This window comes from Natrix helvetica (assembly GCF_964273705.1).
Source record: "Natrix helvetica genome assembly, chromosome: 10".
Lineage (NCBI taxonomy): Eukaryota > Metazoa > Chordata > Lepidosauria > Squamata > Natricidae > Natrix > Natrix helvetica.
The window spans coordinates 13,911,388-14,195,550 of record NC_138561.1 but is presented as its reverse complement, the minus strand read 5'-3'; the positions used below and the strand labels follow the sequence as shown (position 1 = coordinate 14,195,550).

General features: G+C 43.8%; 14 protein-coding genes across 20 annotated transcripts in view; 8 read left to right on the top strand and 6 right to left on the bottom strand.

Annotated features, from left to right (window-relative positions):
• Positions 1–5,904, bottom strand: part of CEP89 (centrosomal protein 89) — a 30,233-nt gene extending 24,329 nt beyond the window's left edge. The window contains exons 1-5 of the mRNA XM_081963106.1: positions 5,755–5,904; positions 3,549–3,655; positions 1,446–1,607; positions 920–1,082; positions 28–121 (exon numbers count right to left, since the gene is read on the bottom strand). Coding sequence (XP_081819232.1) covers positions 28–121; positions 920–1,082; positions 1,446–1,607; positions 3,549–3,655; positions 5,755–5,793 — 565 coding nt within the window. The 5' untranslated portion in view covers positions 5,794–5,904. The remainder of the gene's footprint in view (positions 1–27; positions 122–919; positions 1,083–1,445; positions 1,608–3,548; positions 3,656–5,754) is intronic.
• Positions 5,905–6,151: 247 nt separating this feature from the next.
• On the top strand, positions 6,152–12,342 carry FAAP24 (FA core complex associated protein 24). The gene is made up of 5 exons (XM_081963568.1): positions 6,152–6,282; positions 7,042–7,186; positions 8,249–8,388; positions 9,989–10,141; positions 11,249–12,342. Exons 2-5 carry the CDS (start codon positions 7,078–7,080, stop codon positions 11,489–11,491), a joined length of 645 nt encoding a protein of 214 aa, XP_081819694.1. The 5' UTR covers positions 6,152–6,282; positions 7,042–7,077; the 3' UTR covers positions 11,492–12,342.
• A 3,387-nt stretch (positions 12,343–15,729) lies between these two features.
• RHPN2 (rhophilin Rho GTPase binding protein 2) lies at positions 15,730–55,271 on the bottom strand. Its single transcript, XM_081963656.1, has 15 exons — positions 55,093–55,271; positions 40,826–40,941; positions 39,901–40,029; positions 35,944–36,019; positions 32,884–32,961; positions 31,191–31,315; positions 30,060–30,226; positions 26,101–26,288; positions 25,352–25,508; positions 23,879–23,998; positions 23,410–23,604; positions 22,643–22,719; positions 21,610–21,756; positions 19,815–19,970; positions 15,730–19,055 (listed from the first exon to the last, which is right to left on the bottom strand). The coding sequence occupies exons 1-15, from the start codon at positions 55,159–55,161 to the stop codon at positions 18,801–18,803; spliced, it is 2,055 nt and encodes a 684-aa protein (XP_081819782.1). The 5' UTR covers positions 55,162–55,271; the 3' UTR covers positions 15,730–18,800.
• A 6,436-nt stretch (positions 55,272–61,707) lies between these two features.
• Positions 61,708–80,719, top strand: GPATCH1 (G-patch domain containing 1). Its single transcript, XM_081963687.1, has 20 exons — positions 61,708–61,846; positions 63,094–63,228; positions 63,963–64,048; positions 64,415–64,575; positions 65,454–65,551; positions 66,458–66,513; positions 67,004–67,243; positions 68,155–68,302; positions 68,412–68,491; positions 70,218–70,422; positions 71,414–71,695; positions 72,503–72,681; positions 73,603–73,730; positions 74,167–74,306; positions 75,013–75,179; positions 75,631–75,850; positions 75,961–76,065; positions 77,035–77,120; positions 78,428–78,573; positions 80,442–80,719. Exons 1-20 carry the CDS (start codon positions 61,723–61,725, stop codon positions 80,470–80,472), a joined length of 2,817 nt encoding a protein of 938 aa, XP_081819813.1. The 5' UTR covers positions 61,708–61,722; the 3' UTR covers positions 80,473–80,719.
• Positions 80,720–83,623: 2,904 nt separating this feature from the next.
• Positions 83,624–98,044, top strand: WDR88 (WD repeat domain 88; the record flags this gene model as incomplete). Its single annotated transcript, XM_081963105.1, has 11 exons — positions 83,624–83,713; positions 84,915–85,025; positions 85,758–85,846; positions 86,583–86,646; positions 87,880–88,018; positions 89,066–89,195; positions 89,994–90,178; positions 92,522–92,604; positions 95,482–95,550; positions 96,807–96,899; positions 97,806–98,044. The coding sequence occupies 11 exons, from the start codon at positions 83,624–83,626 to the stop codon at positions 97,941–97,943; spliced, it is 1,191 nt and encodes a 396-aa protein (XP_081819231.1). The 3' UTR covers positions 97,944–98,044.
• A 13,691-nt stretch (positions 98,045–111,735) lies between these two features.
• On the top strand, positions 111,736–129,299 carry LRP3 (LDL receptor related protein 3). Its single transcript, XM_081963409.1, is given in 8 exon segments — positions 111,736–111,898; positions 111,901–111,999; positions 115,891–115,938; positions 116,805–116,943; positions 117,949–118,157; positions 120,677–121,763; positions 124,155–124,287; positions 125,774–129,299. Coding segments are annotated over 8 exon segments (2,550 nt in total). The 5' UTR covers positions 111,736–111,852; the 3' UTR covers positions 126,563–129,299.
• A 1,657-nt stretch (positions 129,300–130,956) lies between these two features.
• SLC7A10 (solute carrier family 7 member 10) lies at positions 130,957–168,008 on the bottom strand. 2 transcript variants are annotated; one of them, XM_081963161.1, is made up of 12 exons: positions 167,872–168,008; positions 160,394–161,050; positions 143,988–144,192; positions 142,157–142,308; positions 140,463–140,588; positions 138,039–138,192; positions 137,134–137,257; positions 136,881–136,984; positions 135,043–135,139; positions 133,410–133,559; positions 132,083–132,260; positions 130,957–131,194 (listed from the first exon to the last, which is right to left on the bottom strand). In XM_081963161.1, exons 2-12 carry the CDS (start codon positions 160,578–160,580, stop codon positions 131,079–131,081), a joined length of 1,593 nt encoding a protein of 530 aa, XP_081819287.1. In that variant the 5' UTR covers positions 160,581–161,050; positions 167,872–168,008; the 3' UTR covers positions 130,957–131,078. The 2 variants fall into 2 exon arrangements, 1 of the variants encoding a protein (XP_081819287.1); XR_014176229.1 differs by having other exon boundaries at positions 131,179–131,194; positions 132,083–132,201.
• Positions 168,009–171,616: 3,608 nt separating this feature from the next.
• LOC309397173 (RNA-binding Raly-like protein) lies at positions 171,617–191,992 on the top strand. 3 transcript variants are annotated; one of them, XM_081962956.1, is made up of 7 exons: positions 171,617–171,816; positions 174,296–174,374; positions 184,812–184,859; positions 185,018–185,166; positions 187,043–187,156; positions 188,361–188,521; positions 191,492–191,992. In XM_081962956.1, exons 1-7 carry the CDS (start codon positions 171,780–171,782, stop codon positions 191,528–191,530), a joined length of 627 nt encoding a protein of 208 aa, XP_081819082.1. In that variant the 5' UTR covers positions 171,617–171,779; the 3' UTR covers positions 191,531–191,992. The 3 variants fall into 3 exon arrangements, with proteins under 3 accessions (XP_081819082.1, XP_081819084.1, XP_081819083.1); XM_081962957.1 differs by lacking the exon at positions 171,617–171,816 and adding an exon at positions 172,308–172,363; XM_081962958.1 differs by lacking the exon at positions 174,296–174,374.
• Positions 191,993–192,139: 147 nt separating this feature from the next.
• On the bottom strand, positions 192,140–194,026 carry EXOSC6 (exosome component 6). The gene has a single exon (XM_081962950.1). The coding sequence runs from the start codon at positions 193,932–193,934 to the stop codon at positions 193,080–193,082; it is 855 nt and encodes a 284-aa protein (XP_081819076.1). The 5' UTR covers positions 193,935–194,026; the 3' UTR covers positions 192,140–193,079.
• A 1,969-nt stretch (positions 194,027–195,995) lies between these two features.
• Positions 195,996–221,964, bottom strand: AARS1 (alanyl-tRNA synthetase 1). 2 transcript variants are annotated; one of them, XM_081962883.1, is made up of 22 exons: positions 221,893–221,964; positions 221,720–221,800; positions 218,709–218,869; positions 218,389–218,577; positions 217,223–217,368; positions 215,552–215,743; positions 212,967–213,111; positions 212,121–212,266; positions 210,457–210,565; positions 209,533–209,683; positions 208,442–208,566; positions 207,616–207,760; positions 206,835–207,010; positions 205,903–206,016; positions 204,354–204,560; positions 203,820–204,004; positions 202,784–202,892; positions 201,862–201,975; positions 200,886–201,005; positions 199,262–199,348; positions 197,984–198,097; positions 195,996–196,733 (listed from the first exon to the last, which is right to left on the bottom strand). In XM_081962883.1, the coding sequence occupies exons 3-22, from the start codon at positions 218,847–218,849 to the stop codon at positions 196,548–196,550; spliced, it is 2,901 nt and encodes a 966-aa protein (XP_081819009.1). In that variant the 5' UTR covers positions 218,850–218,869; positions 221,720–221,800; positions 221,893–221,964; the 3' UTR covers positions 195,996–196,547. The 2 variants fall into 2 exon arrangements, with proteins under 2 accessions (XP_081819009.1, XP_081819008.1); XM_081962882.1 differs by lacking the exon at positions 221,893–221,964 and having other exon boundaries at positions 221,720–221,869.
• A 1,979-nt stretch (positions 221,965–223,943) lies between these two features.
• On the top strand, positions 223,944–230,791 carry LOC309397247 (C-signal-like; the record flags this gene model as incomplete). Its single annotated transcript, XM_081963104.1, has 7 exons — positions 223,944–224,037; positions 225,790–225,989; positions 226,691–226,742; positions 228,116–228,306; positions 228,511–228,675; positions 229,870–229,980; positions 230,678–230,791. The coding sequence occupies exons 2-7, from the start codon at positions 225,846–225,848 to the stop codon at positions 230,789–230,791; spliced, it is 777 nt and encodes a 258-aa protein (XP_081819230.1). The 5' UTR covers positions 223,944–224,037; positions 225,790–225,845.
• Positions 230,792–231,528: 737 nt separating this feature from the next.
• Positions 231,529–252,211, top strand: LOC309397167 (C-signal-like). 3 transcript variants are annotated; one of them, XM_081962947.1, is made up of 11 exons: positions 231,529–231,624; positions 236,182–236,382; positions 237,626–237,677; positions 240,229–240,419; positions 240,616–240,783; positions 242,151–242,261; positions 247,346–247,397; positions 248,277–248,464; positions 250,045–250,203; positions 250,538–250,648; positions 251,161–252,211. In XM_081962947.1, the coding sequence occupies exons 2-11, from the start codon at positions 236,239–236,241 to the stop codon at positions 251,272–251,274; spliced, it is 1,290 nt and encodes a 429-aa protein (XP_081819073.1). In that variant the 5' UTR covers positions 231,529–231,624; positions 236,182–236,238; the 3' UTR covers positions 251,275–252,211. The 3 variants fall into 3 exon arrangements, with proteins under 3 accessions (XP_081819073.1, XP_081819074.1, XP_081819075.1); XM_081962948.1 differs by lacking the exon at positions 240,616–240,783; XM_081962949.1 differs by lacking the exons at positions 231,529–231,624; positions 236,182–236,382; positions 237,626–237,677; ... (1 more) ...; positions 240,616–240,783; positions 242,151–242,261 and adding an exon at positions 244,661–244,846.
• A 6,693-nt stretch (positions 252,212–258,904) lies between these two features.
• Positions 258,905–268,806, top strand: LOC309397527 (C-signal-like). The gene is made up of 6 exons (XM_081963622.1): positions 258,905–259,217; positions 259,429–259,483; positions 261,393–261,580; positions 263,526–263,684; positions 264,975–265,091; positions 266,829–268,806. Exons 1-6 carry the CDS (start codon positions 259,071–259,073, stop codon positions 266,946–266,948), a joined length of 786 nt encoding a protein of 261 aa, XP_081819748.1. The 5' UTR covers positions 258,905–259,070; the 3' UTR covers positions 266,949–268,806.
• Positions 268,807–269,994: 1,188 nt separating this feature from the next.
• On the bottom strand, positions 269,995–280,046 carry LOC309397171 (C-signal-like). Its single transcript, XM_081962953.1, has 6 exons — positions 279,671–280,046; positions 278,395–278,446; positions 276,103–276,290; positions 275,184–275,342; positions 273,870–273,980; positions 269,995–270,922 (listed from the first exon to the last, which is right to left on the bottom strand). The coding sequence occupies exons 1-6, from the start codon at positions 279,815–279,817 to the stop codon at positions 270,803–270,805; spliced, it is 777 nt and encodes a 258-aa protein (XP_081819079.1). The 5' UTR covers positions 279,818–280,046; the 3' UTR covers positions 269,995–270,802.
• Positions 280,047–284,163: the final 4,117 nt, after the last annotated feature.

The following is a 284,163-nucleotide window of genomic DNA, read 5'->3' as shown; positions in this document are numbered from 1 at the left end:
GGTAGAAACATTTATTTATCTTCTCACCTTCAATCTGAATATTTGGCTGGATGAGACAACTTGGTTCGCAGACAGAAGAATCTTCTTTACCATTGGCACTAGAAGATACTGGGAGATTTTCCTAAATAAAAAATATTGCAATACACCTTATAAATTCAAAGTTCACTTATGGAAATTGATGTTATGAAAAGGCGCTGACGTCATTATAAAACAGGGCAGTGATCAAAAAGAGGAAAACCAGAAACACATCAAAGGACAAATAGGATAAGCGGGTGCAATATATGTGCTTGAATACACATTAAACAAGAAATAACAAACTGCAGTCTCCTGAGCCTTTTATGTCCTGTGAAAGCATCCTTCATGCTCAAAATGAGCCACAAAACAACAGACTATATGATGCATATGTAAAGATTCTCTTCGTACATAAGTGCTAGTTGTTCCCGACTCTAGGGGGCGGTGCTCATCTCCATTTCAAAACCGAAGAACCAGCGCTGTCTGAAAACGTCTCCCAGTGGGTTCCTACCGCTTCGGACCGCTTCGGACGAGTAAGTAGTAACTTGGCAGCCTGGGTCGCTGGAATTGGCAACGACCCATGTGGCCAGCATGACTAAACACTGTTACCATCCTACCAAAGTGGTCTCTATTTTTCTACTTGCGTTTTTTACCTGCTTTCAAACTGCTAGGTTGACAGAAACTGGGACCAGTAATGGGAGCTTACTCTGTTACTCATTATTTTATATTTATTTACAACATAAATTTCATTTTGAATAAAATAAAAATGATTATTATTTTTTTAAAAAAAGAAGATTCCAATCTCTAAAGGACCACATAATAGAAAATTTACAGGGAAAACAACAAGGACTGGAGAGTCTTATAATTTGTGTTCAGATAGGTAAAAGAAAAAATCTTGAAAGCTTACCTGTTTGATTTTATGTGGCTTAGCATACATCATCTCATGGCTCATGCTTTCTTTTTTATCAATAATTTGATGGTCGGGATCCGATTCTTTCTCTGTGTCAGAAGCGAATGTATCCACGTCATCGTCACAACCACTCTCAGATGCATGATTCTTCCAATTTGGACTATAAACAGAAAATATAGTACAAGTATAAGAAACGGGAGCTCTCCGTTACGCAGTGCTAGGGATTCGAACCTCCGAACTGCTGACCTTTCTGATCAACAAGCTCTTAGCCACTGAGCTACCCTTTACTTCCTACTTTATAGGCAATTAAAAATTCACAGTGCTTCTCATACTAATGTTTTCACTAATCAGACATTTCTTCTGAATGTTTGCCAATCTCAAATCAGAAGTGGTTTTCAAAGAAAGCTTTTTTATGGTGTTTTTAAGAAATACACAAAACTTTCTTAAAACACCGTAAAACAAGAACTATACATTATTTTATACCAAATGGAATCGGTGAGCCAAAACGGGCCATGTTTTCTACCTCATTCGTAGCTCGGTGACGGTGGCATATGGCTCAATGCAGTCTTCCTGATCTTGCAAGTAGCTGGCATCACTTTCCGAAAGAGATCGCTGACGAGGCTGAGGGATGGCAATCGTCCGTCCAGTTAAGGTCGTCACAAGAATAGCGGCTGCTAAAGCAGACCTGGAAAAAAAACACCAATTTTTTTTTTTAAAAAATCACGGATCAGGAGGCTGGGATAAGATAAGGCAAAACACTTAATCATAATGAGTTCAAAAATCTAAGTTAAATTAAATAAAACATAAATCTTAATACAATTGCTTCCTGTATCTAGTACTTTCCTTTCAACAGCTAGCTTTATCTATAGCTATTTTTCAATAGGCTATGCAACTGTTTACATGGAGGAGAGAGTCCAGGTTGTACTGAGACCCCTCAACAGGAGTCGGTTCCTACCGCTTCGGACAAGTAGGTAGTAACTTGGCGGTCTGGGTCGCTGGAATTGGCAACGACCCAGGCCTGCCACACCCCCAAACCAGTTCTCTCGGCAGCGCGGTAGGCGGCGCCATCTTGTTTTTGGCTTCTGCGCTTGCACAGAACCATTTTTAGTATTGTGCATGCACGCATATCGCACATCAAGCACACGCGGCGTGCGCCCCTGAGCGAACTGGCAGTAGCAGCAGCTGGAACCCACCCCTGCCCCTCAACATATGCATTATGAATGTTAAAACATGATGTGGTTTCAACTATCTGAAATAATAGAGAAACACCCACAATGCACACCCCCATAAAAGAAGCAATGTTTCTCTACAATAGAAATAGAAACTGTGTTAAGTAATGTATAAGTGCTGCTGAACACCTATATTGGATCTACTAAATCCACTGTTGGATTTAATCGAGTCAAAACCCACGGAAAATAAAAGATTCATCAACGACAGCTTTAATGCTGAGCCATAATACCATCTCATTCTTTGAAGTAATGAAAAAAATCCATTTAATTTATTCTTTTTTTAATTTTAGTAAGCTAAACTCTAATCTCACCCGCAACTCAAAGTTTACTGGGGGAAGCCACATTTCCTACTCATATGATAATATTAAGCTAGCTAGGATCTGCAAATTCTTGGAAGGGAGTCTTATTTTTTCCCTATTTCAAAAGACAAGCTAACACCAGGCTTGAAATTTTAGGCCTGGATAACCTTAAACTACGCCGTCTACGTTCCGACCTGAGCTTAGTGCACAAGATGATCTGCCATAATGTCCTACCTGAATGACTACTTTTACTTCAACTGCAATAACACAAGGGCTATCGATAGATACAAACTAAATGTAATCCGTTCTAATCTTGATTGCAGGAAAAACGATTTCAGCAATAGAATAGTAAATGTGTGGAGCACCCTACCTGATCCTGTTGTTAGTTCCTCTATTATACACTGCTGTATTCAGTGTATAAGATGCACCCAGATTTTTAGCCTCTTTTTTGAGGGGAAAAAGATGCATCTTTATACTTCAAAAAATACGGTATTTTATGAAAGACTAAACAAATAATTCCAGTGGGGAGAAGAGGCTGCGGGCCGCTTGAAATTTGAAAAAGGGCCACATTTGGCCCCCGGGCCGCACTTTGGACATGCCTGCTCTAACCCCAATACCTTTTACCTTAAGCTGTCTACCATGGACCTTACGCGTTTCTTAAGAGGTCTCTAAGGGGGCCTGCATACGTGCACCAGCGTGCCTACCGTCCCTGTCCTACTGTCCCCATTTATATGTAATCTTTTTATGTGTTTATGGCTATGTTTTGCTTATTTATATCCATTTATTTGTGCCATTTTTTCAAGTGTTTTCATACTTGTTTCCTTGTACTTGTTGACAAATAAAAATAAATAAATAAACAATTAAAATAAATAACCACATTTATACTATAAAGTAGACTGTGTTCAATGCTGCCGAAAGCCTCTTTAAAATTACATAACATGCAAATATGTGGTACCCATTTCTCTTTCCAATGTAATCATACGTACGTCTGGTGTACACAAACGTACAGGCAAAATAAAGCCATTCTACATATTCAAATATCCATTAATAATATTAATTCTGTTACATGACTGAAAATCAAGAGATGAAAAAACCTACCTGGGCCTTTCTGGAGAAGGGTTTGGACTACGAGGGGGAGGGGTGCGGGGGACAGCAGGTTTAGGAGCTATGGTAGCTGCAGGGATCAGGCCATGAGCTATATGTTTCTAAACAATTTAAAATAAAGTTAGTTGGCAATGATTGAATTAACACAATGGAGAAACAGAAAAAGGTACATGCACAAGGAATAACAACATGAAAGGGAGGAACATGTACATGCAAATTAATGTAGGCGGTAAGCCTAAATGGTTTTGAAGGTGATGCGCAAAACCACCATATCCCCACAAAAATAATAGTTATTTCTGTGGCTACCTACTGTAACTTTTCTTATATTATTCTATGTATTTATTTTCGCACACATTTGATTCTTGGGTTACAATGTAATTTTTGAAATGTTCATTCTTTGTAGAAAGTATCATATTCCATATAAAACAGCTATTCTGTTTCAGAAAACAAAGTTACTGGTGATGTTTATATAATTTCTCTAGATTCAGCTGACAAAGTTTCTATAAGAATCTCCATGAACGCTCATAGCTATCTATTCCTCCTTCTACCAAATTCAGTTAACATACCTAGTCAGTTTCATCATTTATTTATCGACATGCAAATCGAGGGCAATGCAGTTTGAACGCATGAGAGGTTGTGTGCGGGTCAGAGAAAGCATGTGGAGGGGGGGCAGCATGGGTTGGAGAGGGTGCAGGGGATGGTGCGAGTTGAGGAGGACAAACAGAGATTCACAAAAAGTGCCAGGTAAGTCAGGAAGGGTTTTCAAAAATTGCTGTGTGGATCAGAGGGAGTGCATACAGGTGTGCTGCATAGTTCAGGTAAGGCATGCAATGGAAGCAACATATGTCAGGGAAGTGCATTAGGGTACAGAGAAGTCACAAGGCTTACAAAAGGCACCCAGGATGGTGGTGTATGTCAGGAAGAGTGCATGGGCGTTCCTCCTTCCCTTTCCCTTCCCTTCCCACCAGGAAAGTGACAAGTGCTGGGAGCAAGGGATTGCACAAGTGGCTGGGAAGCTGACATAGCACATTGATAACGGGAGTCATGTGACCGTAGCAGTAGCCCACCAGCACTGAAGCAGCCGTAACTTCCCCAAATTTCATTCCTTAAGGAGTAAACGGCCCAGGCGTTACATAAAGTAGCCCATATAAAAGGGGCCTTTGTTCACAAAGTCTTGCCCTATGATGCACCATTTTCTCCAGTTAAAGATTACTACGGAGAGTAGAGTTTTAAAGGTAGATAGATCAATTAGATGGATAGCTACTAGTTAGCTAGAAATAGCTAGATAGATTCAATAGATATGATAGAGAGAAAGAAAGATAGATACGATATATACATACATACATACATACATACATACATATATATATATGAAAACATATATATGCATGTGTATATATATATATAGATAGATAGATAGATAGAGAGAGAGAGAATAGATAGGATTGAGAAAGAGAGATACGATAAAGAAAGAGAGAGAGAAAGATAAAGATAGATAGGATAGATACAATAGAGCGAGAGAAAGATAGATAGATAGGATAGAGAGAGAAAGCAAGAGAGAGGGATACGATAGACAGAGAGAAATAGAATAGAGAGAAAGAGAGATATGATAAAAGAAAGAGAGGGGATAGATATGATATAGATAGACAAGATAGATACAATAGATAGATGTGTATATTTATTTCGTATATTGATAGATGATAGATAGACAGACAGATACAGACAGACAGACAGGAGAGAGAGAGAGAGAGAGAGGGAGGGAGGGAGGGAGGGAGGGAGGGAGGGAGAGGGAGAGAGAGATGCTTCATAATGTGAAACCAGGCCAATCAAGAACGGAACTTTTCCCGACTGCCGCCCTTGAATCATAGCGGTTGGAAGGGGACCTTGGAGGTCTTCTAGTCCATCCCTCTGCCCAGGGCAGAAATCCTCCCACCATTCTGGACAAATGACTGTCCAATATTCAACTACCAGCGACGGAGCCCCCGCAACTTCAAGAGGCAGGCTGTTCCATTGCTCCCCTGGGGAGCCTTGCTCTGTCCGTTTCCCTTTCGGATCCCTCCTTCCAGATCCAACCTGGGATGCTCGGGAGGAACCAGGCACTTGGTTGCCATGGGAACCGGAGCCACGCTTGCCATCAGGGGCCGCCGGCTCATCCTCCTCGCTTCCCCCCCCCCTGAATTTTCCTCAAGGAAATACTCACAAACAGGCCTTTCCGGCCCCTCTTGAAATAAAACGGCATGAGGGCGAAAAGTCTGAGGAAAAACAAACAAACGAGAACGAAGCGGGGAGACACAACGGGCCACACCGGCCAGAAGGAGCGGCTCTCCCCTCCCCTCCCGAAGAGGAGGACGCTTCCCCTCGCAACCACTCCGCAATTAGCCGCAAGGCGATTGGCTACGACGTCCCGCTTTATCCAATTGGCATCCGCCTTACTGAGGCTGCCTTCGCCTTAGCAACCAGCGTCCGTTAGGAACCGCCACGCCCCTTGCGAACTATATTTTTTTCCGGGAGAGGCGGGAGAGGAAAAAAGGAGGGATTTGATTGGCTGGTGGCAGCAGTACGTCATGGCTGCCGCGCGCTGTTTGATAAAGGCGGAAGCAGAAACTACTCGCAATAGCTGGAAGAGCCTAAGCGATGAATGGGAGCTTCTCTCGGTTGCGTGTATGGCACGTTCGCACGTGTGTTTTAAGGCGCTGGAGATTGCTGTGCAGGATCTTTAAATGATAAGGTAAGAAGAATGCTTTGCATTGATTCACACATATACATGTCAATTATTAATAATAGCACTAAACTGGTCTTTGTCCATAGAGATGGGCTATTGACTTATTTAACAGAATAATAGAACGGAATGCAGAATAATGGAGTTGGAAGGGACCTTGGAGGTCTTCTAATCCAACCATTTCAGAGGCTCCCATAAAGAGGAGGGGGTTCAATTTATTTTTCCAAAGCACCAGAGAGCAGGACAAGAAACAGTGGATGGAAACTAATCAAGGAGAGAAGCAACCTGGAATTAAGGAGAAACTTCTTAACAGTGAGGAAAATTAACCAGTGGAACAGCTTGCCTGCAGAAATTGTGGGCGCTCCGTCACTGAAGTTTTTAAAGAAAAGACTGGACAGTCACTTGTCTGAAATGGTAAAGGGTCTCCTGCTTGAGCAGGGGGCTGGACTCGAAGACCTCCAAGCTCCCTTCCAGTTCTATTCTTATTCTAATTCTATTCTCTGCCCTGTTCATTCTGGACAAAGGCTGCATGGTCTCTTCTTGAAGACCTCCAGTGATGGAGCATTCACAACTTTTAGGAGGCAAGATATTCTACTGATTAATTGTTCTCACTGTCAAGAAATATCTCCCTCTGGAAAGTCATCAGCTGGAAGTCACCTGGATTTCATGGGTAATCCCTGGTTAATGAGAAATGTATCTCTCTCTCTCTCTCTCTCTCTTTTGCGTTTTCAGAATAACAGGTTAATGGTTTTTTTTTCTCTTGCACAGGACAAATAACCTTACAAGTGCAAATGAAGTTTCATAATGGCAAACGATAGCACCCCAGTCCAAGCAGGAGCTGGAAACGTTCCTTTGGGCCATGTAATTGGCAATGAGAAATGGAAGGGTTCCCAAATTGCTCAGGAGATGCAAGGTAAATCATACATTTGATAAAATTATAGAATTTTGCTTACCAACAAATCCTCCTACAATCTGAAAATTAAACTAACGTATTTATTTAAATATATTGGTCACCCAACTCCAGTGGACACTTTTTTTATTTTGCAAAAGGAATATCACAGATGCATTGCCTGTGTTTGGGTGTTAAGTATAGTTGAATGGGGAGGGGGAATTTGAACTAGGATAGCGCCTTGAATGCCTTTCAGCAAATCAAAGTATCAATTGCACTACAAAATATGAGTTTCATCTCTTGGTTTGGTCTGGAGCAGAGGTGAGTTGTTACTGGTTCACACCAGTTCGGCTGAACCGGTAGTGGCATTTTAGACTTGGTTGCATATCTGGCAGCGACCCAGGCTGGCCATGCCCCCGAACCGGTTCCCCAGTCGCCACTGTCATTGCCAGCATGTTTTTTAGTAATCTTTTCATGTTCTGCACATGCACAGAACTATTTAGTCAACTGCGCACGTGCGCAGCGAGCCAGCAACAACGCTGGCATCAACCACCACTGGTCTGAAGCTCTTAATTATAGTTTTCCTAAACATCCCAAAGGAGCGTAGGTTGTCTAAACAGCCAGAGAAATTAAGTTGTCTCATTTTATGAAGCTAGGAGAATCTGAAGATATCGCTAGATCACAAGGAGTATTTTATTATTTTTATCAGGTTGTTTTAATTCTCATTAATTTGAATGCCAGCTCTATATACTATAAACGAAATCTGGCAAGCCTGATGTTAAAGTCTGGTTTAAATGCATATTGTCACTTTGTAGGGCTAAACGTACTTGGAAATTATCACTCTTGAAACCATTGGCTTTTTCTTCTGAATAATTTATTTAGAACTTGGAGATGAAGCAACAGCTTGATTTCCAGTGTGTGTTCAGGCACGGTTTGTTTAAACATGGAATTGGTTGGGTTGACACAATATGTTAAAATCAAACTTGGCAGGATAGGTAAACACAGCCAGAGTTTCACTCAAATGAGAATTGTGTACCCACAGTAGTTCTGTTGTTACTGTAGTTTCCTTGCTTCTCACTTTTCAAGGTAAAGTTAAGCTTATATTGGAAGATGGTCTGGGACTTGTGGATTTTCATCTTTCAAACAGATGCTGCATTCTCTACCTATCTGAAGCAGATCTGGTGGCAGGAAATGGCTTCAAAAGAAGACTTGTTCGTTTTAGAAATGTAAGCACCCTACGAAAGTATTGTTTGGATAATCCTTTTCAGGAACATAATATCAGCAAAACATTAGATCAATTCTTCACAATTTAAGGAGAATCTAATCTTTAGTACCATGTGCTGTTATCAATAATTATACCAGCAACCCAAATCCACCATTTTAAGAACTATTTTTTTTTATCCTTGATCATTTAATAAAAGTGTTTTCCTTCCGTTGCTGTTTCCTTTTGGAAATGATCTGAAAAATGCTTGAAGAACAAAAATATATTTTGCCTTAGTAACTGGCATGGCTTTACATTTATCTTCGGTTCAGAGAAAGCTTTAACTGGTTCATTTATATCTAATTGGCTGTTGCAGGAAAATATCAAGAATTAATGGCCATGTATGGTGTATTTAAAAAGTGGCTAAGACACCAAGCTTGTCAAGCAGAAAAGTGGGCAATTCGGCGGTTCGAATCCCTAGTGCCGTGTAACAGAGTGAGCTCCCGTTACTTGTCCCAGCTTCTGCCAACTTAGCAGTTCGAAAGTATATAAAAGTGCAAGTAGAAAAACAGGAATCACCTTTGGTGGGAAGGTAACAGCGCTCCATGCGCCTTTAGCGTTTAGTCATGCCGTCCACTTGACCATGGAGATGTCTTTGGACAGCGCTGGCTCCGGCTTTGAAATGGAGATGAGCAACGCCCCCTAGAGTTGGGAATGACTAGCACATATATGCGAGGGGAACCTTTATCGTTACCTGTGGTATATTATGGTTGTTTTATGCACAGATCTGAATGATGTGAGCCCAGCCATCCAATCATTCTCATATTCATCTGTGAGGAAACAATAATCTTTAACCAGTGATTTTAAACAGCACGGCTAAGTGGAATGAAGGGGGGAAAGAGTGGAGAAAGCACACCTTTTTTTTACTTTCCCAACCCTCCCAATGAACTTACTCTAGGCCAGTGATGGCGAACCTTTTTTGGCTCGCGTGCCACTAGTGGGGGGAGCGCAGGGGGGTTGTGTGCGGGTGTGCCACACCCATAATGCAACGCGCAACCCCCCCAGTGCGCATGCACGCACAATGCGTGACACCCCCCAATTTTTACATGCTTTTTTTGCCCTCCCCAGGCTCCAGGGGCTTTATAGAAGCCTGGGGAGGGCGAAAGGAGCCTCCCCCGACCCCCCGGAGGCCCTCCTGAGGCTTCAGGGACCGTCCGGAGGCTTCCCTGAAGCCTTTGGAACACTTAAAACCACCCTCCGAGCAAACTGAAAGTGACTTCCGGTTTGCTCAGAGGGTCGTTTTAAGCGCTCCGAAGGCTTCAGGGAAGCCTCCGGACAGCCCTGAAGCTTCCAGAGGGCCTCTGGGGGGCTCTTTTTGCCCTCCCCAGGCTCCTATAAAGCCTCTGGAGCCTGGGGAAGGCGGAAAATGGCTTTTAAAAAGGTGAACTCAGCTGGCCAGCACGCACATGCGATCTGGCCAGCTGACAGGGCAGCGCCTCGCGTGCCCTGACAAATGGCTCCACGTGCCACTTGTGGCACCCGTGCCATAGGTTCGCCATCACTGCTCTAGGCTGTTTGTCCCTCTCATTAATACCGGTTACTCTCATTGTTCCTACTTCTTCCAGGCTTGCAATCTTCAAGGGATTGTATTAGTTGAAAAAACCCAAATAAGCAACCAGTATTTTCCAGGTGTGCAGAAATTTGTCGTTCTGGAACTCGGAATGACATTACTTCCGGTGGCCAGCCAAAAAGAAGCAGCTCAACTTATTGCTCAATTGGTAAGTGCCTTCAAGAGCTGTTTGTACTGCTATCAGGCTTTCAAGCAGTGCTTTTGAAAGCAGACAATTTTAAGGTGGGTGGACTTCAGATTAGAATCGGTGTACAAGAGCTCGTGTTTAAGTGGCTTTGCAGGAAACAGAATGCTGGACTAGACAGACCTTGGTTTGAGGTGGCAAAATAATTTGGAATGTAGGGATGTTTGACTCCTATTAGTTTTGGAGGAAGTACCTCAAAATGCTCAGAGCCTTGAATGCAATATCTGTGACTCATTAAACCAGCTACATTTGTTTCCAGTAAAAAGATGCAGATACTTTAATGACTGCTGGTGTCAACTCCTAAAGTTGCCATAGTGAGAGAAGGGGGGGGGAGTGCATTCCATGCATACTTTCGTCTAAAGTTGGATCTCAGATTACTGCAGCAGGCTTGGGAGGGGTGCACCTCATTGGGGAATGTGATTTATGACACAGACCAAGGGGAGGGAAAGAACGGGTAAAGTTCAGCTATAATTCAAACAAAACTTAGATCTGACTGCTTTGCCTAATGGTGCTCCTAATAAATGACTAGTTTTGTAATGAAACTTGGCTTGATATTCATGAATCAATTAGGGCATTTTTAGGAAACCTGACAGCTGGTTTGTGATCCTGACCAATCCGAAGTGCCACTTTCATTCTGTATCCGAAGCACTTCTCACCCTATATAACCAAAAAACATCTTACTGAATTACAGGTAGTCCTCATTTAGTGGCTGGTCTAATGCAGGTAAATGCAGGGCCCACGTGGAGCCTCGAGGAGGGCGAAAAACGGGCCTACCTGAAGTTTGGGAAGGGCAGAAATGGGCTCATTTCCAGCCTCCGGAGCCTGGGAGGCTGTTTTTGCCCTCCCAGAGGCTCGAGGAAAGCCCTCCAGGAAGGGCAAAAACTCCCCCCCCCCCAACCGCCGTGGTGCAGGAGGCCGAATAGGCCACACCCACCATGGCCACGCCCACCCAGCAACCTGGCAGAGAACTCCTTGCTAAAGTTTTTGAAGCCCACCCCTGGAAATGCTTGCCAATGTTTAGCACCGAAAACCACAAGAGAGCAGCCAGACTGAATTTGTCTTTTCTTTCAGGTGCACGAACAAACTAAATCCCGTAATCCTTTCCAAAGTAAGAAAGGTACCAAGTTATTGGAACCGTCTGTGCTCCACACAGTTCAGCAGATTCCGGGAGTTGGAAAGACAAAGGCACTTCTTCTTCTGGAAAACTTTGGAAATATCCATCAGCTTTGCAATGCCTCTCTCCAGGAGCTCGAAGGAGTAGTTGGCTGCAGTCTAGCTCAACAAATCCACGCATTCTTCACCCAGGCAAAATAATCTGGGTTTATCAGCATCAGAGATAAGGGTTGTTTTTTTTTTTTTTTTTAAAGGCTGGAATTTTTCCTTACACACACGGTCGGATTTCAGGTTGTATGAAACACAAGAGACAACCTTAACTTTACCTGTTTTTGTTCATTTATTATTACATTTATTATTTATTTATTATAGGGACGCAGTGGCTAAGATGCTGAACTTGTCAATCAGAAAGGTCGGCAGTTCGGCAATTCGAATCCCTAGTGCCGCGTAATGGAGCGAGCTCCTGTTACTTGCCCCAGCTTCTGCCAACCTAGCAGTTCGAAAGCACATAAAAAATGCAAGTAGAAAAAATAGGAACCACCTTTGGTGGGCAGGTAACAGCTTTCCGTGCACCTTTGGCCTTTAGTCACGACCACATGACCACGGAGACATCTTCGGGCAGCGCTGGCTCTTTGGCTTTGAAACAGGGATGAGCACTGCCCCTTAGAGTCCGCAATGACTAGCACATATGCGCGAGGGGAACCTTTAACGTTAAGTACATTCTTCTTCTTCATGTCAATCTCAGCTGATTCTTAAAGGCACCATCAAATAAGTCAAGAGTTCGTCTCTGTCCGTTAAGTCTGTTGGAAAAAATAGGGAGGCTCTGAGTTACTTTTTAAGCTGGAAAAAAAAAAGCAGGTTGTCCCAATGTAAATAAATTATATATTTGTTCTGTGAACCGTCCCTGTTGTCCAATTGACTTTGGATGCAGAAGAGAAGTCTAATCCGTCAACCTGATTTTTGCCTACCTTTCAGGGGTGGGCTTGGAAAATTTTAGCAAGGGGTTCTCTGCCCAGTTGCTGGGTGGGCATGGCCATGGTGGGTGTGGCCTATCTGCTTCCTGCACCACAATGTGGGGGAGGGGGGCTTTTTGCCCTCCCCAGGCTCCGAAGACTGTTTTCGAGCCTCCGGGAGGGTGAAAACTGCCTCCCCAGGCTCCGGAAGGCAGGAAACGGGACCGTTTCCATCCTTCCCAAACTTCCGGTAGGCCCGTTTATCGCTCTCCCTGAGCCTCCAAGCACGCCCCGCACTTACCTGCACCCAAAACGGGCCGCCTGTGGACTCCTGGAGGGGAAGGGCCAGCCAGGAATGGGATTTTTTTTTTGGGGGGGGGTTCTCCAAACTGCACAGAATCTTAGCTAGAGGTTCCCCCGAAACCCCCAGTAGCCCACCCCTGCTACCTTTCATAACTTGTCTATGGAGAAGTTCTGAATTCTGAGCATCAGAACTGCCCTGAATGGATTGTTTGCTGACTGTTGGGAACTGTTATTTAATGTGTTTGATTTTTGTATCCATTCAAATCGGGGGGTCAATCCCCTGTTCAGATTTGTATGAATAATGCAGAGAGTTTCTGAACAGATCATCGATTAAAAAACTTGTTCTCACTCGACCTTTATGAGATTGGACGAAGGAAGTCACTTTGGGCAAACAACATTTAAAAACAAAAACAAAAAACCCCCAGGAATGAACCTTCGTTTCTTTCCAGTGTTAGGTATAACTCTCGAAATCCTTATTTATAGGTCTCTAGGCTTTCCTCCAATCTTGATCTATGTTTGTCTGGATCTGGTCTATCAAAAACATTGTGTGACAGGTGGGCCCGCTAGGAAACAGCTGTAGGAGTGGAACCTGAACATTGCTTGCGCACGAGGCACCTGGAAGGCCGCCAGACTTAAATTACGAAGGCGTATCAGACTGAAAAGGAGGGATGAGTCATCCTTCTTGTCTACCCAGAGGGCTTCTGTATCACTTCCAGCAAAGTTACGCTTCTGTGGAGCTTAAAGGTTGCAACTCGGTCCTTTCAAGCAAAAACTCCCACATGTTCTTTCAAAGAAAGAACACATACCTCACATCAAATAGAACGGCTCGAGTTACCGTTTTTGGCATTTGGCTGCACGCAGTCTAGTTTTACAAGACAGCCTTGGGCCACCGGGCTGTTTATGAGGGGATGGGATAAAGAGATAAAGAGGCATTCAAGCTTGGTTCTGGACGCCTGCATCCCTGCAGTTTTCTTGGTCATGATACTGGATGGCTTCCCATTGCAGCATTTATGTTCTGACCTGGGCTTCCCTAAGCACAAGGCAGAGTCTTGGTCCCGACAAAACCCCTTTTATTAAATGAATGTGAATTCCTCTCATTCACATTCAGCAAGGCCTGGCAAACAGTCTTTCAAAGGAATATTTATGACTACAGACCTCATCTATCTTGGAAAGCTGCCATGTAAATATTTTCCAAATGAGGTGCCCTGCAAGGAAAGACTGGGCACAGAGTCTCTGAGATTCACGGGCAGATCTTCACACTCCTGAATCTTAACGACCAAATGAACGAATTGGTTCGTTGCAAAAGCCCACTCCCCTTTCGTTCCTCTTTTATGTCCTATTGGAGAGGCCAGTCACCTTCCACCTGTGACTTTACTCCCAAGTGTACCCTGGTTTCTGGGTTGTTCCTTTCTTTTGGCAGCTCTGCGCATGCGCACACTGGGAACAGGCTCCAGCTATTCCTCTGCCTCACTGCTGTCTAACTCCGTAGGTACCTGATCACTGCCAGACGGCCTCGGCGCCCTCTCTGCTTCGGATGCAGAGCCGTCATCTGAGCCTTCCCCAGCCTCCAGGACTGGCCCATGCTTCTCCCCAACTTCCTTACTGTCCGACTCTGCTGGCAGATCACAACAGTTTACTTATTTCCAAATCAGGCTGGTAACTCCACAACACCTCTGCGTATTATTTTTGAAAGTAGCTGAGATTGAATAAGTACAGCTACCTAACTGAGAAGAGAAGGCGGTTAAAGCTGTTTTCGACAATATTATTAGAGGCATTTTTGTGACAGGGTTGATATTGTTTTAAGCCAAGGATGAACTTTTTTTTTCATGACTGAATACCACAGTTAACAGCAGGAAGATTGAGAAGGCAAAACGAGTTAATGCGGTACTTTTGCTAAAGGGCAGAAATTTTAAACCAGGGCCCGTTCAAAAGCAGGTGCTGCAATATGGAAGGGGGAGATTTTGCGGATACAAGCAGGAAGACATGGTGTTAAAGTATAAATATTATCTTTATTATCATTGTACTTAAATACAATGAAATCGGTTAAAATGATTGAGATTCTTTCCCTCAGTGCCCTCTGAGTCAACAAAAGGGCAAAACCATTAAAGCAATCTTGTCTTGCCTGAAAGATAATGAAAAGTGCCCTCGGGTATCTTGCTCTTTCTCCAGGAAGTTCAGCTGTGGTCATTTAATCTTGTTTTTTTTTTTTTAAAGGAGCAGTTAGATTCTTAATCTCATTTTTTCCCTGCTACTTATCCGAAGGTAGCCCTGCAGATTTACAAGGTTTCAGTCCAAGGCCCTTTTTTTTTTTTAAAGAAAAAGACCGTAAATCGACATTTGGTAATCTTGGAAATACTTGGGAGAAGCAAAGAAAGGAAGATAAGATTTTTGGTCATTGAGATGTTTCTCCTGTGTGCATATATATTATAGCGTCCTCTACATCTAAGTGGTTTACAGAGTCAGCATATTTTCCCTAACAATCTGGGTCATTTTACTGACCTTGGAAGGATGGAAGGCTGAGTCAACCTTGAGACAGTCAGGATCGAACTGCTGGCAGTCGGCAGAATTAGCCTGCAATACTACATTCTAACCACTGCGCCACCACGGTTCTTATAATCCAATAACAACAGCAGTTAGGCTTATATACTGCCTCATGGCACTTTCAGCACACAGTGGTGGTTTACATTGTCAAGGAATTATTTGCATATTGCCTCCAGCAATCTGGGTCCCTCATATTGCCAATCTGGGAAGGAAGGAAGGTTGAGTCAACCTCAAGCCCTGTCAGGATCAAACTCCAGGCAGCGGGCAGAGTTTGCCTGCAATACTGTACTTTCACCACTGCGCCATCGGGGCTGTAGTCAAAAGTATGAAGCTAGCATTTCAGAAAACACAGCATGTTACCTAGTTTGCAACAATGCCTTTAGAGTCCCAAAAGACCCCCACTAGGATGGTAGAGAGGATTCTGGGAGGCTGGCCATCCTGTCTACAAATGGATATTTTCTGATCTGCTATGCCCACTTGGGTGGGCATTTTGTGAGGGCACCAACCATATGTTGTGCCCTGCATCAAAAGGTTTGCCTACTTTTGCTTCAGTGTCGAATCGAGCTAACTTTGGCTTAACCAACCATGGCATACTATAGCACTCAAATTCGGTTACCATACATTTCTTTGGATCACCTCCAAAAATCAAAAGTGGAATATATATCACAGATAATGAGGTATAAATGAACACATCAACCCACTTCCAACCTACATTTTATTAGGCACTAGGATTAATTCCACAGCATTGATTGAATATTGCACAATATGAATAAGCAGCCACTATGATATTACATTCTTCCTTTAAAAAAACAACAACAGACCTTCATTCTGAACAACAGTTAAGAAAAATCAAACTTTTTATCTCATTCATAGTTGCAGTGAAAAATGGTTCATTGTCACATATAAGCCAGGACTTAAATAATCGCTTCACATTTATATATTTACATCTGGGTAGAACCACTAAAAGACCAAAATAATAATAAAATGGCACCGGTCTACCAGCCTTCCCCATTTTTCTTTATTCTATTTGTATTTCTCAACCTTAGTAACTAAATATATGTGGATTTCCAACTGCCAGAATTCCCCAGCCAGTAATTCCACCTATCTTAAAAGTTGGGAAACACGGTTCTATTCTAATTTCTTCTAAAAATTTCTCAGCTACCGGTAATGGATCCATTGAGTTTCAATAGGGACTTAGATTTCCTTTCTTTAAATTTGTAGTCAATCATTCTTAAGATCTACCCTGTTAGCTATATTTCGGCTTAACAGACAAACTATTGTGAATTAGACTACAACTTTCGACGGCGACAGTAAAACTCCAAGCAGCAGCTACTTTTCCAGTTGGGCCTGTTCTTTAGTGTACTAAACTCCTAAATTTCACTTAAGGCACGGCTGTCAAACTCGCGGCCTGGATACGTCATGTACTGGCCCCACCGGTTTAGCACGGGGGGGGGGGGGGGGGAAGTCCCGATATGTGATGCCATTGTGACGCAAGTTTGACATCCCTGATTTAAGGCATAGTTAAATTACCTTTATCAACCCTTTGGAATGCATCTTTCAAGTGGCACTCAAGAAAAACCTCAGTCCTAAACACCAATAAGACCAAGGAGCTTACAGTGGACTATAGAAGGAATAGATCAGACATTCAGTCCTTGTTTATCAAGGGAGATCGAGTGGAGCAAATGGCCAGTTTTAAGTTTCTGGGCGTTATCCTAAAAGAGGATAACCATCTCATTCTGGGCACCCCCCCTTTTTTTTTTTGAACTATTACTATCTGGCAGACAGTACAGGACAATAAAAACAAGGACAAATAGGCTGAAAAACAGCTTATATCCCAGGGCCGTAACTATATTGAATTCTATGGTGTAGTGCAATATTGGGTTTCCAATTTCAATTATATAGGATGTGTGTGTTTTTATTTGTATAGTTATAATGTACATGGAAGATGGCATTTAATTTCATTGCACCATGTGCAATGACAATAAAATGAACTAAGTAAATTAATATCCTTCTCAAAAACAGCATTACTGAGCTATATATCTACATGCCGGCTGGGGAATTCTGAAAGTTGTAATTCACACATCTTCAAGTTGCTGAGATTAAGAAATACTGATTTGAAGTGAAACCTGGCAGGCGCTAAGGATTTGATCTGCAAGCAAACCGGCTGATCTCTTTCCACACTCTTGTTCACATTAGCATATTTCTCTACACGAACAGTGTTAGGAAACCTCTCCATCTTTGCTCTAATGCTCGGCAGGTGTAGAAAGCGATACCCGGTTACATCAGATCTTGCAAACCAGAATCTGTTTTTCGATGGATCCATTCTGTGTTACTTAATGTCGCCAGGGCCAGGGTTGGTTTCAAGGTTGTCCTTGGGAGATTTCTTCCCACCGCACATCGGGTGCCATGTCAATGGATGGTTTATTTTGGTCGTTGGCGAGATGCTCATTTAGTGCGGGAAATTCTGGAAACTGCCATCCTATTCCATGTCCATGTTCCGTTTGGAGCGCCAGAAAATGCAAAGTCCAGTTGCCCAGATAACCCTGTGTTGCGTCCATGGAAGGCTTCAATCATCATCATCATCTTCTTTTAACAACCCCATAATCCCTTGCAGGGTGAAGTCTGGGCAACTGAAAGGAGCTGAGTGTTTACTGGCCAGATGCCCTTCCTGTTGCCAATGCGGAGTTTTGTTCAGCAGATATATTCTCATTGTGCTGAGAAAGAGAGGAATATCTGCCTTACCTAGGATCGATACACAGCCTCTTGATTGTGAGGTGAGAGCTCCACCTCTAGGCCACCGCACCATTCCCATGGAAGGCTTCAATAATAGGCCAAAAACCCTGTTGTTTGAAATTCTCTTGTGGAAATCTGGGTCTGGTTATAGAACAAATGTCAGTATTCTCCCTGCGTTGCTGCCACCTTCCCTATTCCCAGTCCTGGGCCCGGAGTGATGTTATTTATCTTTTTTAAATGTTGTTTATTTAAACCAGGGGTCTCCAAACATGGCACCTTTAAGACCTGTGGACTTCCAACTCTTAAAATTCTGGAAGCTGCAAGTCCACAAGTCTTAAAATTGCCGTGTTTGGAGACCCTTGGTTTAAACCACCTCAAAGCAGAATAGCAAATAGGATTTTAAAACCTTAACACGCAGCCTTGCCACTACCCTACCCTGTTAGATTTATTCCTTCACCCTGTTTCCTTTCCATCGCCTGGCCGTTCAATAATTAATTTAAGGATTTGGTTCTGTGTAGGTTGTCAACTCACTGTTACTAACTGGCCTACAACTCTGTTTCTCATTCATTGGGTTTTAAATTAAATTAGCAGGTGTATCTCCTTGATCGTGCACCATTGTGGCAATACAGTTCTATTTACTTCTCCCCTCAACGTAGGTGAGATGGTCAACCATGTGGCATTACTGTGTTCCAAATTCACATTTTTTAAAACAAAACAAAACAAAAAATCCTCAGTCTTTGCAGAACCATTCTGTTGTTTCTCAAGATAGATCCTAACAAAGCCAGAATCCGGGCAGAAGCTTGAAAGAACTCCGACAAACACCTTAGGCACATGACACAGTTCTTCAAAACTTTCCTGTCCTTGCGAGGCGAACAATTGAAGCCAGATTTGAACATTGTTGTTGTTGGCTTCAAGTCGGGGCTACTCCACCCTGGATTCCTAAAAGCGACATTGTGAATTCTCAACGTCCATTCCAAGTCCTAGTACAATGAACTATCAGTACTGAAGAGTGTGAATGGAGTTGTCAGTTTCTTCTTAATGGCAGAGGTGCCACTTACAGCCGATGGGAGGCAGAGGGTGCTGGCCGCTTTCTGTCTGTTTTTGGTTCCCCAACTCAAGAAGGATAATTTAGGCGTCAGCTTCTTGGGTTTGTCGGTCCTCTCTTCTTCCATAGCCAAACATATAAGGGAGTATGTTTTCTGCATCCCCGCTGAATAAGTGGCACATTTGTTATGCTGTAAAGGAAAGAGAGAGAGAGAAAGAGAGAGACCAGCATTAAAAAAAAAAGTTTTAGTCAACCCAAAGTGGAAAGCGATGTTTAAACTATACAGGTAGTCCTCGGCTTACAATCACAATTGAGCCCCAACATTTTGTTGCTAAGTGAGATAGTGCCCCTCTGCACCTCTATAACTGTCTGGTTTGATTCTGCAACCCAACAAGACAGACATAGACTTCAGAGGATAATTAGAACTGCAAAAAAGAAATAACTGCTACCAATCTGCCTTCCATTGAGGACCTGTACACTGCACGAGTCAAAAAGAGGGCTGTGAAAATATCTACAGACCCCTCACATCCTGGACATAAGTTGTTTTGATGCTATAGGACACTGCACACCAGAATAACTAGACACATGGACAGTCCTAGAGGAGATCAACCCTGATTGCTCTTTAGAAGGCCTGATCATGAAGAGGAAACTCAAATACTTTGGCCACCTAATGAGAAGGAAGGACTCACTGGAGAAGAGCCTCATGCTGGGAAAGATGGAGGGCAAAAGAAGAAGGGAACGACAGAGAATGAGGTGGCTGGATAGAGTCAATGAAACAGTGGACGTGAGCTTAAATGGACTCCAGAGGATAGCAGAGGACAGGAAGGCCTGGAGGAACATTGTCCATGGGGTTGCGATGGGTTGGACATGACTTCACAACTAACGACAACAATGAATATCTTGCAGCTCTGATGGCTTTGGGTTAAATTCTGTTCCCAGCTTTACTTACCAAGGAAGGTCCATATTCTTGACAGCTGATCACTTGGATCTCAATCTTTTGCTCGCTCAAATTCTGGAGTTTTTCCAAGACGTCCCTCGTCCCCAACCATTTGCAATCCGTGCCTTCAACAGCAATCACCGTGTCTCCTTCTTTCAAACCTGCCAACTAAAAAAATATTGGGCATTCCTCAGCATCAATTATAAAGCCAGGCAGAATCTGGTAACTTTCCTTACCAGCTTTAATTGTCCAGCTTCACCATGGAAACGAGATTAAAATAATAAGGATTTTAAGCTCCTATCTCTAATCACATAGGATCTGTTGATTTCAATGCAGTATTAAGCCCAACCACTCAACCAATGACGTGGCAATAAACTCCACGATGCCTAGTGGGACTTAATTCCGAATTAATAGGTTCATGATTTCATTAATAAATAATCTTGGTAATGTGCTTCTATATTGTGTTGTTAAGCCCTAATTTTTCCCCCTTAGATTTGGCTTAGCATACTAAGTGGACCTAGCCAACTGGGGTTTATTTGCTACTCCAAGATTAAGCAGTCTATGGTTTACTGCAATGTATAAACTCAGTCTTAAAGAAGTTAACAGAGGAAGAACATGATGTTGTGGCCTGGTCTGATAAAGGCTCCAGGGGGGGCGGGAGCAGGGCCATGTGCCAGTTATCAGCTGCCTTCAGTTTCAGACATCAGAGAGGCAGATGTACAGCTGGAGCCTGTTCCCAGTGTGCGCATGTGCAGAGATGCCAGATGAAAGAACAAGGGTCGACTTGGGAGTAAGGCCACAGGTGGACGGTGAATGGCCCCTCCCATAGGGAATAAAAGAGGAGCAAAAGGGGAGGGGTCTTTGCAGGAGACAATTAGTTCATTCCTGCATTCTTGCCAAGTATTGCAGCATCTGAAAGATATCAGCCTGGCCACTCTCCAAGCCTGATAAAAGTCGGCAATTGTGAACTATCTTGAAAGACTGTGGGCCGGGAAGTTATTGGAGAGGAATTCACTGTAAATTAAATAAAAGGAATTTATTGTGGCGAGGACTCAGCTTCATGCTGCTGGGGAAGCCTAGGTCAGAACACATGGATTACTACTTTCATTGCCGACAAGGCACATTAGGGTGCAGCTATAAAAAAAATATACAATGTTTAAATTGTACCAATCCAAAAGTGTTATGAAGAACCCCAGCCGTCTTTCAGATTACGGCTTACAATAAACTCTACTTTTCAAACTCATTCAGTAACAGCAATATCAGGGAGGACATGCAGTGATGCGATTCAGCCGGTTCGCACCTATTCGAGAGAACCAGTTGTTAACTTTCTAAGCAGTTTAGAAAACTGGTTGTTGGAAGAAATCTTATTTTGTTGTTTTCCACTTTACAGGGCTAATTCCTGTAAGGAAGGCAGGAAGAAAACTTTCTGGTGTTGTTTCTAGCCTAATCTTTATTGCCCTGCTTACAGAAACTGCCTCTCCCGTTAACCCCTTATTACATTGTAACAGCTAAGACGAAGCGCCCATCGAGGTGAATGGCGTTGAGTTGGCCACGCCCAAATGGTCACATGACCACCGAGCCCCGCCTACTGAGCTGGTCATTAGGGCAGAGAACCGGTTGTTAAATTATTTGAACCCCAAATCTCAAATAGCAAAATAAAAGCCCGTCAAAGAAAGGCGGCTACTGGATTCCAAGGCATTTTTCTTGTGAGAAACGTGAGAAGAGATGTCCTTTGAAATTAACCCTTTCCACTCCGAGGAGCTCTAGAAAGAAGAGCCTGTGGGGGGGTTGGAAAATGTCCACTTACTGCTGCAGGAGAGGCTGGGTCGATGCAGTCGATCTGTACAGGCGAGCCTCCTTTCAGAGTGAAACCCAACAGGCCGTCTTCGCAGTAGAAACGGATGGCGCGAGGGGGTGACCACCTCTGCTTGGCTGAAAAGACTGCAGGTGGGCCCTGAGACACGGAGAGCAGTGGAGTCAAATTATCCGATCCACACTTTGCAAAAACGTTCACGTAGATTACAGGGAGCGTCCCTCCCTCCCAGTATTCCCCCAGAACAGTGTTTCTCAACCTTAGCGACTTTAAGTCCTGTGGACTTCAACTGCCAGAATTCCCCAGCCAGCTGTGCTGGCTGGGGAATTCTGGCAGTTGAAGTCCACAGGACTTAAAGTCGCCAAGGTTGAGAAACACTGCCCTAGAACAATGACGGGGAACCTTTTAGGCACCGCGCGCCCATGCCAGAGCACACGTGCATGTACGCGCACTGGAATGCCAGAAACCAAAGACCAGCTGGCCAGCACACGCAACTGGTCTTCGGGTTTCCGACATGCACATGCGCTCTGACCAGCTGGTCTTTGTGCACGCCCGTTTTTGGGCCATTGTTCAGACTGTTTTTTGAGCTTTTTTTCAGGGCTGTTCCAAGCCATTTTTGGCTCGAAAAAAAGCCCCCCCCAAATGACCTGAAAAAACGGGCCCTTATTCCACAAGGGGGCTCCCTCTGGTAAGGGGGAAAATCCAACATTAGAAATTACATTTGATCTGGACGTTTGCCCCCTATAAATAAATACCTGAGCAATGCCGGATTATTGGCTAGCAATCTATACACGCGTGCCTACTTAACCACCTTTAGCCTTAAATGAAGATAAACCTTAACTTCACGTTCATAAGTAGACATGACCCACTGCTAGTTTGCAGGGAGAAGCCTTCCCAAGCAATAGATTGACTGCACCCTCCCAAGTGATAGAAGCTTATTTTCATAGCTATTTTAATTCTGATGCAAATCACACACATTAAGGGCAATCTGTCATAGTAACAGGAGAGCAGGTAGCTTCTGACCTACCAGCCTTTCGAAGAAGTCTCTCACTTTCACGTTAGAGAACAGAGGAGGAATGAGTTCGATTTTGTGATTTGTGTGGGCTGGAATAAAAGCAAAACAAACAGATTTATTATTTTTTAACTGCTTCTGGGAAGCTCACAGCAACATGGTGGTTTTTTTTTTCCTTGTACCCCTCTCCCACTTTCATAGCAGCTGGGTGAAGTGGCATAGCTTGAAGATCGCCGCAAAATCTTAAAACTTTGAGGATTTTTTTCCTTTGTAGCTTTAGAAGCTCAGCAATCTTATCCATTCCGATGGGAACTAAACTTTTATCCACTTAGAATCTGAATCAATGTTGATTCAAAGCATGCGATCACCGAACCAGTTGTTAAACCGGTAGGATCACCACACTGGATGAAAGACAGATAGATAGACAGACAGACTGACTGGCAAGACAGATGATATGATAGAAATTGGGAGACAGTATGACAGACAGACATCAATAGATGATTGATTTGAATCTATGGGATGGAATGTAGTGAGGGGGCAGTTTCCCGGAGTGGAGGTGTATTCCTGAGAAAGTATAAGACAATTCAATCTGGATATTATGTGTGAAAGAAGAACAGCGAAGACAGCCCCACCGAAATAGTTCCCAGAGTAGATGGTAGCTGCAAATAGTAGAGTGCTCCATCTGGCCAGACTAGGTGTAAATCACATGTCATTCTTGGTTTTAGATTTAACTATCTGAAACGGATTGACTTCCAGGTTACCAGAGGCTGAAAAGGACTTACAAAGGATATCCGGTGCTGGCACCAAACTAAAGAAGTCGTCTTTTTGCTCCTGTTGGGTATATTTGAGAAGCGTCCGCTTGTGCGCGACAGACAAAATCTCTTGAAGGATCTCTATATTCCGGAGCTTTGTGCATAAGCTACACACCCTTAAGGCTTCTTTATGATAAAGGAGGGCTTTGTGCAAATGAAGTCTTCCTGGAGAAGGGGGAAAAAAAAGAATGAATGAATAGGATGGATTTCTGCACCATAAAAATCCTGGATTGTTTAAGCCACAACAGCTCTGCCCATCAAGGATCATAAAGGTAAAGGTTCCCCTTGCACATATGTGCTAGTCGTTCCCGACTCTAGGGGGCGGTGCTCATCTCTGTTTCAAAGCTGAAGAGCCAGCGCTGTCCAAAGACGTCTCTGTGGTCATGTGGCCAGCATGACGAAATGCCGAAGGTAGACCTGAAAAAGAGTTCACCCTTACCTAGCTGTTTACGCTGGCTTCTATCTCTTAAGACAGCTAAGGGTGTCATCCCTTCCGGCATGTGGTCATACAGCTGGCAAAAAGCCTTTTCCTGTTGATCTTCATCATCGGTCTGATGTACTGGGGTTCCAAGAACAAAGGAAAGAGAAGATAAACATTGGTTTACTTTCATTTACTGTCCAGGTGAGATGCCTCCAGGCCTGATGAACAAAGAATAACACTCAATAGCAACCACCAACTCCAGAACCTGTTTTTCTTCTGGGATTATGGCCTCTCATGTTTCAGTCTGTTCCTAAAGTTGTTGAACAATCAGTTGCCCAGAAGTGATCTTTCAATCAGCAGGTTAAAAGTCTCAACATTGGGACCAGAACGCCCCAAGAAAAATAGAGCATCAGGGAAGTCTACTTGTGCCCAATTCCAATGTATTTCCTATTAAGGGAGGGAACTTGTGTTGCTTTTTTAGCTTTTAACCACTGACTTTTGACAGTGTGAACTTTAGAGAGACAGGCTCCATGATTCACAAGGGTTGTGGGACCTGTTTGTGCAGTGGGCTCCAAAAAGTCAACATTGTAGCCTGAATCCCATAATCAAAGCTACCAGATTAAAAAAAAAAAGGATCTCTTCCCCCTGTGTACTCCCCAAATAGAAATGAACGTGTGTTGTGGCCTGCCAGCAGAGCTGGCAGAAGATTCGTACAGTGAGGAGGTTGGGGAGGAACATGGGCCAGTCCTGGAGTCTGGGGAAGGCTCTGTGTCAGAGGCAGGGAGGGGGCCAGGGCCGTATGCCAGTTATCAGCTGCTTTCAGAGTCAGACATCAATGAGGCAGATGAACAGCTGGAGCCTGTTCCCAGTGTGCGCATGAGCAGAGTTGCCAGACGAAGGGAACGGCTAAAGAACAGGGGTCAACTTGGGAGTGAGGCCACAGGTGGACGATGAGGAAATAAAAGAGGAGTGAAAGGGGAGTGGAGTTTGCAGGAGACAATTAATTCGCTTCATTGGTTCGTGACTCTCTGAGACTTCTGGCCAAGTGTTGCAGATATTGGCCTGGCAGCTCTCCAAGCCAGATAAGGTCTGTGACTGTAAATCCTCCCTCGAAAGACTTGGTTGGATGTGAATAAGCAGAATTCACAGTCAATTAATAAAAGGGTTTTTTGTCAGGACAAGGAGTTTACTTCATGCTCTTGGGAAGCCTCGGTCCGAACAATATGGTATATTTTCAGAATGGTTCCATTTCTCCAATAGAGGAGAATATTTGTAGCTCAGGGTTGAAATGACATGTCCTTGGTGCTCTCTGAGCTTGGCTGTTTTCTTACTGATGTGTCACTGCCCAGACACTACCACACACTGATTGCCGTTTGGGTAACGAGAGTTCTGCAAGAAAACAACCATGCTCAAAGAGCACCAAGGACTCCTCGTTTCTTGGTCCACCGATAGGCAGGGCCAACAAATGTACAAATCTGGCAATCTTCTTACCCTGGTGATCGTTCAGCATAGTGGCAACAAAGTAATGCGCCAAAGCTCTGAAATGATCCGATTTGACTTCGGCCAGCTTTGACCAGGAGTAAGGGATGTTCTCCTTGACTGGCGCTTGACTCATCGCGGTGTCCACAAGCATGTACATCTCTCCCACCTTAAAAACAAAGCACAAGACAAGTATGAGCTACTGACTCTGAATATTAAAAGCTCACTCAAAGGCACTCAGTATTGGCGCTGATCAACAGCTATTGGAGTCTATACTTAAAGATGCACATTGTTCTCACAAAGGATAAAAAAGAGAGAAAGAACTTTAGCAATAATGACAGACGGTCTTGTTTTCCTCACAGACGTTCATCACCGAATCTAAAAGGCCTAGAATAACTTCTGGAAAGAAAAGAGGCTTTCTAAGCCTCTGCTGCTGAAACGAGCTTTGGTCTTTTGATCCGCCATGGAGGGGAGGTTCATTAGAGCAGGGATAACCAGCCTTTTGGACCTCACGGACCACTACATTCATAATTTTAAATCCCATGAACCACTAATACGAATTAGTGATGGGGTCCTTCAGGTACTTAACTTGGCCGCCTATTAGCGGAAAGAAGCACCCAGGGTCAACCCTAGCTTTGATGTCCATTTGAGCGCCATTTCTTTTGATTCTTGGGAGGCCTATTTCACAGGGAATCATCATATTGTCCCGACATCAGCAAACGATAAAGGCATGCCTACCACTCTGCTCTCACGCAGCTTACCTTTGCCACTTCCTGGGCCATTTTTATAAGGGTGAAAAATTCATTCCGTATCCCGGGAAGGCAGATCTGTTCGAAGATGCACTCCTGAGCTTGAGCGAGCATCATCTTGACCAGCACACTCAACATGGCGGGGCTCATGTCGTAACTTGGGGTGTGAGTAAAAGTTTCTTTTAGGTAGTTTAGAACACCTGACATTGGGGAAGAAGCAGAAAAGAGGATTCATGGAGCATCAGTTCCGCAATCTCACGGAAACACAATGGTAGTTGCATTTAGCCATTCATTTCTCAGTTTAAATTAGATGTACACGTTTGGGTCACCCAACCATTGTTGAGGCGATATGCCTTGGCAATCCCTGCAGCCTTGAAGGGGTCTTAAATGGAGTGTTTGGACTCTGAAAACGCGAAGCACGGAGCCCAAAATGGTAACCCGGAACAGCTGCTGCCTTGTCTTACGGCTTTCACGCTTTGCCTGCTTAACTCACTGGATCTCCCTCCGACGATCAGCTGCGCTTTTGAAGCTATTTATCAGCCTCAAGCAGGTGTGTGCTCACAACCAGCGAACTAATGTGCTGAAGCTGACCAGGCTAAGAATGCTAGCCAGATGACTAACTGGTAGGCAGATTTTTTCTTCTTATTTTCCTCCCCAAAAACTAAGGTGCCTCTTATACTCCGGAGCATCTTATACTCCGAAAAATATGGTAATTCAGTTGATACGTGCTCTTGGTTTCCAATGAGTAACACCTTACTCTAAGCAAGCATCAAAGGAACCCCAAAAAGGCAAAAATGTTGGTAGAGAAGTACTGATATTTTCCTCCTTATCTCACTAGCATGCCGTGTTTATTATTCGTATTGTATGATCCAACGCCTTTTTAATAAAAGGAAGTTTAGAGCCCAAAGAAGCCAGAATATATGCGTGAAGATCTCAATGATTTTCAAATTCTTTGAAAGCAATTGCCAAGGTTCCAGTTCTGATTAAGAAAGATGGGGACCACATCTCTTTATTTTTTTTAAATCTATAATCTCTATTATGAAGCTGGCAGAATGACTTTCCCCCTGATCCACTCACTCCACCTAGTTTCACTTCCAAGATTGGGTATCAATCACCTACGCTGACCATTCTCCTACAAGGGAACGAAAAACTCATTCAGGACTGTGACAATACGACAAATCTGTCAGCAGGCAAACTTTGCCAGGCCGAACCAAGTTGGACCTAGTTCAAATAAATTCCACACAAACCAATTCTTTGTAAACCTGAAAAACAAACATTTGCTGAAGCTTCAGATCCTTAGTAGCGTTCAGCAGAGATCTGATAATTTTAAAAAATGCATTGTTCCCAACTGGTTTGTCAAGTTTTATCGACAAGTTTTAATTACACGAAAATGGCTGGGTGCCCCGAAGCTTGCTGCAAAGTCCTTCTCTCTCTCTCACCCACCCACCCACCTCACATTCAGCTACCACTTTGAAATTACTGTGAAATGCAAACTCAAGGCAATGTCAAACCTTTAAGGAAACCCATCGTGCTACGCTGCAGTCCATTCGGTCAAATACTCATGCATACAAACAAACAGCGGGTTTTTGTGGAAAAGGGAGCGGTTGAAAATCTTAGTGAGACTGCATTGTTTCCACTCCTATTCCAGACAAAATGGAGCCTTGTTTGGTGTGAAAGAATTTCTGTTAGGGATCTTGAAGAGGAGGTAGTTGTGTTGACCTACCATGGGTAAAGATAAAAGTTCCCCTTGCACACATGTGCTAGTCGTTCCTAACTCTAGGCAGCGGTGCTCATCTCCGTTTGAAAGCCGAAGAGCCAGCGCTGTCCGAAGATGTCTCTGTGGTCATGTGGCTGGCATGACTAAATGCCGAAGGCGCACAGAATGCTGTTACCTTCCCACCAAAGGTGATTCCTATTTTTCTACTTGCATTTTTACTTGCTTTTGAACTGCTAGGCTGGCAGAAGTTCTCTAGGATAGACATACCCAAGTCCTGCAACCGTTCTTCGTACATTTTAGCCTCTAGCCTCTAATCAGATTTGTTACTCTTTCCTTCACTCTTTCCAGAGTCTCCGGTTACCATTGTGATTTGCAAACCATGGTTTTGCAAATTACAACGGTATGGTTCATCCAACATGCTAAAATAAACCTGGACAAATCAAAATAGGAATAAAACCATTTGAATACGATCAGTGATTGGGGATGCTTGTAAATATGGGTAGCCTTATTAGAAAGATCACCAGGTGCCAGGGGCTGTTTTAGATCACAACTCTTGAACAAAATGTTTTTAAAAATCCCGGATGGAAAAAAAAAAGTCATAAACAAACCTCAGATAACATTTAACCAATTCTGCCATTTCTTAAGGATTTGAGAAATGTTTATTTTATTACTCAGAGTCTGTAAAAGAATATTTGTTCTTTCACCACCTGCTCTTTGGCAAGGCCTTCCTGTATGTTTGTATGCTCAGGGTTGTGTTTATAGGTGAAAATCTTAGCAACAATCTTTCCTTCTGTCCACAAAGGTCTATGGGCAGGGTTTGAATGATATTGCATTACCTTTATGATAACTGAATTCTCAACCATATGCCTTCTTCCCCCCCACCAAAAAAAAAAACCTGCCGAAATGTTTTCTCCAAACTTTTTTCCTTCAAAATATTAGTAATTGTTTTCATTAAAGATTATTATCTCATGGTGATACTCGTGTACTCTGTATTCAAAACCATTTTACACAGTGGATGTGTAAAAAATACACTGAGCTTGTTGATCGAAAGGTCGGCAGTTCGGCGGTTTGAATCCCTTGTGCCCCATAATGGAGTGAGCTCCCGTGACTTGTCCCAGCTTCTGCCAACCTAGCAGTTCGAAAGCAAGTAAAAATGCAAGTAGAAAAATAGGAACCACCTTTGGTGGGGAGGTAACAGTGTTCTGTGCGCCTTCGGCGTTTAGTCACGCCGGCCACATGATCACGGAGACATCTTCGGACAGCGCTGGCTCTTCGGCTCTGAAACGGAGATGAGCACCGCCCGCTAGAGTGGGAGACGACTAGCGCTAGACTGTTTAAGTGAACCCCTGCAGTTGTTTAGTAAAATGGTTAAGTGAATCTGGCTTCCCCATTGATTCTGTTTCTCAATAGATTGCAAAAGGGGGACCCCAAAGACGCTGCAACCGTCATAAAGATGAACCGGTTGCCACCAGCATCTGTATTCTGATCACTTGACCATGGGGATGTTGCAATGGTCGTAAGTGTCAAAAGCGTTATCAGTTGCTTTTGCCAGTGCCGCTTTTGCAACTTCCAGAGACCACTAAATGAACTGTTGTTAAGTCGAGGACTTTCTGCATCTGGTGACTCGGGGTTTAAGCGTAACCTCATCCTTCCACTTTATTTTGCAATTCGTGAGTTAGACGGTTGTCCAATTTGAGCACACACACGAATATTGCTGAAAATCCACCAAGGCCGGGGAGGCCACTGTGTAAGATTGCACAACGGTATTCCAGACCAGACAAGATTTGCAGATGCCGGCAAATAGCAGGGGTGGGGTTGGACAGGGGATTGGGATTGTGAAGAATGGAAAACAGTTAATGACGACCCAAAAGGATCGAGGATTTTGAACTAATGTAAGTCCTTAATTCCCAACAACAACATTTGCTCTAGCTAAACAGCCTACTTAAGTGCCTTCCATAAAATTGACAGGGAGGAGGCAGAAGGAGTTAATAATAAGTTTTGAAAAGAATGTTTTCACACAAAGAAACAAACATTCCTTGCTATTCTTGCTTACAGTTCTTTGGGCATTAATTCTGCCTCCCTTGGATAGTCCAAAGAGTGAGAAATTAAGCTCATGTGACCCGGAACAGGGACAAACCAGAGGAAATCACAATTGCAAACAAGAGGATTAAAGCTTATTCAATCTCCAGGCATTTCTTGAAGGGAGGGGCTGTGGGGAGAGCAGAACAACAACCCCCCCCTTCTCATTCCTTACCGGCCGCCTTCTGAAAAGCGCTGATGGCCTTTTGAAGCCCGGCTCCCGTTTGCCGGTTGCATTTCGTACCGATCTGCGTGTAGAGGGCTCCGATGTTAAATAAAATGCTGGCTTTTTCAAGCAACAAATTCTTCTGGCAAACGGGGACGCCTGTGAAAGAGTCGTACCTTCAATAAAAACCAGAGAGAACGTAAATGTTAACGTTTGCATGCCAGTTGGTTCAGAAGCCTCTCTGTGATTCAGACCGGTTTCCACAACGGACTAAGCCAGTGACGGGGAAACCAAATCTGAATGTGTGCACACCGTGCAAAGCCCTGGAAACCAGAAGACCAGTTGGCCGGTGCACATGCATGAACTGGCCACCTGGTCTTCGGGTTTCTGGTACGTGCAGGCGCCAGCCAGCTGTGCCCGGCGTGCCAGAAACCCAAAGAGCAGGTGGCCAGCGTGCAGCTGGTCTTCGGATTTCCGGGGCGCCAGCATATGCAAAGATCAGCTGGCATACACGCCCCGGAAATCAGAAGAACAGCTGGCGATGGTGGACATGCCTACAGGCCTCTGCGTGCCACCTCTGGCACACATGCCATAGGTTTTCCATCACGGGACTAAGCCATCTTTGGTTTAACTAGGGTGGGCTGAATCAAATGGCCAATGCAACCCCTTAATTCACAGAGAAAGAAACCCTTTTGTGATTGAGCATGATGTGTGAACCAAGCCACCGTTCCAAAGGTGCTTTTTCAAAAGGCAACTTGCCTTTTTTTTTGGTTTTTAATCAATCAATCAATCAGAATGGACCTTGAAGGTCTTCTAGTCCATATGCCATTTTAGACAAATAGCTGTACAGCTCTTCTGAAGAACCTCCAGTGATGAAGCACGTACAACTTCTGGTGGCACGCTCTTCCACTGGTTCATTGTCCTCCCTGTTAGGAAGTTTCTCCTTAATTCCAGGTCGCTTCTCTCTCCTTTGTTTGTTTCCATCTATGGTTCCTTGTCTTTCCCTCTGGTGCTTTGGAAAATAAGTTGACTCCCTCTTCTTTGGGGCAGCCCTTTAGATATTGGGACCCTGCTATCATATCACCCCTAGTCCTTCTTTGAGTTAAACTAGACAACATTCCATTTCAAGAAAGCTCTTACCAAGTATATAAAATGCCCGGATTTCTACTGGGTGAGAAGAAACGATTGTCTACAAAACCAAGCTGTACATAATAGCTCATCAACATCTCGACTCCAGATTCATCTCTGCTGGGTGTCCGGCAGGCCTTTGAATATATAGGACAGGCATTAGCTACAAAGTTGATGTGTGGTCCATGTGAATGCTCTTAATTGGGATTCAGGAAATGACAAGCAGGGCTATTTAAGGGGGCTTTTGGAGTAGCAATAGCACGTTATACCGCTTCATAGTGCCTTTACAGCCCTCTGTAAGAGGTTTTATAGAGTTGGCCTATTGCCCCTGGGTCCTCATTTTACCCACTTCGGAAGGATGGAAGGCTGAGTCAACCTTGAGCCAGTCAGGATCGAACTCCTGGCAGTCGGCAGAATTAGCCTGCAATACTGCACTCTAATCACTTATTAGTGTGACATCTATTTAATGGTCTTCTAAGGCCATCTGTGGCTTAATTATAGTATGTTTATTATATAAAATTATTTGTATTATATTTGTATATTTGTATAAATATTTGATAAGGGAGGAGAGCTTGTGGCTTAGAGGTTATTATAACTGCCTAACATGTAAAATAGCCCAAGTTCAAATCCCAGCAAGGGTATGGATAGCTGATGAGAGCTAAATAGCTTGAAATAGATCTATACTAGTCTCTCTTTATTTATTTATCAGCAAAAAATTATATTATTTTTATACACACACACACACACACACACACACATATACACACACACACTGGTAGTTCTTGACTTACAACCTCAATTGAGCCCAACATTTCTGTTGCTAAGCGAGACAGTTGTTAAGTGAATTTTGCTCCATTTCAACACCTTCCTTGGCCCGGTTGTTCAGTGAATCAGTGCAGCTGTTAATTTAGTAATATGGCTGTTAAGTGAATCCGGCTTCCCCATTGACTTTGCTTGTCACAAGGTCGCAAAGTGTGATCCCATGGCATTAGAACACTGCAACCGTCATAAATATGAGTCAGTTGCCAAGAGTCTGAATTTTGATCATGTGACCATGCATGGCTGCTGCAATGGTTGTAAGCATGAAAAACTGAACGGGCACTAAAAGGACTGTTGTAAGTGAAGCTACCTCTGTCTGTGTGTGTGTGTGTGTGTGTGTGTGTGTATTCATTCATTCATTCATTCATTCATTCATTCATTCATTTTCAATTAACATCTCTATTAAATGATTTATACAATCCTAGATGTTTTCTTCTTGTTCAAATTATGATCTTATGATCTTTTCTTCTTCAGATTATGATTTTAGTACGTTCAAAACAGTTGTTTTTGAGTACAGCACTGCTGTTTCCCATTCAAAACCAAATTTTGGGTGCTGAAAAGTTTGTTTTCAGCTATCAAGGTCAAAAGAGCCTCAAAGGGAAAAGTGAGGAGAAATAATAATCATTTATTTGCGTATTAAATTTGTATGCCACCTGGCTCCCAATGATTATGGGTGGTTTACAACAAATAAAACCATTGTAACAAAATTAATTAAAGAGAAAGGAAGGGGAGGAGAAGGAGTGGTGACCTGAAAACTAAATGCACTAGAGATTGGGACTGTATTTCCCTTTTATTATGTTTAATTAAAATGAAAATAAAATAGGGACAGGCTCTTCCCCTCCCTCCCCCAAGACTGTAAATCAAACAGGGCCTTCTCAAAACTTACTTGTCTTAAATCCATAAGATCTGCAATTTCATTTTCATATTCTGTACCATCTTCACCATAGTGTTCCAGAATAAAGTCCTGAAAATAATTAAAACAATCCATTAAAATAATATTTTTTTTAAAGTCTCCAAATTGCCTATTTGTTTCATTCAAGCTCAGACAAATTAAAATATCCAACATTCTGCCAAGAGCAACTGAAGAAATCTACCCAAAAGATTTATCCAGAATGATAGCTGGAGTTGAGAAGATGAATTTATATACAAAACTGAGTTTCTTAGAAATATTCTATTCCATTAAAGATCTTAGCGCTGTATACCCTCAAACTTGATTTAAACATCGGGACAACCACTGCTGCTTTTTTATGAGAATCATGTCAGAGAATAAACCTGTTTCTGAATGCAACAGAGAAGACAGAAAATTGAAGAGCTTACATTGGAAAAATATATCTTATTCTATAACCTGATATTGGAAACGTTTCCATATCCAAAGGCATCACAATGATTTGTTTTAAAAGTCTCATGCTGGATGTCATAAAATTTCCCAGGGAATTTACACGGCAAAGTTTATGGGAAGCTAGGTTCCTAAACTTTAGAACAAGGGTTAGCAACCTGTGGCTCTGGAGCCGCATGTGGCTCTTTCATCCCTCTGCTGCGGCTCCCTGTTGGCTCCACAATTGATAGGGTTAGGGCTTTTGGTTAGGACAAATAGAGGAAAAGAACACCGTGCTAGGAGGAGACTGGTGGGGGAACCGGATTTCTGGTTGGCAGAGGAAAACCGACGTCACACTAGGAGGAGACTCTATCGTGAGGGAATTGGACTTCCGGCCATCTCCAGAATTGGAGGTTAGGACCTTTGTGGCTCTTTGAGTGTTTAAGCTGCCGAGCCCTGCCCTACAATGTAAGCTGTGAATGAAATGTGTATTTTCTTCCACCCAAGCCAAGATGAGACTATCTCATCAATATAGAGAATAAACTGAACCGTGTTTACACTGTTCTGCTCATGTGACTTGATGCTCTTTCGATCTGATCAACCAAGCTATTCCTTAGGTTCTTATAGATATTCTGATTTGTAGCCTATCTGGCCTGCAAACTCTGCCCACAGCCTGCAGTTCAATCCTGACGGGGCTCAAGGGTGACTCAGCCTTCCATCCTTCCAGAGATCAGTAAAAGGAGGACCCAGATGGTTGAGGGCAAAAGGCAAATAATGCTTACATTGTAAACTGCCCAGAGAGTGCTGTAAATCACTAATGGACAATATGTCAGGGGTGTCAAACTCGATGTCATTGAGGGCCGCATCAGGGTCGTGTTTGACCTCGGGGGTGGGGGTCAGGGTGGGTGTGGCCAGGGTGGGCATAGCCAGCTTGATATCACTTTTGTCAGGGGCATCTGTGGCGGCCCAAGTGTTCTGTTTTTGGCTGCGACTGCCTCCTGCAACCTCTGTCAGCAAAAATGGAGCCCCGCTTTTGCTAGCACAGGCACCACTGGTCGGTTCTTTGCTGTTTCCGAGGTGGCCCCGTGGGTCAGATCTAAGTATCCCGTAGGCTGGATCCGGCCCCCGGGTCTTGATTTGACCCCTCTGGTCTGAGTGCTATTGCTATTGTACTGAAATTCCTTGGCATGAGTGTTCCTTAACACCTTCCAGCTGTTGTTGAACGCCAACTCTCAGAATTTCCCAACCAAGATGGTCATTGATGAAAATTCTAGAGTTGACAAACGTTGTTTACCTCCACGATTGGCCAGGTAAAAGGGGGTCACCTCAAATTCCAAAGTCTGCTGGACTTGTTTGCTGCTAGGACCGATGACTGGCAGGCCTGTCCTGCCATTAGGAGAAGGACGCTCAAAGGGTTTGATCTACCCTTTAGCAAACTAGCTTCCACAGCTAATTTTGACACTTCCTGGCCCTTCTCAAAAAAAAAAGGCTGCTGGACTTTAGATCTCTTTCATCACAAAGCACAAAGTTTTGGTGTGATCTCTGATTTTTAAAAGCAGAGGAGAGGATTAGGGGGTAGAATCCAAAGGATAAAGTCCGTAAGTCAGACACATCCAGCAGTTAGGGGAGAGGGAACGCATTGAGAAAGAACTAATTTTATGCGCAGTATATAAATATTTGCGTAGCTACCGGTCAGCAGCTTCTGGATAAATCTAACAACAACAACGAAAGAGTTTTGAAATACAAAAAAGCAATTTTAAGGAAAAGGAATTCCTATGAAGCTCTACCTCTCTGTACAAATTAAATCTGATCCAGTTTCTATTGTAATTTGTTAGTTATTTTATTCCTAGGAGTAAGCTTAAGAAGAGAGCTATTTTCAGCAGAAAATTGGCAATTTCCTTTTTTTAAAAAAGCAATTATTTCCTTTCCTGTCCTTTTTATTGGTAAAGTAAGATAAAGGTAAAGGTTCCCTTTGCACATATGTGCTAGTCATTTCCAACTCTAAAGGGCGGTGCTCATCTCCATTTCAAAGCCGAAGAGCCAGCGCTGTCCGAAGACGTCTCCGTGGTCATGTGGCCGGCATGACTCAATGCCGAAGAAGCACAGAACGCTGTTCCCTTCCCACCAAAGGTGGTTCCTATTTTTTCTACTTGCATTTTTTACCTGCTTTTGAACTGCTAGGTTGGCAGAAGCTGGGACAAGTAACGGGAGCTCACTCCATTACGCGGTGCTAGGGATTCAAACCGCCGAACATCTGACCTTTCTGGCTGACAAGCTCAGCGTGTTAGCCAGAGGTGAGTTGCTGTTGGTTCAGCCAAACCGATAGTGGAATTCAGGCCTGAATTCAGGCAGAACAGGCAGCGACCCAGGCTTGCCACGCCCCAGAACTGTCGCTTGGCCAGCACCATTTTGGATTTTGGAGACTGCGCGTGTGCAGTTCACTGTAAATTGTTCTGAGCATGTGCGCAGAACAATTTACATTGAAGAGCACATGCATACGTTACATGCTGGTTGCAAACTGGCAGTAACCCAACCCTGGTCTTAGCCGCTGAGCCATTCCGTCCCTTTTAGTGTTACTTATGAGCAAAAAGCCATAATTCCTTTAGCGCTGCTGCTTGGGGGAAAAAATACCTTGAGGGGTCCTGCGAAGTCCACATCTTTTGTCTCTTTCAGGCCAAGAGGTATCAGCGGGATGCTAAACGTTTCCCTGCGTTAAAAGAGGAAATCTACATTAACATCTTTGATTTATACGCCAATGTGGCGGAGAGTTGGTGGCTGACAAATTGCTTTTACAATATAAACGCCTTCATTTGGACTTCCTCATCCGACTCAACATAGGGAACGGGACACACCTGTTCCTTGTGGCTTAAAGAACACAACTTTTCCAGGCTAAAGGCCGCGCTTGACCTTTGACTGGCATGGTGGAGACCACACTCCGAAAGGTATGAGCTCCTGATGGAGAATAAAGTAAAAGCAGGCTTAAAACTCAGACAAACTCAGAAAAATACATTCCAATAAGGACATGCACTTCGTGCTACCCTTCCTTGTGATTTAGTCACGCTTTGCTGTCGTCACCAATATTCACAAGCCTCGAAGGCAACTTTTGCAAACGTTCTTGGAGCCATCGCAAAAATTTGGGGGCTAGGTGTAACCTGGGGCCACTTCCCACTGCCCCATGTTTAAAAAGCTGGAGCTAATTAAACTATAACCTGGAGTCAGCATATCTAAGATAAAAGGATTTCTATATATCCTCCCAGAGTTTATAGCTTTGTTTACCTGCCTACTCCTTGTATCCTGCAAGTTAGTTATTTAGTTTACAGATATCTTCTCCAACTCCCCAGAAAAATCACTGGACTGTAGGCACTCAAGACTTAAATTTGCCAGTGGAAATACTCACAGGAAAGGGAAATGACCAATTACGGTGAGGTGGACTTAGGAAGATGGCCAATCACAACAAGGATGAGGAGCATAATGATCAATTAAGCATGGACAGCAGGAGTAACTGAGCCCTGGAGACTTCTGGTTCTCCAAAGACATGGAGTAGCCTCAAACAGCAAAGAGTAGTCAGGCTACTAGAAGGAGTATGCCTGGAATATATTCAAAGTCAACCATCTTTAAGTAGTCTTTGGTAAGAAGTAAGCACCGATCACTTATCTTGCCTCTTAGGAAAGCATTCCACATACCAGGGGAATGGATAACTTTAGGACTAGTGGACTTCAACGTCCAGAATTCCCTAGCCAGCATAGGGAATTGTGGGAGTTGAAGTCCACAGGTCTTAAACGTAGCTAAGGTTGGACACCCCTTAGCACCACATACTAAGAGTTCCAACTGGTCTAGCAAAAATAAGCAGAGATTCTAAGCATAAAACCATCGCCATCTTTTGCCCCGGAATATTAATTCATTCCAGCATAATGTTGCCCTTCCACTATTTTCTCCTGGTCCTTCTTCGCCATTGGCAGGAAGAAACCTAAAAGCCATCTCAACAGGAGCAATCTACTGCCAGAGTATTATTTTGAGGAAGCCTGCATGTGAAGGGAACCAAAAAGCAGAAACAAAGCTTTCCCTTGGATTTTCAATGTCCTTCTCATGATCATTTTTAGGAAGCTGCCAAGGCTTGTTACATAGCTTTCTAAGGCCACCAGTGCTCCTGCCAACACTCGAGATGAATGTAGAGGGGCATTCCGTTCCTCCTGCTGACTCCCCGTGCCAAACTCCCGGGGAGAAAAATAGTAGACCTCCGTCTTCTAAATATTCAACCAAGGCAACTCACAACCAAACAGACAGCACCAAGGACCTACAAATATTCTCCTTTATCGGCAAATATTGGCAAAATATTGAAAACGTAAATCTCTGGATGCATTAATGTACCAATTATGATCAATAGATGGGTTAAAGTCCCAGTGACAGCTGTTGTGGCCCGATAACAGCCAGTGGAGCTGGCAGCCGATTCGGACAGTGAGAAGGTTGGGGAGGAACATGGGCCAGTCCTGGGGTCTGGGAAAGGTTCTGATGAAGGATCTGTGTCAGAGGCAGAGAGGGGGCCAGAGCCATATGACAATTATCAGCTGGTCTCAATGAGGCAGACGAACAGCTGGAGCCTATTCCCAGTGCACGTGTGTGCAGAGTTGCCAGACAAAGGGAACAACTAAAGAACTGGGGGCGACTTGGGAATAAGGCCAAACTATGAATGGATCCTCCCTGAGGAAATAAAAGAGGGGCGAAAGGGGAGTGAAGTTGGTTCGTGACTCTCCGAGACTCCTTGCCAATTTCTGCAGATATCGGCTGGCAGACCTCCAAGCCAGATAAGGTTCCGTGACCGTAAATCCTCCTTTGAAAGATTTTGCCAGCTGGGAATGAGCAGAATTCGCTGTAAATTAATAAAAGGTTTTTTTTTGCCGGGACAGGCAAAGCCTCAGTCAGAACAACAGCAAGACCCAAGCATATATGTAATACTTAGATCAGGAATTTTTTTTAAAAAAATAAAGTCAACCTTGCATGCATTTGTTCAAAGTAGCACTGTATTCTACTCTAGCAATTGCTTCACGGCTGAGCAATCTTCTTCCCCATAACAACATCCTGTGAGGTCGGTTGGGCAGAGTGACTGGCCCCAGGTCATCCACGAAACTTCCTCGGCTGAAGTTCAACCTGGGTCTCCCCAGGACTAGTTAAACACCTTCACCTATTAAATCACACTAGTCCCTTGAGTCACATCTGTCTTTATTAATTTTAAACCTGGGCATCTACTACGACATGGTGGATTAAAGGCAGGAGAAATCATCTGGGGTGTGTGTGTTAAAATTTAAATTTCCACATGTTGATAAATTCTGTTACCTGCTCTCAAAAGAAAGTATATATCTACCTACACACATACACAACACACAGAGGCAGACACACACATATGAATATTAATCACTGTCCATTTTGAATACATAGCGGAACGAGGAAACGTGAAAGTTCACAAAGTCGATGCACAAAACTGTGACTGAATAGATGTTCTGCTTCGGATACCTCAAAGCTTCCTCTCAGAAGGTAACAAGGAAAACAGGTTGTGAAGAGGATGTGTAGCGACAGTACTGCGAACCCTGCTCAAGCAGCGTTTATATGCTATGTCTTGATCAGGGGTGTCAAACTCAAGGTCCGGTGATTGGATCTGGCCCACAGGCCCACGCTAGACACAGCAAAGAAACAGCCCGTGGTGCCTCTGCCAGCAAAAATTGAGTTCGAGCGGGCTGCAGAGATGGGTTCCTACTGGTTCGGACCAGTTCGGCTAAACCGATAGTAATTTGGCGGCCTGGGTCGCTGGAACCGGCAGCGACCCAGGCCTGCCATGCCCCTGAATTGAGTCTCTCGGTGGCGCCATCTTGTTTTTGCCTTCTGCACATGCGCAGAGCAATTTTTGTTGCACTGCATGCGTGGGCATGCGTAGCGTCCCAGAGCAAACTGGCAGTAGTGGCAGCCAGAACCCACCCGTGCCTCTCAGGCTCTGTTTTCGGCTGTGATGGACTCTTGCTGCCTCTGCCAGTGAAAATGGAGCTCGGGGCTGCATGCAGGAGGGCGGCAGGAGGCCGTCGCAGCTGAAAATGGAGTCTGGAGCCCCTTTTCACTGGCAAAACGTTTGGGCCCCCACAGACGCCCCGACATGAGTGATGTCAAGCTGGCCATGCCCCCCCCCCCAAGGTCAAACACAACCCTGATGTGGCCCTCAATGAAATCAAGTTTGACACCCCTGGTCTTGAGGATATGCGCCCTCTGTTTTTCCTGTTTGCTTCCAGCTGCTTAAAATAAGGCGGATGGATTGCCTCTGCCATCCTCACTGCCTGCCATCCAAACCACCTCTTTGGCAGTATTAATTACTTCGAATTCTTTTCCCAGAAGCAATTTCAAAGCTCTGCCTTAATCCTTGGGCACAGCAGGGCCATTTCAGTAATACAGTTTGTTCTTTTGTTGTTGTTCTCTCTCTCTCTTTTTTTTAATAAAGATTCTTTCTTCAGTTTTACATTCTTTGGCTCGTTTGTTTTTGCATCCGTTAGCAAAAAGAAGAAGACAGCATCACTGCAATCAAGTCCCACCCACCCCCGCTTCACTTACTCCGTGTTCTGGTACACCTCCACAGAGATATTGAGCCCTTCCAACTCTTCCTTAAGGATCTGCAGGTTGGAATTGACGTAGCTGAGTTCCAGCAACACCTGGTTGCGCACTTTGGGGCTGGTTGACGCACTGCCAAAGGGGAAAAAAATGTTTAGAAAAACAATCATTTAATAAAGCAGCCCCCAGGAGAAAGAGTTGGCAAAACAGCTCAGTTCAAATTGGATCTGACCGAGAAGGAGGCTCAGCAGAAGCACCTCACTGAGGACTATGAGCATAGGCTTTCCAAGCAGAGGGAAGACCTGCAGAAGTGCAAGGCCAGCTACTGGCTCCTGGAGGCACAGTGGGCTGAGATGGTCAGCCAGTTCCAGGCCATGATGCAGTCCCACTGGAACAAGGCCCTCCGGCTCTTTGCCACCAGCGGCACTTCCCTCCAGCCTTCGTCCAAAGCCCCCCACCAGGAGGCTGAAGCAGACCTCAAGTCGGAATTTCATACCCCCTCCAACCCACACCAAAAGACCCCGAAGGGAGAGACTCCCTGCAGCAACGCAAACATTCATTGCACGTATCTGGCCCAGGGGCCGTAGTTTGAGGACCCCTAATTTAGTGCAATATAAAAATTGCAAATTTCCCAAATTTTTCTGGGGACTGCCAAACTTTTCTTACAGATCACCAGCTGGGGACCGCTGATATAGAAAGAGAAGCAGGAGAAAGCTGGTGGAGCAAGCAGACCCTCTCCTTTGAAGGGGAACAGGGAAAACATTATGTAAATCGGCATGCCAAGCTCGGGTCTTCTATTTATTCTCAATAAGGTGTTGGAGCGAACGAGCTGCTGGCTGGGAAGTGAGAGGCTGTTCCTGTTGAGAAGGGACAAAGGCTGCATTTTGTGACTGTGGGCAGAAAGGGGAGGGAACTCGTGGGAACATACCGGAGGAGGTTTTCTGCGCCAGCTCTCATCCTCACCGCTTTCAGAATCTGCTGGTTCAGGATAGCTCTCCGATTTTGCAATTTGCTCCGCCCGGTTTCCGCAAGGGGGTTGCATCCCTGAATAATAGAAAATATATCCTTTAGCCTATATATCGCCAAGATACTCTCAATGTTACACGGGAAAAGACCCGAATACGCCAAGACCTGCATACCTGTACCCATGAAAATCTACAAAAACATATATATATATATACACACATACACATGCACGCATACATACTACATACATACATATACACACATGTTGTAATATTTTACCTGTAAATGACTTTTTCTGTTTTAATCGCAATAATACGTGCGCGAACAATCGCTTTAAACTCAATGTTAAATCGTTCTAAACTTGACTGTAAACAATATGATTTCTGTAACAGAGTTATCAAAGTCTGGAATGCCCTACCTGATTCAGTTTTCTCAGCTACAAACTTTCACACTTTCAGTTGCAAATTGACTTCCATGGACCTCACTTCATACTTAAGTGGTCAGTAGAGGGGGCGTGCATAAGTACCCTAATATGCCTATTGTCCCTGTCATTGTATTTTTATTTCTTTTACTTTTCTTCTCGTTTTTGTTTGACAAATTCCAATAAATTAATTAATGAATTAAATTACATTTTAAAAGGACAGAACGAAAGAAAGAAAGAAAGAAAGAAAGAAAGAAAGAAAGAAAGAAAGAAAGAAAGAAAGGTTTATGCCCCCCCCAAATAAAGCCCATCTCTCTGCATTTTAGAAATGAAACTTTGAAAAGAATAAAACTTTGATTCTGGTTTTTACAGATTTGATTGATAGATTCTTGTAGAAATGACTGCTTTATACTATTATGGCAAAACCAAAAGTTGTGATTGTCGTTAACACCCTATTCTACTGTAATAGATAAGTTGGAAGTCAATGCTTGTTTATCTTTCCCTACCCTTTCTCACTTTTCTCTGCTCTTTCCCTCTCCCTCTCCCTGACCTCTTATTTGCTTTCCTATTTTGTATTTTATAACACTTTATAACCTAATAAAACATATTCAGAATGAGAAGTGGCTGAGTTCATGCAGAAAAATAGTTCTCCACCTTCTTGAGAAAGAAGATGTGACAAGGGAACGTGACCAGGGAGGGGGATTATTACTATCCCCTCTTATTGGTATCATTATTAGAATCATTATTACTCTCTTGCTTTGCATGTACACTGAGAGCATTTGAGCCGGAGACAAATTTCTTGTGTGCTAAATCAAACTCACCCAATAAAGTATTCTATTTTATGATGACCCATTTTCGAAGTTCTACCAGCCATGTCCACATACCCCTGCACATGCTGCCTTGATGGACTGTCTCACAAAGATTGCGTTTTCACATCTCATTAAACAAAGTTGAATTTCAGCACTTGGCACCGAATTATAAACCCGCATTGGCTGAATGTACTCCTTGTGTTGTGCCATAAACATGGTACACAAAGTGCAACGATTAGCACATCGCAATTATGTCAGTACCAACAAAACCACGATGAGGCTAAGCTAAATGCAGCCCCCGTTGCCAGCAAACTGGCCCATCACATCCAGTCTTCAAGATCTGGAAATCCTCAAAATTACTCATACGTAATTTAAGATGACAGGGATTGAACCTGTGAGACTCTTTAAACAAGCCACATCCTGAAAACTGACCTGTGGGCTGTAGTCCTTCACAAGGAAGGGTTGCCTTCAAATGACCTGGTATTTCGTTTCATTCAAGAGATGCTATCAAACCACACAGCCATACCACAAATCGCCTTTTATTGTGTTTTTCATCAGTCAGAGTAGAAACAGATCAAAACAGCAGATAGTTGTCCTCACTTCTCAAAAAAACAAACAAACAAAAAAACCCCTCTATCCAAATGTAAGGCTGTCACCCTGGTATGTGAGAATATTTCACTTTTATGTCGTGGTTCAATCCACGGAATTCCAAGCATTCCCCCCGCCCCCCAGCCCAGGATATCTGAATATCTGAAAGCCTAAAAGCCTCACAAAGACACCATAATGGCCAAAGTTGTTGGGAGGGATTTCCTTAAGTTTCTTTTGGAAAAGAAACTTAGGTAAAAAGCCTTATCTTCATTCATGACAAGATCTCACACAAAGAAAACTAGGAGATGTTGCATTTCTTCTGTGTGTGTTTATGTTCATTTTTTTTCTTTTCTTTTCTTTTAAAAAGAGAAACAGATTTATTTTGCGGCTACTTACTTTACCGAAAGATAAGAAATTCAAATATGATTAAGGACTGCAGAACAGGTTAAACAGTTTGCTTAACTAGAACAAACATCATATTGGGGGGCAGTAAAGCTCCAAAATCAAGCAAAGATCAAAAGCCAAGGCCATCAAATCTGGCAGACCCAGAGAGGTCTTCAACACTTGGTTCCAAATATCTAAAAGGCTGCCACAAAGAAGGGTGTGTGTGTGTGTGTCAACCTATTCTCCAAAGCAGCTGAACACAGGGCAAAAAGCAAGGGATGGAAACCAATCAAGGAGAGAAGCAACCTAGGATTAAAGAGAATTTTCCTCGTAGTGAGAACAATTAACCAGTGAAACAGCTTGTCTCCAGAAGTTGTTGGTGCTCCATCACTGGAGGCTTTTAAGAAGTTGAACAACCATTTGTCTGAATGGTATAGGGTTTCCTGCTTGAGCAGGGGGTCAGAGTAGAAGACCTCCAAGATCCCTTCCAACTGTTCTGTTCCGTTCCATTCCAAAGGAGAAATTTCCTGACGGTTAGTCCTTAGATCAGTGGTTCTCAACCTGTGGGTCGGGACCCCTTTACAGGGGTCGCCTAAGACCATCAAAAACACATATTATCGATGGTCTTAGGAACCAAGACACCAATTTTATGGTTGGGGGGGGGGGTCACCACAACATGAGGAACTGTATTAAAGGGTTGCGGTATTGGGAAGGTTGAGCACCACTGCCATAGATCAAAGTGTTGTCCTTGAGTCCTTATTTCTGAACATGTTTCTGATCAGTCTCTACATGGACCATGGACCGTTCTTCAGTTCTTCCCTCATGGTCCCATGACTAGAGAGAGGAGATATTTCTGTTCCTCTTATTACTTGCGTCACTGAAACCCAGAAAGCAGATCAACTTGTTCTTTTGAGGTCACCTGTTTTCTTTTCCAAGCAAGGGAAGGCAAGGAAAGTTGGCCTCAAAAAGGTTTTATGAAAAACACGGATGTCCCTCGAGGTACCTTTGAGAAAAGAACGGGGTTCTGCTTGCATGGAGCCTGGTGTGAGAGAGTTAAATTCTCCATTGGAAGTTAATGACTTGCATTGGAAACCTAGTAAAAGCAGAGCTGGGCAAATATTAACCAGTATATAAAAGGAGACTTCCTGTCCTCCTTAACATTCTCTTGGAGAAAAAGCTGTCCAGTGTCTTAAATGCCTGAAGAATAAGATACGAGTCTGACGTGACAATCTTATTTCTAAGAAATGAACAGTAGAAGCAAGAAAGTTAATGTGGGCCCAGCCAGCCATAAGCATTTAAACTGTTGTTGTTAGTTGCGAAGTCGTGTCCGACCCATCGCGACCGCATGGACAAAGTTCCTCCAGGCCTTCCTGTCCTCTACCATCCTCTGAAATCCATTTAATCTCACGCCTACTTCTTCAGTGACTCCATCCAGCCACCTCATTCTCTGTCATCCCTTCTTCTTTTGCCCTCCATCGTTCCCAGCATGAGGCTCTTCTCCAGTGAGTCCTTCCTTCTCATCAGGTGGCCAAAGTATTTGAGTTTCCTCTTCAGGATCTGGCCTTCTAAAGAGCAGTCAAGGTTGATCTCCTCTAGGACTGACCGATTTGATCGCCTTGCAGTCCAAGGGACTCGCAGGAGTCTTCTCCAGCACTATAGTTCAAAGGTCTCCATTCTTTGGCCCTCAGCCTTACTTATGATCCAACTTTCACAGCCACACATTGCAACTGGGAAAACAATAGCCTTGACTATACGCACTTTTGTTGGCAGGGTGATGTCTCTGCTTTTTACTATGCTGTTTAAATTTGCCATAGCTTTCCTCTCTTAAAAGTGTCTTTTAATTTCATGGCTGCAGTCCCCATCTGTGGTGATCTTGGAGCATTTAAACTACTTGCTTTTTATTTTTTTTTTGGGGGGGGAGTCCAATTTATTTTTTCTTTCTTTTTGGGGACTGGGGGGGGGGCTGGGAGGTGGGTGGGAAAAGAAAGGTCCATGTTGTTGCAGACTTGCATTCGGAAACCAGTCAAGCGGTTGTCTGCAAGCCTTAGAAATCAAAAGATGCTTGGTATTGAAACCTCTACAGTGCCTCAATCAAAAGTCCCAGTTAGCAACTGAACTAAATTGCTAAACAATCAAGATGCCAGCAGCCCACTTTTCAAAACTTCTGATAATGAAACCACCAGAGGGGGAATGAAGAACTAGAATCTCCTGCAGACAATTGAACTGATTGATTCTATTGAAATGTTGATTGATGAAACCAAGGAATGACGGAAATGCAAGAGTACAGTCCATTAGGGTGTGGTTTTTGCAACAGATATGCCAACAGAAAGAAAATTTAGCCTTTCAATGGATGCAGATCTCAATAAATGAATTAAAAAAACCTCCCTAATGTATTATATGGAAAGAATGGAGATGTTTGTGGCCTACCTCAATAAGAAAAAATTTCCTAATGCAACATATTGGAAGAATGGAGTTTGTGGCCTGCCTCAGATCTATTGCATGGAGTATGCTACTCCTTCATCGCTTCTCAAGAAACCTGCTTTCATTTCCCTAGAGCTGCCCTCACTGAATATTAGCATGGCGCATTTACATTTTATTATCTATTACATTCTAGAAACAATTAGTGTTCCTTTAACAAAAGGGCAACAACATTTTGGGGGGGACAGGACTGCACCTGACCTTTGAATCAAATACTGGAGAATTTGGCAGAGCAAAGACAAACATGAAGCCGAACAGAGTGACCTGCAGCAAGGTATCATTAAATATAGTCAAGAGGGTTAATTTATCAAGTCTTCCCTCCTTGCCGCATTAAAAATAAGAATCTGGGCTCCGTCTCTAGAGGCTTCGGTGAAGCTGCATACAATTCTAGGGCTGCAGCCTACACCTCACAGGCTTAATATGTAATTTGAGTGCCACAATTACAGAGGCAATTCCCCATCTCCATGACCTACTGTCTTTCACTGCTTTAACAATCCAACCCATTTGGCTAAAGGATGTCTGGAAAAACCATTTCCCCCCCCTGCAAGCTGTCCTCAAAAGGTGAAAGAGACTTTTAGTTGCCAGGGTGCGGTCAATCAAGCCCCAGTAAATCATCTTAGTGAGCAATTATTGAGTTCCGTCATCTGCACCTCTGTAAGTGCCTGTTTTGGTTCTGCAACCCAATAAGACAAACACAGACTTCGGAGGATAATCAGAATTGCAGAAAAAAAAATTACTGCCAACCTGCCTTCCATTGAGGACCTGTACACTGCACGAGTCAAAAAGAGGGCTGTGAAAATATTTGACTATCAATAGTCAATATTTGACTGTGACTATCATTAAGAGTTGTACCTTATCATTCGTGAGGAATGTATCTTGTCTTTTTATGTACACTGAGAGCATATGGGCCAAAGACAAATTCCTTCTGTGTCCAATCACACTTGGCCAATAAAGAATTCTATTTGGAGTGTTCAGTGGCTTTTATATTTGTGCATCTGGATACCTTGGGCCAAGACATTTCATTGCTTCAGCTTTGAAAAGGAGGAAGCTCCCCAAATGTAGCAACACACACAAGCAATTTTTTAAAAACATCAGGGAAACAAGATTATTGAGGTCTTTCTGAGCTCGGTGGTCTTCTTGCAGACGTTTCATTATCAAACTAGGTAACATAAACAAATAGGATTAGGACATTCTTTCCATAGGTAACGGTAAAGATTCCCCTCGCACATATGTGCTAGTCGTTCCCAACTCTAGGGGGCGGTGCTCATCTCCGTTTGAAAGCCGAAGAGCCAGCACTGTCCGAAGACATCTCCGTGGTCATGTGGCCGACATGACTAAACGCGGAAGGTGCACGGAACACTGTTACCTTCCCACCAAAGTGGTCCCTATTTTACTACTTGCATTTTTACATGCTTTAGAACTGCTAGGTTGGCAGAAGCTGGGACAAGTAGCGGGAGCTCGCTCTGTTATGTGGTGCTAGGGATTCGAACCTCCAAACTGCCGACCTTTCTGATCAACAAGCTCAGCGTCTTAGCCACTGAGCCACCGCTTATGCTCACACATACATACAGTATACAGTCTATATATTATTGGAAATTTTAAACACCAGAATAAGACTCATACAAATCGATCTAGAGCTGCCCAGCCATGATATTATTCAATGGAAGAAAATGAATATTGTTGCAATAACCAGGCAGAGGGGAAATACCTCCGTCTAGTTGAACGTCAATTTGCTTTCTCCTTAAGCAGTTCTGAATTCCGAAATCAGAGCTCCTGAGCGATAGAAATACATTTCCAAAGGTTTGACTGTTCTGTAGAAAAGGTTATTTGGGCTTGACACCAGCAGGAACTGGGAATGTTTGTGTGTGTGTGTCACTTCATCTGTTGTGTGTTTCAAGAGATAAACCAACAACGGGCAGCATAGCATACATTGGGTTCACAGCAAGATACGGCAAAACTGAAGGTGGATTTTCCCCTGTGGTTTTCGTGACTTCTGTGTTACTGTCTCCCCACCAAAGCAAACAAACGGATTGACACACTAATTGCTTCTCCGAACACAAACAATTGCTTGGAAAACACCCTCTATTCACTTCTTTGCTTCCAAAAGGGGGATTTCTCACATTCTTCCCAAACCCCTGGATTTACATACTTCATCACTCAAAAACTTTAAACAAGGTTCTGGCAGTTCTCTGTCAAGAAATATTCTTGCCGGCCTAAATTAAATCAAGCAAGTGGATTAGATGGACATCCTTCTATTAATGCACTGTTCTGTCATTACGGTAACCCAAGCTTTGGGTCAATAAGGCTGGATTGGCAAAGCTAAGCCAAAACCAAAGGAACCACTTTATTATTTAGAGTGTGTTGCTATCTGAACCCAACCTATGTTTATATCAACTTGGGAATTTAGTAGAACAGGACTTTCTCTGAAGAGTAGAATTTGGGGAGGAAAAATGAGAAAGGACTGTCGGAAGGCACTGAGAACTGTATTTCTCAAACTTCATGAACCGTACTAATCCTATATCCATCTCTTAAAAACTTAAAGATGATACAGGTTTCTGCAAAACCAGTAAGTATGTAGAATAGATTAGTTTCCCCCCCAACTTGGATGCATTCCAGCTGGCAGGACTTCAATTCTCAGAATTCCTCAGCCAGCATGAGAATTCTGAGTCAGGATCTGGGGAAGGCTGACAGGGAAACACTCATAAAGGAAGCTTCTATATAGCCTAAAGCAGCATTTCTCAAACTTGGCAACTTTAAGATGTATGAAGGTCAACTTCCAGAATTCCTCAATCCCCACTAATGGCTGGAGAATTCTGGGAGTTGAAGTCCATCCATCTTAAACTTGCTAAAAGCTTGAGAAAGGCTGCCCTGGAGATGCATGAAGCCAACTTGAAACAGTTCCTTCTTCACCCAGCTCTTTAACAATTTGTATGCATCACTCCCTGCCACAAAATGGAAGGAGTAGCTGCCATCTCAATAAAAATCAGAAATAGTCAAAGGATGGTAGGAAGTTAGCACCCACCCCTCTCCTAGAAGAATGAAATATCCTAGGAAATATTGAAAAGGCAGAATATTATATTTCCCTGGATAAGAAATGGAGAAACATGTTTTTACTGCGCAAGTGAAAAGGAGGGCTGTGAAAATATTTACAGACCCCTCACATCCTTGACATAAATTGTTTCAATTCCTACCCTCAAAACGATGCTATGGAGCACTGCACACCAGAACAAAGAGACACAAGGACAGTTTTTTCCTGGATGCCATCACTCTGCCAAACAACTAATTCCCACAACACTGTCAAATTATACTGTATTACTATTATTCTTCTCATTTCCTAGTACCTATCTCTTTCCTAATACCTATCTCTTTCCACTTATGACTATAACCATGTTGCTTGTATCTTTAAATTGTATATTATTTTATTTGTTTCCTAGTATAATTTGACTGCTTATTAGTATCCTACGACTATCTCTAAATGTTGTAGCTTATGATTCTTGATGAATGTATTCTATTTTATTTTTCTTTATGCACACTGATAGCATCTGCACCACAGACAAATTCCTTGTGTGTCCAATCACACTTGGCCAATAAAGAATTCTATTCTATTCTATTCTATTCTATTCTATTCTATTCTATTCTATTCTATTCTATTCTATTCTATTCTATTCTATTCTACTCTACTCTACTCTACTCCTATTCCTATTCCTACTCTACTCTACTCATGATTCTAAGACCCATCCTTGTAGGCAGGCAGGCAGGCAAGAAAGAAGAAAGGAAGGAGGAAAGGAAAGAAAGAAAGAAAGAAAGGAAGGAAGGCAGATAGCTCATCAATAGAATCAGATAACTTTACTAAGAGAGAAATAATAAAGTCAAAAAAAGAATAAGAGCCAAGAGTGCCCTGAAGGGATGGGCTATTTCTTATCTCATCTACATACATTTGCTTGGCCAAACAATGAGCTATAAATATTTCTACTGCCCTTCTGTTTGCCAATCTTTCTCTTTCCCATCTTACAGCAAACTTAGGGTTGGGTTTTTAATCACCAAGTGAACAATCTGCAGCATTTTCTGGCAACATTTCTCCCCGAGCCCTGTCACAGGAGCGTGACTAATGCCTCAGTGATCTGCTTTATGGACGGGAGTATGAACGCTAAGGTAAACTTAAACTTTGCACCATTGGAAACCTTCCTCTGCATTAATCAGCCTTAAGTATATGTATTTATTCATGAAATAGACAGGGCCACCCATCTGACAGAAAAGTGACTCTGGGCGGTGTGCGCCCAGACAAGACTATAAAACAATTAACACGTTTTAAAAAAACAATTACTGAAACATTTAAAAATCACAAAGGCTGAGAGAGAAGAGCAGATGTTCACAACAATGGAGATATCTCAATATCTCCTGGGGATCCTGGAGCCCTGAAGCTTGATGGCATAGACAGATTTTGAGGGACTTCCAGAAAATCAAGAGGGAGAGAGGCAGCTTTACTTCAGGGCTGGGTGTGTTCATGCATGTCATCATTTTTTCCTCTTGGAGGGGGCCAACTGAGGTGTTGCGGGTACCCTGGAGCCCTGAAGCTTGATGGCATAACCAGATTTTGAGGGACTTCCAGGAAATCAACAGGAGTAGACGCAGTTTTACTTCAGGGCTGGGTGTGTTCATGCATGTCATAATTTTTTCCTCTTGGAGGGGCCAACTGAGGTGTTGTGGGTATGTTCTGAAGTTTGGAAGAGGATTGAGAAGCATAGGAGAAATGTGACGACCCTCTGGCCACTACTCAACCTCCATGGAAAGGTTTTGTTGTAGTTAGTTATGAAGTTGTCTCCAATCCATGCTTTTCCAGGTCAAATTCTAACACAGGAATGTCCTCAACTTACTTACTTTAAAAAAAAACACAAATAACACAAACAGTACATATACAACTGGATATAAAAAAAGAAAGACAAAAGGAAAAAAGCACATATTACAGTGCACCTCCCCCCCCCCCCGAGACCTTTTACCCCTCTTATATTTCTTAGATATACAATATACTCCAATTGTGCCCATATCCCCTCCAAAACAACATATATTCTTGAGGAGGTTTATTCCCTTTGCTTTCCACCAACACTGATTTTATAAAATCCCCCCATATTTCATTATAATTATTTGTCTTCATCATCCCTTTCTAAAGTTTAATTGCTGTTGTTAATTTATCACTTGTTGCCATACTCCAAATGTCATTACACCACTCATTTCTTTGAATATCCTAATTGCGTCCCCAATGTTTAGCCATCACTCACCTAGCTGCCATTATCAAATTCCCAATCAATTCTTTTTTTTTTGGTTCCTTTCGATCAGGGGTGTCCAAACTTGGGAACTTTAAGACTTGTGGACTTCAACGCCCAGAATTCCCCAGCCTAGGTTAATTGTGGTCCTAGGTTTGAGGACTACTTGTATATACATCAGGTCCAGAAGACTGTACTCAAATTCTACATGAGGAAATAAGCTTTTCTGCCCTCAAAGCAGCTGGACTCCAACTTTTTGGACTGTCGGCTGCGAAATGCAATGCTACAAACCACCCTTGCTAGAGAAAAAAATATCGGTTCAGAACCACAGTGGACATATAAGCCATCTGTACATTGGTTCCACTATTTAAAACTCTCCACTTTCTTGGATTATCTAAGGCTAAACTTTCACTTCACCCAATCATCATAACTGGGTGGAGAGTTTAGCCAGGCATGCATGTATATTTACTTGAGAGAGAAAGAGAGAGAAGGAGAAAGATACTCTCACTAATATTTGCACAACTTTCCGCTGAAGTTGAAACCTGTGGATGCCAAGCGCTCTCAAATGAGCTGCCAACCCTGCCAATGTTGTTGTTAGAAGTGCCCTAAATTTAACCTGGTACTCTAATACACAGGCAGAAACTTTGCCAACTTGTAAGCTCTCACCTGAGGCTAACTCCTCTATTGTCACATTCCTAGCTGGCGGAAAATGGAGAATGCAGATCTGACATACCTTATTAGATTTCCTTCCTTTCAAAAGGAGGAGGAGGAGGAGGAGGAGGAGGAGGAGGAGGAGGAGGAGGAGAAGAAGAAGAAGAAGAAGAAGAAGAAGAAGAAGAAGAAGAAGAAGAAGAAGAAGAAGAAGAAGAAGAAGAAGAAGAAGAAGAACAACAACAACAACAACAACAACACCCACCAACAACCCCAAACCCTTGAAACAAAACAATGACAGTTGCCTTGATCCATAAAGGGGAGAAATCCATCCTCAACAGAATCAATAATTGGGGAAAACTTAATTAGGGTTAACCAAGATGGGACCAAAACATGCTTAGCAGTTGTTGAGAACGGTTGCACATCCTTAAGTGTCATAATAAGGCCAACATGACTCCACATATTGCTTTTTTAAAAAAAAAAACAGTTTCCTTTCACTATGGCAGAACATCAGCCTTTCATTAGCGTTTTGTAGCTGAAGGAAATACTTCCATACCACTCTAAAGAAAACAACAGCCCTTCTATCATTAGAAGTTGAGCTTAATCTACGTGAGTCTTGACTTTTTAAACTGAAGTTTGTGATCTACCAGTAGCTTTGATAACCCATCATTATAAGAGTAAATGTCAAGGAATCGGGGAGACAGAGAGCGAGACAGAGGAGAGAGATACAGAGAGAGAGAAAGAGACAGAGGGAGAGACAGAGAGAGAGAGAGAGAGAGAGACAGACAGACAGAGATAGAAACAGAGAGAGAGAGAGACAGAGAGAGACAGACAGACAGAGATCTGATTAACAAATGATTTCTCAAACTCATTAAGCCTTGTTATATCTTATTTGATTTATGGCTCAGAGTGTTCATTACACTTGCTTATAATCCTACAATCTTTCAAAGTTTACATTTTTAAGATGTCAATTCACACAGACTGTTTTATATTTCGGTACCGTACTGTACACCATATACCGAGTGAGATTGGGCGGTTCAGAAATATGAAATATAAAAATAAACAAATAAACACAAGCCCAGCTAAAGTGGCTTCTTCAAACAAATAAACTTTTTGCAGGATCCAATCGGGGACACGTATATTCGCCGTCCTTGCTAAATCAACTTTTTATTATTTTTATTTTTATTTTAAAAAAACTTGTTTTTGTACAACGCATGAACCCAGAGGCAGGCTGAACTGCAATAGCTGAGTTTGTCAAACAACTTGCTCTAAAGCTCTCTCTAATTTTAGTTAGTGGAACAACCCAATGGGTTTGGCTTGAACATTGCAAGTTATCAGTGACTGATTTAGTATGGCTGATAGGAAGCCAAAGGAACAGAAAGTTCACCTATCTTTAGGAAATCCGGTGAAGTCAATTGTTTGCGAGGGATTACAGTTTTTAAAAGGTCTACGATTCTTATCTGGAAGTATATGAAAAGTAGGAAGCAGAAGCTGCTTTGGAAGGAATGTTAAATATACGACACCACCAAGAGCAGAAAAGGCTTCAGCAGAACAGGAAAAATGCCTCATACCGCCCCATTTAGACAAGTGGTTATTTCTACCACTTACACAGAGGTAGCAGATGTGCTGGTTATGTATGAAATGAGCATGCAATGCTACATAATTAAGTTGCACCTACTAACCCCTGTAATGAGCACTTCCTTGCTTTAAAATAGGATTTTACAGAATGGAAGGTAGAAGTTTTAAAAAGAAGTTTTGTATCCTGGGCATTTTGAGAGCATTAGACAATCTGGTGTTTTGTTTTGTTTTTGTTTATCTGCTTGTTTGTTCACATAGCAGACATTTAAAAGTGTGAAGGCACCCACTTCAAACCAAGGGTAGGCCATTTAATTCTGGCAGCATTATTTCCAAAGGCACATGTACACCTTAAGGAAGGAGTTGTTTCTGCTGTAACGTGGAGGTTGTCCAGCTAGAGACCCACCAACAGATATATCCCCCAAATCTGCGACTGCAGCCTCAGAAACCCCTTCAAAAGTTGCCCAGAATTTAATTTTTCCTATGTTCAAAGGCAAAAAGGATTCACCTTATTCATTGCTCACTGAACATTATCAATCCAATTTCAGTGAATGGAATGGTTTCTCTACTTTATGCTGGCCTTTGTCACCTGCAACAACAGGTTGGTGGGACATCAAAGCACAATTTTGCCCCAGCTGACATTAAGGGAAGCTAATGAACTTTGGCCACCTAATGAGAAGGAAGGACTGTCTGGAGAAGAGCCTCATGCCGGGAAAGATTGAGGGCAAAAGAAGAAGAAGGGGACAGCAGAGAATGAAGTGGCTGGATGGAGTCATTGAAGCAGTTGGCGTGAGCTTCAATGGACTCCAGAGATGTTAGAGAATAGGAAGGCTTGAAGGAGCGTTGTCCACGTGGGTCATGGTGGGTTGGACACGGCTTCATGACTAATAACAACAATGAGCTTTACCGAAACGATCTGTTTGGTAGATATTAATCAAACAGTAATTGGGAAACACAATCGTAGATCTTCCCTTATGGATTCAACACATAGGTACTCCCTAAGATGGAGTTCCTGAGTAAATCTAGTTTGAGTAAAACAATATAAAATAAGGCCAGGCTCCCCCCCTCCCCCGCCCCCCAGCCAGGTTCCCAGCAGAGTTTAATGAAATACTAACTGTGGCTGAGAATAAACTGGCTAGGTTCACTATTGGGTTATAGAATTAGCCAGTTTTGCAAGTTCATTCAGTACAGATTTTTTTTTTGAGTTCATTCAATATTGTGCCTTGAACAAGGAGCTGAGAATCAAAGGATCGGGTTGCGCATTGAATTCCCTGATCAAGGCAAGGGAGGCATCCTTTAACCGAGATGGTCTCACAGAAAGCCAACATCTATCCAGAGCCCCTTTCCCACAGAAGACACAAGCATGGCACCACGCAGAAGAAATCACGGTTCCTTCCAGCAAATTCTACCCAGCCCAGATGCCCCTCTACCGCACTGCCCAGTTTATCACCACTGCGCCTATTTCTGATCCATAAATGTACCCTATAGCTTGCAGTTGGCAGCCCCGGCTGGGGTGTGGGAAGGCAGCAGACCCCAAGGGACCAAGGGCATTTCTGGATGGGAGTCTGTGTCTCTCCCCCACCACCACGCTACCATCCTCTCCCCCAATTCGGTTACCACCCACCAGTTTACACGCGTTTCCCCGTTTATACAAGGGGAGAAAACAAACGCAGAAGTTTTCCCGAGATTTTCACGTCGCCAAGAAGGGAGGGGGCTGGAAAGGGGGAGGGGGCGGAGGTAAGCCTTGTCTCTCTGTCGGCTCCTCCGCGGAAGGCAAAACACCGACTCAGCCCCCTCCCCAATTCTCATCTGCCTTTGCCTTCGCATAAAGGAGGCTGCGAATCGGCGGAAAAAATACCTGTTACGCAGGCGAGATTTTTTATTTTTTGCTTTGCTTTGAAAAAGCCCAGTGCCCACCGGACCAGGTGAGAAGAGAATCGGAGCTCTGGGTGGAGTGGAAGCAAAGACCCACCCCGACTCCCGGGAAACCTTGCCAAGAGTCGGTAGACCCCAAGAGAGGAAGAGGCTCCCGCGCCAGGAGGGACCCCTGCCCTGCGCTCACCTTGCGAAAATAGCAGGAGTCTCTCTGGTCCGCGGCCGGACAGCCGGTGGGCATCAGCGTCTCCGTCATCTCCAATGGCTGGTTGGGGGCCCGGGACTGGATTCGCTCGCTGCCTCCGTAGCCAACTCAGCAGTCAGCCCTCGCCTCGCTTGAGCGCCCCGGCGCAGCACCAACTGCGATCTCGCTCCTCTGCGGGCTCCGCTCCCGTTGCGCATCGCTCCTCCCTTCTACCTGGGAACCCCGCGGGGGTGGAGAAGGAGGAGGAGGAGGAAGCGCTTCCTTGGGCTGGTGCCTTGTGGATTCGGGCCGAGGTCCCTCCCAGCAGCGGCTGTGCAAAGAATCAGAATCAGACTAGAGCTGGAAGGAAGTCCAGTTGCCTCTTGAAAACAAAGCACCTTTGGGACACCCATGACCTGGACGACTGAGAATCTCCATAGACATTTAGCTGGAAGGGTCCTTAGAGGTCTTCTAGTCCAACCTGGCGCTGCATCAGGAGACCCTGTATCATTTCAGACAAGTGGCTGTCGGTCTCTTCTTAAAAACCTCCAGTGATGAAGCACCCACAACTTCTAGTGGCCAGCTGTTCCACTGGTTAATTGACCTCACTGTGCCAAAGTGTCTCCTTAATTTCAGGTTGCTTCTCTCCTTCATTAGTTTTCATCCATCAACGAGAGAAGCAACCTGGAATTAAGAGCGGTTGAGTCAACCCAAACTGGAGACACATTTCTCCCACCCATCTCTATCTCCAGGCTCCTGGTCGAAGGACAAGCTGCCAAGGATTGACAGGCCGATATCTGCAGTCTCAGAAAGTCACAAACCAATTAAGCAAACTAATTGTCTCCTGCAAACTCCACTCCTCTTTCACTCCTCTTTTGTTTCCTCTGTGAGGGGCCATTCATTGTGCACCATTGGCTACTCCCAAGTCGATCTTTGTTCTTTAGCTGTTCCCTTCGTCTGGCAACTCTGTGCATGCACACACTGGGAACAGGCTCCAGCTGTTTGTCTGCCTCACTGATGTCTGACTCTGAAGGCAGCTGATAACTGGCATATGCCCCCCTCTCTGCCTCTGACACAGAGCCCTCATCAGAGCCTTCCCATGTTCCTCCCCAACCTCCTTGTTGTCCGAATCTGCTGCCAGCTCTGCTGGCTGCTGGCCACAACAAAAATGCATTAAAAAGTGGGTCTTTGTTGTTCTTAAGCCGCAGCGTTAAGTTTTCTTATCCAATTAGTTTTGTCAGTTGTTTGTTTGTTTAGAATAAATAATGGTAGGAATAGAAATATACAACTTAAAAAAAACAACATTGTCTTTGCTTTAATGCCACACCATCTTTCCTGTGTCCCTGCAGAAAAAGGATTTGGTTGCCAAGAAACTGTGTCCCGGTGGAATCTTATCTTTTTGTCCCTCGAGTCTTTCAGCATCTTTTTTGGTCTTTGGTTCTGGAGAGGAATTTTCTTTCTCTTCTTTTTCTTCCCCTCCAAGGGGTGTGTGTGGGTAGGAGGGTTTTCTCTCCTTGGGGAATAATTCTTCAGTGGGGTAGAGACCCTTTCGGAAATGCTTTTTCTTTTAAGAACCAGAGAGATTTGGTACAAATCACAATAGTTCCCCCCCCCCCCCCACACACACACAACATTTCTGTGGCATTCAGGGAAGTTGCCAGTTCTTGGGCATTGCTCACCGATGGACGTCTGATACTGTAAAAGTAAAAATAAGTTGATGGATGGTTTTATAACCACAAAGCAAATATGTGGAGAGGCAGGTTTAGAATGCAATTATCGAAACTTCAAGACTTCTATGTTCAAGGTGGTAAAATGAATTGTTCCCTGAAATACAGAGCAAAATGAAAAGTTCTTTCTATGTTAGGTGTTTCCCAGAAAAAAGAGTATCTTTAAACTTTCGAGTCCACACTGAAGCTTCCCTCAAGGACTGACCTTGTTTTGGAATATATAATACGGATTTAAATTAGAAAATTATATCTTGAGCATAATGTTAATTGTCAACAAAACAATCTATCAACACCCAGCTTGTTTTTCTTGTCAGGAGTCAATACAGATACATGTCAATGGGAAAGCAGAATAGTGTTTCCTGTTTTATGGATAAGAAGTGTCTTCTGCCTTTAAAGTCAAGTGTTATTTTTCGAACAACTGGTTTTACTTTCTTGAATAAAAATATCGGTCCCTTTGATAACTTAAAATATGGAATTGTATTTTTATTAGATGTCCTCCCTCTACGTGCAACTGATCCCTTTCAAAACGCCCGGAGATCATCTCTGTAACTATTGTACATATAATATTTCTTCCTCCACATTGAATAACTGCATTAAACCCATATGGGAAGAGAAACAAGGATAAAAACAATAACAACAAAGAGTTTCAATGCCCAATAAATGTTCTGATCAGATGCACCCAAAATTAAACGTGTATTGAGATGGGATGTTTAATCACCTTAGCTCCAGAGAGGGTATGTGATGCAAATAAATATATATATAATCCATTCAAATGATGAAAGTTTCAAAGGTCAGGCAGATACCGTAGACATATCCAACTTATTCAGCAAAAGGAATGTGAGTGAGTCAGTGAGATTTTCTTCTTTTACCTTTGTCCTCTTTTGTGTGTGTTTTTGTGTCTGCGTGTGTTTGTGACGATTCTCCTGTGCTTTTGACAAGCAACGCATTGCCCAGAATAGAAACAAAAAGGAAAAATATTTCTGAGATGGCGTTAAATAAAGACAAAATCTGCAAACATGCCTTATTTTTGGTTACTTACTTTTTTTCTTTAAAAAAAAAATCACTTAATTTTTGAAAGGAAACATTTTTAAATGTGCTGTGTTTTAACACTTCCAGTATCTGGAAGGATAGTAGCATCTAAGTAAGACTGACTGTTTTTAAAAACTAAGCAGGATCAGGCCTGGTTGTATGTTAGGGGGAGACCAGAAAATCTTAGGGGTACAGGCAAAGCTGGGGAATTGGCAAAACAATATACCGATAGTCTCTTATGGAAAAGTGGCACATAAATAAAAACAAAAAGAAATTAGATTAAAGATAAAGACATGCTATCCTGTGTTTTTCAAATACGGCAGCCTTAAAGTAGGGGGACTTAAACTCCCAAAATTCCTCAACCAGCCATGATGCTGGCTAGGGAATTCTAGGAATTAAAGTCCACATGTTGTCAAGTTTGAGAAACATTGTACTAACTATAACTTTATTGATATTTGATTGATCTTTTAAATTAAACATCATTATGACAGCATATAAAGAGCAAATCATAAGAGTTGGAAGGAATCGTAGAAAACATCTATTCCAGGGATAGGTTGCTGCCAGTTTTCCTCATGCATGCTTCGCTTGCGCAGAACATGAAAAAATGATTAAAAACCAAGCCGGCAAACGCAGCGGTGACCAGGGAACCAGTTCGGGGTGTGGCCAGCCTGCCATCCCTACTGGTTCGGTGATCCAGTCCCAATTTCCACTATCAGTTTGCCTGAACCGGTGTGAACCGGTAGCAAATCACCTGTGATCTATTCCATCCCCTACCAGAAGTTCTCAATGTGAGCTGTCTGGTCTCCCCAGGATCAGAGGTGGTATTCAGCAGGTTCTGACCAGTTCTGGAGAACCGGTAGCGGAAATTTTGAGTAGTTCGGAGAACCGGTAAATGCTACCTCTGGCTGGCCCCGCCCCCATCTATTCTCTGCCTCCCGAGTCCCAGCTGATCGGGAGTGTCCTGTGCTGAGAACTGTGGGTGGGTGCTGAAATAACTGAGGCGCAGACAGGAATAAAGGCTAACAAGTTTATTCCTTTAACAGCTGAGGCTTCCGTCTGACAGCTCCCTTTTATACCGAGCTGTCAGCCAGCCAGCCAATCAGCTGCTAACTGTGTTCCCTCCAGAACGGTGGATTGTAGTGTGCGTGCTTAGAATGTGACAGGGAGGGGACGGGGATTTTGCAGTATCCTTCCCCTGCCACGCCCACCAAGCCATGTCACGCCCACCAAGCCATGCCCACAGAACCGGTAGTAAAATAAATTGAATCCCACCACTGGGTCAAATATAGAGTTGGAAGGAATCATAGAACACATCCATTTCAACCCCTTCTCAATTTCAGCTGTATGATCTCCCCAGGATGCCATATTATATGTTATATGGGGAGTGGAGGGGGGTCACGGGGAGCCATCCAAACTTAACTGCCAGGACAGATTTTACAATAAGCACTTTAACAGTGACTATGAGTGGTTGGGCGAGCCTCAGAAGTAAATAGGGCTGCAAAAGCCATAAAAAGGTTGAGAACATCTGTATTAGAGCATAACGCGATACTCTTCTACATAAAACTTTCATATATATATATATATATATATATATATATATATATATATATATATATATATATATATATATATATACATTTTTCAGAGCAACAGCTCGAAATGCAAATTGTAACACCCCCACAGATATTTATATATACATACACCCAGGTGTGCATGCAGGTATGCTTCAAGCACTGTGGATAAATAATAATCTTGGTTTAACCTCCAGTTCCAGATAGTCCTCCACCAATCAAGCATTCAGGAATTTCTAGCAAATCCTGATTTTCCGCAAGGCATTACCCCAGCAACTCACAAATCAGATAACACTGGCTTTCCATGACTTTCACTCAATTTTCTTTTTTTAAATTCATTGGAGGGGATGGGTGGGAATTTGCATGCTGCAAGGCACAGCACTCAAGTTTCATCTTTATTTCCAAAAAGGCTTCTGCAGCCCACCTAGGCTTCAAAAGCATTCTTAGAAAATAAAAAATAATAATTTCTGACTGCACCGTGAGTTTGTGCCTAGGGAAAAAACATATATGTGAAGGTGCCAAAGAATATTCAGGTAGCAGTGTTTATTCAATGCGCATAAATGTGAAGCTTGAATCATTCTGCTGCAGAGAGAGGAGTATTGGATACAATAACAGAGTTGGAAGGGACATTGGAGGTCATGTAGTCCAACTCCTGGTCACACAAGAGACCTATACTAGGGATTCGAACTGCTGAACTGCTGACCTTTCTGATCGACAAGCTCAGTGTCTTAGCCACTGAGTCCTAACTTATGTATAAAATAATAATGGTGGGATTAAAAATATCTGAAAATACAAATGCAAAATGCAATAAATGCATTAAGATCCATGATAAATTATGCCCTTTTGCTCTTTTTCTATTGAGTAATTATCATCATCAAGCGTTTTCCCCAAATGTTTTGTCATTTTCAATCTCCAAATCCTGAAACTTGTCAATTTCATAACCTCATTTGCATGTTGACGTCACTGCAGGCATGCCATTCTTTTGACATCACAGCACTTCCTGCAGATGCCAGGGCTGTGATTCATACTGAGAGTTGTGGTCACACCCATTGACTTTTTAAAAATAACCTCTCTAGATCTCAAGTTTCTCAAGTTTGACAAGTTTAAGATCCATGAGCTTCAAAACTCCCAGAATCCCACATATATTGGCTGGGGAATTCTGGGAGTCGGAAGTCCACAGCATCGTAAAAGTTGTCAAGCTTGAAAAACACTGTTCTCAATTAAAACGTCTGCGTGCACACACACACACACACACACACACACACACACGTTTACTCACACCTGCAACAATAGAAAAAGGAAGGAAGAGAGGAGGAGAGGCAATGAGAGGAAAAGGAGGGAAGGAAGAGAGAGGTGAGGAGAGGAAGATGGAAGGGAGAAGGAGAGAAGGAGAGAGGGTAGAAAGGGGAAGGGGTAGAGAGAAGTAGGAGAGAGGTAAGGGAAGAAGGAAGGGAAAGGAGAGGAGGAAAGAAGAAAGTAGAGAAGGGAGGGAGAGAAAGGAAGAGAGGAGATGAGAGGAAGAGGAGGGAAGGAAGATAGAGGGGAGAGGAAGATGGAAGGGGAGAGAAAGAGAAGGAGAGAGGGTAGGAAGGGGAAGAGGAAGAGAGGAAGAGGGGAGAGGTAAGGGAAGAAGGAAGGGAAAGGAGAGGAGGAAGAAAGTAGAGGAAGGAGGGAGGGAGAAAAGAAAGGGAGAAGAAGGTGGTGTCAAAACAGGCGAGGGATGGAAATAAAGCAACCCAAGTGGAATATTATAATTCTATAAATGGAATGACAAATGTATAAGAACCATGAATGTAAAAAAAAGAATAACTATGTGAATGTATACCTATAATTGTATATAGAGAACAAAAAATAAAGAAAACTTTATACTTAAAAAAAAACCAATAGGATTCCACTGTTTTACAACTGCTACACTTCTCACTGCCCAAAAAAGCCAAAATCTACTTTACACAGAGAGAATAGATGGGATAGAATTCTTTATTGGCCAAGTCTGATTGGACACACAAGGAATTTGTCTTTGGTGCATGTGCAGGATTTATTTAGATCAGGAAAAAGCTTTATTGAGATCATTAGGGTACGTTCAGCCCCAGCCATCGAGCAATACATCAACCGACTGTCACTCAACCCCGCTTTGGTAAATTCACAGAAGTGGCTTGAAGCGCGCGCACGCGCACACGGAACCAAACGCGTCGCGCTTCCCCTCCTCCTCTCCCCCCTCTCTTTCTTCCTTGGGGACAGCCGCGCCTCCTCTCGGGCTGCGCGCGCGCCACATGTGGGCGGGGTTTGTGGTGGGAAATGGCTGACCCATGAGGCCCCCGCCTCCTGCCCCGCCTCCTTCAGAGAGCTGCCCCAAGATGGCGGCTGACAGCACCGACGAGGACGGCGAGGAGCTGGTGAGCGTCGGGACCCCGCTGGAGCTGCTGGAGGAAGGTAAAAATCCGCCTGTTCCGTGTTCTTTAGCGGGGGAGAGGTGAAGAAGAGGAGGGGTGATCTTTTTTTTCGTTAGTTTGGGGACGAACAGTTCGGCGGTTCGAATCCCTAGTACAGGTGTCCTGCGTGAGCAGGGGGTTGGACTAGATGACCTCCAAGGTCCCTTCCAACTCGGTGGGGTCCTTGGTGTGCTCTTAGTGGTGGGTTTTTTTGCAGATGTTTCATTACCTGACTAGGTAACAACATCAGTGCTGGAAGAAAGGAGGGTTTGCAGGGAGGAGGAAGACTGGGGAATCCTTGGTGTGCTCTTAGGTTTTTTTTTTTGCAGACGTTTCATTACCTGACTAGGTAACATCATCAGTGTTGGAAAAAAGGAAGGTTTGCAGAGAGGAGGAGTTGGACTGTGGGGTCTTTGGTGCTCTCTGAGCTTGCTTGTTGTTGTTGTTGTTTTTTGCAGATGTTTCATTACCCAACTAGACTTAGAATAACTATTGTCACTTTAAATGTATTCTATTCGGCATACATTAAAATGAAACTTTGTGGCTCTCAAAGGGTCACCACCTCCAGTATACATTACATAAACAGGACAGAAATATAAATAAGTATGCAATAGGCAACATCATCAGTGGTAGAAGAAAGGGGGGATTACAGGGAGGAGAACTGGGGGGGGGGGTCTTTGGTGCTCTCTGAGCTTAGAGTGTTTTTTCCCCCCAGACGTTTCATTACCTGATTAGGTAACATCATCAGTACTAGAAGGAATGGGGTTTGCTTCACCTTTCTATGCAGTAACTGGCCCTGCTGGTGTTGGTTGAGTGTGGTCTTTTTCTTGATAGTTATCTCTCATATTGGCACCTGTGCCCTCCTTTGGTGACTACAGCCCGGAACTTCTGCAGTGGCAGGGCTTCGGGCAGTCTCCCTCTTCCCAGCTGCCTGGGCCGAGGAGTTGTAATGTGGGGGAGTTGGATGACTGGAACAGTCTGTTGCAGGGGATGCTCAAGATTGTCCTGGAAGCTCTTTGCCGACTGGGGAGGAAGGAGGTTAGGAGAGGGGGAAATGGGGCATCAGGAGGATGGATGGCGGGGCTGCTTTGCTGCATCTTAGAAACTAGGAGATGGTGAGTTCTAGTTCCATCTTAAACATGAAAGCTGGTCTAGCATTTCATCTGTGCATCCCTTCCTTCCTTCCTTCCTTCCTTCCTTCCTTCCTTCCTTCCTTCCTTCCTTCCTTCCTTCCTTCCTGCCTTCCAGGTGAGCGCATTAAGAAGCCAGTTCCTCTCCAAGACCAGACAGTCAAAGATGAGAAAGGGCGGTATAAACGATTCCATGGCGCATTCAGTGGTGGTTTTTCAGCTGGCTACTTTAACACTGTCGGATCCAAAGAAGGTTAGTAATGATCTATGTCGGAAACTTATTTTGTTCCTCTTGGCATAAGGCTGGGCCGAGTTGGGTTATTATTTTAAAAAAACCTATCCAAGTGGTAAAATCTTGGTCCGTTGTACACACTGTGTGAAGTTACACAGCTCAAAGCGTACGGTGTCTCCATTGTGGCTTCTAAAGGAAGTGCTAGATCACGGGAATACACCTTATTTATGTGATTTAATAATAGTTTAAACTGTGTAGAGTAGACTGTCAAACAGAGACTACTATAGATAAAAACACACATAATGCTGATTCATAATGCAGTACTTCCATTTTAAACTGGAAATGGTGAGCCTGTGCGAACTTTGCAAGCCAGTCATTGTGGCTTGACAGTGCTGTTTATTTGGGATCTCTGCTGACTGGCATGTTCAGAAAAAAGTGATAAAAACAAGTTAAAGTCTTAGTGCAAATGCTTGAGCCCAGGAAAAGGGACGAGAGGATCAAATGAACACAGTAAAACAATCACAGTGTATTGTCCTAAGCTAGGAAAGCATAATCATATGCAAAATCACAGTATAATTTCCAACACAATACTACACACATGTCCACTCAGACATACCGTAGTAAGTCAGTTATTCAGTTATAGTAAGTCAGTGAAAGAAATTTGGAGTGAGTGGGTATAGCAATTGCAGTTTTAATTGGAAATTTCTCAATTCTGCTATAAACTCACGTCTTATAACAATGCTTTGTTTTTGAAGGATGGGCACCTTCGGCCTTTGTGTCATCTCGCCAAAACAGAGCAGAAAAGAAAGTTCTCGGGCCAGAAGATTTTATGGATGAAGAAGTAAGATGATGGAGATTATTGCATTTATATAATGCCAGGCCTCTATATACCTATGGTATATCTGCGGTACATAGATATATAAATATTGTTATATGTATAGTTGTACATCATCCAAAGTCACGTCCGTGAGATGGGTGGCCATATAAACGATAAATATAAGCCTGGTGTTTTGTACATACCAGTAATCTTTTACTGCATGATTAACAGACATGATTAAATAGCTTTGTTTAGATAAAGAACAACAATTTTTGTACAAAGTGAATCTCTTGCTGTTTTGTTTCAAAGTTACTGTTTGAATTTATGGACTTGGAAAGAAAATATTCTGATTTCCCCCCCCCCCCCCCCAAATCTTATTTTCCCTGGAAGGATCTTGGTGAACATGGCATTGCACCGAAGGAAATTACAATTACGGATACATTTACGTCCCAAAATAAAGACAAAATGCAGGAGAAGGCCAGACAGCTAGCTGGAATAGTTGCACCCATCCCTGGAGCTACAGTATTGGATGAGTTCATCACACCTGCGAAGTAAGTATTGAAAAATAATCTACTACTTGCAGATAATTGCATATATTATATATTTGATTTCTGGAACACCTAAAAGACTGTTTGAATCATTTTTTGCCAGAAGTAAACAGGCAGGATTTTTTTTTCTTCCTCCATAAACAAGTGTTCCTGATGTTAAATCTAGGACTGTTGTAGAATTCATTTATTTTTATTTATATAACTGCCGTCTCACTTTTACCTTACTCTAGGTGGATTTAGACAACCAAATCAAATGCGTAAAATGTGTAATGTAAAAAACACAAGTAAAACACAGAGGAGATGGGCATAATTAATTCATCATTTCTGAACCTTTGTAATGTTAATAGCAATAGCACTTAGACTTATATACCACTTTACAGTGCTCTTACAACCCTCTCTAAGTGGTTTACAGAGTCAGCCTATCGCCCCCAACAAAGTGACGCCATCCAGCCACCTCATTCTCTGCCATCCCCTTCTTCTTTTGCCCTTAATCGTTCCCAGCATGAGGCTCTTCTCCAGTGAGTCCTTCCTTCTCATCAGGTGGCCAAAGTATTTGAGTTTCCTCTTCAGGATCTGGCCTTCTAAAGAGCAGTCAGGGTTGATCTTCTCTAGGACTGACCGGTTTGATCGCCTTGCAGTCCAAGGGACTCGCAGGAGTCTTCTCCAGCACCAGAGTTCAAAGGCTTTCATTCTTTGGCATTCAGCCTTTCTTATAACAACCAGGTTACTAACTTAACAACTTCAATAATTCACTTAACAACTGGGACAAGAGAGATCACTTAACAAATGTCTCACTTAGCAACATAAATTTTGGGCTCTGTTGTGGTAAGTCGAGGACTACCGCTAGCTATAACTTGTTTATCCATTTCTTTTTCCCCCAGAATAACAATTGGGATTGACTTGTTGCGAAAAATGGGCTGGAAAGAAGGACAAGGCATTGGGCCCCGAGTAAAGAGGAAGCCACGCAAGCAAAAACCTGGTACATTCCCCCTGAATCTAGTGTTTTGCAACAAGATCAGAATAAAATGAATTATCTAGTTCAAATAATTATGTCCCTGCTTGACCAGGCCTTTGCTCCTGCCTTTGAAGTACAAACAAGCAAAGCAGGAATGACCCAATCGTAATCTTTCCTATTTTGTCCAAATTAGGAAAACACTTCTTATTTTGACACAAGTCAGAATGTTGAACCATCATTTGTAATTTTACAATATTCTGACTTGTTTCAAAACAGATAAGTATTGTTTTCTGATTTGGGCGAAATATGAAATCAGGATTCCTAAAAGCTTTCCTAATTTGTTTGCTTGTGCTAGAAGGGGAGAAGCCCAATATTGGAGAGGCTGCCAGTTTTGATCCATTTTTTTTAAAAATGTAACTGGTTAGTAGTCTGTTACTGTATAATTTGTATACTGGAGTATATGGGACGCGGTGGCTTAGTGGCTAAGATGCTGAGCTTGATGATCAGAAAGGTCGCCAGTTGGGCGGTTTGAATCCCTAGCGCCGTGTAACGGAGTGAGCTCCCATTACTTGTCCCAGCTTCTGCTAACCTAGCAGTTCAAAAGCATCTAAAAATGCAAGTAGAAAAATAGGAACCACCTTTGGTGGGAAGGTAGCAGCGTTCCGTGCGCCTGCGGCATTTAGTCATGCCAGCCACATGACCACGGAGACGTCTTCAGACTGCGCTGGCTCTTCAGCTTTGAAACAGAGATGAACACTTCCCCCTAGAATCAGGAACGACTAGCACATATGTGCAAGGGGAACCTTACCTTATGCTGGAGTAATTTAAGTGACTTTTAAGTAATTTAAGCAGCATAACCTGTTTATTACTTCAATAAAAGTAATGGAAAAATACAGCATTTTAATTATGATTGTCACTGTTTGATTATAGAGCTTGGAGTAAAAATATATGGCTGCGCTTTGCCTCCAGGATCTGAAGATTCAGAGGTAATTGTAGAGCATTTGTTGGAAATTTAAACTTTTTTTTTTAACGGAAATTGGAATTATTTAACAAATACCATTTCATGGATGGAATTTATGCAAGCCTTTTAAAACGAATGGATTCAGCTTTCTTCTTCTATCTTTTTTATTATTATTTTTGCAACATATGGACTAAAATTCTCCTTCCTCATTACTACGTGTGTTTTCCTCTTTTTCTCCTCTATTTTACTCAAGAATTTGATTTTTATTTTTTTAACTTGTGGAAGAGACACGCGAAAGCTTTTTGTAACCAACTGATACACTTTCTACAGTATGTAAAGAAGGAGGATTCTTTGTGTTGTGTTTGTTTTGAAAATGTAAAATAAAAAAAACTTTTAATTAAAAAAAAAAGAATTGCCAAAAATGGGCCGCTTCAAAGAATTGCCAGTGGGGAAGACGCGAGGGCATAACATTTTGCCAACTGCATTCTAAATAACCTATATTTATTTTTAAAAAGGAAGAAGAGGATGAATATCAGCCAGAAAATGTAACCTTTGCCCCCAAAGATGTGATGCCGGTAGATCTGACCCCAAAAGAAAACGTCCATGGACTGGGTTACCAAGGACTGGATCCCAACAAAGCTTTATTTGGCACTTCAGAAAAAACCCTAAATATTGTTAGCCTCGGTTCTGAAAATTTAAGTCATCTTGGGGATGTCCGGCATAGTAAAGGACGGAAACTAGGCATTTCAGGACAGGTAAAGTATGAGACAGGTTAAAATTTTGGACGAGGTTTTGAGAAATGAGCAAGTGAAATCTAAAATGTCTAATATATACTTCAGAACGGTTCTAATTTATTCACATTCAGTCTGAGGGACGCGGTGGCTCAGTGACTAAGACGCTGAGCTTGTTGATCAGAAAGGTCGGCAGTTCGGCGGCTCGAATCCCTAGCGCCGCGTAACGGAGTGAGCTCCCGTACCTTCTCCTAGCTTCTGCCAACCTAGCAGTTTGAAAGCATGTAAAAATGCAAGTAGAAAAATAGGAACCACCTTTGGTGGGAAGATAACAGCGTTCTGTGCACCTTCAGCATTTATTCATTCCGGCCACATGAACATGGAGACGTCTTCGGACAGCACTGGGTCTTTGGCTTTGAAACAGAGATGAGCACTGCCCCCTAGAGTCGGGAACGACTAACATATATGTGCGAGGGGAACCTTTACCTTTACCCTAAGTACAGTCTGCTATGGAGGGCAAGTTGGGAGCTCCTTTATTACAGCCAGTTCCAGCAAATTGGCCCTTTTCCTCATTCCACCTGATGCAGACCTTTTGCAGATATAGGTAGTCCTTGACATAAGACCACAATTGAGTTCAAAATTTATGTTGCTAAGCAGAAAAGACAGCTGTTACATGAGTTTTGCTCCATTTTACGATCTTTCTGCAACCGTCATAAATAGGGATCAGTGGCCAGATAGCTAAATTTTGATCACGAGGGGGATGCTGCCGACGGTCATAAGTCTGAAAAACGATCATAAGTCGCTTTTTGGAGTGCCGCTGCAACTTTGAAAGGTCATTGAATGAACTGTCATAAATTGAGGACTACCTGTGCAGTTATCAGGCTATTTAAAATAGTGAAGACAAATCTAACTTTATGCCATGCTGCTTCTTTTAGGCCTTTGGGGTTGGTGCTCTGGAAGATGAAGATGAAGATATTTATGCTGTTGAATCCCTTTCCAAATACGACAAAGTTCTGAAAGATGAGGAGCCGGGAGACGGGTTATATGGTTGGACTGCCCCCCAGCCTTATAAAAGCAAGCCAGGTATAAAAGCAAGCCTCTGCGTATTTTGTCATTGGTTAAGGCCTTTCAGGAAATGCCCCCCGATTGGTTGACTTTGAAAGCGCTAATGAATTTATCTATTGTTTTATAGAAAGGAAGAAAGAAAAGAAGTATCTCGGGAAAATTTTGGATGGCTTCTGCTTGGCGTCTATATCAGTAACTCCCGCCAAGGTTAGTTCGCTTTCCTTTCTGCCAATGAAGGGTGACTCAGAGGCTGCTGAGCTTGTTGATCAGAAAGGTTGACAGTTCAGCAGTTCGAATCCCTAGCGCCGCGTAACGGAGTGAGCTCCCGTTATTTGCCCCATCTTCTGCCAACCTAGCAGTTTGAAAGCATGTAAAAATGCGAGTAGAAAAATAGGGACCACCTTTGGTGGGAAGGTAACAGCGTTCCATGCGCCTTTGGGATTTAGTCATGCCAGTCACATGACCATGGAGACATCTTTGGACAGCGCTGGCGCTTTGGCTTTGAAATGGAGATCAGCACCGTCCCCTAGCACATATGTTTGAGGAGACCTTTACCTTTACATGTATGAAGATAACACTGAACTCACCACAAGATCTCCAAGTGTATAGAATTGATTCTTCAATCTGCTTATCATTTGAAACATCGTAGATTTTTTTATAACACATGGTAGTAGCAATGTTTTGTCGCTACCATTTTGTTTTTATTCTACTCCAAAACAAAGCAAGGGAGAATTATCAACTTTCACTGCCTTAACCTGATCTTTAAACTACCGAGGAATTTTTTTTTTTCAAATCATATCTGCCATCTGCAGTGTTTTCCTAATAAAGTCTGCTATGGTAATCATTTTACAACGCCTAAGATTAGGATACTTTTGTTAAGATTGGCAAAATCGTAAAAAAATCGTAAAAATGACAGCGGATGTATTTGGGGGCAATGGGAAGCAACTAGTGATATGAGGTCATTAGATTTCAAGTTTGATAACTACTAGACTTCTGCAACAAATAGTCCCAATATTTTAAAAATATTGCCAGTTATGTCACTTTATATCAGTCTTTCCCAACCTTGGCAACTTCAAGATGCGTGGACTTCACCTTGTAGAATTCTTTGCTAGCTGGGGAATTCTGGGAGTTGAAGTCCACACATCTTCAAGCTGCCAAGGTTGAAAAGCACTGATTTATACGCTCGAGTTCAGATTTAATTTAGAAGACCGCTTCTATCGCCGGGCAGTAACTATATTGAATTCTTTGGTATAGTGCAGTATTAATGCAATATCAGGTTTTCAATTTTAATTATATAGAATGTGAAGGATGTGTGTTTGTGTTTTTATTTTTGTAGTTATAATGTACACTGAAGATGGCATTTAATTTCATTGTACCAGGTGCAATGACAAAGAAGTAAACTAAACTAAATTAAATGTCAGGTCTGCAGCCGTCTTTCCTTTTGGATCTTTGGCCTGCCACACTTTCTATTAGTCTGCAATGCATTTTCTATTGTGGGAAAATGGGAGGGGGGATTGTAAGGACTCACATACGATGTAGCCACAACAAAATTGTTTCTAGAAAGCCAAGGTCATCCTTTGTCTCTGCAACTCTGCATCTGACTGGAACTGGATGGGTTGAACTGCCAGCATGGCAGTGGGAGATTGGACCATGTGATGGACTTGTGGGGGTGAGGGCAGGATCTTGAACTTTCAACTAGGTGGGGAAAACCTGGAAGCTTTCGGATTTGGGTTTTCCCAGATGTGCCAACATGGCTCTCTTAATAAATTGGAACTTTGAGCAATGCTTTGCCTTGGACTCTGATTTACTTTTGGATGTTATTTGGAACCCTGACACTAAACTAATTTTGCCTAATTCCCAATGTCCAGTATGTAATGACTCGCTTTTCTGCAAGCAAGGCACAATTTTGTCTTCTGTTGGTTTTTCCATCAAGACTTATCCCCCTCCAGACCTGCCAAGGGACTACAGACCAATCCATTATTTTCGACCTGTGATAAAAGCTACCGCTGAAAACTCCCACTTACTGCAAGCCTTGGCAGAATCCACAGGGAAGCTTCTGAGCGACGCAGCAGTTCAAAGTAGACACCAGAAAACTGCTACCGAGAGAAGGGAAGTGCTGGGCGAAACTGCTCTGAAAGGTATCCAATATCCTAATGTTACTTTGCACGACGCATGTCCTCTACCTCAGGGGTCCCAACCACCCCTCCGGGCCGTGGATCGGCACCGGGCTTTGGCATGCCAAAAACCGGGGTGCGCAAAGCTCCATCCGCGGGATGCAGACAACACATAAAACCGCGCCCCCTGCCCTCTGGTCCACAGAAAAACCTTTCCATGGAACCGGACCGTGGTGCCCAAATGCTTGGAGGGGGGGACGGGACACTGGTCTACTTGAAATCTGCAATCATATTGTTCTGACTTATTTTTTGTAGGCATTTTTGGTTGTCTTTTTAAAATTTAATTATCTATCTATCTCCATCTCTCTCTCTCCATCCATATCTATCTATCTCCATCTCTCTCTCTCCCTGTATCTATCTTGTCTGTCTGTCTGTCTGTCTGTCTGTCTGTCTGTCTGTCTGTCTGTCTGTCTGTCTGTCTCTCTCTCTCTCTCTCTCTCTATCCATCTATCTATCTATCTCCATCCATCCATCCCCCCTCTCTCTGTATCTCTCTCTCTCTCTCTCTCTCTCTCTCTCTCTCTCTCATCTATCATCTATCTATCTATCTATCTATCTATCTATCTATCTATCTATCTATCTATCTATCTATCTATCTATCTATCTATCTATCATCTATCTCTATCCATCTCTATCTCTTTATCTCCATCCATCCATCCCTCTCTCTCTGTATCTATTATATATCTGTCTGTCTATCTATCTATCTATCTATCTATCTATCTATCTATCTATCTATCTATCATCATCTATCTATCTTTCTATATCTTTTTCCTTCTCTATCTCCATCCATCTCTCTCTCCCTCTTTAAATATATCCTTAAACATGTATATTTTAATTAAGAATGGGGGCTTTTTTGCAAATATTTTATCTAAGCAAGGTAATACATTCTTGCTTACACTGTGCTCTGAACTAAAACAATGTTAGTAGTTTATCATGATTTTCTCTTCTCGTTTAGGCCCAACCACTTCTGTTCTGGAATATTTGTCGGCTAAAGACAAAGAGAGGATCCAAGAAGCGAAAGAGGCTGCACAACCGCAACTGAAAGCTGCCACTGTGCCCCAACAATCTCCCTGTAACAAATTCCAAGCTCCTCCTGTCTCTGACGTGCCGCAGCAATTGAGGCTGGGGTTCCAGTTAGCTACAACTGGCTCGACCGACTTCAAACCATTTGCCAGCAACCCAGAGAAGCAAAAGAGATACGAGTATTACTTAGAAAATCTTGCCCGTGGGAAGAAAGGCAAGTAGGGGCTCCATCCCCAGCAATTTTCTTCTAGCGCATTTTAATTTTAATTCAGGTATTCTACGGCAAACAGAATTTGAGTTGGCAGGCCCCTAAATCTGAAGAAGCAAAAGAGGCAATGTATAAGTTGTCATCATGAAATAGACATTTATTCTATGCTTAATATGTCCAGCATTGTAAAATGTTGCCTTCCGTGGCTAGCACATCAAGTGCAATCTTGTTCGTTATTTCCGTAGAGTTATTAGTTACGATTGATTCAAATTCTGGTTTGTAAGGAATGTTAAAAGATTCTTGCTTCTGCTGTTAATATTTCTTTCGTGTATAATCCGTTAGATTAATCTAAAAACACCAGGAAACCCTGGTTCACGGTTTGTGTAATCGAACATCCAAAACAGGAATTATGGCTTGCTCCAACCAAAACAACAGGAGAAGAACAAACTCTGGGTTATGATTCTGCTTGTTAGGAATCAGCAAGAAATATTTGTGTGGTGGGCTGTGCTTTGAGATTTTGTTTTCCTTTTGCCTTTCATATTGTGTGATTTTATTTGTGTGGTGTTTTTTTTTAACGGGCTGGCGTTATTCAGTTAAGGTGGGTAGCCATATACCTTCGTTTAAAAAAAAATTAGAATATCCTCTGATTTTTCGTACTTCTGTTGAGACTATTTTCTGTCATACTTGGCTTTGCTTTTGCTGGAAATCTCTGTGCCTATAAACCGTTTCGTTCATCTCTGTTCAACATTATTGAGCCAGTGTTACTGATTTTGTATTTTTTGCTTGCTTTTTACATTTTTCTTGCCCTAATAGACGTGCCAGAAAGCTGTTTAAATTCCGGTATGACGGAGTGGGAGCGCGGTAGAGAACGGGAAGAATTCTCTCGTGCAGCTGCCTTCTACAAAACCTCCAGCTCGATTTTGTCTTCAAGGTTTACTCCTGCCAAGTTGGAGGATGATGCCGATAAAGTAGACGTTCCTCGCGATGAAGAGGTAGGTCCCAAACGCCTCCAGAAACTGTTGAACCGGGTTGATTTGCAGTAATCCTCAGAGCACCGATTCCTTTCAAGATCATCTCCAAACAAATGAGAAGAGTTCTCACAACACATAGGTAAGCCGTAACGCGGTTTGTTTCATTCTGTCTGTGTTCTCACTTAGGCTTCCCAAGAGCATGAAGCAAACTCCTTGTCCTGACAAAAACCCCTTTTATTAATTCCCTGTGAATTCTGCTCATTGACATCCAGCAAAGTCTTTCAAGGGAGGATTTACAGTCACAGACCTTATCTGGCTTGGAGAGCTGCCAGGTCGATATCTGCAAAACTTGGCAAGGAGTCTCGGAGAGTCAAGAGCCAATTAAGCGAACTAATTGTCTCCTGCAAACTCCACTCCCCTTTCGCTCCTCTTTTATTTCCTCTGGAAGGGCCCATTCATCGTCCACCCGTGGCCTTCCTCCCAAGTCGACCCCCATTCTTTAGCTGTTCCCTTTGTCTGGCAACTCTGCACATGCGCACAGTAGGAACAGGCTCCATTTGTTCATCTGCCTCACTGATGTCTGACTCTGAAGGCAGCTGATAACTGTCAGACGACCCTGGCCCCCTCTCTGCCTCCGACACAGAGCCCTTATCAGAGCCTTCCCCAGACTCCAGAACTGGCCCATGTTTCTCCCCAACCTCCTCACTGTCTGAATCTGCTGCCCTCTGGCGGGCCACAGCAGTTTGAAGGTGTTGTGTGAACACAACTTGTGGTTTATAGAATAAAAACAAGCTTAAAATGTAGTTTAGCAGAAATGTGAACCAGGCCAATTAAAAAAAAAAGACCCTCAAAAGTTATCCTTTATCATCCTCAAGTTGGTTATTACCAAAATGTGTGTGCAATAATTGCTGTAACAAACCAAGAACCACATTGTTATTTTAGACTAATGTTGACGACAAAGAGGCCGCTGCAAAGATGAAGATGTTTGGAAAGCTCACGAGGGAAAAATTTGAGTGGCACCCGGATAAGCTTTTGTGCAAAAGGTTTAATATTCCTGACCCCTATGCAGAGTAAGTTGGTTGAAGCCATTAGCATTTTCTAACCAGTATTTTGGGGGGTGATAATTTTATGGTTGGCCAGTAGAAGTGATCGAATCTAACTACTATTGTTTAGACCAGAGTTCACCAACCTTTCTGGGTTGGTGGCCCGGAGTTTTTCTCCTTCTTTAAAACGCTGTTTTATTTCTATACTTGTGACCTATTTTAACACACATTTCTGGAGCAGAGGTTAGATAGAGAAACTCTGACAGTGGCGTGGAGGCCTAGAGGTGGAGCTCTTTCTCACAATCAGGAGGCTGTGAGTTCAATCTTAGGAGGCAGCAGATATTTCTCTTTCCCTGGGTGCAAAGAGAAAACATATGCTGTGAACTTCACATAGGCATCAGGAAGGGAATCTGGCCAGCAAACGCTATATATAAACATAAACTCTGTTTTTGTTTTTCATCAGGTCATGTATTGTCGGATTGCCGACAGTGAAACGTGATAAGTATTCTGTGTTCAACTTCCTGACTGTTGCTTCAGTGTCCGCGTCAGAGATACGAAATGAACCGATGAAAACGGGAGTGCAACAAGATAATATTTCTAACAGTAAGATTTTAAATCTAGCACAAGAAGATTTATATCTTTTCAGGACCTGGATCATAGATAACGTGGCCAGTCAAAAGTGTAGAGGACAATAATAATAATAATATTGCCCCCTTCCCAACATTCTTTCAAAAAGGATGAAGACATGGTTTTGCCAGCAGGCCAGAGACCCCAGGGTACTAGTGAGCCCACCAAGTGGTTGGTCCGATTGTTGTCGCCAGGGGTATCATTATGCTTTGTCAACCATGAAAGACAGGGAGGGGCTTTTGACTACACAGTTAGTCCTCACTTAGTGACTTCTTGCTCAGCAACCATTCGAAGTTACAGTAGTGCTCAACAAGAAGACTTATGGCCTATCTTCACTGCCAGCTTCCAATAAGTCAAGTCAATGAGGAAACCAGCCACCACCTGATGACATGCTCAATGATTGCACATGATTCCTTAACCACCACAACCTGAACTGTCCTTGTATGTTGAAGATCGCATTTGATTTCGTTGTACGAGGTGCAATGACAATAGAGTAAACCAACCAACAATAAGAGAGTAAAAGCCCTTTGCGGGCTGACACAGAATCTCCGGCTAACTGGGAGAAGTGTGTGAATGTCTAGGTTGGCATTTGGCTGTATAAAATGTGTAAAAGAAAGGTAACTTGGTTGAACTCATCAAGAAAGGGCGATGACCCCTTTGGAAATGTCTTCATTTCTTTCAGAGCCAAAGAAGTCATCCAGATGGGATGTGCCCGACAGAGAAAAGAAGAAAGATAGCATCTGTGAATTTATAAGTTTGGCTCGATCAAAGGTTGATGTCCAGGACCAACTTCCCAAAGCAGTTGAAACGAAGGCCAAACAGGGGACTAGTGACCTTGTTCCCATTCAGGTAGAGTGGCTTTGGTGCTTCTGTTATGTTGAAGGAGTGGTGTGTGTGTGTGTGTGTGTGTGTGTGTGTGATAATTTGACAGTGTTGTGGGAATTAGTTGTTAAGCAGAGTGATGGCATTCGGGGGAAAAACTCCTTGTGTCTAGTTGTTATCAGATAAATAAAATACGATAAAATAAAATAGTTGTTATTTCAAATAAAACAGTTGTTATCTAGTTGTTATCAGGTAAATACAATACGAGAGAAAAGGTGTGTGTGTGTGTAAGTAAATACACACTAAGGTATCTAGGAGGGGCCAGAATTAATCCTACAGTATAAAGTGCAGATTACTGAGTGGTATTTGCCCATGTTGCGTTGGAAAGAGAAATCTTCAACGATTTGTTTCTTTCTTATGGCTTAACTTAAGCAGAGAAGTGCATTGTTTCTTTTTCACTTTTTCCTTTGTGGTTCAGCCATCAGGCCCACCCAGTGGCCCAAGTGAAGCTGCTGTGGAAGAGGAAAGCCGGCCATCCATGGATTTATTTAAAGCCATCTTTGCCGGTTCCTCGGATGAGAAGTCCTCTTCTGAAGAAGAGAGTGATGGAGAGGAGCCAGCTGCCACAGCCCCGTCAGGAGAATCCGAAAACGCAAAGCCTTGCGACTCACCTGGGGTCCCATTACCTGTTGCTCAAGGTATTTATTATTGGCCCGGTTCAGACAAAATGCTCCCCTTTATAATAGGTCAGTATAATGTGATTTGTTATGACGGCTTTTAAACACGATCTATTATTTTTTCCTCAAAGAAACTGAAGTTATACCTGAGACTTTTGATACCATAACGCCAACCTCAAAGGAAGTAGTTGATCAAGGAGAATTTGGACCAAGATTGCCTCCTGTTGCTTATCCTGGTAAAGACATTTATTAAATGTTAATTGCCTCTCTCTATATATATGTATGTATGTATGTATGTATGTATGTATGTATGTATGTATATATATATCTTGACTCTTTCCATTTTAAAAGTATTGCACAGGAATCTATTGGCTGTTGGTCTTTTCTGTTTCATGGGCTACAGAAATACGGTAGAAGCAAGCTAATCAGAGAGTATAATTTTAATTAAAATTATTGATTTGATTAGGGTAGATCCCTAAAACATGCTCAAGCCAACACAAACTGATAGAAAAAGACAGGAAAAAAAATCGATCAGCAAAAGTGCAAGAAGAAATGGTGAAAAATAGAAGCGAAAGAAAATATTTAGAAATGGCTTCCTATCTTTGTTTTAGCAGCTATATGTACAATTATAAATTTACCTCTTTCTCTAAAGTTACATCGTGGCACTCTTTTTTCTATAATCTATCCTGCCTAATCATCAAAGTCATTTGTCACAAGTTCACTTTTTTCATCCATTAGAGGCTTCCAGTCACCAATAAATATAGATCATATCTTTTAAGTTACCGATTTAAGCAATTTACAGCTTGGGGGTCTTCAGTGCTTCGAGCTTGGTTGATTTTTTGCAGATGTTTCATTACCCAAACAAGGTAACATCATCAGTCACCAAGTATCCTTCATTTCAACCCTGAGCTATAAATATTCTTCTCTATCAATTTATTCATTTCAGCGGATTCTGTCATCTTCACCAAACGTTCCTCCAGAGTGGGTAGTGTTAAATCTTTCCATCTTCTGTTTGTTGTTCCTGAGCATAGTTATATATTCACTAAAAGTGCAACCTATTCTTATATAAATAGATCAGGAGTTTGCATCAAGAAATTCAGAAAGATGCTATTCTCGGGGAATCTAAAATAATAACTCAGCAGCTACGGAATAGCTTTCAGTGCTTCTTCCTTCAATCATTCTTCATTCTCTGACAAATGTTTTAGGCACAGCTGAAGTGGTGGCAGAACACAAAACCCCAAAGATCAAAGAAAAACACAAGAGAAAAGAACACAAACACAAAAAGGAAAAGGTAATGTTGATGTTTATTTTTAACCTTTTCTCCTCAAAATCCTTGTCGTGTTCTCCTATTAAGCTTGTTTACCCTGCACAGGAGTTTTCTTTCTATTTTGCATTCCCTCCCTCCTTGTTTAGAGTCACATATTTGAAATGCGTGGCCATCTACCTTTGAATAATCTATCTATCATCTATCTATCTATCTATCTATCATCTATCTATCTATCTATCTATCTATCTATCTATCTATCTATCTATCTATCTATCTATCTATCTATCTATCTATCATCTGCCTGCCTGCCTACCTGTGTGTGTACATACCAGCATAACTCTGGAACTCCTTGAGCAATTTCAACCAAACCTGGTACATAGATGACCTTGTGTGTTTGTTTGTGTGTGTGTGTGTGTGTGTGTGTTCTAGCATAACTCTAGAACGCCTGGTCTGTTGAAAAGGACTGAATTATATCTATAGTGTCAAGTCACAGTACTTTTGACAGTGATAGTATGCATTTTGGATTCAAGTTCTGTTAAGATACAGCCTGTTGTGCCTTAAAATGACTTCTACTGGAGAGTCACCATAATAACAGCTTCGCAGTACTCCACAAGGGGGCTCCCTCTAATACAGGATTGGGATAAATACATACCGGGCTACACTGAGTTATCAGCTAGTAAATTAATAAAAATATATTATTACCCTTACTTATAAGATGTTGAAAACTTTAGAACAGGGGTCCCCAGTCCGTGAACCGGAACTGCGGGATGCAGGCAGCATGTGAAACCACTCCGCCTCTGGTCCACAGAGAAAAAATCTCTCCACGGAACCGGTCCCTGATGCCCAAAAGATTGGGGGGCTGCTGCTTTAGAAAGAGTGCAGAGAAGAGCAGCAAAGATGATTTGGGGACTGGAGGCTAAAGATACGAAGAGCGGTTGCAGGAATTGCATATGTCTAGTCTTGTTAAAAGAAGGACCAGTGGTAACATGATAGCAGTGTACCAATATCTAAGAGGCTGCCAGAAAGAAGGGGAGTGGGAGGTGTCACCCTATTTTCCAAAGCACCTGAACGCAGGACAAGAAGCAATGGATGGAAACCAACTGAGGAGAGAACCAACTTAGCACTAAAGAGAAATTCCCTGACAGTGAGAAAAAAATTAATCAGTGGAACGACTTGCCTCCAGAAGTTTTGGTGCTCCATCACTGGAGGTTTTTTAAAAGGATATTGGACAGACATTAACCTGAAATGGTATAAGGGTCTCTTGCTTGAGCAGGGGGCTGGCCTAGAAGACCTCCAAGGTCCCTCCCAACTCTTCGTTATTCTTTTGGCAGAAAAAGAAGCACAAGAAATCCAAGCACAAGGGCAAGCACAAGAACAAGAAGTCTGAGAAGAACAGCAGCTCCGACACAGCCGAGAGCAGAGACAGCAGCAGCGAGGAAGGAAAGACGAATATATCACCCCGGGAACTTTTAAGAAGGTAAGCTTAAAGAAATGCACAAAGAAATGCCCATGTTTTTTATGCTCATACCTGGAAATTCTAATTCAAAATAGGGTGCATTTGGGTTTACCCATCACACGGAAGCCCAATCCAATCATCACTTTGTATGGTTTACTGAAACGTGTGAGTCTTGCGTCTTACCACATGGATGCTTATCTAATACAGAGCCATGGTGGTCGAGGTCTCCAGAAAACCTGATCCATAATCGATAAGCAACTTTTGTATGTTAAAACTCAGTAGCAGCAGCAGCAGCATCCCTGAATGGAGCTGAGTGGCCAGATGCCTTTCCTGTTGCCATTGCGGAGTCTTGTTCAGCAGATATATTCTCATTGTGCCCAGAGAGAGAAAAATCTGCCTCTACCTGGGATCGAACTCACAGCCTCCTGATTGTGAGGCGAGAGTTCCACCTCTAGGCCACTGCACCATTCATTAAAACTCAGTAGCATCCGTGGAAGAGTGGAGGTCACAGCAGCGGAGATGAAGGGTTTATAAAGGGTCAGGGCTTCAGTCATCCTGGTGTCCAGTGCACGGTATAAAAATTATATAATGCTGCCATGATTGCCATCTTGATATTTTTTGATTCCCCACTGAAGATCATACTGTCCCCGAAGTAGAACACTTTGGAGTTGTCAGTACACTGCTGATTCAACTCCCATTAATGTAGGAAGGTAATTGAAAGCTCTGGGGAATACAGTGGCATTGCCAAGAACATGCCAATCGTGTTTGCAGTCCAAAGACAAGCTGCAGATCCTTGAAACTTGCTTGAAATGGATCAGAGCAGGGGGATTGTATTCTTATATACAATACAATACAATAGCTGTTGAAAGGGACCTTGGAGGTCTTCTAGTCCAACCCCCTGCCTAGGCAGGAAACCCTATACTGTTTCAGACAAATGGCTATCCAACATCTTCTTAAAGACTTCCAGTGTTGGGGCATTCACAACTTCTGGAGGCAAGATGTTCCACTGATTAATTGTTCTCACTGTCAGGAAATTTCTCCTCAGTTCTAAGTTGCTTCTCTCCTTGATTAGTTTCCACCCATTGCTTCTTGTTCTACCCTCAGGTGCTTTGGAGAATAGTTTGACTCCCTCTTCTTTGTTGCAACCTCTGAGATATTGGAACAATGCTATCATGTCTCTCCTAGTTCTTATTTTCACTAGACTAGCCATGCCCAGTTCCTGCAACCGTTCCTCATATGTTTTAGTCTCCAGTCCCTTAATCATCTTTGTTGCTCTTCTCTGCACTCTTTCTAGAGATTATGTTCCAAGATCATCCTAATGGTGTCAAATCTATCTGATTTGATTGCTTCATTTCCTTGGTGGGATTGATTCTCAATTAATTGCATATAAAGTGGCAGCCTAAGACAAATTATTTAAGGGAGTAAAGTGTTTTTAACATTATTGTTAGATGAATTGTTAACTTTTGTTCTCTTGTGTGAATGATATGATCTCTTCTTTACGTGTTGGTCATTTGGCTTGAATGAAACAATTCTTTTTTCATTCTTTGAATAATAATCAAATCAGTTGATGGTGTCTAAACTTCCCAGCAAATTAGGAAAGCTAATCAGTTGAGTGCCATAAGCATTCTCATTCTTTAGAAAAACAAGATGAGCGCGGCAAATACATCTAATAAATAGATAAACAAACTCTCAATGTGTTATTATGGCGTGCATTTTTAAATTGCTCTTTTAAAAATCATTATCTTAAGTATATTTTTTTAGGATTTAAATGCCCTTTAATAATTGATAGAAAAGTTGTCGTTTGGCTTCCAGTTTGGATTTTTTTTAAAATTGAAATTATTTTATTTATTAAAATATCTTTCTTCTCTTTATTCCTCGGTTTGTTTTAGGATGAAAAATCTTCCACTTGTAAAGCGGTAGCTTGGATTGCATTTCTGGACTCAAAAGAGATCTCCTCTATGATGGCAGATCATCCCTACGAAGCATTGTTAATGTCCTGTAAATACAGTATTTGTCTTGGGTTTGTTTCTTTCTTTTAATTTCAAAGATTTTTTTTAAAAAAATCTGCACAGTGCAAAAGATTCTATTCAACGAGGGACAATGAAAGTGCTGCATTTTAATGATAAAAGCATGAGAAAATTTATATAAACTTTTAAAGTTTACTGATCTTCCGCGCAGCGTTGTCAAATATTTCGTTGAGGGATCTTAAGGGCAGAGGTGAGAAGGATCCTTTTTGGGAATATGTTGGAGTGTGCGAATTCTTCTTGACTGTGGTGAATTGTCCCGCAGCAAGTTGGTTGTAGCAAGTTGTCCCATTCAGGGTCTGGCAGATGTGAGCAGCTGTTGGTTGGTGTACACAGATGCTTTGCTCAGTTCGGTTCGCCATCACTGCCCTAAAGTCTTCCACACTATTCCCAGATCTGGTCCTGGCAGGATGGGAGCACAAAAACAACACAAAACAAAGATGTCAGGGAAAACAAACTGTTGGGAACAAAGAAGAAAAGAGGGCATTAATCATCCTTGCCAAAGGATGGCTGGGCGAAAGGCCAGTCTTTGGGGGCCCTTTGAAATGCCACCTGCAATGTGGGTTCACTGACCCACTTTTGGGGTGCTCAAGGATGTCTTGGATTAAAAAAAAACCTCCCAAAGCTTCACCCTCAAATTTATCCCTTGCTGCTTTTTTCCACCATCCCAGAGACTTTATACAGGCCAGCCTTCAACTTACGACCACAACTGAGCCCAACATTTTTTGTTGCTAAGCAAGTTAAAAGAGTTTTTGCTCCGTTTTACGATCTTTCTGGCCCACGGTTGTTAAGTAAATCTCTGCCATTGTTAGCTTAAGTGAATTGTTGAGTGAATCCGGCTTCTCCATTGACATCGCTTCTCAGAAGGTCGCAAAAGGGGATCACATGACCCCGGGACATCGTAACTGTCATAAATACGAGTCAGCGGCCATGGGCCTGAATTTGGATCACGCAACCATGGGGAAATGCTGCAACACAGTGGTGGGATTCAATAGTTTTTACTAGCGGTTCTGTGGGTGTGGCTTGGTGGGAGTGGTGTGGCTCGGTGGGCATGGCAGGGGAAGGATGCTGCAAAATCCCCTTTCCCTCCCCACTCCAGGGAAAGGATACTGCAAAATCTCCATTCCCTCCCCACTCCAGAGAAAGGATACTGCAAAATCCCCATTCCCTCCCACTCCAGGGAAAGGATACTGCAAAATCCCCATTCCCTCCCCACTCCAGGGAAAGGATACTGCAAAATCCCCATTCCCTCCCCACTCCAGAGAAAGGATACTGCAAAATCCCCATTCCCTCCCACTCCAGGGAAAGGATACTGCAAAATCCCCATTCCCTCCCCACTCCAGGGAAAGGATACTGCAAAATCCCCATTCCCTCCCCACTCCAGAGAAAGGATACTGCAAAATCCCCATTCCCTCCCACTCCAGGGAAAGGATACTGCAAAATCCCCATTCCCTCCCCACTCCAGGGAAAGGATACTGCAAAATCACCATTCTCTCCCCTCTCCAGGGAAAGGATACTGTAAATCCCCATTTCCTCCCGATCAGCTGAGACTCAGGAGGCAAAGAATAGATGGGGTGGAGCCAGTCAGAAGTGGAATTTACCCTTCTCTACTCAAAATTTACACTACCGGTTCTCCAAAACTGGTCAGAACCTGCTGAATGCCACCTCTGCTGACACGGTCATTAAGTGTGAAAAACAGCTGTCTGTCACTTTTTTTCACTGCCGTTGTAACTGTAACGGTCGCTAAACGAACGGTTGTAAGCCTAGGACTACCTGTGTGTGATTCATCTAACGATGGCAGTGGTTCATTTAACCACCAGGCGAAAAAGGTTGTAAAATGGGGCAGGGCACACTTGAGGAGCGCCTAGCTTAGCAACAGAAAGGCTGATCCCGATTCTAGTCATAAGTCAAGGACTGCCTAAGTTTGGTCTCTTGAAGAGTTGGCAACGTGGATGGCGCAATGCATTCATGGCACATATTAAATCAAAGGGAATCCTCCTCGCCCTTAGGACCCCAAGAGGGTCGCTCTTTTTAATAGCCCCCCCTCCTTCCTTTGCTGCCTGGATAGCCTCCCTCCATAGAGACCCCGCTGAAGCCGAAAGCTGGCTTGTTAAAAGGGAGACCTCAAAGGAGCGAGCCCCCCCCCCCGCCGCCCACCCATGCCCCCCCCCCCGAAGGGTCCGCTTGGACTTGGCTTTGAAAAGCGACGTTGGTTCCGTTCCTCGGAAGACCCTCGGAAGATCAGATGTGCTCCCCGGGCGGGACCACCGACTCCCCCCCCGCCCCAAGTTCGCTGAAAGTTATTGGAACCCCCGAAATCGCAGCCGCCGCGCGCCCGTCCGCGGGGCTTGTTCGGTTGCTAAGATCCGCCCGACGAGAGAGAGAGCGAGCAGGCGGCGGCTTCTGAAGGCAGGAGAAAGAAAGGAGAAAGGGAAGGAAAGGGAAGAAGAAAAGAGAAAGGGGAAGGGAAGAAGGAAAGGGGGAGAGAAAAAGGGGAAGGAAAGGAGTACAGAGAAAGGGGAAGGGAAGAAGGAAAAGAAAGGGAAGGGAAGAAGGAAAGGAAAGGGGGAAAGAGAAAGGGGAAGGAAAAGAAAGGAAAGGGAAGGGGGGAGGGAAGAAGGAAAGGGGGAAAGAGAAAGGAGAAGGGAAGGGAAGGGGGAAGGGAAGAAGGAAAGTAAGGAAAGGGGGAAAGAGAAAGGGGAAGGAAAAGAAAGGAAAGGGAAGGGGGGAGGGAAGAAGGAAAGGGGGAAAGAGAAAGGAGAAGGGAAGGGAAGGGGGAAGGGAAGAAGGAAAGTAAGGAAAGGGGGAAAGAGAAAGGGGAAGGAAAAGAAAGGAAAGGAAAAAGAAAAGGAAAAAAGAAAAGGAGAAAGGAGAGGAAAGGGAACGGGGAAGGGAAGAAGGAAAGGAAAAGAAAGGGGGAAAGAAAAGGAAAAAGGAAAGGAAAAAGGAGAGAGGAGAGGAAAGGAAAGGAAAATAAGGGAAGAAGATAAGAGGAGGGGAAGGAAAGGAAAAGAAAACTGGGGGGGGGCTCTCCTCTGTGCTCAGAGATGCCTCTGCAGTCCCCCAGCTACGACCCCCTGGCCACCACGGGCCCAGAGGAGAAGGACTGGGAAGGGGACCAGGAGAAATTGGCCAAGGTGGGGAAACGTCTGCAAGCAGGGGAGGAGAGGTGGGGAGGGGGAGGGCTCTTCCTTTCCTCCTGGGTGGGTGATTTCTGCACGCGAGGCTCCAATTTACAGCCCTGCAGTCGTGGCGGCAGGTTGGACTACAGCTCCCATCACCCACTCCAATTTTTCCTACCGACTGGGAAGAGTAGGGGACTGTAGTGCCCCACATCTGGAGAGTGACAGATTGGAGAAGACCAGGAGATTGGGGATCTCAGTAAAAGTTGGGTTTATTTCTTTATTGCTTTGGAGGGGGGTTCTATATAAATGGACTTATCTCACATACCCAACTTGGGTGGTAAGTAAAAAGAACAATAGAACAAATAATAACGAAGAATTCATAACAGTAAAAGCAAGAAAACCATAAAACACAACCGGGTTAATTATATTTGGAGCGGGTTACAGGGCACTAATTTTATGTATTATTTTGCTGCCTATTCCGCCCTCCTCTGGGTTTGAGTTGATTGGATGGGTTGCATTGAAGTGGATCTTACTGTTCATATCAAAGTCCCTCTTGAAGAAGAACCTTAACTATGGTCCTCCTGACCTAACATTTTCCTTTCTTCAACAACAATCCTGCAGAGACAGCCAAAGAGAAAGGGGTGGGACCCAGATCAGGAGAATGGCCATGCCCCCTTGATGAAGCTCCAGGATTGGTCCAGGATGGCTGGCATGCTACTTTCAATTTAGTTAAAGAATCAATAAGTGTATAATAATAACATCAGCATGTCTCCTTAATGGATGTTTCCAACATCGGAACACTTCTTTAATCATAAATATTGGGTAAAAGGCATAGTGGTTCCAATGCCAGATCAAAATTTATTTATTATTTAGCAAACAAAAATAGAGAGCCACCTTACTTTTCTCCAACCAACAACTTTGCTACAAGGCAGAATGGGCCAATAAAGATATTTAGGCTGGGTTGTAGTAAGTAAGCCAAAAAAGAAGTAAATTAAAAGGGTTTCCTGCCTAAGCAGGGGGTTGGACTAGAAGACCTCCAAGGTCCCTTCCAACTGTTATTCTATTCTACTGTATTGTATTGTATTGTATTGTATTGTATTGTATTGTATTGTATTGTATTGTATTGTATTGTATTCTATTCTATTCTATTCTATTCTATTCTATTCTATTCTATTCTACAAGATAAAAATGAGCTTTCTGGGTTTATTCACAGATTCATTTCAAGATTTTAAAAGGCCATACTGATGCTGTGACCTCCTGTCATTTTTGTTTCGACGATACCAAAATTATTTCAGGCTCTTTCGATACCACAGTGAAACTTTGGGTAAGTTTTATTTGAAGGGCATAAGCACACAACTGCGTGATCCCACTACTCTCAAGTCTAAAAGTTAATTTAATAATAGGAAAACAAAGGCTACATTTTTCTTGACTGGAAATCCTTGCCGGAGTTTTATAATGTCTCCAGATTATAAAGAAAAACTGGGAATATATCAACAAAGAACTTAAGTAAGTTCCCAAACCTAAACAAGATGCTATTATACTTTTATTTCTGCCTTTTGTCTCTTCTGTTGGGCTAGTCCAGGGGTCCTCAAACTATGGTGGGATATAGCCTGCCGAAACCATTAATCTGGCCCACATGAGGCTGTCCCCGCCCACGACACCCCGCCCACCTGCCAGCCCCTACCCTTCGGCCAACCACAGGACTTACCTTTGTGAGCTTTGTGGGCTGGAATTGGAGGGTAAGGGCAACATTTCTGGGCTGCAGAATGCTACTGGAGGTGAGGGAGGCCAAAAATGTATATCAGTTAATGGACTGCTAAATTGGTCATTCCCACCTAATCACATGCCCACCTAGCCACGCCCATGTACCTGGTCTGCCCCCCCCCCCCTGTTTAAAAAGTTCGAGAACCCCTGGGCCAGTCCAATTCTTTGAGATGGAGATCAGCTGAAAATATTAAGAACCCATACATTGGATGTGTTATTAATTAGAATTAAATGATGGTCTTTTTTTCACTCTCAGTGTGCCATTGGATAACCTGTCTTGTCTTTATTGAAGGATGCTGCTTGTTCTATTTGCATCCACACTTTTAAAGATCAGCATACTGGACCAATTTCGGAATGTTTCCTGACTCCTGATAACCGAAGGTGATCATTCTACTGTATCTTATGCACAGGATTTAAATGTATATTATTATTATTAGATATTCTCCTGTAGGGAACCTGGTCATAATGTCTCGCTTAGAATCATTGGAAAAGACCAGGAAATTTCCAAGCAGGAAAATTTAATTTTAATAGAAAGTTTTTGCACAGCTTTAGGGAAACAGTGCCAAGATGCTAACATTTCTCAGCCTGGCACAGAAAAGATAGTAAAGGTGTTATCGGATTCATGATTGGAGAGCTTAATCAGGACTTGTTTTGTGTTGAATTTAGTTGCCAATGCTTGTTCCAAGTGCCAGTTGGTGGTGGTGTAAGATTTTTGTAAAATGCTCCAAAGTCATGTGATCCCTCCCTCCCTCCCTCCCTCCCTCCCTTCCTCCCTTCCTTCCACCCTCTTTCTTTCTTTCTTTCTTTCTTTCTTTCTTTCTTTCTTTCTTTCTTTCTCTTTCTTTCTTTTCTTCCTTCCTTCCTTCTTTCTTTCTTTCCTTCCCTCCTTCTTTCTTTCTTTCCTTCCTTCCCTCCCTCTCTCCCTTTCTTTCTTTCTCTCCTTCCCTCCTTTCTTTCCTTCCTTCCCTCCCTCTCCCCCTCTTTCTTTCTTTCTTTCTTTCTTTCTTTCTTTCTTTCTTTCTTTCTTTCTTTCTTTCTCTCCTTCCTGCCTTCTTTCGATATTTTATTTCTTTGAAAGACAGCTCAGATTCACCCTGTCAATCTATTTCATCTTTAGGTTGATAACAGCATCATATGATAAAACCCTAAAGGCCTGGGACACTGAAACAGGAAAAATGCTTGTATGTATTGATTTTATTCCATGTTCTTTTCGAAGCCCAACTGAAGAACTTAAAAACTAGATTTCTGTTTAGCCAAATGTTTATCCATATCAATGGAGATATATCTGAATTCCTGGTAGATGGAGAAAGTCATTGGTGAGAATTTTTATCTTGGCCATCGGCCAATCAGCAAATACAGTAAAGCTGGAATATCATTCTTAAATTGAATTGAATGAAATTAGCTTTTAACGCAGTCTATATGGTTACATCAGCAGTGAGTGGTTTCCTATCTGAAAGGCAAGATATATGTAGACAGGCAGTCCTAGACTTACAAGAGCTCAGATAAAGACCGTTCAAAGTTACAACAGCACCGAAAAATGGGACATGACCATTGTAGCATCCCGGTGGTTATGTGACCAAAATCCAGACACTTGGCAACTCATGTTAATGATGGCTGCAATGTCCTGGGGTCCCCCTTAACGATTCCCCTTTAGCGACCTTCTGACAAGCAAAGTCAATGGGGAAGCCAGATTCACTTAACAACCAGGTTACTAACCTGGTTGAGCCGAGGTGGCGCAGTGGTTAGAGTGCAGTACTGCAGGCTACTTCTGCTGACTGCTGGCTGCCGGCTGCCTTCAATTTAGCAGTTCGAATCCCACCAGGTTCAAGGTTGACTTAGCCTTCCGTCCCTCCGAGGTGGGTAAAATGAGAGCCCAGATTGTTGGGGGCAAGAGGCTGACTCTATAAACCGCTTAGAGGGGGCTGTAAAAGCACTGTAAAGCAGTATATAAGTCTAAGTGCTATTGCTGTTATCAGCTGCAGGTCATAAAATGGGGCAAAATTCACTTAACAGCTGTCTCACTTAGCAACAGAAATTTTGGACTCAAATCAAGACCTACAGTCAGCAGTCTGTTTTTAGTGCATCACAAGGGAGTAAGAAAATAGGGAGTTTTTCACCACCATCTCACTTCGTTTGACCCTAATTGGAATTCATAATAATCTGATGACAATTAATTAATTTTCTTGAACACCATATGGCTGGCGCTGCTAAAGCTAATGAGGTTAATTGCACTGAAGCCAACAAGACGGATTACTTGCTATTCATATCTTTAGTCAAACCCTCCTGGGAAAATGCTTACGATCAACTAATTAAAGAAAATAGGTGCAAGTGGATCAATATTTAAAAACAAAGAGTCTTGGATATCCTTTGTATATATAAAATAAACTTGGTGGCTTTCCTCTCCCATTCTGTAGTGGTCTTTGAGTCAAGATGGCCTGGTAACTACCTGCCATATTTCTCATGATGGCAAATATGTCGTCTCTGGTTCGGATTTGGAGAATGCGTTATTCGTCTGCAATGTTGAAGATGGTGAACAGGTGGCATACATCCAAGGTACCGTTTTTGAACTTTGGTTGACGCCCTTTTCCTCTGGTAAAAGGTGAAGTCAGTAGCATCCCACGTTGGGGTGGAGTGGGGTCAAAATTGGCAAAATTGACACTGTTCAGAATGGACAGGGCTTTGATTACATCCAACTCTCTGTCCATCATCTTGAAGGTTTTGGCCTTCAAGCCCATGGACGCCTCTAGATGAAATATACCTGAGGTTGTGGAAGAACAGTTGCAGAAATTTAGTATGTCTACTTTGATGGAAAGAAGTACTGGAAGTGACATGATAGCAGTGTCCCGATATCTTTGTTGTTGTTACTTGCAAAGTCGTGTCCGACCCATCGCGACCTTATAGACAGCATTCCTCCAGGCCTTCCTGTCCTCTACCATGCTCTGGAGTCCATTTAAGCTCACACTGACTGCTTCAGTGACTCCATCCAGCCACCTCATTCTCTGCCGTCCCCTTCTTCTTCTTTTGTCCTCAATCGTTCCCAGCATGAGGCTCTTCTCCAGTGAGTCCTTCCTTCTCATTAGGTGGCCAAAGAGTTTGAGTTTCATTTTCAGGATCTGGCCTTCTAAAGAGCAGTCAGGGTTGATCTCCTCTAGGACTGACTGGTTTGATCGTCTTGCAATCCAAGGGACTCGCAGGAGTCTTCTCCAGCACCATCAACCTATTCTCCAAAACACCTGAGCGTAGGACAAAAAGCAATGGATGGAAACTAATCAAGGAAGGAAGCAACCTAGCACTAAGGAGAAATGTCCTGACAGTGAGAACAATTATTCAGTGAACTGGTTGCCTCCAGAAGTTGTGGGTACTCCATCACTGAAGGCTTTTAAAGAAGAGATTGGACAACCATTTGTCTGAAATGCTATAGAGGGTCTCCTACCTAAGCAGGGTGTTGGACTAGAAGTCCTCCATGGTCCCTTCCAACTCTGTTATTCTGAGATAATAGCTCAGACTTTGACCACTGGAGAATCTGTATGAACTTTCAACCTTTCGATGGTTGGAGACCAAACCAGGCACAACTTGATACCTTCAGAATGTTTCTTCCAGACTATCATAGAAGTACAATCCAAAGCTGCCGGTTTGATCCTGTCAACCAGAGAATAGCTACGGTGTCCTCTGACATGTCCATAAAATTCTGGGATATCATCGCAAGGGCTACCACGGTCACCATTGAACGGTAAGAAACTAATGTAGCATGATTTCATTACGAATGTGTTGGATTTATCTAATATAGCATATTGTATATTGATCATGATTATCTTCTTGCCTTTCGAATGGCTTCCATGAAATTTGAAATTGGCTCTGGATAATGGAAGGTTGGTTTATTGTCCACTTTATTCTAAACTAGCTGGATAACCATGCTCCACTACGAAACTATGTGATCGGGCTTGCCCCATAGAGGACTCTCCTGTCTTATCCCCTTCTCTTCCTCAGACTTGCCCCATAGACACCTTTCCTCTCCCCTTCTCTCCCTTGGTCTAACTCCTTAGCATCAGAGCGTTTTTCAGGTGGGGAGGGGGAGTAGAATGTCTTAACTCCCAGCAAACAGGCTGGATGAGTCACGTGCTGGCCACACCCATGCCCAAGTGGCAGTTGGAACAGAGTTCTTTTCAGATTGGGAGGGGGAGTAAAATGTCTTGGCATCAGACCATGTTAATAATGATAATATAAAAAAATACTAATGACCTGATGGTAATTCCGAAAAATGCTTTCTTAGAGAGCGCCTAGAAGTCAAGAGGAACATACGTGCTAAATTTCAAGTTTGTAGGCTTTGCGTTTCTGCAGAGTCCGTGAGTGGTATTTCATTTTTATATGTAAATAGAAAGATGTGGCTATTATACAAAAGAAGAAGAAGAATGCAGAAGATCATTAATTGGTTCATTCATCTTCTTTGCAATTGCACACCAATTGTCCTCTTGTCCTTTAGATAACCATCCTTTCAGCCTGTTCATGTGAAATGCCATGTTTCTTTCAGGGCACATAACAATGCCATTGCGGATTGCTGCTTCTCTTTGGATGGCCATTTTCTGTGCACAGCGGGGTGGGATGAAAATATCAAGTTATGGGATGTCCGTACGGGAGAATTCCGGTCTCATGGACCTATCACTTTGGATCAAGGTCACATAGGCATTGTTGGCAGCTGTGAGTTTAGCAAAGACGGTGAGTTATGCAGGATGAATATTCTACTGTCTTCTTTCTGTCTACTGTCTAACTGTCTACCGTGGACCTCGCCCCATTCCTGAGAGGTCCATAAAGGAGGCGTGCATAAGCGCACCAGCGTGCCTACCGTCCCTGTCCTACTGTCCCCATTTATTCGTACTCATTTCCTTTGTTCATGCCCATGTTTGTACTTAATGCCTGTTATCTCGTACATGTTTGACAAACTGAATAAATAAAATGAATAAAATAAAACACAGAGGGAAGCTTATTTCAGGCTGCCTCCCAGATTCACGTTTCAACCGCTTTCTCAGGGCCATTAAATTACTGCTTCTCTAATTTGAACTAAATTGAATTTGCATTGCCCTTTAATTAGCCTTATAAAACACTCTATAATTGATGCAGTTATTATGATGTCCTGCTTCTTTTGGGTCCCCGGGGAATAAAATATTGTCCATCCAAAAAGTGTAGAGTGGGGGAAATTGTGCTCAAATCACAATTTGGTCACTCAGTCTACCTCTCAAGCCTCCTGTGGAAATATGGTGGAATAAAGTATCTTAACGGAAGGGTTTTTATTAGGACATCTGTTTTTCCCACATTAAGTTCAATACTTTCTCCCTCTCCTGGATTTTAAAAATACCTTGGAACTGACCTCCTCTGCCAGGGTTAGGGTTAGGGTTAGGGTTAGGGTTAGACTATCTCCAAGCATATTTCTTAGGAGCATTGCCTAACTCAGGGGTGTCCAAACGTGGGAACTTTAAGACTTGTGGACTTCAACTCCCAGAATTCCCCAGCCAGCCATGCTGGCTGGGGAATTCTGGGAGTTGAAGTCCACAAGTCTTAAAGTTCCCACGTTTGGACACCCCTGGCCTAACTGATCAAGCCATATAATCAGAGGTGGGTTGCTCGGCCAAACCAGGCTGAAGCGGTAGTGGAATTCAGGACTGGGTCGCAGAACCGGCAGTGACCCAGTCCTGCCATGCCCCCAAACGGGTTCCCTTGCCACCGCTGGGCTGCCGCCATGTTGTTTTCTAGTGGCTTCACGTGCACAGTTCACTGTAAATGGTTCTGCGCATGGGCAAAGAACCATTTACATTGAACAGCACATATTTGCGCAGCAGGCATCTAGCGCGCCCGGGGATTGCGAACCAGTAGTAACACCAGCAGCAAACCCACCCCTGCATATAATAACCCGAGTCAAAGCTATTATGATTCTATCATCTGTCTGTCTGTCTGTCTGCCTGCCTGCCTGCCTGCCTGCCTGCCTGCCTGCCTGCCTGCCTGCCTGCCTGCCTGCCTACCTACCTACCTATCTATCATCTATTATCTATCTATCTATCTATCTATCTATCTATCTATCTATCTATCTATCTATCTATCTATCTATTGTCTATCATCTATCTCAATTATTTCTATTATCCATCAATCATCATCATTATCATCATCATTTCTCTCTCACCTCTTTCTCTCTCTCTTCTCTCTCTCTATCTCCATCTCTATCTGTCTGTCTGAATTTTTATGCGCGCCTAAATAATTGACTTCCAGGATTCATCTAAAGTCACGAGGTGACCACAGATAGCCAAGAAAACAAACCAACGAATAATCTTAACAAATGTAACCAGAGTTTTCACACAAATCACCAGTCTCAATCAATTATCCTACTTTGCACACAGTATGTAAAGACGTAGAAGTTCTCTGAGAAAGGTGGAGAGAAAGAGGACAACCCCAAGTGGATGAATTGATGACAGTAGAGATAGGTGGGGACAGATCGTCTTGGAGTAAATCTATACTATGTGGTTACTAGAAATCAACACTGATTCAATGGCCCAGACATCAATCAGTCCGTCAATCAATCAAACAAACAATCAAGTCAGATTCCTTGTGTCCTAAAGATATTCATTTATACCACTAGTAGGTAGTGGGTGAATTATTGTTCCACCAAAATCTGAATTCGTTGTTTTCCTATTTCAGTTAGACATCTGTGCCTACTTTGCATTTCTTATACATTCCAACTCAATTTCTGTTCTGTGCCAAGTTATTATTATTACTGCACTTTATCATATGGAAGTCTATTCATCTACCAGGCCCACCATATTTAATATTTATAGTGTTCAGGATCAACGGAGCTGGGTTCTCTCCCCCCCCAATAAATTTAGACAAACTCAGAATTTCTGCTTGCTTTAAAGGCATTCCTTCTCCTTCGAGAGCCTCAGAAAACGCGTTGAAACATGACTAATATCCTTAAGGCATCATCCGAATTATATTTCAGAGTTTTTGTAGAGCAGCTTTGGCTCTTTCATAACAATAGGAGGCCATCACATGTCGTATCATTATGTTCTATTTCAGCCTCGTGCGTGGTGTCTGGAGGTTATGATAAAACCATCAGCGTGTGGGACATAGAAGAAGCATATCAAAAGATATCTTTAAAGGTACTGAAGCACCTCCTATTTTATCAAACGGGGATTCGGTGTAGATAGTCCTCAACATACAACATTGAGCCCAAAATCTCCATTACTAAGGAAGACAATTGTTCAGTAAGTTTTACCACCTTTCTTGCTGCAGTTGTTAAGCGAATCACTCCAGTTATGAAGTTCATTGCGTGGTGGTTAAATGAATCTGGCACCCCTCATTGTCTTTGGTTAGGGTTAGACCTCTCCCCAGGCTCCAGAGTCTTTCCTGAAGCCTGGAGAGGGTGAAAAGGGCCTCATTTGGCGCCCTGGAGGCCCTCCGGAAGCCAGAAACGGATCATTTCTGAACGTCCATGTGACCTGTTGGGGCTGGTTCCCCCCCCCCAGGGTTCAGGAAAGCCTCCGGAAGCCATCTTATTTTTTGCCCTTCTGGAGGGACAGGGGAGGCTGCTTTTTTGCCCTCCCCAGCCTCCAGAGGGTTTTCTGAAGCCTGGGGAGGGCGAAAAACAGCCCCAATGGCCCAACCGAAAGTTTGGAACTTCCGGTTGGCTCATTGGGGTCATTTTTCGCCCACCTCCTGAAGCCTGGGGAGGATGAAAACAGCCTCCCCTGGCCCACCGGAAGGGCACAAAATCAGATGGCCGGCGCACACATGCGCGCCAGAGCTGACCGCTGTCGTGCCACCAAATATGGCTCCGCGTGCCACCTGTGGCACACCTGCCATAGATTTGCCATCACGGCCCTATACCATTTCAGACAAATGGCTCTCCAACATCTTCTTAAAAACTTCCAGGGTTGGAGCATTCACAACTTCTGGAGGCAAAAGTGGTTCCACTGATTCATTGTTCTCACTGTCAGGAAGTTTCTCCTCAGTTCTCTAGGTTGCTTCTCTGCTTCTAGGTTGGACTAGAAGACCTCCAAGGTCCCTTCCAACTCTGTTATTCTATTACTGCAGTAAAAAAAACCAGTGGATACTTCCTTAATGCACGTCATTTGAATGTCCCAATGTAGCTTGAAACGTTTCTTTCTCCCTCACCTTTTTCCTCAGCGTGCGTAGTTACTCTGGAAACCTGCTTCATAAGCTTCTGGCTGTGCCACCTTTGCCACGTTCCTGGCACCAGCCCCTGCTCAGTGATTTGTGAAAGGAAAACAGAAATCGAATTGTGGTTGCTAGGCAACTGGAGCGTCATTCTTTGGGTGATTCATGATCAACCGTTGCAATTATTGCAGCCGTGTAGCCCGTGACACTCTTGAGGTTGGAATCTGTTCACTCAAAGAAACCAGAATGTTTGCATACACCAGAGTGGAACAAACTGAAATTCTCAAGGGATTATATTCATTTTACTGGTGCTGGATGAGGACTTAATAAAAGGAGGGACTGCCCACTCTGTGCATTGCTGCTGTTGTATTTATTTTGTACAATGGCAATAAAGACTGTACTGCTATAACATTAGAAAAGGGTAAAGGATGAGGGAATAATCTATATATTGCCTATAAAACGGAAAACTAGGAAAGGCTGTAAGATTTCGTACCCCTCCAACCATTTGTTTGGCTGTTAAAACTCATAACATGCGAAACCCTGTGGAAAATAAATGTAGAGATAAATAAAAAACAATAGTAGCAAAATCAGAATAAATATTTGGAAAGGGAGACTACCTACCTACCTACCTACCTACCTACCTACCTACCTACCTACCTACTGTATCTGTCTGTCTGTCTGTCTGTCTGTCTGTCTGTCTGTCTGTCTGTCTGTCTGTCTGTCTATCTATCTATCTATCTATCTATCTATCTATCTATCTATCTATCTATCTATCTATCTATCATCTATCTACCTACCTACCTACCTACCTACCTACCTACCGTATCTATCTGTCTACCTACCTACCTACCTACCTACCTACCTACCTACCTACCTACCTACCTACCTACCGTATCTATCTATCTATCTATCTATCTATCTATCTATCTATCTATCTATCTATCTATCTATCTATCTATCTATCTATCTATCATCTATCTATCATCTATCTATCTATCTATCTATCTATCTATCTATCTATCTATTTTTATCTACCTACCTACCTATCTACCTACCTACCTACCAACCTACATACCTAGCTACCTACCTACTGTATCTATCTGTCTGTCTGTCTGTCTGTCTGTCTGTCTGTCTGTCTGTCTGCCTGCCTGCCTGCCTGCCTGCCTGCCTACCTACCTACCTACCTACCTACCTATCTACCTACCTACCTGTCATCTATCAATCAATCATCTATTTATCAATCAATCATCTATCATCTTCCAGGAGGGAGGGGAAGAAGAAAAGAGGAAGGAGAGGAGGAAAGAATAAGGTAGAGAAGGGAGGTCGGGAAGAAAGAAGGAAGGAGCAAGGTTGTTGCAAAATAAGATGGAGATGCAGGGTGGCATAAAAGCGATCCCAATTGTGTTTTTTATATCCTTAAGCAGATTGTGAGAAATGCTAGAAGTCAACAGATAAATGCTCATAGTATTTACGAGAATGTATATTTGTGAATGTATACGGAAAGGAAAAAATAAAACGTTTTATATAAAAAAAAATATGAACCAGTTATCAAGCTTCCAAATGTAAATCACGTGTCCATGGGGATACTGCAACGGTCGTAAGTGTGAAAAACGGTTATAAGTCATTTTTTTTGCTGCCTTTGTAACTTTGAACGGTCACTCAACAAACGGTTGTAAGTCAAGGACTACCTGTAGTGGAATGAAATAGAAATGAAACCTACCAGGTTTAATCTTCAACCTGCTCCTCCAAATTAAATTGGATATTACGGTACTTTTTTCTCGGTCGCCTTAGGAACATAGCTAGAAATCTAGCTAAGAAGGTGATTTACATCTTACGGCTGATAAATTATGTTTCTGCAGGGTCACGCTGATTGGGTGACAGATGTGGCCATTAGCCAGGACAAGACGCTTGTTGTTTCCTCTTCAAAGGTATTATCAAAAGTTATCGGAGAATGCCATGCAATGTTTCAATACTCACGATAGGGCAGGGGTGTCCAAACTTGGGAACTTGAAGACTTGTGGACTTCAACTCCCAGAATTCCCCAGCCAGCCATGCTGGCTGGGGAATTCTGGGAGTTGAAGTCCACAAGTCTTCAAGTTCCCAAGTTTGGACACCCCTGCGATAGGGCATTATCTTTGCGGGGATGAATCAGAGTTCCATAATGGCCTTCAACCTATCAAATTCTCAAAATGTTTTACGGTGATCCTCGATATACGACCACAATTGACTCCGGCATTTCTCTTGTTAAGCGAGTTAAGTGAGTCCAGCTATTCTTCAAAGCCTCTGAAGGCAGGACAAGAAGCAATGGGTGGAAACTAATCAAGGAGAGATCCAATCTAGAAAAAAGTGCAGGGAAGAACAACAAAGATGATTAGGGGACTGGAGGCTAAAACATATGAACAAAGGTTGCAGGAACTGGGTATATCTCGTTTAATGAAAGGGAGGACTAGGAATGATATGATAGCATCATTCCAATATCTCAGGGGCTGCCGCAAAGAAGAGGGAGTCAAGCTCTTCTCCAAAGCACCTGAGGGTAGAACAAGAAGCAATGGGTGGAACCTAATCAAGGACAGAAGCAACTTAGAACTAAGGAGAAATTTCCTGGCAGTGAGAACAATTCATCAGTGGAACTGCTTGTCTCCAGAAGTTGTGAATGCTCCAACACTGGAAGTTTTTAAGAAGAGACTGGACAACCATTTGTCTGAAATGACATAGGGTTTCCTGAGCAGTGGAACAGCAGGTTTCTTGAGCAGGGAGTTGGACTAGAAGACCTCCAAGGTCCCTTCCAACTCTGTTACTTTGCAATGGGGGAAGCCAAATTTGCTTAAGCACCACTGGATTCAGTCAACAATTGCAATGATTCTCTTAAGAACCATGGCAAAAGAAGCTCATAAAATCAGGTGCAAGACATTTAACAACCACTTTGCTTAGCAACAGAAATTCTGGTCCCGATTGTCATCGTACGTTGAGGACTACTTCATTGTCTGTTGCTTGGAAGGACACCGTATGTTGGGATAATGCAAACAGTTTGGCTTGGCTTAGTGAATTAATTTTTTTAGGTTCCTAAAGAATCCTTGCAACCAAGGAAACCACAGAAAAAACATGGCGTATTGTAGTCAGGTCCAAGCATTGTCTGGTAGAACTGCAATTCCGTTCATTGAGCAAAATTCTCCTAATATTGTAGGACCACACAGTGAGATTATGGGATATTAAAAATGCCAATGAAATCCCCATGGTGATCCAAGCCGTGAAAACCAAAGGTTCCAAAATCTCCAAGGTCAGTATATTTAATAGAAGTGATATATTTTCTGGGATAAGATAGGATGGGATGGAATGAGATGGAATGGAATGGAATAATAGAGTAGGGTAGGGTGGAGTGGAGTGGACTAGAATGGAATAAGAAAGGATGGAATAGAATAGAATAGGAAAGAATAGAATGGAATGGAATAGAATGGAATAAAATAGAATAGGAAGAATAGAATGGAATGGAATGGAATGGAATAAAATAGAATAGGGAAGAATAGAAAGAATGGAATGGAATAGAATAGAATAGAATAGAATAGGAAAGGATGGAATGGAATGGAATAGGAAATAATAGAATAGGAGAGAATGGAATGGAATGGAATGAAATGGAATAGAATAGGAAAGAATGGAATGGAATGGAATAAAATAGAATAGGAAAGAATAGAATGGAATGGAATGGAATAAAATAGAATAGGAAAGAATAGAATGGAATGGAATGGAATAAAATAGAATAGGGAAGAATAGAAAGAATGGAATGGAATAGAATAGAATAGAATAGAATAGGAAAGGATGGAATGGAATGGAATGGAATAGGAAAGAATAGGAGAGAATGGAATGGAATGGAATAGAATAGAATTGGAAAGCATAGAATGGAATGGAATAAAATAGAATAGGGAAGAATAGAAAGAATAGAATGGAATAGAATAGAATAGAATAGGAAATGATGGAATGGAATGGAATAGGAAAGAATAGAATAGGAAAGAATGGAATGGAATAGAATAGAACAGAACAAATATTGAGAAATAGTGAGTTGCAACTTAAGTGCAAGTGGATGGGCAGATATTGGCCATTTTTTGGCATGGAAGAGTGGTCAGTTCCAGAATTAGATGGAGTGTCAAACGCCTGTGACAGCTGAATTTCTTTTAACACCAACATCCAGTGTGAAGCATGTCAAAAATCTTTCCTGATCTTCCTGAACAAAGAAGACACAATAGAAACCCGGTGTGTATTTTGTCGACTAGCATCTCCCAGCAAAGATGTTTTACCCTTGCCTCCCGCTTTGCCTCCAGACCTCTAAAGGATTCAGCAGCAAGCTGATTTTGAAACCTTTGTGAACATCGCAATCTTTTTTTTTAAAGAAAAGTTTTCCTGTAACGTTGTGCGGCAAATAAAATTAAATAAAAATTTCCACACCGAATTGACCTTCTGCTCAATCTCTGTGGTCAGATTAAGAAGTGGCGAAGGCAGAATGGGGTCGAAAGAATTCAGTTCATCCTTCTAATGGGCAGATACAGGTAGCCTCCAACTTACGACCACATCATAGCGCTCAAACTTTCTGTGGCTAAGTGAGTTTTTTGTCCCCATTTTATTGCCACAGTTGTTAAATACATCACTGCAGTTGTTAAGTTAGTAACACGGTTGTAAATTGAATCTGGCTTCCCCATTTCTGACTTTGCCTGTCAGAAGATCGCAAAAGATGATCACATGACTGCTGCAACCGTCATAAATGCGAGTCAATTGCCAAGTGTCCGAATTCTGATCACGTGGCCGTGGGGATGATGGAAAGGTTGTAAGTATGAATAAATGGCCGTAAGTCACTTTTTTTCAGTGTTGTTGTAACTTTTAATGGTCACTAAGCGAATTGTTCACTAAGGGAACTGTTGTAAGTGGAGGACTACCTGTGTGGCTTTCAGTTCACCAAGTTAAGTCTTGCAGAAGACAAGACTTTTACTATCAATTGATTATGACTGGTTCTTGTGTGTTATTGATAGGGGATTTTCAGACATCATAAATGTGAGTGACATAAAAAGCAAGTGTGATAAGGGGGAAAATGCTTATGAATTATAGCTCATTTGTGCATTAGCGTGGATTCGATCGCATTCAAAATAATAACTTTATAAAATTTGAATACTTTTAGTTCACAGCAGGGAAAAAAAAACGGGGGTAGAGTCTGCCTGGGATGTAATAGCTTTTAGAGATAGCTGCATAATGGGATAAACCTTGAAACTAATGTAAGAGTTTAAAGTGCTATGTTGTCTAAATGAAATTGTTCCTAATCCTACTGTATGTTTCTCCCCCCCCCCCGATAAAATTATAGGCATTGTAATAAAATGTCACTTTAGGGAAAAACAAACGCATGTCTCAGTACCCTGTGATGTGAACTCTTCCATAAATGTAGCGGTGCTTTAATAAAAGCATTTTAAATACATTATGTGCCGTTCTGAGCTTTCCTTTTCATAATATTGTAAAGCCGTGATGTATCGCTCCTGGAGTTCATTTTCCTGGTAATTATTATTGAACTGAATAATTCATGGATTTAGGGAAAAGGTTGGCCCTGATTTAATTAAACAATATTTTTCACTACAGGCACTATTGTTTTTTCCCCTTATTCTCAATTTCCCTCAAGAATAGGATTATCCTGGAAGGCGAAAGCTAGCTGTTGAACGGAATTTTATCTGACAGAGCGCTCCATGTATATTTATTTATTTATGCATGAAACAAATTCATATAGCTGCCCAATTCACACCAAATAATTCCAGGCAGTACAGGTAGCCCAACATGTTAAAGGGAGACATTTGTTAAGTGAGTCTGGCCCCACTTTATGACTTTTCTTGCCTCGGTTCTTAAGCGAATCTCTGCCGTTGATAAATTAGGAATCCGGTTGTTAAGTCAATCTGGCTTCCCCGTTGCCTTTGCTTGTCAGAAGGCCACAAGAGGAGATTGTGTGACCATGGGACACAGGAACGGTCATAAATATGAACCAGTTGCCATTCATCTGAATTTTGATCACGTGACCATGGGGATGCTTGCAATGGTCATAACTGTGAAAAATGGTCATAAGTTGCTTTTTCAGTGCTGTTGTAACTTTGAATGGTCACTAAAGGAACTGTTGTAAGTCGAGGACTACCTGTACAGCATTTTAAAAACCCACGGTTTAACACATGTACGCTCAGTCCCATCCCCACTTCACAGCCATGGCTACACAAACAGACAAGCCATTACTTCTACTTCTTCTTCTTCTTCTTCTTCTTCTTCTTCTTCTTCTTCTTCTTCTTCTTCTTCTTCTTCTTCTTCTTCTTCTTCTTCTTCTTCTTCTTCTTCTTCTTCTTCTTCTTCTTCTTCTTCTTCTTCTCCTCCTCCTCCTCCTCCTCCTCCTCCTCCTCCTCCTCCTCCTCCTCCTCCTCCTCCATATCCATCATCAGACATAGGCAATCATGTTGGCGATCCTATTTTTGTCAACAGCCACATGAAAAAGTGTTGCTGAGTTTTGTCCACCATTTTGTCCAAGATGGTGATGTCCTCCTGCCTGGACCTCATTTGCCTTCGATTTTTCCCTGGAGGATTAAGTGAAGTATGCTGTATTTTTCAGGGTGTCACGTCACATGTCCCAAAAACCCTAACCCCAAGTCTGTTGACAAAACCATCTCTTTAAGACCTTGTGGAGAAGCAGCAAGGTAGGGCCTAATCTTAATTTTGGGGGAAAGATGTCCCAAAGGCAGGGAGCCACCACAGAGAAGGCCCTTTTCCTAGATCCCAGATGTACTTCTTTGATAGTTGGGACTCACACCATGTCCTGTTCTGGTGGACTGGATAGCTGTAACTGGGGAGAGGCAGCCCTTCAAGTGACGTGGCCTCAAGACATGTAGGGTTTTGAGGGTGATAGCCAACATCTTAAATGGCGCTCCGAAGAGAAACGACAACATGTGCAACTCCTGCAAAAGAGGTGATACACGTACACAAAGTTGGTTAATACCATTTTAGAACGCCTTGGTAAGGCCACACTTGGAATACTGCATCCCATTTTGGTCACCACGATGTAAAAAAAGATGTGGAGACTCTAGAAAGAGTGCAGAGAAGAGCAACAAAAATGATTAGGGGACTGCAGGCTAAAACATATGAAGAATGGTTGCAGGAACTGGGTATGTCTAGTTTAATAGAAAGAAGGACTAGGGGAGACATGATAGCAGTCTTCCAATATCTCAGGGGTTGCCACAAAGAAGAGGGAGTCAAGCCATTCCCCAAAGCACCTGAAGGCAAGACAAGAAGCAATGGGTGGAAACTAATCAAGGAGAGAAGAACTAAGAACTCTAAGGAGAAATTTCTTGACAGTTGGAACAATTAATCAATGGAACAACTTGCCTCCAGGAATTGTGAATGCTCCAACACTGGAAGTTTTTAAGACGATGTTGGATAACCATTTGTCTGAAGTGGTATAGAGTTTCCTTTCTAAGCAGGGGGTTGGACTAGAACACCTTCAAGGTCCCTTCCAACTCTTCTATTCTATTCTAAGTTGTGGGGGTTTCATCACTTGACACTTTCAAGAAGAGATTGGACTGCCATTTGTCAGAAATAGTGTAGGGTCACCTGCTTGGGTGGCAGGTTGGACTAGATGACCTGCAAGGTTCCTTCCAACTCTGTTAATCCGCTCTGCTCTAATTAGCAGGGCACCAGTTAGGAGAAACGTGATGGACTGAACTGCAACTTAAAGGAACTTCAAAGTCCATCTTCCTTTGACTCATTTGCAATGTTGCTTTTCCTGGAGGCTGCTTGTTTTTTTTTTAAATTAAAGAGACAAGGAATAATGGATGGAAACTGAACAAGGAGAGATTCAACCTGGAAATAAGGAGGAACTTTTTGACAGTAAGAACAATCAACGCATGGAACAGAAGTTGCCTTCGGAAGTTGTGAGAGCTCCATCACTTGAGACTTTCAAGAAGAGATTGGATTGCTATTTATCAGAAATGGTGTAGGGTCTCCTGCTTGAGCCGGGGGTTGGACTAGATGACCTACAAGGTCCCTTCTATCTCTTAATCTGTTAGAGGACCTGAAATGACAGCTCTGTTCCTAGCTCCTTGTGCTGAAAGAAAGAAGAGGATTGTAGATTTAAAAAAAAAATATTTTAAATTCTAAGTAAAATATCCAGATGAGAGCTGAGATCTCTCATTCGCTCCTGCAATTGTGATATTTGCACCAATTCTGGCCCCCAAAGAAGCATTTTGCAACCCCAGGAAACGCTTGCAAAAAAAAGGAGATTCTCCTTCCCTCCATCTCTTTTCAGCCCCTTTTGCGTCTCCTTCCAGCGACGCTCTTTCAAAGCCAGGCTTCCCCGCTAAGACACATGAAGCCGGATCTGCGGCTGTGCTCAGCAGCCGGCGCCGTGGCTTAGTTGGTTAAAGCGCCTGTCTAGTAAACAGGAGATCCTGGGTTCGAATCCCAGCGGTGCCTCTGGAGCGGGGACTTCCGTTTTGCCTCGGAAATATGTATATATGTGTATATATATTTATTTGTGCCTTTCGATTCTCTTCACTCGTTTGCACGGTGGTGGAGGCGGCCGGTGTTTAACAGGGAGCCGCAGAATAGGGCTCGCTCTTAATAAAAACCGTTCGAGTTTTTATTTGCCCGGTTTCTCTTCCTCTGTAGGTTTTCAAGGGGCCTGGGAGTTGGAACCCACTTCTTCCTAGAGACCCATTTTTCCTGCAAACAATTCACATCTGGGGTCAAGCTCTCCTTTCGGCATAGCTTTTTACAAAACTGGAGACCCTATATACATGCATACATACATACATCTTGGAAGGGAGGGGGGAGGAAGGAAGGAAGGAAGAAAGGGAAGGAAAGAAATGGGGAGGAAGGGAGGAAGAGGGGAAGGGAGAAAAAAGAAAGAAAGGGAAGAAATGGGGAGGATGTGAGGAAAGAAGGTATGGAGGGGGAGAGGAAGGAAGAAGATAAGAGGAAGGGAATAAACAGGGAGGGAGGGAGAAAAGGAAGGAAGGAAGGAAAGAAATGGGGAGGGAATGAGGAAAGAAGGGAGGGAGGAAGAGAAGAAGGAAGGAAGGAAAGGAAAGAAATGGGGAGGGAGGAAGCGGGAAAGAAAGAAAGAGGAAGAAGAGGGAGGGAAGAAATGGGGAGGGAATGAGGAAAGAAGGGAGGGAGGGAGTGAGAAAGGAAGGAGATAAGAGGAAGGGAAGAAACGGAGGGAGGGAGAAAAGAAAGGGGAAAAAAAGAAAAGGAAGGGCTAGAGTTAGGGTAAGGTAACACAATTCAAAGTGTAACAAGGAGCAAAGATCTACGGGCTATTCGGAAATTGCTACGAATGGTTTCCTTATCTGACCTACTGAAAACGTTATGACATTTTGGGACTCTTTTCCAAATCAAATGACATGCAGGATTTAAAGAAAAGGAATATTTAGGCGGAATGGAGCCAATTCATAGAAAAACATCACCTGAAAAATGCAGCATTTTTTTAATGCCGAAAAATTACCTAAGTGAACATGCCTGAAGAAGCAAGATGCACGCAATAAGGGCCCCCCTCCCATTATAAAAATATTTAGGAACAAAGCTTCTTCTCTTTCTCCTTCCCTATGTTTTTTTCCACCTGCTCAGCCCATTCCTCTCCGCCTCTTCTTTCCAAATGATGTCTCTGTCTGTTTTTCAGAAGTGGCATTTGCAGCAGCCGGTTTTATGGGCTTGGTTGGTGGAAAAACAAATCTGAAAACTGCCTCCTTCCTGTGCAGTTGGAAGCAGAGACAGAAAACAATAAACACCGCCTGTTTAAAGGGGGGGCAGAATTGCTTCGTATTGTATCGCCATAAATCTTGGAGCAAGCTTTTTAAGACAAATACGCAATCACTCCATCCATCACTTGGCGGGGAAGGTGTCAAGTGAAGAGAAGCGATTAGACATTTGTACATTCTCCAGCCCTCTTTTTTCTTAAAACCCCTTTTATTAATTTACTGTGAATTCTGCTCGTTCACATCCAGCAAAGTCTTTCAAGGGAGGATTTACAGTCACAGACTTTATCTGGCTTGGAGAGCTGCCAGGCCGATATCTGCAAAACTTGGCAAGGAGTCTCAGGGAGTCATGAACCAGTTAAGTGAACAAATTGTCTCCTGTAAACTCCACTCCCCTTTCGCTCCTCTTTTATTTCCTCTGGGAGGGGGCATTCATTGTCCCCCTGTGGCCTTACTCCTAAGTCGACCCCTGTTCTTTAGCTGTTCCCTTCATCTGGCAATTCTGCACATGCGCACACTGGGAACAGGCTCCAGCTGTTCTTCTGCCTCACTAATGTCCGACTCTGAAGGCAGCTGATAACTGGCATACGGCTCTGGCCGCATCTCTGCCTCCAACACAGAGCCCTTGTCAGAGTCCTGCCCAGACTCCAGGACTCACCCATGTTCCTCCTCAACCTCCTCACTGCCTGAATCTGCTGCCAGCTCTGCTGGTCGCTGGCGGGCCACAACAATGGATGAACTGAAGAGCAAAACTGAATGTTAACCCGCTGGCTTTGTGACACAACCACATTTTGCTTCCAAGAGACGTCACTGTAGAGGAGTGCACTTTGTGGCTTGGCTTGGGGCATGATCTGAATCCAGCTCATTTGGTTAGTACACAATTCAATCTACTCTTAAGTGTAGCGTCTTTCTGCTAATTGCAGACATGACTGCAGGACAGATAGTCTTTGACTTACAACCGTTCGTTTAGTGACTGTTCGAAGGTACAACGGCACCGAAAAATGTTTTTCCCACGCTTACAATCGTGGAGGCATCCCTGCGATCATGTGACCAAAATTAAAAACCTTGGTAACCGACTCGCATTTGTGACAGTTGCAGTATTGCCCATAGTCACTAGGGCAACCTTCTGACAGGCAAAATCAGGCAGATTCACCTAACAGCCAGGTTGCTAATTTAAAGTGATTCGCTTAACAACTGAGGCAAGAAAAGTTGTAAAATGGGCCAAAACTCTCCTAACAAAGGTTTGACTTAAAAACAGAAATTTTGGGCTCAGTTTATGGTCATTAAGTTGAGGACTACCTATACACTGCCTGAAAGTACTTGGTGTGAATTGGGCAGCTATATAAATTTGCTTTGTGCATAAATAAATAAAGCCACACCCACCAAGTCACACCACGCCCACTGAGCCACGCCCACAGAACTGGCAGTAAACAAATGTGGATTCACACCACTGCCCTAAATGTTATAATGGTAAGTGAGAATGACCTTGGGAGAAGGGTAAGAAGACCCACAGCCTAGACAACAGTCTAATAATATATGAAATCTGAGCCCAAAGGAGAGGTGGGGATGGAGAAAGCATCTTAGAAGGAGCCCTCTCCAGTTTGGGGGACCATAAAAGGTAAAGATACTTTCACACTCGCAGGTTTTAAACACAACATTACAATCTACGAATTCGTTGTCATGTTTCTCCTCTGCACTACTTCAAAGAGCTAACATCAATCTTGCAAGTCCTGGAAGTTTTCTTCCCTCCTTTTTTTGTTGTTGTGCTATCCATCCGTCCTCCAACTTTTGTGTAGCATGTTAGGCCAAAACCCCTCTGCAATTCAAACATTGCATTCTATACTTCTATTTCAAGGCAAATCATTTTCAGGGGAACGGTTTTTCCTGTGATTCTTGATTGCCTTGCTTTTTGTGCCAAGTAAATACAATTTCTTCCAAGTCTGTATTGAGGATAGAATTATAAGGGTGAGACATAGAGCAACAACAAATGTCTTACTAAGATGGATCCTCATTTGGGTAATTGCCTTAAAGGAGTTGGAAATGTAACTGTTTATCGATTTACTGGTGTCCTGTGCACCCCAATATACTGAGCATCAGGATATTGATGCATCTTAACAATCTGTTGGTTGTTGTTGTTGTTACTTTGCAAGAAGCTGACACTGCTTGTCGTGGTGTTTGTGCTAATTAATGGAACTTCAGGGAAATTAAGGAAGCTGCTTGGAACTTCAGGGTATTCTCTCCCACCCAGCAGTCGCCTTAAAGCAATTACTAATCTAAATCAGGTTTGGCAATATAAAAATGCTTGGGTGAGGTGGACATCATGCCTGATCTTCTTCTATATATATAAAAATGGCTCTGTGTGTGTGTGTGTGTGTTCCAGCATAATACTGTGGGGGTAAGACAACCCTAACGCTAACACCCCCGGGGTGTGTATTCTGTTAAGATACATCCTGTTGTGCCTTAAAATGGCTTCTACCGTACTGCTGTAAAATGGCTTCTACTGTACAGTGCAGTGGAGTTGTCATGGTAAGGACTCCACAAGGACTCCCTCTGGTAAGGGGAAAATCCAACATTAGAAATTATGTTTGGTCCAGGATTATTTTTGAGGACAAATGTATGGAATAGGATAAATAAATACCTGGGCACTGCCAGGTTATCAGCTGGTAGTCTATTAACAGTCCAGTTGCCTTTTGAAAAAGCACATTTGAAATAGGGAGGAGGAAGAAGATTAGCAGCCAGATGGATAGATTCAGTTACCGTGGAGATGGGAGCATCATTAGAAGAGCAAAAGGACCTCATTAGGGGCAGATCGTCATTGAAGAAATCCATCTAGGTGTTTGCTAAGAGTTGGCAATGGCTTGATGGCAGATCATCACTCAAGATCTGCTCCAGAGGCTTTACGTTTCCGTTTTAACTCCTACAGGATTGAATCTTGGCACCGAAAAAGAGATCCCAGAAGCCTTATGATGAATCCTGGCAGAGTAACAGAATTAGCTGATTGCGAAAGTATACAGCTTTGAAAGTATAGGGAGCTCTTCGTCATTTGAATAGCGCAGTGTGACAAATTGCTAAGCGCAAGATCAAAATGTCACATTACCAGCGCAATGGAGACCTTTCCACCCTCTGTGTGGATTTCACGTGAGCTCCGATGCTTACAGAACAAACACTGACTTTGTCCTAAGAAGGTAAATCCTTTAACTGAAGAACAAGACACTTTGCCTCCCTGCCATTAATGCCTGCACCAAATCTTTTTATTTACCAACAAGCTTGTTACAGGCACACACATTTGCTTTTTTCATTTATTTGTTTTTCTAGGGTCTCCCCCACCTAGTCACTTGCCCTAGCCGAAGCGACCGAGGCATGACCAACACCAATAAGGGCCGGAAGAAGCTCCAGCAAGAGTGAGGCGCTGGAGAATCAGCCCCAGCTGCTTCTCCATCCGCCACTGTTGCCCTTACCTTCTCAGGCCAGGCAAGGAGTGACTGGGAGGGGAGGGGTGTGGCCAGCCAGTGATGGGACAGGGAGCCGCAGCAGCGGGCCCAAAGAGCCGCATGCGGCTCTGGAACCGTAGATTGCTGACACCCGCCCTCGGTGCAGCTCGTTAAACATTAGAAGGGCATAAAACTTCTACCTGCAGAATTAGCCCTTGATGTATTACAAAGTTGACAATAACAGCAACATTTATAGATAGGAGAACGGAATTGTATCATAGTTTTCATAGTGGGACTAAATCAAGACCTGCTATGTAAATCTTAATATTATACCTAAATCAACTGCTTCTGAATTGTCATTGTGGGGTTTTGTTTTTCAAATTTGGCAACTTTAAGAAATTTAGTTCCCAGAATTTCCTAACATGCATGTTGTCTAGGGGATTCTGGGAGTTGGAAGTCAAACACATCTTAAAGTTGCCAAGTTTTTAAAAAATGCCACCCTAGAACACAGATATTTGAGATGGCATATTTTCCAAGTACAATAATTAACCAAACACCAGCATGGCATAATTTCAGCCACTCCACTGGATTTGAAATGGAGCGATTGCAAAAAAAACAAAAATGCTGAAGGCAATTCAGCATTTAGAGCTTCTGAGTTGAAATTTTGGCACAAGAAAGAAGATTTTATGACAAACCTATCTGTCTCTGTTTTCATCCGAGAAAAAAATATGGAAAGGGTCGGTCTTTTTTATGTGGAACTAGCTCATAACCTGGTGTTGCCCGGGTATTTATTGATAGGGGGAAAATATCCAGACCAAACGTAATTTCTAATGTTGGATTTTCCCCCTTACCAGAGGGAGCTCCTTTGTGGAGTACAGTGAAGCTGTTACCATGGCAACTCCACTGCACTGTACATGATTCCATTTTATGGCAGTACAGTAGAAGCCATTTGAAGGCACAACAGGCTGCATCTTAACAGAACACACACCCTGAGCGTGTTAGGGGTGTCTTACCCCCACAGTGTTTTTTTTTCCCCAGAGAGTAAGTCATCTGTGTACCGTTTGGTTGAAATTGCTCGAGGAGTTCCAGTTATGCTAGAACACACACACACACACACACACACACACACACACACACATTTATATATAGAGATATCAAATTTATGCTACTGTTGGTTCAGCTGTCATCTGGAATATCAAAAGAGAAAAAACGATTGTTGTGGAAATGCCTTAAAGTTAACTCAGGAATCCCATGAATTTTTTTTTTAAATAAATGAGACATTAGAAGAAATAAAAAAACTGAAATACGGTTCTAATGAACAAAGAATATTTGTCTCATTCTGTTTCACTGCTCAAACTTTCTTTGTTGTCTTTGGTTGTTTTCTGCTCTTTATTTTGTACTGAGGACAAAGAACACGTTCCACTAAAAATACATGGATATGTGCTCCTCTCAATGGTTTCGAGGATGATAGCATTGCCATCAGCTAAACAAGGCTAACTCTTGTTAAGCATTTTCCCACTGGATTCTAAGAGAGCCTGGAACAAGGACCTTTCAAAGCAAATGAATCTAACATGCTTGAAAGGAGCAATTCTGCAGAGCTGTGCATCTTGCTTAGGTAGCTGAAAGGGATACCGACTATCCAAGGTGACATGTGAATAACCCTGAGCCATGAAATGCACCTCTCTTTTACCTGCAAAGGTGCGGTGCACAAAGAGAACCCCCATATGGAAATCACTGCAGATGGGACGTTGCAAGAGTTTATGGAATAAAGACTCGAGAGCAACAGTGCACAGTGCTTGAAGTTGTAGGATCACACAATCGCACACAGGTAGTCCTCGACTTGCAACAGTTCACTTAGTGACCATTCGAATTTATAACGGCACCGAATTAAAGTGATATATGACTACCGTATTTTTCGGAGTATAAGACGCACCAAGATTTTGAAGAGGCAAATTTAAAAAAAGTTTTTTGCACTCTGCAGACCTCCCAAAAATGGGTCGTTTTTCATCAAAAAAGGATATGCATAGCCTTTAGGAGGCTTATAGAGTGCTCTTGGGGGTTGGGAGGGCAACAACAAGCAAAAAACGGCCCGGTTTTGCTCATTCTAGCCCTCCCCAACGCCAATAGCACTCTGGAAGCCTTCTAAAGGCTATGCACGACCATTTTTACAAAGGGGGCCGGGTTTCAGGAGGCCAAAAATGCTGTATTCAGTGTATAAGACGCACCCAGATTTTCAGCTTCTTTTTTTGAGGGAAAAAGGTGTGTCTTATACTCTGGCAAATACGGTATTTTTCACACTTACCACTGCTGCAGCATTCCCATCCTCCTGTGATTTACATTCAGATCAGGGGTGGGTTTCACATTTTGATACCACCGGTTCGCCCCCCGCGTGCCCGCTTACTTCACACATGTGTGCCTGCTTACTTCATGCCCAGTTCGCGGGCACATGCACCCCTTCCACACATGCGCCCGGCCTCAAAAATGTGCCTAAATAGGACAGCATGGAGCCCGAGTGGGTGGACGTGGGCATGGCCACCCGGGATTTCCGCTACCGGTTTGAGTGAGCCGGTCTGAACCGGTTGAATACCATCTCTGATTCAGATACTTGATAACTGACTCACATTTATGACAGTTGCGGTGTCATGATATGTTCCCCTTTTGCGACCTTCAGATGAGCAAAGTCAACAGGGAAGCCCAGTTCACTTAACAACCGTGTTCCTAATTAAAGTGATTCGTTTAACAATGTAGTCAGAAAAGTCGTAAAATGGGGCAAAGCTCATTTAACCAATGTCACACTTAGCAACATAAACACTGTGGCCGTAAGTTGAGAACTACCGGTATTACTTGATATCAAGGGAGAGACACAGGACGTCAAACCTGTGGCTGGTTTTATTCAAAACTCCAGTTTCAATCTCCTCCCCACAATGGGAAATAAGAGGGTAGATCGGATAGATCTTAAAGGATTCCAGGAAAGCAATCTTGCTGAATCCTTCCCAGCTGACCTTACATGAACTTCAGCAGAACACGGTGTGGGAGAGGATCAGGTTGTAAACCTTTTTGCCTTCTAAATAATTGAGCAGCACAATAAAGATTCAGCTGCAATCCATCTACGGAGGGACTGGAATATTTGGCTTGCATTTTTCAAGCAGAAAATTAAGGCCTCCTTTGAGAAACATGTTTTTTAAAAAAAAGAACAAATAAATAAATAAAGACCGTTACTGAATTAATAAATGAGGTGAAAAAAAAACCTGCATTTTACTAGGTATTCCTATCACTCCAGTTACGGAGTGTAATTTAAAGCATGCCTCTCCAAATGTAGGCAGCGATGATTTTAGAGCCACGAAGGTGTAACAACATTGCAAAATGGCTCTTTAAATGGGGAAACACGTAGATTTCAGGGAAGGGTCTGGTGAATTATTGTAATCCATAAAAGTGCTTCTTAAAGTCTGGCTTCCACAGTTTTACTTCCCTCTTTTGGAGTTCTGTTAAGGAAGTTTGGCTTCCTTAAGACCTTAAACGCATGACCTTGCAACCATTATAAATATGAATCAGTTGCCAAGTGTCTGGATTTTAATCATGTGACCATGGGGAATTCTGCAACAGATGTGTGAAAAACAGTCATACGTCACTTTTTTCAGTGCCTGGATGACATTATGATGATGGGGTCAGAACTGAAGAAGCTTCTTGGAGGAGAAGCAAAACGTCTGCAAAGAAAAAACAAAAAAGTCCAGTTGCCTCTTGAAAAAGAACCTTTGAAACAACCATGACCTGGATAGTTGAGAGTCTGAGGTGGTGACCCTTTGAGACTTGTATGCAATGAAATTTCATTTTAATGTATGCCAATTAGTGTACATGCAAAGTGACAATAATGTTCTATTCTATTCTATTCTATTCTATTCTATTCTATTCTATTCTATTCTATTCTATTCTATTCTATTCTATTCTATTCTACTCTACTCTAATTCTAATTCTATTCTACTTCTACTCTACTCCTGTTCTATTCTATTCTATTCTATTCTATTCTATTCTATTCTACTCTAATTTTATTCTAATTCTACTTCTACTCTACTCCTGTTCTGTTCTGTTCTATTCTATTCTTCTATTCTATTCTACTTTACTCTAATTCAATTCTAATTCTAATTCTATTCTACTTCTACTCTACTCCTATTGTTCTATTCTACTCTAATTCTACTCTAATTGTACTTCTACTCTACTCTACTCTAATTCTATTCTACTTCTATTCTATTCTATTCTATTCTATTCTATTCTACTCTACTCTACTCTACTCTACTCTACTCTACTCTAATTCTATTCTAATTCTATTCTATTCTAATTCTATTCTATTCTATTCTCCCTAGACTCCTTTCCAAATGTGTTCAGGCAAACCCCACCGCTTCATTGTCATCCCCCCAAGATTTTTGCCTTAAACAATACCCTAAGAGAGAACTCTGTACATGGCCAGACACTCTCACAATTCACAAAAACGTCCCAAGAATAGAAGCCGACAGGAATCCATGACCCAGCTTCATCCCTGGAGGCTTTCAAGAGACTGGACTGCCATCTGTCAGAAACGGTGTAAGGTCTCCTGCTTGAGGAGGAGGAGGAGGAGGAGGGGGTTGGACTAGATGACCTCTAAGGTCCCTTCCAGCTCTGTTCATCTGCTCAGAGACACGCGTGTCCTCGGAGAAAAAGCATCCTCCGGGGCATGCACGCCAGCCAGCCACCCTGCCTGGCTTGTCTGACTTTTTTGTTTGTTTGCAACGCTGCGCCTCTTCCAAGGCATCTCGCAAGCATCCTCCTCCTATGCCCCGGGGTGCGCGGAGACGCGGCGGCCGGGCTGGGGAAGCGCGGGGCGGAGCTGGGCAAGAAGGAGGAGAGGAGAGGAGAGGAGGAGGCGGCCCGGCGGGCGCTTGCCTGCCATCGACCTGCCCCTCCGAGCCGTCGCGTCACGCGGGGCTGGGTCTCCGATCGCGGCGGCGGCGGCGGCCTCCCAGCTCAGCCGTCGCCAGCGGGCGAAGCGAGGCGAGGGCCATGGAGCCCGGACGGGATGCTCCCCGGTTGCCCGCGCAGCTGTGATCCTCGCCCGGCCCAGCGGCCGAGGCGCAGCGCGGAGAACGGCCCGCCATGGAAGCAGCGGCGTCTGCAGAGCCGCGGCCCCCGGGCGCGCTGGGACCGCTGGCTGCTCTCTGCTTGGGTGAGTCGAGGCCAGCCCGATCCCACGCGGGATTCGGATCGCGGACCTTTGGGGAAGGGGGTCTTCCTAGTGGGGAGGGGAGGTAGAGGTACCCCAGGTGTGGAGCAGGCGGAGATCAGTCCCCAGGGCTGGGCAGGGGGTGGGGAGCGTCTGGTTGTGGGACCCGCAGGAGGAGGAAGCCGGGCGAGGGGGCAACATCAGGATCCCTTGCGCGCACTTTCCCACCCGTGTCCGCTCGATCTGGGCGACCGGGAGCGCTCCCTGCGCTGGGAGAGCCGCAGACGCCCCGCGGATGATCCTAAGGTCATGCAATCCACCCCTCTCCCCCCTCCCAACACACACACACACACACACACACACACACACGATGGAGTCCAGGACATCCTAGGGGACTCCTAAGGTCATGCAATCCACCCCTCTTCCCCCTCCAACTCTCTCTCTCTCTCTCACACACACACACCAGGAGTCCAGGACATCCTAGGGGACTTCTAAGGTCATGCAGTCCACCCCTCTTCCCCCTCCAACTCTCTCTCTCTCTCTCTCTCTCTCTCACACACACACACACACACACACACACACACACACACACACACCAGGAGTCCAGGACATCCTGGGGGACTTCTAAGGTCATGCAGTCCACCCCTCTTCCCCCTCCAACTCTCTCTCTCTCTCTCTCTCTCTCTCTCTCTCTCTCTCACACACACACACACACACCAGGAGTCCAGGACATCCTAGGGGACTCCTAAGGTCATGCAGTCCACCCCTCTTCCCCCTCCAACTCTCTCTCACACACACCAGGAGTCCAGGAGCCAGTAAATTGAAGGCGCAGCTTGGAAAGAAACAAAGAAAGAAAAAAAAGCGCTTTTGTGCAGGTTAACCTGGACAAGATTTTGCACAGCTGGCAGGTCCCGAGTAGGAGAGCGGTGTTTGTGCATGACTGCAGCTTCAGCAGGCATGCGTGTTTTTCCGCGTGCAAGGGCACTGCGGGATGAAATGACATCAGCTTTGTTTGCCGGGTGGGAAGAAGGCGCGCGCACCCGCGCGCGCGTGTGATTCCAGCTGCCACGCCAGGAGTTGCGTGGTGCCGCAATCGGAGTGGGACCTGTGGTTTTTAAGGTGAAGTTGGGGGGGGGGGTTGGTTTTCTTCTCTCTCTGGAGCGGCTTTGGCTAAGTTGGTAGACAAGCCACGATTCCATTTTGCAACAAGTTTGGGCAGTTTGCATGGCTTGATTTGTTGCTGATGACATCCTAGAAATTCTATCGCTGCGTCCTGGATATTAAAAAAAAAAACTTTTATGAATGTAATCCATTGAAAATTTCCAGATATGAATAATGCATAGAGAAAGCAATCTTTTTTTTTCAAAAAACAAACAAACGAAGAACCACATTTTAGAATAGATTTTTAGTTAGCTCAAAAGCAGGAAATGCACTTATAAAGCCATTATGAGATAATAATGCAACTATAAAGTCGGTTGTAAGCTTACCTGGAAGCCCATTAAGTTCACGCAGGCTTATGTCTAAACAGCTGTATCAATCTGGACTGTAAGGCAAACATTGAGTTGTGACACTGTGGCAAGATAGAAATGGAATCTAATTTAATGATTTCCTGGGCCAGGAAGTCAAATAGTCTGCAAAATTTCACGGCATAAGCCAGAACATAAGCAATAAGTTTCCAGTCCTTATAATTATGACTCTTTACGGAAGCCTGTTCTTTTGGCATCACTTTAATGACTGCTCAATTAAAAAATTCTGGAACTCATAATAAGGAACTCATTTTGCTATCCAGGTATATTTATTATAAATAGAATAGAATAGAATAGAATAGATAATGGAATAGATAATGGAATAGATAATGGAATGGAATAGAAGAATAGAATAGAATAGAATAGATAATGGAATGGAACGGAATAGAAGAATAGAATAGAATAGATAATGGAATGGAATGGAACGGAATAGAAGAATAGAATAGAATAGATAATGGAATGGAATGGAACGGAATAGAAGAATAGAATAGAATAGAATAGAATAGAATAGAATAGAATAGAATAGAATAGAATAGAATGGAATAGAATATAATTCTTTATTGGCTGTGTGATTGGACACACAAGGAATTTGTCTTTGGTGCATAAGCTCTCTGTACATAAGGAGAATAAAATACATCCATCAAGAATAAAAAGATACACTTAGTGATAGTCAAGGTTACTAATCAGCTATCAAATCATATTAGGAAACAAATAAAAACAATATAAATTGAAAGATGCAAGCAACATGATTATAGTAATAAGTTGGAAGAGATAGATACTAGTAAGGAAGAGAAGAATAATAGTAATACAGTTTTAGTAAATTATTTGACAGTGTTGTGGGGATTAGTTGTTTAGCAGAGGGATGGCATTCGGGAAAAAACAGTCCTTGTGTCTAGTTGTCTTGATGTGCAGTGCTCTATAGCATCGTTTTGAGGGTAGGAGTTGAAACAATTTATGGCCAGGATGCGAGGGGTCTGTAAATATTTTCACAGTCCTCTTTTTGACTCGTGCAGTATACAGATCCTCAATGGAAGGCAGGTTGGTGTATATATATATATATATATATATATATATATAATATATAATAGCTTATTTGGTCTGATACTGATTTTTAAAAAAGCTGTAATGTTATTTTCACAGGCTTTATGGCAAGGTTGTCTGAGCATTTAACTAGGCTAGGAGAATGATCCCTTCTTTTAATTTGTACCTGCTCCCCTTTGGAAGATGTAAGAGATGCACTGTGGATGCTAACTATTTTAGCAATATCAAGGATGGGTGGCAGTTGAGAAGTATCAGGATATGATGTCCTTTACTTATAGTTCTTGTTTTATTCTTTTGCATTGTTTCCTGTGTGCTCCACTTCCTGTCTCCTCTCCTGCCAATTGCAGTAGCACTTCTTCGTTTCTTCCAGGAGATTTGGTAGAGAGACATTAGAGAGAGAAATAGAGAGCGAGTCTACATAGCGTTAGCAGACTCAGATTTTGATTTATTGCACTTAAGGACGCACTAGTTGTAAAGAGAAGGCTTTTAAAAAAAACTAAATAATTCCTCTAAGATGACGATGCATCAATGTGAATGAAATCTATAGATATCCTTCCAGGTAAGTGTGAGTAAGAAGAGTTAATTTGACAGACTGCTTTATAAGTTTCTCTGTGGGTGAGCTCCTCCCAAATACAGTGTTGATAATCAGGTTCTTGATGCTGTCTGAGCTTAGTGGTTTTCTTTCAGACATTTCATTACCAAACTAGGTAATATCATCAGTCTCGATTACCTTGTGGGCAGACAAATGGAAAACTTAAAAAAAGATTAGAAATCAGCCTTGCCATTTATGCTTAGTATAAGGCAGGGGTCCACAAATATTTTGGTTTCAGGACCCTTAAAAATAACTGAGGGCCACAAAGGGCTTTGGTGGATGGGGATTGTATCTATCAGCATTTGCTGTATTAGAAATTAAAACGGAGACATTTAAAAATATTTGCTGACCCCGCAAAGGGAGCCAACTGTATTTTACAGATCACAATTAAGCAAATCATACTTTATCATCATTAACACCTCCTTGGTATAGATCAGAGCTGTCCAAACTTGGCAACTTTAAGACTTGTGGACTTCAACTCCCAGAATTCTTCAGCCAGCCAAAATCCTAATTTTTTTCCCCACCAGACTTCCCACTTCATAAAACGTTGCTGATATACGCCTCATTGTTTTACTCCTCCTTCTTTTACTTCAGACATCACGAAAAGTTAAGCCCAAGCTGGCTTGTAGCAATCTTTTCAAGACCCATCCCATAGAGGTATGTTTTTGATCAATATCTCACGGTAAACGCCACCATCCTAATGTCTAATTCATGTTTTTGGGATTTTCCAAACAGTGAATCTCTTCCTGACTGGGAAAATCGAGAGTGCCGTCCCTTCCTTAGGTAAGATAAATTTCCCTTTAATTATCATTTATGTTTCATAGTCCTCTTGGTGTGGCTCATAAGCCCTGATAAGTATCATGTTAAAGAAAAAGATATGGCCCCTTTCAAAATAAGTGAAAACATCGCATAGAAAGCATGGATCAAAAGATAATGCTGAGATGTTCCCTGAATGACTTCCAACGGTGGTATTCAGACAGTTTGGACTGGTTCAGGCGAATTGATAGTGGTGGCCTGCCCACCCGCCCAGGCGCTATGCCGTCCTATTTAGTCACGTTTTCTAAGCCGCGTGCAAGCGAGCGCACTCAGAATTTCTGTGTGTGGGGTGAACCGGTGATAAAAGTATGTGAAATCCACCTCTGATGACGTCCTTAACATTTCACTCATCATATGGTCAATTGCATCTTCTTACCCCTGTCTGGGGTTCAGAAACAGATCTAGACCGTCCCCTGCTTCTAAAACTTACTTTGGAAAGTAAAACCTGTGTCGGTTTAGGAGGAAAGGGGGAAAAAAATCAATTGCTTCAGCTGATCTCTTTTTTTTTTAATGGTACTTAGCTTTGCTTCTGAATTCTTCCTGATGATGAGGAAACTTCTTAACCGTTTTTGCACATCATGTTTATTTCTTTGGCTCACCTTGTGCAAAAAAAAAAAACAAATCCTTTCCTTTTGGCAGACCTATTTAGGGTATTGATTGTGTCCTAGGAAAAAATCCTGTCCCAGCACATTTCAGCCAGGTGAGCAAAGAGTTTAGTAAAGTAGAAAGAACAGGAATTCATAAGGCAAAGACCAACCCCATGGTGTTTTTTTTTCCCCGAAAGGGCAAATGCTGCGGTTTTAACCTTCTGTTTCTGATGCTACCTCCCACAGCCGCTTGCAGTGGAAAACCAGAGCAGCACATGGAACGGCGAGGGGTCATCTATAGTCCTTCCTGGCCACTCAACTATCTCCCGGCCATGAACTGCAGCTGGTACATCCAAGGAGATCGTGGTGATGTCATCACTATTAGGTGAGTTGTATGATTTCTTTCTTTCTTTCTTTCTTTCTTTCTTTCTTTCTTTCTTTCTTTCTTTCTTTCTTTATCTATCTATCTATCTATCTATCTATCTATCTATTTATCATCTATCTATCTATCTATCTATCTATCTATCTATCTATCTTCCTTGTTGAGTTTCAGGTGTAGTTGGGGTTACCTGTGATGGAGGTGTCTTCTATATGGCTTTTCCTAGAGTTCCATCGGTTTTAGCTTCCGATGGACTACATGATCAAAGTTAGGGTGAGTGAGAGGCAGGGATCGTGCTCACACATCACACTAAGCCATGGTCTGCTTTAAGCATGGTTAGATTGACCTGGTTGAGTTTACAGGTAGTCCTTGACTTACGATCACAATTGAGCCGCAAATTTCAGTTGATACGTGAGACAGTAGTTAGGTTAATTTTGCCCCATTTTACGACCCTTGTTGCCATGGTTGTTAATTGACTCACAATTGTCTAGTCACCAGGTCATTAAGTGAACCTGGCTTCCCCATTGACTTTGCTTGTCAAAAGATCGCAAAAGGGGATCCCACGACCCCGGGACATTGCAGTCATCATAAATGCATGCCAGTTGTCAATTTTGATCACTTGACCATGGGAACGCAGCAATGGTCGTAAGCGTGAAGAGTGGTCATAAGTCACTTTCTGCAGGGCCATTGTAACTATGAACAGTCAGTAAACAAATATTTGTAAGTGAAGGACTACCTGTACTGTATGATACAAATAGTCTTTTGCTGCTGTACCATATGTTGTAGGGCTGAGGATGTTTATACAATATCCTCAACCCTAAATATAATGGTTGTGTTCATGCAATTGGCTGTCCTTAAAGAAGTGAACAAAACACACGTTTCTGAAGTTCTTGAGAAGGTTAGGAGGCCAAGTGCCATCCCTTCCAAAGGTCACCAATTTCTGATGTTGCTTTTCCTTCATTTATATGTCTTCTTCTTCTTTTTTTTTTCTCCATCTTTTTGTCTTGATAGTTTTAAGAACTTTGATGTGGAGGACTCTCCCAAATGTTCCATAGACTGGTTGATGATGGGTCCTTCTTCCAAAGGGGAGGAGTACAAAGTCTGTGGATCTTTTATCCCTCCTTCGTTCATCTCTGCCAGGGACCACATCTGGATCTTTTTCCACTCAGATCCATCAAGTTCAGCGCAGGCTCAGGGATTTCGCCTTTCTTACATTCGAGGTAACCCCTGCTCTGTTGGTTCATTTCATTTCTGGACATCATGTCTGCGTGAGAGACTAATTCCATGTCATCCTTGCAAAGATACTGGGCAGGCTTTCCGATGAAGAGAGAACAGCAAACTAGAATAAGCTAACACACCTTAGAGTAAACCAGACATAAACTCACATCTCTTGGATCCAACACAATTTTCACTGTGACCTAGTTCACACTGCGATGTGCGTGTGTCTTGATTTTGGCTCAGCACGTTGCATGAACATAGATAGGCAGGAAGGAGGTGCGGACTACATTTAAAGTTCATAATAATAATAATAATAATAATAATAATAATAATAATAATAATAATAATAATAATAATAATAATAATAATAATAATAATAATATTTATTTCTTAGCCGCACCCTCTCCCGAAGGACTCGGGGCGGCGTACAATAAAACACATAAAAATACAAATATGGACAAAACATACATATAATATAGACGTGTACAAGGAGGAGGTGGGCTGATGGATAAAAACAATTAAAATCACAATATTAAAATCCCCTAAATAAATGAATAAATTACAGAAAAAAATAAAAAACCCGTCAGGAGCGATATAGTAAGATCATGGTTGAGCCAGGCCAGCTACTTGGAATAGTAGTAGTATAGTAGTAGTATAGCCTTTATTGTCATTGTACAACATGTATACAACGAAATTGATCTTAGCCTCACTGCTGCAATCCATGACAAAAAAAAATGCAAACAATATAAATAGCATAAAGAATAATCCCTATGCAAGTAATTAGAAAAGAAAAAGAAAAAAAACTAGTCAGATAGAAACTATTTTTAAATAGTTTATTTACGGCTTGCTTCATTAAATAAACTCAACCCATCATTTTTCTGCAACAAACAATATCGACCGACCATGGCTTAATGTGATGTGTGAACCCAGCCATACTCCTGCCGTCTCTCGTGCCTTTTGTTTCTGTATGACAAAACTATAAAGTGATTTATGAGTAGAGTTGGATAAGTTAAGAGATAGAACCGTGGGGAGAATATTTTGCTTGGAGCAAGTTGGGAGTAGAAGATTACGCTTGGCAAGGTAGAATTTCAGTGTTGTGTTATGTTGCTGTTTTAGTGAGTCTGACCCTCTTCATGTGGATACTGCTAGTGGAGAGACCAGTAGACAGTGTTGGGCTACAGTTTAGTTGTGGAAGCTTTAAAAAAAAATGAAAGAAGGCAACAATAAACTTATTTCGTTGGCAAGAAACCTGCCAAGAGGTGTCTATCAAATAGCACTGAGTTCAGTGAAACTTTTATCTTTAATATCAGGATAGCAACCAGAGATCACTCCATACTTACACTCCATACAGTTCATACACTCTATAGCTCTAATCCCACTTTAGTTATGAAAGCCATCTGGGTGACTTTGGGCCAATTACCAGGAGACTGGGAGTTCTAGTTCCCCTTTAGGCATGAAAGCCATCTGGGTGACTTTGGGCCAATTACCAGGAGACTGGGAGTTTTAGTTCCCCTTTAGGCATGAAAGCCATCTGGGTGACTTTGGGCCGATTACCAGGAGACTGGGAGTTCTAGTTCCCCTTTAGGCATGAAAGCCATCTGGGTGACTTTGGGCCAATTACCAGGAGACTGGGAATTTTAGTTCCCCTTTAGGCATGAAAGCCATCTGGGTGACTTTGGGCCGATTACCAGGAGACTGGGAGTTTTAGTTCCCCTTTAGGCATGAAAGCCATCTGGGTGACTTTGGGCCGATTACCAGGAGACTGGGAGTTCTAGTTCCCCTTTAGGCATGAAAGCCATCTGGGTGACTTTGGGCCAATTACCAGGAGACTGTGAGTTTTAGTTCCCCTTTAGGCATGAAAGCCATCTGGGTGACTTTGGGCCAATTACCAGGAGACTGGGAGTTCTAGTTCCGCTTTAGGCATGAAAGCCATCTGGGTGACTTTGGGCCGATTACCAGGAGACTGGGAGTTCTAGTTCTGCTTTAGGCATGAAAGCCAATCTGGGTGACTTTGGGCCGATTACCAGGAGACTGGGAGTTCTAGTTCTGCTTTAGGCATGAAAGCCATCTGGGTGACTTTGGGCCGATTACCAGGAGACTGGGAGTTCTAGTTCTGCTTTAGGCATGAAAGCCAATCTGGGTGACTTTGGGCCGATTACCAGGAGACTGGGAGTTCTAGTTCTGCTTTAGGCATGAAAGCCATCTGGGTGACTTTGGGCCGATTACCAGGAGACTGGGAGTTCTAGTTCTGCTTTAGGCATGAAGGCAAGCTAAGTGACTTTGGCCCAATTGCGAGGCGACTGGGAGTTCTTGTCCTGTCTTAGTTATGAAAAAGAACTGGGTGACTTTGGGCCAGTCACCAGGAGACTGGGAGCTCTAGTTCTGCTTTAGGCATGAAACCCACCTGGGTGACTTTGGGTTTACAAAGTAAAAAAGGTAGGTGAAAAACAAATGTCTCATACTTAGATAAATGACTAATGCTTGCAGCAGAAGTTTCTAACTCTTCTCCCTTACTTCGCAGGAAAGGTTGGCCAAGCCAGCTGCCAATCGGACGAATTCCGCTGCCTCAATGGCAAATGCATCCCCATCACTTGGAAATGCAATTCCATGGACGAATGTGGGGACAACTCCGACGAGAAAAACTGCAGCCTCCCGCCGACGGAGCCCCAGTCCAACATCTGCCCTTCGGGGACCTTCCAGTGCAACATTGCCCATTCCACCAAGTGCTTGTTGAACGAGCTGAAATGCAACGCCGTGAAAGACTGCAGCGACGGCTCCGATGAGGAAAATTGCCCCGATCTCTCCTGCGGCAAGAAACTCAGCAATTTCTATGGCTCGTTCGCCTCGCCGGATTTCTTCCGCCTGGACCGGAATCGGGCCGACCTCTGTTGCACGTGGAAAGTGGACACGCAAGATAACCGCCACATTCTCCTGCAGCTCAGTTTGCAGCTGGGCTACAAGGATTACGTGAAGGTGTACGACGGCTTAGAGGAGAAAGCCGACAAGCTGATGGAGACACTCTCGTATCGGAACAATAAGCACTCGGTCAGCCTGGAGTCCTCCAAGGGGCAGATGACCATCTTGTACTACGCCTGGTCGAAAAGCACCGGCCACGGGTTCAACGCGACCTATCAGGTCAAAGGGTATTGCCTTCCGTGGGAGCACCCGTGCGGGGACGAGGAGGAGTGTTACTCCGATAAGCAGCACTGTGATGGGTGGTGGCATTGCGCCAACGGTAAGGACGAGGAGAATTGTCCCGCCTGCCAGAAGAACGAGTTCCCCTGCGAGGGGAATAGCGGGCTGTGCTACTCTTTGCTCGACCGTTGTAACAACCAGAAGAACTGCCCCAACGGGTCGGATGAGAAGAACTGTTTTGTGTGCCAGCCGGGGAACTTCCATTGCGGCACCAACCTCTGCATTTTTGAGACCTGGCGTTGTGATGGCCAGGAGGATTGCCAAGATGGCAGCGATGAGCACAACTGTTTGGTGATCGTGCCCCGGAAGGTCATCACGGCTGCGCTCATCGGGAGCCTGGTCTGTGGGCTGCTGCTGGTGATCGCCTTGGGCTGTGCCTTCAAGCTGTACTCCCTGAGGAGCAGGGAATACCGGTGAGGAGAAGAGGGCGCTGTTGGGACTGTGTTCTGACCCAGCTCCCCAAACATGACAAACCCTCTGAAGTTAACGTAAAGATTCCTTTATTAGGTGCGCCGGCAGCCCCGGCAAAAAGTTTCTCTCTCACAGCAGGTTAACAAGTCCCTCTGGACGGAAGATGAATAGTTGTCTGCCACATCTATTCATCTCTCCCCCCCTGCCTTTTATCCCAAAGGTGGGGCTTTGCTAGCAGTGATGGCTCTTCCGTCCCAAGAACCGGCCCATAGATTTCCACTGTTCTCCTCTCCTCTGCCTTCTGCACATCCGCGCTTCAGGCCCTGGACCTCACTGTTTCTCCTCTTCCTCATCAGCCACCTCCAGGCCTAGGGGCTATTGACTCTCCAACTGAGGGCTCTGCCTCTCTCTCTCTCTCTCTTTCTCTGACAGCTCCATTCCCTCTTCCCCTCAGAGCTCCCAGGTTGCCTTGATGCTGACCCTGACTCCCACGTCTCCCCCTCCTCTGATTTGGCTGCTGGAAGGACCGGCTGCCAACAGGCCACCACGGAATATTTTTAGGGGGAGGCGAAGGCAGAAACTTGAAAAATGAAATACCAGTAGTCCTCGGCTTACATCCATTTATTTAGTGACCACTGGAAGTTATAATGGAACTGAAAAAAGTGATTTATGACCCTTTTTCACACTTGCGACCGTTGCAGCCTCCCCGTGGTTACGTGATCAAAATTCAGGCCTTTGGCAATTGGCACGTACTTAAGACGGTTGTACTGTCCTGGGATCACACGATCGCAAGCCAAGTCAGTGGGGGAAGCCAGATTCGCTTCATAAATGCGTGATTCACTTAACAACTGCAGTGATCCGCTTAACAACTGTGGCGATAAAAGGGGGGTTAAAACGGGGATGTGAATTGCTTTAGAACTGCATTGCTCAGCAATGGAAAATTTGGGCTCAATTTTGCTGCTGGGAAGCTGGCTGGGAAGGGATCGAAATGGTGATTGATGGATTAAATTTATTGGCTGCCCATCTTGCCATAGGGTAACTCTGGGCAGCTTACGCTTACGTATACAGTTAAAACATAAAACCACAAAAAGTTAAAACCGGGCATTAAAACTAAGAACACCTGGGGAGGGCAGGGATGGAGTGTGGGGATATGGGATGTTTGTTTGTTTATTTGTTTGTTTGTTTGGAAATTTATATTGCCCCCTATTGGCAAATGGAGACATAAGGCGGCTTACAAGAATATAAAAAATATATATTTAAATAGATTTTAAACGAAAAAAAAACAATAAAACTAATAAAAGAGAATAATAAATGAATAAAATAACATAATAAAATAACCCCCCTGCCCAACGACATCATACAACGAGCTCTTTAATGGGCTCCATCCCGCTGTGCTTTCCTTTAGCAGAAGCAGATCTTCAGCGCCTTCTGGAAGAGAGTCAGAGTGGGGGCCATTCTAATCTCAGGGTGGGGGTGGTGTCAGAGTGTGCACAGGTCTATCGCATGTATCAACCAAGAGCAAGTACAGCCAACAGTGGTTTGTATCAAATAGTGGTGTTTATCTACAGTAGGAATATAGGAATACTATACATACACATGCTACAAGCAGTATCTAAACAAACAGCAATTACAGCAGGGAAGAAACTCAATGTGGACCACAAACACTCTAGCAGGGCCTCCTCATATTACACAGGCTCTTAAAGGGATAACAGCCAAAGACCCTGCTGACTCATTCCCATCATTGCATCAACTGGTCAGCTCTTAAATTATCCCCTAGACAGGGGGCAATGATGTTCCAGAGAGAGGGAACAATCAATCAACCACCTCCATTGCGCTGTTCCCCCAGTCTTTACGCCCTTATGAAAAGATAAGAGGGTTGGGTCCAACCTCACATAGGTGGGCAAGATGTTTCCAAAGGGCAGGGGCCACAGCAGAGAAGGCCCCCCTCCTGGACCCCGCCAATTGAAATAACCAGACTGATGGGACCCACAGCATGCCTTCTCTGCTGGCATGAGTGGGGTGGGCCAATCCCAGTGGGGTGAGAAGGTTCCTCAAAGGGCAGGGGCCACATCAGAGGACCTGGACCCAGGCCGTGTGATCATGTGACCTTGGGGTGCTGCAAGCATTATAAATACATGCCTGTTGCCAGTTGCCTGAATTTTTATCGCGTGACTGTTGGGAATGCTATGACCGTCCCAAGTGTGAGGGCCAGTCATAAGTCAGGTTTTTTTTAAGTGAACTTGTAACTTTGAATGCTCACTAAGCAAATGGTTGTAAATCAAGGACTTCCGGTAGATGGAAAGAAGCAAGAAGCGATCCACCTGTCCACACTTGACGTTACCTGGTCAGTTTCTCTCCTCTGTCCCTCATTTTTCCTTTGATCCCATTTCCAGGGCATTTGAAACCCAGATGACTCGCCTGGAGGCGGAGTTCGTCAGGCGCGAAGCTCCTCCTTCTTACGGGCAACTGATCGCACAAGGCCTCATTCCACCCGTGGAAGACTTCCCTGTTTATAATGCATCCCAGGTAAGGCCTTCTAAGAATAGAGTAGAGTAGAATAGAGTAGAATAGAATAGAATAGAATAGAATAGAATAGAATAGAATAGAATAGAATAGAATAGAATAGAATAGAATAGAATAAAGAAAATAAGAATAAAGCTGGAAGAGACCTTGGAGTTCTTCTAGTCCAGCCCCCTGCTCAAGCAAGAGAACCTATACCATCCCCAACAAGTGACTGTCCAATATTTTTTTAAACCTCCATTGATGGAGCACCACAACTTCTGGAGGCAAGCTGTTCCCTTGGTTAATTGTCCTTCCTCTTAGCAAGTTTCTCCTTAATTCCAAGTTGCTTCCCTCTTTGGTTAGTTTCCAACCATTATTTCTTGTCCTGCTCTCTGGCGCTTTGGAGAATAATTTGAGCCTCCTCTTCTTTGTGGCAGCCTCTCTAATACTGGAATACTGCTACCATGTCACTCCTAGTCCTTTTCTCCAGATTAGCAAGACCCAAAACCTGCAGCCGTTCCTCATATGTTTTAGCCTCCAGGCCTTTGATTATCTTAGTTGCTCTTCTCTGGACTTTTTCCAAATTCTCAACATCTTTTAAGTAGTACGGTGACCAAAACTGGTTGCAGTATTCCAGGCGTGGTCTTACTTGTCTCTGGAGCTGTCCCTCCATTCCTTGCAACGCGAGTCCAGAGTGAAATTGATACCACCTTCCTTTTCTAACAACAGCACAGGTAGTCCTCGACTTACACCCATTCGTTGAGCGACCATTCGAAGTTGCTGTGACTTTACCAAGTGTGACTTTTCCGTACTTAAAAAGCCATTGCGGCAGGATCAAAATTCAGATACCTGGCGACCGACTCATTCATGACGATGAATGCAACCTTTTTTGCAACCTTCTGACAAGCAGAGACAATCCACTTAATGCGCTTCTTACTTTAACAATTGCAGCAGTGGTGGATTTCCATTTTTGTTTACTACAGGTTTGCTTGTGCGTGTGCATTTGTATGTGTGCTGGGCAGGTGGGTGGAGCCTCCTGCCACCAGCACTACCAGTTTGCCCGATCCAGGCCAAACAGGGAGCAATCCACCTCTGAATTGCAGTGATTCACTTAACAAGAAAGATCGTAAAAGAGGGCAAAACTCACAGCAGAAATTTGGGGCTCAATTGTGATTATAAATCGAGGCCTATCTGTAAACCAGAGGTTTGCAAAGCCTTAGATTAACAGATTAACAAATGAGTTGGAAGGGACCTTGTAAGTCATCTAGTTCAACCCCCTGCCAAAGCAGGAGACCCTACACCATTTCTGATGGATGGAAGTCCAGTCTCTTCTTGAAAGCCTCCAGGGATGAAGCTCCCACAACTTCCGAAGGCAACTTCAGTTCCATGGGTTGATTGTTCTCACTGTCAGAAAACTTCTCCCTATTTTGAGGTTGAATCAAAATTAGAGTTTTGACGAAACTCCCCAGGGAAAATATTTGATTTTTTTTCTTTGTTTAAACCTTTGCAGGCTTCCGTGCTGCAGAACATCCGAACGGCCATGAGGCGGCAAATGAGGCGCCATTCCTTGAGGCGCGGCTCTTCCCGCCAACGTTTGGGTAGACTCTGGAACAGATTCTTTCACAGGCCGCGAGCGAGAGGCCAGGTTCCCCTCTTGCATACCGCCCACACCTCCCAGACGGTCCTGGGGGACGGGATCCTGAACTGCACAGATGGGGCGCCTGCGGAGAGCCTCCCGGCCTCTCCTGAAGAGGATTGCGGCCCACCCGGAGGGGTTTCCGAACCTGACAACAGCTGCTCGGCCTTGGAGGCAGAAGCAGTGGAAGTCCCCTCCACCGAGAGTGTGCCTAGCCCTTGCCCAGCTGCTCTGCCGGACACTGAGGGCCAGCACGGCTGCATGGCTGAAGATGCCCCCGAGGGCAGACTCGCACAAACCGCTAAAGCAGATTCAGGAAGGACATTTAGGGACCCTCTGCTGCAAAGAGTGACAGAAATTCACCAACGGGGACGGGTGTCACGTGGCAGGACAGCTGGAGACGGCAGACATTCTCAGCTGCTGAGGGAAGAGCTGCATCATTCAGTGCCCTTAAAAAACTGGGAGTCCAGGTACCCCAAAAGCCACGGGGCCCTCCCTCTTCGGGGGGAATGCCAGCCCATTGGCGACCCGCACTCCTGTCACGAAGAACCTTTTGGCATTCACCTTCCTCGTTGCCATTCCATGGAAGTGCCGATAGCCGCCTCCCCGCTCCGTGCCCCTGAAAGAAGCCCCAGTGACGATGAGTCTTTGTTGGTGTGCTGAAGGGTCGTATTCGCAGGCAGACGCCCACCCTGAGCTCGGGTGCGCCACCGCCAAGCAAATGGCGCAGGTCCCATTATCCATGTCCTAAATGCAGTGACACCATGGGGCACGTCACCTTGCTAGCTCCCTGGTGCACGTGCCACAGTAGGACTCCCTGCCCTCTGCCTACACCCCCCCCCCACGTCTCCTTTGTTTTTTTCTTTACAGCATGTCTGCCTTCACGAAGAATACCTTATAGACAGCTGGAGAGAAAGAGTCTTCACAGGCTCTTTCTCTCTTCCCTTCTTTCAGTTGTAAATGTGCCGAGATGGATAGAGGATAGATAGAATGGTTGTCTTGCTGTAAAAAAGTAAGGAGGATGACCTTGACAGAGGTAGGATAGATCTGTTACCAAAGCAACGAGAGGAGAAAGCATGGATTACCGTATTTTTCGGACTATAAGACGCACTGGAGTATAAGACACACCAAGATTTTGAAGAGGTAAATTTAAAAACAAATATATTTTTTTGCTCTCCCCGGCCCCCAGGAGCAGTCTGCAGGCTTCCCAAACCCTCTGCACACCCTGTTTCTTTATGAAAAACTGGGCATGCAGACAGTTTGAGAGGCTGGCAAAGTGCTCCTGGGGGCTGGGAGGGCTAAAAACGGGCTTGTTTTTTGTGAAAACGGGCCCATTGTTTGCAAAAAATGGGGGCGTGTAGAGAGTTTGGAAGGCCTGCAGATTGCTCCTGGGGGCCTGGGAGGGCAAAAACACCCCAGTTTTTGTGAAAAACGGGCCCATTTTCACTTTCCACTCATTTTTGCCCTCCCCAGCCAACAGGCACACTTTGCAATCCTCCCAAACCCTCTGCATGTATATTTTTACGAAAAACAGGATGCATGGGGCAGGGTTTCAGCAGACCAAAAATGCTGTATTCAGTGTATAAGATGCACCCAGATTTTCACCCTCTTTTTGGGGTTGAAAAGGTGTGTCTTATACTTGGGTAGCGCCATGTGCTGTGTGAAAGCTGTTGAGACCACAGCTTTGATGGAGTATCCTGCATGAACCTAGTCGGTTGTGGTTTATTCAATAGACCGTGCTTAACCCACGGCGGAAGGTCAGCTTTAGGGATTAGAGCTGGAAAGTTGACAATCCCACCTGTGCTCCTCTTGTTCATTTTACTGCATATTTGTGGCTAAAGAGTGGACATGTCCAAAGTTTACCGAGGTCCTTTGGCACCTTGGTTGCATTGAATGTAAGGCTGAGTTGGATACCCTCGGATAAGTAAGTCTATCCATGGGTAAAGACGAACCATACGTGGCCCACGTTGACGTGTTTCTTGCGGTCAAGAAAGAGGTCATTTATAATAGTAGTGAAGTCGTCTTTCTAGGTCAGGGATGTCAAACTCAAGGTGCTTAGATCTGGTCTGCAGGACCGTCCTGGAACCAGCAAAGGACCGACCCATGGCACTTCTGCCAGCAAAGACGGAGCTCACATGGCCCTCCCGAACTCTGTTTTTGGCTGCAATGGCCTCCTGCAGTCCTCTGCCAGTGAAAACAGAGCTTAGGAGAGCCGTGTGAGGGCTGTGTGTGGCCCTCCCGAGCTCCATTTTCGGCTGCAATAGCCTCCTGCAGCCTCTGCCAGTGAAGACGGAGCTCGGAATGGCTGCAGGACATTGAGATGGCCACGCCCACTCCACCATACCCACTCCCTCACCCAAAGTCAAACACAACCCTGATATGGCCCTTAATGAAATCAAGTTTGACACCCCTGTTCTAGATCATCAGAACGTAAGCGGTGTCTTGTTGGCTTGGATCCCTGGTCCATCTATTTCAACAGTCTGTTGTCATGTTGACCAGGCAACTGCCGGGAAAGTCCACTAACCTCGTAGCACAAGAGTCGGCAATCTTAAACACTCAAAGAGCCACAAAGGTCCTAACCGGAAGCCCCCCCCCCCTTTCAATTCTGAAGCCGACCAGAAGTCTGGTTTCCCCACCATAGAGTCTCTTCCTAGTGTGGCGTCCTGTTTCCTCTACCTGTCCTAACCGAAAGCCCTATCAATTGTGGAGCTGACCGGCGAGAGGGAGCTGCGGCGACAGGGAGCCGCAGCAGAGGGATGAAAGAGCCACATGCGGCTCCAGAGCCACAGGTTGGTGATCCCTGTCCTAGCAAATGGCCTTCAGAGATAGCCTCACTGCCATCAAGGCTAAGAGCTGTTGATCCCCCAACACTTCCATGAATGGGTCCAACCCTTTTTGGAAGCCACCTGAGCCTCACCATTTCTGATCGTTGCTGCAATTCTTCCACTATTTTCATTATTACCCAGGTGGGTGGGGACACACACACACACACTTTCCTTGTCCCTTGACTTTCCAACCCCCCCTTGCAGGTTCACAGAAGTAATCCCAACCCAACACAGTTCCATCTGCCTTTGACCTCTGGATACATGGCTGCAAGGCGAAACCACTGCTGCGAATTAGTCCTGTCTTTGGTTTGTACCTTTCTGTAAGATGGGTTCCCTCTGCTTCTAGAGAGATAAGCGTTTCTACGACCTAGTCAGAAGCTGTACGAGACATGGCTAGCTGACAACAGCTAGCACAGGGCCTGCGCTGTTATTACTTGGATTGCTTAAGCAAAAAAATCCAATTATTGCCAGTTTATAATATTGGTCTACACTGGGTCAACGATGGGATGGGAAAACCAAGCCCTTGGAGCTGCAATTCTTTTATTTCTTTAAAAAAAAAAAGTAATAAAGCTTCACCCACTTGCTTGTTTGTTCCTTTCGTGATAAAAGTCAAGAAAACGAACTGGTTGTCTGATACATAAACAGAAGAATATTGCTTTGATTAGCTGCTAGGGCCACTATGATGATAAGCCAACTTTTGGAGATTTATTTATTTATTTATTTATTATTAGCGTTTATATACCGCCCCCTCTCCCGAAAGGGACTCAGGGCGGTGTACAGTCCGTACCAAAATACAACAGATTAAAACGTAGATAGCGGTTTGGCTCAAACATGATGTTCAGTAACAATGGTAATGTTGGGTGTGACACTTCAATTTTTCAATTTCACCATTTTAATCTTGTACCTTGCACCCCCTTTGATCTCTGTTTGTGTGTGTGTGTGTGTGAAAAGAGGCCAATTTAAAACATTGAGAAAGTTTGACCACTTCTGGTTTTGCATTTGAGTTCTGTCAACTGTTTATAGCAACAGCACTTAGATTTTTATACCGCTTCACAATGCTTTTACAGCCCACTCTAAGCAGTTTACAGAGTCATCCTATTGCCCCAACAATCAGGTTCCCCATTTTACCCACCTTGGAAGGATGGAAAGCTGAGTCAACCTTGAGCCTACTGAGATTTGAATTGTCGAACTGCAGGCAGCCGGCAGTCAGCAGAAGTAGCCTGCAGTACTGCATTTTAACCACTGCGCCACCAAGGCTCTTAGGAGGTTTTTCTGATGTTGATTGGAGAAAAACTCAGCAAATACAGGGATACTGGTCTTTAAAGAATGGCCAAACTCTTGGTTCTATAAATTGGGTTACGTTAATCCTGTAAATGTGTGCTTTCACTCTCTGACTTGCATTAATGGACCAAACTCTCACTTCTGCCTTCCTATCCAAGATACAAAATTGGAGGCTTCATTAGGGAATAGGTAAAGGTAAAGGTTCCCCTTGCACATATCTGCTAGTCGTTCCTGACTCTAGGCAGTGGTACTCAACTCCGTTTCAAAGCCGAAGAGCCAGCGCTGTCCAAAGACGTCTCTGTGGTCATGTGGCTGGCATGACTAAATGCCGAAGGAGCATGGAACGCCGTTACCTTCCCACCAAAGGTGGTCCCTATTTTTCTATTTGCAGTTGCTTTCGAACTGCTAGATTGACAGAAGCCGGGGCAAGCCCCACACCAGGAGGCTGAAGCAGACCCCAAGTTGGAATTTCTACCCCCCTCCGACCCCCACAAAAAGACCCTGAAAGGAGAAACTCTCCACAGCAACAAAAACATTCATTGCACATATCCGGCCTAGGGGCCATAGCTTGAGGACCCATGATTTAGTGCCATATAAAAAATGCAAATAATTTTTCTGCAGACCGCCAAAATTTTCTCGTGGACCACCAGTTGGTGACCGTTGGTGTAAAGGACAGTAATAACCAGCCATGGTGTTTCCTTAAAGATGTCTTCAATTTTCCAAGAAGAGACAGAGCAAGAGGAGAGGCCCTCCTTTAGGAATTTTGCAGAAACTTTACAAAAGCTTTTATGACTTTTATAACAGGCGGCTGGTAACTTCAACTTGCATGTAGAATGCATCATGAAAAAAAGAAAACCAACCCCCTGAGCTCATTTTACTTTTATTTTCTTCCTTTTCAGGATAAAGAGCTAAACACTTAGGTGTCTCCTAGAGTGGGTCTTCGTTTCTTAAAAAAAAAAGAAATTCAGAAAAAGCCTCCCAAATCAAGGTTCTTTCCTCTCCCCAGTCAAAAACAAAAAATGCCATAATGTAAACAAAATCTACTTATTCTGTAAAAAGTATCATTGTTTTTTTTAAGGTCTTTTGACTTCTTGAGAGGGATAATCGGTGAAAGGTAGATCGTCTTCAGGAGATCCCTTCTGAGGGTAGACAACAAAACAGATCTTCTGGCCCCAGTGGGTTAAAGATTCTGGAAAAAAAGATCAAAGAGCTAGGTGATCATAATAGTTTTGAGACTAGACCGGGCATGATTAACTGGGAAGGCATTTGAACTTAACGGAAGAATAAGAGCATGACAGTTGGGAGGGACCTTGGAAGTCTTCTAGTCCAACCCCCTGCTCAAGCGGGAAACCCTATTTCATTTCAGACAAATGGTTCTCCAACCTCTTCTTAAAAGCTTCCAGCGATGGAGCATTCACAACTTTTGGGGGGAAGTTATTCCACTGATTAATTTATTCCTAGTTTTAGGTTAGATCTCTCCTTGATTAATTTCCACCCATTTCTTCTCGTCCTGCCTTCTGGTGCTTTGGAGAATAAGCTGACCCCCTCTTCTTTGTGGCAGCCCCTCAAATATTGGAACACTGCTATTGTGTCACCCCTAGTTCTTCTTTTTCAACATCTGCTTTGCATACAGAAGACCCAAGAGTTCAGTCCTGTGCCTAGAACGTAACGTTAGACATTTGGGCCTGGCCCAAATTTTAATCCAGCAGTTTGTTTCTCTCAGATTCTTCTGGATTATGCAAACAATGGACACCCTTCCCTCTCTCTTCCACCATTCTCCTCAAAACTAGCTTTTGGATAGATGTTGCCACAAATGTGAACTTTGAAGGCTCCAGAGTCTTGATAAGGAGATCGTTCATCAATTTAGAAGCTTCTCTGATTAGGGTAACCAGAAAATGAGACGAATTTCTCCATTCTGACCTTGTCTAAGGCAGATTTCTGCACGTCTATAATAATGTGAATCACACGAGGAAGGACCTGGGCAACCAACCTTGAGTTAATGAGTGGATTGTCTTGTAATCCATGGATAATACTGGATATGTTGCCCCCAAGGTTGTTTTCATTTATTTTTTCTTACCTGTTATTCTATTTACACACTTTGGTTTGTTTTTCCAGTACACGCCAAGAAAAAACACTGGCACTCCAGTTAAGATGATAATCAGTCCAATGCCACAGACCACTGGCTCAGAATAAAAACTGAAGATTAAGAGAAAGGCCCAAAAGATCAGGTAAGTGATTGGAACCAGGAGGTTTACCTAAGAGGAAAGAAAATATTGGAAGGATACAGAGACACTTGTCGTTTTTGCCCTAAGTTCCTGTGTGATGATAGACAAACATTGGACCATCACTGAGCTACATTACCAAAAGCTTTGCCTTGGCTAATCCAAATTCCACACTTATGGACAACACCACCCCACGCTTGTATCCATGATGGCCATGGGCATGTAGATCTGGAGATGGTGGAGACCGTAGTCCTAATTGTTTAAAGCTCACCAGGATCAGGAACATAAGTGTTGTGGCCCGCCAGCGGCCAGCAGAGCTGGCAGCAGAGTCGGACAGTGAGGAGGTTGGGGAGGAGCATGGGCCAGTCTTGGAAGCTGGGGAAGGTTCAGATGAGGGCTCTGCATCGGAGGCAGAGATGGGGCCGAGGCCGTCTGGCAGTGATCAGGAGCCTACAGAGCTAGACAGCAGTGAGGCAGAGGAACAGCTAGAGCCTGTTCCCAGTGTGCGCATGCGCAGAGCTGCCAGAAGAAAAGAACAACTCAGAAATCAGGGTCGACTTGGGAGTAAAGCCACAGGTGGAAGGTGATTGGCCCCTCCCACAGGAAATAAAAGAGGAGTGAAAGGGGAGTGGGCTTTTGCAGGAAACAATTCGTTCATTCGGTCGTTAGATTCATTTCAGGAGTGTGAAGATCTGTCCGTGAATCTGAGAGACTCTGTGCCCAGTCTTTCCTTGCACAGCACCTCATTTGGAAAATATTTACATGGCAGCTTTCTGAGAATAGATAAGGTCTGTAATCATAATTACTCCTTTGAATGACTGCTTGCCAGGCCTTTGCTGAATGTGAATGAGAGGAATTCACATTCGTTTAATAAAAGGGGTTTTGTCGGGACCAGGACTCTGCCTCGTGCTTTTTGGGGGAAGCCTAGATCAGAACAGTAAGCTCATCTCTACGTATCGTTTCTTAATTCATGGGCATACCTAACAATCTGGCAAGTGAAGGTGGAGTAATTTAACATCAAAGCCTCCAAGCTGTTTGAACAAGTGAGGGTTATAAATGCAAGTCGTTTGCTTCAAGGCCGTCCTAATGTCCAACGGTTGCTAAACGAATCTTTGTAAGCCGAGGACAACCAGTACAGACCAAAGAGCAGAATTAAAATCAGACTGTCTCACTATTTGTCACCTTGATGGGTCTGAAGATCTGAGGCTTCTTCCATCGTAGCACAAGTAGGCCTATTATTGTCACTCCGTAGCAGAGGTAGTTGATGAAGGACACATAGTTAATTAAGGTGTAGGTGTCTCCAACCAGCATGATGACCACAGTAGCTAGGCACTGGGAGTGGGGAGAGAAAAAGGACGGAGTGTATTCTTTAAATTGAGAATTTCTGGAAGAAGCAAAGGCAGAAACTTCCTCGAGTTAAAAATGCAGACTTCAAAGGAGGAGTGGGCACACAATACAAAGATTAGAGGACACGAGGAAGCTTATCCATTCCAATAGCTTAAGCCAGGATTTCCAATCTTGAGATTTGTGGACTTCCACTCCCAGAATTCCCCAACTAGCCACTCTGGGAGTTGAAGTCCAGAAGTCTTAAAGTTGCCAAAGTTGGAAACCTCTGGCTTAAGCTATTGCAAAGATGACAGAGCCACAGCTAGGATCAAACAGGCTAAGGAAACACTACAAATGAAGAACTGTATATATAGTTTTTACTTTCCCATCCACCTGCAGATATATGCAGCTGAAGAGCCAGCACTGTCCAAAGATGTCTCCGTGGTCATGGGGCCGGCATGACTAAATGCCGAAGGCGCAGGGAACACTGTTTACTTCCCACCAAAGGTGGTTCCTTTTTATCTACTTGCATTTTTACATGCTTTCGAACTGCTAGGTTGGCAGAAGCTGGGACAAGTAACGGGAGCTCAATTCGTTACGTGGCGTTTGGGATTCGAACCGCAGAACTGCCAAACTTTCTGATCGACAAGCTCAGCGTCTTAACCACTGGGTGACCACGTACCCTATACACGCACGCACACACACACACACACACATATATATATGGACACACACACACACACACACACACACACACACACAGAGGAGTTGGAAGTCAAATATTTTTCTTTTCTTTTCCCCCCTTTAACCTACACTTCTTTCTCTTCCCCTTCCCCATTTTCCCAACGAGTTGCACTTTTTTTTGGGTATTTGATAATGTACTCGATAATGAAATTAATAAAAGAAACCAGAATGTGACCCGCATACCATAACAAATTGCTGTTTTGTAAGATTAGCTGCCAATGGAGTCATACACTATTTCAACTATCGTTTATGTCAACTCTCTCTTCCATTCTTTTCACATCTGCTTCAGGATCTCTCAGCTTCCAACATCTGCAACCTGAACCTGTCTCTTTATCTAGTGATTTTTGCTGTGCTAAAAGTAGTACAGGTACACTTTGGCTACCAATGAGCTCAACATGCTGATATTCCAAAATGTATTTGATTGGTATTCAGTTAAACCAGGGGTCGGCAACCTTAAACACTCAAAGAGCCACAAAAGTCCTAACCGAAAGCCCCCCCATTCAATTCTGGAGCCAGCCGGAAGTCTGGTTCCCCCACCATAGATTCTCCTCCTAGCACGGCATCTTTTTTCCTCTACCTCTCCTAACCGAAATCCCTAACCCTATCAATTGTGGAGCAGACTGGCAACAGGGAGCCGCAGCAGAGGGATGAAAGAGCCACATGCGGCTCCAGCTGACCCTTGAGTTAAACCAATAGTATTTCTATTAACTATGTCAGTCAATTCTACAGGAACAGAAACACCTACGCAGACGAGGAGAGCTGGAATTGGGGTGCAATGTTTGACATGGATCATGGCCAGGAGACTCGGCAAGTGGCCTTCTCGGGCACCGGAGAAACACAGCCTAAAAAAAAAGAGAAGAAGAAAACACTCCTAAGCATATTTTATTTTAGCTCCTTTCAACAAACACACAATTTAACTTCCTTCTGATGGCAGATGCAGAAACCCAATGGGGAATATTTAACACTTGAAGGGAAAAAAAAAGATTCAGTTTGTTACTTAAGAGTGGCAAGTGACAAAAATAGGTATTTCACACCTCCGGTGTTGTGTTTAGAGGGACATTGTCTTCCCACATTCTGGTACTTTCCAGGTGTGATGGATTTCAGCTTTGGATGGCCACTCCACTGTTTCATGGATAAAGTGGAAGAGGAGAACATAGATGTTGGCTTCATATACTTTAAAACATTGGGGTGAGTTAGGAGGAGAAGAAAAATCAATGATTTCTTAGATGCTTCTCAATGATGTGACATTTCTCCCAAGTGGTTGAATTTCTGGATCCCTTCCCCTGTCTTCACAAACTCTCTGATGAAATAACTACTGAGAATGGTTAGTCCAAAGTCCAGGCTCCCCAAGAATGAATGGGATTTGAATGTTCAGTCCTGGGCATCTATTAAAAACCACTGTGATGTCATAGGATACTATTGAGATAAAACCCACATAATTGGTGACATCATATGATGTACATGACATCACTCAGGCCTGATCTGGAGGCCCATTGTAGCAATAGCAGACTTAGACTTATATACTGTTTCATAGTGCTTTACAGCCCTCTCTAAGTGGTTTACAGAGTCAGCCTATTGCCCCCAACAATCTGGGTCCTCATTTTACCCACCTCGGAAGGATGGAAGGCTGAGTCAACCTTGAGCGGGTGAGATTTGAACTGCCGAACTGCAGCTAATAGTCAGATGAAGCAGCCTGCAGTACTGCACTCTAACCACTGCGCCACCTTGGCTCCATAAGATTAATATTCTGTTACACTGAATATTTTCAAAAGAAGTGGATCCAGACAAAATTAACATCTAATTAAATATGTCTATGGAAGTTCTCAGTCATCCAGGTCATGGTTGTCCCAAAGGTTCTTTTCTTTGAAGACCTTTCGCTTCTCATCCAAGAAGGAGGATTTAGACTCCTTGCAGACAGCTGGCCATTTGCATTCTAAAAGAACAAACCCTTCCGTTCCCCACCACCCAGTCAGAGCTGAAGAAGCTTCTTGGATGAGAAGTGAAATGTCTTCAAAGAAAAACCAGAAAGTCCAGTTGCCTCTTGAAAAAGCACCTTTGAGACTAATCAAATGTGCTGATCCAACAGTTGCCCCCAAGTTTTTGCTCTGAACAGTTCACACAAACAGTATCACTGCCCTGATCAGGTTAATCCAATTACAGCCAACTGGTAATGTATATGATCTCTGATACGAAATATATAGCTATTCTCAACCTGTTTACACTGTGCTGATTACTCGTGGATGACAATCGTACCTCTATAAATTAGTGAAATTTCTTTCTAAAATGGCTCAAAACTCCCTACGAGGACAGCACACCCAATCTTACATTCATATTGTCCATAACATCTTAATTGCAGAATTCGCTCCACAGAGATCCCTTGCAACTTCATGACAGAACAGCTATTTGCCTGGCTAGCTAAGTATATTAAGGCTGCTGTGTCCCAAAACTTTGTTCAGCATGAAACACACCAGAACATTCCCACTAGGAAAGCTGTTTTCCCTCCCTCTTCCCAAAATAAAGAGAGAAATTAAAAATGCTCAGGAAAAATAAGCAAACAAAGAAATAAATCGTACTTTATCTAACCTTGAGGAGGTAAAAAGGTATCCATTTATTCCTCCAAATGTAGACAATGCCACAGACACTGGCATAACCCAGGAAAAATAGCCCAGTAACTTCTCACCAAATGTCTAAAGCAACAAAAGGCAGGAGGAGGGATGGAAACAAAACATAAATTGCAACGTACCAAACAGAAAGCCCAAAAAATAAAAATAAAATTATGAATCATTTTTCAATGAATCCCAAACTCAAGTCAAATTCCGGGGTACGTTTTACTTACTACCGCCACAGCATTGGAAGACAGGAGTTCTTGGGGTGACATGGCCGTGAAATAAGCAATATTGGTGAAGGTGTATACAAAGGTCACCAGGGGAATGGAGATAAATATGGCGCGGGGTAGATTCCTAATTTCCAAAACAAAAATGAGGGGAAGGGGATTGGATAAGCATTGATAAGCAAGGACCAAGAAGCAATACCCAACATGGACACGGACTATGGCCAACAGGCAAATTAGGTAGAATGTGATCACAAGGTAGCCAACGGTAAGTTGCGTGAATGTTAGGCCAAATCACATCCACGAATGTACATGCAGAAAAAGGTGAATAGCCAGAGCACAGGTTGGCATTCTTAGAGAACAATTTCTATCTCTTCTTTCTAATGCTGCCGTAGCTCAGTAGATGGCTAAGAGTAGGTCAAATCAGTCGTCAACATTTTACCGTGGTTGATCATATTCCCTAGAAGCTTGAAAATTGGGCAGTTTTAAGATGCTACTCTCGTTAAGCGTAATGAAGATTGAAAACCCAGAAGCTGAACATTTGCCTTGGGAGAAGTTAGCAGGGAGTTGTTCTGAGCAGCGTAACTCCCCTACACAACTCCTTTTCTAAGCTAGGGATGTCCAACCTTGGCAACTTTAAGAACAGTGGACTTCAACTCCCAGACTTTAATGCGGAAGGTGGATTTTCAACTCCCAACTTTTAAGACCTGTGGACTTCCAACTCCCAGAATTCCCCAGCCAAGGTTGGACACCCCTGTTCTAAGCCTTTTCCCATCTCATCTAGCTTTCCTCTTTTTTCCCTATCACCTCATCTTCTTTCCTCAAACAATAAGGAAACCGATCAATGGGATCCAATGGACAACAACTTGATCTTTCTCCAAACCTTGGCCAAAGTGCAGAGGGACACTTACCTGCGTGGATCAACCAGTTCTTCTGTCACGTAATTTAGGAAATTCCACCCACTGAATGCAAAGGAGCCTTGGAGAAAGGCTAGCGCCAAATGTCCCACAGATGGGGTCATCCAGAAGGTGAAGGCGTTGCTTGGTATCAATGCTTCATAGTTTTCTACAAGGAGAGCAGACTTCAGTGAGGGCATCGTCAGTTCACACAAACACATCATGTACTGTAGGGTCAAAAAAAAGTCAAGATGGCAGCTGGTCCTGAGTGATTGAAATTCCATCCCTTTTTAGACTAGAATAACAGAGTTGAAAGGGACCTTGGAGGTCTTCTAGTCCAACCCCCTGCTTAGGCAGGAAACCCTACACTACTTCAGATAAATGGTTATCCAACATCATCTTAAAAACTTCCAGTGTTGTAGAATTCACAACTTTTGGAGGCAAGTTGTCCCACTGATTAATCGTTCTCACTGTCAGGAACTTTCTCCTAAGTGGCTTCTCTCCTTGATTAGTTTCCACCCATTGCTCCTTCTCCTGCCTTCAAGTGCTTTGGAGAATAGCTTGACTCCTTCTTCTTTGTGGCAGCTCCTGAGATATTGGAACCCTGCTATCATGTCTCCCCTAGTCCTTCTTTTCATTAACTAAACATACCCAGTTCCTGCAACTGTTCTTCATATGTTTTAGCCTCCAGTCCCCTAATCATCTTTGTTGCTCTTCTCTGCACTCTTTCTAGAGTCTCCACATCTTTTTAATGTATATCATGTGAAAAAAGGATAGGATTCACATGATACAGCTTCCGATATCCTGTTGAGTGTTTGACACACAGAAAAGGGAGAGAATGACTACAAGAAAAAGCCCCATTATTGTCATATGGACACAACCATTCTTGATTTCCCCTTTTTAAACATGAACTCTTGAAGGGTTATGGCTTGCTCTCTCCAATGATGAAAAGCACTGTTCACTTTTTCTAACCTCCTTCTGTTTTTTTTTCTAGAGCAAAACCCTCTGGAATCAAATCATTTGAAAAAAAAAAACACCGTAGAACAGTTTAATCTACTTTTAAAAATAAAACCTTCATGCCCTGTGACTGATTCAATCTCTTGGCAATCCTAAATGCATGATGTCCTATGCTTCTTCCCTTCTTCCCATCATTCTCTCCTCTACCTTCATTTTTACTCTTGTTGAGCCAAATTAAACCCTGGTGATTTTAAAGACAAATCCATGTTCTTTGCAATATGTTGATGACAATTAGAAAAGGGGTTTGCCTCTTTTTAATTCCTACTCTAGCCTATCACCCTGGGATTGAGAGTGAATTCCCATCAAGCAACAATCTTAGATCCAACTTTGCCCTTGAAAGACCAGCTAAGATCAGGAAGATGATATCATATCCTCCAAAAAAAAAAAAAACCACCAAACAACCATCTATGGGGATTCTGGTTGTCCCAAAGGTGCTTTTTTTTCCCCAAAAGCAACTGGACTTTGTTTTTCCTTGAAAATGTTTTGCTTCTCACCCAAGAGGTTTATTCACAGAACTGAAGTAGTGAAAGATCTTCAAGGAAAAACAAAGTCCAGCTGACTTTTGAAAGAAGAACTTTTGGGACATCTTCCAAAAAACTAATTTATCAAACTATGAGCTTTTCCATCACACAATTGTCCTGTCCCTTTTGTGGGAATGAAGGTAGAATGATCAGCATTGAGGACATAAATTGCTCCAAATAGTTCATTATACCTGACATTCACTGCCCAAGGTAAGCATTGGAGCCCACCACGAAGCTTATTGCAGATGTTTTCAAATATCATTCACTGTTGTAGCCCGACAGTGGACAGTGGAGCTGGCAGTAGATTCAGACAGTGAGGAGTTTGGGGAGGAACATGGGCCAGTCCTGAAGTCTGGTGAAGACTCTGATGAGGGCTTTGCATCGGAGCTAGAGAGGGGCCAGTTATCAGCTGCCTTCGGACTCAGACATCAGTGAGGCAGACAAACAGCTGGAGCCTGTTCCCAGTGTGTGCATGCACAGAGTTGCCAGACAAAGGCAACAGCTAAGGAACAAGGGTCGACTTGGGAGAAAGGCCATGGTGAATGGCCCCTCCCATAGGAATAAAAGAGGAGCAAAAGGGGAGTGGAGTTTGCAGGAGACAATTAGTTCTTGCCAAGTATTGCGGTGTCTGAAAGATATCGGCCAAGTATTGCGGTGTCTGAAAGATATTCGGTAATTGTGAACTATCTGGAAAGACTGTGGGCCGAGACTTTGCTGGAGAGGAATTCACTGTAAATTAAATAAAAGAGGTTTATCACGACAAGGACTCAGCTTCCTGCTGCTGGGAAACCTAAAGTCAGAACACTCACTTGAAAAACAGTGGGATGTGAGAGTTTTCTAAAAAGTATTGGGTTTCATTCAGAAGACCATTTAAACACTGGGGTTGTTTTGGTATCGGTACCTTTGAAGATTTGCACAAAGCCAACCGTTATGATAAGACCCAAAGCCAAGAGTTTTCCTGCGGTGAAGATGTCCTGGATTCGTGTGGCCCACCGAACGCTGGAGCTGTTCACCCAAGTCAAGAGTGCTAGAGATCAGAAAGCAGAGTTCAGTTCCTCAAAAGGGAAAGCAAAAACAGGGGTATCTGTAGGGAGGAGTAAAGAAAAGTCAAGATGGCAGCTGCAACTACAGGGTTGAAAGCCTGCCCTTTAGGTAAATGCATGCAAACAGGAAGTGTGGCTTTGGTCCCACAGCCACAGCTGCCGCCTTGATTCTTTTTTTTTTTTTACTTCCCTGCAAATACGCTTCAGCAAAAGTCACATCAATGTGCAGGCTTGAGCATCCCTGTGTACTTCTAATTATGATCTTAATACACTTCAGCAAAAGTCACACGAGCCAGGGTGGCCCAGCGGTTAGAATGCAGTACTGCAAGCTACTTCTGCTGACTGCTGGCTGCCTGAAATTTGGCAGTTCAAAGGGATAGGGAGGAGGGACTAGAGAAACAAAATACTTTCTCCTGGGAACCAAGAACATTCTCACAGGTGGCCAGGGAGAGGAGGAGCGATGTTGCCTGGCAACCGGATGGCACCTTGATTGGACCATGTGACTGACTGCTTGGAAAAGGGGAAAACGTTTACTTTAATTAGGTGAAAACCGCGGGAATCTTCAGAGCCAGTTTTCACCAGCTTATGCCAATATGACATGTCCAATAAAACAATTCTTTGAGGAACCTACTTGTCTCAGAGCTCTGTTTATTATGGATGTATTCTTTGGAACCCTGACAATAAACCGACTCTAAGGCAAGTAAGTTCCTTTGTTTGTTTGTTTTCTTTTTATTGGATTTATATGCCGCCCTTCTCCCAAAGGACTCAGGGCGGCGTACAACATTAAAAAACACACATCCCAAAAGTTAAAAAGAAGTTAAATACATATCCAAAAAAACCAAACTGAATTTATAAGACAATACATTTAAAAATGAGTTAAAATTAACAGGCCAGGCCGGCTTGCTGGAAAAGCCAACTTTTTAGGGCGCGTCGGAAGGACCGGAGGTCAGAGATTATGCGAAGCTCCGGGGGCAGCTCATTCCAGAGGGAAGGCCCTCCCACAGAGAAGGCTCTCCCCCTGGGGGTCGCCAGCCGACACTGTCTGGCCGACGGCACCCTGAGGAGGCCAACTGCAACTAAAGCGCAGGTACCCTAGGCCTAAGCCATGGAGCGCTTTAAAGGTCATAATTAATACCTTGAATCGCACCCGGAAAACAACCGGCAACCAGTGCAGGCCGCCTAAAAGGGGTGTAACATGGGAGCACCTAGGTACCCCCATGACAACCCGCACGGCCGTATTCTGGACCAGCTGAAGCCTCCGGGTGCTCTTCAAGGGCAGCCCCATGTAGAGAGCATTGCAGTAGTCCAGGCGAGAAAGGACGAGGGCATGAGTGACTGTGCACAGAGCATCCCGATCCAGGAAGGGGCGCAACTGACGTACCAGGCGAACCTGGTAAAAGCTCCCCCTGGTCACGGCCGTCAGGTGTTCTTCTAAACTAAGTCGCATATCCAGGAGGACTCCCAGATTGCGAGCCTTCTCAGAGGGGGCTAAAATTTCTTTGATAGCTCTGAGACCAATGATAGCCTTAGAAGATAAAGAATCCATACTTACATAAACACACCATGGAGAGGACTCGTGAAGCTTTGTAGGGTGGGATGCAATTGGGAAAGACAGGCTGTAGTACATAGTTGGAAAAGGTCAATGCAATAACAGCCAGGCTGGTTGGGTACATGATAAGGACTGCACTCCATAGCAGCAGAAATCTGCAATCAATAGAAACAATTCAAGGTATCTCGTTGAGACTAGATTGCTGGGCAGAACATCATGTACGGGACCAAGTATTACAGAGAGAGACAGAGAGAAAAGGAGTAGAGAAGTACAAATCAAATGGAAAAGTCGCCTAACATTAGCATAGTTGCCCCCAAGTTACACATTTTCTGAGCTGAGTTACAAATCAAATGGAAAAGTCCCCCCCCCCTTTTATTAGGGCCCATGTTTCTCTGTACCACTTATTTCGAGGTTTGAAAAGATGATTTATATTTCTGAAGCATTCAGAAACCCGCAAAGCCCATTTAACTGGGAGAAAATGCTCCCGTACCCCAAGAGCAACTACGGCTCTCGCCAAAAATAGATTTGAGTCTTGCACTGCAAGAAAAACACGGCCCTGTAAAGAAACAAGATTAAGGGATCTCCCATTTGAATTATGTTTGGCTGAAGGATGGAGTTAATTCCTCCATAAAGCTGAATTTTCAAATGCTGCAGATTTCAGGTTTTATATCTCCATTTAATACTCTTGATTCGGTCCCTTCCTTTGCTGCAATAAACATTGATTTCTAGACAGGTCTGAGCTTTGGAATTTATCAGATGTTGCAGGAATAAAACCTTCCTTTTGGTTGCGTTTGTCATTTAATCCCGGAGCTTGCAAGCAATCTTCCCCAAAGGCAACCTGGCTTATTGTGCCCCTATAAATACAAGTTAGGTCCTGCTTATCTATCAGCACAGGCCTGCCTTCCCTTCCTCCCCAAATCCAATCTTTATGCAGGTGTTTTCTGCTTGTCTGCACAAAACCAGCACTCCGATTCTGCCGTAGCCATCTTTCACAGTCCATCAGATAGCAATTCAATAAATGTTCTTCTTTTAAAAAAATGGATGGCTGGGGATGCTACTGAACCATGGGCCATAATAAGTTGGGTTGAAAGCTTGAGTCCTCAGCTGGAGAACCCTGATGCTGGGGTGGTCCCTCAAAAAGTTGCGGTGAAATTGGAATTTAAGTTTGAAAGAAGAGAGGAGCAGTTCAAATACCAATGGTTCAAATGCCCCTTACAGATGCCTCTACTCAGAGTAAAGGTTAGTCGGCTTTTTGCCATATTGTCATGTTAAATTGCAGTTCAGAAAATTCATTGCTCAAGCCTATGCCCTGGAATCTAGTCAACTAAAGTTCAATAGTAAATTTTTGCCAGATACGGGTGAACGGAATTCAAGAGGAGTCGGACTGGGACCATTCGTGGGAATGTAACGCCTCCAGGCTGATGATTCACTTAACTCCACCTCTCCCCACCTCTGCCAGCTTTTCTCCTACGTACGGGAATCTTTTAAGAAAATCAACAGAGGAGACAATATAAGACACTGCAATGTATTTATTTCATAATAATCGTGAATTGGGGGGGTGCGTGTCTTCCTTAATTTTGTTCCTATGGCAACAACCCCGTGAAAGAGAGGGCTTTGGGAGGAGATGTTTGAAGTCACCGGTGAGTTCCCGAGGTCAAATGAGGACTCAATCCCAAATCAGTTCCTAGTTCTATATGAGAAATATTATGCTTCACGGGCATGTCGTGGCTCAGACCTGCTCAGTGAGAAGAACAAAGGAAATAAAATGCACAGCTGCGATTTTAAGCCCTTGTGACAAAATTGCTCTCCACCCTTATCCTGAAGACACACTTACCCAGCTAATCCACCGAAAATGTCAGTAACGTAGGAGTAGTCGCCTCCTGATTTAGGGATGGTAACTCCTAATTCAGCGTAACAGAGGGACCCAAGGGCTGAGATCCCACCTCCAAGTATCCATATTATGAGTGCGAGTCCCACTGACCCAGAGTGCTCAAGAACTCCTTTGGGTGAAATAAAGATGCCAGAACCAATAATATTACCTAAAAGAGACAAAAGGTGAAAAGATAGGGTTAATATTCACAGTCTGCACCAATTAGACCTTGTTTGACCCTGAAAAAGCAGACTTTGTCTGACCAAGTAGACCCTGACCAAGTAAGATCATTTACCTGGACAGGAGACCATCTTGGAAGATGTCGATGACCTCTCCATTGCAGCCGAGGAAACAATAATGGATGAAGAACAGGAGTTGCAGGAACTGGGTATGTCTAATTGAGGGGTTGACAACCTTAAACACTCAAAAGCCACAAAAGTCCTAACCGGAAGCCCCTCTTTCAATTCTGGAGCTGACCGGAAGTGCGGTCCCCCCACCATAGAGTCCCCCCACCATAGAGTCTCCTCCTAACGCAGTATCCTTTTACCTCTACCTGTCCTAACCGAAAGCCTTATCAATTGTGGATCCAACCAGCGACAGGGAGCCGCAGCAGAGGGATGAAAGAGCCATATGCGGCTCTGGAGCTGTGGGTTGCTGGCCCCTTGTCTAGTTAAAGAAGGGGTAGAGGTGACATTATAGCAGTGTTCCAATGTTTGAAAGGTTGCCACAAAGAAGAGGGAGAAGGTCAATCTATTTTCCAAAGCAACAGAAGGCAAGGCAAGAAAGAGTGGCTGGAAACTAATCAAGGAGAGACGTAACTGAGGAGAAATTTCCCAACAGTGAGAATAATTAACCAGTGGAACTGCTTGCCCTCAGAAGTTGTAACTACTCCACCACTGGAGGTTTTTAAAAAGAGACTTGGCAGCCACTTCTCTGGCATGGTATAAGGTCTCCTGTTTGAGCAGGGGGTTGGACTTGAAGACCTCCAAGGTCCCTTCCAACTCTTGTTACTCTGTTAAGTCCTTGTTGTGTCCTGATTAGCACTTGAGTTTGACACAAGGAAGGCTTGACTTCCGATTTCACTTCTTTATAGGATTTTGTTGGCCAAATTAACATGTAACGGCAGCCCTGATTGGTTGAAAAAAAAAATCCTTCCACCCCCATGTGTCAAAAAGAAATAAACACATGTGGCTACAACTATCAGAAGGTTGTCTGCCTCTTAGTGTAATGTGTAACCTATTATGTTTATCTTATTTTACGGCTGCGTCTGTTCTTGGTCATCATTTGTGCCAACAACACCCTTCTAAAACTTGGCAAGTTCGAATGCCTTAGACATTATCCTGAGCCAATAAAGGATTCTGCTCATTTGCTTGCATGCTTCAATTATATGCAAGTGTTAGTCTGAATTATTTCCCCTTCAGCGTGTTAGAGATGAAAATAGGATTAGGTTGGCAGTCTATTCGACTTTTACTTAGTGCAAGTAAAAACCCGGTGTTTCCAAAAACCACTTTTTCTAAACTATTTGAAGAAGAATAAACAAATATCATATGGGACCTGTTCCGACTGGCTGGCCTGGCATAATTTCAACGCCTATCTCCTGGCATTTATATTTTTACTGGTTTTTAAGGGGATTATTCTGTAGACTTAATTTTATTGGGTATTGGGATTTTAATGTCTGTTTATTTTAATTATTTATTAGCAATACAGTCCTGCACATCTTTTATCCTCCTCTTATCCATCTATTTTATATTTGTATATATATATTGTCCATTTAGTAATTTTAATTGTTTTAATTTTGTTCTTTGACATGGACTGTACACCGCCCCGAGTCCCTTTCGGGAGAGGGGGCGGTCTATAAGTGCTAATAAATTGAATTGAATTGGGACCACTAAGCCATCACCTCCTAAAACTTGAATCCATGAAAGTAAAATGTGTAAGAAATCCAAATTATGAAAGTCATAATTTAAAAAACCTCAAAACCCAAGACCACCAGTGGTGGCATTCTACTGGTTCAGACCAGTAGAATGCCCGAACCTGTAGTGGAAATTGCGGGTGGCCATGCCCACCCGCCCCAGCTCTACGGCATCTCATTTAGGGCCCTTTTTTAGACTAAGCAGATGCACGGAAGGCAGAGGGCGTGGGCGGATGTGCTCACATTTGTGAACCGGTAGAGAAGGTAAGTGATTACCACCCCTGAGGAGCAGAGTTATTTAAAGACAATTTAAGCCATGGTGAGAATACCATTTAGAAATAAGCTGAGGGTTTAGCTCATTCTTCCAATCAAAACCTTTTAAAAACTGAGTTTCCAAGTCTTGCTAGACTTAAGGAATGAAATGTCTTTGGAACCACCATGGAAAAGACCCTGTCAATAATTCCCATAAATAGATTTAGGTAACAGATGTTACAGCTCAAGTTCATAAAAATACAAGGTAAAGGACCCCTCGCACACATGTGCTAGTCGTTCCTGACTCTAGGGGGCGATGCTCATTTCCATTTCTAAGCCGAGGAGCCAGCGCTGACATCTCCGTGGTCATGTGGCCAGCATGACTAAATGTCAAAGGCGCACAGAATGCTGTTACCTTCCCACCAAAGGTGGTCCCTATTTTCTACTTGCATTTTTTACTTGCTTTCAAACTGCTAGGTTGGCAAAAGCTGGGACAAGTAATGGGAGCTCACTCCATTATGTGGCGGTAGGGATTCAAACTGCTGAACTGCCATCCTTTCTGATCGACAAGCTCAGCGTCTTAGCCACTGAGCCACCACGTCCCTCATAAAAATATAGGTGACCCTTAAATGTATACATTCTTTATACCATTGTCTGTGAAGTACAATTGATGGCCATCGCAAACGACTGATAACCACTGATGCTTTTTGAAAGGAGATCCCAGGTCAGCCATAAATAAGAAAATACTCAACACAATCCACTATCCCTGCTCTCCCGCAAGGACAAAACAATGTACAATCAGAACTACATCAGGGAGACCATAAAAAAGGGGGTTCTAAAGAGAATTTTAATCTTGTAACTAAATGACTTCTTTGGCAAAGACGTTAGGCCCGGCCAAAGGAGAGTCTAATTAACATTCAGAAGAACTTTCTCAAAGGAAGACGGTTACCTTGGTCAGAATGCTAAACTAGTCAGAGAAAACCTGACATTTCCAGAGCGTAGGGCAAGGGCAGCAATGCGAAATAAGTAGGATTCTGAAAACAGGAACACGAGATGGACCAACTGGTTCGGATGTTTCTTTTCAAGGTCATGGGTTATGTAAGGAGATGCTAAGGAAGCATGAGAAGACTTGGCTAACCCAGGGGTCGGCATCCTTAAGCACTCAAAGAGCCATTTGGACCCGTTTCCCACAGAAAAGAAAACGCCAGCAGCCACGAAACCTTTCCCTATTTCCTGAGCGCCCACAGAACTACCGTATGTATTTGAATTAAAGGTTCTGTTTTCTTTTGAAACTTTCCTTTTCTTGGATTTCTCCATGGTTGGCCTACCGGGGGTCGAAAAGCTCAATAAATCGTGTGACGGCGAGTGTCGCACATTGGCGGTTGTAACACATATTTAGAGTGACAGGGAGCCGCAGCAGAGGGATGAAAGAGCCACATGTGTCTCCAAGAGCGGTGGGTTGCTACCCCCAACAACGGTCTTTTAGTAAAATCATATCATTGTTGAAGCTAAGTAAAAAATATGCAATCTCTCTTTTTCTAATTTTACTTGTATCCTGTTTGTTGCCCCTAGGGCAGCAACTCCTAATTGGAGGGGAAAAAATTCAGTTGAGAGTCACTCAACAGGAGAAAGTCGAACGTCAAGAGGCAGCAAGAAGATAAGCAGGAAAATTATCATGATTCTGAGCATTTGCAATGAAAAGCTGAGAGGTTCACCATCTTTCATGTATTGCTAAAGAGAGAGCGCTAGGTCAAAAGAATAAAGCATCTTTGACCATCTTCTAGTGGCTGGTTGACATGGTTTCATTAACCATGGTTACTGAAGAAGCCACACTTGGTCTACATGCTTGCTAAGCCATTTATCATGGGTAGCCACAAAGAAACTGTGCTATGGCTTAGCAGGATGCATGGCTATAGTACAATGAAAAGCTTAGTATTTTCCTGAGGAACATCAAGTTGAACAATGAAGCTTTTGAACAGCAGCAAGGAGACCCAATTGTTGTTAATCGTGAAGTTGTGGCCGATCCATTGCGGCCCCATGTCCTCTACCATCCTCTGGAGTCCATTTAAGCTCACACCCACTGCTTCGGTGACTCCATCCAGCCACCCCATTCTCTGCCATCCCCTTCTTCTTTTGCCCTCAATCTTTCCCAGCATTAGGCCCTTCTCCGGTGAGTCCTTCCTTCTCATTAAGTGGCCCATACTCCACATGAAACAGAGATATTTGAGGCTAAGTTTCCAACTTCTAAATAAGATTGATTGATTGATTATGTGCCATCAAAATGGTGTCAACTATTATCAACCATAAATAAGCCTGTCTATTCCTAAATATAATTCCTAGGAAAATGGAATCTAATGTTTGTTATGGCTTGATGTTGATAAAAATTTAGTTGACATAAGCTGCTAAACTAGCACCCAAAATCATAGTATAATTGGAGTTTACAAACTATGCTTGTCCTAAGCCACTCTTTGCCATGACAAACCATAGCTCCACCTTAGATATTCAAGAATTTTGAGCAGCCAAGGTATGTGTCAGACATTATAAAGCCTATATAGCTTTAGACACATTTGTTCATATGTTTTAAACAGAATTTAGCTTTGTATTCCCAACAGTCTCCATTGTTGATTATAACTGACCAACCAACCCAAAATAAAGCAAAAATCTTTTCTTTCCTCAAAAATACTTTGCTAATATTCTCCAAGGCCAAGATGGATGGGTATGGGTAGAACTGGCAAACACAGCAGTTGGACATATTTGATCTTAAAGAAAGCCCTTTTTGTTCCCAATGGTTTTGAGAAATTCCACGGTAAATCATTCCAGACCCAATCATTCATCTGACAGCATGACCCTCTGTAACACTGCCAAGGTGAAGAAGACCTTAGATGATCTCACACATAATGCCTGATTGTCCTATACAGCATAGCCACTTACAATTAAAATAATTAGAACTGCAGAAAAAACCATTGCTACCAACCTGCCTTCCATTGAGAACCTGTATACTGCACGAATCAAAAAGAGGGCTGTGAAAATATCTACAGATCCCTTGCATCCTGGACATAAATTGTTTCAACTTCTACCCTCAAAACAAGGCTACACACCAGAACAACTAGACACAAGGACAGTTTTTTTTTCCTGAATGCCATCACTTTGCTAAAGAACTAATCCCCACAACACTGTCAAACTATTTACTAAGTCTGTATTACTATTAATCTTCTCATCGTTCCTATCACCCATCTCCTCCCACTTATGACTGTATGACTGTAACTTTGTTACTTGTATACGATTTATATTTCCTAGCATGATTTGATTGCTTATTTGTATCCTATGACTATCATTAAGTGTTGTACCTTATGATTCGTGATGAATGTATCTTTTCTTTTTATGTACACTGAGAGCATCTGCATCAAAGACAAATTCCTTGTGTGTCCAATCACACTTGGCCAATTCTAGTAAGATGGTTGAGCGAGTGATACTTGGTTGGAGAAAAGATAACATAAGTAGCTTGAGTTTAGTGGTGCTCATGTTCTTTTTTTTCATTGAATAAGCATGGGTTGTTTTTTTAAATTAAGACATCCTTCAGCTACAGCTTGGGATGATGGCCTTCGCCCTGGTGAATTCTGAAGCATGTTCACCACAGTATTTAAAATGTAACTTATACCATATCAGGCAGCTAAATGGCGGTCTCTTCTGTCAGGAAAAAAAAAATTACTGAGCAATCTTATTCACATGCTAAAGTTTGGGACATAGGACGATGGCAGAGAAGGGCGAGAACATGTTCTTTATGGAGATTTAGCAATAATCAATATTTAATAGGTACATTCAAACTTGCGGCCCGGTCAATTGTGAGAGAAGGGATGAATTGGAGTGCAGTAAATCTAGTAGACTGAATTTTCCTATTTCTACATCTATAAACTGCTTTGGAAAAATCGGTTCTGGTTGAGCTCCAGCCAGCCAGAACTTTGGTTCTGCTAATATCCAATTTCTACATCCTTCAAACCCAGACAAAATGAAAACCAACCCCAACAGTCACAGCTGGATTGCTGTATCTTTTCTTTTATGTACCCGCAAAACGATGTTATAGAGCATTGCACACCAGATCAACAAGACACAAGAACAGTTTTTCCCCGAACGCCATCCCTCTGCTTAAGAACTAATTCTCACAACACTGTCAAATAATTTACTACAGTCTTTACTAAGACTGTATTATTATTATTATTCTCATCCTTCCTAGTACCTATCTCTTGCCACTTATGACTGTAACCATGTTGCTTGTATCTTTACAATTTATATTGTTTAATTTGTTTCCTCGTATGATTTGATTGCTTATTCGTAACCTATGACTATCACTAAGTGTTGTATCTTATGATTCTTGATGAATGTATTTTTATGTACACTAAAGAGCATATGCACCGAAGACAAATTCCTTGTATGTCCAATCACACTTGGCCAATAAAGAATTCTGTTCTGTTCTATTCTATTATACACAGTTCTTAAATAACACCTTCCTTTTGCTACAGGTTATCGTTCATTCTTCTGTTAGAAACACGTCTATTCTGGGATGTGTATTTGAAGCGTCTTCCGAATCCTCTGCCTTTTTCTTCTGTTTCTGACATCCTGCTGCTCGCATCTTGCCAACATTGGGTGATGCGGCTTGCATTTTATCAGGCGGTTTAAAAAGAAAAAGTTGCACAGCCTAGTCAAGGCGAGATTCAGTCTGGACAGTTATGCAAGGGAGTTTCTTGAGTTCAACTGGAAAAAGCAATCACCCAGTCAGGTCTGGCAAACTAAAATAGAATTACCTTTCAGCTAGTCACAAATGAGAGTGAATAAATCTATTGTCAACGTCCACCACCCCCCTTTTTTTAAAAAAAGTCAAATCAGTGGTAATCTCCCTGGAATCTATCCTTCCCTGTTTTAATTATTTTGCAATTTACTTTAAAAACACTGCTCTTACAAAAAAGGACTCATGATGTAAATACTGGGAAAAGAAGCACGAACTACACAAAACAGAATCCTTCTTCCAGAGTGATTTTACAAAATTTAAAACTTAGCAAGAAATAAAAGAGGAGGCTGAAAGTCATCTAAAAAAAAAAATAGAACACTCTTATTTAGCTTCTGGAAAATTACTAACCATGAACTGAAACATTACTCAGGGGACTTCTATGCTTCCTAAATTGGTAAACTAATCATCATATATATATATATATTTAAAGAATCAACACAAGTTAAAGGATCTCTAACTACATACTTGAGCTGGAAGAGAAGATATGTGGAACCCAGGGAGTGGTAGGACAAGTTTAAAGTTCTCAAAATGTTGCATGAAAGCTGCTGGCATCCTTCACTACGGACTGCTGACAGTTGTAGGCCAGTAACATCTAAAAGGATGCTGGTTTGCCACTCCTGGTTTACGCTAAAGATGTGTTGCAGAGGTGGCATTCAGCAGGTTCAGAGCAGTTCCGGAGAACCAGTAGCAGAAATATTGAGTAATTTGGACAACGGGTAAATACCACCTCTGACTGGCTCCGCCCCATCTATTCTCTGCCTCCCGAGTCCCAGCTGATCGGGAGGGAATGGGGATTTTGCAGTATCCTTTGCTCGCCACCCCACCAAGCCACGCCCACCAAGACACACCATGCCTACCAAGACACGCCCACAGAACAGATAGTAAAATTTTTTGAATCCCACCACTTTGGATATCAACAGTCTCGTGTAATATTGCAGAATATGGTGATGGGGAACTTGGGCAGGAGAAAAGGAGAAAGCAGTTGTGGAAGGGAGAAGAAGGAGGACAGCAGCAGCTTCCCCCAAAAGTGAAAGTGAAAGCAAGCCAAGGTGCTTTGCATGGGGCAGATGGTCAAAGAAGAACCCTTCCCATAAAGTCAACAACAGGCCCCACCTGTTGTCATCCTGTGGTCAGATGTTTTTATTTTATTTAATGTGATGGATGCACTCACAACCATACCTTGAAAACTACGTTTTGTGGGCTAATATAATGTGGTTTGTTCAGCAGAGACAGGTAAAAACAAAACCTGCCTAGTGTAATTAATCATTTTTAGGAAACGAATGATGCAAAATGTGGAACAAGAACTCATAGTCTTCTAGTTTCTAGCCTAAGAAGTCCCAATCATTAAAAGAGGAAAGATAGGGGGGAAAATTAGTGCCGATAAAAGAGAATCTTTGTAGCCCAGGATTAAACTGTGGTCTCCTTGATGGTCTCTGAGCTTGGTGGTTTTCTTGCAGACGTTACATTACCCAGTTAGGTAACATCCGTGCACTGATGATGTTACCTAGTTTGGTAATGAAACGTCTGCAAGAAAATATCAAGCTCAGAGATCACTACAAATTAGTACCTTGAAAAATAAACCCCCAAAGTGTGTCCACAGCACTTTTTTCTCTGTGCCTGCTTCAATTCAAATGGGCTCCCAAAGAAACACCCTTCTTCCAAAGACCTCAGGTCTTTGTTGTTAGTTGTGAAGTTGTGTCCGACCCATCGCGACCCCATCAACAACCTCCCATCAGGCCTTCCTGTCCTCTACCATCCTTTGGAGTCTATTAAAGCTCACACCAACTGCTTCAGTGACTCCATCCAGCCACCTCATTCTCTGTCCTCCTCTTCTTCTTTTGCCCTCAATCTTTCCCAGCATGAGGCTCTTCTCCAATGAGTCCTTCCTTCTCATTAGGTGGCCAAAGTATTGAAGTTTCCTCTTCCTGGCCTTCTAAAGAGCAGTCATGGTTGATCTCCTCTAGGACTGACCGGTTGGATGGCCTTGCAGTCCAAGGGACTCGCAGGCGTCCTCTCCAGCACCAGAGTTCAAAGGCCTCCATTCTTTGGCGCTCAGCCTTCCTTATGGTCCAACCTTCCCAGCCATCCATTGCAACTGGGAAAACCATAGCCTTGACTATACGCACTTTTGTTGGCAGAGTGATGTCTCTGCTTTTTACTATGCTGTTTAAATTTGCCATAGCTTTCCTCCCCTGGAGCAAGCGTCTTTTAATTTCTTGGCTGCTGTCCCTATCTGCAGTGATCTTGGAGCCCAGGAAAATAAAACCTGTCACTGCCTCCATTTCTTCCCTTAGGTAGGAAGACCTCAGGTAGGAAGTTGTAAAATCCTTGGCTTTATACAAGGACCTACTTGATGCTCTGATTTCTGAAAGTTCAAGTTCAACCTTCAAGCACTGAGCTAGAAAGCCAAAACGCCGCCAGCTGCCGCTGTGCTTTCCAATCACATGGGCAACATGAGATTAATTAGTCTTAAGTCCAAATTTATTAATTTCCTCCAAGGCTTCACCCGGGGCCAGCTGGCTTTGATTCCTTCCAGTTGCAGTGGCATTTGAGGGCACTCAAAAGAGTTCTTTCCAAGGTCTTAATTTTTTTTTATAGGGCACCTAACCAGTGGCAGGATTCAAATAATTTAACCACCGGGTCTCTGCCCTAGTGATTTGTTACAACCAGTTCACCAAGCTGCTCAGAAAATTAACAACTGGTTCTCCCCAAACTGGCTGCATCCCACCACTACACCTAACCCAGTAACCAAGATCTGTAATGAGGCAAAGGGGAATAAACCTGGAAGATCTGTATTGAGGCAGGGGGAAATTGTATTTTTTTCCCCAAGGTTTTTTTATTTTTTAATACAAATTATACATATTGTAGGAACAAAAAGCTGTCCAGGTCTTTTCTTTTTCATCCTCTCATTTACATAGTCCTTTTTATAACATTGTTTTGTTTTCATTTTCAGCCAAATGATTCTCTTCCAATATTTTTCATCTTTGCAGTTATTTTTTCTTGGTACATAAACAATATCTTCAATTGCCCCTTCAAAGTTATACCACATTTTCATTTCTTATTTTCTCCATTGGTATATTTTGCTATAAACAGCATACATCCTCTTAATTCAATTTAAGCATAGAGAGCATTTCTTTCAAAATTTTTCTACAATTAACAATATACTATCGTTTCTTTATTTCTTAACAAGTTGGATACGTGCAATGAACATTTGTGTTGCTGCAGAGAGTCTCCCCCTTCAGGGTCTTTTTGTGTGGATCGGAGGCGGGGGTGGGTGGGGAGAAATTCCAAACTGGGATCTGTTTCAACCTCCTGGTACGGGGCTTTGGGCGAAGGCTGGAGGAAAGCGCCACTGGTGGCGAAGAGCCGGAGGGCCTTGTTCCAGTGGGACAGCCTCATGGTCTGGAACTGGCTGACCATCTCAGCCCAGTAAGCCTCCAGCGCTGGTACCTGGCCTTGCACTCCCGCAGGTCTTCCCTCTGCTTGGAAAGCCTATCCTGGTAATCCTCAGTGAAGTGCTTCTGCTGAGCCTTCTTCTCGGTCAGATCCAATTTGAACTGAGCCAGCTGTTTTGCTAAGCATGGTGACTGCTTAGCTCCAATAACTGCTTCCTGTCGGGGCCCTAAGGAGCCCGGGCCGGCAGTCGAGGAGTGGCTGGAAGGGGAGGGGCGAGAAGAGACCAGCAAGGCACTCCTTGACATAAGTGACATCAAGTTGGCAACGCCCACCCAATCACGTGACTACCTACCCACTCTCACCCAGCCAGTCGTTAGGTAGATCGTATTAGTAGTCCTTGGGATTTAAAATTATGAATTTAGTGGTCCCTGAGGTCTGAAAGGTTGGGGACCCCTGCTCTAAGGAAACTCTGCACAGTCACATTGAGAAATCTGGGCCACAGTTCGATTCATTGTTCTAAATCTACCAGCTCTGGTAGGGTTAAGTGCAATTTAAGGAAATAATAAGCATTCGAAGATGATGTTGAGGGACAACTGCACTTTTAAGAAAGTTCTCTTACACCATCAATATATTTCGCACCTTTACTCGTGCATACACATTAAAAAAAAAAAGAACACAGACTTGTTCTGTAATTTGGCCAGTTCCATATCTTATGATAGGATCTGGATTTATCTTAAATGAATACAGATTTCAAACTGGTAGGTTCTTGAGAAAACCACAAGGCTCAAATACGACATGGTTTAGGAAGTCTAAGCTCTCATCTCTATAAACCCTCCTGCACAACAAATGATGATTCATCTTTTGTAACAATTTGGTGACAAAAAAGGAAGGCTTTTAGAATTTAGAAGTCTCTGTGAATATTTTCAACAAGGTAGGAGTGGAAAAGAGGGCTAAGATTAGTAATAAAGGTAATGATTTCCCTCGCACATATGTGCTAGTCATTCCTGACTCTAGGGGGCGGTGCTCATCTCTGTTTCAAAGCCGAAGGGCCAGCGCTGTCCGGAGACATCTCCGTGGTCATGTGGTCGGCATGACTCAACACCAAAGGCACACAGAGCGCTGTTCCCTTCCCACCAAAGGTGGTCCCTATTTTTCTACTTGCATTTTTTACATGCTTTTGAACTGCTAGGTTGGCCGAAGCTGGGACAAGTAATGGGAGCTCACTCTGTTACTCGGTGTTAGGGATTTGAACTACCGAACTGCTGACCTTTCTGATTGACAAGCTCAGCATCTTAGCCACTGAGCCACCGAGTCTCTCAAAATTAGTAATAAGAAGAAGCTATTTTCTATTTCTTAGTGGAACATCCATCCAATTCAACAGATGTGGCTTTTGTAACAACGGTGCTTTAAAAAAAAAATACTAAGAAGCATGAACCTGGCTGAAAATTAAGGTTGCAAGTTGGATTTTCTTTCATGTCTCATTTCCTAGCTATTAAGGGGGTGATAGTTTTCTCTTTGGACTCCCATGTATGTATCCTAACTCTATCGTAGGTGTATTTCAAGACACACCCAAGATGGCAATCCAGTAACAATAGCTAACAATGTAGGAATTATGGGGTCCTTGGTTCTTTCCTAGCTTGGTGGTTTTCTAGCAGACGTTTCATTAGCAAATTAGGAATATCATCCGTGCTGTATCAGTGCACTGATGATGTTAACTAGTTTGGTAATGAGATGTCTGCAAGAAAGCCACCAAGCTCAGAGAGCACCAAGAGCCCAAAGTAAGACCCTGAGCTTCAAATATTCTCTTCTAATCTGCACACATGAGCTCTGTAAAACTTTTTCTACTCCCCCCCCCACCCTACTCTGGTGGACAGAAGGGGCCCCCTGGAATGGCTTTCTGTCCTTGTTTTATTTTAATTGTTTTATCAATCGACCTCCTCCTTGTGTATGTTTCAGTGTATGTCTTTGTTATATGTTTGTTTTGTTTACATATTTATTTCGTATGTTTCGTTGTACGCCGCCCCGAGTCCTTCGGGAGAGGGTGCGGCTAAGAAATAAATATATTATATATTATTATTATTATGATGTACTCTGCCTAGAGTCATTTCAAAAAGAAATAGAGAGTCAAAGAAAAAATAATGATTAATAACGGTTGTATAATAGTCTTTGAACTATGGTGCTGGAGAAGACTGCTGCAAGTCCCAAGGCGGATCAAACTGGTCAGTCCTAGAGAAGATCAACCCTGACTGCTCTTTAGAAGGCCAGAACCTGAAGAGGAAACTCAAATATAATGAGAAGGTAGGAGTCCCTGGAGAAGAGTCTAATGCTGGGAAAGACTGAAGGCAAAAGAAGAAGGGGACAACAGAGAATGAGGTGGCTGGATGGAGTCACTGAAGCAGTCGGTGTGAGCTTAAATGGACTCCAGAGGATGGTAGAGGACAGGAAGGCCTGGAGGAACGTTGTCCATGGGGTCGGGATGGGTCGGACATGACTTCGCAACTAACAACAAAGACCTAATCAACTTGGAAAGCCTTGGGCTTCCATTCAATAGGATATGACTAGCATCCCATTCCAGATCTCGAAAAAAATGTCTATTTCCCCCCCCCCCCCCCAATTGATTGAAAGAGGTTGTAACTAACATTCTCTAAACTAAACACTAGCCTACATTCTTCCACTTAAAACAAAGGAAAAAAACATGAACAGTTCAATGCAAACTTTTCTTCTCCATCAAGACTGGCAATGTCTTTACTCTCAAATATGCCATTGGGGCGCTGTGTCTGCTTGTTTGGTATTTAGGGTCAGGATTTGTTTAAAAAATGTTAGGTGAAGATTAGCAATGGCACAGAGACCTAGGAGTGGATTAACAAAATTGTTTTGTTTACCCTCAAGGGGTCAATTAGGAATGCTGTGGTGTATGTTGGTCCGTTCTCCTCTTTCCTTTGGCCAAGAACATTCTAATTAAAGCTCATTATTATTTTTCACATGGACTTCAATTTTATTTTTGACCTTTTGGAACCTCACAGGTGAGCTAGTGAAGAGAACTTAAGAGGACTTCCCATAGGGAGGGAAGATGGAGATCTTTTGAAAGATGTGATACTTTGCAACCGACATCCAATCAAGGCCTGAGATAGCATCATCCTTCCCAAAAGGTAAGGTAAAAGTAAAGTTTCCCCTCACACATATGTACTAGTTGTTCCCGACTCTAGGGGGAAGTGCTCATCTTAACCCTTTGAAGGATTATTGCCTGGACTTTTCGGTGTGTGAATGCCAGTAATTCACAGTAGATAAATAAAGAGAGCTTTTTCGGGACAAAGAGTCCGTTTCTTGGTTCTGTGAAGGCTGGGTCAGAACACACAGGCAGAAGACCTAGCTTCAAAGGAGCTTGCTTCATAATCTCAAGACCCACCTGTTTAGTTTAGCGGGCCTGGCCTAATCTCAATCTAGTCCCTCAGTTCTGTACTTTTAAATTTTGGGGGTTGTTTTAAGCTGATTTTTAACTTTTATTACCCTGTACAGCCTTATTGTTTAATTGGTTTTTAAGTGTATCTATTTTATATTAGGTTTTAATGTGGTGTCTGTACACCGCCCCGAGTCCCTTCGGGGAGAGGGGGCGGTCTATAAATTTAATAAAATAAATAAAATAAATAATAAATAATCTGATCTTGGGGTCCTCTCTCTTTCTCTCTGTCTCTTCCTCCTCTCCTAACCCACTGGAGAGGCAGAAAGAAGGAGAAGAAGCACCACCAAACATCCTAGGTGGAGGGGCGTTTTTTTGGAAAAAGAGTAGGCTTAAGATTGACTCAGTAAAAACTGCATCACAATGAATTCACAGGCACACACGTCTACTTGTTTCCCTGAGGCTTAAAATAGCAGCCTAGTTTTCTACAGGAGCTTACCCAAAGACAATGAAAACCCCGTGTGTTTGTGTGCTGCCTTAGAAAAAGCCCTAAACATGCAACAGGCAAAACTGCTGCCACCAAAATTCAGCGCCCCCCAGGCTGGCAAAAACATTGTTGGTGGCATTTACATAATTGGAATGATCAATCAAAGCAGGGCTCTCTCCCAAAACTGCCCCTCTGAAGGAGCTGCCAGTTTTCCAGACGCCTCCCAAGATTTCTTTTTTAAAAGCAAAACAACTCTCAGATTCTTAGTTAATTTGCCCCCCCCCTCGGAGACTACCATAACCTCTTCACTCATTAGTGGTGCTCGCGTGATAGATTTAAAGAGGATTAACTGAAGTGGAGCTCACTGATTTCCTCAAACTTTCTGGCTTTCCACAACTAAATCCACTGGCTTGGTGTGCACAACAGGACTGGCTAAAACGTGGTGGACAAACTGCTGTTCAGAGAGTTGTGTGAACACAGTTACTGCTTTGAGACCTTCTGTTTGCCTCCCCCACCCCACCCCAATATCTGCCTTCACAAATGGAAGCATTATTAATCTAGGCGGAAAATGTACATTGCAAGTCCACGTATGATTTGCTAAATAAATAAACCTGCCTTCATAAATAGGAAATATTAACAGGGCAAAAAGGCACTTGAGGATCTCCAAAAGCTACTTAAGGAGGCAGGATTGACTGCCGGAAGTTGTTAAGTGCCGCCCAAAACCCACTGGGGGACTGAGCCATATGAGAAATGGTTCTTATCTCCAGGAACCAATGTGGCTGCCCATGGTTTGAATGGAATTTGTTGGAACTCTTTCAACTCCTACCCTCAAAACGACGATGTAGGGCACTGCACAGCAAGACAACTAGACACAAGGGCAGTTTTTCCCTGAATGCCATCACTCTGCTAAACAAATAATTCCTTCACCACTGTCAAACCATTCATTAAGTCTGCATTACTATTACTATTAATCTTCTCATTGTTCCTATCTCCCGTCTCCTCCCACTTATGACTGTATGACTGCAACTTTATTGCTTGTATCCTTATGATTTATATTGATATTTTTTCCTGATTGCTTATTTGTACCCTATGACTTTCATTAAGTGTTGCACCTTATTATTCTTGACGAATGTATCTTGTCTTTTTATGTACACTGAGAGCATATGCACCAGACAAATTCCTTGTGTGTCCGATCACACTTGGCCAATAAATAATACTATTCCATTCTATTCTATTATATTCTATTCTATTCTAGGCTCAATTGTGGCCATACGTTGAGGACTACCAGTATGCAAGCTGCCAAGAAAAGGAAAGGGAGGAGGAGAGGGGACCTGGCTTGGTAGCCAATATCCCCCCTCCAAATTTGTCCCCCTGAAGAATGGTTACAGGAACTGGGCATGGCTAGTTTACTGAAGAGAAGGACCAGGGGAGACATGATAGCAGCCTTCCAGTATTTGAGGGGCTGCCACAGAGAGGAGGGGATCAAGCTATTTTCCAAAGCACCTGAAGGCCAGACAAAGAAGAATGGATGGAAACCAAACAAGGAGAGATTCAACCTGGAAATAAGAAGGAACTTTCTGACAGTGAGAACAATCAACCAATGGAACAGAAGTTGCCTTCGAAGGTTGTGGAAGCTTCATCACTTGAGACTTTCAAGAAGAGATTGGACTGCCATTGGTCAGAAATGCTGTAGGGTCAACTGCTTGGGCAGGGGGAGTGGTTGGACTAGATGACCTACAAGGTCCCTTATAATTATTGACAAACGTACACTTGAGAGCATCTGCACCAAAGACAATTTCCTTGTTTGTCCAATCACACTTTGCCAATAAAGAATTCTACTGTACTCTACTCTACTCTACTCTACTCTACTCTACTCTACTCTACTCTACTCTACTCTACTCTACTCTACTCTACTCTACTCTACTCTATATATTCTTCCAACTCTCTTAATCTGTAAGAGAAAGAAGAAGGGAAGGTTTACTCCTCCAAGCAGCCTCGCCTCCCCCTTGTCCCCCTCCTCTTTTAAAGGACCGCGCACCACCAAGAGCAACTTTCCAAGCCAGGGGAGACCCCCCTTCCTAGGGGGGTGATGTTAAGGGGGGAGTTGCCCCCTCCCCGGACCGACGGGGCTACCCCTCCTCACCTATGATGATGGCACAGGCGCTGACCAAGCCTATCTCCTTCTTGAGCGCCACTCGCTCCGTGTCGCCGCTGTCCGGGCTGGGCGCTTGCGGGGCGCTGGGGCTGTTGCCAGGCGGGGGCGACTGAGGAGCCGGCTGCTGAGCCGCGATGCTTTTCCGGAGAGTCCGCTGCTGGTTCTCCCCAGCCATCGCCTCCTGCCCGGCCGCTGGTGCGGATCTGGCGCTTGGACTTCGCCGGGTTCCGCTGGAGAGCTGGGGGAGCGGAGGCGCATGCGCGGCTCTGGCCCCATCGTCCCGGCCAGGGACTTTTCTGGACTTCGGGTGTGCTGGGGGAGGGGGGTTGCCTTGAGGGAGGGGGGTTCCGTCTCTGGGGCTGGGGAGCTTCGGGAACGAGAGGGGCTCGTGGAAGAGGGGCGAGACCCCTCCTTTCCCTTTGCCCTCCCAGGAAGCCGCCCCGCCGGGCGCAGCATCTTGCTGCCCCCTTGCCAAGAGGGATGGCGCGCTGGCGTTGGGGATGTTCCGGTCCAAAAGGGGAGACGAGATCCGGCCCCCTCTCACTTCGACCGGGGAGGGGGGACGGTGTTTGCAGGGGAGTCGGGCAGGACTTGCTTCAGGATCGAGCCCAAAAGAATGGGCAAGCTTTGGAGTCCTCCAGAGCTCTTCATCACGCGCGAAGAGGCAGAGAAGAAGCAGAAGCAGAAATGCCCCACATTAAACTAGGGATTCCTACCAAATTCATAATTCATTTATCGTCTTTTCTTTGGGGGGGGGGGGGGGTGTAATTTCCTGGCTGATGCTTGATGGAGATTGCAATTATCCAGGTTGTCCCAAAGGTGTTTTTTTCCTTCCTTCTTTCCATCCTTCTTTCCTTTCTTTTCTTTTCTTCTCTCTCTCTTTTCTTTCTTTCTTTCTTTCTTTCTTTCTTTCTTTCTTTCTTTCTTTCTTTCTTTCTTTCTTTCTTTCTTTTCAAAAGGCAACTAGACTTCCTTGGGGTTATTTCCCTCCTTTGGAAACTAAAACATGTTCAGTTCTTCAGAACGGAAGAAGCTTCTTGGATGAGAAGTGAAACACTTTCAAAGAAAAAAACCCAAGAAGAAGGTCCAGTTGGAGGGGAAAGGCACCTTTGGGGCTTCCTGGCTGATGAAAGGGAGTGGGGGAAAGCTAATGCAATCCTAAATTTCATTAACAGAGGGGATACAATCAAGATCAAATGAGATACTAATACCATTCTATAAAGCCTTAGTAAGACCACACCTAGAATACTCCATCCAGTTTTGCTCACCATACTATAAAAAAAGATGTTGAGACTAGATAAACTGCAGAGAAGAGCATCCAGGATGATGAGGGGATTGGAGACTAAAACATACAAAAAATGGTTGCAGGAACTGGGCATGAATAGTTCAGTGAAGAGAAGGGCCAGGGGAGACATGATAGCAGTCTTCCAATATCTGGGGGCTGCCACAAAGAAGAGGGAGTCAAGTTATTTTCCAAAGCACCTGAAGGCAGGTCAAGAAACAATCAAGGAGAGAAGCAACCTAGAATTAAGGAGAAACTTTATAGCATTGAGAACAATTAAAGTGGAACAGCTTACAACCAGAATTTGTGGGTTCTGCATCATTGGAGGTTTGAAAGAAGAGACTGGGCAGTCACTTGTCTGAAGTGCTATGGGGTCTCTTGCTTGAGCAGGGAGTTGGACTAGAACTTAGAAGGCCTGCAAAAGGTCCCTTCCAGCTCAGTTTGGATTGATTGACTGAAAGTCCCAGAAACAGAACAGAGACAGAGGGGAAATAATCAAATGATCAGTTGGGATATCCGACTTCATAACCATAATTGCAACAATAAAGAAATTAATCCTGAAATTGCAATTGATCCCAAGCTGAATATGGATCAGCGTGAGTTGGCTGCTAAAACAAAAAGGGGCATTTTAGTTTGCAACTGTGAAAATATAGTCCTCCAAATTTAGGAAGTCTTTATACCCTTCTCTTCTGGGTCGGTCCTTGAATCCTGTGTTGTCTGGTTTGAATTTTAGGAAAAGATGAGAGGAACTAGGAAACAGCTCGAGCGAAGGGGCTTGGGAACTGAAGGAATTACGCATATTTTAAGAAGGCAAAGAAAAACACCTGATTTGCTAAGAGGGTGGCACAGGCCTACACCACTGAACAAATATAATCAAGCTGTGTGGGAGGGACAGTTAAAAAAGAGACAAGTCCTAATCGAGAAAAGTGTTTGATTCTGCTTTCATGGCTCCTATGAAAAATGGCTTCTCGAGATAATAATCAGGATAGAGCTGGAAGGGACCTTGGAGGTCTTCTAGTCCAACCCCCTGATCAAGCAGGAGATCCTATAACATTTCAGACAAATGAATATCCGGTCTCTTCTTAAAAACCTCCAGTGATGAAGCACCTACAACTTCTGGAGGAAAGCTGTTCCGCTGGTTAACTGCCCTCACTGTTAGGAAGTTTCTCCTTAATTCCAGGTTGCTTCTCCTTAATTCCCTTGATTAGTTTCCATCCAATGTTTCTTGCCTTTTCTTCTGGGTTTGGAAAATAGGTTGACCTCCGCTTCTTTGGGACAGCCCCCTCAAATACTGGAACACTGCTATTCTGTCACCTCTAGTCCCTTTTTTTCCTCTAGATTAGCTATACCCAGTTCCTGCAATCTTTTTTCGTGTGTTTTAGACTCCAGGCCTTTAAAGATGCTGAATTCTTTGCTTTCATTAGCACTGCTGTATCTTCCTCTGGGCCCATTTGCTTCCCAAGCCCCCCCCCCTTTCCAAACCCAAGGCCTCCATGGTTGACCAACAAGCTGAAGGGATATATGAATCAATATTGGCTTCTGCTGATATTATTGTCAGAAATTAGTTGTTTTCTAGCCTAGCAAATTGTAACCTTCATACAGGATGGCAGTACTGCCAATGTTATCTCACTGCTGCGTCTCGCTTCTATTCTGGGCTTCGAAGCTAGGGACATTCTTGAAAAGATAGAAGAAATTGTTACATGGGAATATCAGGCCCCATAGATAAAGGAACAAAACTAGGAGGTTTTCCTTGCTCTTAAATCCTTAAAGCATTCTTGGCAAAGGGGGGCTCCCGCCCCCTACACAAGGCTATAGGAATACTCCATAAAGAAGGTAGACAGAGACAGGAGTTTGAACAAAAGAACGCTTTAAAGATCACGTTGGTAACGAATCTTTCTCTCTGATTGGATAAACTTTGTTTCTATCTGCCTAAAATGTTGATAATACTCTGAGCCGCTCTTCCAGGGTGTGGCTATTCCTTACATGCGTTTGTATGTATGGTTTGGATATAGTTTTGTCACCTAGCTTTTGCTATGGCCATAAATAAAAGCTGGTTTTTTTTTTTGCAAGCCTCGTCTAGAGTCTCCACTTTCTTTGCCATTTCAGTGGCTCTGGGAAACTGCTGGAACCTTTCAAAGCGATGATGGGATTTGTAGTCCAACCTATACATGGGCAATACCTGGCTGGTGAAGGCAGCCTTAGGCATGGAGAAAAGGGAGGAGAGATCTGCTGCTCCCTTTCTCGCTCCTCTGTGTGCTTAGGAGGCCAACATGAACTGGAAACAGCATAACCAGCCAAGGGGAGAATGAATGCCAGGGCTTGGCGATGAGCCCCTGTTGGCATGTGAACCTGGAAGGGGGGGGGGATCTGATGAGGCTGAATTCTTGCTCCCAGTTCTTCAGCTATCAGGACAATCATCTCAAAGGAGGACTGGAGGCCAGGATGGGCAATTAGATCTGAGCTTTATTTTTTAGCTCTTCGGAGGTTCTGGGTTGGGTGAGGCTTGAAGGAGCACTGGGTGGGGCCAGGGTTCAAAATAGATGAGACACCCATTTCAGATTTCTCTTTTTCTCCGGAGAAGGTTCAGAGCTTTTGTCTCACGGTTTGGATTTCTTGAAAAGGAGGAACGAAATCGGGGGCCAATCCAGATGCAACCATTCGGCCATGGATTGTTGTGGTCCACCAGTGGCCAGCAGAGCTGAAGGCAGACTCAGACAGTGAGAAGGTTGGGGAGGAAGATGGGCCTGGAGTCTGGGGCAGGCTCGGATGAGGGCTCTGCATCGGAGGTAGAGAGTGGGCCAGGGCCAGTTATCAGCTGCCTTTGGAGTCGGAGATCAGTGGGGCAGACGAACAGCTGGAGTCTGTTCCCAGTGTGCGCATGCGCAGGCCCTTGGAGAGGGGCCGCAAAGTCTTCACGGAGGTCTGTGAAGGTGTTGTGGCTCACCAGCAGCCAGCAGAGCTGACAGCAGATTCAGACAGTGAGGAGGTTGGGGAGGAACATGGGCCAGTCCTGGAGTCTGGGGAAGGCTCTGATGAGGGCTCTGTGTTGGAGGCAGAGAGGGGGCCAGGGTCGTCTGACAGTTATCAGCTGCCTTCAGAGTCAGACATCAGTGGGGCAGAAGAACAGCTGGAGCCTGTTCCCGATGTGCGCATTCACAGAGCTGCCAGGAGAAGGGAACAGCTAAGGAACAAGGGCTGACTCAGGTGTAAAGGTACAGGTGGATGGTGAACGGCCCCTCCCATAGGGAATAAAAGAGGAGCGAAAGGGGAGTGGAGTTTGCAGGAGACAATTAGTTCGCTTAATTAGTGTGAAGATTTGTTCCTGATTCTCAGAGACTCCTTGCCAAGTATTTTCTTGTACAGCAGTTGCGTTTGGAAGCTATCGGCCTGGCAGCTCTCCAAGCCTGATAAGGTCTGTGGTTGTAAACTCACCCTTGAAAGACTGTTTGCCAGAAAGACTTTGCTGGATGTGAACGAGAGGAATTCACATTAGCTTAATAAAAAGGGATTTTGTCGGAACAAGGAGTCTGCTTCGTGATTTCGGGAAGCCTAAGTCAGAACAGGGATGTCCAACCTTGGCAATTTGAAGACTTGCGGACTACAACTCTCAACCAGCCTCCCTGGCTGAGGAATTCTGGGAGTTGAAATTTCACAAGTCTTCAAGTTATCAAGGTTGGACACCCCTGCATTAAACAATAAGTTATCAACTCCTGTGTTATTGGCAAGTATTTGTATCTTCCCTCAGGGGCCCCTGCTGCCCAGGAGATCGGGAATTTTAAGCCTCACCTCTTTGCCCTCTTGTTCTGTTTTGCCCCATACAGAAACATGCACTGGATGGCAATCAATTCTTCCATTATTTGCAGAAAAATTAAGCTCTTAAGGAGTTTAGCTTGATTATTAAGCATTGTTGGTAGGCAACTGCACCCCATTGTGAACTAGCAAGAGGTTGTGATAGAGGGATTTAATTTATTCAGCCCCTTTTCAGAATTCAGGATTTAAATGTTCTTGCTCTTGGTTGGATTTATTTTAATCTGCTACTTTAATCTTGTTTTTTAAAGCAGTCTTTGGATAGCGTTTTATGATTGTGGAGTTTTTAAAAGGCATTTCTTTTTCGTTTCCTGTTAAAATAGTTTTGCTGTGCCTTGTACAGGGTGGACAAGGGGAAGGATGTCCCTTTGAAATCAGTAAAACCTTGTTAGAAGTATAAAAATAGACACGGTTATTTATTTTCCCTTCTGAACAGCAGAGCAAAGCATGCCATCGAGCTATAAAAAGTCCCTTTTAAAATAATGAAATAAAATACACTTTCTTGATGCTGACTAGGCCATTCGGTTTTGAGAAGGCTATGGAAAAACTGGAGAATAATGAAAAGAAAGATGAACTGGATGATAAGATTGTCATAGACAACCATTTGTTTGAAGTGGTGTAGGGTTTCCTGCCTGAGCAGGGGGTTGGACTAGAAGACCTCCAAGGTCCCTTCCAACTCTGTTATTCTATTCTATTCTATTTGACCAAATTCTATGAGGAACAATTGAAAGATGGTGGTTTGATCAACCCAGGAAAAAGGTTATGAGGGAATCTTCAGAAGGAATATTTTATTTATTTGTAATATTTTGTAAGACAGAAAGGAAGAGAAGAGAGAAGAGTAGAGTAGAATAAGAGTAGAGTAGAGTAGAAGAGAATAAGAGTAGAACAGAGTAGAGTAGAATAGATTAGGATAGGGTAAGTTAAGTTAGAAGTAGAGTGGAGTGGAATAGAAGACAGAAAGGAAGAGAAGAAAGAAGAGTTGAGTAGAATAAGAGTAGAGTAGAATAGAATAGAACAGAACAGAGTAAAGTAGAATAGAATAGAATAGAATAGAATAGAATAGAATAGAATAGAACAGAACAGAATAGAATATAGTAAGGTAGGGTAGGGTAGGGTAGAGTATGGTAGAATTAGAGTAGAGTGGAGTAGAAAGGAAGGAAGAGAAGAGAGAAGAGTAGAGTAGAATAAGAGTAAAGTAGAGTAGAAGAGAATAAGAGCAGCATAGAGTAGAGTAGAGTAGGGTGAAGACAGAAAGGAAGAGAAGAGAGAAGAGTAGAGTAGAATAAGAGTAAAGTAGAGTAGAGTAGAAGAGAATAAGAGTAGAACAGAGTAGAGTAGAATAGATTAGGATAGGGTAAGGTAAGTTAGAAGTAGAGTGGAGTGGAATAGAAGACAGAAACGAAGATAAGAAAGAAGAGTTGAGTAGAATAAGAGTAGAGTAGAATAGAATAGAACAGAACAGAATAGAATATAGTAAGGTAGGGTAGGGTTAGGTAGGGTTGGGTAGAGTATGGTAGAATTAGAGTAGAGTGGAGTAGAAAGGAAGGAACAGAAGAGAGAAGAGTAGAGTAGAATAAGAGTAAAGTAGAGTAGAAGAGAATAAGAGCAGCATAGAGTAGAGTAGGGTAGGGTGAAGACAGAAAGGAAGAGAAGAGAGAAGAGTAGAGTAGAATAAGAGTAAAGTAGAGCAGAAGAGTAGAGTAGAATACAAAAGAACGGAACGGAAAGGAATGGAATAGAATCAAACTAAGAGTAAAGTAGAGCAGAAGAGTAGAGTAGAATACAAAAGAACGGAACGGAAAGGAATGGAATAGAATCAAACTACTTGGAATATCTTTACTAAAAAAAGGCCTCCCTTGGCAAGCTATTATGAAAATCACTCTAACTGCCACTACCATAGTCCAAATTTACTCAGAACAAACTTGTGACTTTGGTTTTGCATGCAACCAAAGTTGCAGCAAAGCACCGGAGTGCGCTATGCTCCCTGCCCCCTTCCCTGTTCACTCACTCCCCCATTAATTGTAAAAAACCCATTGTAAAAAAGGCAAAAAGCCGGTCGGAAGGATGACCCATCCTGAATGCCAAAGAAATGGCAATTCTCTCTCTCTCTCTCTCTCTCTCTCTCTCCCTCCCTCCCTCTCTCTCTCTCTCTCTCTCTCTCTCCCTCCCTTTCTCTTCTTCATCTTTTTTTTAAAGTTAAAAAACCACCACAACAAAAAATCTCCAGAACTTGGTGCCTGACGACATTGCGGTGTGCATTAAGATGAAGCAGGCCTTTGTGCTTTGCCTTAGCAAAGTTGCATCCTCCGCCCGCCACCGTACATAATTATCTCCTCCTGGGGGAGGAGGGGACACGAGGCTTTCAAGGGACACCCACCTGCCAGCGAGCGTCTCCCCAAAGTCAACCCGCAGAAGTAATGACTTCCTTTGGGCAGTCAGCTCTGAACATGCTGTGTTCCCTTGAATGACGGAATGTTGGGAAGCCAAAGAGGGGCGAAAGGAAGGGAAGGGAAGTTCTTCCCAGCAAAGCAGCCGCCTCGTAGCAACTGAGCAGGGGGGAAAATAAAGGCCAGACGGACTAGCCAGGTGCTTTTTTTTTTTTTTTTTTTTTAAAGGCTCCTTGCAATCTTCGGCCTGTTTTTTTCCTCCCTGCCTTTGAAATGTTTTTTTTAAATAGAAATGTGACTAAATATAAATACACACACACACAAACAAATACATACACACATATATACATTTGTGTGTCTTTATACTCTCTCTCTCCATCCCTCTCTGTGTGTGTGTGAGAGAGAGAGAGAGAGAGAGAGGGAGGGAGGGAGGGAGTGAGTGAGAGAGAGAGAGAGAGAGAGAGAGAGAGAGAGAGAGAGAGAGAGAGAGAGAGAGAGAGAGAGAGAGAGGAGGGTAGGGTAGTAGAGTAAAATAGTAGAGTAGAAGAGTAGAATAGAACAGGAGTAGACTGGGACCATGATAACAGAACAGAACAGAACAGAACAGAACAGAACAGAACAGAACAGAAAACAGAATTAATAGAATAGAATAGAGTATATATTCCTTCTGTCCAACATACTTTTCCAATAAAGAATATTCTCTCCTCATCTCCTTTCCTCTCCTCTCTCTGTCCATTATCTATCTGCCTGCCTGCCTGCCTGCCTGCCTGCCTGCCTGCCTGCCTGCCTGCCTGCCTGCCTGCCTGCCTGCCTGCCTGCCTGCCTGCCTGCCTGCCTGCCTGCCTGCCTATCTATCTATCTATCTATCTATCTATCTATCTATCTATCTATCTATCTATCTATCTATCTATCTATCTATCTATCTATCTATCTATCTATCTATCTATCTACCTACCTACCTACCTACCTACCTATCTACCTATCTACCTATCTACCAACCTATGTACCTACCTACCTACCTACCTACCTACCTACCTACCTACCTACCTACCTACCTACCTATCTATCTATCTATCTATCTATCTATCTATCTATCTATCTATCTATCATCTTATTCATCCATCCATCCATCTATCTCAGCGGTTCTCAGCCTGTGGGTTGGGACCCCTTTGGGGGTCAAACGACCCTTTCACAGGGGTCGCCTAAGACCATCGGAAAACACATATTTTCGATGGTCTTAGGAACTGAGACACCAATTTGATGGTTGGGGGTCACCACAACATGAGGAACTGTATTAAAGGGTCGCAGCATTGGGAAGGTTGAGAACCACCGATCTATCTAATCTATCTATCTGTCTATCTTATCCATCCGTCTGTCTGTCTGTCTGTCTGTCTGTCTGTCTAACCTATAAGACAAGTCAGAATGGTTGCTTTTTTTCCAATGTGGAAAAATAAAATCCTGTTTGTTCTCAGCCACCTTAAATATTTATGAAACTTTTATCTGGCTGTTATTCTAAACTTCTTGAGATTTTGGGTGCTGACCTTTCCTGTCTTTTTCATTTCTGGCAGGAAAAAAAAACATGTGTGGACAGTCAGCTCTCCTGGCAGGGTTTTATTCAATATAAATTACTATGAGATCCTACGTTTTCCATACGTAAACCTGCACATTCTTCTTGTCTTTGCTTGGTTTTAATCTCAAGCAACGTCTCAAGGGTGGGAGGAATGAAATACGTACAAAATATATTTCAGTTGGAACTAATTCCTACGCATATTCAAAGACTTTTGCCTGCAATTGGATTCCTTTGCATTAGCCGCAGAAGAAAAGAAAATTAATCCCTGGCCTCACACCACCATCTCCTGGTAATAGAAGGGAAATGTTATGGTGCAAAACCTTTCTAAAAATTGGTCAGGTTTTAAAATATTATTGTAGTTTGTTTCCTTGAAATCAGGAACACATTGAAGCAATCAGAAGGGTAATCAAAGATTGCATATCTTAAAGTTCCAAAGGTTGAGAAACACTATTCTAGGCAGTGTCTTAGCCATGTATATAATAACTTGATGTTTATTAGATCTTGTGTGTACAATAATCTGATTTTTATTAGGTCCATCTAGGATACCTTTGTAAACAATCTAACATTTAAACAATTATTACATTGTTTTAATATCTTAATAGGCTACGGTATAGCAATATAGGATTATATTAATTTACCAGTTAGGTAAACCTAAAACTTTAGCCCTTTTAAAGGTTCCCCTTGTACCTATGTGCTAGTCGTTCCCGACTCTAGGGGGCAGTGCTCATTTCTGTTTCAAAGCCGAAGAGCCAGCGCTGTCTGTGGTCTTGCGGCCGGCATGACTAAACGTTGAAGGTGCACGGCACGCTGTTACCTTCACACCAAAGGTGGTTCCTATTTTTCTACTTGCATTTTAACTTGCTTTCGAACTGCTAGGTTGGCAGAAGCTGAGACAAGTGACGGGAGCTCACTCTATTATGCGGCGCTAGGAATTCAAACCGCCGACCTGCTGACCTTTCCGATCGACAAGCTCAGCGTCTTAGCCACTGAGCCACCACGTCCCTATGTATTGTGCTATAGGCTTAATTCTTTATTTTGGTCTTTAAAATAACAACAACAACAAAAAAACAACAACAACAAGTAGAAGAGTCAAGAATTTTGCAGTTTCCCCCTTTTCCTGCTCATTACACCCACAAGGAAATGACTGTCATTTTCAGGCACTAATATGAAAAATATTAGGGAGAGGAATTTGTAACTGTGGGAGGGACAATGTTTAAGAATTAACCACCATCAAACTATAGCAAAATGTGGATCCTGTAACCTCCAACACACTTATTGTTTGGTTCCCACCAAGCTCCCGTTGCCATATAATACATTTAAAAACATAAATTTTAGTAAAATCAATAAAGGAATGTGATATGTGATGCAGAGCAAAACATCAGTTTCTGGCACCATATTTCTTGGAATCCCCTCCAAACTCCTACTTGAGTGACAGAGCATATCAATCTTATCGATTTGTCCTCAGGTAAAATGGGACTTTTCTCACTGGTTATGTACATTATGGTTACTGTGCATATTTGATACTCCCACAGCTCAAAGGGATCCTCACCACTGTGAGGATCTAAAAGCATTTTTACATGTTTTTGAACTACTAGTTTGGCAGAAGCTGTGACAAGTAACGGGAGCTCATTCCATTCCGGGGCTCTAGGGATTCGAACCGCTGAACTGCCGACCTTTCTGTGATCGACAAGATCAGCGTCTTAGCCACTGAGCCACTTGTCAAGGTTGGCAATCCCAATTTCGCACATCAGAGGGACACAGATGGGAGAAAATTGGGAAGCAACAACTTGGAGTCAGCATTTCCTCGGAGGACACCAGAGTGCAAAAAAAAATCAGGATTTCTCCTGAGCATCTGCTCTCCACCTCACCCCAAAGGCAGAAATATAGCGAGCTTGAGAATAGCAACCTCTCTTTCTCCTCTCCTCTGGATCTCCTACCTCCCCAGATACCCATCCTCAACTACTTGTAAGACCGCCCCCCTCCACTGGTCTAAACCATCCTATGCCCACAATAATAAGGAGCGGCTCGTCATGATGGAAACTGTAGGCTGTAAAAATTCCCCTGCCCATGATGTGGAGATGGTTTGCTTGGCCTGACCCCTCCCCCTCCTGTCTAGCATCCCCCCCTTCGCCATGCCAGTTGGTACATTCCTCTGGTACAGCATTCAGGCTGGAGATCCATTTGTTCCATGAAGAAGGGGGGTGGGTGGGGAAGGAGAAAACTGCTGCTCACCAACCTCGCTGGGGGCTTGGAGAGAGAGACTGACAGACTCGGGTACTTGGCACTGGGTCCTCCTTTCCTCCTCCCCCCTCCTCTCTCTCGGGTGGCATGACACTTTTTGGCCGCAGAGAAGGCTGCTGGAGATGTGAGTAACCCTATTTTGCTCATTGGGTTGGACGTAGGGCAACACTCACCCCCCCCCCCCAAGACAAGGTGGCACAGATTTGGCTGCCAAGGTAGAGGCAACCAGGGGAAAAACAGGCAGGGAAGAAGGTGGGGGAGGGAGGGAGAGAATTAAGCCTTGGCGAGGGAGGGAGGGAGAGCTGCTTCCACATCTAACCAGCCTTGTCCTCCTTCTGGATACGATACATAGCCGGACACATTTGAAGAAAAGCAACACAAATCAATGTATTACACTTTGTTATGCAGAATAACCTGTGTGTTTGTGTGTGTTTTTTTGGGGGGGTTGTTGTTTCTTGCTTGGAAACAAAGCATGCCATTTGCTCACCCTCTCTTCCCGTTTTTCTTCTCTATCTAACCAGCTCTTTGGTTGGAATGAAAGTTAGATCAGAGAGGCAAGGAAAATGGAGACGGTAGATGATCGATAGAAGGTTGTTAAGGCGCCTAAGAATCGTAGTCAGAAGGCAATCAGCATCTCTGAAACCATGGCATGGATGGGCACGAGGATGGATGTGAGTGAGTGAGTGTGTGGTTTGGGGGAAAAATAAGCCCTCTTCCTCTTAAGCTTCAGTCTAGCATTCCGTTATCTACTGAAGTTCTGCCCTTCTCAGGGGCTTAGTTTGCGTGGCGTATTAATCAAGTATATTTTAGCTAAGAGGCTGTTGGTGATCTAGCTCATGTGTGACCATTATTCCGAGGGAAGATTGGGCTGGATCAGTAAACCACGGGCAAGTCCATCTGATGAGCACAATAGCTTTGTCCAAAACAAGGGACGAAGACAAGAAATCCATCTCTCTGTGGCCTGGTAGCTCAAATAGCTTAACAGATCAAGATTCTGATCTGCTGTTAGAGCAATTCCTTCGATATAAAAGGATTCTGAGCATGGTGTGTACTTGTCGACTGTGACATCTTCAAAAAAGAAAAAGGCAGATAACTCATTTCAGAAGTGAAGGTAGCCAGATTTGGATAGCACCCCAAGCAGCAGTCGATGGGTATATCTTGAGAATGTTCCCAGCAGAAATAGATTCTGGGGGTGCCGTTATTGGCTGGAGGTGGGTGGGAATCCATCTGGAATGGACAAGAAGAAAAGATAGAAGTAGACTTTGGAAGACTTTGCCTCGTGTATTCGGGTCTTCTCGCATTCCCATGAATGCTCAGATCTGAAAGCCGAGTCCTACTGATTGCTCTAGATTCTTATCGCTCTAAGTAGATATATAAATATATATATCTAGCTATATAGCTATATATATATAGCTCTCATCAGCTAGCCATACTCTTACTGGGATTTGAATTTGGGCATACCAGGGGTTGTAACACAAATACATACATACATACATACATACATACATACATACATACATACATACATAGGAGGTGGCTAAGATGCTGAGCTTGTCGATCAGAAAGGGCAGCAGTTCAGTGGTTCGAATCTATAGCACCGCGTAACGGAGTGAGCTCCCGTTACTTGTCCCAGCTTCGGCCAAATATACAAGTTTGAAAGCACATAAAAATGCAAGTAGAAAAATAGGAATCACTTTTGGTGGGAAGGTAACAGCATTCTGTGCACCTTCAGCGTTTAGTCATGGTGGCCACATGACCATGGAGACGTCTTCAGACAGCGCTGGCTCTTTGGCTTTGAAATGGAGATTTCCCTTAGAGTCGGGAATGACTAGCAGGCATATGTGCGAAGGGAACCTTTACCTTTTATTAATAAGTATATATATGGGTAAGTATAGGAAGCAGCCCCAATTACAGTTCCTAGTTAAGGAAGCACTTCATCTTTGAAATGCATTTTGGATTTTTAGTGCAGCTAAAGGAACACTTTCCTTTCTCCATCAAACAAAACAATAATTCTGTATCAGAAAAAAAAAAAAATCTTGACACATCCTTTGCAAGCTAGATAGACAAGAAGCAAGCTGGTCTTTTTTATTCCCACCCCCAAAAGGAGCATATTTGCCTTCCCCAGGGGGTTAAATGGTGCTTAAAATTGCACCTATGCTGCCAGTCCCCTGAGTGAAGAGTCTAATTCTGTTTTCAGACAATTCCAAAGTCGATAAATAGCACAGATAGGTTAAAAAGATGTCCATGCCTTGTTTCCTTCTAAATTTTAGCTTCAACTTTCTCTTTCATGTGGGTGACAAAAGGGTCATGAGCTTTGCTGTCACAGTGGCTAGATTAATTTTGCTGACTGCCAGCAGTTCGATCCTGACCAGCTCAAAGTTGATTCAGCCTTCCATCCCTCGGAGGTGGGTAGAATGAGGACCCAGATTGTTGGGGGCAAGAGGCTGACTCTGTAAACTGCTTAGAAAGGGCTGTAAAAGCACCGTGAAGCAGTTTATAAGTCTAAGTGCTATTTCTTTTGCCAGATTGGTCCTCTCCTGCTTCTGCACTTGTTTGGCTCCACTGTTTCTCCTTAGAAGTCATTTTTTCCCCTTTTTCTCTAGATATAAACATGGCCCGAGAGCCTAAATTGAGCCATACCAGGCCTGGTCAGAAGAGGCAGCACGCCGCGAGCCTGTATCCGTGAGTCCATCCCATCACTGTCGTTCCCCTACCTCCCATTACTGTTCTCCCCAAACCTAACCCTTGGTTTCTACATTAAATTGCTTGGAATGATTCTGTTAATCTCCAGATTGGCCCAAAGGGCTGTAATCAAAATCGAATCTCCCTGGAGACTGAATTAAGAGAACCAAATTATGTATGTATGTATGTATGTATGTATGTATGTATGTATGTATGTATGTACGTATGTATGTATGTGGTGTAGGTTTCCTGCCTAAGCAGGGGGTTGGACTAGAAGACCTCCAAGGTCCCTTCCAACTCTGTTATTCTATTCTATTCTATTCTATTCTATTCTATTCTATTCTATTCTATTCTATTCTATTCTATTCTACTCTACTCTACTCTACTCTACTCTACTCTACTCTACTCTACTCTACTCTATTCACGTTGGCAGGCGAGAATTTCAAAGGAGAATAGATACCTTGGAGACATTCTCATGGATGATATGTGATGCTTGTCCTTAATTAAGAACATGTGAATGTCCTACATTTCATAGGAAAAGAAACAAAGTAAAAAGGAGGTGAAATCCACAGTAATGGTGAAGAAGCTAGCTGGCCTAGGAACCCGGAGACTGAGTCCTAGGCACCCCTTAGAAACCGCCTTGCTTAGCAAATCAAAATTCTAGTTCTGATTGTGGTCGTACAGTAGAACTTCTGTTACGATCATACTTCATTCCATAACTTTGGTCGCAAACCGATTTGGTCATGACCCAAACCTAATTTTGGAAATTTGGTGCTAACAAAAAAATGGCGTGGAAGGGGAAATTGGCTACGTGGGCGGGGGGGGGGGGCATGTGAATTTTTTGGTCAGAACCCGATTTGGCCATGGTCAAAAGCGTTCGTGACCAGAAGTTCTATTTTCTCTTTGCTTCTGAACGCTACTGGAGAATGCATGCAAGCTGTTGTTGAGCAGAGAAGACCAAAGTAGGAAGTTGTGTGTTGTACTGTGATACCTATCTACCTATCTACCTATGTACCTACCTACCTACCTACCTACCTACCTACCTATCTACCTACCTATCTACCAACCTATGTACCTGCCTACCTACCTACCTGCCTGCCTGCCTGCCTACCTACCTACCTACCTACCTACCTACCTACCTACCTACCTACCTACCTACCTACCTACCTACCTACCTACCTACCTATCTATCTATCTATCTATCTATCTATCTATCTATCCCATCCATCCATCCATCCATCCATCCATCTATCCTCCCTCCCTCCCTCCCTCCCTCCCTCCCTCCCTCCCTCCCTCCCTCTCTCTCACACACACAGACACACACACACTATTCCTCGTGACCACGTAGATAGATAGATTTATATCAGGACAATTTCCCCATGAAATTGACTAGAAGCAATGCTGAAATGGACTAGATCAAGATGTCAGAGAGGTTAGCCTGTGAAGTTGATTGGAAAATAGACAAAGCATCAAGGGAACAATGGAAGAAGGAAGGCCAGAAAAATAGCAGTGTCTTTAAAAAAATAAATAAATCACAAAGGCAGGAAATAAGGATGGGAGGTTTCAAAAGCTCAACTGAAAATAGAAAAGAAAACAACATAACAGCTGGATCAAAAGCAACGAGACTGAAGCCTCCACCTCCCACACTTACCAGTGGTGTGTCTAGCTTGTGTTCTAAACACAGCAGACCTCACGTTGTGCTCTTTGTCATGCGCCTATTGAGCGGTGACCTTTTTTTGGAAACTAATACCATTAGAGTGCTGGACATAAATTAATTCCAAATTAATGGATTTTGAAGCCCTCAGAGAAAAAAGCAGGGTAGAAATGCAATGAATACATAATTCATATCAAAGGATAGGACCAGCAGAAGAGCTGAGCTAGTAAAACTCACGTGAAGTATTAGTAAAAAGGTAAAGGTAAAAGTTCCCCTTGCACATATGTGCTGGTCGTTCCCAACTCTAGGGGGCGGTGCTCATCTCTATTTCAAAGCCAAAGAGCCAGCGCTGTCCGAAGATGTCTCTGTAGTCATGTGGCCGGTATGACTAAATGCCGAAGGAACATGGAACGCTGTTACCTTCCCACCAAAGGCGGTCCCTATTTTTCTACTCGCTTTTTTACATGCTTTCGAACTGCTAGGTTGGCAGAAGCTGGGACAAGTAACGGGAGCTCACTTCGTTACGCGGCGCTAGGGATTCGAACTACTGAATTGCCAACCTTTCTGATTAAAAAGCTCAGCGTCTTAGCCACTGAGCCACCGCGTCCCTTGAAGTATTAGTACTGCTTTATAAAACCTTAATAAGAGCACTCCTGAAATACTGCATCCAGTTTTGGTCATCACATTAGAAAAAAGATGTTGAGACTTTGGGAAAAGGGCAGAGAAGAGCAACTAGGACGATTAAAAGACCTGGAGACGAAACGTATGAAGAACGGTTGCAGGAACTGAGTACGGCTAGTCTAATGAAAAGAAGGATTAGGGGATGACATGATAGCAGTCTTCCAATATCTCAGGGGCTGCCACAAAGGAGGGCAAGACAAGAAACAATAGATGGAAACTAACCATTGATGGAAGGAGAGAGGCAACCTGGAATTAAGGAGAAACTTTCTAACAGGGAGAACAATTAACCAAATTAACTAATTAACCCAAAGTTGTGGGTGCTTCATCCCTTGAGGTTTTAAAGAAGAAATTGGACAGCCACTTGTCTGAAATGGTAGAGGGTCTCCTGCTTGAGTAGGGGATTGGACTAAAAGACCTCCAAGGTCCCTTCCTATTCTCATTGACATGGTATAGATTGTATTTAGGAAGCGTTCACTCCTGTTTTAGCTTCAATCATATAAAACGTGTCAACCCTGGATAAAACTCCACTTTCATGCTAAATAAAATATGGGCCCGTCAGCAAGAAGACGATTTTCTCTGACAGCCGTTTGCTTTCCGAAATGGCCGCAGATAAAAAAAGAGCAAGCTGTGTGATCTTTTATCACACGTATATTTCCTCCTCCGGTTTGATCCTCTTAAGGGACTCCTTTTCGCTGCCAATAAAAGAGATTAGAAGGGAGCGGATGGAACAGATTGGGGGCTGGGCTGGGGCTTATCTGTTTATGTGTTTATTTAGGGGTGGGGAGGTAAATGATTCGGTTGCAAACAGCATTTCAGTGGGAAGTCAATGCATGTAAAAAAAAAGTGGAGGGGGGAAGAGAAGGGAATTTCTGGATACTAGTGCAGTGATAGCTAACCTTTTGGTGCCGAAACACCCATAGTGCAATGTGCGTGCGACACCCTCCCCGTGCTCTGCCCCATTGCACATGTGCCTACGTTCCCCTGTTCCCCCTGTTTTGGGCCTGGGAGGCCTCCTGCACCAACCTAGAAGCGAAAACAGGGCATGAGGGTGCTGCACAAGCCCCCAAAGTGCACTACGATCTCCCCCGCGCATGCGCCCCATCCCCTGCATGTGTGCGTGCATCCCACACTGTGCCCCACCTGCGCGGCAGAGACTCGAAGACCAGCTGGCTGGTGGGAGGCGCATGTGCTTGCACGGGGGAACTGGGCTGGGGCGACGGCTGGCGTGCCTGCAGAGAAGGTTCTATGGGCCACCTGTGGCACACATGCCACACATGCCACATCACAGTTATAGTGGAACGTGGGAATCATTTGCTAGGAGAAACCTTGGGCTGATCTCTCAACGCCAAGCTGCTGAAGTGAATCTGTTTCTAAAGAAAACACCTGGGCAAAGCGAAACGGAAACCAGGTACAACGATCCCCAACCTCAGCACCTTTAAGATGCCTGGATTTCAACTCCCATCTAGCTGGGGAATTCTAGGAGTTGAAGTCTACACATCTTAAAACTGCTAAGGCAGGGGTGAAATCAACTTACCTTTGCTACAGGTTTGGTAGCAATGGGAGCGTGCGCAGGACCTTCCGTACATTGCGCAGAGCGTGAAAACAGGACAAGCCTGCTACCAAGGGCGCCTGCAAAAGTAAGTAGAACAGCAAGGGGGGAGGGGGGAGAATCCGCTGCGCCAGACGATTTAGATTAGCAAGAAAGCAGGAAATCCGATGATTCTACCTAATACTCTGTTTCCCCGAAAATAAGACCTCCCCGGATAATAAGCCCAATTGGACTTTTGAGCGCATGTGCTAAAATAAGCCCTCCCCCCAAAATAAGCCCTCCCTGAAAATATTGCAACACAGCAGCAGCCATGAGGTGACCACGCTTGCCTCCTCCTGCACCTCAAAAATGATAAGACCTCCACGAAAATAAGGCCAAGTGCTTATTTCGGGGGTCAAAAGAAAATAAGATCCTGTCTTTTTTTCGGGGAAACACGGTATAAATTGCACATCACAGTTGATCCTCGGAAATACCAGTTCACCTGAAGTGGTAGTTTTTTTTTTTTTTTTGCTACTGGTTTGGGCAAACTGGCCCGAACCGGTAGCATTTCACCCTTGTGCTACGGTTAAGAAACACTGGGCCAACAGCATCATGGGCAGCTGGGGACCTTCCAGGTTAGACTTTGGAGACAATTCAGATGACCAGATTTTCGCGACCTTTGCATCACAAAAGAACAAATGGATTGTTGCCCTGCATTCAGCTTAACCAAGCATGAAATTAGCCAAGCTTAGGGTGTGATCTGAAGTAACTCAAAGAGGTGAGTTTAGTCCAGTGGTCCCCTACCATTTGGGCACCAGGGGCCGATTCCGTGGAGAGAAGATTTTGCGTGGACCGGAGGGGACACGGTTTCACTATTGCTGCCTGCATCCCGCGGATGGGGCTCCGCTTCTTTGTGTGGCCCCGTTTCTGACCCCCTACTTTTGTCTACCTGGCTAAGTAGGTTGTGTGAATACAGTCAGAGCCTCTTAGATATTGCACACTAACATGAATTTAAACGAGGCTGCAGGGAGGTGGTTGCTCGGGATCCCCAAAATCTGGGGGAATGTAGAAAGACCCTCCCCCGATTCCTTGATTGTAAGATATACACATGGGGACGCGGTGGCTCGGGGACTAAGACGCTGAGCTTGTCGATCAGAAACGTCGGCAGTTCGGCGGTTCGAATCCCTAGCACCGCATAATGGAGTAGGCTCCCGTTACTTCTCCCAGCTTCCGCCAACTTAGCAATTTGAAAGCATGGAAAAATGTAGAAAAAATAGGAACCCCCTTTTGGTGGGAAGGAAACAGCGTTCTGTGCACCTTTGGCATTTAGTCATGTCAGCCACATGACCACAGAGACGTCTTCGGACAGCGCTGGCTTTTCGGCTTTGGAACGGAGATGAGCACCGCCCTTTAGAGTTGGAAACGACTAGCACCAGGGGTGAGTTCCGGATTCTTTTACTGTCAGTTCGTGCATGGATGTGCTTCAGGTGCACATGTGCACTTGATGCACCCTACACACGCATGCACAGAAGCAAAAAAGAAGATTGTGGTGCTTACAGTGCTTCCGATAGAACCGGTTTGGGCGTGTGCACGGCCGAGTTACTACCTATTTGGTTGAACCGCTCCAAACCGGGAGGAACCCACCTCTGACTAGCACATACATGCAAGGGAACCTTTAAGATATACACAAAACTGCAACCTAGGTACCTTTGGGAGAACATGTCAAGCAGGTCTCATTTCAGTCACAAATTGGTCCCTCTGGACCAGTGCAGCAGCCAACAGATGGAAGTTTGGAAAACAAAAGGCCTTAACAAAGAACCCAAAAATAACTTCCAGGGGAAAACAATAGCTTCTCTGCACAGCCTTTCTGGAATTCCTGGCTTGGTCCATCCTCATAGCTGCCAGCAGGCTGCCTCTCTGTGCCTTTAAAAGGAGGAGGGTTGTTTTTATTAGCCATCATGAGTGGTTCATAAATCTCTCCTGGATGCCAGACTCGCTTTCTGCTCCATTTCAGGGTTAGACATCCTGGGAATTGGCACCCCCCTGCTTTCGGGTCTCAGACTTTGGGTATGGCATGAGTTGGCACCGTTTGGTCTGGAGGAGCGGTGTGCCACTCTGAGGATTGAAAGAGGTGAAGAACACAAAGAGAGGGGGAAGAAAGCCTCAAAGCATATCCAGAAATACTCTCTCTAGAATTTATAGAATTACAGAAAAAACAGAGTTATAAGGGACCTTGGAGGTCTTCTAGTCCAACTTCTTGCTCAAGCAGGAGACCATCTACCACAGTTCTTCACATTGCACCATTGTGGACCAATGGCTGTCCAATCTCTTCTTGAAAACCTCACAACTTCTGGAGGCAATCAATTGTTCTCACCGTCAGGAAATTTCTCCTTAGTTCTAGGTTGCTTCTTTCCTTGATAGGTTTCCACCTGCCACTCCTTGTCCTGCCCTCAAGTGCTTTGAAAAATGCCTCTTCTTTCTGATAGCCTCTCAAATACAGTAGTACCTTGGTACTCAGCTGCTTTGAAACTCATCAGATTTGCTACTCCGTGTATTTTGTTGCGAAAAGTTTGTCCCGGTACTCGTCATTTGTTTAGTACTCACGGCACAAGGTAAAACTTGCCAGTGTCGGCTGCTTTATGACTTACTACATTATTCTTTATAGGAAGAATTTGTTTGGTACTCATCACACCTTCTGGAGACAATGAACAATGAGTCCAAGGTACCACTCTATTAGAAGCCTGCTATCATGTCTTAATTTATTATTTCATAATTTATATGGCACCAGCACCTCCAAATGAAAGCCTGGCCTGGCCCAGCAGATGTCCTCTTCCAGTTTGGAGGCCCTGTCGATCAACTTCAAATGCTCCAAATGCAGACTTCTCTGCTTGTTTGCAACACTTGAAATCCTGATGCAGCTGTTCTTCCAGGAATGGCATGGAGCTCTCTGCTCTCTCCGAGCCAGAAAAGTGCAGCTGTGGAAAAAAAAACATCTTCCCAGGAATTAAGGAGAAACTTCCTAACAGTGAGGACAATTAACCAGTGGAAGAGCTTCCCTTCAGAAGTTGTGGTGCTGCATCGCTGGAGGTTTTTAAGAAGAGACTGGACAGACACTTGTTTGAGATGGTATAAGGTCTCCTGCTTGAGCAGGGGGCTGGACTAGAAGACCTCCAAGGTTCCTTCCAGCTCTATCCTGATTGATTCAAACGCCTCTGTGAGTTATTGGGAAGTGTTGCCTATTAGTAGAAGAATTGCAAATCAAGCTTTTGTGCTTTCACCAAGAACTTTCCATTTCAACTTTCAATTTTAGGGCTAAAGACCTATTTTTGTAATGTTTCACTGAAATGTGCAGCCAACGGCCGCATTATTGGGCATCAGGTAGCATGTACATTTAGTACATTATTATTATAGCAATATTCACATTCTGCATCCATTCCCTGGTGCAATCACAGCATATAGCGCTGGCAATAATACATCCTGAAGTAGAATATTAGTTCCACTCGCTCAGCGTGCTCCCTCTTAGTTTCTAGCAGAGTGCCCAAGTGGATGGCTCTAAAAGCCACTGTTTGCAAAAGTCTGCCTGCTCTGCATAATCAGAGAGGTTTCCTCTGTTCAAATACGATCTCTAAAGGACTCTTCAATTGCTGTTGCTCCTTGGGCCGTGCAGAAAACAAGCAAAAGAGCAGGGAAAACAAGGGAAAATGGCATATCAAAACCGAAACATGCACATTCATGATAGGTAGGGGTTCCTTCCCAGAACTGCAAGGCCATTTTCTCTCCTGCTTCTAGGAAGAGAAAAAAAACCAAAGGAAGAAGTGGAAAACTGGAAAGGTAATTCCACAATTGTGGCTAAGAGTTGAGGCTTCCAACTCATGATATGTAAGCTAGTTTCTTTTCCTCTTGAATTTTGAAGAGGTCTAGAAACATTCCTCATTCATCTTCTTCTTCCTAGGGCAAGGTCCGCTTTTCGGATCATTGAACGCCATTTTGCATGATCAGCTGCATCTCCAGGGTGCAGGCCCATGGCTTGCATTGACATGATGTAAAAAAGATGTGGAGACCCTAGAAAGAGTGCAGAGAAGAGCAACAAAGAGGATTAGGGGACTGGAGACGAAAACATATGAAGAATGGTTGCAGGAACTGGGTAGGTCTAGTTTAATAGAAAGAAGGACTAGGGGAGACATGATAGCAGTCTTCCAATATCTCAGGGGTTGCCACAAAGAAGAGGGAGTCGACCTATTCTCCAAAACACCTGAGGGTAGAAAGTGTGCATGCACATGCAAAGGTAGCAGATTCACTGAATTGGTAGCAGAGTTCAGAGGATTTCACTGCTGGAGCTGCGATGGCACAGTGGTTAGAGTGCAGTACTGCAGGCTACTTCTGCTGCCTGCCGGCTGCCTGCAATTTGGCAGTTCAAGTCTCACCAGGCTCAAGGTTGATACCTTACCGTTCTGGATTGGTTATCCTCGACTCTCCAAGTACTCCCCCTGCCTGTTGGGGTCCATGTTCCGCGGACCCTGCCGCAATATCTCTCCAACCACTGCCTCATTCATTATCTCGGAAGCCCACTGCCCCAAACATTTCCTGCAGCTTCTGTAGAGTTTTGCTGTCCACTGTGGTGGAGTAACTCCAATCGTCATCTTTCACGCCATTGGGCGAAATGGGGTCCAGAAGGGGTGAGCGGGGGAGGGCATGGGATGGAAAGCCTCTGTGGTCCTGAGCCACTGGCAAGCCTAGACACTCAGCCTTCCATCCTTCCGAGGTGGGTCAAATGAGGACCCAGATTGTTGGGGACAATAGGCTGACTCTGTAAACTGCTTAGAAAGGGCTGTAAAGTGCTGTAAAGCGGTATATAAGTCTAAGTGCTATATATATTTGCGACCTTCTGAAGTTTCCAAAGTCAAGGAGAAGTTGGATTTGCCTAATGACCGGGTGCTTTGTTTAACAACCATGGTGATGAACTTAATGATTACGCAATTTTTTTCACTCACTTAATTGTTTTGCTTAGCAACAGGCACTCCAGTCCCAATTGTTGTAAGCTGAGAACTACCTGTATGGAAAAGTCAAGGAGGATGCCTTGTGTAAATGCTTGTTCTTGTTATTTTGAGCAGCTTCCTGGTTCCCTCAGGGAAAGGATCGTGAGATTTGTTACGTAGAAGCCGTGTCAGAAGTACCGGCACTAATGGAACATTCTAGTTTAGTCATGGAAAGAACACGGCTTAATCTGTTGCCCAAGAAACCACAAGCCATAACCATACAAGAAGCTCATGGGCCTGTTAATAGTTGCATACAGGAGGAATGTTGGCAGATGTTGTGAGCCATGCAGAGGAAAGGGGAAACATGTCTTTGATGTCATCAAAAAAGCACAACAAAGAATGCTCTTTCTGCGTCAACTCAGAAAGTTCAAACTGCCCAAAGAGCTGCTGATTCTGTTCTACAGAGCAATTATTGAGTCTGTCATTTGCACCTCTATAACTCTGGTTTGGCTCTGCAACCCAAACAAGACAGACACAGGCTTCAACGGATAATTAGAACTGCAGAAAGAAACATTTGCTACCAACCTGCCTTCCATTGAGGACCTGTATACTGCACGAGTCAAAGAGAGGGCTGTGAAAATATTTACAAACCCCTCACATCCAGGACATAAATTGTTTCAACTCCTACCCTCAAAACGAGGCTATAGAGCACTGCACACCAAAACAACTAGACACAAGGACTGTTTTTCCCCGAATGCCATCACTCTGCTAAACAACTAATTCCCACAACGCTGTCAAAATATTCACTAAGGCTGCATTGCTATTATTCTTCTCTTCCTTCCTAATACCCATCTCTTCCCATTTATGACTATAATCATGTTATATTGTTTTGTTTCCTAGTATAATGTTTGCTTATTAGTAACCTATGACAATCAATCATATGATTCTTGATTAATATATTCTATTTTATTTTTCTTTCTTTACAATGAGAGTATATGCATCGAAGACAAATTCCTTGTGTGTCCAATCACACTTGGCCAATAAAGAATTCTATTCTATTCTATTCTATTCTATTCTATTCTATTCTATTCTATTCTATTCTATTCTATTCTATTCTATTCTATTCTATTCTATTCTATTCTATTCTATTCTATTCTATTCTATTCTATTCTATATAAACCAGTTCGGCGGTTCGAATCCCTAGTGCCACGTAACGGAGTGAGCTCCAGTTACTTGTCCCAGCTATTGCTAACCCAGCAGTTCGAAAGAATGTAAAAATGCAAGTAAAAAAATAGGAACCACCTTTGGTGGGAAGGTAACAGCGCTCTGTGCACCCTCAGCATTTAGTCATGCCAGCCACATGACCACAGAGACGTCTTCGGATAGCGCTGGCTTTTCCGCTTTGAAACAGAGATGAGCACCGCCCCCTAGAGTCGGGAATGACTAGCAGATAGGTGTGAGGGGAACTTTTAGCTTTAAAAAATAAGATGGAGAATGAGATCAAAGTTATGGAGATGCTGGTTCAAATGTGCTGCGGAAATGGTGAGTTATTCCCTCTTGAAAATATGCATTTCTAAAGCTTTTCTTCTCCTTTGCAGGAACTGTGACCTGGAATATGAACTTTACAAAGATGATTTGCCATACAGGTGACTTTAGCGCTTTCATCTCGTCTCTTTACTTTGCGATTCAACCACAGAGATGACAACTTCCTTACCTTTTATTTGCCCCCCTACTGTACTCTGTCTTGAAATATACTTTAAAAAGAGACTAGTATATCAACTTCTCCTCCCCACCTTTCCTGCAGGATCTACGAATACCAGAAGATCCCGCCTCTTATTGGACACATTCCTATCAAAACCAGAAGAAGCCATCTCGGGACGGAAAGTAAAACCAGACTGAGCCCACACACGGACTTAAGAAGCAACAGCAACCCCACAACAGGACGTACAAAATGTGAGTGTCGGGGGCCCCAATGTTGTACAGAGACTTTGGAGTCATCTTGTAGCACAAGAGCTACGCTAGTTTAGGGTAGTGTTTCTCAACCTTGGCACCTTGAAGGTCTGTGGACTTCAACTCCCAGAATTCTCAAGCCAGAAATTCTGGGAGTTGAAGTCCACACATCTTCAAGTTGTCAAGATTGAGCAACAATGGTTTTGGGTACAGGGCTGGCAGCAGGTTCGGACAGTGAGGAGGTTGGGGAGGAACATGGGCCAGTCCTGGGGGCTGAGGAAAGCTTAGATATGGGCTCTGCGTCAGAGGCAGAGAGGAAGCTAGACAGCAGTGAGGCAGAGGAACAGCTGGAGCCTGTTCCCGGTGTGCGCATGTGCAGAGCTGCCAGAAGACAAGAACAACTAAGAAAGGAGGGTCGACTTAGGAGTAAAATCACCTTGGAGGTGATTGGTCCCTTCCATGGGAAACAAAAGAGGAGCGAATGGGGAGTGGGCTTTTGCAGGAAACAATAAGTTGATTCGGTCGTGTCAAGAGAGAAAAAGTCTGTGTGTAACTATAAGAGATTCAGTGCCAAGTTTTGCCTTGCCCTGCATTTGGAAACTAGTTATTTAGCAGCTCACCAAATGAGATAAGGTTCGTATTTGATAAACATTCCTCTGAAAGACTGTTTGCTAAGCCTTGCTGACTGTGAATGAAAGGAATTCACAGTCGTGTAAATAAAAGGGGTTTTGCCAGGACCAAGACTCCGTTTCTTGCTTGTTAAGTAATCCTGGGTCAGAACAGACAAAAATCAGAAGCCTGGTAGCATCTTTTCCATCTAATCTGTTTTATTGCACTAGATTAACAGAGTTGGAAGGGACCTTGTAGGTCATCTAGTCCAACCCCCCACCCAAGCAGGGGACCATTCACCATTTCTGACAAACGGCAGTCCAATCACTTCTTGAAAGCCTCCCACATCACACCACCTTAATCAAAGGCAAAATCGTCTACTGGTTATAGCTCATGTCATCAGATGCAGAGACTTAGACATCTTTGTCTAGTCAAGGTTAAATATTCCTTTGTACATCTGTTGTCAAGCAGTCGATTCTGGTTGGCTGAGCAGCCGCGTGGAGCCCAGAGCAAAATCTTTAGGATGCTCAGCAGGACTGGTGACAAGGCTTGCAGTTCATCTATTTTAAGGTGGGGAGGGGAGGAAATTAGGAAAAAGCATTCGTGGTAAACACAGGAGGAGGTACAGATCCAGATTAACAGAGTTGGAAGGCACCTTGTAGGTCATCTAGTCCAACCCCTCACCCAAGCAGACCCTACACCATTCAGGTCTTCAAATAGGGCAGAACCAATGAAGATAGAGAAAGCAGAATTTCGGTTGTCTTAAGGGAAAAAGACAGAACCGGAAACGTTAAGCTGGAGAAACGATGGTGGAAATTTAGAAACGAAAGCAGCATTTTGTATTGATCTGGACTAGCCAGCCGATTCAATCAAAGGCCAGGAAGAGCAGGAATAATCTACAAACTGTCCCTATAGAAATCTGCTCCTTTTGAAGGAAAGGATTTCTGGGTTGAAAAAAAAAACCAGCAACACTCTGTATGCGCCAATTTGTGCGTGGCTGGGCTTGCAGATGTGCACAGGGAAACAATTCTCCTGATCTTTATCGTGGTGTCTTTTGCAGCAGCTTTTTTGTTTTTTTTAGATGCCGCTGTTTGCAAAAGCTGGGAAATTATCCTGTTCATTAGCACGGATGCAAATGGCTGCTGGCATAAAAGCCAGGATGAACACCTTCCCCCGCCCCAGCCCGCATTTCCCAGTTCAATTTCTGCAGAGGGTCTTTAAAAGGAGTGCTGCTCATTCTCCCATCTCTCTTCCCCCCTCCTCCCTGCAGTACGAGCCGAAGAATTGCACTCCATCAAAGGGGAATTAAGCCAGATCAAAGCGCAGGTGGATAACTTGCTGGAAAGCCTCAATCGGATGGATCAACAGCGGGAACACCCCACAGGTGAGGGAGAGAAGGGTCTTAAGGGCTAGAAGGGACCTTGGAGATCTTCTAGTCCAACCCCCTGCCTAAGGCAGGAGACCATCTACAATCCTGGATAAATGGTTGCCCAATCTTTCCTTGCAAGCCTCCAATGAAACACCTAGAACTCTGGGAGATAAGCTGTTCCATCTCTAGTTGTTCTCACTGTCCGGAATTTTCTTTTTAGTTCTTAGGTTGGATCTCTTTTTAACAAACTTCCACCCACTTCTTCTTGGAATGGTGCTTTGGAGAATAAGTTGGAGACAATGGAGATTTTGCAGTATCCTTCCCCTGGAGAGGGGAGGGAATGGAGATTTTGCAGTACCCTTCCCATGGAGTGAGGAGGGAATGGAAATTTTGCAGTATCCTTCCCCTGGAGTGGGGAGGGAATGGAGATTTTGCAGTATCCTTCCCCTGGAGTGGGGAGGGAATGGAGATTTTGCACTATCCTTCCCCTGGAGTGAGGAGGGAATGGAAATTTTGCACTATCCTTCCCCTGGAGTGGGGAGGAAATGGAGATTTTGCAGTATCCTTCCCCTGCCATGCCCACCAAGCCACAGCATGCCCACCAACCCATGCCCACAGAACTGGTAGTAAAAAAAAAAAAAAGAATTTCACCCCTGCACTCAAGTACTGAAAGACAACTCATGCCATTCCGAATCCTTTGTTAGCCTAGCACTGTGATGGTGAGCCTATGGCACTCAGAGCCATGTTGCTTGGCATGCGCAGTGGTGCCCATTTATCTTCCGGCTTTCCGATGCGCATGTGCTGATCAGCTGGCCTTTGCACATGTGGCAGTGTTAGAAACCGGGAGAGCTGGTCCTCCATTTTCCGGTGTGAGCATGCGGGCTGGCCAACTGATCGGCGCATGGGCATGCGCAGCAGTAACCAGAAGACCTGCTGGCTGGGGAATTCTGGGAGTTGAAGTCCGCCAAGGCTTAAAGTTGCCAAGGTTGAAGACCCTACTCTAAGCGTTTTAGAGAGTCAGCCTATTTGCCCCCAACAATTTGGGTCCTCATTTTACCCACCTCGGAAGGATGGAGGGCTGAGTCAATCGTCAAATGGTTGTAAGTTGAGGACTACCAGTATTTAAAATGTGTATCGAAGATGCGCGAACCCCCAAAGCCCCCTGCTCCTGCTTGCTAGAATAGGAGAAGCTCCACCTCAAGCATCTCTGATCTCACAGGTACCAAGGACAGCAAGAAAAAATTGTTCACCAGCATGGAGGCTTCCTCCCCGGTGGGAGAACTGATCAGAATGAAGGAAAGCACCAAAAACGAGGGTCACGCCCCTCAGCAAGAGATTGACAGTGCAGAGGAGAGCACAGACACCGAAGAAGCCACCGCGGTAAGTGGGGCTCTGCGATTTGCGCCAAGGGGGAGCAGCCTTATTCCACCAGATGGGGTTTTACTGCATTTCCTTCACACATCAGAGCATCCATCCTCATTTGCCTCGATGGCATGTTTACGCACGCTGTTTCCCCTCCTCCTGTTATCAGATGGCTCAGAAGCATTGAGGGGAAGGGGAGAGAAAGGAGAGGGGAGGGCAGAAGCTCAGGGTGTAAGTGGACGATACCATTCTAGAGGTCTTGGCTGTCGATGGTAGCTTAGCTGGAAAACGCCGAGCTGCAAAGAAGATTTGGTCGTCTAATTAACACCTGGATGCAATCTGCTCAGGTTATTTATGTCAAGAGTGTCTATGGAAGATTCTCAATCATCCAGGCCCGTGGCTGTCTCAGAGGTGCTTTTTCAAAAGGCATCTGGACTTTTGTATTTCTTAGAAGACGTTTCACTTCTCGTCCAAGGAGGGAACCGTCTTCTTCCGTTCTAACTGACCAGTGGGGAATAGAAAGGCTGAGTGTTAACAGATGACTGCCAAGAATATACTGTATTTTTCAGAGTATAAGACGCACCTTTTTCCCTCAAAAAAGAGGGTTAAAATCTGGGTGCGTCTTATACACTGAATACAGCATTTTTGGCCTCCCCAAAACCCGCCCCTTTACCAAAATGGCTGTGCATAGCCTTTAGGAAGCTTATAGAGTGCTCCTGGGGGGTGGGGAGGGCGGAAATGAGGGAAGAACGGGCCGTTTTTTGCTCAAGTTTGCCCCCCAAGCTCACAGGAGTACTCTATAAGCCTCCTAAATGCTATGCATGCCCTTTTTTTTTTGAGAAAAATGGGATGTTTTTTGCTCGTTTTGGGGCCCTCCCCCACCCCCCAGGAGCACTCTACAAGCCTCCTAAAGGCTATTCATGCCCTTTAAAAAAAACGGGCCCGTGTTCGCGAAAAACAGGTCGTTTTTGGAAAGTCTGAAGAGTGCAAAAACTTTTTTAAAAAAATTGTCTCTTCAAAATCTTGGTGCGTCTTATACTCCAGTGCGTCTTATACTCTGAAAAATGCGGTAAATCTTTCCGTTCCACAGCTGTCAGTTAGAACAGAAGAAACTCCTTGGATGAGAAGAGAAACGTCAAATAAAAACAAACAAGAAAGTCCAGTTGCCTTTTGGAAAAAAAAACCACCTTTGAGACTCCAACCTCGAGGCTCAGGGTGTCCAAGGTGAATTTGATAGTGTTTCTTAAGGCCCATTGTGCACCCCTTGTCCTAAATCATAATTAGCCTGTCCTGGCTAACATCCCCATTGTGGTTTGCATAGCAATGTAAGCATCTCTTCTGGAGGGGTAGTATTTGATATGTAACGGGGGAACAAATCCTCAGTCGTTGACTGACAGTTATGTGTCAAAGGGCTTTGGTTTTTGTTCTAAGATTTCTTAGGAGAATTGAGTTTTATGTTTATTTAGAAATTGGTTTGGATGGTGAGTTATTTCTGGTTTGGATGGTGAGTTAATTCTGGGTGGTGAGTTATTTCAGCCTTCTCCTGTTCTGAAGATGCTTCTTGAATGAGAAGTGAAACATCTTCAAGGAAAAACAAAAGTCCAGTTGCCTTTTGAAAAAGCCCCTTTGGGATATTTGCCAAGAGATTGATGAAATGAAATTGGGAACATCAGGGGGTCCTGTAGGGCAGGGGGTCCCAATTTTGTGTAGGCTAAGGATCACGCAAGAGTGTGAAGGTGGTGCTTCCCAAGGGCAAGACCACAAAAAGAGAAGCAGAAGCAAGAAAACAGTGTCCCTGGTTTAACGGCAATTAAATGCAACTTAATTAGACAATTAACGTTGCTTCTTCTGCATCGAATCACCGGCTCTTTCCGTGACATTAAAAATTACAATTTGGCAGTAGCGTTTGGAAGATTCTGGAACCAATGCAGGCTTTGCAAGGGCAAGGCGTGAAATAGCTAAAACCTGGTGAGTGGCTGCCAGCTAGTGATCAGGTTCATCCTTAACATTAAACCATAATGCAGGCAGTTTTGTTTTGGTTTCCCCCATCTTACCATAGTATCTGACATTTTGGGAACTACGAAATATGTTTCTGCAGCTCTAGATAGGGTGACCTGGTTCAGATGCCAGAGGACAGCCATCACCAACTGGTGGTCTGTGCACCACTGGTGATCCACAAGAACATTTTGGTGGTCTGCAGAAAAATATTTGCATTTTTTATATTGCACTAAACCAGGGGTCCTCAAACTACGGTCCCTGGGCCGGATACGTGCAATGAATGTTTGCATTGCTGCAGGGAGTCTCTCCCTTCGGTGTCTTTTTGTGGGGGTTGGAGGGGGGCAGAAATTCTGACTTGGGGTCTGCTTCAGCCTCCTGGTGGGGGGCTTTGGGCGAAGGCTGGAGGGAAGCACCGCTGATGGCAAAGAGCCAGAGGGCCTTGTTCCAGTGGGACTGCATCATGGCTTGGAACTGGCTGACCATCTCAGCCCACTGAGCCTCCAGCCGCCGGTCTTACACTCCCACAGGTCTTCCCTCTGTTTGGAAAGCCTATGCTCGTAGTCCTCAGTGAGGTGCTTCTGCTGAGCTTCCTTCTCGGTCAGATCCAATTTGAACTGAGCTGTTTTGCCAACTCTTTCTCATGGTGGCTGCTTAGCTCCAGCAACGGCTTCCTGTTGGGGCCCTAAGGAGCCCGGGCGGGGGGGCAGGCGAGGAGTGGCGAGTAGAGGCTGGCAAAGCACCCCTTGACATCAAGTTGGCCACACCCACCCAGTCACATGACCACCTGGCCACGCCCACCCAGCTGGTCATTAGGCAGATCTTATTAGCAGTCCGCGGGATTTAAAATTATGAAATTAGTGGTCCCTGAGGACAAGGAGGTTGGCGATCTCTGCCGATAGGAAGCCGTGGTTGCCCTCCAATCTGCTTAAAAACAGAGAAGCTGCAATTGGACAAGCTCAGAGTTGCCATGAGTATTTTCTTCCCTTGCAGATGAGAAATCACACACCGGATCCCGAAGGAAGCAAGTAGGGAGGGCTACCTTGCTGGGAATCCCTCGCCAAGCGCTTCCTTTCCCATGTATTGCGTTTTCTTCCCACGACTTACAGCTTGTGCAGCCTCCGACGTCGCTTCCTTCCAATCCGTGCTGATGGAGAGGAGACAGGAATCCAGGTGCAGCACTGCTGCTGCCCCTAAGCTGGTGGAGAGCCTCCTGCCTCAACTTGAGGGAGGACCTTGGGTGCTGTTGTTAGATAACAACCTTAAACATAGGTCCATAGATGGGAGAAAGAAAGAGGGGGGGGGGAGGAGGAGAGGAAAAGCAGGCACCGTGACTGCACATTTGAACCAATCGTTGTGACTCCGAAATAAACAATAGCAATGTGCTACAGATCAAACATGGCTTTTTTTCTTTTATGGGTGCCCAAAGAGCAATTAAGAAAGGCTGAGGGCCAAAGAATGGAGGCCATTGAACTCTGGTGCTGGAGAAGACTCCTGCATTGAGTCCCTTGGACTGCAAGGCAATCCAACCGGTCAGTCCTAGAGGAGATCCAGTGAATTATTATTGAGAGGAAAAAAAAACCCCCACCCGGAATGAAAGTTAGGAGAATGCCAAAACAGACTTGAGATGATTAACAAAAATTGTACTAACAAGGATTTAGTCAACAGAGGATCAAAAATGAGAAATAAAAGATAACAATGTGGCTTATTTCCTAGACAGGAGGAGTCAGGAAAAACAAAACAATGCAAAATAAACAGACTGGGTATTTTTTTAAAATCATTTTTGTGTGAAAATGGAAAAAAAATGATATCAACATTCATCTGGCTTTTAAAAACATGCATTTACACAAGCAACTGGCTGTATCTGTCCAAAGCACGAAATAAATTATGGTTAACCACACTGGATTAAACTGGGTTCACAATGAACGAAACAAGCCATGTTATTGTTTAATGCAGGGGGTCTCCAAACTTGGCAACTTTAAGACTTGTGGATTTCAACTCCCAGAACTGAAGCCCACAAGTCTTAAAGTTGCCAAGTTTGAAGACCTCTGGCTTAATGTCATAACCTGAATCCCCACGGGCCCCTTAAGACATCACCCCACAGGTTTTCTTTCAGCTCTATCATGGTTAACTTGTGGTTTCTGATGAAAACTCAGCCATCACTTTAACCGAACCTAAACTTGCATGAAACTCCCCAGGAAAACAAGTCTCCCAAAGGACCACATCAACGAACAGGGTTCAAGAGGCCGCCTCCGCAGGACCAACAATCTCTCATCTCACCCGAAGTCACATTTCAACATGAAAACAGGGCATCGGTTGTGGGTTCAGGAGACGCCTCAGGTTACCCGACTTAGAAAAACGAAGAGTCAATGGTGCAAAATGAGAGTCAAAACAGGCACAGCTTTTGAGGTTCGTGGGTGGGTGGGTGGGGGACGCTGCAGCAATATCACCCCGTCTTCCAAAGAGGAGGGTGGGCACCAAGTTTCCAAATGAAGTCCTACGGGGATCAGGCAGGTCTCTCGCTCCGCATCCTTCTCTCCATCATCGAGGTCCGACGTGCACGATCCTGCCAGGGCGAATGTCAGGCCGTCCCCTCGGGGGTCTCCTCCGTGTCCATCTCCGCGGGCTCATGCGGCTCTGGTGCCCGGCGCTTGGCGGCGCGCAGGAGGCTCTGGCGCAGGAGCGGGTAAAGGCGCTGGCAGCCGTCGAGGCCCAGGCGGAGGGCTTGAGCCCAGCTGTCAGCCTGCCCGCCATCGCCGCTGCCCAGCAAGCCGGAGACCTGGTTGAGGGAAGGCAGGAGCGCCACGGTGAGGCGGGCGGCGGCGGCGCGCTCCTCGGGCTCGGTGGGTTGAAGCCGCCACTCGGGCCCCGACGGCCCGGCCTGCCGGCTGAGCGCGCAAGCCGCCACCAGGTCGTAGAGCTCGATGCCGGCGTCGGCCAGCGCCAGCCCGGCGGCGCAAAGGGCAGCGGCCAAGGCAGAGCCGCCGTCCTGCAGGAGCAGCGCGCTCACCTCCAGCTGCGCCCGCGGGTAGCGCGCCAAGCGCACGGCCGGCTCCAGCGCTTCCTGCAGCGCCAGCGCCAGCTCGGGTTCCTTCTCGCCCGGGCGGCTGCGAGCGCCGCGGCCGGAGAAAGGCGCCCGGCGGAAGTCGCACACCAGCCGGCCCCGCTGTTCGGACGGAGCGCCCGATCCGCCGCCGCCGCCCGCTTCGCGCGGCCCGGCCACGGAGCAGAGGACCTTGGTGCCCCCGTCCAGCTCCACGTAGGCCGAGCCTTTGGCTTGGCTCAGCAGCCCCACGCGGGCGAAGAGCGGCTGCAGGGCCGAGGGATCCCGGCTGGCTTGGCCCGCCTCGCCGCTCGCCTTCTGGCCGCCGGGCACGTACAGCAGCGGCGACTGAGACTCCTCCGGGCCCGGCACTCGCCGGTGATCCAGCGGCATGGCGCCCGGCTTTGGCGCGCCTGGCTCCGGAAGGGGAAGGGCGGAGGAAGGCGGCGAGGTCTTTTCCTCCGGCAGCTCCCCCTGCCGGCTTCGGCTCTCCGCGTTGGCCGCCGCCGCCGCTTCTCCAAGGTTGGGGTTTCCTGGAGCGCTTTTGCGCAAGGCTTGGAGTGCGGCGGCTGCTTCGTTCGCGGGGAAAGTCCGGGGAGATGCTCAGCCATCCGGGTCGTGCTTGGCCCAAAAGTGCTCCCCCCCCCCCCAAAAAAAAGTGGCAGCTGGACTTTCTGGTTTTTCTCTGAAGACGTTTCGCTTCTCATCCAAAGAAGCTTCTTCAGCTCTGACTGGATGGTGGGGGATGGAAGGATTTATATTCCTTGCAGAAAGCTGGTTCTTTGCATTCACTCTTAAAAGGATGCACATTTTTAAAATTTCATTTATTTTGTCAAGCCTGTATAAGATAACAGATATAAGTATTAACATGATTATCAATACAGGAAAATGGATACGAATACCTGGGGACAGTAGGACAGGGACAGTAGGTGCGCTTATGCACACTCCTTAGGAATGAGGTGAGGTCCAAAAGAAGTTTAAGGTTCATGTTTTGGGGGTTTGAGGATGTAACAACAGTTGTATTTTCTCCACTGGAGTTTGGAGCAATTTACATTACATTCGCATCTATTTGTGAGCTGGTGTGTTGTTATGGTTGAAGCTGAAGTAGTCATTGACAAGGTAGGACATTGTAGCAGTTAACTTTGTGTACTACGCTTAGGTCAGACCGAAGGCGGTGTAGTTCTAAATTGTCTTAAGGCCAAAATTTCAAGCGTGGTGGTAGAAGACATTCGTGTGTGTGTGTGTGTGTGTGTGTATGTATACACAAACACACATTTGGTATAAGGTATTCTGTAAGGAATATAAGTCCTTCCATTCCCCACCATCCTGTCGGAACTGAAGAAATTCTTGGATGAGAAGCAAAATGTCTTCAAAGAAAAACAAAATCCAGTTGCCTCTTGAAAAAAACACCTTTGGGGCAACCGTGACGTGGAGCCTTCAAAGAAAAGTCAGATCGCCTTGGGAGTCCAAGGGACTCACAGGAGTCTTCTCCAGCTCCATAGGGTCTCCCTTTCTTTCATGGCTTCAAAGACGACAGTTGTTCCAGTTAACAAAGTTTCTTTTGAGTCAAGATTTCAGATGACTTTGTGGCCACATTCAGGTGAAACCCGTGGCAACTACATGGAAGTGGTTTAATATTACACCCCCACCCTGAGGCTTTTCCAACATCCCAGTCTAGTCAACAATCATAAGAGCCCCCCCCAAAAAACAACAACAACAACAACAGGGACCTGGCTTTACCTTGCTTAATTTTTTTAAGATCACCCAAGACCCACTGGACGGTGATACCTAGCTGGGTATAATTAAGGTAATCAAGATTAATTTAAACAAGCTTCATATGCTTGTTATGATTTCAACAAGCCCATCGTTGAGCCTTGGTGGCACAGTGGTAAGAGTGCAGTACTGAAGGCTACTTCTGCTGACTGCAATTTGGCGGTTCGAATCTCACCAGGCTCAAGGTTGACTCAGCCTTCCCTCCTTCCGAGGTCAGCAAAATGAGGACCCAGATTGTTGGGGGCAAGAGGCTGACTCTGTAAACCGCTTAGAGGGAGCTGTAAAGCACTGTAAAGCGGTATAAACTGTGTTTCTCCAAAAATAAGACAAGAGTCTTATTTTCTTTTGACCCCCAAAATAAGTACTTGGCCTTATTTTTAGGGAGGTCTTATTATTTTTGAGGTGCAGGAGGCGGCGAGTGTGGTCACCTCATGGCTGCTGCTGTGTTGCAATATTTTTGGGGAGGGCTTATTATCCAGGTGGTTTTATTTTTGGGAAAACAGGGTTAGGTCTAAGTGATATTGCTATCATCTTTAACCACATCTTGTTACGCAATAGGGAAAGTCTTCATTTTCCCAATGTTTTCTGCAAAGGAGGTAACGGAGAACAAATTGTGTAAATCCAAAGCTTGCACTCTGTTCCTGCAGGCATGCCACGCGCCGATCCAATAAAATGACACACTTGTTATTTCCACTGTGCGATACACAGTCTTGCTTGTTTTATTTATATGGCCCTCTCTGACTTCCCAGTTTTCCAGAGATAGGGCAGGCTTGTTCTAACGGAGGTTAAACAATGAGGGGAGAGAGGTTTCTACGGTTAGAAAGAAGAAATGCGATGACGGCAGGTCAGGTTCGTCCCTGCGTATATTCACGTTACAATACCCCGAAACTTAGTGCTTAAATCACAGATGAGAAGGAAACTGCACAATTCCCTATAAACTGCACAGTGGCATTGCAATGAAGGACACACTTATGTGACAACTGGAAGGTCAGTTCCTTTAGCAGCAGGTGTCCTGAGATGGCATGGCTATTCTCAGCAGATGGAGCGCCAAGGGCCACAGATCTGGTTTCATGGTCAAGTATCCGAATAATCGACTTTTCCAACCATCTCCCTGGAGTTTGTGCCAGATGAATGTAGGGCAATCACGTATGGCCTAGTCCTCCACCGAGGCGCTAAAAGGAACATCTAAGCTATTGGCCTGCAGCAGGCAAGGAGCATCCTTCCCAGGTTTGATCAGTTCTTCAACTCACTGAGCTTCAGGTTGGCAAATTCGGTGGCCACCTGCAGGGCTTCCTCCAGGCAATCGGTGTTTTTGCCCGTCGCCTGGGCCGAGAGGTCTTTCCCTCCTCCCTTGCCATCCATCAGCACCGAGACTTGCTGTACCCACTCGCTGGCCTTCAGCCCTTTGCCGGCAACTTCCTGAAACCGATAGAAGGGGAGATTTTTGTAGCTTGGGATTGAACCGTGAGGTCCCTTGGTGCCCTCTGAGCCTGGTGGTTTTCTTGCAGATGTTTCATTATGAAATATACTACCCAGGGATGGGATTCACAAACCGGTTCTTTGCCTCCTCGAGCCTCCAGGAGAGCGAAAACAGCCTCCCCCGGGCTCCGGAAATGTGTGTGTTTCTGGACTTCCAGGAGGCCTGTTTTTTGCTCTTTCAGAGCCTCCCCGCGGGCCCTACACTTACTTGGCATCCAAAATAGGCCGCGTGGAGACTGATGGAAGGGGAGGGGCCAGCCAGTCCTTGCAACTACCAGTTTGGCAAACCAGATGTAAAATTAACATCCGGTTCGTCCAAACCGGTCCAAACCTACTGAATCCCACCCGATGTTACCTAGTTTGGGAATGAAATGCCTGCAAGAAAACAACCAAGCTTAGAGAGCCCCAAGCTTCCCGAAAGACAAAACAGTTGCAGTTCTGCAGTTAAACAAACTGTGATAAAGTCGGATGCAATTCCCAGCATCCTCCATCAATGCTGAGGCTCTTGGGAGTTACGGCTTATGTCGTATCTGGGGAAATCTGATAGGGCTTTTCATCCTTGCTCTAGATCGGGGGTGTCAAACTCAATTTCATTGAGGGCTACATCAGTGCTGTGGTTGACCTCGTGAAGGGTGGGGTGAGCGGCTGGGTGGGTGTGGCCAGTTTGACACCACTCCCCAAACTGCTGTTTCCACTTCGCAATGGGTAGACCGGGCCGAAGCGATGTGGGTTGACCACATACCTCTTCAAAAACTTAGAAATGTCACCTTTGGTTAAGTTTCCACCAATGTTTCTTCTAATGCCTTTATAACTGTAGCCTTGTTCACTTAATAATACTATTTTACATCACTTTCTGGGGGACCAGTCAATTCTTTGCACCGTTACTTTAATTTTATTACGTTTTACAAGCTCACTAAATGAAAGAACACACACACACACACAAAAAAAACCCCGACCAACTTGATAGCGATCACAAAACACACAAATGTCCTCCTCTCAGCTTCAATACATGACATCAACAACTGAATCCTACTGTGATCCGAACACATTGCGGGCCGGATCCAGCCCGCGGGCCTTGAGTTTGACACCCCTGCTCTAGTTCTATAACATTAAAAAAGAAGAATGGAACTTCTGTTTCTTGAGTTATCCGTATTCTACCCAGACTCGGAGGGGCTCCCAATCTTACTTACTTGAGGAACTTGGCATAAGCAGGTAATTTTGCCTGCTTCGTTATCCACGCTGAAAAGCATCGCGGCTGTCTCGGGGGAATGTGTCTTCAAGAGCTTCAGGGACTCATTCAAGGCCTGTAGAGAAAGAACATGCCAAGAGCTGGCATTTGAAGCTGGACCAGGAAAGAACTGAAAAACTGAAACACCATATTTTTCAGAGTATAACACACATCTTTTTCCCTCAAAAAAGAGGCTGAAAATCTGGGTGCGTCTTATACACTGAATACAGCATTTTTGGCCTCCCGAAACCCTGCCCCCTTCACCAAAACGGTCGTGCAGAGCCTTTAGGAGGCTTCCAGAGTGCTCCTGGGGGCTGGGGAGGGCAGAAATGAGTGAAAAACAGGCCATTTTTTGCTTGTTTTTGCCCCCCCAACCCCCAGGAGCACTCTATAAGCCTATGCATGCCCTTTTTTTGATGAAAAACAGGGTGTTTTTTGCTTGTTTTTGCCCCCCTCTCCCCAGGAGCACTCTACAAGCCTCCTAAAGGCTATTCATCCCCCTTTTTTGGTAAACTTTTTTTTAAAAAATTGCCTCTTCAAAACCTTGGTGCGTCTTATACTCCAAAAAATACGGTAACCCCTCCATCATTTCATGCCGAAAAGGGGTGTGTGCGCAGCCACTTCTTGTCCTCTAGATGGGAACCAAATGTGCAATCTTCTCGGTGTTTTGTTGTTGTTCAGCTGGTAACTCAGGTCCAACTCTTTGAGACCCCCATCGGTTATACCCTATTTCCCCGAAAATAAGATCTTCCCAGATAATAAGCCCAATCGGGCTTTTGAGCTAATGAGCTAAAAATAAGCCCCCCTCTGAAAATATTGCAACACAGCAGCAGCCATGAGGTGACCACGCTCACCGCCTCCTGCACCTCAAAAATAATAAGACCTCTCCGAAAATAAGGCCAAGCGTTTATTTCAGGAGTCAAAAGAAAATAAGACCCTGTCTTATTTTGGGGGAAACACGGTATCTCTTTCTCTGCTCCTTTCACAATAGCCCTTAAGACTTATATACCGCTTCATAGTGCTTTACAACCCTTTCTAAGCAGTTTACAGAGTCAGCCTATTCCCCCCAACAATCTGGGCTCACATTTTACCGTCCTCGGTAGAATGGAACGTTAACTCAACTTTCAGCCCGTCAGGATCTAACTGCTGACAGTCAGCAGAATTAGCCTGCAATACTGCATTCTAACCCCTGAGGCACCACAGCCTCACAAAGGATGTTGCACTGGAAAAAAAAACGTACCTTAGCAGAAGCACCATTCTCCATTTCCAGAATGACCAGAGGCTGGTTGGGATAAGCCTCGATGAGCTGCTTCATCTTGTCCAGCACCTTGGAGAAGAAAAAAAAAAAAGCATGAGACAAAAGCGAGATTGCTTAATTCAGGTTGCAAACGACAGAGATGGAAAAAACGATGCTCCTTGCACAGGCAGAGAGAATTCTTACTGATCGTCAGGCCTGCAGTAATCTTTTCTTTTGGATCTTTGGCCTGCCACACTTTCTATTATTCTACTATGCATTTTCTATTGTGGGGAAATGGGAGGGGGGGGGGAATTGTACGGAGTTAGATGATATGTAGCCATAACAAAATTCTTTCTAGAAAGCCAAGGTCATCCTTTGTCTTTGCACCTCTGCACCTAACAGGAACTGGATGGGTGGAACTGCCAGTGCAAGATTGGACCATGTGATGGACTTCTGGGTGTGGGGGCAAGATCTTGAACTTTCAACTGGGTGGAGAAAACCGGGAAGCCTTCAGATTCGGGTTTTCCCAGATGTGCCAATATGTTTCTCTTAATAAATAGGAACTTTGAGGAATGTTTTGCCTCGGACTCTTGATTTAATTTTGGATGCTATTTGGAACCCTGACACTGACATTGATCTGGGCTCCAAGATCTGATCTTGATCTGAGGTCTATGTAGTAGTAGTAGCAGTAGCAGTAGTAGTGTGTGTGTGTCTGTGTGTGTGTAAGCAGAGACATCACCCTGTCAACAAAAGTGCATATAGTCAAGGCTCTGGTTTTCTCAGTTGCAATGGATGGCTGTGAAAGTTGGACCATAAGGAAGGCTGAGCGCCAAAGAATGGAGGCCTTTGAACTCTGGTGCTGGAGAAGACTCCTGCGAGTCCCTTGGACTGCAAGGTGATCCAACTGGTCAGTCCTAGAGGAGATCAACCCTGATTGCTCTTTAGAAGGCCAGACCCTGAAGAGGAAACTCAAATACTTTGGACATCCAATGAGAAAGAAGGGCTCACTGGAGAAGGGTCCAATGCAGGGTAAGATGGAGGGCAAAAAAAGAATGGGACGACAGAGAATGAGGTGGTTGGATGGAGTCACCGAAGCAGTAGGTGTGAGCTTAAATGAACTCCAGAGGATGGTAGAGGACAGGAAGGCCTGGAGGAATGTTGTCCATGGGGTCATGATGGGTCGGACACAACTTCGTAACTAACAACAACAATGTAGTGTGCCAGGTACAAAGGCAGACGCACACGAGAAAAATAAATACGCCAACTTCTCAGCCAAGTCTGGCTTGCTAAAATGAAGAGTCAAGATAGAAGTGGGGAAAAGTTATGACTAACCTTTGCTAACGTGAGGTTCTCCCAGACATTTTAAGAGTTACACATTCCCAGAATTTCTATCTAGTGTGGCTAGATAGTTAGGAATTCTGGAAGTTTTAGTCTTTGCACACTCAAAATCGCTGCCCATGAGGATGGGGCGAGAGGGGAGTTGGAACTTCAGAAGCAGGTTGTTAAGTACCTCCAGGGAGATCTGTCACTAACTTCGAACTAGTCATAAATCAAGGACTGCCTTAGAACAATTTCTAAGCTCTCCATGAGTAACAGCACGGGAAAGAAAATCAGGAGGCAGGCTCACTCGTTTCTGGATGTCGGCTTTGCTGGCCCGATCCAAATCATCCATAATCTTCTTCAGTGCCTTTAGGGCTTCTCGGAGTTCATCCTTTTGCCACTGGGGAATGATGGCTGTAGCCAGGACCTGCAAAAGGAGTAACATCCCAATGTTACAGCTTCAGTTCCGGTGGGCTCCCATCACTAAAATCAAAGTTCCTTAAACTAGGACTGGAACATTCAAGAAATAAATTTCTCTACTATTAGTCAAGCACAGACCTATGGCAGACTTATGGCAATAGCACTTAAGATTTATATACTGCTTCATACTTTACAGCTCTCTCTAAGTGGTTTATAGAGTCAGCATCTTGCTCCCAATAATCTGGGTCCTCGTTTTACCAACCTCGAAAGGATGGAAAGCTGTCAACCTTGTGCCGGTCAGGACTGAACTCCTGGCAGTGGGCAGAGTCAGCCTGCAATACTGCATTCTAACCACTGCACCAGAGCTCTTGAGTTAGATAGACAGACAGACAGTGATAATAGATATTGTAGAGACAGAAGATAGATATAGAGAGATATATGATAGATGATAGTTTGCAATAGTACTTAGATTTGTATACCTCTTCCGTGGTTTATAGCCCTAAGCAGTTTACAGAATCAGCCTATTGCCTCCAACAATCTGGGTCCTCATTTCACCGACCTCAGAAGGACGGAAGGCTAAGTCACCCTTGATCTGGTCAGTATTGAACTCCTGGCAGTGGGCAGAGTCAGCCTGCAATTTTGCATTCTAACCACTGCGCCACCACAGCTCCTGAATATGACAGCTACTGAATTTGCATTGGCTAGGCAGAGACCCTCTTTGGTAGGGATTTGCAAAGTCCTGTCTATAAACCCAGCCAGCGTTGTAAACTGCAACTCTTTAGGCTAGTAGCTTGGAGATGATGACCAGCCTTACTAGAGGGTCCTAGGAGAGAGAGGTTACAAAGGCCTTTTCTTTCCCTTACCTCGCCAAGATCCGCTATCTCACGTTGGACGTCTTTGTTGGGTGTCGTTTGGATTTTTACTTTAGTTTCTAGGTCAGCAAGCTGCTTGTTCAGACCTTCTGATTTCCTCAGGGCCTTGAAGAGAAAAGGGATGTAAGTAAGGTTATAGAAGAGAGAAGCCTTGAGAGCCCAGCATTTTTCCTAAAGGGAAAACGATCAGGTTGACTAGGAGCAAGTGTCAGGCCTGTTGCCATCTTTTCTTTGGGGTCTTTGGCCTGCCACACTTTCTATTATTCTGCTTTGCATTTTCTATTGTGGGAAAACGGGAGGAGGGATTGTACGGAGTTAGATGATATGTAGCCATAACAAAATTCTTTCTAGAAAGCAAAGGTCATCCTTTGTCTCTGCACCTGACCAGAACTGGATGGGTGGAACTGCCCATATGGCAGTGGGAGATTGGACCGTGTGATGGACTTGTGGGGGTGAGGGGCAGGATCTTGAACTTTCAACTAGGTGGGGAAAACCGGGAATCTTTCAGATCCGGGTTTTCCCAGATGTGCCAACATGGCTCTCTTAATAAATTGGAACTTTGAGCAATACTTTGCCTTGGATTCCGATTTACTTTTGGATGCTATTTGGAACCCTGACAGCAAGGACAAGTCTCTTAGCTTAAAATTAAACAGGGATCCAATCAGTAATGGTATCCCCTTATCTTCACTACCGGTTCGGTAGAGGGAGCGCATGTGTCTGCATGCGCGGGAGGTCCGTGATGACGTCTGGGTGGGCGGGCGGACCCTCATGCTGCCCCCACTACTGGTTCACCTGAACCGGCCGAATACCACCTCTGGATCCAATGGATCATTCCTGATGTATCTAAACAGGGTCAGGTTCTCAACTGGCTCAGCTTCCCCAGAGCATCTGGCTTTCTTCCTTCCCCACTGACCTTTTGTGCTTCGGCACCAGTGACGGCCACTATCCTCCGGATGCCTTTGGCTATGGCTTCTTCCGACACAATGACGAAGTGCCCGGCGTGACTCGAGTTCTGCAAATGCCTGTAAAAAGACGGCAAGTTCAATCCCAAAGGTGCTGTCTCACTGGACTTTAAAGAGTTTTGAATATCTCTCATCTCAGCAACTGAATACATATCTGGATCTGAAGACCTAATCTGCTAGGTCAGTGATGGCGAACCTTTTTTTGGCTCGCATGCCAAAAGCAGGGGGAGTGCAGGGGGGGGGTCGCGCGTGAGCGTGTCACACCCATAATGACCCCCCCTCCATTTTTTGCATGCTTTTTTCGCCCTCCCCAGGCTCCAGAGGCTTTATAGGAACCTGGGGAGGGTGAAAACAACCTCCCCCCCCCTGCCCCGGAGGCCCTCCGGAGGCTTCAGGAGCTTCCCTGAAGCCTCGGGTGCACAAAAAAAACGACCCTACAGGGAAACAGGAAATTCGGGAACGGACTTCCTGTTTGCTCGTAGGGCCAGTTTTAGCCCTCGGGGCCTTCAGGGGCTTCCCTAAAGGCTCTAGAGGGCAAAAAACGACCCTACGAGCAAACCGGAAGTCACTTCCAGTTTGTCCGTAGGGCTGATTTTAGTCCTCTGGAGCCTTCAGGGACCTTCCAGAGCTTCCCTGAAGGCTCCGGAGGAGGAAAAATGGCCCTCATAGGGCTGCAACACGTACAGGATCTGGGTAGGTCTCGTCAAATATCGCTCAGAGAAGCTCCTGAAGCCTCGAGGGAGGGGGGAGGCTATTTTCGCCCTCCCCAGGCTCCTATAAAACCTCTGGAGGCTGGGGAGGGCGAAAAATGGCCTCAAAGAAAGGCTGAAATCAGTCAACGCCTCGCATGCCCTGACAAATGGCTACGCGTGCCACCTGTGGCACGCATGCCATATGTTCGCCATTCCGATGCTAGGTAATGCATGAATTGTTTTGGGTTTCCCGATGCAAAGGGTTTGTTTCTCCCTGCGACCCCAATGTACTCACGTGCCCCCGCAGAACTCGACCGAGGTGATGGCACCTGCTGCGCTGGAGGGATCATCCAGCATGTCGTCAACTGGGATGCCAATGGAGACAACACGTACAGGATCTGGGTAGGTCTCGTCAAAGACCGCTCGGAGGCCTTGGATGGCCTTGGCAGCTGCCAGCGGACAGTCCTTGGCGTACACAATCTGGGGGATGGATCACAGGGACACTGAAGATTAGCAGATCCCAGGGGAGGAGATCCAGTGGCTGTGCCTAGTGTTCCGAGGTGAGTAAGATGGGGGCCCAAATTGTTGGGGGCAAGAGGCTGACTCTGTAAGCCGCTTAGAAAGGGCTGTAAAAGCACTGTGAATTGGTGTACAAGTCTATTGCCATAAGCAATTGGTAGAGAAAATAGAGACTGACCTATCCTCTGTATACCCTGATACACATCTGGATAGAGAAATCCAGTTTTCTCTGGTTATCCAGAAACCCAGGGAAGCAATTATATTCCAAAGGGATTCAACACAAGGACACAGGCACTCCGTCTCACTGTACCTTGGCGTCTTGAATCATCCCATTAACAATCTCTTCTGCCTTCTTGATTTCCTGGGTAGACATGGCTCCCTTGGCGGTGAAGTCAAACCGCAATCGGTCCGGAGCCACCAAGGATCCTCGCTGATCGGCTTCTCCCAGCACAGAACGCAAAGCGAAGTTGAGGATGTGGGTGGCAGTATGGTTGCTCATAATGGGCCTTCGCCTTGGCTGAAAGGTAAGAGAGAGGTGACTGGATATGAGGAGATCTGCAAGGGAAGGAAGGATCCTTCTCATCAAGGATCCCCAAAAGTCAGGATCAATTCTAGTTAGCCAGCTGGCGTCCATAAGTGATCTGGGCAATAGGCGAGTGCAAGGTGTCAGATTTCCTAAAGGTGCCCTAATTGATTCATAAGCATCCAGTCAAGTTTTAAATACAAAACCAGTGATTTATTAGGAGCTCCATTAGGCAAGATCTGTTCGCAGTCAAGCCTGTGCTTTGTTTGATTTACTTCTGAATTACTCCGTTCCTTCCTTCCCTCCCCTCAGTCTGTGTCATAAATCACATTACCCTCCCAAACCGGCTGCAGTAAGCTGAGATCCGACTCCAGCCGAACAGTATGCGTGGGATGCACTGCCCCCCTTTCTGTCCACATGACAACACTAAGTGTTGACACAAGGGTCTCCAACCCCTGGGCTGTACCCCACTACTGGGCTGTAAGTCGTTCGGAACCGGGCCACCGAAGTGGTGGGCGAGCACCCTCACTTTATATGAGCAGCAGGCGAGTGCGTGCATGCACACTCGATTTTGTTGTCGCCTGTCAGCTGCTCTCCAGCAGCTGAATCAGAGGAGGCGGCATGGGAGTTCAGGGTCAGCATCAGGGAAACCTGGGAGCTCCGAGGGGGAAGAGGGAATGGAGCTGTCAGAGATAGAGACAGAGGCGAAGCCTGGGCCATCCGTCAGTTCTCAGATGGAGAGTCAACAGTCCCCAGGTCTGGAGGTGGCTGATGAGGAAAAGGAGGAACATCTCCGTCAAGTGCCTGACACACAGATACGCAGAAGGCAGAGGAGAGGAGAGGAGTGGAAATCTATGGGCCGATCCTTGGGATGGGAGAGCCAACGCTGCTAGCGAAGCCCCACCCTAGCTCTGGGGATAAAAGGCAGGGGACGGAGATGAATATATGTGGCAGACAATTATTCATCTTCCAGCTGGATGGACTTGTTAGCCTGTGATGAGAGAGAAACTTTTTGCTGGAACGCTGGTGCTCCTAATAAAGGAATCTTTGAGTTCACTTCAGAGGGCTTGTCATGTTTGGGGAGCTGAGACAGAAGAAATTTGCACACGCAATGGGCATGTATGCCTGCTACTCGTGCAAATGGAACTACACATGCAGGCTTGCCGGTCGCTCATGTGGAACCATGTGAGTCTCCTCCCCACACAAAGCCGGAAAGCTTGGGTTACTCTGGGCTAGTGCATCCGATTTTAATCCTGGTTTGACCAGAAGAAAAGGATTAGATGGAAGAACCCAATTCAAATTTCTTTTAACCTTCTTCCCTTCTTGAGTCACTCACCTCATCAATAAACAAGCCGACAAAATCTCCCACCTTCAGGCTCCCATAGACGGTGCCCACGTGGAGCACGTAACCTCCTCGGACTTGTACGTTTTTCACCGTAAATTCCGTCCTCTGCAAAGCAAAGAAGAGAGTCAGCGGACGTGGTCCATCAAATCAACCAAGGAGATTGAGGACAAGAGCGATCCCAATGAGCCAAGAGCATGCTAGATCTAGAGCCTGTTCCGATCACCTCTTACTACATTCAAGGTCCGGCTGTGATCTGTTCTGACTGAGGCTTCCCAAGAGCCTGAAGCAAACTCCTGGTCCCAATAAAAAAAGCCTTTTATTAATTTCCTGTGAATTCTGCTCATTCACATCCAGCAAAGTCTTTCAAGGGAGGATTTACAGTCACAGACCTCATCTGGCTGGGAGAGCTGCCAGGACGATATCTGCAGAACTTGACAAGGAGTCTCAGAGAGTCACGAACCAATTAATCGAACTAATTGTCTCCTGCAAACTCCACTCCCCTTTCGCTCCTCTTTTGTTTCCTCTGGGAGGGGCCATTCATCATCCACCTGGGGCCTTACTCTCAAGTGGAGCCCTGTTCTTTCCCTTCCTCTGGCAACTCTGCGCATGCACACACTGGGAACAGGCTCCAGCTGTTCGTCTGCCCCACTGATCTCTGACTCCAAAGGCAGCTGATAAATGTCGTATGGCCCTGGCCCCCTCTCTGCCTCCGAGGCAGAGCCCTTATCAGAGCCTTTCCCAGACTCCAGGACTGGCCCATGTTCCTCCCCAACCTCCTCCACTGGCCACTGGTGGGCCACAACAGGACCTCCAACTTGCTAGTCAGCAGGCATTAAGGGGGAAGAGGATGGCGTGTTTGTCCATCAAGCCCTCCCATCCTGAAACCGATCGAGGTTCCCACCAAATCTATTTGGCCGACCTACATCTTCTGCGCCGTCTTCTTTAACTAAGTAGCCTTCGTCGTAGATCTGTCCACCCTGCTCAGCGTAGAAACAGGTCTGGTCCAGTACAATCCCACATTCTTGGCCTGTGTGAACTTCCTCCACAAAGGTCTTGTCCCGTCGGATAGCTTTCACTGTGGCTCCCGGGGTACCAAATTCTGTAGGTCAAAACGAAACACCCCAATAGAGGTGGGGAAAAAAAAAGTCAGGTGAGCTTCGTATCCCATCAGGAAGCAACAAGGTGTCAACTCTCAGTGTTGTCATGGGGACAGAATGAAGGGCAGTGCATTCCACGCATACTGTTCGGCTGGAGTCGGATCTCAGATTACTGCAGCCAGTTTGGGAGGGGTGCATCTATAGGGTAATGTGATTTATGACACAGACTGAGGGGAGGGAAAGGGCTATAGTTCAGAAGTAAATCAAACAAAGCACAGGCTTGACTGCGAACTGATCTTGCCTAATGGAGCTCCTAATAAATCACTGGTTTTGTATTTAAAACTTGACTCGATGCTTATGAATCAATTAGGGCATCTTTAGGAAATCTGACAGAAGGACCATGCAAAAGATGGGCAAGGACAGCCTCGACATTGGCAGAAGAGACCATTCAATGGCTAGCCTTCAACTGGATGTGTTGGGATACAATTCCCAGAATGTATTGCCTGCAAGTCCCTACTCATCTGAAGGCGTTTTAGATATCTAGGAAAATATGTTGGCCCTGGGATGGGCAGAAGATGCTGCACTAAAGAAACGGCCTGGAGCTCACCATAGAAACCGTCTGAATCCGACCGATAGTTGTATTTCGGGGAGTCGTCGGTGGGTTCCAGAGCTCTGGCACGAAGCTCTTCAATAGCATAGATGTCCAACATGATGAGGTCTTCATCACCACCACCCTTGCCCTGGGACTTCAGCTGGAAATGAAACAAACCCAAACATGAAGGTTGGATTAAGGGATGAAGTTGAGGTTTGATGCTATTATCATATTCTACTGCACCAACGGAATTGGGAACTCAATGCCTTTTCCTTCTTTCTTTTCCCTTTGGCCTACACTTTTCCCTTCCCTTAAAGGTAAAGATTCCCCTTGCACATATGTGCTAGTTGTTCCTGGCTCTAGGGGGCTGTGCTCATCTCCGTTTCAAAGCCGAAGAGCCAGCACTGTCCAAAGACGTCTCCGTGATTATGTGGCCAGGATGACTAAATGCCAAAGGCGCACGGAACACTGTTCCCTTCCCACCAAAGATGGTCCCTATTTTTCTACTTGTATTTTTTACGTACTTTCGAACTGCTAGGTTGGCAGAAGCTGAGACAAGTCACGGGAGCTCACTCCATTATGCGGCGCTAGGGATTCAAACCGCTGAACTGCCGACCTTTCTGATCGACAAGCTCAGTGTCTCAGCCTCTGAGCCACCTCCCTTCCCTTATTTTCCTACTATTTTCTTTTGTATTTTATATTATAAACTAATAAAAAGTCACCTTTCTCAGGGCCCTTTAACTTTGACTAGTCACTAAACGAATAGTCGTTAAGTCCAAAGCCGCCCATATAGATGCCCTGTTAAGTTTGAGATAAAGGTCAGCAGCAGTCAAAGCCCTACCTGAGCGGTCTTCCTTTCCTCCTCGAAGGCCTCCATGTTGACTCTTAATCCCTTCTCTTCCGCAATTAGCCCGGTGAGATCCACTGGGAAACCGTACGTGTCATATAGAAGCCAGGCTGTGTCACCTGAAAGAAAGAGCGAGCCAACGGTCAACGTGCCATGAAAACATCTCCATCTGCAAAAGGAATACTCTTTGTGGGTCATCCTGTCTGACAGCTGAGCTTCCCTTTCTCTTCAAGGCCGTTTACCCTGAGGGTGGAAAGTTACCAGCCCAAACACCGCAGCGTTCCCAAAGCAGCTTGGTGGCATTGCATTGGTTGGATTTGGACTAGTCGTGAAGGGATGGATGGGGAGTGAAGGAGACACTTCTGTACTGATGTGTGGGAAACTCAAGATTCCCCCTGACTTCACTGCAACTAGCATCTTTTAGTAAAAGTACCACATTTTTCGGAGTATAAGATGCACCAAGGTTTTGAAGAGGCAAATAAAATAAAATAAAAAGATTTTGCACTCTGCAAACTTCTCAAAAACGGCCTGTTCCCCCCCCCCCCCCAAAGGGCATGAATAGCCTTTAGGAGGCTTGTAGAGTGTTTGGGGGGGACGAGCAAAATCGGCCCGCTTTTCGCAAAAACGGACCCGTTTTTTTGTCAAAAAAAAGGGTATGGATAGCCTTTAGGTGGCTTATGGAGTTCCTGGGGGTTGAGGGGCAAAATCTGTTCTCCCCAGCCCCCAGGAGCTCTCTGGAAGCCTCCTAAAGGCTATATACGGCCATTTTGGTGAAGGGGACGGGGTTTCGGGAGGCAAAAAATGCTGTATTTAGTATATAAGATGCACCCAGATTTTCACCCTCTTTTTTGAGGGAAAAAGGTGTGTCTTATACTCTGAAAAATATGGTACCGTTCACTTCAATCAAACGGGAGTTGAGGGTTTTTCTTTCCTAAGGGATCAGACTGAGGCAGATCTGACAGATTCATATCCGGCCCTACCGTACGTTATAATAACAAGTGACCTTTTAAGGGACGAAAAACTACCCTGAGATGTGTGACTTTAGAGTTAATGGGGACTCTTAGAAAGGGTAACATGTTACATACCAGGGATTATTTTATTGTCTCCCAAGCTCTGAATCTTCCTGTCAAGAATGCGGCGTCCTCGGTTGAGTGTCTTCAAGAACTGCACCTCCTCTTCATTGATAATATCTTTCACCATGTCTGGATCTTTTGTCAGTTCGGGGAAGGCTCCACCCTGAGAGGAAGAGGATTCAGTGAAGGAAGGTCATCTCCTCTGCTCAGCCATGCATGCCTCTTACAGAAGGGTGAGAAGCAGCCTTCCCTGATGCTGTTCTGACCTAGGCTTCCCGAGAGCATGAAGCAAACTCCTTGCCCGACATAAAACCCCTTTTATTAATTTGCTGTGAACTCTGCTCCTTCGCATCCAGCAAAGTCTTTCAAGGGAGGATTTACAGTCACAGACCTTCTCTGGCTTGGAGAGCTGCCAGGATGATATCTGCACAACTTGGCAAGGAGTCTCGGAGAGTCAAGAACCAATTAATCGAACTAATTGTCTCCTGCAAACTCCACTCCCCTTTCGCTCCTCTTTTATTTCCTCTGGGAGGGGCCATTCATCGTCCACTTGTGGCCTTACTCCCAAGTCGACCCCTGTTCTTTAGCTGTTCGCTTCATCTGGCAGCCCTGTGCAGGCACACACTGGGAACAGGCTCCAGCTGTTTGTCTGCCTCACTGATGTCTGACTCTGAAGGCAGCTGATAACTGGCATACAGCTCTGGCCCCATCTCTGCCTCTGACACAGAGCCCTCCCTAGACTCCAGGCCCATCTTCCTCCCCAACCTCCTCACTGTCCGAATCTGCTACCCACTCTGCTGGCCACTGGCTGCCCACAACAGATGCTTTTCAGGTAGTGTGGAGGCTACAACTCCCAGAATTGCAGTGGCTCCATTCTCTTCTAACTAGAGGGCAGGAGAACAACTGCTCAAGAGCAAAATACGAGCGTAGGATTACCAGGGACTGAACCACCACATCGACCAGTGTGGCGAAAAATCCCTTGGGGGCACTGAGCTTCTCGTGAGCGTAGCGCACAGCACGTCGGAGGATGCGCCTCAGAACATACCTGCAGTTAAGGAACAGGAGGAAAAAAATCTGTTTTACATTCCAACCAGTCGTATTTCTGAAAACATTTGAGATGCAGAGAGAACTGACTACGGGGGCATTAGGGCAGAGGTCCCCAACCCCCGGGCCAGAGCCAGGAACCGGGCTGCAAAAGGCAAAGTGTGTGTGTGTAGCTCCATTTGCCCGAGCAGCAGGTGCTTGTGCTTACAGGTGCAGCTGTTTGGGTAAGCAGCAAGCATGCACCCCGTGCCCATGTGGCGGGATTTCCAAAAATTTTTTTTCTTTTAAATAATATTTTTATTTTCAAACACAAACAAAACATGTAACATAAAAAGCCTCTTCAACTACGTACAGCGTGTCGATTGGTTACAAGGTCTTTCTGTGTCCTTTCCATAGTCATCACTTGAACTTTATCAAAAATCACACAATGTCAATCAAATATCTTTGTATACGTGATTATTATACTTCATTTGTTTGATTATCACTATTGTTTCGCCATTTTACACAAGGTATTCTAAATATGTACGAAAGAGACTTTTAATCCACAAATACAAAAACATGGGAAAAGTATAGAGGAAGAAGGAAAAAAAAAAGAGACCAGCCCAGTTTAAAAGTAAGAGGCATTTGTAAAAAGTCCATCCATAGAAAACAAACAAAATTAAAGTGGAAAAGATAATAGTTTTAACCCAGGGTTAATTCGCCGCTTGCTTTCTTCTGTCTTCAATTTTATTTTAACTCTAAGTCTTTTGGGGTTTTCTGTTCTCTAATAGTAAAAAGAATTCTCACCATTTCAACACACTCTCTCTCCTGTTCTGCTTCCGTTTCAGGGGTCTGTCCCAACCTTCTGCAGCCTCAATGGCTGCTTCTCTTGTAGCTGGAAAAAAGAGCTTCTCCTGGATCAATCAGGGGCTTTGCGATGCCCCTGAGATCAGCAGGACGTGCCCTTCTCTGTCACCGTTCCTACAGAACGGTTTAGATCCAAAAAGGACCGTCCAGCAACAGAGATATCGACAGCAATCCTGGAGCTCCAAGATTGCATGTCGTATCGAAGTGACGTTAGCCCCGCCTTCTGTCAGGATTCAAATATTTTTACTACCAGTTCTGTGAGCGTGGCTTGGTGGGCGTAGCATGACTTGGTAGGCATGGCAGGGGAAGGATACCTTTAAAATTGCCATTCCCTCCCCGCTCCAGATGAAGGGTACTGCAAAATCCCCATTCCCTCCTGATCAGTTGGGACTCGGGAGGCAGAGAATAAATCAGGGTGGGGCCAGCTAGAGGTAGTATTTACAGGTTCTCCAAAGTACTCAAAATTTCCGCTACCGGTTCTCTACAACTGGTCAGAACCTGCTGAATACCATCTCTGGTGCCCATACCTGCCACTCGCATGCAACCATCCCTTCTCCCCCCTCCCCCGCTGGGCTGCCGGAAAGTTTAGGGACAGCTGCATTGGGGGGTGGGGGGAGCTTCCAAGGCGGTCCCAGCACCTCAGTTCCATTTCAAGGAATCCCCTTTGGTTTTACCCAGGCTTCGCCCCAGAGAATTACAAGCAGCCTCACCCTCTGCCGGTGTTATCGGGTCTCCCCCCATCTGAAAGGGCTATGGTGATGGTTCGGGCGTGGTCAGCCAGGACTCGGTAAGCCATATCTATGCCATCAACATCTTCCTCGCCAACCTGCCCGGCGTAAGGTCGGCAGCCAGTGCCCTATGAAAAAAAAAAGAGGTGGAAGCGGAAATTTCCATGAATGTGAGCCAGTGCCAGTATTTCCTTATTACCGTATTTTTCGGAGTATAAGACAGAACGTTTTCTCCCAGAAAAGAGGCTGAAAATCTGGGTGCGTCTTATACACTGAATACAGCAATGTTTGCCTCCTGAAACACTGCCCCCTTCACCAAAATGGCCATGCATAGCCTTTAGGAGGCTGTCAGAGTACTCCTGGGGGCTGGGAAGGGCAAAAAAAGCAAAAAGTGCCCTGTTCTTTGCTAAATTTCTCCCCCCCGGCCCCCAGCAGCACTCCATAAGCCTTCTAAAGGCTGTACATGCCTTTTTTTTTTTTTTACAAAAAGCAGCCCCGTTTTCGTGAAAAATGGGCTGTTTTTAGGAGGTCTGCAGAGTGCAAAAACTTTTTTTTTAAATTGCCTTTAAAATCTTGGTGCATCTTATACTCCGGTGCGTCTTATACTCCCAAAAATACGGTATGTACTACAAATATCCCGACAAAACATAATTTCTAATGTTCGATTTTGCCCCTTACCATAAGGAGCCCCCTTGTGGAGTACTGTGAAGCCGTTACCATGGCAACTCCACTGTTACACTCCATTGTTCCAAAAGGCCTTTTACGGCTCTGCTAGCCACAGGCTGAACATGTATAGACAAACTGACCTCCCCTGAACTTGGGACATACCTTCTGAATAGCCTCAAAATAAGGCACGAAAAGATCTGTGTCATAGTTGGACATTTTGTTCTGCAACACGGACACCAGCCGTTCCAATCCCATCCCGGTGTCGATGCTTTTCTTCGGCAGTGGCTTCAAGGTCCCATCAGCCTCTCTGGCCCCAGAAGAAGAAAAATGGTTTCAACTCCTCTACCCTCAAAACGAGGCTATAGAGCACTGCACACACCAAGACAACTAAACACAAGGACGGTTTTTCCCCACGGATGACCTCACTCTGCTAAACAAATAATTCCCTCAACACTGTCAAACTATTCACTAAGGCTGCATTCCTATTACTATTAGTCTTCTCATCCTTCCTCCCACCCATCTCCTCCCACTTAGGACTGCAGGACTCTAACTTTGTTGCTTGTATCCTTAGATTTATATTGATATCAATTGTTTCCTGATTGCTTATTTGTGTCCTATGACTATCATTAAGTGTTGTACCTTATGATTCTTGACGAATATATCTTGTCTTTTTATGTACACTGAGAGCATATGCACCAAGGACAAATTCCTTATGTGTCCAATCACACTTGGCCAACAAATAATTGAATTGAATTCAATTTTATTCCATTCCATTCGCTATTCCATTCCATTCTCTATTCTATTCTATTCCATTCCATTCTCTATTCCATTCCATTATTCTATTCTATTCCATTCCATTTTCTATTCTATTCTATTTCTATTCTATTCTATTCCATTCCATTATTCTATTCTCATTCTCTATTCTATTCTATTCCATTCCATTCTCTATTCCATTCCATTATTCTATTCCATTCCATTCCATTCTCTATTCTATTCTATTTCTATTCTAATAAAAAATATACATATAATAATCATTGGGATTAGGAAACGCGAGCAGAAATCAAGTCCTTCCCTTTCATCCCAACTTCATGCGAACTAGAAACTCCATTTTAAACCGTGTATTTAAAAGCAAATTAAAACTAATATACAGCAATGAAACACAGGTAGTCTTTCACTTACAGCATGGTTCTTTTAGTGACCGCTTGAAGTTACAACAGCACTGAAAAGTGACTTAGGACCGTTTTTCACACTTACGACTATTGCAAGATCCCTAGGTTCAAGTAATCAAAATTCAGACACTTGGCAACTGGCACGTACTTACGACGGTCGCTGTGTCCTGGGGTCATGTGATTGCCTATTGTGACTCTTGATAAGCAAAGTCAATGGGGAAGCCAGAGAAGGTCTTAATATACCGTGTTAATAATTGTGCTACTAATATAACAATTGTTAATTCCCCCAACCCCCAAAAAGGGAAAGTTAAATAGCAAAGGTAGGATGAATGGTGAAAGATGAGGGGGGGGGGGAATTGGGGAGAGATACTAAAACAACAATTAAAAAGGAGAAAAAAGATTGGAAAGAAAAAAAACATTTAAGATTAAGAAAAAGAAAAGAAAGTGGTATAGGTGGATGGAGGAAAGAAACAAGGGTCAATGAAAGCAGCCAATAAAACCCAAACATAGAAGTTTAAGTAGGATTGCCATGTATATATGCATTCAAGAGAGTTGAAACTTATTAGAGGTAATCACCCAATATAGTAGATAGATGAGTACAATAAGAGGGTTAAAAATGGTGAAACTCAAATGAAATATATTAGAAGGGGAAATAACATCAGAAGAACTGTACCGATTTGAAACTGCTATAAGAAGATGAAGTTCCAATGTATTGTGTAAATGTAGTTTATGTCTAAGTTTTGTTTGTATGCATTTTTTATGTTTTAAAATAAAAAAAATTAATAAATAAAAAAACAGATTAAGAAAAAGAAAAAAACTAGGTAAATGGGTGGAGAGAAGAGAATATGAGAGAAGTGAAGCTCCTGAGAGACTAAGACAAAATGGTTGAAAGGAGGAAAGAAAGAAAAGGATTTATTAGTAGAATAGAATGAAATTTGGTAAATACAGCCAACGGTATATATTCAATACGATGGGAGGGAAATAGATTAATAGAATTACTTGTGAATAATTAATAAAACGAAATGTTTACTGTAGCAAACTAAATTTGAGGATATATGTTATTAAGAGTAGAACAGAATAACAGATGGAAATGATATGTTAAATTTGACTAATTTAGAGAGGCAAATAATGATATTGTTTATATATTAAGAAGAAACTAAAACTAAGTGGAAGAATATGGGATGAAAACAAGGTGAGTGAAATGTAAAATGAAAATATGATGTAAAACGAACAGTGCATAAAAGAAAACCTTGTTTATAAAAAAAAGTTAAAATACGTAACAAAAATTTTTAAAAACTTTGTTTCAAAAAACCCCCCACCCAATTGTTGACTGCCCTTAACACCTGTGGCAAGAAAGGTCGCAAAATCGGGCCAATGTTTCACTCAGCAACAGAAATTGTGGGCTCAATTGTGGTCGTAAGTCGAGGACTGCCTGTTCGTAAGTAAAACAAATATATCGCGCACGTATATGTATAAATATAAATGCGGGGATGGAATTCTTCAGTGCTCTTCCTCGGATTGACTGGAAAGCCCACCGCTGGGAGACCTCAAGCAAAAGGAAACCAATTCCGGCATCACCTGTTGAACTGTATGAACACCAAATTCCAGATCTCGAGCACGTTGGGATCGTCTTGATTGACAAGGTGGGAAGCGTCTCGGTCCCCGATCCGGTCGTAATGCATCTCGCTGCAAGGGCCACAGGGCCCGGTGTCTCCCATTTCCCAGAAGTTGTCCTTCATGCTGCCTGGAAGAATCTTACTCTCTGCCAGACTGAAAGAGAAAAAAAGCTATATGAATAACAAGAGTGAGGAGGAAAGAGAGCACAAGTAATAACTTCGGAGCTCTGGATTAATTAGGAGCCCAGGATATTTTCAAATAGCTTTGAAAATCTTGAATAGCCGGGGCCATGGTGGCAAAGTGGTTAGAAGGTACGATTGTAGGCTAACTCACTGCTCGCTGCCAGGAGTTTGATTCTGACCAGCTCAAAGGTGGACTCAGCCTTACGAGGTCAGTAAAATGAGGACCCAGATTGTTGGGGGAAAAAGGCTGACACTGTAAGCAGCTTAGAGAGGGCTGTAAAGCACTGTAAAGCGGTATATAAGTCTATGTGCTAGTGCTGTTTCCCTCCATTTTTATCCCCTCCAGATGTGACCCTGGGAACACGAAATTCCAAGAACTGTAGTCCCATCACAAACGGGCAGCACGAGGTTAGGAAAGTTGGTATTTGAAGTTCACTTAGCAAGTATTCATTAAAGGAATATTGTCATCACACTATCAAAACTAAGATAGGGCTATTTTAAAACTATAAATAGTGACAAGGAACACCCCATCAGCTGGGATAAAACTCCCTTCTTTTTATTTTGTGCAGCCAAATAATAAACCACTTTGGGAGATTCTTGTAAAATTGGTTTCTGAATGGCCTGCTTTCCACTAAACCAAAGTTTCTTAATTTTTTTTCTTTCTTTCAGGATCCCTTCCCACTTTTAAAAAGTATACAGGACTCTAAAAAGAGTGATGGGGTTTTAAGGCACTATTATTTTTAAACACGGCAAATAATTTCGATTTCACAGACCGGTCAGAGGTCTTGGGAATACACTTTAAGAAGCGCTGCACCAAAGTAAACTTGCTTCTAAATCACAACTCTTAATTCAAAAGTAACAACAAAACCTGAAATCCGTTACATTTATTCCCGGTTTATTTATTTTTTCTTAGAGCACAAGAGTTTTGGCACGATGCAAAGAAAGGGGAAACTTAAGGCACAGATTAGAGCAGTGATGAACCTTTTAGATACCGAGTGCCCAAACTGCACGCACACCCAAAATGAAAGGTGTGTGCATGCGCAAATGCACGCTTGCACGGACATGTGTGCATGCACAGCAGACAACTGAAGACCAGCTGACCAGTGAGAGGCAGGGCATCCTAACACCGGTAGCATGGCTAGAGGTCAGATCTTTTTCTTTGGTGAGCTTCTGTTTTGTCATTTGCAGGGAAATAGAAGCTCACAAAAGAAACGCCATGGAGATCTGACCTGGAGCAACGGTGTGCGTGCCAGGGAAGAGGGCTCTGTGTGCCACCTCTGGCATGCGTGCCATAGGTTCGCCATCACAGGACCAGAGTTTGGAAAGGCTGAGAGATGTGATCTCTCTTACACCTCCTTGCCTGGCCTTTAACCCCCTTCACTTCTTTTGGGAGGGACTGGGGTTGCTTTCTGACAGTTAAGGAAGAATTTCCTGGGTAACCCCAACTCACCCGAGATCTAGCCAAATTTGTTTGCAATCTAAGTCGGGCTCCAAGCCGGCTGCCTCGTTGCCACCAAAATAAGTCACATAGAGCCTTTCGATGGGGATGCCAAATTCTTTGGTGAGCAGGTCCAGAGCAAGCTTGCAAGCCAGTTCCTGAGCGGGTAGTGAAAAACAGGACTGTGTGTCAGGCGTGCCTCATTCAGTATCCAAGAAAGGACCCCCCCCCCCTCCCAACTCCATTTGAGTAGAGATAAAGGGACTTTTACTGGACATGAAATGAAAACAGCTAAGGTGAAGCAAGACCTGAAGCCAAAAAGCGTGAGCGTGTTACATATCAAATGTTTACCCAAAGACCCTACCCCTCGTTACCCCAACCCAATGTCCAATCTGCAATTCGCAAAGGTGTCACGCATCTTCAAGTGGCCTCATTCAGCTGGGATGCAGAGACGGTTGACCTTGACCAAGCCCAAACACGAGCCCTCAGCATGCGCAGAAGATAGTGAGAACAAAACTCCCTTCATAACTCCTCCTGTACCAAGTAATTCCCCCCCCCCAAAATACCATGAGCCCCCTCCCTCCCCGTTACTATGGCAGCCGATAGCAAGCAAGCAATGCAGAGGCTGACACTGAGAAAGTCTCGCCAGGCAGAAGGATCATCTACCGCCTTTCTTTCCACATTTCACCTTTTTTCTAAATGCGGCAATAACAACACCGAGCCATCATAAAGACAGGTAGCCCTCCGCTTATGCCCACAATCGAGGCTAGAAGATCCAATGCTAAGCAAGGCAGCTGTTAAGTGAGTCACACCCGATTCTACGACCTTTGTAGCCATGGTTGTTAAGCAAATCACTTGGGCTCAATTGTGGTGGTTAAGTCAACAGCTACCTGCACTTGATGGGACTGGAAATATGAGCAGGCTGCCTCTGTTCTTTGGATGATTGAGCAATAGCGTAACCAACATCCCAAACATGGAAGATCAGATCACAGTTCCATTTTTGCTAGCCCTGACTATAATTTCAAAGAGCTGTCCTAGATTTACGCAAGAGAATTCCCAACTTTATTTGAAGAGGCCCAAAGACACAAGAATTCTTTGTGCAACAAGCCAAAGTAAGCCCCGACCCACCCTACGTCGTATCCCCGAGTCGGGAGCTTCCTGCTACGCTCCCGCCGTACCTTGAAGTAATCGCCAAAGGACCAGGAGCCCAGCATCTCAAAGAAAGTGTGATGATACACATCCTTGCCCACGTCGTCCAAGTCGTTGTGTTTGCCGCCAGCTCGAATGCACTTCTGGGTGTTGACGGCGCGGGTCAGCTTGGCCATGGGATGGGAAGGGTCAATTGTGTTGAGGAAGATAGGCTTGAACTGGGATAACAAAGAAGAAGAAAACAATTCTCAGCTCTGCAGTTCCGTGCAAAGCAGGCTGAGAACTTCAAAAAAAAAAAGTGAATATACTGGTCTGATCTGGTAGAATCCCACCCCTGATTATCACTGACCTGGTTCATGCCAGCATTGGCGAAGAGGAGGGTAGGGTCATCCAGTGGGATGGTAGCAGACGAGTGTACGTAAGTATGTTGGTTGTCCACAAAGAAATTGATGAAGCGTTGACGGATCTCGCTGGCCGTCAGGTTCTCCATTGTGAGATCTCTGCTCAGCCCTGAGGAGAGAGAGAGAGAGGTGGGAAAAAGAAACAGCAGATTTGAAGAAAGCAAGGAAAAGTTATAAAAAGTCAGTCCCATCTGAAGGCATGAAAGCTGGCTTGGTGATCTGGGGTCGGCTACTCTCTCTCAGCTCGTCCAACCTCACAGGGTTGTTTTGGTGGAGAAAATAGGAGGAGGAGGAGGAGGAGGGAGCATTAGATATACAGCTAGTCCTCGACTGACGATCACAAGCGACCCCCTAAATTTATGTGGTTAAGTGAGACCTACGGACGCTAAGTGGATTTTGCCCCATTTTTACAACCTTCCTTGTCGCAGTTGTGAATCGCTGCAGTTGCTAAATTAGTAGCCTGGTTGTTAAGTGAAGCTGCCCTCCCCGTTGTCTTTGCTTGTCAGGAAGTCATAAAAGGGACCCCCGGGACACCGCAAGAGTCATAAATATGAGTCGTTGCCAAGCCTGGGGATTATGATCATATGACCACGGGGGCGCTGAAAAGGTCATAACTGTGAAAAACGATCTTAAGTCCCATTTTTCAGTGCCATTGTAACTTTGAACGGTCACTGTAAATGAACTGTTGTAAGTCGAGGAGACCTCATTCATTTAGTGACCACTGAGTTGCCACCTTGAGTTGTCAATGGCTGCTGGCCTTGTGATCAAATTTACGACGGCATCAACTGACATCAGAAGTAAACTCCTAAGGTAGTTGATATGAACACGCCGAGCAGAAAACAAAATCTTTATCAACCAACTACTTAGGGTAGTTGCACAAAGTAATTAATAGACGAATTAAAGATTTAGCAGTTGCGGACACAAATTCATTGTGCACAATGTCACCCAGATTGTGACCAAGCAGGAGAAGGGGTCCATTCCCTCTCCTGCCAATGGTGAGGCTGAGAGTTAGGATATTGTGCGGAGGGTTTGAGAGGGGGATTTTAACATACAGCGCGATGGAAAATGCTTGGATGAGTCTTTGATTCAAACCAGAAATGGATCCTTCCAGTCTCCAAGTTAAGGGCGTTGTATGAATGCAACCTCTGAATTTCAGAGGAAAGGTTAAAAACATAAGATGTTCTCTTCCCTGCACAACAGATGACCGGTTTGCCAACAGCTTACACAAATGCAGAGTTTTCAAAATAACTGGCAGAAGAGAAATGTCCAAGTGGCCAAAGTGGATTTGTGACCTAGTGTTCTTTAGGGATGTTGTAATCCTCTGGATTTCAAATCCGTCCTTCTGCTCCAGGCAAAGGTGCACCTTATTCCGGCTTTTCGTTTTGTACAATGCCAACCAGGTGCCTCTGAGTTGGTCACAAATCAGCGCCTCTTCCACCATTGTTCCATCGCCCAATGAGCTTTGAAGACTTACCATGTCTGTTATGTGTTTATTTATGCAAGAAATGTATAAGGCCACCCAGCTTCAGAAATAACTCACCATCCAAACCAATTTCTAAGCAAACATTAAACTCAATTTATCTAATAAATCTTAGAACAAAAGCCAAAGAACTGTCAGTCAACAACTGTGGATTTGTTTCCCTGTAACATACCAAATGCTACCCCTTCACAAGAGATGCTACCCTTTAAACTGCTATTTGCAAACCACAATGGCTAAGTCCCAGGGGCAGGCTAAGAAGAAGCCATGTTACGACTTTAGGACAAAGGGTGCACCATGGGCTTGAAGGCACAGTATGTCACTTTGACCCATGGCTGCAGTGCTGCTGGCCATAAATCAAATTTATCTTGGACACCCTGAGTCTCAGGGTTGGAAGTCCCTGAGGCTCAAGGTGCTTCCCCCCCAAAAGACAACTGGTCTTTCTCGTTTGTTTTTCCTTTGACAACGTTTGTCTTCCCATCCAAGGAGCTTACAGAATAGAATACAGAATAACAGAGCTGGAAGGGACCTTGGAGGTCTTCTAGTCCAACCCCCTGCTCAGGCAAGAAACTCTAGACCATTTCAGACAAATGGCTATCCAACATCTTCTTAAAAACTCCCAGTGTTGGAGCATTCACAACTTCTGGAGGCAAGTTGTTCCACTGATTTAATTGTCCTAACTGTTAGGAAATTTCTCCTTAGTTCTAAGTTGCTTCCCTCCTTGATTAGTTTCCATCCGTTGTTTCTTGTCCTGCCTTCAGTTGCTTTGAAGAAAAGTTTGACTCCCTCTTCTTTGCGGCAGCTCATCAAATATTGGAAGGCTGCCATCACGTCTCCCCCTAGTCCTTCTTTTCATTAAACTGCACCTTCTTCCATTCTAACTGACCGCCAATTAATGGAAAGATTTATATTCTTTGCAGTCATCTGTTTGTTGGCATGCATCTGTTTTCCATTTCCCACCGCCCACCAGTTAGAACGGAAGAAGCGTCTTGGATGAGAAGTGAAACGTTTTCAAAAGGAAAAAAAACCCAAGTAGGTCTAATTTTTCTTTTGGAAAAAGCACACTTTTGGGACAACTCTGACTTGGATGATTGAGAAGCTCTGAGACACACAGGGTAACGATAACCGTAACAGAATTGGAAGGGACCTTGGAGGTCATCTAGTCCAACCCCCAGCTCACGCAGGAGACCTGTGCTAGGGATTCGAACCACCCAACTTGCTAAATTTTCTGATGGACAAGCTCAGTGCCTTAGCCACTGAGACACACACGCATATACACACCCAGCATGGGGCATTGAAGCCACTGACACCCCAAACCAGCAACCTAAGCCCAGCTCCTTTTTACAGGTGGGGAGCTCGAGCAAAGGGACAGAAACACAAAGGGGCTTCATCGTGCAACATGCACGCAAACAAGCAACCGCCTCACCACCACGTTTATTGCTCGCTTGAAGGACTCAGCTCATTTTCCTCCGCCCAGCCTACCTTGCAGGGTTGTTGTGCCTGAATGACTGGAAGAGGGGAGGGAACCACCGAGGAGGAGGAGGAGGACGCCGCCTTTTGCGCCTGGAAAACAAGACAAGAGATGCCGGAGTGGAACAAACACGCATTTATTTTATTTCTTTCCGTTCAGACGACCCCCGCCCCTAATAGCCTACCTGGCTTCCTTCAACCCGCGACGTCGCTTCGCGCAGCTGCGGCGGCGCTTTCGCGACGCAGCCGACCGGGAGGGCGGACCTTTCTTTAGCTCGCACGTCCTATTGGCCTAGAGGCTGAAATCGCGGGCGACGATTGGTCCAAAGTCTTGCCCGTCAACTCCAAAGGGGCCGAGTCACGCCGACATGCCAGCATTTTTTGCAGCACGCTGAGATTGAGGGGCCGGCTGATGCAATGGCTGCGAAACTGAGGTCACGTGGCCTCCCAGGGAAGGGCATGAAGGCGGCAAGGGGGCCGCCATTAAGGGAAGGGACTGGCCCGGGAGGCGGGGAAGGGAAGATCTAATTACAGAGAGTGGTTGGGGAAGGATAATGTAGGCTGGGGGAGGCACCACGTCGTTAAAATGCACTATTCTTGATTTTTTTTTATGTGAAAATAAGTCCTTTGAATATTTTGCAGAATCCAACTCTTTTTTAAAAAAAAAATTAAATGTCCAAAGGAAGGGATCTTGCTCAGAGTTTTAAAACATTTTCTGCAACGTCAATAAAAAATAAGATAAAATGTTTCCTGGAACATTCTGCTCCGTGGAATATGAATGTGGATTTATTCTTTTGTGTAGGGTGTGTTTGTGTGTATGTGTGTGTGTGTGTTTTGAAGCCCCTTGAAGCATGCTGCAAGCAACATCCCATTGTGTAAAATAAGAAAAAAAGCTACAATAGAAATTCTGAGTGATAATAATCAGCTCTGAAGAAGATCACATAAACATTGAATGTATATTTAACTAAAACTGCTGTGAAGTAGCATGTTGTACACAAAAAGATCAAGGATCCCAAATGCAGAAAGTGGGAGCCCAGATAATCAGCTAACAATTATGCCAGAATTATGTAAGGAAGGGTGCCCAATTGTGTGGTTTAAAAAAGCCAAGACAATGATCTATACTAGGGTGGGATCAAAGCTCAACCTTTTTTTAGGTGTAATTCGTTTTAAAAAATGGATGGACCTTCAATTTAAATGGTCCTATATGGAGTTTTTTTTTTAAATCACACCCTACAATCCTTCTGATTGTAACTACCGTATTTCCATAGGATGTTTTTTCCCAACCTTAACCCCTTTAAGATGGATGGACATCAACATGCAGAATTCCTCAGCCAAGCACTCACAACTTCTGAAGGCACAACTTTCCACTGATTAATTGCTCTCACGGTCAGGAAATTTCTCCTTAGGATCTCTCTTCGGGAAGCTTCCATCCATGATTTCTGCTTGTGCCCTCAGGTGCAGTTCAGTAAACATCATAAAGGTGTACAAATTTTCCATTTGATAATAAAAGGCAACACCGTGGCGGCGCAGTGGTCAGAGTGCAGTACTGCAAGCTGCTACTGCTGACTTCCGGCTGCCTGCAATTTGGCAGTTCGAATCTCACCAGGCTCAAGGTTGACTCAGCCTCCCATCCTTCCGAGGTTTGTCAAATGAGGACCGAGATTGTTGGGGGCAAGAGGCTGACTCTATAAACCGCTTAAGGCTGTAAAGAACTGTGAAGCGGTATATACCCTGTTTTCCCGAAAATAAGACCTCCCCGGATAATCAGCCCAATCGGGCTTTTGAGTGCATGTGCTAAAATAAGCCCTCCCCCCAAAAAAATAAGCCCTCCCTGAAAATATTGCAACACAGCAGCAGCCATGAAGTGACCACGCTTGCCTCCTCCTGCACCTCAAAAATAATAAGACCTCCCCGAAAATACGGCCAAGTGCTTATTTTTTTGAGGGGGGGAAAAGAAAATAAGACTCTGTCTTATTTTGGGGAAAACATAATAAGTCTAAGTGCTATTGCTATCGCTATTTGTTTAGTGTATGGCACATCATCCATGGACTAGCAATACATATTAACATTTCATAAAGTCAACAGAGTCTCAGTGAATGAAACTGCAGTCAGTCACAACTGTAGGAACAGAGAAATGAGGTCACAATAGCCACACAGTCAGTGGGGAAAATCTATCTTTGTACTTAACAGCTGCTGAGATGGGAAGAGCTATGTAATACTGCCAAATCTGCTTCGAGGGTTCGTAGACTACAACAAAAAGGAGACGTCTTGCTCTTCCTTAGTTTAAATTGTCCAGGACAATCTCTTTGGGACTCTTCCATTGGCTTCAGGTAAGATACATGGAAGATAAGTCTGATCAGATAAAGAAGAGCAAAGCCAATCTTCAAGTTTGTGACCCTGCTGGGATTTCCTAATCTGCATTCACTACATAGTCTAAGCCACGAGAAGTGATATTGTGTATACAAATAATTGAGAATCGAGCTGGAAGGGACGTTGGAGATCTGCTAGCTGGACCAACCCCCTGCTCAAGTGGGAGACCCTATACATTTTCAGATAAGTGGTTCTCCAGTCTTTTCATTAAAACCTTCAGTGATGAAGCATCCACAACTTCTGAAGGCAAACTGTTCCACTGGTTGATTGTTTTCACTGTTAGGATGTTTCTCCTTAATGCCAGTTGGCTTCTGTCCTTGATTAGTTCCCATCCATTGCTTCTTGTCTTGCCTTCTGGTGCTTTGGAAAATAAGGCCTCTTCTTTGTGGCAGCCCCTCAAATATTGGAATACTGCTATCATGTCACCCTGAGTCCTTCTTTTCTCTAGACTAGCCATACCCAAATCCTGCAGCCGTTCACAGATAAGGTTATGTATATGTCTTACATTTAGCTTAATCCTAGTTATGTCTTGGTCTAGCTTTCTAACATGGAGTAAAAAGGCATATACTTATGTATTCATAAGAATGAAGTCTATAGATAAGAACACATAGTGTAATATAGAAAAGAAAGTACTAAATATACAAGTATATACTCAAGAGCGAGACATAAAGGGGGGGGGGGAAACATAGTTAGCGAAGGTAAGGGAATAAAAATGATGCTAATTTATATTTGGGTTTGCGGAAATACCATCCCAAGGAAACATAAACTGAGATTTGAAAGCGATACCTACAACAGAAAAAGAAAGGCAGAGAGGAGGAGAGAATGAGAGGAAGAGGAGGGAAGGAAGAAAGAGGGAAGGATAGGAGGGTGGAAGGGAGAGAAAGAGAAGGAGAGAGGGTAGAAAGGGGAAGAGGAAGAGTAGGAGTAGGGAAGAGGAAAGGGAAGAAGGGAGGATAAGGAGAGGAAGAAGGAAAAAAGGAGAGAAAGGAGGGAGGGAGAAAAGAAAGGGAAAATAAGGTGGTGTTACCACAGGCGGAAGGGATGGTAAATAAAGCTATTATAACCTATTAAATGGAATGACAAATGTATAAGAATGACAAATGTAAAGAAAAATAACAATTATGTGAATGTATACTTACAATGGTATGTAAGAGAATTAAAAAAAAACGTTGAAAGCCATAAGAATGAAGTCTATAGATAATAACATATAGTGTAGTATAGAATTGTATGAATTACAGTTTAGTGTTCTCCTTTGCCTCAGGTAGTCCTCGACTTACAACCACCTGTGTAGCGACAGTTACAAGGGCACAGGGAAAAGTGACTTACAATGGTCCTCACACACACTTAATGACTGTCACAGCACCATCACGTGATCAAAATTTGGGCTTTTGTACAACTGGCAGGTATTGACGATGGTGGCAGCCCCCTGCAGTCACAGGGTCGCCTTTTCAACTGTCTTCTGACAAGCAAAGTCAAGGGGGGAAAACTAGACTCCCTTAATGACCATATGATTCACTTAGCAACCACAATGATTCACTTCACCAGAAAGCACAAAAGGTCATAAAACCAGGCGTGACCTCTCTTTAACAACTGCCTTGTTAAGCAATGATTCTAATTCCGGTTGGAAGTCGAGAATTACCTGTTATTACGTTTAAGAGAATCCACTTCATGCTGGCCTAATATTAGTAACCTCTCCTTATTTGGAGATGCAGAAGTCACCACCTGCCCAAAGGTGAACAGTGTTGAAGAGCAAAAGTCAACAGTCAGGATGTTTCAAGTAGCTAGAAATATCATGGTGACCGGCACCAACCGTGGAATTGGACTTGGACTGGTGAAAGAGCTGGTGAAATTGAACCGTTCTCCCGGCCATCTTTTTGCAACTTGTAGGAATCCCAGTGGACCTGAAGCAAAGGTATGTAGAAGACCAACCGTAATTCAACATCTTTAAGATACAAGCTGGGGTAACGTAGGGATGTGAGCTTCTGTTGCAGGCATCAATGAATTGAGGCTTTTGAGACCAAAGCTTAAGCCAGGACTCACAATTGATTGAATAATGTAACGTGGCTTGGGATTCAGACCTCATGCTAAGATATACTGAACCTAAAACTCACCTGGTTTATGCACGTCATGGATTGTTTTAAATGAATTTAACACAAAGAGCAACAATACAGCCATGATAATATAAACAGAAAGAGATATTTAAACAGCTAGTTCTAGTTAAAAAAAAAAACCACAGTCTGATAATTATAATAGCCGCTGATCAAAACAATCCATTGGGATATTCTGCTATGAAGAAATTGAAGAAGGATGTGGTGGGTTTGCGGTGAAGATGCTTGGCTACACCTTGGAAGTTTGAGAGTTCAATCCCAGGCAGCAGCAGATTTTTCTACCAGGCCACAAAGACAAAATATCTCCTGCGAACTCTGTGTAGGCAATCAGGAAGGGCATCCGGCCAGCAAACGCTCAGCTCTATTCAGTCGCCCCAACTCCACCCTGAATAAAAGAGATTAAAGAATTATAAAAAGAAAAATGAATTAAGATGGCAGAATATGCTTTTTTATACGTTTTATCCATTCAACCTGTTCTTTTTAACATTTTCTTTCTCAATTTCAGGATTTGCAGAATTTGGTTAGTCAGCACAACAACACACATGTGGTCCAATTAGGTATGCAATCAAAACATTTTGTGGCACTTTAACATATTTCTCACAGCATAGTATTTCAGGAAAAAGAGGGTAAGCTTTTTGAGGCACATAACTGAAACAACATACTATCATAATTAATTCCATAAGTATATACGTCGAGTGCACCACACTTACAACACACTTACACACTTAATTCTAGGTTTGGGGATTTTTATGCTCATTTCTGTAGTACAAATGTAGTGATATCAGTTGAATAGGTGAATATTTTTTCATTCATAATAAATAGTTTCAGTTATTATTCTATTCTATTCTGCATTCTATGATTCCATTCTGTTCCATTCCATATTCTATTCTATTCTATTCTATTCTATTTTTCTATTCCATTCCATTCTATTCTATTCTGTTTTCCATTCCATTCTATTCTATTCTATTTTCTATTCCATTCCATTCCATTCTATTCTATTTTATTTTCTATTCTATTTTCCATTCCATTCTATTCTATTCTATTTTCTATTCCATTCCATTCTATTCTATTTTCTATTCCATTCCATTCCATTCTATTCTATTTTCTATTCCATTCCATTCTATTCTATTCCATTCTATTTTCTATTCTATGTTCCATTCCATTCCATTCTATTCTATTCTATTTTCTATTCCATTCCATTCCATTCCATTCCATTCTATTCTATTCTATTCTATTCTATTCTATTCTATTTTCTATTCCATTCCATTCCATTCCATTCTATTCTATTCTATTCTATTCTATTCTATTCTATTCTATTCTATTCTATTCTATTCCTCTCACAAAGCTAACATCGATCTTCCAACTCAGGAAGTACCCATTCCACCCCTTATTTTTCCATTCTTGAACACAAGGGAAGGTAGCTTCTGAGATACTTTGCTATCCCTCCTCCTTTTGACTCAAACATTTCATTTAAAAGCTAAAAGGGTCCCTGTCCAGTCGTGTCTGACTCTAGGGCACGGTGCTCATCTCCTTTTCTTGGCCAAGGGAGCCACCATAGTCCAAAAACAATTTCTATGGACACGTGGCCAACATGACCGCACACCAAATGTGCACGGAATGCTGTTACGTTCCCACCGAAGTGGTAACTATTTATCTACTCGCATTTGCGTGCTTTCGAACTGCTAGGTGGGCAAAATTCATTTATAAGTATAAGTATAATCTTTATTGTCATTGTACTTAAATACAATGAAATTATCAGACTCTTATCTAGGCTGCAGCTTTTCTTCCTGTCTCCAAAGGTTTTTTTTCTTCTTCTTTTCCATTGCACTTTATCTGTAGGCATCAACTTAGGAACCAAATCGTTTTTATTGATACCAAATTAGGAACCAAATCGTTTTTATTGATATTAGCTTTCTTCTGTGTGTGGTAGATACTACAAATCTTTCCAGTATAAAGCGAGCTGCGTCAGAAGTGGAATCCCATCTGAAAGGACAAGGGCTCAATCTGATAATCAACAATGCTGGTAGAAATTCCCAGGCCCTTTTCCTGGAACACGTCGATCAGGAAGATATGCTAATGTCATTCAAGACCAATGCAGTGGGGCCCCTCCTTGTTGTCAAGGTAAGTCTGGTATTTAGGGGCCCAGGTGCTGTATAGGTAGTCCAAGAAGGTCAACCATGAGCCAATGGGATCAGAGGTGGCACCAAGAAAAAAATATGACTTAGGAAATAAAAAATGCCAGTGAGAATAAAACCAAGGAGACAAAGGAAACCCGGGAAGAAGAGAAATGTAACATTTCAGCCTACTGTTTCGTATGTGTTTTAGGAATTCCTGCCTCTCCTGAAGAAGGCTGCCAAGGAAAACACACCACAAAATGTGGGAGGCAACAAGGCAGTTGTCGTCAACATGTCTACTGTCATTAGCTCCCTTGGGCAGGGTTTTAAGACTCCAACACAACTTCCTCCAGGGTACCAATATCGTGTCAGCAAGGTAATTCAGAAATTTTCTTATTTGGAACATAACCCACAAGATAGTCCAAGGTGTCTCTAACCCTCCTGCCTGCCAATTTCTGGCCCCCAGTGGCCTCTGCTCAATGTGAAGTCTTTGTAAAGTGAAACTGAACCTGGGACCAAAGTTCAGAAGGTGTTTGACCATCAGGGAAAGATTTGTTTAAATGATGATGAAAACTCAGGTCCATAGCTGAAGGTTCAGTTGAACTGATTTATTGAGGGTGGAGGTTCATTTTCCAGGCTTGTGAGTTGGTCTCTGAATGTTTCACTACCAGGCTAGGTAACATCTTCAGTAGAGTTTGGGGAATATCAATGTTGGTGCTCTTCTGCTTATAAGGGCTTTGTGTGGTCAGTAGATCGGGATGGGGAGGGGAGGGTCTTGTCATCGGTCTTGTGATGAGTCAGGTGTGAATCATCTTGGGTTGTCAGACCAATCAGAAGGCCCACTAGAAGCCCCTTGCCTGACGTGACCTTCATTTCAATCAATCAATCAATCAAACAAACTTTTATTTATAGACCGCGCCCTTTCCTAAACAGGACTCGGGGCGGTGTACAATCATTATTAAAAACCATATACATATCAAAATAGAATACATATACATAAACTTAGACATAGACGGAGGAGGTAGAAAATATACTGTACAAATTTAATTAAAATACAAATAAGATTAAAATTCCCTTAAAAATTCCACGATAAGATGTTTGCCAGGAGGTGAAAGATGGAGCTATAAATCGGCTAAGCCAGCTAATTGGAACAGGTGGGTCTTTGACGTGACCCTTAGTGACCTCCCCATCAGTACTGACCACACAAATTCCTTATAAGCAGAAGAGCACTGACACGGACATCCTCTAAACTCTGCTGAAGATGTTACCTAGCCTGGTAATGGAACAATCAGAAACCAACCCACAAGCTCAGAGAATGAACCTTCACTCTCATCCTACACCCGAGTTACAGATATTCGCCAGTATTGCAAACTGATTTGTTACTAAATGCCTATGCACAGGAATCTTTTCAACTAGGGTTAATACCTGCTTGGAGCTAGCTAGGGGCCCACAGCACTCAAGGAGGGTTGGACTTAGTTCGCTTGCAGCTATGTAGGGACTCTAGGCTGATCCCTCTTTTCACCCCCCCCCCCAGGTTCTTCCATTCATTCTCTCATGCTTTGTTTTGTAGACAGCGCTGAATATGGTCAATGTCTGCCTTGCAGAGGAACTGAAAAAAGAGGGAATTGCATGTGTTCTGCTCCATCCTGGATGGGTGAAAACTGAAATGGGATCAGAACAGGTACTATAAGATGATGGGAGGGAATAATGAATATTCCCAATTTTTGGGGTGGGGGTGGAGTTTAGTAATTGAGAGTCAGTTTGGTCTAGTCACCCAACTGGCTTTCATGCCTAAGGTGAGTTTAGAACAGAACCATTGTTTAACAAAAACAACAACAACAATATACCTTAATAGCTCTTAGCTCCTTGGTTAGGACTTGAACTGTTAAGATTTTACATGCCCTAGACCAGGGATGGCTAACTTTTTTGGTGCCGAGTGCCCATAGCGCCTGTGTACAGCCTTAAAAGGCAATGTGAGCACCCCCGCGCATATGCCTCACCCATGGGTGCACCCCTAGTGTATGTGCCCTGTCCCCCCTCACCCAATTTTGACTTCCAGGTTGGTGCAGGAGGCTTTCCAGGCCCAAAACAGGGCACGGGATAGGTATGTGCATGCAAACCCACAAAATGCAATGCAAATACCCACCCACCCACCCACTGCACATGCATGGCAGAGACTTGAAGACCAGCTGGCCGGCAGGATGCGCATGCACGGTGGATCTGGACTGGGGTGACGGCTGGCGTCCCTGAAAGAGAGGACTCTGCAAGCACGCCTGGTTCTCCATCACAGTCCTAGACTATGAATCGAATTGAAGATTCACCAAATAATGATTATACCAATATGCAGAACCATAATCCACCTTCTCCTTTCCCCGCAGGCCCCGATGACAGTGGAGACCAGTACGAAGGGCTTGGTGAAGGTCATTGCTGGCTTAGATTCGTCATCATCTGGCACTTTTCTGGATTGGGAGGGGAAAAAAGTAGCCTGGTGAACAGAATAAGCATCCTTGAGTTCCACGCTGGGGAAAAGCATCAGATCTTTGTGGACTGAAAGGAGAATTCATCCCTCTGGCGTCTGCTGCAGGAGGAATCTGTCCTTAAAGAAGTATGACAGCCTTGCTGTGGTTTATTAAGAATAAACGCATCGTGGTCACGGAATAGCTTACCATCACCTTTCATCTCAAGTGCCACATGTGGGAAGGGTCAGTCCCGTGGAGTGGATGCTGTTGCTATTTATTTGTGCTATTTATTGGTGTGAATCCAGAACCAAGGGGGAAAGTTCAGAAGCATCACAGAGGAGGATGTACAAATTGGGTGGGTAGCAGACAGGAGGTGTTTTATATCTCTTCTGGTCCTTGGAGATGCTCTTTCCCGGGAAAGAGTTGCATGCCATAGCCAATGAAGAGATTGTGTCAGGAGACACACTTCTTTCCTGAGTTCTAACATTATAGTTATTAAACCGCTAAACAATTTCCAGGCAGTACAAAAAAGTAAGAATTCAGTGAAAGGATGGCTCCGTTAACTCATAGCATGTTAGTGATTGATTCCAATCGGGGAATTGGACTGTAACTGATGATCCAACAGCTGGTGGAGGTGGCTGAGCCTCCAGAACTTATCTTTGCAACTAACAGGACCTGGAGGGAAGGTTTGTAGAAAGTTATCAGGATTGAAGAGCAGGGAGAAGGCAACCTATTGCTATCAAAGCAGCTTTGCTTTACGCTCTCGAGGAAGCAGACACAGGTGGCTGTAGTTATCTTAATATTGCTGCAGGACTAAAGCTACAGAAGATAGCAGAACCTACAGAGATACTGCTCACTCCAAAGAAGTAAGATATAAAGCTTAAAAGAAAAAAAGAAAAGCAAACTTGTTAAAAATCCAGAAAAGAAACAAGGCATTCACCTAGCTTCTAAAACAGTAATATTTGCATGAGCCTCCTTACGGAGAGAATTCTACTGCATGTGTGGGAAGCTCTATTTTGCTGGGGTTTACTGTGGAACAGATGCCATCATCTGCCAGAGGAGATTAAAATAGCAAAACAATGAACCAAACTACAGCTCTAAAATGGGGTGGATAACTTTTTAAGGTGAGTCAGAATTGGGATGGGGTGAGTGTCAAGAGCCAAGACCACGATGCCTAGAAAACGAGATCAAATCCAGAATTTGGGCAAAGTAAAAAAAAAAAGTTCAATGGACATTGAAGCAGTGCTTTTGCTGACTTAACATAACGGGTCGCAGTGAGAAAATGTGATCCCGGCAGGTACTTTAAGCCCACAAAAACAGGGAATCCTACACAGCTGCCAGCCAACGGGTACCTAGAAGGGCGGCATAGAACAGGAAAAAAAAAAGAGAGAAAACCTAGATTACCTTTTTTTTTTTTTTGCACAACTCTAATAGTAATCCAGAATGAATTATTTTTCAGAAATGCAGTTCTGGTTTCAACTTTTTGAAACTTTTGGCTGAATAAAGGAAAATAAATAGTGATTTATGAATTTGATAAACTAGAAAGGGTAGATTCTGGCAGATGTTATTTTTTTTATTTTTAAACAAACACAAACAAAAAACAAAAAAACCCTCTTCCATTACAAATTATAGAAAGTGTGTCAGTAGGTTACAAGATTTCTGTGCATCCCTTCCACAGTCATCACTTACAATTCATATCAAATCACATATTTTAAAATCAAATATATTTATGCACGTTACTATTGTATCTCAACCTTCATTTGACTATAATTGTTTTTACATCCTTTTATATGAAATATTTCTAAATTTAAAATAAAACTATATAATGGCATTCCATTAGGTCCTCCTAAAATCACCCAATGACATTGCATCTTTATAACATGCTCTAAATAAGAATTGGTTGTATTTAATAACAAAGCTTTTAAACCTCCTCTCATAGTCTCCATTTGCAGTTTATATAAAATTTCATATTATGAAACTAATAGATGTAGATGCATTATTATCACTATTAATCATTTATTTGACTATAACTATTATCACTTCATTTTATACATAATACTCTAAGTTTAACTAAGTTTAATTTTTATTATAAGCTTTCATTACATCAACCTGTATCTTTCCAGTGATAATGCAGTCTTAGGTCTCTTGCCATTTGTAGCATTAGTATTCTGATTACTTTCTTGGTAAGTCTTGTATGGACTTCTCTTCGCAACTTGTTGCTCATTTCGTATCTTAGGAGAACTCGAAACCCTCCATCTGCTCCTTCCATCAGCTTGTCTTTGGTTACCACAGGTGCTTCTGTCAAGATTTCTCTCCTTACTTCCAATGGCAGGTGTTGTTATTGATGGTGTTAAAATTATGATTGCAGAGATGTAAGCGGTTATTATTATTATTCTTTATTCATTAAACATGAAACTCAGTCAACTGAACATTCAAAAATGCATCACAAACACCAATGACTGGTGCTAATGGTTGATACGGGTTGCTGCCAGTGTCCTAGGTATCAACCAAGTACCTTCTTAAAATATACGATGTTCCGAGCAGCGCAGTTTTTTGCAGTTCCGCTGGTGTTATTGCAGGCAGCTGCAATTTGTTGATGTATCTTATAAAATTCTTGGACATGATACCAAGTGTATGAAGACACTGAAGAATGAGGAATGAGGAATGTCAAAGGTTCATCGTGTTTGGAAGCTAAAAAACATGTCACTAAACAAGAAACCGTCAATTAGAGCAAGAAATTATCAGCCAGTCTTTTACATTAAGTAATAAAGTAAAACAACTGCAAGTAGGAAAAAGAAGGGTGGTTAGAATGGAGATGTAGAAAGAAAGAAATGTAGTGACTGATCAAAGAGAAGATCTTCTCATTTTTTTCAACCATGCAAAAATGGACAATAGGTCAACACAAATGCAAACACGTATTCACACAATTCCCTAAGTGACCTTGGGGTTTCTTTGTCTTGGTCTTCACATATTATGCCAACCTAAACTTGTAATTTCTCATCCGCCACTTGTAGGTGAGTCAATAATTCATAGTGGTTAAGACAGATCTGATGTAGTATGATCCATGGACCATCTTCTCGAGTCTCACCCTTGAAAATTAATCCATAATGTAGTTTGTTTGGCTTTGTGGTGTGCTGTGCTGTGTGAACCCAGCTACTGAAATCTTCCAACTTGGGTTTATGGTTTAGTCTATTGTGTCAACCAGGCAGTGGTAGGAATCAATTTTTTTTTTACTACCGGTTCTGTGGCCGTGGCTTGGTGGGCGTGGCAAGGGAAAGGATACTGTAAAATCTTATTCCCACCCCACTCCAGGGGAAGGACACTGCAAAATCCCCATTTCCTCTCGATCAGCTGGGACTCAGGAGGCAGAGAATAGATGGGGGTGGAGCCAATCAGAGATGGTATTTACCGGTTCTCCGAACTACTCAAAATTTCCGTTACCGGTTCTCCAGAACTGGTCAGAACCTGCTGAATACCACCTCTGGAACCAGGCCACTGTGGTTTATTCTACCAACCATTATTGAAATGTACCAAAGCTCAGTGCAGGATGTGAAATCAGCTTCAGAATCCAGGATAATGGAATAACAAAGGTGGAAGGGACCTTGGAGGTGGTCTAGTATGTAATTTCAGACAAATGGCTGCCCAGACTCTTCTTAAAAGCCTCTACCCACTGCTTCTAAAGGCAAGATGTTCCACTGATTAATTGCTCTCCTAGTCAGAAAATTTCTCCTTACGATGTCTCTTTAAGCTTCCATCCATGACTCATGAACTTGCCCTCAGGTGCAGTTCAGTAGGCATCATAAAGATGTCAAAATTTTCCATTTCATAGTAAAGTCAACGTTTATCTATTTAGCATATGGCATAACATCCATGGAGTAACTAGCAATATATATTAACACCTCATAAAGTCAATGGAAGCCCAACAAAAGAAACTGCAGTCAATCATAACTGTAGGAACAGAGAAATGATGTCATCATAGTCACACAGTCAGTGAGGAAACTGTATTTTTGTCCTTACATCTGCTGAAATAGTTTTGGGTATGAAAGGCATAATTTTAGATGAAGCGGAGAACAGAAAAACAGAGATGGTGCTAGAGAAAGGAGGAGGTGTTGGAAAGTGTTATATAATAAGGCTAAATCTGCTTTGGGGAGTGTAGATCAGTCATAGATTGCAATAAAGAAAAGTCAGTCTCTTCCCCGTCTAAATTGTCCAGGACAATCTCTTTGGGACTCTTCTATTTACTTCAGGTAAGATACCTGGAAGATAAGTCTGATTAGATAAGGAATAGCAAAGCCAATCTTAAAGTTTGTGACTCTGCAGGAACTTTCTAATCTGCTTTTGCGACGTAGCCTAAGCCGTGAGAAATGATAGAAATATTATGTGCATACAATTAATTCAGAGTAGAACTGGAGGGGATGTTGGAGATCATCTAGACCAACCTCCTGCTCAAGCAGGAAACCCTATACCATTTCAGACAAGTGCTTGTCCAGTGAAGGAGCAACCACAGCTTCTGAAGGCAAACTGTTCCACTGGTTAACTGTTCTAACTGTTAGGACATTTCTTCCTTGTTTTAAGTTGCTTCTCTCCTTGATTAGTTTCCATCCATTGTTTCATGTCTTGCTTTCTGGTGCTTGGAAAATAAGTTGACCCCCCTTCTTCTTTGTGGTAGCCCCTCAAATACTGGAATACTGCTATCATGTCACCCCAAGTCCTTCTTTTCTCTAGACTAGTCAAACCCAAATCTTGCAAATGTTCTTAGATAAGGACGCATATATGTATATGTCCTAGGTTTAGCTTAATTTAATCCTAGTTACTTCTTGGTCTAGCTGTCTAACATGGACAGGAAGAACATACAACCCCATGTATTCACAAGAACGAAGCCTATAGATACGTAATGTATGTGCTAGAAATTCTGTTTAATACTGTGAAAAGGGTAGCAGAGAGTGATTATATAGCCATACAGACCGGTAGCAGAGATGGTTACATAGCCATACACATCAAATAAAATATACAGTGTACAATCCCCATGGGCCTTGCTCCTTAATGGTTTCTGTCACAGGAAACCGGTCCTCATTCTTAATGACCGTCACATCATGATCACATGATCAAAATTTGGGCTTTCGTACAACTGGCAGGGTGTTGACGATGGTTGCAATCGCCCAGGGTCACGTGATCAACATTTGAGACTTCTCCCACCTGCTTCTGTCAAGCAAATTCAATGGAGAAAGCCAGTTAATGACCACGTGATTCGCTTAACAACCATGGCTCGAAAGGTCATAAAACCAGGCGCGACTCTCTTTAGCAACCGCCTTGTTAAGCAATGGTTTCCATTCCAGTTCTAACTCGAGTATTCCCTGTTGTTAGGTTTAAGAGAATCCACTTCATGCTAGCCTAATATTAGTAACCTCTTCTTATTTGGACAGATGTCTCCACCTGCCCAAAGGTGAACAGTGTTGAAGAGCAAAAATCGAAGGTTCAGGATGTTTCAAGTAGCTAGAAACATCATGGTGACCGGCACCAACCGTGGAATTGGACTTGGACTGGTGAAAGAGCTGGTGAAATTGAACCCTTCTCCGGGCTATCTTTTTGCAACTTGTAGGAATCCTAGTGGACCTGAAGCAAAGGTATGTAGAAGACCAACCGTAATTCAGCATCTTTCAGATGCGAGCTGGGGTAATGTACGGATGTGGGCTTCCATTGCAGGCATCAATAAATTGAGGCTTTTGAGACCAATGTTTAAGCCAGGATTGTTTGAATCACAAACCATTGCATTATGCAACATGGCTTTGGATTCAGACCAGTGGTGGGATTCAATTTTTTTTTTTTTACTACCGGTTCTGTGAATGTGGCTTGGTGGGTGTGCAGGGGAAGGATACTGCAAAATCTCCATTCCCTCCCCTCTCCCAAAATTTCCGCTACTGATTCTCCAGAATCTGTCAGAATTGCCTGAATTACCACTCTGATTCAGACTTCGTGCAAAGATCTACTGAACCAGAAAAGTTTATATATTTCCTGGATTGTTATAAATGAATTTAAGACAAAGAGCAACAATACAGCCATGATAATATAAACAGAAAGAGATAGATAAACAGCTAGTTCTAGTTTTTAAAAAAAACACAGTCTGGAAATTATAATAAAGGTAAAGGTTTCCCTTGCACATATGTGCTAGTCTTTCCTGACTCTAGGGGGCAGTGCTGATCTCCGTTTCAAAGCCAAAGAGTCAGCACTGTCCAAAGACGTCTCTGTGGTCATGTGGCCGGCATGACTAAATGCCAAAGGCACACCGAACACTGTTACCTTCCCACCAAAGGTGGTCCCTATTTTTCTACTTACATTTTTACATGCTTTCGAACTGCTAAGTTGGCAAAAGCTGGGACAAGTAACAGGAGCTCACTCCATTACGCGGTGCTAGGGATTCGAACCGCCAAATTGCCGACATTTGTGATCAACAAGCTCAATGTCTTACTGAGCCACCGCATTCCTCTGGAAATTATAATAGCTGCTGATAAAAACAATCCATTGGAATATCCTGCTATAAAGGAATTGAAAAGGGGTGTGGTGGGTTAGAGGTGAAAATGCTTGCCTCCCACTTGGAAGGTTGAGAGTTCAATCCCAGGCAGCAGCAGATCTTTTGCTATCAGGCCACAAAGACAAAATATCTCCTGCGAACTCCGTGTAGACATCAGGAAAGGTAAATGCTCAGCTCCATTCAATTGCACCAAGTCCACCCTGAATAAAAGGGATTAAAGAGTTATAAAAAGGAGGAAAAAAATCTGCTATATTGGAACTGAGATTGCAGATGACACTTAAAAAATATATTTTATCCATTCAACCTGTTCTTTTAAACATTTTCTTTCTCAATTGCAGGCTTTGCAGAATTTGGCTAGTCAGCACGACAACATTAACATTGTTCAGTTAGGTATGGGATTTTTACTTTCTGGGTAATTGTAATGAAAGCCACAGAACATGATCATATTTATCACCATAAATTGCGTGCTTATATAAAAATCAAGTGCAATTAATTGTCAGTTTGGGAATTTTTTAATACTCGTTTCTCTAGCACACATGTTGAGTTGAACAGATGAATAGTTTTGTTTTTTTAATGGAGCTAGTTTTCTTATGACCTGAGGGGATAAATGGGGAACTTATAAAATTTGCAGATGACACCAAGATGGCAGGAATAGCCAACACTCCAGAAGACAGGCTTAAGATACAGAAGGATCTTGACAAACTTGAACATTGGGCACTGTCTAATAAAATGAAATTCAATGGAGAAAAGAGTAAGGTTCTACATTTAGGCAAGAAAAACGAAATGCACAGGTACAGTATAGGTGGTACCTTGCTCAATAGTAGTAACTGTGAGAGGGATCTTGGAGTCCTAGTGGACAACCATTTAAATATGAGCCAGCCGTGTGCAGCAGCTGCCAAAAAAGCCAACACAGTTCTAGGCTGCATCAACAGAGGGATAGAATCAAGATCATATGGAGTGTTAATACTACTTTATAATGCCTTGGTAAGGCCACACTTTTAATACTGCATTCAGTTTTGGTCACCATGATGTCGAAAAGATGTGGAGAGTCTAGAAAGAATACAGAGAAGAGCAACACAGATGATTAGGGGACTGGAGGGTAAAACATATGAAGAACGGTTGCAGGAACTGGGTATGTCTAGTTTAATGAAAAGAAGGACTAGGGGGGACATTGTAACAGCGTTCCAATATCTCAGGGGTTGCCTCGAAGAAGTGGGAGTCAAACCTATGACCCCTTTCAGACTTAAATCATGGCATGAATAATTGTTTAAATGGAGCAAATCTTCCTAAGATTTCTCTTGTTTAGAATTTATGGGAGGGGCCAATTTCACACTTGCAAGATTTTGTTAATATAGTCTTATAGCAGATAGCACCACTACGGCTAATCCTCAACTTACGATCATTAATTTAGTGACTGTTCAAACTTACAACGGCACTGAAAAATGTGACTTATGACTGTTTTCAGACTTATGACCATGGCAACATATCCTTGGTCATGTGATCAAAATTCGGACCCTTGGCAACTGGCATGTATTTATGACGGTTGCAGTCTGCTGGGGTCATGGAATCACTTCTTTTTTTGACCAGCTGAGAAAGCAAAGTCAACGGGGAAACCAAGTTCCTTTAACAAGTGTTACTAACTTAACAGGTTTAGTGATTCACTTAACAGCTGCCCCAAGAAAAGTTGTAAAATGGGGCAAAATTCCCTTAACAACAGTCTCGCTTAGCCATCGAAATTTTGGGGTCAATTGAGGTTGTAAGTTGAGGGCTGCCTATTCTCCTGTTGTGATAGTTTGTGCTATCTCACAAAAAATGCCCGGCTCGATACAGCAACCAAACAGGACAGGTACAGAGTCCAACAGGTAGTTAGAACTGCGGGAAAAAACCCCACCTGTCTGCCTTCCATTGAGGACCTGTACACTGCAAGGGTCAGAAGGAAGACTGAGAAAATGTCTACCCACCCCTCACATCCTGGACGTTTTCAACTGCTCCCCTTGGGACGTCACTAAGGTGGCATTGCATGCCAAAACAATTAGACATAAAGACAGTTTTTTCCTACAGCGCTGGCTTGTGTCTAAGGATATTGACCCGTGTTTTATGGCTATAGAAGTATTATTATTCCTTCGTCTTCTTTATTACCACCTCTTATTGGCATCATATTGTGATTATTATTACTCTGCTGCTTTTCATGTACATTGAGAGTTTCTGAACCAGAGACAAATTCCTTGTGTGTCTAATCACACTTGGCTAATTAATTCTGTTTTCTGTTCTCTCCTGTCCTGCCCTGCCCTGTTCCAGTTCCGGTTCTGTTCTGTTCCTGTTCTGTTATCATGGTCCCAGTCTACTCCTGTTCTATTCTACTCTTCTACTGTACTGTTTTACTCTACTTCCCTACTCTACTCTACTTTACCCTACTCTCCCCTAACCTACCCTACTCCACTCCATTCCAAAAACCTAGCATCAATCTTCCAAGTCAGGAAGTACCCGTTCCACCCCTCATTTTTCCACACTGGAACACTAGGGAAGGTCCCTTCTGAGATACTTTTGCTATCCCTCCTCCTTTTGATTCAAACATTTCATTTAAAAGGCAAACGTTTCCATGTCCAGTCATGTCTGACACTATGGTACAGTGCTCATCTCCTTTTCTTGGCCTAGGGAGACAGCGTTGTCTGAAGACAATTTCCATGGACATGTGGTCAGCATAGCTATCTGTCAAAGGTGCCCAGAATGCTGTTTTTGTTCCAACTGAAGTGGTACCTATTTATCTACTCGCATTCGCAATCTTTGGAACTGCTAGGTGGGCAAATGTCATTTATGAGATTGCTTTCTAGGCTGCAAGTTTTTCTCCAAAGGTCTTTTCTTTTCCATTATACGTTACCTGCCCTCATCAAAGTAGGAACCAAGTCATTTTTACTGTTACCTGTTCTTCTGTATGTGGTAGATACGACAGACCTTTCCAGTATAAGGCGGGCTGCGTCAGAAGTGGAATCCCATCTGAAAGGACAAGGGCTGAATCTGCTAATCAACAATGCTGCCAGAAACTCCCAAGCCCTTTTCCTGGAAAATGTCAATCAGGAAGATATGCTATTGTCATACAAGACCAATACAGTGGGGCCCCTCCTAGTTGTCAAAGTAAGTCTGGTTTAGGTGCTGTTTAGATATTCCAAAAAGGTCAACCTTGAGCCAATGGGATCAGAGGTGGCACCAAGAAAAAAAATCATGACTTGGGAAATAAAAAATGCCAGTGAGAATAAAACCAGGGATCTCAAGTAGACTCAGGAAGAAGGGAAATGTTACATTTCAGCCTATTGTTTTGTGTGTATTTTAGGAATTCCTGCCTCTCCTGAAGAAGGCTGCCAAGGAGAGCACACAAGAAAACGTGGGAGGCAACAAGGCAGTTGTTGTCAACATATCTTCCCTCATTAGCTCCATTGGGCAGGGTTTTACAACTGTAATAGTACCAGTTCCTCCAATGTACCAATATCGTGCCAGCAAGGTAATTCAGAAATCTTGTTATTTTGAACATAACCGACGAGATAGTCCAAGGCGTCTCTAGCTCCTCTTGGGTCAATCTCTGGCTCCAGTAGCTTCTGAGCAATGTGAAGTCTTTGTAAAGTGAAACTGGACCTGGACCAAGGTCCAGAAGCTGTGTGACCATCAGGGAAAGACTCATTAAAATGATGATGAAAATGATGATGAAAACTCAGGCCCACACATGGAGGTCTGGTTATACTGATTTATTGAGGGTGGAGGGTTTCTGAACATTTTGTTCACCAGACCTGGTAACATCTTCAACAGAGATAACTGGATGTCAGTGTTAGTGGTGTTCTGCTTATAAGGGCTTTGTGTGGTCAGTAGGTCTTGTGATTGGGAGGTCACATCAAGTGAGAGTCATGTCAGATGAGGGTCTTCTGATGAGTCTTGTGATGGGAAGGTGTGGGTCACATCAACTGAGGGTCTGGTCTTCTGATGGGTCTTGTGATGGATCTGACAACCCAAGTTGACCCACACCTGACCCATCACAAGACTTATCAGAAGACAAGACCCTCACTGGATGCAACCCAAACCTACCCATCACAAGCCCCACCACAAGCCCCTCACCTTACATGACTCTGACCTGATGTGACCTTCCAATCACAAGACCTACTGATCATACAAAGCCCTTATAAGCAGAAGAACACCGACACTGACATCCCCTAAGCTCACTGAAGATGTTACCATGTCTGGTTAACAAAATGTTTGGAAGCCGACCCACAAGCTTGGAGAATGAACTTTCACTCTCAATCTTCACTCTTTGGGTTGTATCCTGTGAGGGTCTTTTGATGGGTCGTCTGATGGGTCAGGTGTGGATGAACTTGGGTCATCATAAGACCCATCAGAAGACAAGAGCCTCACTTGACGCAGCCCACACTTACCCATCACAAGTCCCATCACAAGTCCCTCATCTGACATGATCCTCACCTGATATGACCTCCCAATCACAAGACCTACTGACCACACTGTCTTCTAAGCAGAAGAACACCAACACGGACATCTGCTAAACTCTGCTGAAGATGTTACCTGGTTTGGTAATGAAACATTCAGAAACCAACCCACAAGCTCAGAGAATGAACCTTCACCCTCATCCTACATCCGAGTTACAGATATTCGCCAGTATCGCAAACTGATTTGTTACTAAATGCCTATGCACAGGAATCTTTTCAACTAGGGTTAATACCTGCTTGGAGCTAGATGGGGGCCCACAGCACTCAAGGAGGGTTGGACTTAGTTCACTTGCAGCTATGTAGGGACTCTAGGCTGATCCCTCTTTTCATCCCCCCCCCCCAGGTTCTTCCATTCATTCTCTCATGCTTTGTTTTGTAGACAGCGCTGAATATGGTCAACATCTGCCTTGCAGAGGAACTGAAAAAAGAGGGAATTGTATGTGTTCTGCTCCATCCTGGATGGGTGAAAACTGACATGGGAACAGAACTGGTACTATTCGGTGGCGGGGGGAGGGGGATGTTTGTTATAAATAGTCTCAAAAAATTGGAAATGTAGTAATTGAGAGCCAGTCTGATGTAGTCACCCAGCCGGCTTTCATGCCCAACCCTGTCGTTTGTGCCTAAGGCGGGATTAGAACTCACTATCTCCTGGTGATTGTCCCAAGGTCACCCAACAGGAACTGAAAAAAGATGGACTTGCATGTGTTCTGCTCCATGCAGGGTGGGTTAAAACTGACATGGGATCAGAACAGGTACTATAAGGTGGCGGGAGGGAATAATGTATATTCTAAAAAAAAATATGGAAATTTAGTAATTGAGAGCCAGTTTGGTCTAGTCATCCAAGTGGCTTTTTATGCCTAAGGCAGGACTAGAGCTCAGCATCACCTGATCATTGGCCAAATGTCACCCAAATAGCTTTCATGCTTAAGGTGGGACTAGAACTCACCATCTCCTGATAATTGACCAAAGGTCACCCAAGTAGCTTTCATGCCTACGGTGAGACTAGAACTCACCTTCTCCTGATGATTGGCCAAAGGTCACCCAACTAGCTTTCATGCTTAAGGTGGGACTAGAACTCACCATCTCCTGATGATTGGCCCAAAGTCATCCAACCACGTTTCTAGTCCCAGGGTGTGAATTGAATTGAAAATTAAATCTTAAATAATAACAACAAAAAGAATAATGTAAAGCTCCAGGCACCAGGCTTGTACCTATGCAGAAACAAAAAAATATTGGACTAAAATACATACGTGGCTGGAAAAGATGATACAACAACGTATTGACTTAAAACCTGAAATATTTTTGCTCGGGGTTTTACCAGGAAATTATAGTAAAGAAAATGTATATTTGATTATTCATGTTATAGCAGCAGCTAGGATTGTATTTGCACAAAACTGGAAAAGTGAAGAGATCCCTACCGAGGAGAAGGTGATTAGGAAACTATTAGAATGTGCAGAAATGAACAGAGTGACACTGACAATTAAAGAAAAAGAATAAGCTGATTATTATACTATGTGGGAATCTTTTTACCAGTGGTTAGAGAATAGACATAAGAATTAATAGTAAAAGAAGTTATCTAAAGTATAGGAAATGTATTAATAGTTAATATAATTAATAGAGTGAAATAAATCACAATGGGATTGTTGTAATATTAGATACTTAAGATATTGAAAATTAAGCCAATATGAGATTAAATAAGGAATAAGATTGCATATTTTAATGTCGGCATAAAATATTTGTACCCAGACGACACACTGGTTAATGGAAAATGGATTGTCTATGTAAAAATAAAATTTAAAAAATTATTTAAAAAGAACAACAACAATAATAATGTAAACCAATTCACAGAACCTTAATCCATCTTCTCCTTCTCCTGCAGGCCCCTGTGACAGTGGAGACCAGTAGTAAGGGTTTGGTGAAGGTCATTGCTGGCTTAGATTCGTCATCATCTGGCACTTTTCTGGATTGGGAGGGGAAAAAAATAGCCTGGTGAACATCCTTGAGCTTCTTGCTGGGGTAAAGCATCAGATCTTTGTGGACTGAAAGGAGTCCACAAACAGAAACCTTGTCCCTAAACACAGAATGATGACCTCCTACTTGTATATTATCAATAAATGCACCCTGGTCACGAAAAACATTGCCATCGCCTTTCATCCCACGTGACACATATGGAAAAGGTCTCTCCAATAGAGTGGTTGCTTTTGCTATTTACCATATTTTTTGGCGTATAAGATGCACCTCCCCGCCCTAAAAGAGCGTGGAAATGTTTATGCGTCTTATACCCCAAATACAGCCATTTTTGGCCTTCCGAAGCCCCGTCCCGTATCCCACTTTTGTGAAAAACAGGCCGTTTTCACAAAAACGGAAGCATTTTTGTCTTCCCCCAGTCCCCAGAAACAGTCTGCAGGCTTCAGCAGGCCTGGGGGAAGGCAAAAATGTCCCTGTTCGGAAGGATAAAAATGGCTGTCTTTGGGGTATAAGACGCACAAACATTTCTGCGTTCTTTTAGGGTTATACACCGGTGTGAAAAATACAGTATTTGTCTTATTTATTTGTCTTATTTATTTGTCTTATTTATTTGTCTTATTTATTTGTCTAGATCTTAGGGGAAAAGTTCAGAAGCATCACACCTCTTCTGATCCTTGGAGATGCTTTCCCCAACCCTACAAACTTTGACAAGTGTCAAGGGTTGGTCCCAAACAGGCAAGGCCTGTTTTCCCTAGCAATTCTTCCCCGCTGTTCTCTAGAAACACTCATCTAAGGATCTGTCACCGAGACAGTCTTCCCCGGGAAAGATTTGCATGCCATAGCCCCAGGCAAATGAAGAGATTGTGTCAGAAGACACACCTCTTTCCTGAGTACTAACATTATCATTACTAAACCACTGAGCAAAGTCCAGGCAGTACAAAAAAGTAAGAGTTCAGTGAAAGGATGGCTCCGTTAACTCGTAGCATATTGGTGACTGGTTCCAATCGGGGAATCGGACTGGAACTGATCAAACAACTGGTGGAGATGGCTGAGCCTCCAGAACATATCTTTGCAACTTGCCGGACGCCAACCGGACCTGGAGGGAAGGTTGGTAGAAAGTTATTATGATTGAAGGGCACCCTGTTGCTATCCAAAGCAGCTTTGCTTTACGCTCTCGAGGAAGGAGACACAGGTGGCTGTAGTTATCTTAATATTGCTGCAGGACTAAAGCTAGAGGAGATAGCAGAACCCACAGAGATACTTCTCACTCCAAAGAAGTAAGAGATAAAGCTTACAATGAAAAAGAAAAAGAAAAGCAAACTTCTTAAAAATCCAGAAAAGAAACAAGGCATTCACCTAGCCTCTAAAAGAATAATATTTGCATGAGCCTCCTTACGGAGGGAATTCGACCACATCCGTGGGAAGCGGTATCTTGCTGGCAATTACCGTGGAACAGATGCCATCACGTGCCAGAGGAGATCGAAATAACAAAACAATTAACTAGCTAAACTACAGCTCTAAAATGGATTACTTTTTGGTGACTCAGAAGTCAGATGGGGTGGGTCACGTAGGACAAGGCAATTTTGCACAGGACATAAGATCAGATTCAAAACCTGTGCAGAGTTAAAAAAAAATTCACTGGGTATTGAAAGACAAGAATATTTCATTATCATATTTTTAAGTATTGCTTTTGGCGTCTTTGCTGTCATGAGATGATGGTTGTAGTGAGAAAATGTGATCCAGGGAACATTACAATGGTGGCCAAAATTATGGAAACCTTTTGGGAAAATAGCGTATTTTCTAAAACTAGCTAATAACACCATTTTTGGGGGGGATTAGTGGTACCATAAAATTATATGTCAATGGAAAGATAATTTAATCATGAATGTAATGCAATAGCGTTTATGAAGCATTTGCTATTAGAATAGCAGTTACAAAGAAGAAAAGTGAAATGAGATATACAAAAGTTATCACTATAGAAATAATGAGATGTTCCAAAAATTATCACACTGTCAGTTAGTAGGGTAAACTTTAGCATGAATTACGGCCTTACAATGTCTTCCCATGGAGTGAACCAAGTCTTTTAGTTCTGCAGCTGTTATAATGTGAAACCAAGGTTGAATGATTGCTTCTATTAATGGGGTTTTATTGCTGGATCACTTCTGACTAGCAGGTTTCTTTAGTTGGTTCCATAGATTTTCAATTGGGTTAAGGTCTATTCCAAGGCCATTCCAGCAGTGGAATATGATTATCTTGAAATGCCAAAAAAAAGTGGTGTTATTAGCCATCAAACCTCAGAAATACACTTTTCCCAAAAGGTTTCCACAATTTTGGCCACTAATGTAGGCCCACAAAATAGAGAATCTCATACAGCTGCCAGCCACAGGCAACCTAGAAGGGTGACATGAACCAGAAAGCAAAATTAGAAGCTTTCCCACTCTTCAAAGCTTGCTTGTCTTGACTTGTTTTAAAATCACCTCAATGCACATTGACTGACAGGAGACATAGAACAGGCAGAAAAAGAGAAAACCTAGATTATTATTTTTTTGCACAACTCGGACAGGAATCCAGAACGAATTATTTTCAGAAATGCAGTTCTGGTTTCAACTTCTTGAAACTTTTTGCTGAACAAGAAAGAAAGAAAGAAGGAAAGAAAGAAAGAAAGAAAGAAAGAAAGAAAGAAAGAAAGAAAGAAAGAAAGAAAGAAAGAAAGAAAGAAAAAGGAAGGAAGGAAAGAAGTGGTGATTTATGAATTTGATTACTGAAAAGGGTAGATTATGGAAAGAAGCAAATCACAATGTAATCTTAGAGAAGGTGTTTATGTGTGTGTGTGTGTGTGTTGTTGTTGTTGTTGTTGTTGTATTTGTGCTGATAAATAAATAAATATATTGGGTGCGCCGAGAGATCTAAGAGCAATTAGAATGGCTTGGGAGAGAGTTCCATAGGATAGGAAGCAAATGTTTTCCAAACTGTTGGAAATGTAAACAGCTGCAGGGTTCCTTCTTTCATGCATGGTGGCTATGTCCAAAAGCTAAAAAAAATTTGGACTAAAATACAAAAATGGTTACAGGAAATTACAAACACCCAAATAGATCTTAAAGCAGAATTGTTCCTTCTGGGGATTAGTAAGGGAAAGTATACAAAAGAGAGAAAATATTTCATCTTGCACATAATTACAGCAGTGAGAATAGCGCTTGCACAAAGTTGGAAAAGTGATACCATGTCGACAGGGTGTTTGATAATCCAAAAGATTCTTGATTGCGCAGAGATGGATAAACTCACATTGGAGTTAAGGGACAAGGAAGACTCAGAATATTATAGAATTTGGGAAAACTGGTATCAATGGATAAATAATAGGAACATGGACAGCTCAGAAACATAGATGTATAGACATAGGAATAATTAGGAATGTATAAAAATGTATTTGAATAACAAATGGTTATGTTAATACTGTCAAAAAGGATCGTCAGTTATGCAAAATTATTTTTAAAGGCATTTGTATTAGAATGTTTTAAATTTTCAATAAAGTTTTTTTTTCCAAAAAAAAAAGGAAGCAAATGTTTTCCATCTTCTTCTCTTCACTTGACTTCTTCTCTTTAATTCCAGACTTTGAATGATCTGGCTAGCAAGCATTCCAACATTCACATCATCCAGCTGGGTATGAGAGTTTTCCATTTTTTTTTCTATCCCAATTTGACGTCCGTCTTTTTTTAAAAAAAATCCATTTGGAAATCTATGTGGATTATGGACAGTTTGACCGTGCCCTGTGTGTATTTTAGCTTTGAAATGTTTGTACAGTATCTCAGTGCAGGTAATGCTCGATTTACTACTGCCATTAACCCCCGACATTCTGTTACTGAACAAGGTAGTTATTAAGTGAGTTTTGCCCCATTTTACAACCTTTCTTAAGGCGGTTGTTGAGGGAATCACTGCAGTTGTTAAGTTAGTAATACGGTGGTTAAGGGAATCTGATTTTCCCCTTGACTTTCCTTGTCAGAAGGTTGCAAAAAAGGGAACATTGCAGCCATCATAAGTATGAGTCAGTTGGCAAGCATTCACGTGGCCATGGGGGTGCTGTGACGGTCATAAGGGTGAAAAAAGAAGTCCCCAGTAGCTTTTTTCGGAGCTGTTGTAACTTTGAATGGCCACTAAACGAAGGGTTGTAAGTCAAGGATTGTCCATGCGAAGTGTCATGTAGGCACCAGGTGGGGCAATTGAAATTTGGTTCTTCCTAATTGCTGACCCACAATCCTCTAGGCCAGGGGTCTCCAACCTTGGCTACTTTATGACCCGTGGACTTCAACTCCCAGAATTCCTCAGCCAGCTATGTGACCCGTGGACTTCAACTCCCAGAATTCCTCAGCCAGCTATGTGACCCGTGGACTTCAACTCCCAGAATTCCTGCTGGCTGAGGAATTCTGGGAATTGAAGTCCATGGGTCGTAAAGTGGCCAAGGTTGGAGACCCCTGCTCTAGGCCCCACATCAGCTTTTGGCTTCTCTGAGAAGGATCTTATTTTTTTCACATGTACATGGAAGAGGTGGAGGATCAGTCCAGTGTGAAGGCAGCTGCTTCGGCAGTTGAGTCTCTTCTACACGGTAAAGGCTTAAACCTCCTGATCAATAATGCCGGTGTGAACTCCTATGCCACTCTGGAAACGGTGGAGCAGCAAGAGATGCTGTCTGCTTTCAACACCAATGTGGTAGGGCCCATCCTTGTGGTTAAGGTAAGAGAATCATTGTCTTCCTCCCTCTGGGAGGGAAACAAGAGAATGATGATTTGGTCTCATGTATTATGAAATATGGCCCTCTAAGAGGTGTTGGACCACAGCTTCCTGTTAGAATATTCATGACTGGGAGAGACATGGTAACAAAGTCAGCCAATGAATAGGCATAGCAACAAGGTCAGCCAATGGGAGCTGAAACAGCTAGGGGCCAGGGTGTGGTTTAGCCTGCAACCTTCTGAGTCTGTGCAAAGAATTGAAACCGAAACTTAAGACACTGTCTGTTCTGAACTCTGAAGTGAAACTAACTGTTCTCTCTTGCTTGTGTTTTGCTTGTTACTTCTACCACATTGAAAGAATCTACTATTGGTATTGTAAATTTATTCATCTGTTATTATGTATATAAAGAAGTTAATGAGTTCAGCTGAATCAGTTACCTGTGTGTGCTTTCTGGATTTGATTTTTCTGCAACAAACTCTGACACACCCAATATTTATTACCACTGATCACACAGGAGATTGGGATTATTTAGCAATGCCTGATGGACTACTGATTCCCATCCTATCATAAATCTTATCGATCATATCCTATAATTGTCAGACCTGGAAGCCATCTTTTACATTGGGCCATTCATGCCTGCCACATTTTCTACTGTGGGAAAATGGGAGAGGGGATTATATGGAGTATGGGAGATATATAGTCTAAATAACATTCCTTTCTCAGAGAGTCAAGGACACCTCGCCCTGCAGCTGCGATGGTGTGACTCGGAGGCATCTTTAGTTTTGGATGGTGCCTGATTGGGTCATGTGATGGACATGTTGGTGATAGGCAGGGAGGTGAACTTGGATGGGGAAAACTTGGAAACTTTCAGATTCGGGTTTTCCCAGATGTGCCAATATGACATCTCTAAGAAAATGGAACTTTGAGGAAACTCAAGCCTTGGAGTCTTCTTTCGTTGAGGGTGTTACTTAGAACCCTGACATTAACCCGAATCTCCTTTAAAAACTCTACCAGCTCCCTGAACTCCGGGGTGCTGTCCGGGATCCTGAGCCCCAAACGTTGACCCGAACTTGGGTGGCACGAAGACTTAGGGAAGATGGAGGAAGAAAAGAAACGACCATAATGTTATCATATGCTACGATAAATCTTATAATCTGTGACTATGGCTATTGACTATGTTGTTTGTGTGTACACTTGAGAGTTTATGCACCAGCGATAAATTCCTTGTGTGCCCAATCACATTTAGCCAATAAAGAATTCCATTCCACTCCATTCCATTCCATAGTGCTATTGACATGTAGAAGCTAAAGTTATAATTGAAGTGGGTTCAGTGATCACAGAAATGTGTAAAGATTGTTGGGATTTTGAACTGGATGTGAGATGGAAGTGTGACTAAGGAGTTGTGAAAGAGAATAAGAAGAAGGAATGGGTCTGCTGAGGCCAAAGAAAATCGGAAGCAAAGGTAGCCTTAGTCAACAAAAACAATGGGCAATATCTTAGAGACAAGTAGATAATTCTGATACTAGCCATTCAGTTCCTGGGTCATCGTGGCTTTATTTCAACATGTATCTTCTTTCCTTCAGGAATTTCTGCCTCTGCTGAAGAAAGCAGCTCGAGAAGCAGCCATAAAGGAGATGAGTTGCCAGAGGGCAGCCATCATCAATATGACCTCCAAGTTGGCTTCCATTGAACGGGGATTTGAAGTCATGAAGGGACCAATGTACCCTTATCGTGCAAGCAAGGTTGGTTTTCCTTGGAGGGTCGGATTATTTCCTTCATTCAGAAAGGAACGGCTCCCTCATTCTGGTGAGACAACAGAACGTGTTGGCACTTTGCAATAGGTTTGGGGGTTGCAGTTTGGGCGCTCGGTCTCTAAAAGGTTCGCCATCACTGGGTTAGGGAGTCATAGTCCAGAATATTTGAAAGGGATAGAACCCACCCTTCTTGCTTTCAATCATGCCAATGCTTTGATAGCAGGGGGTTGTGTGGGATTGGGTCAGGGCAACGGAGCAGAGAGGTTTCAAAAGAAAGAAAAGGAAGAGGAGCTGATCTTTAAGAGTCTAATTTTCCTTGCAGGCTGCTTTGAACATGGTGACAGTCTGCTTCGCTTTGGAACTAAAGGAGGAAGGGATCTTGTGTGGTCTAATCCATCCTGGCTGGGTGAAAACAGATATGGGAACGGAGCAGGTACCATAAGAGGGAGCGCCTACTACAGGGTTTACTACAGAGAAAAAGCAGTTGGAGCTGAGATGGGGTAATGTATCCATCTCGTTGCTCTTTGATCTTCAACAGCTTTTCATACTGTGGACCAGAGTATCCTTTTGAATCAACGTCAGAGGCTGGGGGGTGGCACCATTTTGCGGGGTGTTGTTCTTTGGAACTGGTGACATCTATATGTAAGGTGAGGTCATCTATCATGTTAGATGAAGTCATCTATCCGTTTGGGGCTTGGTATCGTCAGTATACACCTCAACCCTGGGCCAGCTCTGAGTTAGGCTGGAGAATTCTGGGACTTGAAGTCCATGCATCTAAAAAGTTGCCAAGTTTGGGAAACACGATGCTATGCTATACGGTGGTTGTAACAGCCATCCTTTTGTTCCTGTTATTTTAGCCAGAGAGGGAGAACGAATGGGCGAGATTGTACAGGGTTCAAGCTTTCTTCCCTGAGGATAATAATCCTGGCTCTCTTCCTTTCCCAGGCTCCTGTGACGGTGCAGGACAGTGTGCGAGGCATCCTCAATGTGCTTGCTAATTTATCATCGGCCTCCAATGGGGCCTTTCTCGACTGGGAAGGCAACACACTCCCTTGGTGAGATGTGCTTGTCCTTTGCACCAAGGAAAAAAGGTGTTGGGTATATTTGTCTTTTTTTTAAATTGTATTTTTGTACGGCTGCTGTGTTTTTAGTGTTTGTATCCTGTATGGTTTATATTTCATTTGCTGTAAGTTACCAGGGTAGTCCTGATTTTGATGGCGTACAAATATATTGAATCAATCCATGCACTTGCCTGGGGCACTGACTCTTGAGTTTATCTGTGGGAACCTGTTTAACTACTTCTGCGGGAGGAGCCGAGCGGATGGTTTAATCAGAGGGAAGACGTCATGTGTCGAAAGTGAGATTATCGACACCAAAACTTGGCATGATTACAATTAAGCCTTTGGCATTTGAAATGCGCTTCCAGGTAGTCCTGGATTTACAACAGTTCATTTAGTGACCGTTCGAACTTACAACAGCACTGAAAAATGTGACTTGTGGCCGTTTTCTGCACTTACAATTTTGTAGCATCCCCGTAGTCAGGAGGTCAAGTTTCAGATGCTTGGCAGCTGGTTCATATTTATGGCCATTGCTGTGTCCCAAGGTCATGTATTTCCCATTTTTTGCAACCTTCTGAGAAGCAAAGTCAATGGGGAAGACAGATTCACTTAACAACCAGGTTACTAACTTACCATTCACTTAATAACTGAGGCAAGAAACGTCATAACATGGGGCAAAACTCACTTAACAAATGTCTCACTTGACAGCAGAAACTTTGGGCTCAATTGTGGTCCTAAGTCAAGGACTACCTGCATTTGGAATCCCCAAACAACAACAAAAAAGAATATCTGTCTGGATTTCTTTTGAAACTTGGCTCGAAGCTCGTGAATTAATTAGGGCATCTTTCGGAAACCAGACACAGGGCTGTCAAACTCTCAGCTCGTGGGCCGGTTGCATCACACACTGGCCACGGCCATGGCCAGTTTAGTGAAGGGGGGGGAAAAGTCGCGATACATCACCATGACAATGTGAGTTTGACACCCCTGGTCCGAAGGATCTGCCTGGACAGTCATTTTCTGTTAGGTAAACTGTAGACAGCTTTAGCATAAGGACACCATCGTGTTGGCTCTGGTCCTGGGATGTGGAAACAGTCAACCCATGCGCGAGTGGAATAGGCAGCCCAGCAGTTCAAACTAACTTTCCCCCAAAAGTTATAATTCCCCCAAGTTCAAATAGACGGTGCCACTTGAAATCAAAGATGATCCCTTTCCAAAGGCACTGGATTTGACCGTCTATTCCCAATCATTTGTAAATTGTAGACAGGACACTAGTCCACGGTCCTAGGCTGGAGCTTTTGTAAAAAAAAGAAGAAGAAGAAGAACACAGCGTGATAAACAGCACAATTATCTGACATTTGAAGCTTTAGCAATGATGAGTTACCAAAGCAGCAACCTAAGAGACTTGTTATCTGTTGACAACAGACTTCTATCCTTTCTCTCAAACCAACGGCTTGATCTAGAAAGACAGCACACAAGCTCCCATACTGATGGGCAAGCCTGAGCAATAACTCTACAGAACCTGGAAGAAGGGATCAGTTGAACATTTAATTATGATCTATTGAACATACGCCAAATGCTAAGGAAGGCACTGTGAGTTCTTGCATTTGATTAATGGAAGCAGTGAAGTCCAAATTTAATGTCACCAAGTTCCAGGTCTCTTCTGGGTCATTTGTAAGGAAGAGGACAAGGTCACGGGCAGGGAAGTAAGATGTTCATATCTGCACATCCAGCTTTCTTATGTATTTTATTTTATTATTTTGCTTTATTTTTATTAGTTTGACAAATATGTACAGGATAGCAGGTCTAAGTATAAACATGGACATGAAGAAAGGAAATGAATACAAGTAAATGGGGACAGTAGGACAGAGACGGTAGGCACGCTGGTGCACTTATGCACGCCTTCTCTACGGACCTCTTAGGAATGGGGTGAGGTCTACGGTAGACAGTTTGAGGTTCTGAAGTTATGGGAGTTTGAGGATGTAACAACGGAGCCGGGTAGAGCATTCCAGGCATTGACCACTCTGTTGCTGAAGTCATATTATCTGCAATCGAGTTTGGAGCGGTTTACCATAAGTTTGTATCTATTGTTCGTCTGTGTATTATTGTGGTTGAAGCTGAAGTAGTCACTGTTATGTACGGACGGACGTTGTTAAATTTACATGTTTTCACATGCTCACCGGGGATTGGTTGCCCAAACCCCGGGAAGTTTAAACTACTGTCATTGGCCGGCTGGTCTGCCGGAGCTCCTTAAAAGGCGAGCTCCAGCAGCCCAGCTGGCAGAGCGCACTCGCTTACTCTTGCAATAAAAAGCGCTGAAACTCACTCGCGCCTCTCGCCTGCTGCTTCTCGCTGATCTAACAGTCGTTGACAGGTAGGACATTGTAGCAGACAATTTTGTGTACTATGCTTAGGTCCGACCGCAGGCGGTGCAGTTCCAGATTGTCCAAGCCCAAAATTTCGAGCCTGGTGGCCTAAGGGATTCTATTGTGAGCAGAGGAGTGGAGGACTCTTCTCATGAAATACCTCTGGACCCACTTGATCGTATTAATGTCTGATCTACAGTGCGGATTTCAGGTAGACTAGCTGTATTCAAGAATCGGTCTGGCAAAGGCTCTCAGGCTGCAAGCCCATACCCTCAAGAACCATATTGTTCACAACCAGCTAACTCCTTAATCGAAGGACTGGTCCAGCTAGGGTGGAGATCTTGAGTATCTTTGGTTCTGGTCTTGGGCATCTATTCATCAACTCCCCCCCCCCAAATCTCCCATCTCGAGGTGTTACCTGTGCCTCATACCCTATACATCCGGTCTTCAACCACGTACCTGGATATTCTGTGCTTCAGTGACTCCCATATATTGACACACACACACCACTTGATAAATGGTTTCCTAAACCTCCCAATCACCCTTCCAACCTCCGCCATTCAGTCAGAACTGAAGAAGCTTCTTGGATGAGAAGCGAAACGTCTTCAAGGAAAATCAAAGCCCAGTGGCCTTTTGAAAAAGTACCTTTGGAACAACCATAAGCTGGATGATTGAGAAGCTCCATGGACATTCCCAACACCCCATACAACATTAAGATCAAAACAAGATCAAAAGAGCTGTGGTGGCGCAGTGGTTAGAGTGCAGTACTGCAGGCTACTTCTGCTGACTGCTGGCTGACTGCAATTTGGCAGTTCGATTCTCATCAACTGAAGGTTGACTCAGCCTTCCATCCTTCCGAGGTGGGTAAAATGGGGACCAAGATTGTTGGGGGAACTTTGCTGACTCTGTAAACTGCTTAGAGAGGGCTGTAAAGTACTGTGAAGTGATATATAAGTCTAAGAGCTGTTGCCCTTCCTTCCTTCCTTCCTTCTTTCCTTCCTTCCTTCCTTCCTTCCTTCCTTCCTTCCTCCCTTCCTTCCTTCCTTCCTTGTGCAACAGTTAGAATTTAGTATTACATGCTAACTCTGCCCACTGCCAAGAGGTTGATTCTGATGGATTCAAGGTTGACTCAGCCTTCCATCCTTCCGAGGTGGGTAAAATGGGGACCAAGATTGTTGGGTGAACTTTGCTGACTCTGTAAACTGCTTAGAGAGGGCTGTAAAGTACTGTGAAGCGATATATAAGTCTAAGAGCTGTTGCCCTTCCTTCCTTCCTTCCTTCCTTCCTTCCTTCCTTCCTTCCTTCCTTCCTTCCTTCCTTCCTTCCTTCCTTCCTTCCTTCCTTCCTTCCTTCCTTTCTTGTGCAACAGTTAGAATTTACTATTACATGCTAACTCTGTCCACTGCCAAGAGGTTGATTCTGACGGATTCAAGGTTGACTCAGCCTTCCATCCTTCCAAGATGGGTAAAATGAGGACCCAGATTGTTGGGGGCAATAGGCTGACTCTGTAAACCACTTAGAGAGGACTGTAAAGCACCTTGAAGCAGTGCATAAGGGCTATTGCTATTGTTATCTGATAGGGGATGGGACGTCAGTGAACCTGTGTCCAGGATTTTACATCAGCAAAAGAAAATACTAAAAGTGTCACCCAAATTCAGAACCATTGGAGAAGACATAACTGCTCCAGACCGGTGTCTGCAGGAAAATCCAATCCATTCAAGATGGGCATCAACATTGCATGTTTATAGCCTGTGGTATGCATTGTACATGCAATATAAATAAGCAAGGAGAGGGGTTTGAACATGCAGCCTTGGTGGTCATCTTGATTTTCTTTTCCCCCTCCCCATCCACAAGAATCCACCGACAAAGCTTGTGCATTCTTTGAAAGACTTCTAGGAACCAATTCCTTTCCTTCAAGGCAGCTAAGCCTCATCAGTTAAAATATAATTGAAACCAGACTCATTTTTTTTGGCCATCGTTTTGACATCTGGGATTTCTCGAGTTACATCTGTTTCATGAACTTCCAGCTTCCCTGGTGGAAAAAAAATGGAGATATTTTATTTTTTGGCCTCTGATGCAATAAGAGGAAAAAAAAACTCTCAGCCTGGGGAGGGGAGGGTCAACCTCAGAAATCCGTGTCTTTCGATTTCAGATCTTCCCTAATTAATGTTAGGGCTCCTACTTTTCAGCTTAAGTCTTGAGAAGCGCATTAACCTTTGTGAAGTAACTTCAGGTCGAAATTTCCCTTCTAAAGTCAAAACCACATTTCAATCCATTGCCTGTTTCCTGCTTTACCACTGCTCATGAAATAACAAAATCTCCTCTCCCTGCTCAACCCAAAAGGGAAATCCAGGTAGTCCTCGTTTAGCGACCGTGGCGAAGATGGCGATGAAAACGCATCTTTCCAACCGGTTCTTCCATTGCAACCTTCGCAGGTCTGTAAGGCAAAGGAGAGCTGACGTGAGATCATCAAAGTGCGTGTCATGCTTCTCTTAGCGACTGCTTCATTTAATGGCTGAGTTGCTGGCCCCAACACATTCTCTCTGCCTTTCACAATACACATTTTTGTGACTTTCCCTCGGGTATTGCAAGGTATCTTTTTTTTAAAAAAGCCTTCCCTATTGGGGTGGCAGTAAAAAGAGATGTAAAATCGAGTTATAAGAACTGAGTTATGCAACGGAAATGTTACCACCGTGGTCTGTAATTTGCAGCTCTGGAGCCTCATGTGGCTCTTTCATCCTTCCGCTGTGGCTCCCTGTCGCTCAAAATATGCGTCACAACTGCCGATACCCGCCGGCACGCAATTTATTGAGGTGTCCGACCCATCTTTTTTTTTTTTTGGAGTGCAAAAGGTTTTTGTTGCATGCGGAAATAAAAATGTGTTGTCTCTGTAGCAGTTCATTGATTTCATAAATGCAACACAGTATAGTTTTTTTTAATTTATTCATAGCATAAAGGCAAAAAAAACCCAATACCTACAGAAAACCTTCATTTTAGATGTCGAAAAGGTTTTGTAGCTCCCGGTGTTTTCTTTTCTGTGGGAGATGAGTCCAAATGGCTCTTTGAGTGTTGCCGACCCCTTTGTTGGCGGAAGGTGATTTTGTGAAGAGGGGCTTTTCTTTTCCATGAGCCCAGATCAAAATTACGCGTTGCTATGACAGCTGGATCAGGTGAAATAGACGAAAGAAAGGCACCGAGCCCTGCAAGGTGAGACGTATTTTTTATGGGGTGGAGGGAAAGGTTCGTGGCTGGCTGTAGCACCCACATTGCAAGGCAGGATGAGGCCAGAGTTCCTGCCAAGGGAAAACAGATCGGCCCCCACTCCAGGTCTGCAATGCCAAGCGAATTGGATGCGCTTCAGCGACTCCAAGAGAAAATACCAGCCTGGCAACAGCCGTTTCAATCAAGCCGGAGTAGAAATGAGGAGCAATGTTCTTGGAAACAGAGCTATGAGAGCAGGGTCCTTGGTGCGCTCTGAGCTCGCTTGCCTTCTTGCCGACATTACAGATATGCACCGATGATGTTATCTAGTTCGCATAAATGAAGCGTCTGCAAGACAACAAGCAAGCTCAACCCTGAGCTTACAGATGAACAGAGTTGGAAGGGACCTTATGGGTCATCTAGTCCAACCCCCTCCATCCTAGCAGGAGAGGAGACCCTACACCCGTGATGGCGAACCTATGGCACAGGTGGCACATGGAGCCATTTGTTAGGGCACATGAGGCATTGCCCTGCCAGCTGACTTCGGCCATCATTTTTGGCCATTTTTCACTCTCCAGAGGCTTTCCTGAAGCCTCCGGAGGATAAAAACAACTCAACGTGCAAACCGGAAGTTCAGGAATGGACTCCCCCCCCCCCTTATGGCATGCAATGGCAAAAAGGTTAGCCATCACTGCCCTACACCATTTCTGACGAATCTTCTTGAAAGTTTCAAGTGATGAAGCTCCCAAGGCAAGCTGTTCCATGGGTTGATTGTTCTCCCTGTCAGAAAGTTCCTCCTTCTTCCCAGGTTGAACCTCTCCTTGTTCAGTTTCCATCCATTCTTCCTTGTCTGGCCTTCGGGTGCCTTGGAAAATAGTTTCCTCCATTCCTCTCTGTGGCAGCCCCTCAAATATTGGAAGGATGCTATCGTGTCTCCCCTGGTTCTTCTCTTCACTAGACTAGCCAGGCCCATTTCCTGCAACCGTTCAGCATAGCTCCAAATATTCTTCCTCAAAGGATGAGATCCACCAGAGGATGGAAAACGCAGGAGCGAAAACAAAAGATTTCAGCTGTAAATTGGCTCCGTGTCAGAGGCCAGTATTACTCTGAGTCCCTTTCAGACATCTGGCTGGACATGCTCTGCTTCATCAAGTCGTGATTTTGCCCTTAAGCTGTCCAGGCAGAAGAGGCAGAGAATGAGCTGTGCTCTTTCCTGGACATCTGTTTCTTCCCGATATGGCTGAATGCTCAAACCGGGGGTAAGTGGGGTCCCAACATGTGCTTTGCCCTTTGCTTAGCGCTCCTTCGGCTGAGGAGAAGGAAGGAAGGATTCTCACCTCCCTGCGTGTACCTTGCAGTGACTGCCTGGTGCATTTATTTATTTATTTATTTTCCTTCCTTCCTTCTTTTCTCCCATACTCTTTCTCTCTTTCTTTCTTTTTTCCCTTTACTTCTTTCCTTTCTATTCCATCCACTCTTTCTATCTATTCCTTCCTTACTTCCTCCCTTTCTCTCTTTCTCTTTCCTTTCTTTCTTTTTCTTACATTTTTTTCTTTTCCTTTCTTTCTCTTTCTCTCCCTCTCCCTTTCTTTTCCTTCCTTCCTTCTTTCTTTCCATACTCTCTCTTTCTTTCTTTCCTTCTCTTCTTTCCTTACTTTCTTCTTTCCTTCAACATTCCCCCCTCTCTCTTTCTTTTCCTTTCTTCCTTCTTTCCTTCCATTCTCTCTTTCTTTCTTTCTTTCTTTCTTTCTTTCTTTCTTCCTTTCTTTCTTTCTTTCTTTGCTTTCTTTCTTTTCCCCCTTCCTTCCTTCCTTTCTATTCCTTTCATTCTTTCTCTCTATCTATTCCTTACTTACTTCCGCCCTTCCTCTCTTTCCTTTCTTTCTCTTAGATTTTTCTTTTCCTTCCTTTCTCTTTCTCTCCCTCTTTCCTTCCTTTCCTTCCTTTCCATAGATACACACACACACACACACAAAACACACACACTCTCTTCTTTCCAATCTCCTCCCTCACTAAGCAACCAGCAGTTTTTAAAAAACCCTTTATCTTCCTTTGCATGTTGGGTGTGGGCAGTTACCTACAGTGCTTCTGATCGCCTGCCCAATGTAGGCAGCAGAAGTGCAAAGAACAGAGACAGCTTTTGGAAGCCAAAGCAGATGAAAGAGGACAGAAACCTGATTTATTGAACACAAGTTGCGTAACTTTTCCAGTTGGGCTCGGTCTACCGAAGGAGATGGAAGTGCTGAATCCACGCAGCGTCCTGGTGACGGGATCTAACCGGGGCATCGGCCTGGAGCTGGTGAAGCAACTGGTGGGGAAAAGAGACCCACCAGAATGGATCTTTGCCACTTGCCGTGACCCAGAGGGACCTGGTGCAAAGGTGAGCCCCGGAAGGAATCAGCTGGGATTACTGGTAATAACTTTGCTCTAATAACTTTGCTTGGGAAAGGGAAAGAGATGGAAACTTCTTACAAGCATTCTCTTCTCTTCTCAAATAATTTAACACCCTCCTGCTGTTCTTTCTGCTCTGCCTCACAGTCTTCACCAACCCCAAAACAGCTTCCAGAGCCTTTCGCTTTTGTATCTTTCAGAGCCTGAAGAATCTGGCTGCCCAATACCAGCACCAAATAGAAGTCATCCAGCTCGGTGAGTCCCAGGCTGCTGCCCTTGCATTCAAAGCAAGCAAAGCACAGCCCTTTCGCTATGGCTGGCTCCTAACTCTCAGCATTTATGACTATTGTCCTTCCACCTGGGTCAGAGAGCCAGCCACTGGTGGCTCAGCGGTGTCTGGACGATCGCTGGTTGCCCCCCATCCTTCCCCCCGTCCTGATGGGCCAAGAGCTGACTTGCGTGGGGATTTTTTTTTTCTGAGATGGAAGTAGAGATAGTCCTTGACTTACGACTTACGCAGTTGAGCCCAACATTTCTCTGGCTAACTTGAAACCTTGGTTAAATCAGTTTGCCCTGTTTTACGACCTTCCTTTGCTGCAGTGGTTAAAGGAACCACTGTAGTTGTTAAACTAGTCAAATTGTTGTTAAGTGAATCTGACTTCCCCATTGACTTTGCTGGTCAGAAGGTCGCAAAAGGTGAACAAAGACATTGCAACGGTCATATATACGAGTCAATTGCCAAGCGTTTGAATTTTGATCACGTGTTTTCTTCTTTAGTTCATTCCCTTTGTCTCCCAAAGGTTGCATTAATAGCCAGGCGTATGGCTGCCAAAATAAAAAAGTTGTAAAACGAAGGGATTTATTTGTTCTCTGTCGTGCTGAGATTTTAAGCTAGATAAATAATAATAATAATAATAATAAACTTTAATTTATAAACCGCACCCTTTCCTAAACAGGACTCGGGGCGGTGTACAGTCATATTAAAACAGTATGAATACAAAATATAGTTATACTTAAATATACAAATAGGTAAACTGTACATAGGCAGTTAGCGGTTGCATGATAACATTTAAAAAAACAAAACACAGGCTAATACGATAGGCACTGAATAATGAACATGGATGCCAATTGAGATTGTCTTGGCAACGTTTCGGCAAGGTCTCACTCGCCATCCTCAGGCTGATGTTTTTGGCTTAAAGCATGACCGGAGCTGCTGTCTTTCTATAAATCTTGGTGGGGTGTGTGTGTGTGTGGAGTGCTGGCATTGTTTCAGTAAGTGGATTGATTGGCTGTGTGGCTGTATCATGATTGGTAGATTGGTGCTGATTGGTGCTGACTGTGTGTCCGTTGTTGTTTTGTGTTGTAACGGCCTGGGTGGTGGGTGGGGCTCATTTGTTGACTAGGGCTGGTTTCCAGATGTCTGGCAAGCGGGAGGTATTGTCACATTTATTCATGTTGTGGGGGTGTTTCTCTATTTCGATAGCTTCCATAATTATTCTCTTGTTGAAGTGTTCTGTTTTGGAGATTAAAGTTTGTGTGTGTGTGTGTGTGTGCGTGCAACAATCATGCTTTTGTATTGTAATGGCTAGTTTTAGAGTGCATCATTGGTCTTCATACTGGATTATAAGAAACCTGCTGCACCTTAAACCACAATTCATTTTCTCAAACACCTTAGCAAATATATATTTCAGTAAGCCTGAATGCAATATCTCCAACTCCATCATCATCTCCATCTCCATCTATCCATCTATCCATCCATCCATCCATCCATCCATCCATCCATCCATCCATCCATCCACCCACCCAATGTTTGTACACTGAGAGCATCTGCACCAAAGACAAATTCTTTGTGTGTCCAATCACACTTGGCCAATAAAGAATTCTGTTCTGTTCTGTTCTATTCGTCTAGTCTAGTCTAGTCTAGTCTAGTCTAGTCTAGTCTATCTATATCTTGCAATTCTGCAAGTTACAGCTTCTTCTTGGGAGGTGCAATTCGACTGGGATTGCTGGAACCTGTCAACTGAGGTTGAGAAACACTTTTCTAATATATAGAGAACTCTAATGTATAAAAGGCAGTTAGGTGTGTCCAGCTGGGAAACAGCAGCGTTGCTTCTTGGCTAGGGATTTGCATCCCTTACAAAAACGTTTCTCATTTCTGTTTTAGACACTTCGGATCCATCCAGCATCAAAGCTGCTGCAGCCAAAATTACTAAACATCTAGACGGAGCTGGGTTGAATCTGTTGTTTAACAATGCTGGAATAGTAAAGCCATCCAGTCTGGAATCCGAGACACCAGAAAACATGTTAGAGGTCTACAAAACCAATGTGGTGGGTCCTATGGTAATGAGCCAGGTAGGAATATCCTTAAGATCTCTCCTTTTGACTAGGTCTCGCTTAGCAATAGCACTTACCGTATTTTTCGGAGTATAAGATGCACCTTTCTCCCCTCCCTAAAAGAGTGTGGAAATGTTGGCGCATCTTATACACCGAGTACCGCCATTTTTGGCCTCCCGAAGCCGTGACCCAGCATCCCCTTTTTGCAAAAAAACTGAGGCTGTTTTGCCTTGCCTCAGCTCCCAGCAGCCCTCTGCAGACTTCAGCAGGGCTGGGGCAAGGCAAAAATATCCCCATTTTTGTGAAAAACGGTAGAAAGGGGACTGGTTTTTTGAAAAAAATGGAGGCTTTTATGCCTTCCTTCAGCCCTGCTGAAGCCTGCAGAGTGTTGCTGGGGGTTGAGGGAATGCAAAAACGTTTTTTCTTACGTACCTCTTCGAAATCTTGGTGCGTCTTATACACCGGTGCGTCTTAAGAGTCCGAAAAATATGGTATATAGCCCAGTGACGTGCGGTGAGGTTTATGGCTGGTGAGGCTGGTAACGTCATCAAATTATCATCATGAAGGGAGGACTGTGACAACTTTGATCTTTCCAAGCATGCAAGCAAAATACCCCAGGATCATGGTGGCGGGGACAGCAACTCCTTCCGCTGCACTGCGGAGAAGAGCCACAGGAAGGAGGGGAATGGGACCACGTGTGCAGGAGGCAGCCCTTCATGTTGGCTCAGGAAGGAGGGGAATGGGACCACGTGTGCAGGAGGCTCCTCAGCGCCAGCCTCAGATCAGCGCAGCCGCGGTCCCCTTCATGTTGGCTCAGGAAGGAGGGGAATGGGACCACGTGTGCAGGAGGCTCCTCAGCGCCAGCCTCAATCAGCGCAGCCGCGGTCCCCTTCATGTTGGCTCAGGAAGGAGGGGAATGGGACCACGTGTGCAGGGGAAGGGAACCGCGGCTTGCGCTGATCTGAGGTTGGTGCTGAGGAGCCTCCTGCACGCGTGGTCCCATTCCCCTCCTTCCTGAGCCAACATGAAGGGCTGCCTCCTGCACACATGGTCCCATTCCCCTCCTTCCTGTGGCTCTTCTCCGCAGTGCAGCGGAAGGAGTTGCTGTCCCTGCCACCGTGATCCGGGGGTATTTTGCTTGCACGCGCAAGAAAGAGATGAAAGAGAAAAGGGGATAATTTTTTTTTCTTTTATGAGGAGAGTGGTGAGGTTCTGCCTCCCGTGCCTCCCCTGACTGCACGTCACTGATATAGCCAGTGGTGGGTTCCGGATTCTGTTCCAACCGGTACGGGCAGAGCACCAAACCAGAATGGTATCCGGTGCTCCAGGCAGGATCCGGTACACCCGTATGGGGCGTACCGCCTGCAACCCACTACTGTATATAGCTCTTCACAGTGCTTTACAGCACTCTCTAACATGTTTACAGAGTCAGCATCTTGCCTCCCAACCACCTGGTTCCTCCTTTTATTGACCTCAGAAGAATGGAAAGCTGAGTCAATCTTGAGCCAGTCAGAATTGAACTCTTGTCAGCGGGCACAGTTAGCCTGCAATACTGCATTCTAACCACTATGCCACCACAGCTCTTTGGGGTGTCAAACCCGACTGCTTTGCAGGCTGCATTGGGACATAGCATGATGTTGTTGTTTTTTATCGGTTGCAATTTATTTAGAGAGCCAGGAATCCTGCAAAGATGCCTGATTGCCAACTGTCGTTAACTTGCCAATTCTTCAAGGTAGTCTGGCTGCCAGTTGTTGCCAGTTGTTTGGTTCACACTACTGTACTATCCAGGATGCGCCACGAGGAGGCGAACCAGCATCACACCCCAGAGAGGGCTGTAAAGCACTGTAAAGCGGTATATACGTCTAAAGTGCTATTGCTATTGCAGATTCCCGGGGTGACTTTTCCACACCCGGCTGTAGCATGCCGCTGTTTTTAATTTTCCCCCGCCACTTTTTCTTCTTAGGTCTTCCTACCTTTGCTGAGGAAGGCATCCAAGGACAGCCTCGTGAAAGGCATGAGCTGCAGCAAAGCTGCAATCGTTAATGTATCCAGTGACTGCGGCTCCATCACCAACCTTCTGGCATGGGATGTGGGGCAAATCCCCAACTATCGTTGCAGCAAGGTTTGCAGAAGGCTTGGCCGCCGCCCTTACTGTCATATCAATATCCGATTTATAGATCTTATACCTAGAGATCAGGGGTGGGCTTCAGAAATTGCAGCAACGGGTTCGCTGCCCTGTTGATAAGCGGGCGTGGTCATGGTGGGTGTGGGCTATTCGACCTCCTGCACCACTGGAGAGGGGGGCACTTTTTGCCCTCCCCAGGCTCCGGAGGCCCTCCAGAGGCCAGAAGCAGAACTTTCCAGAACTTCCGGTAGGCTCATTTTTCTCCCTCCTAAGTCTCCGGAGGCTTTCCGCGGGCCTCTGGGCGGGCGAAAACTGCTTTCCCTGGGCTCTGGAGTCCTTCCGGAGGCCAGAGACAAGCCTGTTTCCAGACTTCCGGAAGCTCGGGTAGGCCCGTTTCCCCCCCTCCGTGCTGAGCCTCCATGCGGACCCTGCACTTACCTGGCAGGAGTAGCGGGCTGCGTAGAGACTCCTGGGAGGGGAGGAGTGGGTGGGGCCAGCCAGGAGTGAGATTTGGGATTTTACCCAACCACACAGAATCTTCATTAGAGGATTGGCCGAACCCGTGCAGCCCTCCCCCCCCTTGGTATAGATTTTCATATAAAATCTCAGACAATACCTGTAGTGCTCGACTTATGATCACAATGGAACTCAAATTTTCTGTTGCTAAGCAAGACGGCAGCTAAGCGAGTTTTTGCCCCATTTTACCACCTTCCTGGCCACCGTTGTTAAGTGAATCACTGCAGTTGTTCAGTTAGCAATGCGGTTCTTAAGTGAATCTGCCTTCCCCAATTGACTTCGCTCATCAGAAGGGCGCCACAGTTGATTACGTGACCTCAGGAGACTGCAACTGCCATAAATAGGTCATAGATATTTATCATTTATCAATAATTTCAGAGTCATATTTGGTTCATATTTAGGATGGTTGCGGTCTGCAACCATCATAAATGTGAACGAGCCGCCAAGCGTCTCAATGTGGATTACGCGGCCATGGGGATGGTGCAATGGTCGTAAGTGTGAAAAGCAGTTCTAGGTCACTTTTTTCAGTGCTGTTTTAACAGCCACTAAAAGAATTGTTGTAAGTCGAGGACTACCTGGATTTCCAAGCGTGGTCTTACCAAGTCGTGATAATGTGGTACTAAGACTTCACGTGATCTTGATTCTACTCCTCTGCTAATGCAGCCTAGGATTGCATCGGCTTTTATGGCAACTGCAGCACAGCCTACAATATTCTTTGCAGGACTAGAATATGCCCTTCACCTTCCTCTTTCTACAATGCCCCTCTTCTAGGCTGCTTTAAACATGCTCAACCGATGCCAGTCCCTGCAATATGCCCAAGACGAGATCCTGTGTGTTGCATTGCACCCTGGTTGGCTGCAGACAGATATGGGAAATGGAAGCGAAACGGTAAGTGGGTTAGAGCGGAATCTCTGTCCTCATAAAGCTAATTCATTTACTGCAAGGATCTCCAACCTTGGCAACTTCAAAATTTATTGATTTCAACTCCCAGAATTTCTCAGTCGGCCTGAGGAATTCTGGGAGCTGAAGTCCTTAGGTCTTATTTATTTATTTTATTTATTAATTTGTCAAACATGTACAAGATGACAGGTCTAAGTATGAACATGAACAAAGGAAATGAATACAAATAAATGGGGACAGTAGGAAAGGGACATTAAGCATGCTGGTGCTCTTATGCGCGCTCCTTTTACGGACCTCTTAGGAATGGGGTGAGGTCCACAGTGGACAGTTTAAGGTTGTAGCTATGGTGGTTTGAGGATGTAACAACGGAGTCAGGTAGAGCATTCCAGGCGTTGACCACTCTGTGGCTGAAGTCGCATTTTCTGCAATCGTGTTTGGAGTGGTTTGCCTTGAGTTTGTATCGATTGTTTGCCCATGTATTATTGTGGTTGAAGCTGAAGAAGTCAGTGACAAGTACAACATTGTAGAAGACAATTTTGTGTACTATGCTTAGGTCCGAACACAGGCCAAGCTGCCAAGTTGATCTATTGCATATGAGCTGCTACCTTATCATGCTATTACATTAATTCACTTTCTGGACTTTCAAAAGTATTTTTTTTTAACAGCCAGGGGGGGAAAGTCTTGGGGTTGGCCTTGCAGCTCGCTTGAACCAGGAAAAAAACCCACTTTAATGAAGTAACATCCTTTCTTTGATATGAAGAAAGCCACATGATCATTTAATACTGTTTGCTTTTATTGTCATGAATTTGGCAACGGAGGGTTTGCAGGGCAAGAAAGTCCTATAGAAAAATAATCATATATTTGTCCAATTCTCCTTTTTTTAAGTTAATAGCTATGAAAACGTTTTGGGGCAATACATTTTGTCCTCTGTTCATTAGACTTGGTTGGGATCTTTTTGTTAGATACTTGTTCGACCTACAGTGGTTTCCACCAAGGTCCTCTGTTCAGGCAGGAACAGAGGTTTAATCCTATTGGTTAGATACTTGCTCTAACTTCAATGGTTTCCACCAAGGTCCTCTGTTCCGGCGGGAACAGAGGTTTAATCCTATTGGTCGAAGGGTCTGACAGCTCCCTATAAAAGGGCTGTAGTCAAACTCAACCTTCGCTGGGTTGTTCTCATTTGTTGTACTGAATAAAGAGCTGTTGTGTGCCTATCCATTACCCAATCTAACACTTTTCTTTAACAAAGGATGTTCAGTAGTCCATTAAGTATCTCATTGCATCAGATAAAAATGAAAAAAGAATGAAATTTCTTATTTCACAATGAATTAAATGTTTACGACGTCAGTAAGAGAAATGGAGGTAAAAATGAATTATGCAAAATTTAAAAAATGAATTTGCAAATAAATTATGGGAAAAGTTGGCATATTTCATTCATGTTTATTCTTTTCCCCCCTCTTTTGTTCTTTCTTTTGTTTCTTTTCCTTCCTTCCTCCCCTTCACCTTCCTTCCTTTCTCCTTTTTTCCTTCCTTCCTTCTTTCTTTCTTCTTCCTTCCTTCCCTTCCTTCCTTTCTCTTTTCTTTTTTCCTTCCTTTCTTTCTTCTCCTTCCTTCCTTCCTCTCTTTTCTTCCTTCCTTCCTTTCTCCCCCTTCTCCTTCCTTCCTTTCTTTTTCTTTCTTTCTTCTTCTTTCTCCTTCCTTCCTTCCTTCTTTTTTTTTTTCCAGGTGAGAGCCCCAACTGCAGTTGAGGACGGTGTACAAGAACTTCTTAAAACACTGGCCCTCCTCTCTGAGAAAGAAACCGGCACTTTTGTGAACTGGGATGGAAAACGTCTTCCTTGGTAATCCAGCAACTTTCCATTAGCCTGCCTTTTAAGGAGGACACCTGAAGATCCCTGACGACTGGCCACAATCAAAGTTTTGCTTCGTAACTTTCCTGAAAAACCTTAAAGCCTCGGCTCCGCGAACCGGTTTTGGGCCCTGATGGGGGTCTTTAAAGCTGGAGGCATAAGAGAGAAGATCCCACCTCGTATACCTGCTTATTAGTTTTCTTTAATCCTGTTACATGTTAATGTTTTTATATTTCTGCTTTTCTTGTATTTCAAGCTGCCCCAAAGTCATTTGGATAGTGAGATGGGTGGTGTATTACAGGTAGCCCTTGACTTACAACCATTCATTTAGTGACCGTTTGAAGTTACTACAGGACTTATGACCGTTTTTCACACTTACCATTGCAACATCCCCATCATTATGTGATCAAAATTCAGCCGCTTGGCAACTGGCTCGTATTTACGCAGTGTCCTGGGGTCACGCAATCCCCATTTGCAACCTTCTGACAAGCAAAGTCAATGGGGAAGCCAGATTTATTTAACAACCACGTTACTAACTTAACAACTGCAGTGATTCATTTAACAACCAGGCAAGAAAGGTCGTAAAATGGGGCAAAATTCACTCGACACCTGTCTCGCTTAGCAACAGAAATACCGAGCTCAATGCCGCTCGATAAGCCGAGGACTACCTGTAAATTGAATTAATAAATAACATAGTACGTGTGTGTGTGTGTGTGTGTGTGTGTGATATATAAGAATGGCAACTGAGGACAAACCATCATGTTTTGGGGATAACGGAAAGTGAATTATTGTCCTGATCCAAAACTACTGTAGCAGTTTATATCGCTCAAGAAAGCCAACTGGCTAGAGATGTAGGAAGGATGAAAAGAAGTATTTTACAGCCCTAACTTGAAACAAATATCCGTTTCCCTTGAATGAACTATTGTTGACTGAGATTTAAAGAGCTGCTCACACAATTGGGGACTTGTGGTTTTAAACCACAACTCATATGCTACTGTCACCTGTGCAGTCTCACACCAGGATTCCAAAATGTGTTTTTTTCTAAAGCAATGTTATCAAATGTAGAATATCTGAGCCGTGGTGGCGCAGTGGTTAGAGTGCAGTACTGCAGGCTACTTCTGCTTGAGTACCGGCTGCCTGCAATTTGGCAGTTCAAATCTCACCAGGCTCAAGGTTGACTCCGCCTTCTGTCCTTCTGAGGTGACTAAAATGAGGACCCAGATTATTGGGGGCAAAAGGCTGACTGTGTAAAACCATTTAGAGAGGGCTGTAAAAAGTCTAAGTACTACTGCTATTGCTATCTGCAACTAAACTAATCATTAGTTTCCCTGTTTGAGAAGGAATCCCTTTATCAAACAAAAACTATGCCAATAACTGCTAAAGTAGCTTAAAAGTCACACCTTCGAAAAGGTTAAATCCACCAACTGCTCTAAGTCGTATCTAGGATCATAATTCTTCCTCTGTGGAGACCACATATGTTTGGAAGTGTGCCACATATGATGAACATGAGATAAATGTGTTGCAATCATCAATTAGCCTGGTACCTTGTGAAGGCTGATACTTTGGTTTCAATATACAAAAGACTGACACATAAAACTTCAAAGACGTTTCTCTCTGACCTTCCAAGTACGAAAGGGAGTTTTTCACAGATAACATTCCGTTCCTGGGTATTCATCTCTAAGTTGCGATATTTCGGGCTGTGTAACTACTTTTTATAATCGCGTGTAAAGTGTTGCTATGTATGAAATTATAATCTTCCCTATGATTCCTTTGTTTGCCTTCTGTAACCACCCACTTTTGTAACCAATAAAAGAGACGTGTAGGTTTAGACTTGCACGGTCCCATCACGAGAACACTGTGTGTCTTCTCTTATTCGGCTGGTTTCATGGGAGGCCCTCCAGTGACCCTGACATAAATGTACCATTTCTTCATTATCATTATCATTCTGTTCGGGCAGGCCACGTGACCAACTGGTCATGCTGTCTGAGGGTCATCTGGTGGTCGGGTCACCCTGGCGGGAAGTCATGTGAGTTGGTTGGTGGTTGATGCTGTCATTGGTTGGGCTATCTACCACGCAAGCTACAAATACCTCCTACCATTTCTTACCCTTTTACTTACCCATACCATAAGACTGGCGCTCTATATCCTACCAGAACAGAACACAAAGGAGGGATCATCACCTGTATTACAATTGTAAAAATGTGAGTGAAAATACTCAGTGTAACCTAAAATAATAAATATGCCTGAAGCCATAGAAGTGAACTATACTGTACATTTTAGTTCCATAAGATGGCAGCAGCTAATAAGACAGTGTGGGTAAGAAAAATAGTATCTAATATTCCTTCTGGAAATGCATTAAAGTTTGTGTGAACACATATAAGCAACCTAAATCACTAAAAATAATCCCTGTTTGGCAATATTTTCTGCACGCTTTGGAAAATAATGCTATTCAAGAAAACCAAGGCAAAATTTGTTTCTATTTTTTTTAAATCCCACTTTTTATTATTTTAATAGAGTTGACCAACATATCTATTGCTCCTTCCTCCTGGTATTTGCCCAACAACAACCATTGAGTTGAGTTGAGTTGAGTTGAGTTGAGTTGAGCTGAGCTGAGCTGACTGGTCCAAAGTCACCCAGCCAGTTTGCTTGCCCAAGGCAAGGCTAGAACTCTCTCTCACCTAGTTTCTAGCCCAATGTCTTCTACCCTGGGATCAGATCCCAAGAAATTGTCAGAATCACCACAATATTATGTTTTCGGTCCTATTCTAGAAGGTGGCCCTGATAGACACCCCAAGCAATGTTCTCAAATGTTACCATCAGATGATAACGGGTAATGTCACCCCAAAGCAACATTTTTCTTCTGCCTGTCAATAAGCCATTTAGAAAAGAATCGCCTTCATCAGAATTCATACGTTGCTCATATAAGCTGCTTCAATCTTTCGTGGGGACCCCAACAAATCTCTTGCCGAGGAGCTCAAATTTTGAGGCCGCCACATGTCCTGGTAACTCGACAATTTATACTATCATTAAAGAAAGGGAGATTCATCCTCAATTTTCATTTATTTCATGCAATATAATCTTTTTTTAAAAAAAAATAGAACAAAGTTTTGGCAAGAGAATTCACAGTCCAAGTGAAAAGCTATTTCCCCGTAGATGGAGTTGGAGAACAGGAATTGATTCTCGTAGGCTTAAGTGTATGGTTAGGGCAGGGGTGTCAAACTCAAGACCTGGGAGCGGGAGCCAGCCCGTGGGATGCTTAGATCTGGTCCACGGGGCCACCCTGGAAACAGCGAAGGACTGGCCCACGGTGCCTCTGCCAGCGAAAATGGAGCTCCGTTTTTGCTGGCAGAGGGTGGCAGGAGACTGTCACAGCCGAAAATGGAGCTTGGAAGCCTGTTTTCTCTAGCAGAGTGCTCGGTTCACCACAGGCGGCCTCGACACAAATGATGTTGATCTGGCCATGCCCACCCTGGCTGTGCCCCTCCTGCCCCCTATCCCCACCAAGGTCAAACACAACCTGATGCGGCCCTCAATGAAATCGAGTTTGACACCCCTAGTTTAGCGAGATACCAGAGATCTGGAAAGAAAATTCTCCAATAAGAAATCACTTGCTTTACAGATGGCTGCCAGTGACTCCTGGAACTATTCAGATGGATCACTGGGACCTGTAGTCTAAAGAGCCTGGCTAAGCAAGGTGTTATGGGCACTGGACAGAACAACTGAAGCAAGGGAGAGTTGGAGAACATGCAGCAGAGCAGGATAGCGTGAGCACTGAAAGAAGATAGAAAGTTGTGTTGCCTTCGACGAGAACATCCTCCTGCAATGTGGAGAAGCAGATTCTGGGTTGTCTCACCAGGGAATAAAATCCCCTTCCCAGTTAACAAATGTGCCAGTGTTTTTCTCAGAGAGACGGCCAAGGGTGTTCAGAATAGCCTGCAAACTCTGCTCCGTTGTCAGTGGAGGTGATCCCTGGAAAGGAATAGGAAAAGGATGAAGGCAGTTGATAGTGGAAAAAGTCTAAAAGCCTATAGTATCACTGGGAGAATTCAAGGCAGAGGTGGTATTCAGCAGGACCAGTTCTGGAGAAGCAGTAGTGGAAATTTTGAGTAGTTCGGAGAACCGGTAAATACCACCTCTGGCTGGCCACGCCCCCATCTATTCTCTGCCTCCTGAGTCCCAGTTCATCGGGAGGGAATGGGGATTTTGCAGTATCCTTCCCCTGCCACACCCACCAAGCCATGCCATGCCCATTAAGCCATGGCCCACAGAACCGGTAGTAAAAATGTTTGAATCCCACCACTGATTCAAGGCAATAGTGTAATATGGTGTGATTCTAAGCTGTATTAGCAAGAAAATTTTATTAGACGTGAAATTATAATCAAAGGACAACTCTTGGTGAAGAGGAATTTCTGAGAGTGAACACCAGCAAGTATCTGTGATGCTGGCGTGTCGGCCTTCCCCATAATTAAGAGAGCTCCTCTTGGCTTAATTGGAGGGAACTGCCCACAGCATCGTTAAACAAAACAAACACCATATGGAGTTTACAGAATTGAAGAGTTTCCAGACAAACAAATAGAGCAAAAATTTCATTGACCAGTTAAAAAGTACACTCAATAAAATAAATGATGCAAAACTCTTCCCCTAAGAACAAGAATTATTAACCAAGATTTGTGGGTGAAGCTTACGCCTAATGTAGCCAGACGTTCTTTTTTAGAGATATTTCCCCCCCCCCCCTTGATGGTGTAATAGCAAATATAAGTTATCAGAGGTCCCTGGAAATTTGAAATAACAGTGGGTTTATTCATGTGGTGGTAAAGTTCCTTCTAGAACCCTGATGCCGAACTTATGGCGCGTGGGCCCAAGGTGTCACGTGAAGCCATGCCGCCCAGCACGCGGGGCCTTGCCTGTTTGTCTTCTGGGTTTCTGGCATGCAACGATCAACTGTCCTTCACACGGGCAGCAGTTCTGAAAATCAATGTGCGCAGGTGTGCCAGATGTGCATGCGCGCCAGAACCCAGAAGTCCAGCTTTTCTGGAGTGCAGCCCTATTGAGCATGCGCATGTGACGTTTCCATGCGAACCTTTTGGCCCTCGCTGCCGAAAAGGTTCGCCAACTCTGTTCTAGAACATTCAGAGAAGAGCATGTGTTTTAGTATTTAATGACTAGGGGCCTCACAGTTTAAGGATCGGTATTATAGTATAGTTAAGCTGTGTGTAACTGACAGATTGGATGCCAAATTGCGATTTTAATATAGATTGTATCTGTTATTTATTGTTTTACTAGCTGTTGCCCGGGTATTTGTTTATCCCAATCCTGTATCAATTCACAAATATCCGGACCAAACATAATTTCTAATGTTGGATTTCCCCCCTTACCAGAGGGAGCCCCCTTGTGGAGTACTGTAAATCTGTTTCCATGGCAACTCCACTGTGCTGTGCGGTAGAATCCATTTTAAGGCACAGCAGGCTGTATCTCAACAGAACACACACACACCGAGGGGTGTTAAGGGTATCTTACCCCCCCCCCCATTATTTGTTTCCAGAGAGTAAATCATCTGTGTAAATCATCAAGTTTGCTTGAAAGTGCTCGAGGCATTCCAGAGTTATGCTTGAACATACACACACGGCCATTTTTACATATATAGATTCTAGAATTTTTAACTGGATATTGAGTGATTTTATTTGTTCCGGTCTCTGGTTTTTGACTGTAATAAACTTGATTTGATTTGAACAGGAGCTGTGGTTTCTATGATATCCCCATCGCAGGGGCACTAATGGATTTCATATGGATTTCCCACAATATTTCCCTTCCAGAACTGCTGTAGAGAAAGCATTTACTAAAGATAAGCTTCTTCTAAACGTGGGAACTGTGATACGATACAAACATGAGGCTGATTTAGTCACTAACATTTGATTATTTCAATTACAGATGGCCTTGACTTACAACAGTTTATTTAGTGACCATTGGAAGTTGCAACGGCTCTGAGAAAAGTTACTTAGGATCGCTTTTCACACTTACAATCATTGCAACATCCCCAGGGCCACGTGATCAAAATTCAAACACTTGGCAACTGACTCGTGTTTATGATGGTTGCAGTGTCCCAGGTTCATGGGATCATCATTTGGGACCTTCAGTGCAAGCAAAATCAAAGGGGAAGCCAGATTCACTTAACAACGGTGTTACTAACTTAACAGCTGCAGGGATTTACTTAACAACCGTGGTGAGAGAGATCATAAGATGGAGCAAAACTCCCTTAACAAATGTCTCATTTAACCATAGAAAGGTAAAGGTTCCACTCGCACATATGTGGTAGTTGTTCCCGACTCTAGGGGGAGGTGCTCATCTCCATTTCAAAGCCGAAGAGCTAGCGCTGTCCAAAGACATCTCCGGCATGTGGCCAGCATGACTAAATGCCGAAGGCGCATGGAACGTTGCTACCTTCCCACCAAAGGTGGTTCCTATTTTTCTACTTGCATTTTTACGTGCTTTCGAACTGCTAGGTTGGCAGAATCTGGGAAAAGGTACGGGAGCTCACTCTGTTACGCGGCGCTAGGGATTCGAACCGTCGAACTGTTGACCTTTCTGATCAACAAGCTCAGCGTCTTAGCCACTGAGCCACCGCGTCCCTTTTGCATATAATAATAGAAAGCAGCAGTTTCTGTCCGACTTTCTTTATCTTAAGGATTTTATTTTGCACCTTTAGTATAGATCTAGCTTGATCTGACTTTAAAATTAAGGGGATGTCAGTGATGAAACCATAAAGGCTCACTTTCTTTTTGATTGCTATCTGGAATGGTGTGATCCAGGAAAAGTTTCAAAGTGATCTGGAGATCTTTAGAACATTATATTCCCAGTTCAGCTAATTTTGTTTTTTGTCCACTGTATAAATTCCACCCCCTCCTTTCAGTCTGCTTACCATTGAATTTGACATGTCGGTCTCTATCCATCCTGGATGCAACGCAAGGCACAAGATCCCATCTTTGGCAAGATACAAGGACTGGCATTTAGAGAGCATATTCAGAGCAGACTGTGAGGGAGAGAGGGAGAAGGAGAAGACAGAATGAATGGTTCATCTGAATGTTGTAAGATACCACCTCATTCCAAGGTAGCTTCTCTAACTGAAAAGTTGCCTTGGGCAATATGTTGAACCCCCCAAGTCTGCAGAAGACCAAAACATTCACATGTTGTGTTGAGAAGGAGGTGCTTTCATCTCCTCCTACTCAGTTTTTCTGGGTATGCCTCACTTCTTCCTGTCTCCTAATCTTATTGGTTGCGATTCAATGTTGATTGACAGAAAGACAAAACAATTACTCAAAGCTTCGTCTGCCTGGAATCCACACTATACATCGGACATTAATACGATTGAGTGGGACCAGAGATACTTCACGAGAAGCGTACTCCACTCCTCTGCTCATGATAGAATTCCCCATGCCACCAGGCTTGAAATTTTGGCCTTGGACAATCTGGAACTGCGGTTGGACTTAAGCATAGTACACAAAATTGTCTGCTACAACATCTTACCTGTCAATGACTTCTTCAGCTTCAACCTCAATAATACACGGGCAAACAATCGATCCAAGCTCAAGATAAACCATTCCAAACTCGATTGCAGAAAATACAACTTCAGCAACAGAGTGGTCAACGCCTGGAATGCTCAACCTGACTCCGTCGTTACAGCCTCAAACTCTCACAACTTCAACTGTCTACGGTGGACCTCACCCGATTCTTAAGAGGTCCGTAAAGGAGACGTGTGCATAAGCGCACCAGCGTGCCTACTGTCTCTGTCCTACTGTCCCCATTTATTTGTACTCGTTTCCTTTGTTCATGCCCATGTTTATATTTATACCTGCTATCTTGTACATGTTCGACAAACTCATAAATAATAATAATAATAACCTACTCAGAGCATGTTCTCTGCCCTTCTTTGAAGGAATGTTGTGTCTGGTCTGAAAGCGGATGCTATCCCATATACGATAGCACATCTGGAAGTATTGTCAGGGCCAAATACCTGTCTGTCACTAATGGAATCTGAAGAGCTGTCATCATTGATCATCAGCTCCTCATCAGAAGAAAGGGAAATGTGAAATCGATTTTAGGCCAAGAGGTTTCTGGTGGAACGACATTGACCAGTTATGATGGGAAGATGCATTTTTAAAAATTCAAGCCTACTCTTCTCCTGCTTACAATAAAAACAAAACTGATCTAGCCACATTTGACGATAGATCTGTACCTTACTACAACGATAAGCAACGACGTGGCCCCACTGCCATTCAAAGACGCTTGTGATGGAACCTGCTTGGCTAGAAATGTTGATGATGGCTGCTCTGCTGCAGCTCATGCCCTCCAGGGGACTTTCTTGAGCTGCTTTCCTCAGCAAAGGGAGGAGTGCCTGAAGGATGAAAGGAACAAATGGAAAGGAACAAACCTTCTGCAAAGAGGGCTGGGACTTACCATTCCCAATGGAAAGGCCCCAGAAAGTGCCACGAAATGTCAGATTTGTGCTGTAGTCTAATCAGATGGAACCAGAGGTTGGTTCCAGCTTCTTCTATTGCTGGTTTGCTCAGGAAAGCGTGTTGCATGCACAGAAGCAAAAAACAAAATTGGTGGCGTCTATGGCACCACCGATAAAATCGGTTTGGGGACGTGGCCGGCTGAGTTACTACCAACTCAACTGAACCGGTCCGAACCCACCTCTGGATGGAACCCACTTAACATATCCCTGTTCAAATCAGCACAATTTTCATCCATAATATATTGATTGAATTTATTGATATAAATTCTCAATGGACAGGCCCCAAAGAGTGGCCAATTACTTGCAAGACAACATCAGAATTGCCTGGCAGTGTAACCAGATGGAACCCACTTCACATGCCTGTTTCATTCAATACAATTTCCCCATCCATTGGATATTGCTAGTCTATGCATAGTCTGTCCTAGTCTATGCAGTTACTGGGCAAAACCTTTATTCAGGTCTTGATGTCCCATTCTTAAAAAGTTCAAAGAGCTCGGGATTCATTCTTAAAAGCACAAATCATGGGGGTGGGAGGAGGGTCTTTGGGTGGAGAGGGAGGGAAGGGACCAACGTCCCTCTGGGAGTTCTCTGGAGAAAGTCCAGCATCAGCCTGGGAAAAAAAACCCTGTTCTCTTACCTGGACAACTATCATGGGCCCAATCACATTGGTTCTGTAGGTCTGAGCCATGCTGTCTGGTGTTTCCGTCTCCAAGCTGCTCATATTTATAATCCCTGCATTATTAATCAGGAGGTTCAATCCAGCCCCCTTTAAATGATCCGTAACTTTGTCTGCAGCAGCCTTGACGCTGGATGGATCAGTTGTGTCTACAGCAGGAAGAAAATAATAATAATAAAGGTAGGTTATTCCATATCTGATTTTGCCTATTGCACACCATGTTCCAATGAATGTACGTCCTCGTTGTGGATATTGCATTTTCTTTCTTTCTTTCTTTCTTTCTTTCTTTCTTTCTTTCTTTCTTTCTTTCTTTCTTTCTCTTTCTTTCTTTCTTTCTTTCTCTTTCTTTCTCTTTCTTTCTTTCTTTCTTTCTCTCTCTCTTTCTCTTTCTTTCTTTCTTTCTTTCTTTCTCTTTCTTTCTCTTTCTTTCTTTCTTTCTTTCTTTCTTTCTTTCTTTCTTTCTTTCTTTCTTTCTTTCTTTCTTTTAATAGAATGACTTTCCTGGGATTAGTTTTAAGACTGTACAGCAACATGGCTGGAAAAAAAGGGATGGGGGGTAAGAATGGCATTTGTATTGTTAAGCAAATTAAAAACCCAGACAACACGATGTTTATTAAGCACTAAGTAATGTAAAGGGACGTGGTGGCTCAGTGGTGAGATGCTGAGCTTGTCGAACAGCAGTTCAGTGGTTTGAAATCCTAGCGCCGTGTAATGAAGTGAGCTCTCGTTACTTGTCCCAGGCCATGATGCAGTCCCACTGGAACAAGGCCCTCCGGCTCTTTGCCACCAGCAGCGCTTTCCTCCAGCCTTCACCCAAAGTCACACACCAGGAGGCTGAGTCAGACCCCAAGTTGGAATTTCTTCTCCCCTCCAACACACACAAAACGACCCCAAAGGGGGAGACTCTCTACAGCAACACAAGCGTTCGTTGCACGTATCTGGCCCAGGGGCTGTAGTTTGAGGACCCCTGATTTAGTGTAATATAAAAAATGCAAATAATTTTTCTGTGGACCACCAAAATTTTCTCATGGACTACCAGTTAGTGACCACTGTTCCAGAGACACCGTCTCAAGGTCAAAGCCTTGGGAATGGAATGCAATGGTTCTAGCCTGCCGTTGAAGAGACTGTTCCCAAAACAATTTATTCAAATATAATTAGACAATAAGGAACCAAGGGAGGAGGAGAAGTGGTTGGGGGACAGTTAACCAGGAACTTTTGGTGCGCGAACTTCAGTTCTGGCTATTGCTATATTGTAATCCACTTGGCTTTTAGTAAAACTATACCTTTCACTACAAATGGAATTGAGGTGCTTTCTTGACTAAAGGACCAAGTCCGGGCAGGTCGGACAGTCATCCAATTATATGATTTGTATGGAAATCAACGATTGAAAAACCACCATTGCAAACATGGTTTAATTAAAAAAAAAAAAGTGTTGCACAGAAGTTCTTTTCCAAGCCAAATTCTGATTGGTATAGCCAGCTGGATCCTCACCGACATTAGTAATGCAAATTACCAAACTCACCTGCAAGCTTTGACTGGGAGTGGCTGCAAAATTTGCTGCCAACTTGTAACTTTGAGAAAGAAAGATAGAAGAGAAGGGACAAGAGGTCATCAGAATCACTGCTTCCGTATTAACCTTCCAATGCATCTGCCTAGCAGAATTTTTGTTTCTTGGTTGGGTAGCAGATCCAAATGTTCCTGGAATCCATTCGTGTAATTCTGCCTAAACAGCCCTAAACTGTCAATTATAAGGAAAGGCGATGTTTGTCTGTTCTGATGTGGGTGTATTGAATTGATGCCCAACTAACATGATTTACTGTGGTGCTGAATTTCAGCATTTTTCCTCTCCCTAAAGAAGGACCTGGGACGCGGTGGCTCAGGGTCTAAGACGCTGAGCTTGTTGATCAGAAAGGTTGGCAATTTGGCAGTTCGAATCCCTAGCGCCGCGTAATGGAGTGAGCTCCCGTTACTTGTCCCAGCTTCTGCCAACCTAGCAGTTCGAAAGCATGTAAAAATGCAAGTAGAAAAATAGGGACCACCTTTGGTGGGAAGGCAACAGCGTTCCATGCGCCTTTGGCATTTAGTCATGCTGGCCATATGACCATGGAGACGTCTTCAGACAGTGCTGGCTCTTCAGCTTTGAAACCGAAGATGAGCACCGCCCCCTAGAGTCAGGAACAACTAGCACATGTGTGCAAGGGGAATTTTTACCTTTACCTAAAGAAGGACCAAAGAGATTTTCAGGACACTTACCCAATGTGAGGATGACAATTTGCGGGTTTTTAGCAGCCAGATTCTTCAGGTCCTGAAAGAAAGACAATTCACAAATTTACTGGGGTGAGAAAATTGAAAAATTCCCCATTATTTTGTTATTATTATTTTGTAGTTTACTCTCAAGTGTTTCAATACATATTTCAACCAGAGTAGCTGATTTCAACCCTTTCAAATCCTTTGACAAAGTGATTCCTTAACTGGATACTTCAAATTCCAAGATGTATAAATATACAACTATTGTCCCCATACCTGGGCTCTTGCTTGGTGTCAAAGCCGATAAATCAATGGACACAAGGTGTGGTACAGAATTATACTTTTATTTTGGTACCAAGATATAAGGACCCCAGCTTGAAAAGCTAACCACGGACCAAGATTAGAATCTTACAGCAGTTTTTATAGTCAAGGGATGGTCGCATTCAACCCTTTACCCTTCCCCTAACAATGTATGCATAACAGATAATTTTGATAAATCCTTACGCTTGTTATCTTAAATAGCTAAATGTCACATCACCTGTTTTTCACCGCATGTCACGGGCATCTTGCAAAGTGCGCCAGCTATGTGAGTTTTGGGGTTTTTCTTATAAACAAGCTATTCTTGTTCCTAATATCCTGGCTAGTGGCTTTAAGGTGCTAACTTCTGTCTCACTGTTAATGTGCAGCCCCCGTCTTTCCAATTGCATAGCAGAATAAAAGAGCAAACAGTTTTATCTGAGGCAGCTCCCCCGCGACCTCCCTTTCCTTCCTTAATGAGAGAGACAGCAAACGAGCAAAGTTCTTCATTGTCAAGGCAAAGAAATGAAGACAAGAGAAAATGTTTTATCAGAATTCATATTCCTTACTCTCATGTCCATTCCATCCACACCTGGGCCCTATCGCCACATATGACCCTTCCCCTGATTCCCCAGGGCCTCATCTGTGCATCCATTCCGTCATCTGATCCTTCACAACCCTAGTATATCGCAATTTCCGATCAAATGATTGTAGAAATTAAGTTCGCCAGTTATTTAACTATATTTTAAAAGTGGCATTTTAAATATAACCAGTCTTCATTGAACAAATTGAACAAATACAATAATACAATACAATACAATAGTAGAGTTGAAAGGGACCTTGGAGGTCTTCTAGTCCAACCCCCTGGTTGTGTTTCTTTATCTCCATCATGCCTCCTAACTCAACCATGCCAGTACCGTTACCACTTAGGAGACAAGCAAATTTGTTTTTCCCATCAAGGACTCAAGGTACCCCCAGGCCTCACCTGGGCACGGAGTCCATCGGGGTCCCGGCAAGTGGCAAAGATCCATTTTGGGGGGTTGCTCTTGGCTGTCAGATGCCGGATCAGTTCCAAGCCAAGTCCACGATTGGAGCCAGTCACCAAAACGCTGCGAGGATTCAGTTGTTCCATTTCTCTTGACACCCAAGGCCAAAAAGAGAGAAAAACTTTTGGGCACTTCCTTCAATTTTGTTGCAACTCAGCTTGTTCCCAGATCCCTCCAGACAGTTACGCAAGATGCTCGGCTCCTGTGCCGGAAAGGAAATATAGCTACTGAGGCGAATACGAAAGGAGGGATTTGGCAAACACCTATAGTATTTGCTCAGTTCTTGCTGCAGGGATTTTGTTCTCTAAGCAGTTTCTTCTCTTCTGTTGTTTTCTACGTGAACGTTCTTTTATTTAAAGAATATCTCCTCTGTCTTCCAACCACTTAGCAAATCCAGCCAACCCAAGACAGGTCTAGCCTGAAAATGTCAAGAGTCAATGCTTTACGGATTAAGATATGTTATTTATAGAGCCTCTTTGGATGGCAACTGGCTCAGGTGTGTCTAACTGATGCATTAAGGTATGGATGAGCCTATGAACCAAGAAGGAACCCATTCTATTGCTTTCGTTAATATGAAAATTTTACAATTACCTTCTCACCATAACTGGTTAATAAGAATTCGTTTCAATATTCACTGCCTACAATAGTGATGGCGAACCTTTCTCTTACAATGTGCCCAAATTGCGTCCACAGGCTATCACATGCACGCATGTGCCCACTCAATCTCCCCCTCACCTGCGCAAGCATGTGCGACACTCCCCCCCCAAGCATATCTATGCAAACTCCCCCCCCAGGCTCTAGAGGCTTTCCTGGAGGCCCTCCGAAAGCTGGAAACTTTCCCGGAAGCCCTCTGGAAGCTGGAAACTAATCATTCCTGAACTTACAGTTGGCCCGTTGAGGCCATTTTTTGCAACTCCCCAGCCTCTGGAGGCAGGCCTGAAGCCTGGAGAGAGCAAAAAACAGCCTCCCCTGGCCCTCTGGAGGGGCGAAAAATCAGCTGCCAGCATGCGCATGCGCGTCGGAGCTGACAGCTGGCATGCCACCAAATATGGCTCCGTGTGCCACCTGTGGCATGTGTGCTGTAGGTTTGCCATCATGGGCCTACAACTTAAGATATGAAGATTTAATATGCGAGCTGGTTTCCTTTCATCATTTCCTTCCTTCCAAACTGCTAAGAGCCAGCTGGTTGATGCCTCTTCAGATCCCAGATCATTTAGAGGCAAGACTTTGGGAGTGTTGTGGTCCCTCCAGGTGTGCGATCAAACACGAGGTTTGGGGGAGTCATGAGATTTCCCAACAGAACAGCTTTCTCCAGATAAGGATGAGAATATTGATTGAATAGATCTAGCAAAGTTCTGAATAGATATCTTCCACTTTCTGGTAATCAACATGGAATAGCAGCCAACAGGAGTTGGGGAGAGGAGGAAGTGAAATAACTTGGAAGAGATTGGGAGATGATAGGAGCACATTCCTACCAATATAAAACATGAATGCTCTGCTCTATTGGCCTTAGTGTTCAGCTTATTTCTCAGCTACAAAAGATACCTTTGAACAGGCTGGAATCTCAAAGCACTCAGATCAACCGTTCACTTATCTTCTCCCTCCATCTCTCCCTCCCAGTCTGCTCTGAATAAGCTCCCTTAATGCCAGCCAATGCACCTTGCCAATCATGAGGCCTTGCATATTGTGTAGCATCCCGGATGTGTGCAGGTTGACATGGGAAGTAAGCCAATTGGAGAAAAGAATGGACCATTCTGAAAAACTAGAGTGACCTAGAACTCTGGAACTCGGATTGAAACACGAGAAGTGTGTTGGGAGGACATATTCCACCACAAAATGGTCAGGTGAAATTGAGTCACTTGGATTCTGTAACCTCCAAAGGGGTTCTTTTAATATGCAGTGGGAAATTCCCTAAAATTGGACTACTTGAGTCAACAGTGGTTAACTACGGGGTGACATGTAAGCATTGTTCTGGTGGTCATATGAGAAGTGAATGATCAGGACTTTCCTTTCTAAACTCAAGTTGATGTTACCATAGGTTTTCAATCCACGGTTAGAGTTTTAATTCCGGATCCAAATCTACCATATATTTGTATCAGATTTTGAATCTGCCACGCATTTAATAGATTTTTATGTAGCCTAATCAATAGGTTGTAATAGACAGCTTTCTTCTACCCAATAATCACCCACTGCTCTTTTTTAAATAGGAAAGTTTTATCTAATTGATTCTTTTTTCCTTCTCCGAAAGCACTTTACCTTGAGAGCAGCTACGACCTAATGAAAACCTTTTGTATCTAATTTGTTTTGCATTGTGCTATGTACACAAGGACAATATCTAGATAACAGATAGGAACCGATCCTTTTTTACATACTTTATGTATGTAACCGCACATACATATGTATTTGTTATTCATTTATATTTATGCAGATACTATGAGATACTATATGGTTGCAGAGTGCAGCTTTTTTTTCTTCTTTTACAAAGAAAAGTATCATTCACAGTAAAGAACAACAGGATCAGTGAGTATTGACTGAGCTTTTATAAACTCTTTGTGTAGCCTTACGCAATACTCACAATGTCGGGCACGCTGTTCCAAATCTGAATACATAATTGGTTTGACATCTTATGTATCTAGGCCTGCTCTTAATGCATATGTAAGATTGAGTTAATCTTCTATCCCACAAATTTAATTAATTAATTAATTTAATCTGGGGGATAGAAGATTAATTAATTACATCTTAATTAATTGAATAAATAAATAAGTAAATAAAATATCTAGGCAACAGTGTGCAGTCCCCACCAAAAAAAAAAAAGCCGATGCAATCCTGAATTGCATTAAAGAGGGATATAATCAAGATCAAGTGAGGTGCTAATGCCACTCTATAAAGCCCTAGTAAGACCACACCTAGAGTACTGCATCCAGTTTTGGTCACCACCGTATAAAAAAAGACATTGAGACTCTAAGTTGCTCAGAGAAGAACAACCAAGAGCATTAGAGGACTGGAGGATAAAACAAATGAAGAACATTTGCAAGTACTTGGCATGGCTAGTCTAGGGAAGAGAAGGACCAGGGGAGACACGATAACAATGTTCCAATATTTGAGGGGCTGCCACAGAGAGGAGTTAGGGGGTCAAGCTATTTTCTAAAGCAGCTAAAGGCCAGACAAGGAATAATGGATGGAAACTGACCAAAGAGAGATTCAACCTAGAAATAAGGAGGAACTTTCTGACAGTAAGAACAACCAACCAATGGAGCAGAGGTTGCCTTCAGAACTTGTGGGAGTTTCATCACTGGAAGCTTCCAAAAAGAGACTGGACTGCCATTCGTCAGAAATGGTGTAAGGTCTCTTGCTTGGGCGGAGGGGGAAGGGGATTGGGCTAGAAGATCTACCAGGTCCCTTCCAATCTTAATCTGTTAAAAGTTAAAGAAGTTCTGGAGGAAGACGAGTTCAAAGGAGATGAAACAGGAATGACTCTTTGTGCTCCTACAGCAGGTCCCTGGGCTGCTGCCTACTACTAGGCCCCGGCCCATTCAGAACTGGGCCACCTGAGCGGCGGGTGCAAAAAAAAAAACCCACTTCCACACGCCAGATCACCAACCAGGAAAAGTTGGGGAACATTGTCCTACAGGATCTTAAGATACTGAAAAATAATGTGGCCAAGCAATTTGAATGCAAACAATTTTAAAATTTTCACTTAATGTTCATACAGGTACATGAAGTTGTGCACACATTTTCTTCTCTTTAACGAAATGTGGAATGTTCCTTTTGGTTGACCGGCATTAACTAATAGAACATTGAGTATGATGTCTACCAAGGCCATCTTCTAGAATGGGGCTGAAGGCATGACGTTGTAGAGATTCCGGCAATTTGTGGAATTGATTCCAGCGGTATTTTTGTGCTGGCATTTTTGGAATTGTTGCCTTAAGGGAGGTGAAAAAGCTTGTCTTCTGAGACATGATGAAACAGAACAATAATTATATTCATGGATAATTTTCTCTTCCAAAGGGCATTGTAACATTTACCAAGTAAGTAATGTGTTTCAGCACATTATGGAGCTTTCCAAGTTCACCTTGCAGCCCAAAAAATAAGCTGTTGTGATATTGATGCAACCCGAAACATTATTGCTCATTGGAAGTAATTTGGATGCCTTAAACTCCACCATCAGCACAGCGGTGGGATTCACTTATCTTCCCTAGCGGTTTGCAAAAGTGAGTGCATGTGCTGAGTCTGAACATGTGCAGTGCTTGCGCCAGTGGTGGGTTGCTCCCGGTTCGGCCCAGATCATGCAAACCGGTAGTGGTTGCGGCTGGAGGCTCCGCTCACCTGCCCGGACACTTTGCATGCGCAGAAGCATTGCGTGCACATGCAAGCGAACCAGTAGTAAACAAAATTGAAACCCGTCACAGCTCACGCATTACGTCAGGGCGGG

What these genes read in the sequence shown, in the direction of transcription:
- FAAP24 (XM_081963568.1), top strand. Translation starts at nt 7,078, where the DNA reads ATGGCAAACGATAGCACCCCAGTCCAAGCAGGAGCTGGAAACGTTCCT. An exon ending in AATTGCTCAGGAGATGCAAG is followed by an intron (nt 7,187 to 8,248) that starts GTAAATCATACA and finishes TCACTTTTCAAG; the next exon opens with GTAAAGTTAAGCTTATATTG. An exon ending in GACTTGTTCGTTTTAGAAAT is followed by an intron (nt 8,389 to 9,988) that starts GTAAGCACCCTA and finishes TACTTCTTCCAG; the next exon opens with GCTTGCAATCTTCAAGGGAT.
- RHPN2 (XM_081963656.1), bottom strand. Translation starts at nt 55,161, where the DNA reads ATGACGGAGACGCTGATGCCCACCGGCTGTCCGGCCGCGGACCAGAGA. An exon ending in ACTTCGCAGGACCCCTCAAG is followed by an intron (nt 32,962 to 35,943) that starts GTATTTTTTCCC and finishes AATTATTTTCAG; the next exon opens with GACTTTATTCTGGAACACTA. An exon ending in CGCTTTTCAGAAGGCGGCCG is followed by an intron (nt 26,289 to 30,059) that starts GTAAGGAATGAG and finishes CCCCAATGTCAG; the next exon opens with GTGTTCTAAACTACCTAAAA.
- GPATCH1 (XM_081963687.1), top strand. Translation starts at nt 61,723, where the DNA reads ATGAGGCCCCCGCCTCCTGCCCCGCCTCCTTCAGAGAGCTGCCCCAAG. An exon ending in GCTGGAGCTGCTGGAGGAAG is followed by an intron (nt 61,847 to 63,093) that starts GTAAAAATCCGC and finishes CCTGCCTTCCAG; the next exon opens with GTGAGCGCATTAAGAAGCCA. An exon ending in ACAAACACAAAAAGGAAAAG is followed by an intron (nt 77,121 to 78,427) that starts GTAATGTTGATG and finishes TTCTTTTGGCAG; the next exon opens with AAAAAGAAGCACAAGAAATC.
- SLC7A10 (XM_081963161.1), bottom strand. Translation starts at nt 160,580, where the DNA reads ATGGCTGGGGAGAACCAGCAGCGGACTCTCCGGAAAAGCATCGCGGCT. An exon ending in CCTCTCCATGGTGTGTTTAT is followed by an intron (nt 140,589 to 142,156) that starts GTAAGTATGGAT and finishes TCTGATCTCTAG; the next exon opens with CACTCTTGACTTGGGTGAAC. An exon ending in TTCCAGCTCTCCTCGTCTGC is followed by an intron (nt 133,560 to 135,042) that starts GTAGGTGTTTCT and finishes CCCCACTCCCAG; the next exon opens with TGCCTAGCTACTGTGGTCAT.
- LOC309397173 (XM_081962956.1), top strand. Translation starts at nt 171,780, where the DNA reads ATGACACTTTTTGGCCGCAGAGAAGGCTGCTGGAGAT. An exon ending in CAGAGAAGGCTGCTGGAGAT is followed by an intron (nt 171,817 to 174,295) that starts GTGAGTAACCCT and finishes CTTTTTCTCTAG; the next exon opens with ATATAAACATGGCCCGAGAG. An exon ending in CACAACAGGACGTACAAAAT is followed by an intron (nt 185,167 to 187,042) that starts GTGAGTGTCGGG and finishes TCCTCCCTGCAG; the next exon opens with TACGAGCCGAAGAATTGCAC.
- EXOSC6 (XM_081962950.1), bottom strand. Translation starts at nt 193,934, where the DNA reads ATGCCGCTGGATCACCGGCGAGTGCCGGGCCCGGAGGAGTCTCAGTCG.
- AARS1 (XM_081962883.1), bottom strand. Translation starts at nt 218,849, where the DNA reads ATGGAGAACCTGACGGCCAGCGAGATCCGTCAACGCTTCATCAATTTC. An exon ending in GGATTCAGACGGTTTCTATG is followed by an intron (nt 207,011 to 207,615) that starts GTGAGCTCCAGG and finishes TTTGACCTACAG; the next exon opens with AATTTGGTACCCCGGGAGCC. An exon ending in GTCGAGTTCTGCGGGGGCAC is followed by an intron (nt 202,893 to 203,819) that starts GTGAGTACATTG and finishes GTCTTTTTACAG; the next exon opens with GCATTTGCAGAACTCGAGTC.
- LOC309397167 (XM_081962947.1), top strand. Translation starts at nt 236,239, where the DNA reads ATGTTTCAAGTAGCTAGAAACATCATGGTGACCGGCACCAACCGTGGA. An exon ending in GGCCCCTCCTAGTTGTCAAA is followed by an intron (nt 240,420 to 240,615) that starts GTAAGTCTGGTT and finishes TGTGTATTTTAG; the next exon opens with GAATTCCTGCCTCTCCTGAA. An exon ending in CTGACATGGGAACAGAACTG is followed by an intron (nt 242,262 to 247,345) that starts GTACTATTCGGT and finishes CTTTAATTCCAG; the next exon opens with ACTTTGAATGATCTGGCTAG.
- LOC309397527 (XM_081963622.1), top strand. Translation starts at nt 259,071, where the DNA reads ATGGAAGTGCTGAATCCACGCAGCGTCCTGGTGACGGGATCTAACCGG. An exon ending in CAGAGGGACCTGGTGCAAAG is followed by an intron (nt 259,218 to 259,428) that starts GTGAGCCCCGGA and finishes TGTATCTTTCAG; the next exon opens with AGCCTGAAGAATCTGGCTGC. An exon ending in AATAGAAGTCATCCAGCTCG is followed by an intron (nt 259,484 to 261,392) that starts GTGAGTCCCAGG and finishes TTTCTGTTTTAG; the next exon opens with ACACTTCGGATCCATCCAGC.
- LOC309397171 (XM_081962953.1), bottom strand. Translation starts at nt 279,817, where the DNA reads ATGGAACAACTGAATCCTCGCAGCGTTTTGGTGACTGGCTCCAATCGT. An exon ending in GGCCCATGATAGTTGTCCAG is followed by an intron (nt 275,343 to 276,102) that starts GTAAGAGAACAG and finishes TTCATCCTTCAG; the next exon opens with GCACTCCTCCCTTTGCTGAG. An exon ending in TTGCTTATCGTTGTAGTAAG is followed by an intron (nt 273,981 to 275,183) that starts GTACAGATCTAT and finishes TCTCCCTCACAG; the next exon opens with TCTGCTCTGAATATGCTCTC.